Source organism: Vipera berus, assembly GCF_964194415.1.
Source record: "Vipera berus genome assembly, chromosome: 2".
NCBI classification, from domain to species: domain Eukaryota; kingdom Metazoa; phylum Chordata; class Lepidosauria; order Squamata; family Viperidae; genus Vipera; species Vipera berus.
This window is the reverse complement of record NC_138203.1, coordinates 137,562,365-137,850,722: the sequence shown is the minus strand read 5'-3', so window position 1 is coordinate 137,850,722 and position 288,358 is coordinate 137,562,365. Positions and strand designations below refer to the sequence as shown.

The 288,358-nt window shown below is 41.7% G+C and overlaps 5 protein-coding genes across 8 annotated transcripts; 2 read left to right on the top strand and 3 right to left on the bottom strand.

The window, feature by feature from the left end:
* Positions 1–75,847: 75,847 nt before the first annotated feature.
* On the top strand, positions 75,848–77,357 carry SP7 (Sp7 transcription factor; the record flags this gene model as incomplete). Its single annotated transcript, XM_081319921.1, has 1 exon — positions 75,848–77,357. Exon 1 carries the CDS (start codon positions 76,110–76,112, stop codon positions 77,355–77,357), a length of 1,248 nt encoding a protein of 415 aa, XP_081176047.1. The 5' UTR covers positions 75,848–76,109.
* A 43,478-nt stretch (positions 77,358–120,835) lies between these two features.
* Positions 120,836–147,014, top strand: AAAS (aladin WD repeat nucleoporin). The gene is made up of 18 exons (XM_081317232.1): positions 120,836–120,946; positions 122,646–122,730; positions 123,984–124,110; positions 125,912–126,039; positions 128,084–128,196; positions 128,904–128,995; positions 129,242–129,288; positions 129,816–129,914; positions 132,398–132,541; positions 133,791–133,911; positions 135,456–135,580; positions 135,744–135,804; positions 137,013–137,103; positions 137,901–137,994; positions 138,885–138,952; positions 142,432–142,507; positions 144,346–144,430; positions 146,549–147,014. The coding sequence occupies exons 2-18, from the start codon at positions 122,657–122,659 to the stop codon at positions 146,690–146,692; spliced, it is 1,689 nt and encodes a 562-aa protein (XP_081173358.1). The 5' UTR covers positions 120,836–120,946; positions 122,646–122,656; the 3' UTR covers positions 146,693–147,014.
* A 6,172-nt stretch (positions 147,015–153,186) lies between these two features.
* On the bottom strand, positions 153,187–157,246 carry LOC308661844 (leucine-rich repeat-containing protein 3-like; the record flags this gene model as incomplete). The annotated part of the gene is made up of 2 exons (XM_081317051.1): positions 157,069–157,246; positions 153,187–154,003 (listed from the first exon to the last, which is right to left on the bottom strand). Exon 2 carries the CDS (start codon positions 153,946–153,948, stop codon positions 153,187–153,189), a length of 762 nt encoding a protein of 253 aa, XP_081173177.1. The 5' UTR covers positions 153,949–154,003; positions 157,069–157,246.
* Positions 157,247–159,589: 2,343 nt separating this feature from the next.
* On the bottom strand, positions 159,590–166,032 carry MYG1 (MYG1 exonuclease). Its single transcript, XM_081317237.1, has 7 exons — positions 165,767–166,032; positions 164,265–164,377; positions 163,144–163,303; positions 162,529–162,678; positions 161,810–161,932; positions 161,130–161,311; positions 159,590–160,240 (listed from the first exon to the last, which is right to left on the bottom strand). The coding sequence occupies exons 1-7, from the start codon at positions 165,926–165,928 to the stop codon at positions 160,066–160,068; spliced, it is 1,065 nt and encodes a 354-aa protein (XP_081173363.1). The 5' UTR covers positions 165,929–166,032; the 3' UTR covers positions 159,590–160,065.
* A 2,460-nt stretch (positions 166,033–168,492) lies between these two features.
* Positions 168,493–281,434, bottom strand: VDR (vitamin D receptor). Of its 4 annotated transcripts, none has more exons than XM_081317234.1 (12): positions 281,255–281,434; positions 272,020–272,100; positions 271,792–271,882; positions 240,841–240,912; positions 230,810–230,960; positions 215,936–216,066; positions 187,594–187,778; positions 185,583–185,694; positions 183,509–183,662; positions 178,924–179,075; positions 176,863–176,979; positions 168,493–172,007 (listed from the first exon to the last, which is right to left on the bottom strand). In XM_081317234.1, the coding sequence occupies exons 3-12, from the start codon at positions 271,799–271,801 to the stop codon at positions 171,748–171,750; spliced, it is 1,344 nt and encodes a 447-aa protein (XP_081173360.1). In that variant the 5' UTR covers positions 271,802–271,882; positions 272,020–272,100; positions 281,255–281,434; the 3' UTR covers positions 168,493–171,747. The 4 variants fall into 4 exon arrangements, with proteins under 4 accessions (XP_081173360.1, XP_081173359.1, XP_081173362.1 ...); XM_081317233.1 differs by having other exon boundaries at positions 281,375–281,434; XM_081317236.1 differs by lacking the exon at positions 271,792–271,882.
* Between the last annotated feature and the right edge of the window lie 6,924 nt (positions 281,435–288,358).

Below are 288,358 nucleotides of genomic sequence, written 5' to 3'. Positions count from 1 at the left end.
AAGCACTGGAAATAATAAAGCAGCAAATAACAGCTATCGCCAGGAAAATCAGTTGATACAAAGCTCGAATTGCAAATTATAGGCAGAACCTCCAATTTCAATCCAGCCAGAAACGTTTCTACCAATTCATCAATGGAGAAACTGCAATGAATCAGTCAGTACCTGACAAGGAAGAAACAGTGCAGTTCTGGAAGCAGATATGGGATAACCCAAAGAAACACAACAAGGATGCGGCTTGGTTAAAAGAGGTGGATGTAAATAAAACAGAGGTTGAAATGAAAGAACTAGTAATAACAACAAAAATGGTAGAAAAAAGAGCAAGGAAGATCAAAAATTGGTCACCACCAGGTGAAGATGAACTGCATGGGTTTTGGTTGAAACTATTATATACCCACTCATTGCCAAGCAGTTCAACAATATACTACAAGGAGGAGAAATTGAAAAGTGGCTAACAACTGGGAAAACCTACCTAATAATGAAAAATCCAGCAAAAGAGGCAACACCAGGCAACTACAGGCCAATTACCTGCTTACCAACAACTTTCAAATTGCTAACTGGTGTGGTAGCTGATGCAGTACAACAGCATCTAGTTGAAAACAATCTCTTTCCACCCGAACAGAAAGGAAACCACCCCAATAGCAAAGGAACAAAAGATCAACTCCTAATAGACAAAATGATCTTGAAAAACTGCAAGAAAAGGAAGACCAACCTGAATGTGGGGTGGATTGACTACAAAAAGGCATTTGACTCTCTGCCACATGACTGGATAATCAAGTGCCTAGTAATAACAGGAGTCAGTAGAAACATCAGAAAATTTGTGCAAAGATTGATGGCACAGTGGAAGACAGAGTTGCAGGTCAATGGTGAAAGACTGGGAGAGGTTAATATCAAGAGATGAATATTTCAAGGAGATTCATTATCACCACTACTATTTGTTATTGCACTGTTTCCTCTGTCAACAATACTGAATAATTCAGGACATGGCTATCAAATATCAAAAACATCTGCCAGACTATCCCACCTCCTTTACATGGATCATCTGAAGCTGTATGGAGAAACATCATCTGAAATAGAATCGCTGCTGAACACTGTCCGTATATATAGCCAAGATATTGCAATGGAGTTTGGCTTGGACAAATGTGCCACACTTATTCTCAAACAAGGAAAAATAGTGAAAACTGATGGAATAAAGATGCCCCACGAAAATAACATTAAGAGTCTGGATGAGGAAGATTACTACAAATAATTGGGTATCCTTCAAGCTGACAACATCAAGCACACTGAAGTCAAGAAAAAGATTAGAGGTGAATACATCAAGAGAATAAAGAAGATCTTAAAGTCCAAACTCAATGGAGGAAATACCGTGAAGGCAATCAACACCTGGGCAATTCCAGTCATTAGATACACAGCTGGAATAGTGGACTGGACTCAAGCAGAACTAAAAGCAATGGATAGGAAGACCAGAAAAATAATGACATTGAATCATGCCCTTCATCCACGCAGTGACATTGACAGACTCTATCTACTAAGGCAAATAGGTGGACATGGAATGCTGCAAGTACATCTGATGGTTGAAGAAGAAAAAATGGCTTTGGAAGAATATCTGAAGGACAATGAGGAAGATGCACTGAAATTAGTATATCAGGAAGGTTTACTGACTACTGGAGAGACCAAACTGGCCTACAAGAAAGACCAAATGAAGAACAGAATAGAGGCATGGGAAGACAAAGCACTACATGGCCAGTACATAAACAAAATAGCTGGGAAAGCACATAATAACAAGACCTGGCAATGGCTAAGAGCAGGAAAGTTGAAGAAAGAGACAGAGGGACTAATTCTAGCTGCACAAGACTAAGCCTTAAGGACAAATGCATACAAAGTCAAAATTGAGAAGACAGCAACAGACAGTAAGTGCTACCTATGCAAAGAAGCTGAAGAAACAGTGGGCCACCTGGTAAGCTGCTGCAAGAAGATCGCATGGACTGACTACAAGCAGCGGCATGACAAAGTAGCAACAATTGTGCATTGGAAGATCTGCAAGAAATATCATTTGCCTATAAGCAAGAACTGGTGGGATCATAAAATAGAGAAAGTCATAGAAAATGATAAAGTTGAACTGCTCTGGGACTTCAGAATTCAAACAGACAAGCACCTGCAACATAACACCCCGGACTTAACAATTGTCGATAAGAAAGACAAAAAAGTCTGGATAGTGGACGTGGCAGTGCCTGGAGACAGCAGAATAGACGAGAAAGAACTGGAGAAGATAACAAAATACAAAGACCTACAAATAGAAATAGAAAGACTGTGGCAAAGGCAAGCAAGGGTAGTACCAATAGCAGGGCTTTTTTTCTCATAGAATGCTCAGAACGGAGTTCCGGCACCTTTTTTGGATGGAACCTTGTAGGATAGGCAAGGCGGGTTGCATGACATGTGTGAGTTCCGGCACCTTTTTCTTTTACAAAAAAAGCACTGACCAATAGTAATAGGCGCCTTGGGTGCAATCCCAAAACAACTGGAGTACCACTTGAACACCATTGGCATTGACAAATTCGCTATTAGTCAATTGCAAAAGGCGGCCTTACTAGGAACTGCTTCCATCCTGCGACGATATCTGTAATACCATCAAACATCCATACCTGCCTATCCCAAGTTCTTGGTAAGGACTTGATAGGTAGACAAAAATGCCAAATCCAGTCTGAACATCTGGCTGACTATATGATGATCAATAATAATAATAATAATAAAAAGTTGGAAGAGACCTTGGAGGTCATCTTGTCCAATCCCCTGCTCAGGCAGGAAACCCTATACCATTTCAGACAAATGGCTGCTCAGTCTCTTCTTAAAGACTTCCGGTGTTGGAGCATTCACAGCTTCTGGAGGCAGGTTGTTCCACTGGTTAATTGTTCTAACAGTCAGGAAGTTTCTCCTTAGTTCTAGGTTGCTTCTCTCTTTGGCTAGTTTCCATCTGTTGCCTCTTGTCCTGCCCTCAGGTGCTTTGGAGAATAGCTTGACTCCCTCTTCTTTGTGGCAGCCCCTGAGATATTGGAACATTGCTGTCATATCACTTAATTTTGTTTTATCTGAAACTCTAATAATTATCCCCTCAATTCTTTCACCCAATGATGTTGATTGATCAATGTTATTATTAAAAATGTTGAACAGCACAGGGACCATATGAACTCTAGCACTCCATTCAATACTTACTTCCAAATTGACATGGATCTATTAGTTAAAACAACTGTTACATGATTTGTGACTGGATAAATAACTGTAAGAGAGTATTCAAAGAGTATCTAGCCCAGAGGTCCCCAATCTTTTGGGCACCAGGGGCCAGTTATGTGGAGAGAGGTTTTTCCGTGGATCGGAGAGGGCGTGATTTTGTGTGCTGCCTGCATCCCGCTGATGGGCCTTTGCTTGTTTGTGCGGCCCAGTTGCTGGCATGCTGCGGCCCCGTACTGGTCCATAGACCGGGGGTTGGGGACCCCTAATCTAGCCCATATTTTACCTTTTGTTTTAAAAAATGAGGCTATCCCAGGTGTAGGCAACCTTGGCTCTTTTATGACTCGTGGACTTCAAGTCCCAGAATTCCTATCTCCTACCAAGATGTTAGGGCCACCTAGATCTAGGGATATTTCATCTTTAACCCTGGATGGCTAGCATTTTCCCATTCGTTAGGATGCTCTGCAGTCTGGAGTCTTTCGAGATTCATAGCGCCTACTTGATGAGTAAGTGCTAAGTGCTGTGGTGGCGCAGTGGCTAGAATGCAGTATTGCAGTCTCACTGCTCACTGTCAGGAGTTGATTCGAGGTTGGTAAAATGAGGACCCAGATTGTTGGGAACAATATGCTGATTCTGTAAACCGCTTAGAGAGGACTGTAAAGCACTGTGAAGCGGTATATAAGTCTAAGTGCTATTGCTAAGTGGCAGCTGTGGCTGTGGGAGGCCTTTACAAAATGTCATCTGCTGTGCCAGTTGCACCATTTCTTAGATCAAAAGGCCCTTCTGATGGCTACGACCTACAAAGGTTTACATGGTATAAAGCCTGGTCACTCGAGGTATCTTCCATGGTACCAGTCTGGCCAATTCAATCTAGCTGGTATGTTCCAGGTTCCTTTGATCAAGAAGTGCCATCTATCGGAAGCATGCCTTGTCTATAGTGGTCCCTGCCCTGCCCTCTGGAATGAGGCTCCCCCTGAGATCCAGAAGGCTTCCACTCTGATGGTATTCCAGAGGGCCTTAAAGATCTGCCATTTCTCCAGGCATTGGGCTAGGGTAGCTGGAGCTCCTCGTGTGTGTGTATGACACGTTTGTCTTGTTGAATATTTTTGGCGTAGGATTTTTGCTACTGTCACATGCTTTTTGTACATTTGTTTGTTGTTGTTGTGAACCACCCTGATGGGGTCCAAGGTGAATTCATTAACTAAATAATTAACAGGAGAGGTGGGTCATTAACATTCATTAATGTAGTCCAGGATTTATTTAGATTGGCAACTTCTGCCCATGCCACCTAGCAAAATTTTTTTCCCCATGACCTGTTACCTGGTCTCTTTAATTCCAGCTGAGGAGAATCACAATTGCCATCTATGCATGCTAGCTTTTTCTCCAGGCTTGTAAACAGGATATCCTGTGAACATTACCATATTCGTGTGGAGCCTGAGCAGGTGGAAACGATTTTTGGTGGAAGTGATTATCGGCAGTAGCTATGTGGTTGAGATAACATTTGGATTTCCCCTCAGCTGCTTTTAATTTCATGCACACATATAAAAAGGTTCATAGTGATCTACTACTGTGTGTGTCTTTACTCATTATAGCACAGCCCCCAGAGAGGGTATGCAAACCTCTAACACCTTATTTTGCTCTGCTTGTGTATAACAGCATATAAAAAACAGTACCTTAAATAATCACTTCTGTCTCCTGCAATGAGGCATGTGACTTTCAGATGCACAGAATACCGCTCCCGCTGACTATGGAGAAGTTACCTTGGCAGTGTAAAAATACATAAGAGAGGATTCAAGGACTCACGTTTTAAAGTTGCTTCTATTTGAACTTGATTTATGGTGACTTCATGGACACATTCATGTATATATATTTGTTTAGCAACAATCCAGCAGCGATTTACCACTGCCTTCTCCCAGGATTGTTTTTCAACTTCCCAGTCAACTCTCCAGCTTTGGGATTTCCTGGTGATCTCTCAGTCAAGTACAAGAAGTCCTCTACTTAGGATTGTAATGGAACCCGCCCATTAGGGTCATAAATCATGGCGGTCATAAAGTGGGCTACCCACATTACCAATCTGATTTTACAGTCTTTTTTGCAGTGGTTGCTAAGTGAGTGCCGTGGTTGCTAAATGAACCAATTGTTTACTATGGGCTGGGTTTTGCGGAAAACCCAGAGTAAATGCTGGTTTTTGGCAAAAATGGAAAAGCACGTTCATGTGAGCGTGAGATACTGCAAACAGGTTAAGAGAGTTGAATGGGGGTATTAGGAAAAGGAAATAATTTGTTTTTTCAATTTATTGCAAGTAGTCCTTGTTTAGGGACTGTCTCATACAATGATTTTTTACATGCATTTACATTGGTAATGAAAAAAAGAACATCGCGACCAGTCCTAACGTATATGACTTTTGCAGGGCTGTAAAGCAAAGGAAAGCTGAAATATGATCTTAAGCTCAGTTGTGGTTTCATTTAGTGGCCATTTTGCTTAATGACTGAATTACCAGTCCCAATTTTGTGGTTGCTAAACAAGGACTGCCTGTATTTGATGTTTTACATCTAAAGAATCAGATTTTCTTCCTTAGGTGTCAAAGTTGTTTGAATGTTGAGAGAAAAACAATGCATCTTGACAGGCTGCATCAGAGGGATAATAGCATATGAGAAAAGGGCACTGTACAAGTGCCCCGGTCAAGAGTCTGGAAACTTTATTCCATCCTCCCCTTCAAAGTTTAACAGTAATTCTCAGCTGTGAAACATACTTGTTCCACTGCCTGCTGCTAATCTTTCCTAATATATGTGAATAACAGTGCTGCTTCAGCTATTCAAAGACTAGGACGCAGGCTCTTAAGTTAAATATAAAATGGGCTGAAATGAAGTGAACTAAATATGGATCTGGGCATTAAAGGAAAAAACACCATTATGGAGATTTGAAACAGGAGAGAAGGAGGCTATGGAGGATGATACGAAGAGGAATTACAGTTCATCATTCTAGGTGAGATTGAAAGCAGGCGCAAGATAGGGAAAAGGGATATCAAGAATTCTACCTATGTCTGGGTTTAATAATGCTTTACATAGCTGGTAAACTGTGTTTGGCTTGGAGGGTCAAAAGTTATATAGAAATGTTTTAGGCATACAGAATATTTTGTTAGTGGTAGATCAAGTTGCTAAAAATCCACTGGGATTATCCTGGAGACGCCAAGGATTAACAATTTATTTCCAAGCCCAATTCAACAAGAAGCACAGAATTAAAACCAGAGGGAATTATCAAAATGAGTGCTGAATGGAGAACTGGAATGATTTTTGTTATCAGCTCTTCTCACTGATTTTTTTATACAATTCTGGAGGTGTAACCAGACTAGTGATTATTCTATATAATCTGATACATGAACTGGTCCACCCTTTTCCACTGTGGGCAAAAATCTGATTGCTCCACAGCAAATTAGTTTCAGAATAGCTCAGCCCTTAAAGACATTTCTTCATGATATGAAACCTCCAGGAACGCATCCAGTAATAACATTACCAAGAACCCAGTGGCAAGGCTGAGGATAAAACACAGAAATCTTCCAAATTCCTCTCTCCTATTCTAAGTATCTAAACCTCACTTCCTTTTCAGGGCTTTACACCATTCTACTCTAATGCATTAGCTCAGAGCTGGAAATATAACCCAGAAATCTCCAACCACCAACTTCCACTGCAATGATATTCCAGTTTTGAAAATATTAGATGGAAGTTTCATTGGTTTCATGCAGCTTTCTTCCAAGTAAATGGTAAACCTATTTCTAGTAATAAGGGTTTTTTTTTAGTTCTAATATTTACACTTGGGATTTTGCATAAATTGTTTTCATTTGACATATCCCCTAGTCGGTCCTGCTACATTAATTTTCAATATTCCACCCTAAACAATTTGCTCATGAAAATTGGAATGTTTACAAAATTCTGTGACAACTCCATCAGCAGTTGTGGAGAATGGTAACTAAATTTTTAGAACATCCACAAGCTTCTGCATTTGGTAGGATCTCTATAATTTAGGGAGAGAGGACATTTTTATATACCAAAGGTACAGTTAAAAGGGATTAAAAAAACCCTAAAGACCACACTTTTCTTGAGGCCTTTGTGGAGTGTGGAGGTCAAAGTAAACAGAGTAGAGTACATAGAGCTTCCTACTCATTCCTTGTGTAACACCTTTGAGCAAAAATAAGAAAAAATATTTTAAATCTTTGTAATTTGGTTCAATATTGTTGCAGGTGAAATTATGATTTTTCAGATGGGAGTGATGTGAAATTATTACTACATTTGAGATGTAAATCAATTAAATGAATCAGCTGACCATTTCGAGTGGATAAACTGGTCTGAAAAATGATGAGGACTTTCCTAGTCTGAGATTGGAAAAAAGAATCCTGGGGAATTTTAGTTTAAAGGATGAAATTGAGATGAGTAATTAAATCACAGAAATTTCCAAATGAGAATGTGTTGCTATCAGTGTCAAGTGTAAATTTATCTATCTCTTCTTACTGACTGATCTCATTAAGTCAAAGAGGTAAAATGTTAAGAAATTTTCAGTTACTGTATTCTTGTACAGTATATATTGTCAATAGAATTGACCAAAGATCAGGGAAATCTGAATTTATGGCTCCCAAGCTCCCAATGTGACTGTTTTTGAATTGTCTGGAAACTGGATTTACCATGTCATCAAATTTAATTTATCCATAAGTGGAAAATTGCCAAAGAGAGGGGGGGAAAAGTCCACTATAATAACATATAGCTTTACAAGGACAAATTGCAAAAATGACAACCAAAAAAGAAGATCAAAAAAGATCAAATCTCTCAAAAAAGCCTGGGATTAAACTACAATAAGAGAAGCTCAGCTAGAATGGAGCTTCACAATAAGTGGACTTCAGCAGATTGGGAAAGATACTACCATAACCAGGAGGTTACTTGCATGATTAATCAGCAATATTAAGGGATGCATTAAAGAAAAAAAAATCTTCCTTCAGAAAAAGAAGCTTTGCATAAGCAAGGAGAATGAAAAGCTACAAAATTAAAACAAATGATTAGGGATGCCATGGGGAGGGGTCAGAGGCTTTGAGAAGCACATTGCTAATTATATTAAAATCAACTTTTTTAAAAAAAAATAGTAGGAACAGAAAAACAGGTACGGAGATAGTGATACTTGCGGATAATAAAGGCATAAAGGAACTCCTTGAGTGAAATAAAAAGATCATTGAAAAGCTGGCTGAAATTTTGCAGAAGTGATGAAGCAGATATCAATGGCTGAAGTATTATTTCATCCCAAATGATATTCTTACGAAGGGAGTTGGTAAAAACAGTAGCAGGAAGAAATGCAATTCTCTAGAGTTTAGGGATAAATTGAAAACAAAACATTTGAGCTAGAGGGCATCTCTTTATTGCATCACAACTTATGAATCAAAATAAAACAGATGAAACTCTGTCGGAACCATGACACCCACTGTTTCATCAATGAATGAATGAATAAAACATTAAAATATCAGCTTTTCACTATTCTACTAGTGAAATTGTAAAAAAAAATGGGGGGAGGGAGCAGGAACCATTGACTACAGTGGAAAGGTTCATTTTTGTGACATCATATAGTAACCCATTGGAATGGAGATGTCTGCATTCAAAGCAGTGACTTGAAGCAGATGAACTGGACACAAAATGCAATTTGTTGATGTGGAACAGAAAAAGCTGCATAGAGGTTGCCTTCCCTGAAGCCTAGAGATAGATAAAGAATGACATCATACATTCCTGCTCTTTAGAAATAGTGACCTGTAACTAGCTCTGGGCAGGCTACACATGTGGGTGAACTCTAAATATATAGCTATGAGGGATCCAGGAGCCACAATTTCTGGACCTCAAGAAGTATGAAAACTCTCACCAAAGATTTTACAGCTAATTCAACTGTAGCTGGATAAGTAAAGAACTCCTTAGAAATTGACAACTGTCCAGAGTTTAAAGATACTTGCCTAAACCCTTACCAGTGCCTAATAACGAAGCTGCAGCACGAATTGCTTCATAGCTTCCCGAGCTGTGCAATCCAGTCTCCTCGCCTTGAGCAATGGAAGATTACATTTACAGCAGAGGGAACTGAAATGGCTTCACATCTAAACAGGGCTCAGTCCCTTCCCCAGATCAACAGATGACCTACCAAGGCCATTGCTAAATCAAACCCATCCTCCCTGCAAACCGAGCTGGCTGGCAGTTCCCACAGAATGAACATTAGAAGGTGAAGATAATCAAGTTAGTAGCTGTCAACCCGGGCGCTGTCTGCTCCAAATTGGATTCCAGTAGAAATCTAATTTACAAAGTCTACCCCAAACAGCACACTCCCTTCAATTATATTCTCTTTCCCCCACCCTCACCACCAGGCCTTCTGCCACCCAAAGATGTACCCTCCACAGCTCCTACCTCCCCTGGAGAGACCGGAAGTGGCCAAAGGAGGAGGGGGCAATGTCCATTCATGCTTGAAACTGGAAAGTAGCATTTTAAAAATGAACACACAGAAGAGATATCAGATAGGCATAAATCCTTTACTGGAGAGATCAAATGTTGGAAAATCTGGAATTTACGCAAAGGATGCAGACATCTGAAATAAGAGAGACATTTTATGCAATAATGCCTATATGATACAATCAACCAACCAGGGATTTCTCTTACAATAGCTGACTAACTGCAGAAGCTTTGGGAATTTTCTCTGAAACTTAAGTGGAAGAGAAATAGCATTTTTAGATCACTTTGATATGGTCTTAGTAAAACAAGTCCTGATTTGGCCTGTCATAATGTATCCCTCGTTCCTTTTCTGTACAAATGTAAGGTTTTCATTAAAGCACTGAGACAGTAATTCACTGCTGTATATGTATACTTTTTTCTGGCTATTATGGGCTCTGATCAAGCTGGTTTCCTAGATTTTTGGCATGCTTCAGTCTGAACCTGGAAATACCACTTTTCTATTCATGAAAGGAGACGGTCATACTGCAGATGTATATACAAGCTATCATTTTCTTTTGATCACATTGGAACAAAATCCCACTTGCCATAGCAGTTGTGACATTTCTTTAAGCATTTAAAGTTTTGTTCTGATCTTGAGAACAAACGGGTCACTTATTAATCACCAAGAGAGAGAGAGAGAGAGAGAGAGAGAGAGAGAGAGAGAGAAGATGGGCAATATGTGCAGGAGCTGAAATAGAATTGTGATACCTTTTCCCTATTCATCATCATTTATTCAATTTAAATGCCGCCTGATTCCCAGTTATTCCAAGTGGTTTACAAATTGTTAAAAAAGCATTAGAACAATGGGGGGGGGAAAACAGAAAACAAAAAAGAATGACGATGGCAGAGATAACAAATTCAGATGGGAGCAAAGAAAAAGAAGAAAAAGGAGCTTCAATCACCTTTGCCAAAGGCCAGGACTTTAGGACCCTTTGAAGTATCAGTAGGGTGGGGGCCGTTTGAATTTGAGAGGGGGCAACCTCGCTCCAGAGGGCTGGCAGAGAAGGCACACTTCCGAGGTCCCTAGAGACGGCATTGTTTAACTGAAGGAAGCCAGAGCACACATACTTCTGCCAGTTCAGATCAGCTGGAGAGATACTAGGGGAGATAGGCAGTCCCTCAAATAACCAGGCCCTATGCCATCATGTGGTAGACTGTCACTATATAACCTTTGAATAATCATTTTAAGGCTGCCCCTACTGTGTTTGACCTAAGGCACTTCCAATCAGCCATTGGACTTACCCCTCTTATTCCCTGCAGCAGCTTTGTGCCGTTTGGCCAGTGGCCTTAATCCTGTTCCCTCCTGTTGTGGAGGATGAAATGGGAGAACAGAGACAAACTCTCCTGGGCCAACGGGGAATAAAAAAAAAAAATGGAGCTCCGGCCACTGCCCTGTACCTGGCTGTGTTTCCTCAATATATTTACAGTGTGGGAAGTTAAAAATAGTGATTGTACAGCAAAGGGCAAGGCTCTTCTTAAAGCTCCTAAGCAGTGGGAGGATGATGGCCAACTTGTTTTTGAAGAAGCCGAGAGGTGGTACAAGATGGGAATTCCGGAGAATGAACTGCCTGCCCTGCAGCACAAAAGGAATTGTAACTTGTTCCTTAGTGGGGTTTCCTCTAGAACCAGTAGCATTTGTAGTATGTCATGAAGATGCTAAAATAGGGACATGCATATGATGGGATAATCATGTCACTGTCACATTTACTTAACTAACGCAAGTGTGTGAGTAGCAGCATTTGTGCGATTATATCATCCCGTGTATTGTCCCCCTCCTCTTTTTGTTTGGGCAGCATCTGATCTGGAAATTAATAATCTCATCATGCATATTACAGAGTTCCACTTTGGAACCCCCATAAAGTTATAAAATCCTAGGGGTGCAGATTGGTACTGCCTTATATAGGAAAGAAGACTTTCTCCCCCCAGAATATTTTGTAATTCTTTGGGTGCACTGCTCATATTGTTGGGGGCAATAAGCTGACTTTGTAATAATGCCGCTTGGGGGTGTGTGTGGAAAGCCCTAACAAGCAGGCATATACATAGAATGAAGGCTACTGCTAAGCTTGTAAGCCGCCCTGAGTCTTCGGAGAAGGGCGGGATATAAATGTAATAAAAAAAATAAAAATAAATAAATAAATAAAACAGATCTCCCTTCCACCCCGATTGAACTTCTTTATCCAAATGGAAATTAGAAGGAAGAGGAATAGGGATAGGATAGGATAGGATAGGATAGGATAGGATAGGATAGGATAGGATAGGATAGGATAGGATAGGATAGGATAGGATAGGATAGGATAGGACAGGATATTCTTTATTGGCCTATAGTGGCATCCTGAGCGGAGAATTTGAAACAGCTTACGTCCAGGATGTGAGGGGGGTCTGTAGATATTTTCTCAGTCCTCTTTCTGGCTTGTGCAGTATATAGCAATGCTTTCATGTTTGATTTCTAGCATTGAGTCACCACCTGTAAATTAATAAATTATACTGGAGAAATGAATGAGAAATGTGCCCGGACATATCATAGACTGGGCAGAAGGGATAGGAAAAAGCTGCCAGGCCATTATGGTGGTGTTGGTGGCGAATTATATCAAACTTTGTACTTCTACAAGTTTCAAGTCTCCCCTTCCCCCCATAAGCATATAGGTCCCACTCGCTGACAAGAAATAAGAAAAACTTGATAACAGAGATTGGCTTCACTTGTGGCCCTGAGAGTCAGGTCACCCAAAACACAAGCTGCTAAAATAAGAGAGCAAGTTTCCTGCACAGCCAGACTGCGGCTCTGCCCTGTAATCAGCAAAAGGACCTAAATGTTGTGTTTATTTATAACCCTTTCATTTCTTCCAAGCTCACTCCCTTTGGTTGGGCGACCACAAAACTTTGAATGGACCAAAGGATCCCATGGGCCAGCATAGCTCTTGCAATCGCTGCTTCCATCTTGGTTAAAGATGGAGGTGTAAGAAGTAATAAGATACTGATGGATTTTTATGTTGATTGTTCCAGGAGTTTGTTAGTCCTTTGGACTATGCGGACTAAAACTGGAATTAAATGTTTGGCAAAAATATGGAATACTAAACTCCATGCTTGAAACTGACTTGCAGAGCAGTATGGAGCATTTGGGAAAAAGGGAGAGAGCAGTAGAAGGGATTCTTAACTTTTCCTCTGTCTGCGGCTAACTTTTGCTGAGATGATATCCCTACAGCCACTAATTTCCTCTAACAAAAACTCTCTCCTCCAGCCATTTGGAGTTAAGAGTATTGGGAGTCCATTTTTGCTGTTGAACAAGTGCCTTCGTGCCTTTTTTTTATCATCACAGCAATATGAAGTACAATAAGTTGCAAAGAGTGATTGAGGAGCCCTAGAATTGAAATGGGCAGCTGCCTGCCTATGGATCCATGTGAGCCACAATGTAAGCCATAATCCTTGTACTTCTCAACTACATCCTCCCATACAATTCAACAGGCAAAAGAGGTTCTAACCCTCTCTCTTTTAATATGAACTATTACACACAATATACTTATGGATATCTGCCACTCATTGTCATGTGTAAGCAGAATCTCCAGCTGAGGTGAAATTGGGAAGAGTTGTGCCAAGTTTCTGTTGTATTCTCATTGGAAAGAAGAGAAGGAAATAATTTTACTTGTGCCTTGGCACATTGAAAATTGAGTAAGAGAAGCCATAGCCAATGTCACAAGTATAATGGTTATAGTAACAGTAATGTTTTCAACTAGAGCACTAGATTTTTGTCCCCTGATATGGGCAGGGCACAACTCTTGAAACCAGCAGGCAAATTTGCTCTTCTTTCAGAATTAGAGATAAAGTCTAGGGCAATGTATGGTTTCAATCATGCTACCAATACTTAATGTGAACTTTCAAAAGAGATTTTGGTAGCTGCTGTGGAATCCTGAGAATTCAGGCTTTGAGATTTAATATTTTTTGACAGAGTAAAATTTCAGGCCCTGATTGCTGCAGGGTGGTAGAGAAAAAGCTTGAAACCATGTGTGCAGGGTTTTTGTTTATTTGTTTTCTTTTGGCTAAATATCAATAATGGAGGATTGGTTTGGGGCTTCTTGTGAATCTGTAGGAATGTCAGTCATCACATGTAAGTTTCACTTTCTCCCCAAATTCCCTATCCAATATGAAGTTGTCTCATGATATTTTGGATTCCCAGTGGATCTTTCTCAGCCTGCTACATTTGTATGCAAGTGAACATTGTTTATTTATTTAATCAATTTGTTGGCTCCCTCAGTGGCTGAAGCAACCTTGACAGTCCTATCAGCAGATAAACTAAAATAACTTCAGTAATATCGATAAGAACAAAAACAGCAATGTCCTTGTTATTCCCTTCCCCCCTCATACCTGCAGTTAATTCATAAGAACCCACTTGGGCCAGCATAAAGAAGGACCTAGTTACACCCAGATCCCCTTGTTAGACTAATTCTAGCATGCACAGTTTTGAGTTTTCTGGAAATCTTCATCAATTAATGAAATAAAACAAAGAAAAAGAAAAAAAGAAGAGGAAGTAGTATTTACTGATTTTTAAATCCTGGAATTTATATTTAGTCTTAAAGCTGAATGTATGGCGGCTGAAGTTTTAAATTAGTTACTATATGGTATTGAGAGCCTTCAAGCTACATCTAGAAATATCAGGAAATACTATGGTGACAAAATAGATTTCACCCATTTTTGAAAAAAAAATATCCAATTGCTACTCATAATCACCCCCTCCCCCCCCCTTGCTAGATAGGACACACGTTCTTTGGTTGCATCTCACCTGTTGAAGATTTTCTGTATACCGTATGTTCGTATAACTAGGAGATGAACAATCAACCACCTCTAGTACATCCACTGAAGCCAGAAGAATGTTTGTGTTGGGGACTTTGTCCCCTCTTTCTCCCTCCTTGTAGGAGTATGTGACATATGCAGTAAAGTTTTACAAAAGATCTGGCAGACGTGATCTCAGAACCACTGAACTATATTTTTCAAAGATCCTGGAGCACTGGGGAACTACCAGAGGACTGGAAGAGAGCTGATGTAGTTCCCATGTTCAAAAAAGGGAAAAAATAGATCCAGGAAATTACAGACCTATCAGCCTGACCTCAATACCTGGGAAGATTCTGGAAAAGATAATCAAACAACGAATCAGCGAACACCTTGATGCAAACAAAGTTATCACTAAAAGCCAACATGGGTTTGTCAAAAACAGATCACGCCAGACAAACCTTATTGCATTCTTTGACCAAGTGACAAAACTAGTGGACCAGAGGAATGCTGTAGATATAATTTACTTGGACTTCAGTAAGGCATTTGATAAAGTAGATCACAACCTACTACTTGATAAGATAGAAAAATGTGGGTTAGATAGCATCACCACCAGATGGATTCGTAGCTGGCTGACAGGCCGTACTCAGTGTGTGGTCCTCAATGGAACTGCATCTACATGGAAGGAAGTGTGTAGTGGGGTGCCCCAGGGCTCTGTTCTGGGCCCACTGTTCTTCAACATCTTCATCAACGATTTGGATGAGGGGATAGATGGGGAACTCATCAAATTTGCAGACTACACCAAGCTGGCAGGAATAGCCAATACTCCAGAAGATAGGCTTAAGATACAGGAGGATCTGGACAGACTCGAACACTGGGCACTATCTAACAAAATGAAATTCAATTGTGAAAAAAGTAAGCTTCTACATTTAGGCAGGAAAAATCAAATGCACAGGTATAGTATAGGTGGTATGGCTGCATTAACAGAGGGATAGAATCAAGATCACGTGAAGTACTAATACCACTTTACAATGCCTTGGTAAGGCCACATCTGGAATACTGCATCCAGTTTTGGTCACCATGATGTAAAAAAGATGTCGAGACTCTAGAAAGAGTACAGAGAAGAGCAACAAAGATGATTGGGGGACAGGAGGCTAAAACATATAGGGAACGGTTGCTGGAATTGGGTATGTGTAGTGTAATGAAGAGAAGGGTGAGGGATGACATGATAGCAGTGTTCCAATAACTCAGGGGCTGCCACAAAGAAGAGGGAGGCAAGCTATTCTCCAAAGCACCTGAAAGCAGGACAAGAAGCAACGGATGGAAACTAGTCAAGGAGAGAAGCAACCTAGAACTAAGGAGAAACTTCCTGACAGTTAGAACAACTAACCAGTGGAACAACCTGCCTCCAGAAGTGGTGAATGCTCCAACACTGAAAGTTTTTAAGAAGAGACTGGCCAGCCATTTGTCTGAAATGGTATAGGGCACAGGTCTGCAACCCGCGGCTCCGGAGCTGCATGCGGCTCTTTCAGCCGTCTCCTGCGGCTCCCAGTCCTCTGACATGTGCAGTCCAAAAAAAAAAGTGAGACTAAAAAAGTTCAACCAATCAATTCAAATATGCAGGGTAGGTGCATATCTCGCCTTGGCTCCACTCTTCAGTCAAACCCTGTTCTGCGCATGTGCGCATGTACGCGCATGTGCACACATTTTTTGCGGCTCCCAGTTTTTCCTTTTGTGAGGGAACCGGTTCCGAGTGGCTCTTTCACTGTTTCAGGTTGCTGACCCCTGGTATAGGGTTTCCTGCCTGAGCAGGGGGTTGGACTAGATGACCTCCAAGGTCCCTTCCAACTTATTATTATTACATCAATATTCAAAAAAGAAATTAAGAGAACTACCTGGGGTGTGTGTGTGGACTGTTCAGGTGGTTTAGTGCAGAGGTAGGCAACCTTGGCTCTTTTATGACTCCTGGACTTCAACTCCCAGAATTCCTGAGCCAGCATAAAAGAGCCAAGGTTGCCTACCCCTGGTTTAGTGCATTAATTTTGACACTCAACCTCCCAAAATTGCAAGAGAGAAAAAGAGAGAATGAGAGAGTAAGTGTAAGACAAGATAGCTACTGATGATGTACGCTGCCCAGAGTCACTTGTTGAGATGGGGGGGGGGGCTATAGAAATAAATAAATAAAAAAAGCAAACAAAAGAGTTAAATAAAGAGCACCTAACCGAAGTTAAATTGTTCTGAGCCTTAAAACCAGAATACTAACTGAAATGTATTTCCCTGAGAGAGGCAATCATATTTTGGGAACAGATAAGATATAGGGAAGTCAAAATGTAGATCATTGGCATCCTCTGCAAATGTGCCCAAGTACCCTTGGGCCATTCAGGGAATACCCTTTATTTGTGCTTATGTCCCATAGCCTCTGAGCCTTCCTTTTATTAAGCAGGAATGTGGGGTTTGTTTGTTTTTTTCATGCATCTTTCCCCATGGCCTCTTTCACCTCTGGAGTCTTTGTCTCCTGCCTCCAAAAATAGCAATCTGCCCCAAGATTTTCTCATTCAGGACCTTGTTGCCATGGTGTTGGCATAATGAAACAGGACCTGAGGAGAGAAAGCATTCAAGCAGAATCGTTCCATAACAAGCAATCCTACAAGGTGCCTCTCTAATGCAAATGAGGATTATAGCAAGGGATACCTGGCTTCTGTCTCTGGTAGGACACCTGAAGGGTTACAATCCCAAGCTATGTGTATGACATGTACAACTATGACTTCATTTGCCTAGATTCATCATGGTGAAAAGCTGGTTTTTCTGAAAGGTTCACATGCAGCAACAAAAATTAAAGTTACCATGAAGATTTTAATGACCAAGTAGATTTAAAAGTCATCTTCTTTTAACCACAACCATTTAGCATAACTTCCTATCGTTTTGGGTGAGACTTTTAAAATAATGTTAGTCTAACATTGTGGTTTAACTAAATTATTACATTTATTAAGTTTAAATCAGAGACAAGATAGTCTTTCACTTCCTTCAAACTACACATAAAATATGAAAATGATAAAAGGACACCTGTGGAAAACCTAAGCCCACCTCAGAGAATATTTACGACGCCTTCAAAAATATAGATCCTACCTTTGCCCGCCAAACAATACTGATTCTTTCACTCTTATGGATATTCTCTAGTAAATGTCATTTGGAAGAAGCAGAAGAAGAAGATGAAAGCTGCAAATAGACAATATGGTCTATTTGTGGTCCTCCATAAATTTCTGTGGCTGAAGCTGGGACTGCTGTAAAAATCAATCCATAAGTGCCCTTAGAAACTGGATGAAAATGAATCTGCTCAGTCACTAATGAGAAGCAGTTTATGTCCCAAATGATAAGTACCACTTTGTAACGTTAATACTAGTGCTATACACCTGGCTATATCTACTTGCTTTCACTGTATTTGCTCCATACAGTAGTTGCCTCTAACTAGCATTTCATGTAGCCCATTCCGACAAATGGTCTCTAATTCATAGCAGAATCTTATATTCATTATCTGTCTTTAGGCTCTCAGCAAGAAAAGAAATAATATCCTTTCAAGCTAAATCGGTTTATACTTTTTATATTAAAGTGCAAAGAGCTAATTGCACACTTCAAGCAAATGGGTCGATCAAAGTGAACAAAGAACTGTCAGATTTATAAAATAATGCTTCTTCTTTGACTTTATTAAGCCTACAAGATACTATGGGACTGGGGACAGAGACTTATGAAAGCCTACCACTCACAGTTTTCCTGGCCCTCTTTATTAAAAAACAGGGCTAATCTTTGGGTTTGCCATTTTGACTTCCCACAATGCCCCATGATATGTGAGGGCATTGTGGAAATGAAAATGATGGTTTTTGGCTCTACTGTTGTACCCACTATGCTTCTAGGGCCCATTGTCTGCATTTTCATTCTTAACAGATTTTTATCCCTATCTCTTATTTCTGCAAACCATTGCTTGGATGATTACACGACATGGATGCTTGCTGAGATGGGGAAGGATTGAGGGGGAATTAAATAGTTTGAATTTATCCCAGTACCACAGTAGTTGTTCTAGGGTCAGATTGGTAGACGAAAACTAGATCCTCAGCCTGTTTTTTTCTTACATATAAGAAAAATGTATATTAAATAACATTCACTCAACGCAATTATGTAGGAAAAATAATAAAAGTAAAGTATATTATTTTACCTAACTGATACAAAATAGCTGCATATATTGCATTGTGGAATTTTTTATTATTTATAGTCTCCAAATTCCAGTCTTTATAGAATATAATAATATAAGATCATGATTTTATTAAGCACAGAGCACATTTTCTGCCTGTTTAAAAAAATATGCAAGCATCCTGTGAGTTTTGCTATTTCAGCAACTTCTAAAACCTTTTATGTTGTTTAATACCAGGAGTTTTGGGGGGCACAAATTGTTTGAGATGCTATTAATAACTCTTAGTTTTTACTATTTCATTGCAAAGTCCTGGAGCAAAGATCCACAAATTGTAGCTTCAGGACTACATTCTAGAATGGGATCTATTTTTCCCTTCTCTAACATGCCTTCGGCTTTTTAGCTTTTCCTGCATTTTATATATAGGATGTCTTAAAGCTCTGCCAGAATCTCTTTCAAAGAATAATATAAATAATTATGAAAGAAAGATGGGGAAGAACAGCAGACTGACCAGGTACACAGGCTGCCTTGTCACTATTCTTCATCATAAGGTATATCAGTTATTGCATATCAATCAGTCAATAGATCTCTATTTAATGTAGTTCAAGACCAGTACAGTTTTTGCATATTATATGAAAATCAGTGCCTTCTATTTGATGATACATTTTCCTTGTTTGGTGATGCCTCAAGTGTTAGTTAAAATACATTCCCATACCCCACCATTCCTGACATAGCATGAAAAAAAAGACAATTAAAAGGAAAAAGGAGGGGAAAGAGCATTATAACTTTTAGATTATTATTTGTTTTGGGGAGAAAGGTTCTGTTAGATAAATCTACGTATATGATTGCGTTAATGAGATAAGTAATTTTTATAATCCCATTTTTTAAATCCCATTTATATCCCGCCCTTCTCCGAAGACTCAGGGCGGCTTACAATTGAAAGCACAAATCAATGTGCTTAGCAATAGCCTTCATTCTATGTATATGCCTGCTTATTAGGGCTTTCGGCACACCTAGTTTTTGGCACACTTAATACAGAAATTAGTACTGCACAATTTCAAGGCTAATTGTTAATTGAGCTTTATCATAGCAGGTCATTTTTTTAATTATCATTCATTTCAGACTTTTTTAAAAAATAATATATTAGCACATCAATTAAACATACTAAAGCCACTGAGTGGAAGCAATTGTATCATATCCTGAGCTGCTGCAACACATATAGTCAGAACTATATGAATACTACATGTTTATTGACTGATGGAAGATTATCAGAGAAAGATTTAAGCTCGTCTTCTTCAATATTAAGGAATATTGTTAAGGAATGCCGGCGGGTTATTCCCAGGGGAAGAGCGTTCTCTGTGAGCGCGTCAGCCCTATGGAACCAACTTCCCACGGAACTTAGGACTGCCCCCGACCTTCGCTCATTTCGCCGGGACCTGAAAACTTGGCTCTTTGAGCTGTCTGGCCCAGACTGAGGGGTTTTAATTTTTATTGGGTTTTAGTTTTAAATTTCGGGGACGTGAATTAATTAATTGTTTTAACTGATCTTAATTTTTGTATGTTATGCTTTTAATTTTCCCTGTAAACCACCCTGAGTCCTACGGGAATAGGGCGGTATATAAATTTAATTAAAAAAATGAAGTTCTCAAGAATGGGAACAGCCAATCCCAATGACAAGGAACCGATATATTAGCCTTGCAAGGTAGACCAAATAAGAAAGACAGCTAGATGGCTAATTCTACTTTATTGCCATGTCACATAAACAAATCAAAAAGCATGTTCTGCCCCATGCCCTCTACAGCTCAAGAAACTAGGAAGAAGATCCCCTTCTAAACTTTTTGCCCTGTTCACATTCTTGCTGCAGGCTAGGTTGCCTTTTATCTTCCTGTTCAGCCTTGGATGCATCCCTTTGCTTTGTCTTCCAGGGTCTTCCCCCCCCCCCACATACGATTATACAATGTGTGATGGTTCAACTGGATAGAATCTCTGGCAGAATTCCCCAAATTAGAATTGCAGAGGTCTTTTCCAGCCCTAGACTTAGAAGTGGAGCACACCGGCATGAAAATGTGTTCCTCCATTGGCTTGTGACTGCGAGTCTTCCACACTAGGTGGAGAGCATAACAATCTTCAGAAAACTAATGGGTATATGTAACTGCAGAGAAGAGCCTAATGCTGGGAAAGGTTGAGGGCAAGAGACGAAGGGGACGAGAGAGAATGAGGTGGCTGGATGGAGTCCCTGAAGCAGTAGGCGTGAGCTTAAATGGACTCCAGAAGATGGTAGAGGACAGGAAGGCCTGGAGGAACGTTGTCCGTGGGGTCACGATGGCTCGGACACGACTTTGCAACTAACAACAACAACAACAAATGGCAGAGACCATTTATTTTGAGGAACCGTGCACTACCTATAAATTCCTTAAATAAAAATTAACCACACACTCATTTCTGGAACACCAGTACCCTGCTGCTGTGTGTTCTTAAACTGTCGATAAAGAGTGCAAAAATGTGTGGGCCCACGACACACATGCCCTGTGGCCTTTTTTTCTGACACTCAGGAGGACTCTTCTAGTGGCAGGAGTTCATATTTGACCTATTTTCCCCTTTTTACTGAAGGTTTGGCAGGATTCTAAGGGACAATAAGTATGCCTTAAGTCTTGCAAACAGGAACTGTGCACCCCGAAGCATCAATTGCTCAAAATTACCTTGCAGCCCATAAGTAGATCTGCATCGGAGAACAAAGTAATTAGAATCTAGAACTGAAATCATGGTTCTTTAATGTAAACAATGTTATCAGCCCAGTTTTAAAAAGGAGCAATTTAAACTAGGAGTAGCCTCTGTTTGTTACTCTTCATGCTGCTTTCAGGATTATTACTCCTCATGCTGCTTTCATGTATTATTAGATCGATGAGCAGATAGATCTGAAGAGGAACCAGTTTACCGGTTTTTCTTTCGGTGGAAGGAGGAGAGAGGGAAGGGAAAGGCATTCTTTCAGGTTGGGCTGCCTAGCGACTTTTCTGTGCTCATCTGAATCTCTCCTTCCCAGCCGTTGACTTTAGTGCTTATGCTAGATTCCAGAATTTCCCTTGTTGCCACTCCAAGTGGAAGCTTGGAGTTCAGTTCTATCATATGTCCTGCCCACTGGATTTATGCTGAAACAAATATCAGCAATGGTGAGATGCCCAGGAGCATCGTTAGATTTATTTATTTATTTTTTAAAAAAGTTCTATTTGCCCTCTTTCAAGAGGTATAGTAATAATCTTGATGCTAATCTTGGAACAAGCCGCATGTTTATAAAAGCACTTCTATTATTATAGACTTTATGCTTTAGGAGCGTAATGATTTTTAAAACTGAACAGGGGCTGGTTTGTTCCATTGAGGAATAGACACGCTAATTCTCTTCTTTTCCAAGATCAGAGAGGCATCAAATCGAAACATTATTTCTCCAATTTTTCCAACTTCAATTTTGAATCCTCATTCCATTCTGGAAAATACATAAGTTCTTTGAACAGAGAAAATTCTTTTATATTTAGTACAATACAGAAATGAAGAAATTGGAATTCTTCAATGTCAGTCTGAATTTGAATCTCTGCTGAGCCATGAAACTCAACAGAGACTTGAGACCAGCTAGCATTGCTCAGCTGGACCTACCAAAGAGAATTGTTGTGAGGATAAAACCAGAAGAGATTGTGGAGGAATAACAGGATTAACTTACAATACCTAAAAAAACCAAATATACAGTATGTGTTGCTGTCAATGTCCAAACTCTTCCCCACCCGATCCTTTTCTATCCATATTATATAGACTATCCTTTTATCAAAGCTTTCTGGAAAGTATTGAGTGGGCCCTACCTTCAGTTCCTGATCTCTAGTAGCAAAGGTGATATTAGTACTGACAGTAAAGATTAGAACTTAAAGAGAATATATCCCTTGTACATTAGCTCATTTTGCAAATTATATTCCCTGTGCTGGGAGTCCCCTTTTTTTCTTTTTTTTCTTTTTGCCTTTCTGGCTTGTGTGAGTATGTATGTGTGTATGTGTGTGTGTTTTAAGGTCTTTAATGTCATGCTGGAAAATCAATTTGAGGTCAGGAGCACATGCCACTATGATCTTTGATATTTTTTTCCTTCCACCAATCACTGTTCTCTCTCCCTCCCTCCCCCTTCAACTTCAGATGCACAAAAAACTAAACACTTCCAAATGTTAGTAAAGTGCAGACTCCAAATGACCACAAGAACTGCCGTATCTTTAATTAGTGGCTTTTTCTTTTCCTAACTAAGGAGAAAATCCAAGCAAAGGGAAGGCTCATTGGCTCCACAGCAAGGTCTCCTATGTCAGGCATAGAGGATGAGGGTGATCATAAAAATGAGAGGGAAGAAACTTTATATCGGGTGGTGATGCTGATATGCAGCAACTCTCATAGGCAGATTAATATGGCTGTTAGTTCACACTGAAATGGCAGAACTCACTCTGACTACATATTCTATGTTTTTTCCCCATAAAAATAATCAGCCCTAGACACATCTGGAAGATACTGATTATTTGGACCTATTTTAATTAGGTTTACAACCAAGATACTATATTGAGGTTGTTTTACTTTGCCTTGGCAGATGATCTACACTGGAAACTGGTTAAGTAAAGTGCAGTCCTGCTAGTTCTAGACCTCTCCATGATACCACCTGAGACCTAAACAAGTTAGAAATACTGAAAGATCTGCCCTGGTTGCTAACTGGTTATCAGGAATAATTCTTAAGGTTGGTATTGACCCTTGAAAATTATAGGTACAGAACCAGTTTGATGTAGATGAAGGTGCTGGCTTAGAAACCAGGAGATGGTGAATTCTAGTCCCACCTTAGGTAACTTTGGGCCCGTCACTTTCTCTCAGCCCAACTCACCTCACAAGGTTGATGTTGTGAGGAAAATAGGACAAGAGGGATTATTAGGTTCACTCTCTTCGCTGCCTTGAGTTATTAATAAAAATAATAAAGGTGGGATATAACTAATTTATAGGGACGCGGTGGCTCAGTGGGTTAGGACGCTGAGCTTGTCGATCAGAAGGTCAGCAGTTTGGCGGGTCAAATCCCGAGTGCCGCATAACAGAGTGAGCGCCTGTTACTTGTCCCAGCTTCTGCCATCCTAGCAGTTGGAAAGCACGTAAAAAATGCTAGTAGAAAAATAGGGACCACTACGGTGGGAAGGTAACAGCGTTCCGTGCGCCTTTGGCATCTAGTCATGCCGGCCACATGACCACGGAGACGTCCTCGGACAAGCGCTGGCTCTTCGGCTTTGAAACGGAGATGAGCACCGGCCCCTATTGTTGGAAACGACTAGCACGCATGTGTGGGGGAACCTTTACCTTTACCTTTACCTATAACTAATTTATTAAGTATGTGAGTTTATTACTCCCCAATATGAACCTGTGCAAAAGAAAGATCTGACAGAGTAGCCCTTCTGAAAGATATTCCTTGTCTCACTCATACTATAGGAGACAATCCCTTGGATTCTTCCCAAATTATGGAATTCATAGTTGCCTTGGCCTTCTTTCAACATTTAGAAATATGTGAAGACCCATAAATTTGTTTAGGCTTTTATCTGGCAATGGATGGTAAAATAATATAATTTAGATTATAAGATTTTAATTTTGTTAACTGATTTGAATGCTCATCTGAGGATAAAGAAGAGAGCATAATTTAAATAAATAAAATAAGTAAATCTGTCCCCCAAAGTAATTACATTACAGTTTATAGTGATTATACCAAAACTTTGAGAACATGTGCAATGATGGATACCTTACTGTTGGACAAGATTCCAGTTTTAATCCTTGTTTATCGTATATCTTTGTTGGGTTATGTGGATTCAGTCACTTTTCTTTAGCCTAGTCTACCTCAAGGGCTGTGGCAAAGGTTAAAGGGGATAATTGCATATGCTAGGATAAAGTTAATCCCCCAATTCCTACCCATTAGACACTAAACTGAATTCCAGCATATCAAATGAAGGTGGATTTCAGGCTTGCTTTGTGATACTTGTGTTTGATGTAACCAGTTTGGTGCAATGGTTACGGTATTAGACCAGAAACTGGGAAATTGTGAGTTGTAGTCTTGCTATAGGCATGAAGTCGGCTAGGTAACCTTGGGCCAATCCTACTCTCTCAGCCGGAGGAAGGAGGCAATGGCAAACTGCTTCTGAAATCTCCCAAGGCTGAGGGATTTCTCCAGACTGTCACCAGGACTTGAAGGCACACACAGAGACACACAAACAAATCTCTAACATCCACTTAGCAGAGTCAGATGAAACATGGTAACTGAGGGACTGAGCCTAACTTTCTGCTGCATTCACATGTACAAGTGAACATCATGAGTTATTTTCTAATAGAAGAGAAATACATGTTTCATTGTTAGTCATTTGCAGTAGGAAAGAAGCTGATCTAACTATAAATCATCCACTATAAATGACTGACACATCCAGCAGAAGATCTACTATTCTACAACCTACATAGAGGAAAGTGGTTTCTGGACTAAAATCTACTTTTTTTTCTAATTTGAATTTATTCCTCTAAAATATATTTTCCCCAAGATAGATATATTCAATACTACATTACCAATACCGCACACTGGCTTCTAGATAAAGACAATAGGTCTGTAAGCTGCTTTCTGAATCTTTCCTCATAACTTCTCGTGCTGAAGCAGTAGAAATGCCAAAGCTCTAGAGCACTACTATTGGCAACTTTTGAACTGAGTTGGCTTTCCACCATTTTAAACAGTTGTCTAACTAAAAAAAAAATTGCGCCATATGAATCTCTTTTATACTTTGGGTCAGCTTAGTTGAAAAGTAACATAGCAGAAGTCCTCTGAAATCTCTGGGGAATTGTGCTACAAGATTTTTAATGAGAGATACCTGGAGTCTTTCGAATGAACTCAGATGTTGCGCTATGACTCATAAGAAATTGTGACATTCTGTAGAGCCTTTGGTCCTCTCTGAACTTGACTGTTTTCTTGCAGATGCTTCATTACCTAACTAGGTAAGCTCTTCAGTGCTAGAAGGGAGTGGGGCTTGCACCAGCTATGAACAGATAAGCTAAGAATAACAACAGATCAAGAATAAAGCAATAATAATACCCCAGTGAAAGAACTACCAACTCAGACAAACAATCAAACCAACAGGGAACAACAGCCTAATCAAAGAACAGTGGCGTAGCGTGGGTTGTCAGCACCCGGGGCAAGGCAAGTAATTTGCGCCCCCTAACCCGCTGGGTGGCTGCTGCACTGTCCCTCCCCCAGATAGTCCATCGCTCTCTCTCCGCACCGCACCGCACGCCTGGCACACACCCCCTCCCTCCACAGTGGGTGGCGACCCGGTGGCTCGGATCGGATTCGCACAGCCAGCACTGCAGTGAGAGAGAGTGAGTGAGCCAGGCAGGGGCAGAGAGCTGCGAGTGCGAGTGCACCCCCCCCAGATGTTGCGCCCGGTGCGGCCGGCCCCCCCTGCACCCCCCATGCTACGCCACTGTCAAAGAACAACTAAGAAGAAAACAACATGCCCAGAAACACTGACAGGGAAGCCACTGTACAGTATATAAACAGAGAGCAAACATCACTCTCTTCTAGCTCTGAAGATGTTACTTAGTGGGGTAATAAAATGTCTGCAAGAAAACATCCAAGCTCAAAGAGCGCCAAGGATCCACAGTTGAACCCTGAGCTACAAATATCCTCTTCTATTGGTTTTGTGAGATTCCTCAGAAATGATGGAAGAAACTTCACTAGCAAAATTTCTCTGTGTCTTTTTACTAGCAAAATAACCACAAGATGTGAGCACGATGGCAGTCCCATAGATGAAAGTCTTGAAATGCATGGGAGGACAATGCTGTTCCTTCTCAGATTTCCCAGACTGGCTTTCCCAATTTGCTCTTTTTCTAGACGTGTTCCTTCCTTCCTCTAAACTATATTGGGGAATGCAGTGTTCTCATTGAAAATAGTTGGCAGAATTTTATCCAAGATCTCTGAGGTCAGCATGCTGTGTCTTACTGCAATTTAAAGACGTTGAATAACAACTTTTCTTCATACTGCCTGGAGATAATGGGAATTGTGTAATCCAAAGCATCTGGAGGGCTGCCAGTTCAGGTTTGCTATTGACTATGGTATCTGCATAGTTTTGTGTGATGCCATTAACACTTATCAAATATCCTTTACAGGTAGTCCTCAGTTTATGACCACAATTGAGCCCAAAATTTATGTTGCTAAGTGAGACATTTGTTAAGTGAGCTTTGGCCCATTTTACGACCTTTCTTGTCCCAGTTTTTAAGTGAATAACTGCAGTTGTTAAGTTAGTAACATGGCTGTTCAGTGAATCTGGCTTCCCCATTGACTTTGCTTGTCAGAAGGTTGCAAAAAGTGATCACATGAACCTGGGACACTGCAAAGCTCATAAATATGGGCTATTTGGCAAGCGTCTGAATTTTAATCACATGACCACAGGGATGCAACAGTTGTCAGTGTGAAAAAGAGTCATAATTTTTCCAGTGCCATTGTGACTTTGAACAGTCGCTAAATGAACTGCTGTAAGTCAAGGACTAACTGTAGTATGTAGTGCAATCCATTATTCTCTACCATATGTTTTGTCGTTGAATTTTATTTTGTTTGTATGTAGTCTAGTGAACAGCAATGATTAAACTGGATAATTACTGGGATAGAGCCCGCTATTTCAATTATCTGAAGTGTATAAGCATTTTTCAGCTTTGCAAAGTCCTAGTTCTGTAAATATCTCATTTGAAAGATTTGGTTTTAGTTTAGAATAAAGGACTTAGAAAATTCAGCCTTCAGACAAACTTTGAAGAACTGCTGTCATCCATCATCTGTAAACAGGTTTTATGGTAGACCATCATTTTCTTTTGCTCAAAGATTAATCAGGTGGTCAAGAGACAGAGAAGATGTACTCAGGAGAAATGGAAGGATTTCTCTGACTAAGCAGTATTTCTCAGATGTTTGAAATCTCAACGTTTCTTTCTTTTCTTAACTAAATTGGAAAACAGAGACCGAGAATGCTGGAGAGCCAAACCAATTACATTTGTGTACGTATGTAGCTGTGTATGTTTCTTAACCTCTTTTTCAAATAATAAGTAAGTATCCTCACTGCAATTAAGGGGTAGCCCAATTAATAGTGATATCCCCATCCAAGTTTCCTAGGCAATGGATGTTGCTAGAGTGTCCCTTGGACTATCAGCTATAAGCTGGTTCTGTCTGGGATTGTCCATCCTTAATTCTTCCCTTGGAGAGTTGCCATTGGCCACGAACAAAGGGATCAATGCTACGGGATGCTCAGAAATTCTACAAGAGAGAGGAAGTTAGGGATTTAAGATCCTTAAGATGGATGAGGGAACAGAAGCAGCACTGTGAAAACGTGGAAGAGATGCTGATGGATTCTATATTTTATGAAACTTTGGTAAAATCTAAGCGAAAGAGCTAAAACAGTTTCCCAACATTGTCACTGACAGATAACACCCATGTAGTCTATTGCTACAAGAGGTTTATATCAATAGAAATAAAAAGCGTCCATTCAATATTTTGTTTAATCTTATGCAGACGTACGTGGCAGTAAGCCTACTGAACACAGGGGGGGGGGTTAATTTTCTACACATCTGCACAGGATTATGTAATTGGTTTCATGGAAGATGCACCGAACAGTAGCATCTCTGAACTGTCATTTTCTTTTAAAGCAATTCCCAGAACCTACATAGATAGAGACACCGTGGAAGGTGTAGCTTATCCTGGAGTAAATCTCAGAAGACCACTTTAAAATTTCTTACAGGGTGAGCAACACGTAACCTTTCAGATGTGGCTGGACTACAACTCCCATCATCCCTCGCCATGCTGGCTACTGCTGATGGGGCTTGGAGCTCAAGAATATCTTTCTAAGACACATGTCATCCTTTCCTGCCATATCTTTTTAGTTTCTTTCCAGTAAGCCAGCCGAGGAGTTTCAAGCAAGCCTGCTTTGGTGCTGGACAAGAAAACCAAGCGATGTTCTCTCCACGCATCCATCTTGCTCACTTTGGGCCAGCCCAGTCTACTTCAGCCCAGGTTTTTTGTTTTGTTTTGCTGGGGATAAAATTACGGCTTCCCTCACATATAATCCACCTTGAGCTTTCCGAGAATGACGGGACATATGTTGCTGTGCGTCTCTGACGCTTTCTGATCATTTGTCATACTTGGATGGGGAGTTCTAGTCCAAACCCATGGAAGGCTCTGGATCAGAACCCAGACTTGTTCCAGGAAGGGCATTTTGCTGGGTGCCCTGTGGATTGAAAGCTGCCTCACCCGACTTCCTACCACACTTACTTAGATCTTGAAACTTCCAGTGTACCAGCTGGCCACGGGACCAGCCTGTGAAGGTTTAAGGCATGTCTCTCTGTGTGTCCCAGAAATGTTGTTTCCTTTCCTTCCCTTTCCTTCCAGGGAGTGAGTTCCTTTTTAAATTTCTATTCCTCACCCCCCCCAGCCCCCCCACCCCACCCCGCCACACACACACACACACACACCCCACGTCCCCTTGGCTTCCTTTTCATTCCTTCCTGTGCTTTGTTTTTTTTTCCCTTTCTTCTTTTTAATCTCTTTCTATCCCTCTTCCCCTCCTCTTTTTCACCCTCCAAAGTCTGAGAAGGGGTGGTGGTGGTGGGGATAGGAGAAGCCGCTCATTCTTGAAGATGTTGGCTGTTTTTCTCCCCCCACCCCTGCCATACCACCACCACCAGTACCACAGTCCCTCCTCCTTTATTGGATACTAGCGGGTCCTCAAAGGCTCTCAGGCTGTAATTAGAGGGTGGATCCTGTAAAGCAGAAGAGCTCTCTCTCTCTCCCCCCCCCCCCACAGTCTCTTCTAACTACAGACCAACCCGTTCTCTCTCTCTCTCTCTCTCTCTCCCTCTCTCTCTCTCTCTCTCTCTCTCTTTTTGCTTGTCTCTCTCCTTCCTCCTACAAAAAAAAACACAAAAAAACCCCAAACCTGCAGCAAACCCCTCAGGCTGGGACAGAGATGGCAACGCCACTGCTCGAGGTAACCTTCCTGCTGTGTGCGATCAGGGGCCCTAGAGAGTCTTGACTTGAAGCAATCTGGAGCTTTGCTCAGACCAGGTGGGAAGTAAGAGTCCAAGCCTCAAGGAAAAGTAAGCAGCTATTTTACTTTATTTAACCTTCTTCTCTTTTCCTCCTATTCTGCTGTGTGTGTGTTTTTTTTAATTATTTTTTTTAAATAAATAAATAAAAAAATAAATAAATATAAATAAATAAATAAAAGAACCACGGCAGGCAGGCAGGCTTTGCAATTTCAGAAGTAGGAAAGCTGCAATTTAAGGCTGGGGACGGGTGGGGGGGGGAGAGAGGAGGAAATGTGGACAACTTGAAGAGGCTGTATGTATCCAAAGTTAGCAGAGACTGATCCAGGTGATTTCGTCCCCAACTTTTGGAAAAGTCCGTTTGATGTTGGAAGGTCTGTCTCCTTTCCCGGTTGCCCGAGGGTCATCTGTATTTTAGTTTGTCACGAAGGCAGACTTTATTTTTTTTCCTTTCTTTTTAAAAACGATTATTCAATTTCCTAAGGTAATGGATGTGGACCATAAGTCTCTTCCTTCCCCCTCCCACCCTAACCCCCCCCCACACCTTCCCATTGATTAGAGAAACTGCAAATGTTTCTCCAATCTGAATTTGAAAGAGAAATGTTGTATCCAGAAAAATGTATTTCATTCTGAAATATCACCACACCCTTGCTTCTGGAGAGAGTAGTAAAAAAAAAACCTACTGGAGAAAACCGACTTCTCAACCACTGTATTCACAAATATTTAGGTTTCATCTGAGGACAAAAATCCTAGTTCAGGGCTATTTTCAGATTTTACTGGCTACAGATATTTTCTTCCTCTCGTTTAGCTGTTCTGTTTACAGCCTTGTTTTTAACTGTAAAAAAATACTAAAGGCTAAGAGTTGATGTAATGTAAAAGTGTAAAGTTTGAGATTTGAAAGAGTTAAGTTGATAGTAATCTTTTTAAATTAAAAAATGGGACTAAGAATGGACTGGGAAATAAAACCAGCATCAAGCACAGAGGGTTTTTTTAATGGCAATTTCTTTGAAGTTTGGTTCTTTAAAAAAGAATTGAGTAATATAGACTGGAAATAGGTGCAATAGTAAGGTTATGTTTCACATTAAAAAAAAATCTAGATACAGACTTCCCTTCCTTCAAGGCTTAAATGTGTAATCTTGGAAAAATGAAAACTAGAGGCAAAATAGTGACATTTCTTAGGTATTCCAAGGGAGGAAAAAAAACTATTTGCTTTGTTGAACAAAAAGATTATTAGAACTATTGGGACTTTGTCAATTGCTGAAAAAAATTGAAAATCAGCTAAATACATACGCACAGGGAAACACACACACACACACACACACACTTTAAAATAATGTGATTCTTGCTAGCTGCCACATAAAGTGTTCAGGAAGTTTTTTCAGTTATTAAATAGGATTATGTTAATTACAAGGGGACTGCATTCATTTGGCTAAAACACCTTCTTTCATAGCAGAAACTATTTTTGTCCATCTAAGGTAGCATTAAGTAATACCAGTTATATTAAGTTTATAATCTCTCTACTACAGTAGCTATATAGGTCCATTTTATTTTATCTCACATGGCAGAAATGGAGGTGAATCTGAAAGTCAATGACTAGTGTAAACCAAAAGATTTCAGCCTACTGTTCTGGTTCACCTAGCTCTCAAACAGATTAATTCTTGATTTTTCGGTTGACATTGGGCTTAATATTTGGCTGACCGAATGGTCTAAAATACATATAAACTGGTAATATTCTTACAACGTAATTGGCTGATGGTGATCCAGGGATCCTGGTACATAGTAGTTCTTTATTACAATCTGCCAAACCAGATTATTGGTGGGGGGATTGCAGTTGCTCCACTGATCTCAACTAACCATTGAGTCATCTTTAATCTATGAGGTTGTCATGGAGTTGCCTTGTAAAATCAGGCCATTGATCTCTCTAGTCATGTGCTCTCTAATCACAGGATGGCTCTCAAATGCAACTGTCTTTGGGCACCTGGAAATGGAGTTGCTGGAGGACTGCACCTGAGAACTTCTATAAAGCAAATGCTCTTTAGCTTAGCCTTAACAGCTACCGTTGCCAAAACATTTCATTGAGTAGGAGATGAAAGACTGTGTTGTAGCTAAATACTTAAGATAGTATTAATGATTGTTATGGACAATGCTCAGTTTGATCCAAACAAGCTTTGCTGTGCTGGAATTTATAGCAGCAAATTTGTCACTGACTAATATAATGTTTGTTAGATTTGGCAATTATGAAATAAAAGCTTTAGTTAAAGTCTGTGTGAAATAGTTGTTCTCTCCTTTGCAGTGCACTAGGTCACATTTTCAGTAGTTCTGAAACAAAACAAAAATGTTCTGGGTTCTGGCAGAACCCTCAGAAATGTTGGCCAAGAATTCTGAGATTTGAAGTCCAACATGTAAAGAAACACTAGTTGGGGATACTGGCCTATGTGTTGTAATTCACATTACATTAGTCTTTCATTTTGGATTGTGGTTTTAAAAACAAGAAAAGTAGCAAAACAAGGATAGAAATGGAGCAAATCAAAGTATCTCACTAAAGGTTACTTTAATTTTTTTTTACTCCAAAGATAGTCTTCACCCAAATATCTAAAAGGGGAACACACTTCCCTTTTGCAATATGAAGAAAATATTGATTGGTACGGCCATTATCAACTTTTCTGTGCATAGGATCAAGTATCCATGGGAGGAAAGAGGATTGCAATATGTCTTAGAAGGAAAGAAAGAGGCAGGGCCATTTAAGCTCCTCAGAAATGCTTCTGTGAATTGTGCCTTTCAGTAACTAAGAGCAACTGATTTCAGAAACTATGGCGTATCCACATAAAAACAGAGAAGCTTTTCAGGTATTTAAAGAGATATTGCCAGCAGCTGGCATTGCTTTGATCACTGGGATCATCTGCCTGGGAGTTCCTGTACTGGCATTTCCTTTGAGATACTAACTTTCCTTTGCTTAGCAATGTCTTGACATTTTTGAACAGATCTCTGTCTTGCTTTGGACACTTTGCACCTTTTTAGAAGGAAGAAGAAACAATCCGGAGAGGCACATTGCATTAGAAATGTACCCCATCCATTTTATGGGCCATTTCTTTCCTCCTAAGAAGGAAGAATCAGCTCAAGAGGATAAATAAGAAAAAACTAATCAGTGTTTGTTCTTGGACAACAAATAAATATAGCAGATGAACTAAAAATGCATATAACTGATGACATGATTAAATTCACAAAAGCTCATGCTATATTTATTAGTTTTTAATTTTCAGAAAGATAGCTGTATTAGTGATTTGCAGCAGCCTTGCGACTGAAAAAGTGTATGCATGATGCACCAAAGTGTATGAACTGCCTATCTGATAATAAATTTATTAGTCTTTAAGGAACTGCAGGATTTTTTTTTATTATTAAACTTTTAAGTTTGAGGGATGGAACTATTCTGTGTCAACTAAAATAAAATAAGCAGAACAATTGACAAATCCCTCCAGCACCACAGCTATCACCACGGGCTTTTCAGAATGTTTCAATCTCGGATAAAGGTTGTTTTTATATATTTCATTTTGGATTTTTGTTACCTGTCCAGGAAAATGTTTAAAGGGAAGAAAATGATTTAAATTAATATTGGCAAATATGCACAAAAGAAAGACCGGATTACTGCCAGTGTTCAATTTCTTTTTAAGAGAAAGAAAAAGTTATTATTATATATATTTGTTGGCCTTTGTATGCAGGAATAGTTAATAGTTAATAGTTAAGATTTTGGATACAATATCAATCAGAATGAATATGGATGTACTAGACTCTGATTGTTCAACAGTGACATGGACTTAGAGATTACTGTAATATATAACCTGTTGTCACTTGCAGAACAGAAAAGAAAGATTCTTAGGTTCTTTGCCCTAAGTTTGGAAAAGGAATTGGATTTAGAGGCAGAAAAACCAAGAGTCATTCATTTTCCATCCAGTTTTGGACTGAATGTATTAGGTTAGCCCAATCATTCCCAAACTATACACAGATCAATGATGTAAGAGAACAGCCAATAGTATGTGGGCCAGCATTAATCATTAAAAGTTCCCATGAAGTCTAAAGCATCCCCCTACAGAGAAGCTGGGTGTGTGGTTTTTTTTTTGTAGTATCTGAACAATCCATTATCTTAATGCTTTCCAATCAGTCTATAATTGGGGGGGGGGCTGAGGGACATCTCTATTATAGGCTGCCTATAGCATCCCTGAATGAATCACTGCCCTGGGATTCTTCCTTCTAATTAGATACCTTTTGGAGTGTAATCCACTTCTATTACCAAATGTCCAAGAAATGTGCTATTTTTCTTCCTGATGCTTTGCCAATGAGTGAGTCATTTGCTTCATCAGCACACTACAATGTTGATCATATAGATCCCATTTTACTAAGTTGCTGTTTGTCAAAATGAGGAGAGAAACAGAAGTGGAGTCATTTCTATTTCTGCACTCCAATGAGTGAACTTAACCAAGTCTTCATTAAACACAGTGGAACTTACTTACAAACAAATATTATCCATTATTTATTGATTTGTTATTCTAACACAGTGTTTAATATAGTGCAAATTGTAAGCTTGACTGGAACCTGTCCAACAAAATCTTTATGTGTGTTCTTGTAACCAAGCTTGAGGTTTTCGAGCACTTATTGAATTTCCCAGAAGATGTCGCCCCTGCTTATGATGCTAAAGTGTGACTGTTTATCGACACTGAATCTATTAATCAATGTGGTTTGCTATACTGTGATTCTTGCACTCCTCCACAAAGCTATATACATTAGTTTAGTACCGGTGATCACATCATAAATTTCTCTCCCCATTTCATATGCTATTTTAAATCCACTACAAATCTCATATATTTTTTCCTCCTTCTCTTCTTGACAACTTGCGTTTGACTCCTTGTACTGCTCAGCAGTTAAGAACATATCCTCTAGAAACAATACTTTTTAAAAGCCTGCAGCCAGGCTAATTCTCTCCTTTTTAAAATAAAGAAACTTCTGATTAGAACCAGTATTAACCACTAACGTTCTCAGCAGTACCTAATAAAAAAAGGGTTTTTGTTTTGAAAGTGTAAGATTAACGGGAAGCAGGTATACAGAAACTATGGGTTGGTAGCTATCAGCACATTGACTGAAAGACCCAAGAGTGTATGTAGTAGGGCATTTTAAGCTTGGAGAGAGGAATATAAATGGTATGGGATAGGTGGAAAGGGAGAAATCTCTCCTTCTCTGAACTCTGTTTCACCCAATCACAGTGATTGACAGTAGCAGTAGCACAGTTAGATCATATTTAACTTTTTGTGTTCATAGGCTAATCAGGGGTGTTCTTTATCTTGCTTAACATGTGGGAATTCCATCTAGCTTCGTTTGTTAACTTTGCTTACAGATCAATTATGGACACACTTTTTGTACTGGTCCAAGACTTCAATAAACTGCCTGGCTGATTGTTCTTATTCAGCCGGCTGAATGGGACCCTACTCTGCTTTGCTACCCCTTAAGGGTGCCCTGATAAAGTAAATTCAAAGTTTTTTAAGAAATTAAAAATATTGCAAGATCGGGATCAGGTGTAGGGACAGCAAATGTTTTGCTGTTAAAGAGGGTTTTTTTTCCATCTTAAGGGCCTATGAGTAGCATTTTAACTCAGTCAAGAGGAACAATCCAAAGTGTAGCCTGTGTGGGACAATGAACTTCTTGGTCCTCACTGAACCCTCTCCAAACTAAATTGGGTGCATCATCTAATGAAAAAAGAGAGGCACATAGTAGAGTCTCATACTAATAGATTAATAAGGGTAGGGGGAGCTGGTATTTAGGAGTATACATTAATTTTGCAGTGCTTTATGTTATTTGCATGATGATGTCATCATACAAATGAAGCATATCATCTCATTTGTGTTTTGGGTTTTTTTGGCATTATTTGTGTGATGATGTGTGTGCAAAGATGTAAATTGAAACAAATGATGTAATTTGTGTCTGGGCACAAATGATGTAAATCCCAATGGAGATTGGGCCCTTTGCATGAAAAGTTTATTGTACTGAAGTCTAACCATGAGCTTTTTTCTGTTAGGTGCCTTTCCTTGTTACGTAAGATTAATTCCAAATATTGGAGCCCGGTTTGAACATATATATATGTTAGGATTGGTCATTCAGCAAAACAATTGTTGGTAAAATCCTGACATGGTGGTATTATTACTTCAGATAGTAGGCAAAGTATCGTTTAAAAATATCCTTCTGCATTTAAAAATAAGCACAGTTCTTTCTGGTTGAAAGAAAGTGCTTCAGAAAAATTAGGTCAAGTCCAGCCTACTCTTCTGCATTTTCTACTTCTGAGTATTTAATAGTGTGCTGCAAAATTTGGTGACCTTTCTGAAGTGATACAGTCTGTCCCATCACTTCTGGAGAATCCTCCCACCTCTTTTTGCTGCAAGACTAGACTGGGCCTGTATTATTATTGTTCTTGATATTTCAACTCAAGGTGGGAAACATACCGAACACTTCTGCCTCCTTCACTTTGAAACTTTTCAAGAAAGGTTGGTAGCTATGTCTCTTTGGATGTTTTGTCTAGATAAAGGAGGTATAGTTAGGCTCTACATTATGTGACTACCCAGCTAGAAATTGAATATTATAGCTCAAAGTAGCCAGAAGTACCCAACATTTCAGGGAGTTAAACAGTAAATAAATTACAGGTCAACGGAACTCACCCATCTTCATTATCATGTGCCTTGAATGTTTAGCTCAGATGTGTCCAACCCACAGCCCACAGGCAGCATGTGTCCCTGGACAGCTAGTGATGTGGCCCAACAGTATAAAAAACATTTAACATTATTATGTGATTTATATATGTTAACTATATTATGTATTTTATACGTGGCCCAAGAGCATTCCTCTTCACTCAGTGTGACCCAGGCAAGCTAAAATGTTGGACACCCATGGTTTACGACTACTTCTGCAAAACCAAAGCTGACACAAATTTTCCAGAATTAGCAGGAGTTACGACATAGACCTCACATATTATATTAAGGCAAGGGCAGGCAACGTGATACCTGTGGAAATTCGTGTGCATCCACATACCTCCATTGCTCCACCTTTAAAATTAAGTTTCAAGGTTTTTTTTTCAAAAAAACAAACCCTTGAAACTTATTAAATAGCTAAAGATAGCATGCTGCAAAACAAATGACTAGCCTTTAGGATTATTTTTATTTGAGGTCATGCTTTTCAGTCCCACTGAGGTGACAAGGAGAATCTTGTGCGTTTAGTTTGCTTGTGCCTGGCTGTTCCAGTTGTAGCAGCCATTTTGGGGAAAGGCCATTCTCTTGTGCTAGAGCTTTGGCAAGCGTGTCTCAGAATCACATGTATGCCCCCAGCCCCAAAATACAATCATTTTCCTTATTAAGGTCCCCCCTCTTCAATTCTTCCAATAAGTTGAACATTGAATACCGTATATACTTGAGTATAAGCCGACTCGAGTATAAGCCGAGACCCCCAATTTCACCCCCAAAAACTGGAAAAAGTTGTTGACTCGAGTATAAGCCGATCCGCCGTTCTGCAAGCCTCTGCCGCCAGCAGAGGCTCGATCCGCCATTTTGCAAGCCTGAATACACAGGAATACCCTGTGTGGCCTTGGCTCTCCGGGAAGCCCTGGCTGTCCGCTTCCTCGCTCCACGCTGCTATTCGGGGCCCGCGCGTTCCCCCGGGCAAATCGCGGCGCCCAGCAAGCGAGGAAACACGCCCGCTCCAGTCGCCCCCCCTTTCCCTCAGGAGACGCGAAGCAAGTGACCGCCCGGAGCTTACCGAGGACTTGCTTCGGTGCTTCCAGGATCGCGCGCACCTCTCCCAAGCCGCCGCCGTCCGGAGACCTGCCGAAGTTTGGGGAGGTTTGGGGAGGTGCGCGCGCACCTCCCCAAACCTCCCCAAACGTCGCCGGGTCTCCGTTCCTCCGAGCCCTGCCTGCCTGCTTCTTTCCGCTGTGGAAAGAAGCAGGCAGGCAGGGCGCAGAGGAACGGAGACCCGGCGACGTTTGGGGAGGTTTGGGGAGGCGCCCAAACCTCCCCAAACGTCGCCGGGTCTCCGTTCCTCCGAGCCCTGCCTGCCTGCTTCTTTCCGCTGTGGAAAGAAGCAGGCAGGCAGGGCGCAGAGGAACGGAGACCCGGCGACGTTTGGGGAGGTTTGGGGAGGCGCCCAAACCTCCCCAAACGTCGCCGGGTCTCCGTTCCTCCGAGCCCTGCCTGCCTGCTTCTTTCCGCTGTGGAAAGAAGCAGGCAGGCAGGGCGCAGAGGAACGGAGACCCGGCGACGTTTGGGGAGGTTTGGGGAGGCGCCCAAACCTCCCCAAACGTCGCCGGGTCTCCGTTCCTCCGAGCCCTGCCTGCCTGCTTCTTTCCGCTGTGGAAAGAAGCAGGCAGGCAGGGCGCAGAGGAACGGAGACCCGGCGACGTTTGGGGAGGTTTGGGGAGGCGCCCAAACCTCCCCAAACGTCGCCGGGTCTCCGTTCCTCCGAGCCCTGCCTGCCTGCTTCTTTCCGCTGTGGAAAGAAGCAGGCAGGCAGGGCGCAGAGGAACGGAGACCCGGCGACGTTTGGGGATATTTGGGGAGGCGCCCAAACCTCCCCAAACGTCGCCGGGTCTCCGTTCCTCCGCCCCCTGCCTGCCTGCTTCTTTCCGCTGTGGAAAGAAGCAGGCAGGCAGGGCGCAGAGGAACGGAGACCCGGCGACGTTTGGGGATATTTGGGGAGGCGCCCAAACCTCCCCAAACGTCGCCGGGTCTCTGTTCCTCCGCCCCCTGCCTGCCTGCTTCTTTCCGCTGTGGAAAGAAGCAGGCAGGCAGGGCGCAGAGGAACGGAGACCCGGCGACGTTTGGGGAGGTTTGGGGAGGTGCGCGCGCACCTCCCCAAACCTCCCCAAACTTCGGCAGGTCTCTGGACGGCGGTGGCTTGGGAGAGGTGCGCGCGATCCCGGAAGCACCAAAGCCTCGGCCGCGCACAAGTCCTCGGTAAGTTTTTTTTGTTGACTGGAGTATAAGCCGAAGTGGAATTTTTCAGCCCAAAAAGTGGGCTGAAAAATTCAGCTTATACTCAAGTATATACGGTATATAAGCTGAGAGGAATAATACATTATGTTCTCATATAGAAAGGTATTTCTCTGAACTAAAGAGTTTTATCAAGAAAAGATTTTGTCAGGCCCAAGTCCAAAGATGAGTCAAATTCTTTATTTCTGTTAACTCATGGACAAATCTGGCCAATCTAAAGCTATAACCCTTTAACCCAAACCTCTTCCCCCCCCTCCCTCCCCCAGGTCTGGACTGTGCAGTCTCTTAATCCAAGTGTCTGGGAAAGCTCTGAGATGCCAAAACTCCTATCCACTAATGCTCCAGGTGCACAATCCATCACAGATAAGTTGCATTTTAATTTAGGTGCTTCAATTACATTACCCAACATGGGCATCATTTTATCTCCCCCCCCCTGTTTTTCCTCTTCTCCTTCTGAACTGATATAAGTGGAAGGAAAACATGAAGTCTAAACAAATGTGACATTCCAAACTCTCCAAATATTCCCTTTTAAAGTAATCGTAGCTTTGCAGTGTGGTGAACAAAATGGTTGCATCCCATCACACAAACATGTCTAAAACACAATCATTAAAAATTATACCTTAAGAGCTGAAGTCCACAGGAGGTAAAGCAGGAAGATGGTCCAAATCAACAGTTCTTGAAACATTTTGATCTCAGGACCCTTTTACATTCTTAGAAATGATAGAGGATCCCAAAGAGCTTTGGTTCAAGTGGGTTATTATATCTATTGATATGTACTGTATTAGAAATTAAATCTGAGAAATGTTGAAATATTTATTTGGCGTCATGGACCCTCTCAAGAAATGTCTCAAACTTTTCCATGAAGTAATTGATGTAATATTTGTTTCATTTTTTAATCCTGCCTTTATTCTTCCACAAATAACTCAAGGTGGTGAACATATCCAACATACCTTCCTCCTGCTATTTTCCCCAGAACAACAACCCTGTGAGGTGAGTAGGGCTGAGAGAGAGAGGGATTGGCCCAAAGTCACCCATTTGGCTTTCATGTCTAAGGAGGGCTTGAACTTACATTAAATAGAACAAAAATGTGGCATTTCTCTTTCATAATATAATCAACTTTCCCAACATGGCACCCTTCAAATATTTCAGACTGCCAATCTTAGTCTTTGACCATTCTGAATAGGTTTGATAGGAATTGTAATCAAACCTTTTGAAAGCAATACTCCTAGTTGTGGGAAATGGATATACATCTGCTTTATAAAATATACCCTCTTTCAGCCACTATTTAACTCTGTTTAGCATTCTGAGATCAGGTAGAATTATCTACTTGTCGCCACTTAGTTGGGTGTGTTTTTTTTTATTTAAAAAGTTTTACAATACATTTTGACTTTAATCCCCCCCTCCCCCACCCCTATCCAACCCTCCCTATCCCTCTCCCCCATTAGTTGGGTGTGTTATGAAAGGACCTGGCAGCATACATTTACTATGCAGCTGCATTGAGTATCTGGGACTTTTCCTACTAAGGGCCCGTATTACATGGAAATAACAATAGAAGCCATAGCAGAGGACAGTGGAGCTACAACAAAAAGTAAGCAGAGATTCCCAGGTCAAATGTATGAGATTGCAATTGGTGTCTGGTTTACTTCTGTACTTGCATAACGGAAACTGTTTTTTTTGGGGGGGGTATATAAAATAGGCTGTCAATTTATAATTAATATAACTGCTGGAGAAGCATTTCTGACTTGATAGTTTCTGTTCTTCTGTAGTCCTCTTGTTTTGAGTCTCTTGCAAAGAGTCTATGATTTCTTGCCAGTAATAAATTTACTCTCAGTTTCTATATACTGTGGTCTAGATTCATAGATTACAGTAACAGAATTTCAGAGAGAGAGAGAGAGAGAGAGAGAGAGAGAGAGAGAGAGAGAGAGAGAGAGAGAGAGAGAGAGAGAGAGAGAGAGAGAGAGAGAGAGAGAGAATGTTCCTCTAATTTGTTGAGAAGGCTTACTTAGCCATTATTTTTAATCTCTCATCCCTCATGGGATGTTGATCAGTGAAAGTTGAAATTCTTAACATGTTTACTAAGAAAGCAAAGACCACTGAATTTCCTAAGATTACTTCCCAAGGGAATACATTTGGCATGGAAAAGGAAACAAATTGGGTATTGGCAGAAAAAATGGCATTGGGATCCTGAGCTGCTGCTGCTGCGTTGTTGCAAAGTGAGAGTGGGATAGAGGGAAAAATTTGGAGGAGAAAGTACATCTAGATGAGTAATAATTATTCATCTAGTATGAGTATTTATTTGTAATCATCAGCAGGTCTTCTAAGCAAAAGGGAAAGCCAACAGATAAAAAAGGGGAAAGTGAGAGATGCAGTGCTCTTTTTGTAAAAGAAAAAGGGTGCCGGAACTCACAAATGTCATACAACCTGCCTTGCCTACCCTACGAGGTTCCATCCAAAAAAGGTGCCGGAACTCCGTTCTGAGCGTTCTATGAGAAAAAAAGCCCTGGAGAGATGTGAAAGAATTATGCTTTGGGGGAAAAAATGAAAGAGCAGTACCATGAAAGAAACCCTTTTATGTTTAGAGGTTATCTCCTCTTTGTGTTAATTTTGCCTTATACAATCTAATGAATTCTGGATACGTCATAGAACATATCAGGAGTATACAAATTTGAGGAAAGTAGGTTAATTTATTTTGGGTTTTCTCCCCTCTATGCCCAAACTCCTTAAAACTCACAGCACAAGTGAAAGGTTCCTAGATCATCTCTTTTGTGCTCTTCCAAATGGCCAAATTAAAGTGCTTCCACCAATTCTTGGAACAGTAGGAAAGCATGTCACCGTAAAGTGTGCTGATCCATTACCAATCCTTTTTCTGTCAAAGCTAACTAATGGTTTTATCTTTACTTATTATTTGCAACTGAGGAAGCATGCTATTAGCTCTGTCTAATCTATCGATAAGATTTCTGCCCTACCTGGTTGGTGAAAGTGGCTAGGGAAGTGACAAGAAACTAAGTGTGGGTAGTGGAAAATGCATCCTTCAGTAATAAAGCAGTGTCTCTCATTTTAAAAGAAGTGTTAGTATTTCACCTGTTCAAGAATCCTTCAGTCAATCCAGCTACTTTAGATAATTGTTGACTAGAATAAATCTTCCCTTTTAGGGAAGATGGTTGTAAAGAGACCTGAATGAAATGGATTAACTAGACGCAAAATAATTTAAAATAAGTCAAGATTCAGGCCTGAGTTTATATCCAAAACCACATTAGTCACCGTTGTTGTGACTAATGGGATGTATAGAGGGCTGTCTTGCTGGTCTTCCTGGTGGCTTTAACCCTGATAGCCACTGGCTACAAGGCCTGGGAGTGGAGGGTATTGTTTTCACTGACCAGTTCCAGTGTGGGTATGAGCAATCACTTGGATTGGGGTTGGTCCACAGCTAACAACCAATGGAATTCATTTGGCGGTGGGGAGTGCTTGAATTGCCATCACAAAGCAATGCCATCACATGACATTATGCGTTGTGACCACATAACGCAGCAACAGAGATTCCAGTCCCAGTTGTGGTCAAAAGTCAAGACTATGTGTACTTTAATTAATATCTCTACAAGTAACAATAACAACAATTATAGAGACAATTCAAGGCCACGCTTGCTGGTGGCTGACCATCCAACATTTGGTAACATTGCCCAGATTTGGATTGTTCATCTTGCCACTATCACTTCACCTTCAGGATAGGGAGCTCTAGAGAAATCCCAAAAGATTAACTGACCCCCAACTGACCTTTCGTCATTTAGGGACCACCTATTGACCCACAGATATTTACTTGACATCGGTTTTTTACCCCTTAGTCATTTATCATCTCCTTGGATAATCCCATTGACCCTGAGGGGTTGATATTGACTGCTTTGGTGAACTCTGCCCTAGTTTCTGAAATAAAAAGATATTTCATGGAGAAGCATTTGTCATGAGATTATATATGTCTCCACAAATAGAAAATTGAAGTGTTCTACAGGACTTTTGCAGTGGGTAATTTGTTCTACCTAACTCAATTAAACTTTATTGGCTGTTCATGAGTTCTCTGCATGGGCACAGAGCCTATGACCCATCATCCTAACTATTGCCAATGCCAGCTAGGATTGATAGGAGGAGCAATTCAATAAAATCTGAAGGGCCACACATTAAATAGTCACGTGCTACCTAAACTGTACCTCTTTCTCCCCTCTGTTTAAGGATCATCTTTTTAGGCATACTCTTTATGCTTTGGCTTTTCTGCACAAACCATAATCGTTTCCTTCCATCTTTCATTATACAATGGCATTCTGATTTTTAAAAAATCTTTATATATCTATCTAAATGGCATTTATGGACTTGTGTTTTCGTTCAAGAGAATTCAGTAGATGGTCCTGACTTTGTCAGCTGGAGCAGGGTGTCTAGAAGATGGAACAAAGGGTTGAAAAGATGACCTCCAAGGTCCCTTCCAACTTATTATTATTATTATTATTATTATTATTATTATTATTATTATTATTATTATTATTATTATTAGTCAAGATAGTGTTGTGGCCATGTAATCAAAACCTCACCCCTTTTTATGTGTGCCACCCACTCAATGTACATAAAAAGGGGACAGGGCTTTGATGGCATCGATGTCATCTTGACTTTTTTGATACTTTCCCCCACTCCCATCCTGGATATTCCTATTATTGATTCATTGTTCCAAAGTGATACATAACAGAATTCTAATGTTAAATTGGTCTATTCCCCCTAGGTGGCTTTTTTTTTTAAAAAAATCGTCTTAAAAGTATAAAAAAAATGATAAAGAACTTCCTATTTTTTGCTTTCTTAGAATTAAAGAACATAAAGGGCTGAAGTTTCCCCCCCCCAAAAAAAACCCCAATATGTCTCTGAAGCTCACTTTTTGAGTTCAAAATTACTTATGAAAGCTATTCAAAGCAAGGGACTGTTGGGTATAATGAATGACTTCGGATGATGACTTCAGATCACTTAGATCTAACCTAGTAGTTTTGTTTCTAAGAAGCAGCATGTCTTCCAAATTTCAGGCAAGGATTTTTCCAGGTCTTGGGAGAGACAGCAACAATTAAATCAAAGATCTTTTGGACTGCTTTTTATCAGGTCTGCTTTCTAGAAATTGTAATAAACAAAGAGTCAGATAGAGCTCATAACTGTCTTTCTAACGTGATGGACTTGCTCATCCTACAAAATTAGAACAAGATAATACAGCATAATTGACTCAACATGGATCTTAAAAACATATTTCTTTTTTTCAAAAAAAGAAAACCTGTCCCCCTCACTGCTCCCACAACACATACTCAGCAAATTTTTGAAAGAGGAGAAGTTTCATAATCATTTATGATATTCAAAGGTACTAATAATATAAAACTTCCAGTAAGGAAGGTAGAGCGCAAGATCCTCATATTGTGAAGTAGAAAGGGTGTGTGTAAATCACCTGGTTTTGGATTTACACCTGGTCTGTAAATCACCTGGTTTTACATTGTGTTTTACATTGTGATTTCAGTAATATTTCATGTTTTTCCTAAGGTGTTATGTGGATTTTGATCCATTCATATGTTATTTAAAGAGTCGATATTCTAGTCAAATAATGATTGGAAACTAGCCTAATTCTGGGCCTGATCAGGGTAATAGTATTCCCAAGTTCTAATGAGCAGCAGTCACTAACAGTTCCCCACCCTTTTCTCTGGTGCATTTTCATATTTGCCTTTCTTTTGATTTCTTGAGGTAGAAAGCTCAAGGCTATTTAGAAGGTCAAAAGTCAAAATGCAGGTGTGATTCTATTGTGTTCATCCCCGCACCCTCTTCTCTCTGTGCCTTCCTTTGATCTTTCTAGTGAATATCCCAGCTCAAAGATTCCAAGGAATTTCCCAAAGAGCAAAGATACTAACTGTTCCAAAGCTGAATATGTGGCTTTCTTAGCTCAGGGTTACAGACCAAACATGAATCAACAGGATGTGAAACCAGATGACAACTATTGTATTTTGTTTTCAGCTCTTTGGACTGTGAGAATTCAACACAATTTTCCATATCGTTCTTAATTTTTTTTAAAAAAAAAATCAACAATAATTGATGTAGATTGTAGAGCAAGTTAATGGCTGTAGAATTAGAGTTGATGCAATAATACAAGTTTGAGTTACTGTCAATATATGCAGATTAAACAGAAAAGCCACTAATGTTTTTGAAGGCTATTATTCTTTTAGCAAGACAGAAATGAGAAATTTGTGGTCTGGCTTTTCTGCCATTTTTTTCTGTCTCCCATACTCCCATACTATTTCTCGCCAGAAATGTTTGAGAATCATGTGAGAAGTGATGTCTAGTAGTCACTGGGAAGCAATTAAGGCCAGATGGAAAAGAATGAAAGAAAGTTTTAGGTGAAAAGCAACAGAATCCTAGTTTGAGTAGACCAGCAGAAATCAATGAAACTTCAATTAATTCTAACAAATGTACGATCTTTTTTTCAGTAAGCCTGGATTTTATCCACACTTTCCATTTTTTCTTTTTGTACCAGCATGGGTTTCAGTATAATCAGAAACAGGGAACACCTGGCAATCTGAATTAAGTATAGGCAGAGAATGGTTTTGTGGTAAATGTCTATCTATGGTTAATTTGCAGTTTATTCAACCCAGTTTTTGAATTCACATAACACATTAGATGATGGGACTCTCAAATTATGAGTCATGAAATTCCGGGGAAAGGGGCTTCACACAACTTCTGGTGCTTACAATTTTTTAAGTTGTATAGGCAAAGCAGGGCACTAGCAAAATGTGCTTCCATTGTTTGTGCAAAGTGAGCTCATAGGTAAAGTAGGGGAAAAAGTCTAAACTGAAGTTTGAGAAATGGCTAAACCCCTGGTTCTAGCCCTTTATCAAAAATCTCCACCGCATCCCAGTTTCAATCATTACTATTATTCAGAATTTTAGTAATTATTTAATTGTGTTTATGAAGGGAGTGTCACACAGATTTATTTATCACTTTAGAAAGTTGAAGGATCACAAACTTTGAGAAGCCCAGCACTAGATTGAAATGGGGTTGGCTAATGTGTGATTCGGAGTGTTGAGTTAACACAGTGAGTATTGCCAAAAAGGGGCTGGCAATTTGGTTTTTGGAAGTAGACTTGAAAATAGGGCAAAACATTTCAGCAGCTTTTCCAAATAATGTGAATAAACTGAGTGGCTGCATCAAATGTAAAGTTTTTATAGAGTGTGATTAATTTGTGGGAAACTGTGGGTAGGCAGTGCTTCTAGGTTTAACAAAAATGTTCCGACAAATTTAAAGGATATCCTTGAGTTGCAAAATTTAGCCTGACTGATAGGTTAAAATTCTGGAGATAAAATACAAATGATGAAATGTTCCAGCCTTGGTTTGAGACATTTTTCCTGATGCCTTACTCAACAGCAACCCTTTCTTAGGAAAATGGAGAACCACCACCAATATTCTCCCATCTCTGGGTGGTTTTTCATTAGCTATGGAAGATTTTCAGTTTGCCCATGTATGGTTGGTTGGGAGATATCCATATGGAAGTTTCTTTCTTGCCAGGTGGCTGAGGCAGAACTAGATGCAGGCTCTCACATTTTCAGATAATGTTGAATTACAGCTCCTAGCAATATCCCGGGCAATGTGATGATTTATCAGTTATAGCAGGGATGCCCAACTTGCGGGACTTGGCCCGGTAGTGGGCGGTGGCCTATGGGCCATTGGGCCGTGGAACAGGCTGGCCAGTGCGTGTGTGTGCACGCACCCCCCCTCACTCGCACTAGTGCATGGCCGCAGAGTGCAAAAACAGGATGCTGCGCCATGGGGCGCAAAAACGGGCATCCACTGTGTCTCCTGGTGCAAAAATGGGCTGCCGCCATGCCACAGGGTAGGAAAATGCCACCACCACACAAAGGTGCAAAAATGGACACCACACCATGGGGCGTGGAAATGGGCGACTGCCATGCCACGGGGCGCAAAAAACATGCTGCCACACTACAGGGCACAGAAATGGGGCAGGCCTAGTGAGTATCACGTGAGTGCTAGCCCCACCCCATTTGTGGTGCACATGTGCTCGTGCCCCCAGGTGCACACATGTACGTGCACATGCACGCATGTAAAATGCTTCTCCCTCCCTTTTCCTCCAGTCCACCAACAGACAAAGGTTGGTGACCTCTGAGTTATAGTTATCAATTGGAGAAGAAAGTGACGGTAATGAACAGAGAAGCACCTGGTTACCTATTTTGAAACAAATAGCCAGTCCTTCTCTGTTTCACACATAGCGTTTTTCTAGTACAAGAAAAAAAATTACATAGCTGGCTCCAAGCAGTTATCAATGCTTCTTTGAGTGAGTGGTGCTTCCCTGCCGCCTTGAAGGAGGCGGTGGTGAGGCCCCTCCTCAAGAGGCCTGTCCTGGACCCAGCTAATTTGAACAACTTTCGTCCTGTCTCCAACCTTCCCTTTATTGCGAAGGTTGTTGAGAGCGTGGTGGCGCGGAAGCTCCTGCTGGTTCTGGAGGAAACTGAGTATCTGGACCCATGCCAATCGGGTTTCAGGCCCGGGTACAGCACAGAGACGGCATTGGTCGCGCTGGTGAATGATCTCTGGCGGGCCCGGGATAGGGGTTATTCCTCAGTCCTGGACCTATTAGATCTCTCAGCGGCTTTTGATACCATCGACCATGGTATCCTGCTGCAACGTCTCGAGGGGTTGGAAGTGGGAGGCACCGTTTTACAGTGGTTCTCCTCCTACCTCTCGGGCCGTTCGCAGTTGGTGTTGGCAGGGGGGGCAGAGGTCGACCCCAAGGCCCCTCACTTGTGGGGTGCCTCAGGTTGGTCTTCTCTCCCCTCCTGTTCAACATCTATATGAAGCTGCTGGGTGAGATCATCCGTGGTTTCGGAGTAAGGTACCATCAATATGCTGATGATACCCAGCTTTTCATCTCTACCCCGAACCAACCCAGTGATGCCCTTGAGGTGATGTCCCGTTGCCTGGAAGCGGTACGAGTCTGGATGGGGAAGAACAGGCTTCAACTCAACCCAGCCAAGACTGAGTGGCTATACGTACCGGCATCTTGGGTAATCCAGGATATTCCATCTTTGGTTATGGGGAGAGAGGTGTTACCCCCCGTTGAAAGGGCATGCAACTTAGGCGTCCTCCTGGATGTACGACTCAGTTTAGAAGATCCTATAGGAGCCGTGGCCAGGGGGGCATGTGCCCAGGTTCGCCTGGTGCTCCAGTTGCGCCCCTATCTGGACCGAGATGCCCTACCTATGGTCACTCATGCGCTCGTTACCTCCCGTATAGAGTACTGCAATGCTCTCTACATGGGACTGCCCTTGAAGACCACCCGAAGGCTTCAACTGGTGCAGAATGTGGCCGCGCGGGTTGTGATGGGAGCGTCCCGATACTCCCATATTACACCCCTCCTGCATGAGCTGCATTGGTTACCGGTTGTCCTCCGGGTGAGATTTAAGGTGCTGGTTCTTACCTATAAAGCCCTACATGGCTTAGGTCCGGGATATTTGCAGGACCGTCTGCTGCCAGGAACGACTGCCCATCGCCCGGTGCGCTCATACAGGGAGGGCCTCCTCAGGGTGCCGTCAGCCAGACAATGTCAACTGGCGACCCCCAGGGGGAGGGCCTTCTCTGTGGGGGCACCTGCCCTTTGGAATCAACTCCCCTTGGAGCTCCAGATGGCCCCGGATCTCCGTTCCTTTCGTCGCGACCTTAAAACATGGCTTCTTTCAACAGGCCGACCTGGACTGATGGAAGGGAGGTTTTCTTAATTTTGTTTTATTGTGTTTTTAATCGGACTATTTATGGGATAATTTGATTTAATACCTTTTAATGTTTGTATTTTGTGTTTTTATTGTTGTTAGCCACCCTGAGTCCTTTGGGAGATAGGGCGGCATACAAATCCCATAAATAAATAAATAAATAAATAAATAAATAAATAAATAAATAAATAAATAAATAAATAAATAGATAGATAGATAGATAGATAGATAGATAGATAGATAGATAGATAGATAGATAGATAGGTTGGAATAGATAGTTTTCTCTGTATTGAAAACATTTACTGAATGGTTCCTTTAATACTCTGCCCATTTCTTATAGCAACTGTGTTTCTTGTTGTGATTCATATTATAGACAACAGCCAAAAGGCGTACCTCCAGATGATGGAGCCTAATGGTGCCTATTGAACAAAACTGAGTCCTATTTCATCTTTTCCTCCATAATAGTTTTTTTTAATGTGAAGAAAAAGAAGTGCTAAGAACACATGGGAGGGAGAAAATGGAAGACAGCAGCATGAATCTCTGTAACATTCCTTGAATGAAATGGGGTGATTGCTGAATAAAAACCCCATCTGGAAGTACTCTAGATGCTTCCCATTCCAACATATATTTATTTATTTATCTATTTATTTATTTAATTTATTGGCCGCCCATCTTACCACAGGATGACTCTGGGTGGCTTGCAAAACCATCTAAACAATAATGAGAGGGAAATGCATCTCCTGGTGTCAGAATTGCTCCTTCTAATCCCAGAGATCCATATGACTCAATGGCTGTCCCCTTCATCTAGATTTGAGAAAATTTTAACTCTGAAGAGAATTTGGCCCATTTTCCTTTTCTGAGTTTTTCATCCAGGATATGTCACCACTTTGGTTACAGAATCAAAACAAATTCGTCTGAAATTGTTGGAAAAGCTTTTGCATTATTTCCCTGAAGTGTAATACTTCATTACACAATCACAGATCTGAATGTCATTATGACATTTGTGTGGAATAGAAATTAAGATGTGTAAGTCAGTAAACATGCACTCAGACCAGAAACTATACCTTTGGTTTTATTAATAGAATTCAATAGCAATATCAGGTTAATGTACTTAGAGTGGCAAAATTGCCGCAATGAAAATTTATGTTCTACTGGTTGTAAGGCATTATTATCAGTGCATGGCTATATCATTAAGCAGTATGACATGTCCTGTCTTGGATTTCAGTTTTCAGGGACTATAATTAGCAGATCTGGATTTATTTTATAAACATTAACTTGTACATGGATTCTCATCACTAACTTCCATTATATTTAGCAAAATTCTTAATTTTGCTCAAGATTGCTTGATTATTACAATTATTGGGAAGTCACCATATGGTTTCTGCCTTGAGCACTAAGCTTTCTTGGGCTGCCTCCCTCAAGTACAGATAGTCCTTGATTTACAACAGTTCATTTAGTGGCTATTCAAAATTAGAACAGCACTGGAAAAAGCAACTTATAGCCGTTTTTCACACTTAAAATTGTTGCAAGCATTCCCAGAATCTCGTGATCAAAATTCATATCCTTGGCAATTGGCTCATATTTATAATGGTTGCAAAGTCCCGGGGTCATGTGATCACCTTTTGCGACCTTCTGACAAGCAAAGTCAATGGAGAAGCCAGATTCATTTAACAGCCGTGTTACTAACTTAACATCTGCAGTTATTCACTTAACAGCTGTGGCAAGAAAGGTTGTAAAGTGGGGCAAAACTCACATAACAACTTGCTTAGCAACAGAAATTTTTGGGCTCAATTGCGGTCATAAGTTGAGAACTCCCTGTATATTCCGCAGCCAGTCTGCCAGGTAAAATCAAGCTAAATAATTTAATTAAAAATTAGTGAAACAGTTGATACACATTCCAGAGCAAAATATATCCTAATCTTAGTGGCTTTGGGAAATCTGGCATTGTACAAACTGTCTACTGTACACAGTAGCCAAGAAGAATATGAAGAGCAACAAAAACATACATTAATTTTTAATCACATGCAGATAACAAATTACTGAATATCCGGTTTAGTGACTAGGACCTGGAGAATCTTTGACTGAGAATCATAATATATCTGGTGAAGAGGGACACATGGTGGGCTGCGTGTAACAACAAGAACCTAGTAATAACAGGATCTGTTGCATTAAATAAATGATCACTTGGGGATGGGAGCCTTATGGAATGCCTACAGATCACTGCCAATTGCACTGCTGAGGCAGCCAAAAATTGGGTTTAGGTTTTCTATTGAAAAAGTGGCGTTTTCACTCCTATCTGGCCACAAAATACCCTATGTGAATTATCTGGGAAAGGAGCCTTGGGGTGACATGGATTGTACTCATGCCTTCAACTGGTCTAGCAGATAGAATCAAGATCACGTGAAGTATTAATACCACTTTACAATGCCTTGGTAAGGCCACACTTGGAATACTGCATCCAGTTTTGGTCACCACGATGTAAAAAAGATGTTGAGACTCTGGAAAGAGTACAGAGAAGAGCAACAAAGATGATTGGGGGACTGGAGGCTAAAACATATAAGGAACGGCTGCTGGAATTGGGTATGTCTAGTTTAATGAAGAGAAGGACTAGGGGTAACATGATAGCAGTGTTGCAATATCTCAGGGGCTGCCACAAAGAAGAGGGAGGCAATCTATTCTCCAAAGCACCTGAAAGCAGGACAAGAAGCAACGGATGGAAACTAGTCAAGGAGAGAAGCAACCTAGAACTAAGGAGAAACTTCCTGACAGTTAGAACAGTTAACTAGTGGAACAACCTGCCTCCAGAAGCTGTGAATGCTCCAACACTGGAAGTTTTTAAGAAGAGACTGGACAGCCATTTGTTTGAAATGGTATAGAGTTTCCTGCCTGAACAGGGGGTTGGACTAGATGACCTCCAAGGTCCCTTCCAACTTTGCTATTATGGTTATGATTATGATCTTCTATGGGACCATTCCCTCGTGTTCATTTGCTGAATGATGTACCCTTTATGTAGTGTTGTTTTGCCTGCAAGAGCGATCAGAACACTGGCTCTGGAGCCACAGCTGTATTTTGAATGGAAGGGGCAACTACTGATATACAGGTGCACAACTACCCATTTCTCAAACATTGGCTCATCAGTATTTTTATCTTTTTAATTCCATTTTTACTTTATTCAAAAAAAAGTTAAGATACAAAGGACAAATACAAAACCACAATTTTTTTTCGTTCAAAAAAAGGCAAAAATACAAAACAAACATACATTTAAAAAGTGCATTTTAAAAAAACACGCTAACACATGCACACATATTATTTCCCCTAGCTGAATAATGATTAATATATTACAAAAAATTTAAAGCAGGAGCTGTGAGAGACAATTGTTAAGTGAGTTTCCCCCATTTTACGACCTTTCTTGCCAGAGTTGTTAAGTGAATCACTGCAGTTGTTAAGTTAGTAACACGGCTGTTAAGTTAATCCAGCTTCCCCATTGACTTTGTTTGTCAGACAGTCGCAAAAGGGGATCACATGATCCTGGGACGCTGCAAATATAAATATGAGCCAGTTGCCAAGCGTTTGAATTTCGATCCTGTGACTATGGGGATGCGGCAACGGTTGTGTGAAAAACAGTCATAAGTCACCTTTTTCAGTGCAATTGTAACTTCGGTCACTAAACAAACTATTGTAAGTTGAGGACTACCTGTACTGACTTTATTGATAAATAGGTCCTGTTTTAGTTTGTCTGATCAAGACCTGGAGTTAATTGTCTGTCTGTCTGTGGGTCCCATGCAGTGGGAAGATGGTAAGACTGAGTAGGGTATGAACACAGTGAACAGAGCAGCATTATACACATGCTGTGTATATGTTTTCTTTGCATTTCACAGTGTGTAAGGTCTAAAATAATGGGAAATTGCCATTTTGGCTTTCTGGCAATTACAACAATGAGATTTGGTGACATAGTCAAAGGGGGCTCCGAGGATTGCAAAAAAGGGAGTTTAGAGAAGACCCCTGTTTTCTTTGTTGGATCATGTGGTTAGGAGAGAATATTCCTACTTACCATTTTCCATTCTGTATGACTAGCTGGTGATCATTGGCATCTCCCATTAGATAATATTATAGGTTTTGTTTTAAAATACTGAGATCCTTTCCAGATAATATTTTCATAGCACTGTAAGAACAAATCTTCCAACTCTAGTATGATCTTGATACCTATCGCTGTGAACAAAAGTCTGGAGTTTCTCTCTGTAATTTTTGCGTGATATCTTGGCCAAAACAGACATCCTACTTTACACATACTGGTTTGATCCAGAGACACTGGGAAACTCCTTTGGTCTAAAAGAGGCAGAGAGTTTATATTTTTTTTAAACTAACCATAGTTCCTAGTGACATCTAAATTTCAAATGTTATGGCCTGTTTAAAACACAGTTTCAAAAGAAATCCGAATTTGAAACCACATCTGGCGTTTAGTTACTTTTCACTATCTTGTTTAAATTTCATATCTCATGGAAAAAAATCTGGGGACCTAAAACCAAAAGCCAGAGCTTCCAATCCCTTCTTCATTGTTACAGAACAGCAAGAGAGATGGTTTAGGATAGTATGAACCTGATGTACAGTTCGACTTACAACAGGAAATCATGATGCATTTTAGTTACTTATCATGCTTCCCTGTCTGTGGTACTGTCCTAGAATATCAGTTAATATCATTATAGGTAATGTGTAAGTTGGGAAACCCAATTTAGACTGACAAAAATTGCAAAATCATCTTCTATGTCAGTACATTTCCTCTCTGAAGGACTGTTGCTGAACCAAGAAGTGGGGTGTATCTTTGATGCCCTTCAACTTCTTGGTTGGCAAGCAGGCTGTGAATTACTTGTGCCCACTCCAACTCTCATCTCCATAACGTTCCTTTCCTAAAGGAGATAGTCGAGGTTCAACCATTTTATCTGTACAGATGCAGGCAAATATATTCTTGATTCTTTGAACTCCAGGTAGCAACATTTGATTTGATTTTTGATTTTATTAAATTCATGCCCTTTGGGCATAGCTGAGCCTCCCCCCCCCCAAATACGCAAGGTTCTTGCAATGCTTTCTTAATTTGTGCTTCTCCTTTTAGAAAGAAAAAGAACAGCTCCCTTACTTAATACTTTGCCAGGAAGTCATGATAAACTACGGTAATCAACTTCTCCAAAGCCAGTTTCACTCCTTCTCCAGTTCCACAGTCTTGCCTATGATCTGAGTGCCTTGTGCTTACGTTGCAAAACCAATAAGAATCGCCAGTCTGCTTCAACAGGTCACATTTAACCAGAAAAACCTCTGAGATTTTGGGACCATAGGAGAAAAATGTTTCTGTAGAATCCTGAGCTGACAAGAGTAACTAACTCGACAAATTAAGCTGCTGTGCCAAAATTGTGGCACAGAGCTTGTATGAGTAAGCCTAACACTAAACTGACAAAAAGTAATGTTCCAGGAGAGTCTGTAGTCAGGCCAGCTTTATTGATCTTGTCTGTGGTAAAAGCAAATGGACATTGTTCCATTCCCCTCTCCTACGGAGTCCTGTCTCCTCTTGCTGGTGGTCTTGAGTCTGGGATGGGTTTGCTGTCTCCTCTTTTGGTTGTCTCAGAGTCCAGGAATGTCTTTAGGACACGGCAGAACCCACAAGCTAAAAACCAAATAATAAAAGTGAAAGTGACCTTGTTAGAAACTGAGCTAGCTTTAACAGTGTAGGCTTTCAAAAAGCAGCATAAGATGGCTTTCCCAACTGGTGCCTTCCAATGTAATATACCATATTTGCCACCATCTTCTGTTAGCCTACTGGCTTCCTGAATGGAGAAGATGGGAGTTGCAGTCCAAGATGCCAGGAGGGCACCTTGATGATAAAAAGTGGAATGGAGCTCCCTAAAAAAAGGAGCAAATGTTGCTAAGTAGATTGTCATGCATAAGAAAGTTTACATAAGGTTAAGAAATATGAAGAATAAACAAACAAATAAGCATGCTTTCTCTATATCTGACCTCTAAATGGTCAGTAATAAGGGGCACTTCTGCACAAGGATTCTGTGCATCAGTTCAAAAAAAGTTTTACACTTCTGTATTCCTATGGCATCAATATTATTGAATAGCTCTGGGTAAGTAAAGGTAAAGGTAAAGGTTCCCCCGCACATGCGTGCTAGTCGTTTCCGACTCTAGGGGCCGGTGCTCATCTCCGTTTCAAAGCCGAAGAGCCAGCGCTTGTCCGAGGACGTCTCCGTGGTCATGTGGCCGGCATGACTGGACGCCAAAGGCACACGGAACGCTGTTACCTTCCCACTGTAGTGGTCCCTATTTTTCTACTTGCATTTTTTATGTGCTTTCGAACTGCTAGGTTGACAGAAGCTGGGACGAGTAACAGGCGCTCACTCTGTTACGCGGCACTCGGGATTCGACCCGCCAAACTGCTGACCTTCTGATCGACAAGCTCAGCGTCCTAACCCACTGAGTCACCGCATCCCTTAGCTCTGGGTACCTAATGAAAACTGCAGCAAAGCTATGTTTGTTTGTTTGTTTGAATGTGCAAAAAGGGACCAGAGGATAAGACAATGATTTTTGTTCTTGGTTCTCAATATTACAAGTTAGCAGAAGTGAAAGAAATCATGGCTATTCTTCAGACTGCTTCTGCAGATTAAGGGAAGGAAGAGAAACAATGCTGGTGTAGAAATGCCCAAACTAACATCTATGGAGATTCTCAGTCATCCAGGTCATGATTGTCCCAAAGGTGCTTTTTCAAAAGGCAACTGGAGTTCTTTGGGGGTTTTTTTCCTCTCTCAAAGAAATTTCCCTTGTCATCCGAGAAGCATCCTCACCTTTGACTGAATGATGGGGAATGGACGATTTATATTCCTTGCAGTCGTCGGGTTGTTAGCACTTTGATTGGTTGGCCATTAGCTGTCTGAGAGTCCTTGAGGCCCCTTGTGGGTTTATGTGTGCCCTCGGGGTCATCTGAATCAGAATGCAAATGGGTGCGGAACCTTGGTGGAACTGCTGGAAGAAGTTGTAAACAGGAGATAGGGGGTGTTGTGCCTCCATTAAAAGAGGGCTGTTCAGTTTTATCATAGATGGCTTCCTTTGCCCTTCTTTCAAACCAGCAGTCCTCCCTGTCCAGAATGTGGGCTTTGAAGACGGAGGGGGGGAGGGGCTCGACGGCTTTCAGAGAGCTAATGACTGACCTTCCATACCCCACCATTCAGTCAGAACTGAAGATGCTTCTTGGATGAGAAGTGAAACGTCTTCAAGAGAAAAAAACACACAAAACACAGAAAGTCACAGTTGCCTTTTGGGAAAAGAAAAAAAAAGCATCTTTGGGATGCCCAAACTAATGCATCATAGAACTTGGAAGGGACCCTGGAAGTCATTTGGAACTGGAGATGAGGAAGCTTTGACTCTCCAAATCTTGTTGAGTTGTGTAGCTGTGTAGTAGAACTTTCACTGTGGGTCGGGGAAGCAGGGGCTTCTGGGAGTTGATTTTCAGCAACATTTGGAGGACTAGCGATTCCTCATCTCTGATCTTCGATCAGTGTGTTCTTCCCAGTAACTCCAACATAAGTAATGTTTGCAATATCTAAAGGGACACAAAGTCTCCTGCCTTAAAAGAGATACCGTACTTGCAGCCGTTCCACTGTCAAACAGTTGTTGCTGTTGGGAAGTTTCTTCTAATGTTTAGCCAGAATTTGCCTTCCAGCTATTTTTCACCCGCTACCTTTAGCTGTGTTATCTGAAACAACAGGGAACAATTCTTCTATATGACGATCGCCTTGCTCTTTGAAAACCTTAATCTCCTCTTCCCAAGGTAACCGTTCTTTTTAATTTGCATGTAGTGATTTTGGAACTGATTCTCATTTTAAAATTTCCATTATATCAGCATTGTAGACCTAAAAAAAAAGATCAGTGTACTAAGCCGTATGCCACATTTACACGGTTGAATTTATAGTTGATTTTGTTTGTGTTTTGCATTGCTTCTCAAAATAGAAGCCACAGTGTAGTGTTTTGCATTGGTTCTCAGCTGTCAACAGTGATGTTATTGTTCAGGGTGGACTAAGAAAAGTCTTTGGGGTAAAGGTTAGATCTAAAATTAATTTGTCCTCAAAGTTTCATCAACACTGTTTAATCATTGAGACTTCCTATGCAAATACAGGCATTGAAGGAATTGGCACGGGCCAACCTGTTTGCCATCTTTGGACTTAACTTCAGTACAAAAGTGTCTCTTTAGGCATAGGCAGATTTTTATTAAGCAGCCCAAAAGATATAATAAGCCAGGAAGCAATAATTCACTAGTTAATAAAAGGCAGTAGCATAATTTATTTCTATATGCATTTAGCTTGCAGTGCAATATCTGAATGGGACTACTTGGCACAGCCAGCTGGGGGTGGCCCCCTGCCACCACCAATTCGCCTCTGCCAACTCACTGCCCCAAGTCATTGCAGGATAACTCATCGTGGGCAATTCACTGCGGGGACAACTCTCTGTGGGTGCCGAGATGGAGAGCTGGGGCGGGGGGGGCGGGGGGGTGTGAGCGAGTGAGCGAGGGGAGCTGGGCAGGTGGGCGAGTGAGTGGATGGGCAGAGTGCACAGCAGTGGCGGCAGCAGCCGGGGCAGATTCTGCCCGAATTAAAGCAAGATCAGAGTTTTTAGCAACTTGGGAAGCCTGCAGCTGCTCGTAAGTATGCAGTGTTTGCAAAACTGAGCAGGAAGGAAGAGAAAATGGGAAAAACTCTCCTCTCCAGGAGTGAGCAATTAAAGATATGCCAAAACATCTGCAGCTGCTGCAAAATGGAACGCATTGTGTGTGTGTAATCTTATATATTTACCTGTCCCCAAACTTTTCCAATGGAGTTGTCTCCTCCTGCAAATGCTGATCTGTCCATCTCTTCCATTCTCCTTTAGTGACACAGATTTGTGATATCATTGTATGTATCTTAAACCTACAGTATGTTTGATGTCTAATAAATAATATTGCTTACTGAACTAAACCAAGGGATACGTATAATCACATACAGCCACTAAAATCGGAATGACTTTAAACAGTGTAATAATTTTGATTTGAATATTTCTAAAATGTACAGTTGATTTAACTTCGTTTGAAATCAATTTTGCTCAAAAACTTTACCCATTATTTTTAATTTGATGCACCCTGGTCGAGGGAGGAGAATGAGTCTCCTTAGTGTTAGGGGTTGTCCATCCACAAACCGCTAACTTCAAATAAAAATGCTAGGAAAATTTTTCAGCAGCACACACAGTCGATGTATTTCTTTGGTTCACTGTGAGTCCCACTGACTTGTTATATTTGGAAAGTACATCACATACTGTTGGAATGACTGGAATTCTCATAAAAACACTTCCAGTACACAGAAATAAAAACAGAGAAAGAAAGAGATGGTAACAACCACAAATAATGCGATATGAAACGTATAAAAATGGAGCTTCTAAGAAAAAAAATCTCTCTTCGGTAGCAAACATATTTAGAGCCATTTACACAACAAACAGGAACAGAACAGTTACACACTGCTGCTCCAGCTGGGTAGGGATCTATTCTTGACCTCAAGGCCAGTTGGATTTTGAAGTCCAATTTAAACCTTAGGGCTCCTGCTAATGCTGCCAAGTTGTGGGTCGTTTTTTCACTTTGGAATACTGAAGCAGTAAAAGAAGTCGCCACTACACTGTCCCTACTCTCTGTTTCCTTTCCAGACTCGGATAGTCATCATTCCTTCTCACCTGCCTTTGGTTGACCTCAGAATGGGACAACTTGCTGCGGCAAACTCACCGTGGCCAATTCACCACAGCCAATTCGCCGCAGGACAACTCGCCGTGGAACAATTCAATAATTCAACTTAATTATTTAAAATAATTTTTAAAATAATTTTGTCACTCGCATTTCATTTTGTCCCTCCTTTGGCACCCTTTCTTTAATGACTATATTCCACCATTTCCTCGATATTAGTGTAACTCTTGTTCCACGACAAATTGTCCCGTGGCAAGTTGGCCATGGCGAGTTGGCCACAGCGAGTTGACCTAGCTCAGCACCAAATCCCATCTGTTTCCCTAGCTTTGCAGAGGGACATTAACATTGTCAGATGGAAAAGGGGCAAAGGCATAGAATAAGAATATCCAAAGATCATTAAAATAATTGAAAAAATATGTTTAAAAAAATTATTACAAAAAATAAACTGTAACATTCCTGACTTGGAAATTTTGGGATGTCTTGATCTCATAGCTAAGGTTAGGACTTCTAGTCTATATCATTATGCACCCTACATATAACCGGCTTTGTGTGTGTGTTATAAGCTCAAGGGCACAGAAAGAGCTTCCGGACAGAAGACCTATAGTGCTATGAGTCAAAAGCTGTAGTATATTGATTAAAATATAGAAGAAGTAGTATGTGAACACATAAAGGTTCTAAATGAAAGTACATGCCTTGTAAATGTTTATGTCACAATGCAAAACCCTACAAATGAGTCAGGATGATGCCACAATGAAAGCTATACTTGGAAGAACCCTCAATCACAGGGAAGAACAATATGAATTCGACAGTAGATGTTTTCTTGAAAGGGACCGCGTAAAAAAAGCACTTGTTGGATTAGTTCCATAATGGTAACTCTATAGACTAAAAATACCGTCAACATACCACACCAAAGTATATCTTCCCTTATTCTTGTGGTAACCATTTGGAAGTCTGCCTTCAGCCACAGAAATATCCCAATGGAATGGAATGTGTGGATGACCTTGGGGAATGAGGCGAAGAAATGCTGCTAAAGAAACAATCAGACAAAAGAGTCAGGAGCCCCCAGCAGCTTTATGGTCAGAAAAAAGAAACTTAGGGAGGACCCTTCCTAGTGGATCAAGCGGTTAAAATGGGTCTATGGCAGTGATGGTGAACCATTTAGAGACCGAGTGCCCAAAGTGCAACCCAAAACCCACTTATGTATCGTCGGGTGCCGGGTGGGCGTGGCCCATTGGGTGGGCGTGGCCCATTGGGTGGGTAGGGCTAAAAAGTTCAATCAATCAATTCCAACTTTGCAAGATCTTTCCCCCCCCCCGTAAGAAGTTGAAATTGATTGATTGATTGAACCTTTTTTTTTTTGCACACGGAGGCGGAGGCCTAAAGTGAAAAGGTTTTATAAAACCCAGCTGAAGGCCTAGGATTGGGGTGACGGCACGTGTGCTCACAGAGAGGGCTCTGCGTGCCACCTGCGGCAAGCCTGCCCTAGGTTCGCCACCACAGGTCTAGGGGGGAGGGGTGTGTGCATGTGAATTCATGCAACACGCTAAAGGAGAGGTCCTTATTCCCAAGCCTGGATGCAGTTGGCAACTTGCCAGTTCTGGACAAAACTCCCAAGCTTGGAATGGTGTGTGTGTGTGTGTGTGTGTGTGTGTGTGTGTGTGTGTGTAACAATGACTCCTGCTTAGTTCACCTTTCATATGTGGGGTGGGGGGTGCTGGAAAGCAAGGCTAGGAAGCCTTCAGAGAAAGAGTGCGGGCTGGCGGGAACATTCACCTCCCTTCAACCAGGCTGGCTTTGGAAACCAGAGTGGAAGGCCCAGTCTTACAGTGAGTTGCCTGGGATGAGTTATCCCCTCAATGAATTGCCCAGGGCGAGGTGAGGTGTCTCACACCCAGGTGTGTGTGTGTGTGTGTGTGTGTGTGTGTGTGTGTGTGTGTGTGTGTGTGTGGCCAAGTGGCCGTGGTGAGTTGTCCCTTTCCGATTAAAAGTGCTGGTGGGATGTTTGTACTTGCAAACTTGCAAGATTCTGTTAATACCCTTACAGTAAAGAATTAATGCATCCAGATATGTTTCCTATCTGTTTACCAGCTGACACTCAAATTCTAGGCCTTGAATTTTGGGGTGATGCCCACGTGCCTCCGTCTATCTTCCTTGTGACCAGGCTCCCTGTTTTACCTGATTTTCTTTAAAATAAATATTTTCATAATAAAAACAATCATTTGGATTCTGACACACTGTAGCTCTAGCATTATTGTTTTTTCTAAGAATATTTTTGGATCCCATATGTCTTCTTAGAAAATAAAAATGAAGATTAGCTGCAGTCCAGAGCTTTGTTTGGAAGTCTTCCTACTTGCAAATGCAAACTGGGAGGAGACATGTGTTTGCTTTTGGGTATATTTAACCAGTGCTTTTTTTGTAAGAAAAAAGATGCCGGAACTCACATCTTGTTAATCTTTTATTTACCTTTCACACGTAGTCAATCACTGTACACCCACCCACACACATCAGTTGTGTAACAAACATAATGGTCGCTGCCCACAGTAAGCACTCAGTGTGCGACCACATGACCAATCACAAGCTGAGCAGTGCCACAGGACGAAGTATGCATGCATTGGACTTGACACACAAGCAGCCCACATGCACCGTTTTAATGATTTTGCTGCCGACCTGCTACACTCGACAGGGAGATTCAGGTTTACGTGGACCAAACATCAAATTTACAGAAGTTACTTTTAAAACTTGGAAAATCCATCAAAAAAAAGGTGCCGGGATTCTGTTCCGGTGAGTTCTAGGACAAAAAAGCACTGTATTTAATGGTGGGATTCAGCTGGTTCCCATTGGTTCGGCAGAACCAATATCTGACTTTTTCTTGAGTTTGGGGAACTGGCTCCGAAATGGCCAGACTAGCGTGCATTCACATGCCTCCAATCCTTGCTTGCTGCAATCTGGCTTTGCAGCAAGCAAGGGGGTCGGAGGCACGTGGATGCACGCTAATCTGGCATCTCAAAAAAACAGGGTTTTCCCCCCACTTCTGCATTTTTGCTGCCAGACTGTTTAACTTTCTTTAAAGTTTACTTGATGCAAAATGGAAAGGATCCGCATTCTGCATCAAGTGAACTTTAAAGAAGGTTAAACAGTCTGGCAGCAAAAATCCTTCCCCATACGTGAGACCGGGGTTTTTTCAGAATGCAGGGTCTTCCAGACCAGAGTCTATTTGCAGAACGCGGGTCCTTCTCATTCTACATCAAGTAAACTTTAAAGAAAGTTAAACCATCTGGCAGCAAAAACCCAGAAGCGGGGGGGGGGGGGGAAATACCCTCTTTTTTTTGAGACGCCAGACTAGCATGCATTCACATGCCTCCGACCCTCTTGCTTGCTGCAAAGCCAGTTTGCAGCAAGCAAGGGATTGGAGGCACGTGAATACATGCTAGTCTGGCCATTTCAGAGTTGATCCAAAATTGAAGGGATCACTGTGGGGCTTCATTTCCAGAGATCCTCTGCACAGGCTCCGGACAAACCAAGATCCGGGACTGAAAAAGCAGCAATGGGAGGAAAGGGCTGTTCAAAGGAGTAGGAAGAAGGAGAAAGTGGGAGAAGCGCAAGGGAGACATCCTCTGTCACCCTGCAAGCACCGACTGAAGCTGACATCCTGCTCCATGCCCAAGGGAGATTTCCTCCATCACCCTGCAAACGGAGGCAGGGAGGGGGAAGACAGGCGATCTGGATGTGCTGAATGTCGGGAGCAAGCTAAGGCAGGCAGGAGAAGGCTTCCCCTCTGCCTCTGCTTGCTGCCGCCACGTAGGATGCCCATTCTGCATCAAGTAAACTTTAAAGAAAGTTAAGCAGTATGGCAGTGAAAATCCAGCACGGTGAAAGAAAGCCCAGTTTTTTAAGATGCTAAACTAGCATGCATTCACGTGCCTCCAATCCCCTTGCTTGCTGCAAAGCCAGATTGGAGTCTTCGGCCTGCTCCTTCCAGCCCATTTCAGAGCCGGTCCAAAAGCGAAGGGAATTGTTCCCACCCCACCTGATCACTGTGGGGCTTCATTTCCAAAGACCCTCTGCACAGGCTCTGGACAAAACGAGATGTCAGGGTGGGTGTCAGGGCATGGTAGGCCTAGCTTCGGGAGCCCTTTGGCATGGTAAGCAGTTGCAGGGTGCATGGGGCAGCTCCCCCCTCCCTCACGAGGCTTATTGCAGCAGACCCCTCGCTTCCCCCCCCCCGCCTCCCCCCCTGCAGAGAACCAGTTGTTAAATTATTTGAATCCGACCACTGGGTATATTGTTGTGTTATGACTTGTGGTATTCCCTTTAGCAGCCATTTTGTGAGAGCATTTATAACATGCTTTGAATTCTAGATGTGCTCACTGTTAAAAATGGTTGGAAATTTCTGTCCTGGGAAAATAAATCCTTTCCAAAATATTGAATGATAGACAGGGTAAGCTGAAATCAAAGTAGACGTAACAGTAACAATACAATGGGATATTTTAATTGGGGCTTTTATTTTTTAGGGATTTGATTTAATCTTTTTAATTGTTTTTAACTTTTGTATTGATTTTTGTTTTAAATACCCTGTAAAGCGCCCTGAGTCCTTCGGGAAAGGGCAGTATATAAATCCAATAAATTAAAATAAATAAAATAAATATTGTATACTGTAACTCTCACTCTGAAGAAATATTATACCCTCTTTACTACATACAGAGGACAGTGAATAGAAAGACTAGGAGAATAGCAGGTGGGGATGCAGCATTAACAGTGTGTTACAAAAACTCTCATTGTATTTGTCTGTTTGTACCCTCAGGTTAATCCAAAAAGTTTATTGTACCACAATAGTTTTTGAATCAGGGTACCAAAATTTTGCTAAAGTAAAGAATGTCTTTAAAAAATCCAGGACCCTTTATTCCTATGGAATTGAAGTTTTCACAATGTTCAGACCAGTTTTATTCACAAAGTTATGGCCATTGTAGCATCCACACGGTCATGTGATCATGATTTCTGACACTCCCTGCCAACATCCCACAAGCAAAGTCAATGGGGAAGCCAGCAGGAAGTCAAAGGTTGCTCCCACTCCCACTGTTTTCTTGTTCACCCGTCCTCATTCTGTTTATCTGTTTAGATGAGTAAATACGGACTTATTACTGAAGTTCAGTTGCCACTAAAAATATTTTTCTATTTATGAAACATTCTCTTCTTAGATGATCATGGGACCATCCAGCATTGGGGTAAAAAAAAAGGTCAGCCTAAAATGTAACATCCTATCAGACTACACTACCTTTACGCAACAAAGGATAACCCAATAGGTCTCAGACTTATCTAGTTAACCTTAGAGTTAAATCAATTTCTTTAGGCTGTGACCTGTCAGCCACACAAATAAAATCAACCAGTTTTCATTTGCAATAAATATGCTTCCTTTTCCCCCTTGCCATTTATCATTAGCTTCCAGGTAATAAAAATACAAGGTGTGTGTGTGTGTCTGTGTGTGTGTGTGTGTGTGTGTGTGTGTGTGTGTGTGTAAATATCACAAGATAGTCTTGAGAAGAATTTAGGTTGAATTAAAAGGCTGTTTAAGGATTATTCCATCATTTAAATGTTCTGATTTTTAGGAGACATCTCCTGTATTCAGTACAGATTGGTTTTTATTACAGGTTTTGGAAGATATAAATCGGAGTTATGAGTCTGAGTGATTAGCTGGAACAAGATTCATTTGATGGTGAATACTGAATATATCTGTGTGCTTATGTCTGTGTGTATTTGTCTATGTGTGTGTGTTTTTGTGCGTGCGTGCATTTAAGATAGCACTTCATGTCAGGATTGGCAAACCCAGTGCTGTTAAAGTACCAGATTAAAAACATAAAAGGAGCAAATGAAAAGGAAGTCATTTAGGGAAGGGAAAAGAGAAGCCCCAATGTAATTCAATTAAAAGATCAATTAAAAAAAATAAGATTGAAAACAGGAGTTGCTCAGAAGCTACAATTAGTTTCTGCTTATGGTTTGCCAGCCTTTATTAGATATGCAGTTAAGATAAATTGAAAAGCAAGCTTTGAATTAAGCTGCAAAGATACATCCTAACACCCCCCCTTACCCCCATCCAATTGTGTGATAGCACAGAAATATGTCCATTAATAGAGAGAAACTTTCTCTGGGACTTTTAATATTTTAAATTGATAAATTTCAATGAATCTGTTAAACTGATCCATTTATTGCTTATATTTTATGTACGTATACTATATTATTTTGTATTATACCATGAGGTAGTTTTCTTTTGTTTTTGTGCCCCCAAGTCATTATTGTCTGCTCATGACTGCCTGGACCTTACCCCAGGGTTTTTTTGACAAGTTTTTCCCCCTGAAGTGATTTATTCTTGCCTCCTTCCTAGGGCTGAGAACGAGTGACTGGCCCAAGGTCACACAGCTGGCTTTATGCCTAAAATGGGACTAGAACTCACAGTCTCCCAGTTTTAGCCAGATACCTTTAACCACTATACCAAACTGGCTCTCATACTGTACATTTGGGATCCTGGAAAGGTCTATTTTGAAGAATTTATTACTTTTCTATACAGCCTTTCTTTTGCAAACTCAAGCCAGTGTTCTTATGTCCAGTTTTCCCCCATGATTGCCTGTGAGAGTATGCTTGACCAAAAATCACGCAGTGAGCTTTTATGGCTAAGGGTGAATTTGGACTTGAACCTGGCCCAACAGGTTAAACTCTACAGTACCCCAAATTTAGGGACGCTGTGGCTCAGTGGGTTAGGACGCTGAGCTTGTCGATCAGAAGGTCGGCAGTTTGGCGGGTCAAATCCTGAGTGCCGCGTAACAGAGTTGAGCGCCTGTTACTTGTCCCAGCTTCTGCCAACCTAGCAGTTTGAAAGCACGTAAAAAAAAAATGCAAGTAGAAAAATAGGGACCACTATGGTGGGAAGGTAACAGCGTTCCGTGCGCCTCTGGTGTCTAGTCATGCCAGCCACATGACCGCGGAGACGTCCTCGGACAAGCGCTGGCTCTTCGGCTTTGAAACGGAGATGAGCACCGGCCCCTAGAGTTGGAAACGACTAGCACGCATGTGCGGGGGAACCTTTACCTTTACCTTACCCCAAATTTGCTTTTGCTATAAGAGGAAATAGCTGGCCCAGCAACCCTCATGATCTTCCATGTTTGCGGGTGGATTAGAAGATGAGTTCCTGGCTCCCAGCCTAGCGTTTTAACTATTACACCACACAGGATGGCATTTAAATAAAAATAAAACTGGCATTAAGTGAAAAGGTTAATTTATTTTATATTGAGAGCATCACACTGCTGATTTAAGCTGTTACTCATCAGCACACTTCCAATTTTTGAAGAAAGAACAAAGCAATTTAAAGCCTTAGCTTGGGATGAATAAAAGGGGATGGGCAGGTTTCCCAGTGTAATCCTTTTAATATAAAAAGGTAACTCCCAACTACGTTTTGTACGCTGATAAATAAACGTGGCATTAGGAGCTGGTAAGCGTTGTCAGTTGTAACCTGGCTACTTCTTTTGTGGCAGTATATTTTGTGAACTTTTTGGATTTTATGTGTTATGTCAACTCATAAAATGGCTAAGTTAATTAACCAAATTAAGTACATTATTCTGAGTTGTCATGTGAATATCATAACAGATGTGGATTATAGCCAAATCCAACATTGGCCCCAATCTCTTGGTCCAAATCCAACACTCAATTATTACAACATAATCCAGCATATGGTTCATTTGAAAGTAAATCCGTTTACTTTCTCCCAGATTAACGTATTTAGATTTGCACCTAATTTCCCTTTTAAATAACAGTTCAATTGCTAGGCTAATTTGCTAAAGCTTAGAAAGGAGCATTTTTAATTGGCAGTGATAAAGTTTAATTGGAACTACAATTTAGGGGTACATTAATTTATACCTTGAGTCTGTTTTGATTGCAATGAAGAAAATGCACCCTAAAATAAATAAAAATGGTGACAATTTCAGCAACAAAGCAGCAGTGCTTTATTTGAATGTTAACTTAGCATAATATTTTATTCTTTTAAAAAGACACTGACATGAATGTTTGGGGTATATGTACATTCATTTCACTTTTATAAAATCCATAATTTATAAAGCAGAGAGTTAAAAGATAGGGGGTAAAAAAAAGTTAACCTTAGGCATGCTACCTCAGAAATAAGCCTTTATACATAATTTAAAATAAAGTAAGTTTACGTCAAAATATGTATAAGAAGAATTTTGCGACCTTCAGCTCCTTTCATCATATGAGCCTTACAAACTAGATGACAGTTGGGGCAGCCAGTTCTTTTATCCCCTAACTACAAACACTGGAAAAAGAGTTTCTCCGTTTACGTATTACGTGCAAGAGGAATGTGCAACTTCAGTAAGCATATGGAGAAGAGATAGTGTCAGCAGCTGCAAGCAGCACCGAACCCATTCTCCTTTGCCTGCTCCTCCCTGAGGACTCGTCAACATTTTTTAATGGTCCTCCAGGCTCATGGGCTATGTTTTTCAATATGGCCCTCGAACTAACTCACTTTTGGTCATTTTAATCCTCACTAATAAGTTAAAACTCCAATTTACTCTCTTAATGTCTTAATCATGTTTTATGTAATCCTTAGAATATTTTTGATGGCTTTAATTCCTGCATTCATTTGTCCTGTGGTATAAACAGGGCTTTTTTTGTCATAGAACGCTCAGAACGGAGTTTCGGCGCCTTTTTTTGGATGGAACCTTGTAGGGTAGGCAAGGCGGGTTGTATGACATGTGTGAGTTCCGACACCCTTTTTCTTTTACAAAAAAAGCACTGGCTATAAACCTTACAGTTGGCCTTGTAGGTGCCGTTGTGCTGCTTAATGATGTTCCAGAATATAGCTGAGGCTGATGTGAAATATTTTACTTTAAAACACTGAGATTTCAAAAGGACATAAAATGTTGAAACCGCAACTTAGTACAGATAGTCCTCAATTTATAACAGCCTGTTTAGTGACTGTTCAAAGTTACAACAGCTCTGAAAAAAGCGACATGATCATTTTTCACACTTATGATTGTTATGGCATCTCCATGGTCACGTGATCAAAATTCAGACATTTGGCAATTGACTCATATTAATGACCGTCGTTGTATCCTGGGGGAGGGGTCACGTGATTATCTTTTGTAACTTTCTGACAAAGTCAATGGGGAAATCAGATTCATTTTACAACCGTGTTACTAACTCAAGTGATTCACTTAACAAATGAGGCAAGAAAGGTCGTAAAATGGGGCAAAATGCACTTAACAAAGCTGTTCTGAGAGGCTTTTGATGACCGAATGATCACTATTGTGCTAACTCTATTATTGTACTTTTAGCCAATTATTTTATTATTTTATTTTATTTTATTTATTTTATTTTATTTTTTGCTGTTCATGCTTTTATGATGTAAATCACCGGAAGTGTTATAAAATTATAATGAATGAATTGCCCTCTTGCGGTGTGGCTCCTTCTACTATGTGGTTGAGATTGAAAATATATGATGACATTAAAAAGTGAGTAGAACATCTGTAAAGCTCCCTATTAATTATTTTGCGTAACATCTGTCAAGGAATTCCTAGATCACAAACATATTTCTGTTTCCTGTTGAAATGTAAAATTAAGTTCTTGAGGTGCTGAATTCAGTATTATTTGCCAAACTCTGAACTTGAAATGATAGGTATGATCCTGCTAGATAATTCCCCCTTGTTGTTTAATATGTGTCTGCTATATTGCTACATGAAAATAGCTTCCTTTTAGAATAACAGGTGTAAATGTTTTCAATCTGATAAACAGGGTCTGAGGTATATCTAGTAGTTTTAATTTGATACCAATGAAATTGGAGTTAGGAATACAGATCAACTCCCACATAAATCAACCAAAAGAAACTATCATAGTAGTAAACATGGTTGTTCGGTGTCGGGATGTACAGGTAGTCCTCAATTTATGACCATAATTAAACATAATTGTTGCTGAGACATTTGTTAAGTGCATTTTGCTCCATTTTACGACCTTTCTTGCCTCATTTGTTAAGTGAATCACTTGAGTTAGTAACACGGTTGTAAAATGAACCTGATTTCCCCATTGACTTTGCTTGTCAGAAAGTTACAAAAGATAATCACGTGACCCCTCCCCCAGGATACAACAACGGTCATTAATATGAGTCAATTGCCAAATGTCTGAATTTTGATCACGTGACCATGGAGATGCCATAACAATCATAAGTGTGAAAAATGATCATAAGTCACTTTTTTTAGAGCTGTTGTAACTTTGAACAGTCACTAAACAGGCTGTTATAAATTGAGGACTATCTGTACTAAGTTGCGGTTTCAACATTTTATGTCCTTTTGCAATCTCAGTGTTTTGAAGTAGAATATTTCACATTAGCCTCAGCTATATTCTGGAACATCCTTAAGCCAGCACAACAGCAGCTACAAGGCCAACTGTAAGGTTTATAGCACAGGACAAATGAATGCAGGAATTAAAGCCATCAAAATATTCTAAGGATTACATAAAACATGATTAAGACATTAAGAGAATAAATACATTTTAACTAGGTACCAAAAAAGAGTAAAAGGCTTACTTACAGTATGTGATTTGCCATGAGAGAATATTTCATAAACAATCAGTATCATAAGAGGGGGTCCCCTCTCTAGTAGTTAGTCTGTTCTTCAGAGCTAGTAGAACCTCCAGGTTGAATTTAAAATGTGAAGAAGGGAGCAATTCTTCAGATATGATTCCAAAAGATGGACACAGCTGCTTTAAAGAGTTCCAGGCAAGTGCTACATTCAGGGTCTTATGCATACTGAAGCCTCTTTGGGACTCAGATCTGAAATGTTTGAAATGTATACTAAACTTTGAAATGTATACTAGAAAATTAGTGCGCTCAGTTAACCTGTAATAGGCGTATAAATGTTCTTCTTTTTTAATGTTTTATTGATTTTCTAATTTTACATTTAAGTATTTAAAAAGCAACGTGGCGGCTGAGTTAACCAATAATTCAATGACATACAAGTATCTTTAGTACAAGTCTCAAGCTATCACATTAAATATTTCCTCTCTTTTCCCCTTAGTATTTACTGCCTCATGTTTAAACTAATACAATTCTTATTATATCAATTAAATAAAAATAACATTCTTACATTTATCAATAATTTTTAGCTTATACATATCCTGGTTATTTTAACATTCAGTCTTTATAAACAATCAATGTCCTAATTAGTTTTTCCCAATTTTTAGTTTCCCATTAATATTAAAATTTAACATTTAATATTTATACTTTCCATGTTTTAAGTAACCAAAGTTCCCTTTATCACAATTCATCACAAAGTCTAATATTCAGGATACATGTCTTATCTATTTGAATATATTCTATTTCTCACCATCTTACACCATCTAATTAATAATACAGTATAACATTCTTATTTTCTATTAATTTTGAAATGTCTTAAATTTAGTAACCGAAGTTTCTCTTGTTTCAACATCAAATACTTCCTCTCTTTTTCTCTTAATGTCTACTATTTCATTTTTAAGCTAGTACAGTTCTTATTATATCAGCTAAGTAAAAACATGTTTATTACATTTATCGATAGATTTTTAGCTTATATATATCTTAATTACTTTTACATTCAACCTTTATAAACAAATCAATATTCAAATTTAACTTTTAATATTTATACTTCCAAGTTTTAAATGACCAAAGTTTACTTTATCTCAGTTCATAACAAAATCTAGTATTCAAAGTACACATCATGTCTATTTGAGTATATTCTATTTTAATCCTAACTAATAAGACAAAACCCCAATTTTCTTCAGCCTTATTCCAGCTTTCTTTCTTTGCCAACTCGCCTTCCATATCTATGCTTTTAAGTCATCAAATAGATTTCCCTGTTATTATATATATTGTTTGAGATAAAAGAGGCCATCCAGTCGCCATTTTTTGGAAGGGCTAATAAATTGTCTCTCTATTTTTCCATCTCGACATAGTTGTCCTGAAACGTTTATCTTCCCTTCGGTCTGTTCTTCTTCTTAATCCTCAGGTTTCTTCTGGTTTATATAGAAAATCTTTTCCATTTTCAATGTTGTCAGTCCCTTTTCTGGGTTTTCCCTTAACTGTGTTTGTTGATCAGTTGAATCTTCTATCATAGTATTTGATTGTTCCACTTCTATTATATCCTATGTAATTGATTGTTTAGTTTTAATCAAAGCTTGGATTCGTATATCTAGGCTGACATCTTGTTCTTTTCTGTAGCTTCTTATTTTATCAGAAGCTGTAAGAATAGTTTCATAAATTGCTTTCAATGTAGAGAATCTGTTCCTGATCTTCATCCATGTTCTCTTAGTGGTGTGTTAAATTAAAAGCTTTACAATCAGAGAATGAAAATAATTTGGTCACTGAATATAGAACACAGCTGGGCTTCTCACAGCTGATATCTGCCAAGGTTGCAAAAGTCTTATCTATAGTCTGGGCTTCAAGCCAAGTCTCTTTTAGACAATAACAAGTTGTAATATGAGGATTAGCCACAAGATGTCACCCATACTATGTAAGATTTTTTTTAAGTCCAAAATTTTTATAATACTTTTTTTCAATTTTACTTCTTTTTTGTAAGTAAAAATCCAAATCTTCAATAAGAATAAGAAATCTTTCAGTCCTCGAATTTTAGAAAGATAGAAATCCAGTTAAAATCAGGTTATTCCTTCAGTCTTTTAAACTCCCCTGGATAGTCAGTCGCCACTGTTTTAAAGGGTGGGGACAGAATTTCCCTTCCCACTCTCCACAGGGGGAAAAATACTTTGGGCAGCTTATACAGGTGGGAAAAATAGTCAGGATTGAAGAGAGGTTCAGATCTCATCCAGTCTCATCTGCGCTGCTTTATAGGTGCCTGGTGGTAAGTTTGACTTCAGCTGTCTGCAGCCTAGTGACGGGCCATATTTCTATGGCCAGTCGTTTGTCCGCTGGTTTGGAGGGCTGCTCCAGATCGAGCAGAAGGGCTACTGCCCTCCTGCAATTAAGCAGGGGTCCCCCCCTTACTTGTCGCCCCTATAGGATGACCTTCGACCCTTTCCAGGGTCCCCCAGCGGTGCGAAATCAGAAGTGGAAGATGGAGCTCACCTTCCAGCATTCACGGTGGCCACATTGGCAAACCGGAAGTCAAATGTTCTTATTTTTTTATCACAGCTATTAATGCTGAAGATAAACATATGATGCGGTGATAGTGAAAATAATGTATAGCTTGAAGAAACACTGTCCTTCCTCCATCAAAAAGGCCTTTGATATCTCCTTGATTTCCAAAGGGACTGAATTTGCTTCTCTATTTTCTCTATTCTCTGTTCCATTTGCAACCACCTCAGCTCCATCTCCATTCCTCTTCCCATGCCATGCCATGTAACAGGAACATTGCTGTGCACTTGTTACAGGTAGTCCTCAACTTACAACCATTTGTTTAGTGACTGTTGAAGTTACAGTGGCACCAAAAAAAGTGACCTACAAACGGTCTTTGTATTTATGACCGTTGTAGCATTCCCATGGTCACGTGGTCAAAAAGCAAAGTCAATGAGGAAGCCAAATTTGCTTCACTGTGTGATTCGCTGAACAACTTAAAAAACCCTGACAAAAAGATTGAAAAATTGGATGTGACTCACTTAACAAAATTGTCTTGCTTAATAACAAAAATTCTGGTCCCAATTGTGATCAGAAATCAAGGACCAGTGTAATTTGTATGATAGATTGTCTTACTGGAGTTGTATGAATGAAATGATCATTGTCGGGTAAATTGCAAATCTGCAATTAAACATTTCTGAAAAACTAGACTTACCCTTCTTTTCAGAATTTGTTCTTATGTTGTTCCTATATTTCCATAAGTCACTATGATTGTAATTTTCCTTGCTTGTAGAAGAAATTTTTGAATTTCACCTCTGGCTGTGATACCACAAGGTGAGATTTGTGAAACGGCTAGAGTGAAATGCAAAGCTACTTGAATTTCAAGTTTTCTCACATTTTTGTTCCTGGCTTTTGAAATGGGGACCTTTTCCATGGTTTAAGACATGATTTTTTCCAGTAGAAGACCCAGCTTTTTGTATCTCAGTTATGTAGCATGATGCAGTTTACCAAAGAATACAGATTCTAAATTAACTATTTAACAGAATAACAGAGTTGGAAGGACCTTGGAGGTCTTCTAGTCCAATCCCCTGCACAAACAGGGGACCTTGTACCATTCTGGATAAATGACTGTCCAATCTCTTCTTCAAAACCTCCAGTGATGGAGCCCTCACAAGGTCTGAAGGCAAGCTGTTCCACTGGTCTCACTTATCTGAAACTGATAAGGATAAATGTTAAATTGAGAGCAGATTCAATGTGGTATGCAATCATTAATTATATGAATGGGAATTATCTAATAAGAATATATAACATTTAAGATTCACTTTGTGAATGTAGTTACACTACTTTGTGATCCTTATGCCATAGGAAGAAAAAGATCCCCAGGCAAATAAGGCTGAGGGGAGGTACAGGTGATAAAGGACAACTATCAGGCAGTGCCCAAACTCCATAGCTAATTTAACCCAAGAAAACATTTTAAAAATGTTTGGACAGGCAGAAGCATAGAGACATTTATTCTTTGAAATCCAATCCCAGGGTCTTTTTTTACTCTAATGCAGAGGTCTCCAACCTTTCTCGGTTGGCGGACCGGAGGGAAAGGGAGGGGGAAGCATTTTACACGTGCACACAGAAACGGGGCCGTGAGCACACGCGACGCAAATGGGGCATTGCTAGCACCCGCGTGACACTCACTAGTACTACCCCGTTTTGGCTGTGAGGGCGCTAGCACCACACCGCTTTTGCCCCGCAGCGTTCCATTTGCGTAGTGGCAGTGACACTAGCGTGAGTGGGGGTGAGTGCGTGCAAAAATGGCCAGCCTGTTCCGCGGCCCAATGGTCAGCAGGACACGGCCCAGTAGTGGGCGATAGCCCACAGGTTGGGGACCCCTGCTCTAATGGGTATCTATCCCCTGGAATGTTCCTGCTTAAGATATTTGCAGCTTCTCCCCTTAAGATGTTGAAAATGTGTTTTCTCCTTTTACAAGGGCAGGACTTTAGGTGCTTTACATGGAACCTTGATGATTCCAAGATGCATCCACACATCCTACCTGTGGATTTCTTAGTAGTGGGAACCAGAATAGATGAAGATCCGGTCCAATCTGTCAAGGTTTTCCCTACAGGTTTAACCATATGGGTAGTCCTTAACTTATGACCACACTTGGAACCTGAATTTCCATTGCTAAGCAAGGCAATTGTGAAGTGAATCACACCCAATTTTATGACCATTTTGCCATGGTTGTTAAGTAAATCACTGCAGCGCACTGTTAAGTAAATCACTGTTGTTTAGTGAATCATGTTGTTAAGCCAATCCACCTTCCCCCATTGAATTTGCTTGTTGGGAGCTGGCTGGGAAGGTGGGAACTAGTGGATCACATTACCTGGGATCAGTGGTGGGATTCAAATATGTGAACAACCGGTTCTCTGGGTGGATGCCGCTTCCGGAAGTCCATTCTGGGCCTGGGCAACAAAAAATTAACTACTGGTTCTGCTGAACTGGTACGAACCGGCTGAATCCCACCACTGCCTGGGATACTGCAACCATAAATACATGTTGGTTGTCAAGTGCCCAAATTTTGATGACATGGCCATGGGGATGTTGTGATGGTGGTGTCCCTTTTTCAGTGTTGTTGTAACTTTGAACTACACAAATGATTGTAAGTTGAGAACTGCCTATCCATGTGCCATAACAATGAGAATGAGAATGTAACGATAACAAATGGTAAAGGCTGTAGATATAGCCAACCTTTTACAAGTTGTCTGCCCCTTAGTTGAAAAAGGTGTTGATCTGCAAGCTATGGTCTTCAGTGTTTAGCTTCAATTCATGGTCCCTAGTTTATGGTTAATTCAGTGCAGAAACGAAGGCAAGTGATACTTCTTGTAACAACATAGGCACTTCCGTGTTTCTTTTTGTTTTTCATTAATTGAACTGTCCGTAATTATTTTTTTTCCCATAGAATGAATTTCATTGGATGTATCCTATATTTTTGACAAACCATCTTTGTCCCCCTATTGGTTGAAATGTATACTTAGGGATATAAGGTAATAGATAGGTGAAGCAACAAAGAGATGAAATAAAATGTAGGGCCTATCATATTTGAACGCAATTGGGAACGTCTAGAGAAATAGGTGTAAGTTGTACATTTTATTCTTGTGCAGCTCCCATGCCTTGCATTTCCCCCAGAACCTTATTCCCAAAGACTCTTGCAATGCCCCATTAGAACTAGATTATGGCAATGTCTCCAAATTCAAAATGGACTCTCTGGTTGCTGTCATTTGGTGACTGTAATAAGAAGGTAAAGTGTCTCTGCAACTCATCTTTTCAGACTGGTTTCTTTGGACAACTTTTGGTTCGGCTATTTGAAAAAGTCACCACCTGAAGAAGCAGAAAACATATACATAACGTGATGATGAAAATAGGAAGGTCTAATTCTTTTCTAAAATGGACGTTTCCTTGAGCAGTGAGCTAGTGTATTTCATTAAAGCAGATTTGTCATTTGAAGCTATATCAGAATAACAGCACAACAGAGTTGGAAAGGACCTTGGAGGTCTTCTAGTCCAACCCCCTGCTCAGACCCTATACCAGGGGTAGGCAACCTCGGCTCTTTTATGACTCACGGACTTCAACTCCCAGAATTCCTGAGCCAGCCAAGCTGGCTCAGGAATTCTGGGAGTTGAAGTCCGTGAGTCATAAAAGAGCTGAGGTTGCCTACCCCTGCCCTATACCATTCCACACAAGTGGCTGTCCAGTCTCTTCTTAAAAGCCACCAGTGATGGAGCACTCTCACCTTCTATGTTGTACATCAGTGTTGTATTGTACATCAGTTTTGTACATGTTTGTACATACAGCGTTTTAATTTCTGTGTTGTACATCAGTGTTGTGACTTTTTCATACATGCAGTTTATCATTCATAAAAAGGTAAAGGTTCCCCCGCACATGCATGCTAGTCGTTTCCGACTCTAGGGGCCAGTGCTTATCTCCGTTTCAAAGCCGAAGAGCCAGCGCTTGTCCGAGGACGTCTCCGTGGTCATGTGGCCGGCATGACTAGACGCCAAAGGCGCACGGAACGCTGTTACCTTCCCACCGTAGTGGTCCCTATTTTTCTACTTGCATTTTTACGTGCTTTCGAACTGCTAGGTTGGCAGAAGCTGGGACGAGTAACAGGCACTCACTCTGTTACGCGGCACTCGGGATTCGACCCGCCAAACTGCCGACCTTCTGATCGACAAGCTCAGCGTCCTAACCCACTGAGCCACCGCGTCATATCATTCATATTATAATATAATTTACCATGAAACTCATCCACGCCAATAACTAAGGAATTGTCTCAGTGGCAAATTTCAGAACTGTGTTGCCTTCACATTTTTGTTGCATTAAAACCAGTCTCCATTGAAAAATGTTTAAATTCTGGTTTTCTTGTTCTGAGGGCAAAAAGAAAATATTCAGAGTTGTCCAATGATTAGGAGGCTCCATGGTCTCTTATAACAGTATCTCATTGTGGTAATAAGGAAGGGGGTTTTTTGGGGTTTTTTTTTACTTTTAATGGGGAAATACTTGTTCTTGGGAAAATAGTCCACTGCTCCCATAAATACGATACTGTTTATAATCCTGCCTGTATTTCCTCTGCCCCAATTTACAGCATTCCTAAATTTCCTTTTGCCTTTTTTTTTGCTTTTTCTCTCCTTTCCCACCCCTAGGAAGAAGTGCAATATGGCCGCAGTTCCCTGGCTATGTTGATGGACACTTGTGATAAACTTGGAAATTCTAATCCAGTTCAAGAATCAACCTCTCCGAGAAGAACTGAGAACAATTTGGAAAGAAAACCTTACCTTTTGGGAGTAGAGTCTTTTGCTCCAAAACTCTGGAGCACCGAAGGCATGGGAGATTCCTATACAGCCACTTTCCCCAATGGGAATGGATTGATGTCTCCTTCAGCAAGCCCACAAGCCTCCACCACTTACAGCAATGATTACAGCCCGTTTCCCCATTCCTTCCCAGCCTCGCCCACAACTCAAGATCCTTCTTCGTTGCTGATGCCTAAGGGGCATCCGTCTCCTGATTGTCTTCCCAGTGTCTATACCTCCTTGGACATGGCACACCCTTATGGCTCCTGGTACAAGGCTGGCATCCACCCAGGTATCTCTACCAGCTCTAGTAACCCTACGGCTTCTTGGTGGGATATGCATTCCAACAGCAACTGGCTGAGTTCTCAGCCACAATCCGATGGACTTCAGGGTTCCTTACAGTCCATGCCGAGTCAGGCGCCCATCAGTCCCCAGCTACCCAGTTACACTTCCGAGTTCACAACTTTGAATCCTGCTCCTTACCCTGCAGTAGGCATTTCTTCTTCATCACACCTTCTCCCTTCAGGACAACATGTGCTGCCCCAAGAAATGTATAAACCCAAGCCAGTGGCCAATAACTCCCTGATGGAAAGTGGGATTGCCTTGAAGTCTGGAAGAGGGGGCTCCTTTGGCAGCACAACCGGCAGGTCCACTTGTGACTGCCCTAATTGCCAAGAACTAGAGCGGCTTGGGGCCTCGGCAGCCAGCCTGCGGAAGAAGCCTATCCACAGCTGCCATATCCCAGGCTGCGGGAAGGTCTATGGGAAAGCCTCACATCTCAAAGCCCACCTGCGATGGCATACCGGGGAGCGTCCTTTTGTCTGCAACTGGCTTTTCTGCGGCAAGCGTTTTACGCGCTCAGATGAGCTGGAGCGCCACGTTCGCACCCATACTCGAGAGAAGAAATTTACTTGTTTACTCTGTAACAAGCGCTTCACTCGTAGCGACCACCTCAGCAAGCATCAGAAGACCCATAATGAAATGGGAGTAGGCAAACCCCCAGAAGGTGAAGCCGAACGAGAAGAAGTTGCTACGGTGGCTAGTTCTCCCAATGCTGCAGCCCTTCAAGATGGCCTGGCTGGAGAGGAGAAAGATGCCACCAGCCCTGAGCAAAGCAGTCTCCTGGAAATCTAATGGGTACTGTGTGTGATCCGGCTTGCTTACTTCATACCATCTCCACCATTCTTCTTTGAATGCTTCCTGCTAAATAATTTATTTGTGGATGAAACACAACCGCTGTTGCTGTTAGCCGTTCCTCTAGCTACGATTGTACCTTATGTAAAGCTTCCCTAGCCCCAATCCAGAAGCAAATTCAGCTGGGACCTCAGAAGGTCTATGACTTTGTGGCTAAAGACTCAGAGGCAAATTCTGAAGCTACATTCTCTATTCTTTCTTAAGCTGTTAAAACCAAAAGAGCTACCTGCTGAGGTCTCTATATGATCACTTGGATAATGGCCAAATTGTCGAACTCATAATATCATGTGTAGCAGGCTGGGCAGGACTGAAGTAAATTTTTCTCAGGGTATGTATAGGAATCATTTTCCATCTCATGTAAACCCACTGAGCATATGATTCTGAGCATCTCTCCTCACTTTCTGGCACCTGTAGGTCATGGGGAAAAAACAAGGCAAGTGGCTTGGGTCTTCTTTGAGATTAGAACACTCTATCTCAGGGAGAGGCAACCTTGGCTCTTTTATGACTCGTGGACTTCAACTCCCAGAATTCCTGAGCCAGCACACCTGACTCAGGAATTCTGGGAGTTGAAGTCCACGAGTCATAAAAGAGCCAAGGTTGCCTCCCTCTGCTCTATCTGAACATGCCCTTGTTCCCAGACTCTAAGGAAGCAGTGCAATCTCTTACTCAGAAGATAATAGCCAAATAGTCATCTCGCAGTGAGATGGGCGGCAAACAAATTTAAGTAGTATATAAATTAATAAGTTTGTTAGCTTCAGATGCTGAAAGAGTGCTTACTATTATTATACCTTTAAGAGCTACAAGAAAAGGCAAGTTTTACAAGGAATGGCTCTTCAGGTGACTGACAGCATTGACCAGAAAAGCCATAGCTAGTAAAACTCTGCCTGTTTGTGAAGCTCTTCAAGATGTGTAAGCCTTGGCAGGATCCAGATATGGAATTTTACTACTAAGCCTCCACCCTTTCTTTAAATAAACTTGAAAGCTACTGGTTAGAAATTGTTGCTTCAATACATATAAAAAAAGGAACTTTGCTATTAAAATCCCATCCTATTTTAAATGAAACATTTTGGTTCAGAAGGACAAATTAGCAGCCAATTAGAGAGCCATTACTATACCATCAGTATAAATAGGGATTCTATTCTCCCTTGATCTCTGTCCATATGTTTTTTGATGCAAGGTCGGCAAGGATTGTGCAGTTGATTGGGTCACTGCAGTGATCACTACGAAGAAGATTTTGGCATTTTGCGGGTAGAATTTCTGCCTGTTGCCCTGGTTTTGTATGAATGTCACATACTACGCCAAGAACTCGTTTGGCCCATACTTGGAATATTAGGGCTGTGACCTGATACAGTATAAATGGACCGTTCCACTGAAGTGCAGAAATAGAGAAGTTCTAGTGTTCTTTACTTTATTGAGGTAAAGGAACTTGAGGAAAACCAATAACTTTGTAGGAAAAAAATGAGAAGAATAGCTCGAAAGATATCCCACATTGGTGCTACAAGGCTGTTTTGGAACTTTCTCTTCCCCTATATTTAATCTAGAAATATATTTATCCTTAAATTATGATGAAAAATAAATAGAGGTGAGGAGGTGGCTGGGTTCTCCAAAACGCCTCTAACGAAAGGCATCTATTTTCTGATCAGAATTGTCTCTCTGTTCATTGGGGGAGGGCTTTCCTTGTGCAAAACAGTGCCATCTGCAACCTGCTCTGTTCTTTTTAGTTGTAGCTTCATATTTCGGGGTGGGGTGGGGGAAATGGAATATTTATAATCTAAAATGCTTTTTAAGTTGTGTTCATTTTTGATAAATGATCCAGTGGGTTTGGAAACGCTCATTAATATCAGAAATTTTGAGAAGCAAATTCTCAAATTTGGAGTGTTCTCATTTTCGGTTTAAGCAAGCCACCTAATCGGGTGCTTAACCCTCTATTGTTTTGGGGCGTTACTCCTATTCAAAAGTCTAATTTCTATGGACCTATGTGGTTAAATGCTTCCCACCTTGCTCTGATCTGCTTGCTTTTGAGCTCAGGTCAAGGCCATCGGATAGGAGGATGATTAATACCCAACAAGAAGTCATTGCTAATATATATATATATATATGTTCTATAGAGTTCTCACTTTCCACCTTGCAGTATTTAGGCACACTATTTCTACTGAGTTTCTGTGTGCTGCCCCTGCTTCCAACATCATTAATTGGCTGTCAAAGGGAACCTCAAATGAGATGAATTCACAACATGGAGAAACTCTAAAGGTTTTGAGAGAGGGGAGCTACTATTAGCTAGTTAATACAAAATGTAGTCCAGCACATTGCTTCAGAAGTGCAAATCATCACTTTCTCTGTTGTTTGCCTGCTCAGGCAACTCACATGGAAACTCATTTTTGCTTTGGATTTTTGCTTACTTTTAATTTAAAAAAATAACATAAAAATATAAGCTATGTTGGGGGGGGGGGGCGGGAAAGAATGCCATAAGAAACTGGATCCTTATGTATGGAAGTACAATCCAATCTGGTGCTACTGTACCACATTTCTAATAAAGCGGCACTTTTACGGCCTGCAAAGTTACTGCTTTTCTGGAGCCTTTGTAGCTGATCACAAAGCATGCAAGCTGGGGGGACCTGGGGTCTCTCTCTCTCTCTCTCTCTCTCTCTCTCTCTCTCTCTCTCTCTCTCTCTCTCTCACACACACACACACACACACACACACACACAAAATTTTCAAATACAGCCACAGATTTCCTTTCTGCAATTTGCAAGAGTTGCAGGAGTCAAGAAGTGTCTTAAGAGTAAACAGTGAAATACATCCTTCTTCTTCTGCAAGTCCATCCCCTCTAGAGCAGGGCTTCTCGAACTTCACAACTTTTAAGCCTTCAACTCCCAGAATTCTCCAGCCAGGACTTAAAAGTTCTCAAGGTTGAGAAATGCTAATTTAGAGTGTACCTTCCTAGCTGAGGAAGGCAAATCTGGACGACCCTTTTTAAAGAACTGAACCGGCTGAACTGTGGGGTGGGGCACTGGCCTCCCTCCCTCTCTTAATAAAGGGCTTGAGTTTTGTTTTGTCTTTGCAGCAGTAGCATCTTTGCCCTTGGAGTCAGTTATCTTAGAATCGGCGAGGGAGGCAGGCATTGCCTCTAGGGGTCACCGAGAGGTTGAGTGGGTGTCCCCTGCTTTTAGTTCCCAGGGCTAGGGAGGAATTGCACGCCCCAGGACAATTGCCACACGCTTTCCTTCGGGAAATGGTGACTACTAGAGCTCCCAGCCTCCCTCCCAGATCACCCCTTTGGAACAAAGACCTTCTGTCAGCAGGGCTTTCACAAGAGCACAATAGACTTTTGTGAGGAGACAAACTCTCATCAAAAGGAAGGGCAATTACAGCCAACACCAGCCAGGCTGGACTTTAATTCCTTGAGGTTCACTATATTGCCACAGTTCATATCTGAGAATGAGATGCCCCTTGGAGGCTTTCTTCCCATCTAGGCTTACTCATAACCTTAATACCAGTCTAAGGCAGGTCACGAAAATGGCCCTTCCACCCACTTTAAAGAAACCCCACTCACTGTGTAGATACACCTGTTCCACTGTCTGAGGTAGGCTGCTTCACCTTACTGCAAGGCTGGGGCAGCCCCTTCTTATTTGCTGTAGTATTAAGCCTCTCTGGCTAACAGGCATCCAAAATGCTGGCAGAAGGTTGTTTTTCTAGCAGTACAAGAAAGAGCATTGGAATTTTGGAAGTGGGGAGGGGAATCTCCCATAAGAGGGTAGGTAAGTGCAAACAGGACATTTTTTTTGAAATATAAAATTCTGGGAACAAACAGTAAGGTAGACTTCACTTCCTGCCTGTCAGTTTTTCAAAACCTGGCACTTCACACTTAGCAAGTGAATACTTAGCTAGACTGATGGTTGGCCTTGACCAGCAGGACGCTGACTAAGTGACCCACATTGTTTAAAGCTGTTTTAGCTATTTGGTATGTCGTCTTGACTTACAAAATAAGAAAATACCATTTATATGAGATTAGGAATGTTTCACATAGATTGCCACCCGGATGCTGCAATCAAGTAGAGCACATCTGCAGTACAGACGTGTATAAGAGAAAGGCAGGATAAAAATCAATTTACTAAAAGTATAACACTAGTGTGAGTATCCTTGTGGGTTTTATGAATTACACCTGGGAAATTGGATTTAGCTGATGCAAAGAATTCCGTAGTAATTCCTACTTCCTTTTTGCCCAGTGACATTGTCCCAAGATTCCCTAGGAATAAATCTGTGAATCTCCATACTACTATCCCAGCTAATGGCCACTCATGACCACCTACTTATAGAGCGCTGCATTCTTAAACTTGCCTAGTCAGTCACTAACCAGGCATAACTCTTTACTTGTTGGATCTCACAGCACATAATAGAGCTGCTCAGCGCCAGACTCAAAGAGGAAAAGCACTGAGAGAGCTAATTTAACAACTGTCAGCTACTCCTTAAAGCAGCTGCATCTTTTCTCAGAATTGTATGGTTGATCACATCTGAAGCATAGTCTTGGACAAAAAGCTATGTTTGATTTTGGGAATCACCAACTGGCAATATACTGTAAAAGATCCCGATGTACTCTAAAACGCCTTCTTCTGTTTGAGTCTAAAGCTGTCAGGCACAAAAATCAAATCCACACATATAGACTATAAACCAGCTATTTTATTGCTCAAGTCTATTTCACATCAGTCAGACTTGTCTAACCTGGGAAAGGTTAGATAAGGTTCAATGGCATTCAAGGGAGGGGTGTGTGTGTGTGTGTGTGTGTGTCAGACCTTTCCTCTTATATCTACGTAAGGATTCTAGATTGATCCCCTGCTTGACTGTTCCTCCCAAATGGGACACTCTCTCTTTAACAGAAGCACTGCACCCCCCCCCAACACACAGCGAAATGGTCATGGGCCACCATTTTAGAATACACCGAGTCCTTGTTTAGTTCTTTCAATCCTGCATAATGTCCCATGATCTTCTGTGGCTACAGAATGTTGGCAAGACTTCATTACATCAATATTCTTCTATGTGACCAAGCTGGCAACAGTGGATTGAATGACCAGCTGAAATTATAAAAGGGATACTTTTTGTTTTTAGCCATGTTTTTATGGGTTATTGTGAGCCTCCTAGAATCATTTATATGAGATTGGTGGCCAGATAAGTCCGCTAAACAAACAATCGCTTGCAAAAGTAGCTTCTAAATTTTCCATTTCTAAAAGCCACATAGCACATGTTCTTTCAAAGAAACCACCACAACTAAAATTAACTTTCCATAGTTTGAGGGTAAAAGGCCATGTGCACGGACATGATCCTAATACATTGCATCCACTTTACCAAGCAAGATACAGCCATATAGATGGCAATGATCTAATACAGGAGGGCAGTCTACATTGCCAGCTTTTTTACTTTTAAAACAACACTTTTTATCCTTTGCTTATGCGAAATTGACTATTATTGTACTAAGAAATGTTTATACAACAGACTGAAGAATTTGAAAGCTCTTTCAAATAAAAAATATCAAGTTTTTAAAAGGATTTTAATATTAGCACTTAAACGTGAATTTGTTAGTATTGTGTAATAACTCCAAAATAGTTTTAATACTTGGAACCAGTTACGCTCGTTCCAGAAGCGTATGTGCTGAAAAATACAGAGAGGAAAAACAAGTTTAGTGCTCTGTCCCAGATTGTTTGTAAAGATTAAATACGGCAGATGAAAAGGCATCTACCAAAACAGCAGTAAGTTCCTCCGGATGCATGACTGCCCAACTCAAAAGTTAACATCTTTTTATATTGCAAAGGCAATTATGTTTGCGGATTAGGTTGAAAAAAGCTGAGGTGTTGTTTGTTTTCATTTGCTTCTGTTGTGTTGGCAGTGCCTAGTGCTTCCAGGCAAGGCTTTAATTGTACAAGTGCCCAACCTCGCTCACTAAATGTTCTGCAGACAGATGTTCAGCTTAAGGAGATCTTGAGTTATCCCATGTTTGCCAGAGTTTATGCCAGTTTTTTCTTTCTTTCTGCAGAAACTCTGGTAAAGAGGAAAAGACATTGCACTAAATCTTAATATGGCTTGTTTGGGTTGGGCTCACTATGTTGTAGAAATCCAGCCAACGGTGGTTTATTCATACGTAATAGCTTAGCGCTGGTAACTGTGCACAGTATCTTGTGATTCAGCGCACCAGGAGTGCTACAGTATATTTCTCTGAAAAATGGTAGAAAAGGGAAAGCAATGGTTGGACAATGAGATCTTGAAAACACCTCTAAAAAAGGAGATGAGCAAAGCACAACTATTCAGTTCCTATACCGATTTGTTTTATTCCTAGCTGAACAAGCCATAATGGCTGTGTTGATACATACTCAGGTCTGTTAACTAAGCCAAACCCAAAGCCACATTATGGCTTAATATGATATGTGAGCTGGGCTTTTGTCACTACAATGACACATGTGGAGGTACCCAATCTTAAATATTATATTGCATCAGCTGTAGACCAAACATGTCTTTTTTCACTGAGAGCACGCTGACCTCACTTTTTTTTTTATTACATTTATATCCCGCCCTTCTCCGAAGACTCAGGGCGGCTTACAAGCTTAGCAGTAGCCTTCATTCTATGTATATGCCTGCCTATTAGGGCTTTCAGGGGGCCCCCAAGTGGCATTATTACAAAGTGAGCTTATTGCCCCCAACAATCTGGCTCCTCATTTTACCTACCTCGGAAGGATGGAAGGCTGAGTCAACCTTGAGCCTGGTGGGATGCGAACCTGCACTAATTGCAGGCAGCTGGTGTTACTTAAGGAGGCATCAGCCCACTGCTCCACCAAGGCTCTTGAATACAGGAAGAGCAGGGATTGATTAAAAAGCTGGCAATACTAGACATAGCTACATTAGCAATCTTGGGTGGGTGACCAAGGGCTATTTTAATAATCAGGGAGGCAATGACCACAAAGTGGCAAGGCCACACCGTACACATGGATGAGACAAGGTTTCAGGGGGAGAAACTTAGGTTTTCCGCTTTTTAACTTTGTAATGCCTAAGTTAGAAATTATACTAAAGTTTACATGATCTTAGAATGGCAGAAGATGTGCCTTGTTTAATACAATCAGGGCCAAAGGACTTCAAAGGCCCCAAAAATAAAAAGGCAGAGGTACATTTTGTGTCCAATGATTAACCCACCCCAGCTGAGTATAACCAAGACATAGGAAAAGGATACCCTCCTTCCAGACATCATATTTTTCTGCTTTTCCTTCTTCTTTTTGCTTTTTAATTGGACATCAGATAAAAAAATAATAGAATACAGAGTTGGTTGGGGTAAAAAAACAAAACCAAAGAAAAATGCAAAAAGAAAAAAAAATCCCTTGGGAGCTTACATATAGTATATAGCAGGGGTCTTCAAACTTGGCCCTTTTATGACTTGTGGACTTCAACTCCCAGAATTCCTCAGCCAGGCACTCTGGCTGAGGAATTCTGGGAGTTGAAGTCCACAAGTCATAAAAGGGCCAAGTTTGAAGACCCCTGGTATATAGTATGGATACATGCTGCAGGTAAGGAAATTTTCTATTCAGAAGAATATTATAGAACCATTGTTAATGTAATATAATGATATTCATATCTAAATCATTGCATCCCTAATTTGTATGGTTTCCCATTTTTTGTTATTGTGTTTTTAGCCAGAGCAACTTTAAAATACCACTCATTTCAATGAAAGAAGTATAATTCAACGCTTTATTTTCCATTGTTTTGCAAATAAAATACATAACAGGTAGCAACCAGAACATAGTATCTTTACCGTATTATTTTTTTATCAATAACTCTCGGTAGGGAACATACATAATAGTACTTTCTTCTCCTATTTTCTTACAACAGTCTCCTATGCTGTATCACTTTATGTTTTTAGTAAATATGGATAGTTGGCCAGTAGCAAGTTTTATTATTTTGAGAGGATCTTTCAAATTTCTTCAAAGACCTTTGACTCAAGGGAATAACAAAATGCAATGTTACTCTGTGAATTAGCAAAAGATGTTAATGTGTGCTAATTAGCTTAACACATGTTGCACCCCTACTTTCAAACCATTATTCAGTGATACTCAGCCCCGTCTGATCTGCTGCCAAAGAATCAAGAGCAGGGCTGACGAACCTTTCGGGCCTAACATGTTGAATTTGGAAACTGCCTAGCTTGACTCTGCTGCTGGTATGTCATGTGCACCTCTACAAAACAAAAGAGAAACACAGCTGTATCTCCCCTTCTAGGCCATCCTTAACCCTGGCCCTTGGCACCAGCACTGAGGCTGTGCCTGAAATAGAGAACCAGGCCTTGACTTTACCCTGGCCCCATCACTGCCATCCAAAAGGCCGCCTCACGCCATTTCCCAAGGTGTGCAAGCCTGGGGAACAGCATGTTTCTCCCCCCCAGCCCAGCACTCTCCAGGATCTGCCATGCACTGCTTACCTTTAGGCAGTGTTACCTTTCTTAGCTTTCCAGGCTACTCCAGGTTGCATGAGGCCTTCTGACAGGTATGGGAAGCCAAAAATGACCCAAATAAGAGCAAAAAGCAGTTTCTTTATTGCACGTTCATCCATAGACAAAATCGTGCCAGACCAGCAGTGACATGATTGCAGTGTTCCAGTATCTAAAGGGCTGCCACAAAGAAGAGGGGGGAGGGTCAACCTATTCTCCAAAGCACCTGAAGGCAGGACAACAAGCAACGGATGGAAACTAGTCAAGGAGAGAAGCAACCTAGAACTAAGGAGAAACTTCCTGACAGTTAGAACAACTAACCAGTGGAACAACCCGCCTCCAGAAGTGGTGAATGCTCCAACACTGGAAGTTTTTAAGAAGAGACTGGACAGCCATTTGTCTGAAATGGTATAGGGTTTCCTGCCTGAGCAGGAGGTTGGACTAGAAGACCTCCAAGGTCTCTTCCAACTCTGTTATTGTGTTAAAACATAGTCTGCGTAAGTATCTGAAAATGCAAGAAGAAATTAGAGAAATTCCCTTCCGCTCCTTGCATAGCATCGATTCAAGGCTGATGTTTCTCTTTACTCCTCCCTCTTGTAACGCAGTGCCAGACTCAACTACACCTTTGTTCTTGAAGCAGCTTCAGAGAATGCTCTTTGGCGGCCTCCACAGCCTTCGAATATTGTGCAAGAACAGGTCGTACTTTCAAAAATGGTTGTTGTCAGATGTTGGTGAATGCTGGTGTGTCGCCCAAAACACGTGCCTTAGATTTCTCATCACTGATTTAGAGCTTTGTCATGCATCACCTACTGAAAAACCACTTGCCCCTTGTCTACTTGAGTTTAACAAAGTTTAGTTTAGAAGAGGGCAACTTTTAGTTGACAAAGGGTCAGAGTTGCAGGCTTTAACATTAACAGAGCACACATATCACACACATTGTTGGAGCTGTTTAAGTCTCTTTGCATTTTTCTACTATGATCAGGGTTAGCATCTTTCCAGGTCTGTCCAAGAGATTCTGGTTTGTAGCCTGCTGATCCAAGCTGAACCACAGATCCTCATCCTCTACAGTATGATGAAGCACAAGTCTTCCCATCATAGCATGCAACCTTCCCCCGCTCCACACATATACCTATCAGCTGAGAATCACAGGGGTGTTGTGTGGGGAGGGAAACTTCTGTGTATGGCTCAACTCCTTATGCCACTTAGATTGTACGATGCAGTGGGGAAGAGACTTCCAGTGTGCCATATGCTTTCCCTCATACCCACACCAGTGCAACTCGCAACAGCACACACCCTCCTTTCCTCATGAGGTTGTGTTGCAAGCAGAAGGGAGACTCCCTCTGCACTGCATTGAAATTGGTTTGAACACTAAACCAGTGTTTAAAAATAGTCTTCCTAGAAACTGGTGGGACGGAGGGATTGTGTGGTCTCCCATCTGTACCATATAGACCCCCTTTGCACAGATCAGTTTTTTAAAAGCCTATCTTTAAATAGAACTTTAAATGTTCTCAGGTCTCCAATCAAATGCAGGAGAGATCTTAACTGGGATATGCCCACAGAAAGTTTACCCTACAGTTTTCCATCTCAAAATAGTAAAGCACCATGCTGTCCATTTTCAGCAATCATGGACAGAAGCGGCTCCAGGAACTGTTAAAATAGATTCTGTCAAGATTTCAAAATTAAAAATAGAAACATAACTCCAATAGTACGATGCTTTTCTCTTTTTTTTGCTCCTACCACTCACCCCAGGAAATATTCTGTCTTTCGGGTCCAGAACACCCTAGCTGTAGATTCAACAAAAGACAATAAAAATAACTCTGCTGAAGTGCTTTCCTGCACCCCATGTTCTGGCAGAGAGTTACACCACCATAAACTGCACTGTACTTACTGCCGATCCCTATTAGCGGCAGGCTGATTTTCATGCAGGACCAGCTAATGGTTGGTTGGTTGATTTTCACCTGGCAAACACCAACTGCTTCCTGAAAATATGATGGGCTGGGCTGGCGATGGGCAAACGCAATTGAGTGCTTAGAATGTCTGAGTTAGACGTTTCTCAAGGCAAAGGTGTGGAGTGCTTTTTCTGACTAGAGAGCTTCTGAAAGGCCATTAAACCTTTGTCCAAAAACAGCCTGGCTAACAGAAAATAGTTATGGAGGAGTGCTACATCTGCAACTAGACTGCGAAAGGAATGCCATGTTGGCAAATCAGTGCCACCTTCCTACCCTGCCCTTAAAGCAATAAAAACAGTGAAACCCCATCAGCAGAAACCACGAAGCATCTGTAATATGGGTGACACAACTAGCTAAAATACAGCTGACAGAGCCCTGCTCAAATTGGCTTTCTATGCATCACCTCTGCACTGATGTTTTTTAAACCCAGATCTGGAACGCTTTTAAAAGACAGGGGAGGGGGTGCTGGTAACAGCCTAAACATGAGCAATAGAAGCTGAACACTTCAGCAACCACATCACAAGGGAGGTTTGCTACATCATTCATCCCGTGTCAGGATCAGAAGGAAAATACTACCTTAAAGCTGGATCAGCTAAAGATAGCTTTAGGTAACATCAAGAGAACTTACTTAAAAGATAATTATCAGGATATGTTCAGCTGTGGTTCATACCTAGAGGAGCCCATTATATTTAGTTGATGATGAGGATTCCAGAAGAAGAGGACCCTCATCTATCAGATTTTTCCAAAATCATCTCTATAACTTGCTTAGTACAAAACCACTAACAAATACTATAATCTATGCTATCGAACACTTGGGCAAAAGGTTGTGTCAGAATCCATTTATATCACATTTCATAAATGTATAGGTAGAACAATGTGCTTATTCTGGGGATTCTGCCATCTTTCCAAGGGGGGGGGGGGAGAGGATAGTTACTTAAGGCGATCTTCAAACAACAGGGAAATGGTTGAACTGGGGGAGGGAGGGGGAGACACAGATTTGGATCGCATCTTCATTTACAACTGAAAAAGGAAGAAGCAATAACAATAAAAACAAGGAGAGTTTCCCTTTCCCACGGAAGGGCCTGACACCTAAGCAAATGATGAGAGCCTGACCAAATGGATGAGGGGAGGGGGTTGAAATGGGAATGCTTTATATGGGATTGAAATGTAACTTTGTTAGATTCCGTCTTGTATTGCCACAATCGATTCCATCCTAGTCAACATTTTCCTTTTGGACTAAACTTGCATCCAAGGGTTCTTATTTCCTAAGATGTGGATTGAGGTGGGTCCTGACAGGTTGCTTATAGAACACGTCTGTTCAAATGCACGCAAGAGAGTTCAATGGCGCTTTCCTCCGAAGAAATATGTAGAAGGATAGCAGCCTTAAATGAAATAACTGAAGCAGACAGCACACATTCTGCTTGGAAAATTGGCATCGGTTTAGGGGGAAAAAACAAATTCTTTCACCACCTCACCCACCTTCTAACCATTGGCATCTAATAATGTCTTTAGATATTATCAGGAAAATATATTCGTAATTTCTTCCTTGGGATTACATAAAGAACTAGAAGAGCAAAGTTAGCTACGTTTGGTCCAGTGAATCACACTGATGCCGAAGATCTTACACACATGTAGTGACATCACCACACAAATGCCACTATTATATTCTTGCTTCCTGACATCTGATGCAAACAGATAAGCTTTTATTGTAAGAAAAAAGGTGCCGGAACTCACATCTTGTTTTTTATTTACCTTTCGCACGTAGTCAATCACTGTACACAGATGCACAGACATCAGTTGTGTAACGAAACATAACGGTCGTCGCACGCAGGAAGCACTCAGCACGTGACCACGTGACCAATCACAAGCCAAGCAGTGCCAGAAGCTGAGCAGTTGGACGAAGTACGCATGCATCGGATTCGACACACAAACAGCCCACATGCAGCATTTTAATGATTTTGCCACCAATCTGCTACGCTCGACAGGGAGATTCAAGTCCATGTGGACCAAACATCAAATTTTCAAAAGTTACTTTTAAAACTTGGAAAATCTGTCAAAAAAAGGTGCCGGAACTCTGTTCCAGTAAATTCTATGACAAAAAAAAAGCACTGAGCTGCGGCATTTGTAGGATGGTGTTGTCACACATGTTTTGTTATTTGCCTCTCAAGGGATGCCCATTGCTTTCCTTCTAAGTATTGCTCAAGAAATAATAAACCCCTCAATTTCTGGATATACAAGAAAAACATAACCTAAACTGAACAAAGAAGAGAATTGAACTTTCCTATTTTTATTATTAACGGGATCATTTACTCTTTGCTCATAAATGATTGCAAAAAGTGAATGCTTCCAGAATTCGAGCAAACTAAATTTTCCGTTGATAAAATAGACATAAAGTGAACATGTCCAGAAGAAGCTCCCTACAGGAGAAGAAAATAAAACCAGAGCCTGGAGAAAGAGTTGTTTAAATTCATTAATTTCAGAGGATCCTGGATTTTTCTCTAGGGTGGAGTCTGCTGTGAGAGACACTGTGAAAAATTGCGAGTTCTGAGAAATTCACAGCAATTGATAGGTTTGGGATTTTAAAGCTATATTCAGTTCTTCTGCTACCACTTGCCACTTATGCTTTAAGGCCATCCTGTGCTTTCAAAGGGGGAAAGGTTTAAAAAAAAAGGAGCTGAAAGTGTAGCCAGAGTAGATTGGGTGCTCTTCATGGTATTTGTGAATGTTTCAGTGGTTCCTTGGACAAGGCAGATTAAGGAAACTCCAAAAGTATGCAGAAGAAAATATTTTTAAAAATGATCTTCTGTCTCATTATAAATGTGGCTTTGGTCAAGATTTTCCTAGGCCCAGAGCCTGGAGCTGCCTCCAGCCGACAAGAGCAACGCACAAGCCAGATCTCAGTCTGGAATCTTAAAGGAGAAGTAATTAGTCTCACAGGTTGAAAGCCCTGAGAGATACCTCCGTGGGTGCCAATTTCTTGCTTTTGGTAGGTTCACCTCAACCATCACGAAGAATGACTCCTTGCCATTAATAACTGAAGAGAAAGTAAACTCTGGTGCTCACAGTTTAAGAGCCTTTAAACAGTAATGGAACAAACCACATTTAAAAGCTGATGGATTTCATACGGCAGGGGTCTTCAAACTTGGCCCTTTTATGACTTGTGGACTTCAACTCCCAGAATTCCTCAGCCAGGCATGCCTGGCTGAGGAATTCTGGGAGTTGAAGTCCACAAGTCACAAAAGGGCCAAGTTTGAAGACCCCTGTCATACAGTATCAAAAAGCAAGAGAAGCTGCAGCTAAAAAGTTTTGGATGAGGGCAAATCAAGGATAGAGTCCTGGCCAGTCATGACACTACTATGATTTGACTCAAAATATAACACCTACCTCGGATGCAAAGCTTGGAGCACTGCTAAAAGATATACTCAAAGGCTCAAATACTCAGACAGCATGCTACTCTGCAAAAAACAACAACAACAATAACAACCGGATGGTAAAGACGTTTACTTAGCCATCAATACATATCTTTCAGTAGCTTTCGACTGTGGGATATTCTGCACATTCTGTTTCAAATGTCTCTCCTTTTGTTTATGTTTTTAAAAATAAGATTGGGATGTGAAACAGGATCTGGACACAGCATGTGGAGAGTTGTTGTTGTTTTTTTAAAAAAAAAAACTCACCTCCATGTGCCATGTTCCCAACAAAAATATCACATACTATGCTCAAAGCTGTTTTTGGCGTCAACCATGGCTTTTGGGAACAAATGCCAGCTTCCGAGATGGGGGCAATGACCGTTTTCATTTAGATGAGGGAATGGGGGAATAGTTAAAAACGCTTTCCACAAATCCAACCATGATTTAAAGAAAGAGACACATGTCAAACAAAATTCCAAATTTAATAAAAGTGGGAGGCTGGGTCCATTACAGTGTTAGGATCATCTACCCTGTTAGGATGTTTACTGATGTGACTTGAGAGAACGGTTCTAAAAGTCTTGGTTGCTGACATTTGGGGGTGGGGGGCGCGTTTCTATTGCCTTTCTTTTAAAAATATGTAGTGCAGATTTGGCATGTGGTATTTTTTCTGCCATGGAGAACTCAAGTTAAATTCTTTGTTCATCAGCTTTTAAAAGCACAAGAGCCTTGTGTGTGAACAAAAGGTGACATGAAGGACCATAATAAAATGCAAACTTAGAACAGTCAAATGTTTATAATATTGCAGGAGGCTTCCCCACAGGAACTCATTCAGCTAATTCTGCTTTGTGTAAAGTCTTTTGTCTTTCCTGCATTTATTAGCACCCATCTTAAAAGGATGATATTGCATTCATGTTGTCGATGTTCAGAGCTATTTGCTCTTTGGAGATATTATATGGACATTCTATTACCTTCTTCTCTACACTTAACACAGGGAAAGAAACCTTATAAACGGCTTTTTACAAAGAAGCAAGATTAAGGATTGACAAATTTAACAGTGTCATCCCTGCATTAGGAACAGATAGCTACTTTTTTAACCATGATACTTAACAATTTAACAGCATTTCCATGGTCTAAGACTGCATGCGCCCCCATGTGTTAAATTCAAGAATAATAACATCCCTTTCGGTCATTTTAGAGATACTAGAAAAATCCCTAGGCATTAAACTAAGTAAAATTTACCCTAGCTAGGTAATTAGAGGATGCAACTTAATTATTTCTTTTACATAATGTTTGTTTTAATACGCTGGGCTTCAACTAAACAGGTATTAACTTAATTTGAATTGTGCATGCACTCTTTCATTAGGGCAACCCTGTCTGGTTGAACCACCTAATTCAGACACCAATAGATGATAAAAAAGCGATACAGGAAAAAAAATGTGATGTTACCTTAAGGTGTTTGGAAGGTTGGTAGTCCAAATGTGGAAACCTGAACTGCACATCTTTTGAAGAAGGTAGCAGGAAGAGAGAGAGGGGGGGGGAAGAGAGAAAATGGACTGGCAAACAGACAATGGGTTGCAACAGTTGAACCCATAGAGCTCATTGACTATTAGCCTTGATGGCAAGTGTGACTGCTGCTAAGACCATCTGCTGGGACAGTGGTGGGCTTCATTGTGCAGTTGATTGACTACTGTGAGAATAAACAGCTGGACTAGATGGGTCCAGTCCTGCTTCTGGTCTTATGTTCTTCATGCAGGATAGAGAGAAAAAGAAGTATTAGTCAACTTTCACCAATCCAATATTCTTCCTGTATAAAAAGGTAAAGGTTCCCCCGCACATGTGTGCTAGTCATTTCCAACTCTAGGGACCGGTGCTCATCTCCGTTTCAAAGCCGAAGAGCCAGCGCTTGTCCGAGGACGTCTCCGTGGTCATGTGGCCGGCATGACTAGATGCCAAAGGCGCACGGAACGCTGTTACCTTCCCACCGTAGTGGTCCCTATTTTTCTACTTGCATTTTTACGTGCTTTCGAACTGCTAGGTTGGCAGAAACTGGGATGAGTAACAGGCGCTCACTCTGTTACGCGGCACTCGGGATTCGACCCGCCAAACTGCCGACCTTCTGATCGACAAGCTCAGTGTCCTAACCCACTGAGCCACCGCGTCCCTCCTGTATAGGAGCACTTATAACGCTCCCAGTGTAGTGCAGTGGTTGGACAATTGCCACACTCCCCATTTGCTATTGGTGGGGATGGGGCATAGGCGAGCTGTTGCAATCCAGCACAACTGAAAGGTAAGCCAATCCAGAGAGAAACAGTAGGGATACAAATAAAATGTAGGTCCTGTATATGGAAATTATGAATCTCATTCCTTCAGACTCCACACAGTGTTATGTTTTTTCACTGTCCTGATTGTCCTTCTCTTTCTAGCCTGCCCTGTATATTTGACATATTCACTTGAGCAGGAAATACCATTTTTGTTCAAATTAGTTCTTAAGATAAAATGAAAAATGTAGCTCACCTAGTCAACAGCTTAGCCCACATTGCATACTATCCTTTCTTCCCGTGCTTTTGAGACAGCTTAAGTAGAGTTTGACATTTGTACACTGATCTGTGGAAACCTAATTCTTTAAAATCATTATCTCCATGCCAGAAATATTCAGTTTCTGTAGAAGAAGCTGCACTGCACTTAGTTCAAGGCATATAAAAGTAAACTATCACTGACACACATTAAAAGATGGAGGTAGGTAAAGTAGCTAACTTAAATGAAGCTAGTGGAGAAACAAAAACTATTTATGCAGGAATAGCAAAGGGTTGCCCAAAGAGAAAAGAATTAATAACAATAATAGTAATAAACAAAACACTTTTGTTCTGAAAATTATGAGTTGTAAAACTTTGACATCCTTAAAAATAGGCTTTTAGTTTAAGGCAGGAACAGGCAAATTTGCCAATATGTTCCTAGCTAATTGCAGACAAATGATAAGCATGTTGATTTCCAGAAGTTTATCATTAGCTGTGACAAATACAAATGTCAATGCACATAAAACTATACTTCAGAAATAAAGAAAAATTTGGGTAAACAAAAAAGGCTTGTGGTATGAAAAAAATGTGAGCAATTTTTTCTTCTGGAACTCAGGGAGGATAATGTTTTTCATTCTAAGGATATAACGTTTATAACCAGGTCAGGCTTATCTCAGGTTTCTGGAGAAAAACAAATCCCCCTAACTCAAAGTAGCTGTCGCAAGTTTGAAATCTGTCCATTTCTGGTTTAATGCATTGCTACTTGCAAACTCCAGGGGGCCCCCACATCCCCCTCTTGAGGATGTCTCCCACAGCGGTTCCAGCAGCAGCCTTCAAAGCGCTCACCAGAACGACCTCTGTGGACCACACACCGTCAGCATACAGTAGCCAGGCACAGCTGGGAGCACATCTGTTCTCCCTTTGCCTTATGCAAACACACATGGCCGTGTGCAGTCTGTGCCTCTAAGCCCCCCGGAGTCTTAAGCTGGGAGGAAATCAGTGCACCGTGGCACAATCCAACCCACGGCCTTAAGACAGGATATCCTCTATCGTGCTATGCATTCCAGACTTTTGCTTATCCAATTCTTCTCTCGCACACACACACAAGCACAAAAGGAAAGAAAGGCCCGGGTAACTCTTCTAAGCATCGTCTGAAATCTGAAATGTGTTAGTTTCGGATAGGTTGTTCCAATGTCTCTCTGCCGTATCATTTTTAGGCAGAATTAAAAGGAAGCCCTAATTCCTGCCTTACTTCTTCTTTTCGTTTAATGGTTCAGAAAACCTTGAGCTTCCCTTCCATGCAGAGATATGAGGGACTCTTATTTCGGAAGCCTGGGGAGGTACTGGCAACCTCAAGCTAGAAGGAGAAATCATCTGATTTGGCATTAAGCAGCTGCCTAATTTCAGTGAAAGATTTTATCTTTTGTGGTGAACCTCTTTTTTTTTTTGGCTAGGGCCATGACTCGAGGATTTAATTAAATTTTAATTTTTAATTTTATTAGATTTATATACCGCCCATTCCCGAAGGACTCAGGGAGGTTTACAGGGCATTTTAAAATCACATCAGTACAAAATACAAAAGTTAAAAGACAATTAAAAAGATTAAATTATCCCTGAAAATAAAACCCCAGTTAAAATTCTCAGCCTGGGCCAGAGAGCTCAAAGAGCCAAGTCTTCAGGTCCCGGCGGAATGAACGCAGGTCAGGGGCAGTCCTGAGCTCCACGGGCAGCTGGTTCCAGAGGGCAGGCGCCCTCTGTGTGTGTGAAGGATCTTCACAGGTTCTCCCCTTGACCCTTAGTGATTCACCAGGAATAGATAGTCCTCGATAGATAGTCCTTAGCTTTCTGGTCACAACTGGGACCAGAATTTCTGCTGCTAACTAAGGTGGTGGTTAAATGAGTCACGCCCAATTTTACAACCTGTTTTGCCAAGGTTAAACAAACCATTGGGTTGTTAAGTGAATCATGGAGTCGCTAAGTAGATCTCACTTTCCCGCATTGACTTTGCTTGTCGGAAGCTGTCTGGGGAGGTGGTTACATGAAACACTTCCCCCCTCCCCAAACAGCAAATGTTATAAATACATGCCGGTTGTCAAGGAGCCAAATTTTGATCCCGTAACTGTGGGATGCCACAAGGATCGTAAGTTTGAGGACTGGTTGTAAGTCACTTCTTTCAGTGCCATTGTAACTTCAAACTGTTGTTAAATGAATGGAGGTAAGCAGAGGACTAACTGTAACATGGAGGGGAGGCAAGATCTGGTGGGTGTTTACACCATCTTGTAGGATACTCTACCAAAAGAGGACCCAGATTGTTGGGGGCAATAAGCTGACTTTGTAATAATGCCGCTGGGGTGTGGGTGAAAGCCCTAATAAGCAGGCATATACATAGAATGAAGGCTACTGCTAAGCTTGTAAGCCGCCCTGAGTCTTCGGAGAAGGGCGGCATATAAATGGAATTAAAATTTTAAAAAAAGACACTCATTGGGCACTCGTTGGAACATTCTCCTGGCACCTTCAAATTTCATTATAAAAATAGTGTTGTCTGATGCTTTCAATTTTTTAGACTAGATTAATAGGGATATCACTCTTATTTATTCTTTATTTTTCAGACAGATTGGCGAGATGTAGCATGGTTTCTTCTTTTTCCAGTCCTTTATATGCTACCTCAGTCCCACTGATTTCAGCGAGATGTACATAGCAGGGTGATACGCATTTTGGAAATAATTTAGATGTCCTTCTAACCTTCTAGAAGCACAGCGTCTCTCTGTTATTCATTAAAGCAGCCTGACCCTTTTTTTCCCCCCCACAATCACACAATGGCTGATTGTGTTATTTTGCGTGTTTCAGACCTGATTATGTTACATGTAGTTACGATCTAACCAGATTCATTATATGAAAAGGAGTGAGTTTCAGAATAAATAATAAACAAATAAACATTTTGGAAAAACAACCACTACTCCACCCGGGTTTTGGGATTCTGCATGAAATAGAAAGCCAATTTTGTATTGAATCTTAAAAAATGATTGCATGCTGGAAGTTTTGCCAGACTGTTTCTGATCATCTGAGGTTCAGCAGAAACAAAATCCATCCCACCAATACGGTTGGATTGTTCTGGGGCTGATTTAACAGACTGAATAGGCCTGGACAAGGAAGCAGTGCCCCCCTCCTCTGCATGGCCTTTATGCCAGCTTGCTCACTCTCCAATCTTCCCGGAGCCTTCCCTTCATCCTCTTCCCATAGCTTTTGGTGTCAATGCATGCTCCTACTGGGTGTTGTGATTCCGTGTCAGCCTGTGCTCCCAGCAGCTGAGTCCGAGGGATCTGAGGAGGAGGAGGAGGAGGGGTTTGGAGAGGCTTCGGTGTCGGAGGGAGGCTCTGATGCATTACAGTACTCTCAGAGGAAGAGTCGGGCCCCTCCAATCGTGTTCTTTATGAGGCTCAGTTGTGTGAGGAGGAGGATTTGAACTCTGAGGCTTCACAGATGAATCTATTCAGAGACGCTCAAAGTAGAAGGCAGTTTAGCAGAGCAGACCAGAGAAAGTCTATGAGGCAACTCAGCGAAAAGAGGAGAAGGCATTGAGAAGCCACGCCTTGGGGCTGCTAATAAAAGGGGAAGGTGTGGGTGGTGCTGGTTGCTGAAGGCAACTGTTCGAAGAACTCCAAAGGAAATCCTAGTGTGTTTATGTTCTTGCTGAACTTCTTGTTTAACTCTTGTTTTGCTGTTTGAACTAATTATTTTGCTAAGGAAAATATTCTGCTGCTTTTTGTTTTGAGGTCTTCATTATTTTGAACTGTTTATAAATAAAAGGGTTGGATTTTTTCCAGCCTATTGATTTAAAAAGAAAAGGGGTTGTCCTTGACACGCAAACTGGGACGGTTGTAGGCTGGAACAGAACACCGGGTGCTGCTACTGTTTTTTATTTTTATTTTTATTTTTATTACCTGCCCTTATTGCTGTCACAGATAACTCAAGGTGGTGAACATATCCAACAGACCTTCCTCCTCCTGTTGTCCCCACGGCCATGAGCCCGTGAGATGAGTTGCTCTGAAAGAGAGAGAGTGACTGGCCCAAGGTCACCCAGCTGGCTTTCATTGCTAAGGTGGGACTTGAACTCACAGTTTCCCGCTTTCTTGGATGGTGCCTTAACTACTAGACCAAACTGACTCTCTACTGTTGCTGCAGCTGCCACCTCACCCCAGTGCCACCAGTTCTTCCCAGAAACAAAGATGTTTGGTCCCTGTTAGTATTTACACAGGAAATGGTTTGTATGAACCGTACAGAATATTTTGCACATCTTATTCAGCCTCTCCTGATAAAAATTGATGGCCTGGTCACTGATATCTGTGCAAATCCTGACACATCAGGAAGAGACCTTCAGAATGAGGTTCCACAAAGAGTTCAGAATTAGCATGGGGGGGAGCAGTGAGGGAATGGGGTGAGAGAAAGAGAAGGGGAGAGTTGAAAAAAGGAGTTAAAGACACAACTGTAACTAGTTCTAGTTCTGCACAGATGTCTCACTTTTCCTTGTCTTGTGAATATATAATTGAACTATAGTCCCAAAGATGCTTTTTCACAAGGCAGCTGGACTTTCTTGTTTTTCCTTGAAGATGTTTCGCTTCTCATCCAAGAAGTTTCTTCAGCTCTGACTGGATGGTGGGGAATGGAAGGATTTATACTCCTTGAAGATAGATGATGTCGTATCCCTCCCCCTCTGTTGAACAGCCGTCTCTCAACAGAGAATGAGGGACACAACATCATCTATCTCCAGTCTACTGTACAACACAGTCCTTTCAACAGTTCCAAGAAGGCTCCACACCCATTTGCACTACTCAGTTGCCCCTGATGACACAGATAAACCTCCAGGTGGCCTGAATGACTCTCTAAAACAGGGGACCCCAACAGGGGTCCCCATGGACCCGCACCGGTCTGCAGCATGTCAGAAGCAGGGTGGCGCAAACAAGCGAAGCCCCATCCACGGGATGCAGGCAGTACACAAAATCACCGCCCCTCTGGTCCATGGAAAAACCTCTCTTTGTGGAACTGGTCCCTGTTGCCCAAAAGTTTGGGGGCTGCTGCTCTAAAAGAATGCAAATGACCAGCCATCTGCAAGGAGTATAAATCCTTCCATTTCCCCACCATCAAGTCAGAGCTGAAGAAGCTTCTTGGATGAGAAGCGAAATGTCTTCAAAGAAAAACAAGAAGTCCAGTTGCCTCTTGAAAAAGCATCTTTGGAATAACCATGACCTGGATGACTTGAGAATCTCCATAGATAATTAAACTATAGAATTCATTCACTAAGGATTACAAGAGTTCTGCCCTGTAGCTGATAACTTTAATGAAATGTGTGATAAATCATACAAAATAATCCCACCATCTATTACACGTTTTTAGTGGTGATAAAATCATCAGTACCAGCCCTTGGGGAACCCCCCCCCCCACTATTCTTAGTGGCTCTAATCTTCATGCCCATCCTCTGAATTTCTTAGTATTTCCACACCTCTCCCAAAAATACTAGGAAAAATCAACTGTTGGATAATCTTGCAAGATAATTCTCATGTTCTCTCTTATCATAAATTCAGGGAATGTGATACTGTATTTTAACATTTGCACCAGGTACCACAGAGATCAAACCTAGATCATCATGTACTAGTTCTCTGCCTGCTTCTTCAATTGTCCCATTAGGCAAAAAATAGAAACAGGAACATTAATAAACAAATAAATGTGCATGATGCCTCGAGTTGTGCTGCTTATTTAATTAACTAACTAGTTTCTTCTCCATCCTCTGAAATACAAGGTTTCGTTTCAAGCCGATGAAAGGTCACCCCCATATTTATTGATGCCAATGTTGATAGATACCCAAACATTAAACAGCCAAAATCAGACTAACTGTGTTAAAACCAGGCTGGCAGAGACACAAATAATTTCATGGAGTGGACTATACTGGGCCATCTTGTTCCAAAAGGCTTGATAAAGTTCTTGGAGTGAATGTTTAATACTTTTATTTGAGCAACTGCCAAAAGAAGTTCCCATTTTGTTTCCACCTGTGTTGCTGAATGGGCTGTGTGAGGTAGCTTTCAGCAGATCATTACATTTGAGTCTCATTGTCCCATCTCTCACACAACGATATTTTACATCTGTTTTGCAGGATTATTGTCACTTCATCATCTTTCTTCTATGACAGGCCGTATTGTACAGATGTAATCTGTGGTGGCTATTCCATATTTATGGTAAGGTAAAGGTAAAGGTTCCCCCGCACATGCGTGCTAGTCGTTTCCGACTCTAGGGGCCGGTGCTCATCTCCGTTTCAAAGCCGAAGAGCCAGCGCTTGTCTGAGGACGTCTCCGTGGTCATGTGGCCGGCATGACTAGATGCCAAAGGCGCACGGAACGCTGTTACCTTCCCACTGTAGTGGTCCCTATTTTTCTACTTGCATTTTTACGTGCTTTCGAACTGCTAGGTCGGCAGAAGCTGGGACGAGTAACAGGCGCTCACTTTGTTATGCGGCACTCGGGATTCGACCCGCCAAACTGCCGACCTTCTGATCGACAAGCTCAGTGTCCTAACCCACTGAGCCACCGCATCCCTATTTATGGTAGGCCAGGCTAAAGCCAAACACAGATATGGTATCCATTCTATTCCAAAGAAACACACCTCTCCTTTTTTCTTTTCTTTTCTTCTCTTTTTTTGATGGAAACAAATGGCAGATTAGTTTAGTCAAAATTGCTTGCTTATAAGCTGTAATGTATTGGGCTTTGTCTTGCTAAAGGAATATCACATGGGTTAATTGCTGGACGGTTGCTCAAGCAGGGAAGCTGGCTAACGGCTCCCAGCTCTCCCAGGCGTTCCATGAGGGTTCGCAAGCCTACTGCCTATCTACAAGATTTTGTTCTGAAATAACTGAGCTATAATGTTGTTGTATTAATAATGTGCTACTAGCCAGGAGACTCTCTGTATTAGTCATTATGGAAAAATGTGGACATTGTATGTTACTGTTGTACCTCTGTAAAACTTGTATTGCTGTGATCATCTTCCTTTTGTTGTTATAATGTATGTACATTCTAGGGGGGAGGGATGTAATGCATTGGGCTTTGTCTTGCTAAAGGAATATCACGTGGGTTAATTGCTGGAAGGTTGCTCAAGCAGGGAAGCTGGCTAACGGCTCCCAGCTCCTCAGACAAACCGTCTCCAGCACCGACATTGGCTGCCTCTAGGGCGGCAATAGGTTGCTTTAAACCTATTGGCCGCTGCTTAGAGGCCAGGGTATAAACTCCTGCATTCGCAGCCCTGTTTCTCAGTTCAGTTCCTGCAAGCAATAAACAATGTTCTTTGCTGAGCTCACTCGCCTTGTCTCGTCGATTACGCAACAAACCCAGTATCTAACACTGGCGACGAAGGTGGGATCCTGCTCCTCCAACTGAGCTGAAGAGTCACTAGGGGAGAGGCCGAACACGCCTGGTGGGAAAAGCAATTCCCCCCCCTACGGTTGGCCTAGCACAGCCACACTAGAGACCACACGCCCAGAGGACCAGTCCCTGGGCAATGGAGGAGCAGGACAAGAAGACACCGAGCCCCAGCCGCGAAGACCAGCAGAAATGGCCAAGGTCGGAAAGCTGGAAGAATTTGACATAGCTCACCCGGAAAGATGGTCTTTGTATCTATCTAGGGTTGAGAAATATCTTCGCGCGAATCAAGTTGCCGAGGACGGCCTGAAGGCCACTATGCTCCTCTATGTGTGTGGTCCAGCCACGTTCAACATCACGGAGAACTTGTCCGCACCAACGCCATTAGAGTCCGTAACGTTCACGGACTTGAAGAAGAGGCTCGGAGATCACTTCCAGCCCAAGCTGTCAGTAATTGCTTGGCGCCATGCATTCGAACAGAGAGTTCAGCAACCAGGTGAAACAGCGTCTGAGTTCATCGCAGCCTTGAGGCAGTCCGCACACCTGTGCCAGTTCTCCGACGTCGAGGAGAGGCTACGAGACCAGCTTGTCTGCGGTCTCCAGAATCGAGAGTTACAGCAAAAACTCTTTGCCAAAGAGACTCTGTCATTTCCAGATGCGCTGAAAGAAATCATGGCGAAGCCACCAGTGGGGCCGTACGAGCCATGCGGCCTGCCAAAACAGCACAGCACGAGGAAGCCGTCCACCACGAGGAAGCCAAACACACAGAAGACCCCAAAGATGACACAGAGGTTGACAAGCTACAAAGGCACAGCAACCAACAGCGTCACAGCGACAGACAACAAGGGGCAACTTACAAGGCAGATCCCTTCCTTAGGTGCCCAGGATGTGGCGGCTGCCACCAACGTTTGGACTGTAGGTTCCGGACAGCCACGTGCTGGGCCTGCGGAAAGACTGGCCACATCGTGTCTGTCTGCAGAGGTTGCCAGAGGGACCGGCCATTGAATCGCCAGTCAGACATTCTGACCAGGAGAGGTACCTGGGCCCCGGGACAGTATAGCATGGGGTTTTGCTCCAGCCGCAGAAGCATTTGCTGTACAGGAGCTCGCCGCCCCATTAAGCTGAAGTTTAAACTTCAGGTGGAGTTGCAAGGGGTCCCCTGCAAGATGGAGCTGGACATGGGCTCTGCCATATCTATCATTTCACTTAAAACATTTAATTTTGTCTGCAATCGCAGTAAGAGATGGGCCAAGCTGAGGCCTTCTGACATACTAACTGATTTCCAGAATACCAGAGTCGCAGTCAAGGGTGAGGCCACACTAGCCGTTAACTTTAAGGGGTTTTCCGGGCACCTGGACATTGTCGTAGTAGGGGGTCAGCGAACAAGCCTGATCAGGCTCGATTGGTTTGATGCACTAGGCATCCAAGTAACCGGAATTAACCGGACACAAGTTGCGAGTCTAGCAACAGTATGCGAGGAATTTGCAGATGTGTTTGATTCAGCTCTGGGGACTTACACGGGCCCGCCAATAACATTTAAACTAGACCCTACTGTAGTGCCGGTCAGGATTAAACCTTGTAGGGTGCCATTTGCTCTCAAGCACAAGATAGACGCTGAGTTAGATAAGCTTGTTGAACAGGGTGTACTGCAGCCAGTAGATGGGGGTGAATGGGAGACCCCAATCGTAATGCCACTAAAAGCCAACGGGGAGGTCAGAATCTGTGCCAATTACAAATGCACAATTAACCGTGCACTCAAACAGCATGCATACCTGGTGCCAGTAGTAAGCCACATCGTGGCATCTTTGCAAGGTGGTACAATTTTTGCAAAATTGGACTTGGCTCAGAACTACCAACAGCTTCCTGTTGATGAGGCCACAGCTGCGGCACAGACAATTGTAACCCACAGGGGGGCGTTTAAAGTAAAACGCCTGCAATTCAGGGTCAGTGTAGCCCCCGGCATTTTTCAGGGCATTATGGAACGGATGCTCAAGGGCATTCTGGGGGTTTGTCCTTATTTTGATGATGTGCTCATTGCTGGTGAGTCCACGGAGGTGCTTGCAAGGAGGCTCAGAGCCATCCTTCAAAGGCTACCCGAAGCAGGCCTCAAGCTTAAAAAGAATAAGTGTAGTATTGGAGTCTCTTCAACTGAATTCTTGGATTTCCACATAGATGCTGATGGCATCCACCCTGTTGAGTCTAAAGTAAAAGCCATTCAGATGGCACCCAGCCCCAAAACGAAGGGAGAGCTGCAAGCATTCTTAGGCCTCCTAAATTTTTACCATGCATTCCTTCTTAACAAGGCCACAGTGGCAGAGCCGTTACACTGGCTCTTGGACAAAAATGCTGCATGGAAGTGGACTAGTGTTCACGAAAAAAGTTTTCAGGAATTGAAGGCTCTTCTGTCGGTCAGTTCCACAATCACTCATTTCAAGGAATCAATGCCAGTATGCCTAGCGTGTGATGCATCTCCATATGGGGTGGGGGCATTCCTAAGTCACTTAGAGAGCAATGGAACTCAAGTTCCAATTGCTTTTTAGTCGAGGACATTGTCCTCCCCTGAGCGTAACTATGCTCAGATTGACAAGGAGGCACCGGCTATAGTAGCTGGAGTAAAAAAATTCCACGACTACTTATATGGAAGGGACTTCACGGTCTTTACAGACCGTAAACCGCTATTGGGGTTATTCATTACAGACAGACACCCCACATCTTATCCCCTAGGATGCTAAGATGGTCCATTTTTTATCGGCTTACAGCTTTAAGCTAATTCACAAACCCGGCAACAATATGTTCTGAGCAGGCTTCCACTGCCTCAAATTGAACCAGATCTGTTTTGCCCATTCAGGACTTGCTGGAGTTTCCCCTCCACGTGGGGGACATAGCTGCAGAAACGGCAGCAGATAAGACTCTAAGCAGAGTGCTCTCTTGAGTACACATGGGGTGGCTAGATAAAAGCCCAGGTCCTGAATTTCAGAGCTATTTCACAAGGAGACATGAGGTCTCAGCTCACAAGGGTTGTATTCTTTGGGGGAACAGGGTCATTGTTCCCACCTCATTAAGGGACAGGGTATTGCAGTCGCTTCATGAAGGCCATCCGGGTATTGTTCGCATGAAAGCTTTGGCAAGAAGCTATTTATGGTGGCCAGGATTAGATAAAGTCATTGAGGCTCAGGTGCTTGGGTTTTATACATGTCAGCAATCTAGGCCTGAAATGCCGCACGCTCCCATCCACAGGTGGGAGGAGACACACACACACACCCTGGTTGAGGATTCATATAGACTTTGCTGGGCCCTTTCAGGGACAGCTCTTTCTTATAGTGGTCAACAGCCACTCTAAATGGCTAGAAGTTATACCAATTGCAAATATGACTACTGCTAGGACCATCCAGGTGCTTAGGAAACACTTTGCAACACACGGGCTGCTGGACATCGTAGTGTCCGATAACGGGGCCCAATTTACTGTGGCAGAATTTCAGGCATTTCTGAGGGCAAACCTCATTAGGCATGCAACATCGGCTCCATTTCATCCATCCACTAATGGTCTAGCTGAACAAATGGTGCGCACCATGAAAGAATCATTGAAGCGTATAGTGACTGGGGACTGGCACCACAGACTGGCTGACTTTTTGCTCTGCCAACATTCCACGCCATGCACGGCAATGGGTAAAAACCCAGCAGAGCTGCGCTGGGGGAGGCGACTAATCACGAAAGTGGACAGGTTGCACCCAGACCAGATGGCAGCTGAGGCCTCTCACCCGAGGGGGCTGCAAGTGGGTGATGGGGTGTGGGCCAGGAACTATGGGCATGGAAACTTGTGGGTGCCAGGGAAAATTACCAAAACATCAGGCCTTCTCTCCTATGAAGTGGGCCTAGAGGGCGGGCAAGTCGTCCATTGCCATATTGATCAGCTTAGGAAGCGTTTTCCAGAATGGCCACAAAACGAGGACTTCATCCCAGGTCCCATTCACGGACTGCAAACCGGCAGCCAGGCCGGTCAATCCATAGGCTCTGAGGTCCCAGGCAGTCAGAGGATCAGGGAGGTGTCCGTAGGGGAGCAGAGCCCAGGAGTGCAACATGGGGCCCCTGGCAGCGAAAGCCAAACAGAACACTACAGCCACTGTGCTAACTTTGTGGAGTGATTGGACTCTGGGGTGGGCCAACCAGGGAGGGCCAGCCAGAGAATTCCGAGTAAGCCAGACTCGCTTGAACTTATGGACCCTGGTCTACCCAGCCCCGCGGGCAAGCTGGTAGGCCACGGAGTGCCTGGCTCTCCCAGGCGTTCCATGAGGGTTCGCAAGCCTACTGCCTATCTACAAGATTTTGTTCTGAAATAACTGAGCTATAATGTTGTTGTATTAATAATGTGCTACTAGCCAGGAGACTCTCTGTATTAGTCATTATGGAAAAATGTGGACATTGTATGTTACTGTTGTACCTCTGTAAAACTTGTATTGCTGTGATCATCTTCCTTTTGTTGTTATAATGTATGTACATTCTAGGGGGGAGGGGTGTAATGCATTGGGCTTTGTCTTGCTAAAGGAATATCACGTGGGTTAATTGCTAGAAGGTTGCTCAAGCAGGGAAGCTGGCTAACGGCTCCCAGCTCCTCAGACAAACCGTCTCCAGCACTGCCATTGGCTGCCTCTAGGGCGGCAATAGGTTGCTTTAAACCTATTGGCCGCTGCTTAGAGGCCAGGGTATAAACTCCTGCATTCGCAGCCCTGTTTCTCAGTTCAGTTCCTGCAAGCAATAAACAATGTTCTTTGCTGAGCTCACTCGCCTCGTCTCGTCGATTACGAAACAAACCCAGTATCTAACATAAGCAATTTTAGAAATTAGACAGATGGGTTGTAAGGAAGATCACAAGCAGAATGAATCTACAGCACTTGTAGCACCTTCAGGTGCTATATTGGAGGCTAAAACATATAAGGAACGGTTGCTGGAATTTGGTATGTCTAGTTGAATGAAGAGAAGGACTAGGAGTGACATGATAGCAGTGTTCCAATACCTCAGGGGCTGCCACAAAGAAGGAGGGAGTCAAGCTCTTTCTCCAAAGCCCCTGAGGGCAGGACAAGAAGCAACGGATGGAAACTAGTCAAGGAGAGAAGCAACCTAGAACTAAGGAGAAACTTTCTTAGAACAATTAATCAGTGGAACAACCTGCCTCCAGAAGCAGTGAATGCTCCAACAGTGGAAGTTTTTAAGAGACAGGACAGCCATTTGGCTGAAATGGTATAGGGTTTCCTGCCTGAGCAGCGGTTGGACTATATGACTTCTGAGGTCCCTTCCAACTTATTATTATTATTATTATTATTATTATTATTATTATTATTGTTGTTGTTGTTGTTGTTGTTGTTGTTGTTGTTAGTAGTAGTAGTAGTAGTAGTAGTAGTAGTAGTAGTAGTAGTCCTTAGATGATGAAGAGATGGAAATCTGTTCTAAGCTCAGGGCACACATGGAATTCTGTATCCAGTTCTGGAAAACATGCAGTGAGAAGCGTGAACACAATGGGGAGGGGCTTCATAAATTTTATAAGCAACATTTAAAGAAAGTAGGTATGTTAGCCTAAACAAGGCAAGGCTAAACGGAAAAGGATATGCTATCCTTTCTAATTCTCTGCAGGATTTCATAGGGAAGAGATTACAGATCTATTCTCCACTGAGCCCCAAAACAGGGTAAGAACTAATAGGTGGAAGCTTTACAGCGCATGATCCAAACGTGACATCAGGATTAATTTCCTAATTACGATGTGCAAGTTGTGCACTGAATTGGAATAGAGCTGGAAGGGGCCTTGGAGGTCTTCTAGTCCAACCCCCCTGCTCAAGCAGGAGACCTCATACCATTTCGGACAGGTGGCTGTTAATGGAGCCTGTCTCCTTGGAGTCATCGGTTCTTCATCACTGATGTTTTCAAGCAAGGTTTGGACAGCCGTTGGCATGAGATGGCATGGAAATTCCTGTCTTGGGCTTGGGGAGGGGGGGGGGGTTTAAACTAGATACTAGAAGATCTCTCAGCTTCCTTGCAACCCTATAATTCTGTAATCTATGGTAGGATGCTAGACTCTAGACTCACACCTGGCAGCTGGGTGCAGCATCTCCTAGTGACTGGCCTTCCCCTTCCTCTTCCTTGGCTGAGGTTTTAGAGGCCTCCTCCAAAGTCAAGCCTGTGGTGGTGGGTGGCTCCACGGAGGGCTGAACTGTGCCAAGTGTAACTTGCTACAGGCCGACTCTTCACAACGCCTTGGGCTCCAGCCAGCCCTTTGATCTCCTGCAGTTTCAGCGTGGGGCTTTTTCGGTTTCTGGAAGTTGTTTTTTTTCTTTTTTCTTTTCTTTTAACAAGAGGCCCTCAATTCAGTTGTATCTTTCTGCCAGTACAAACACAGAAGAGGAGGAGGAGGAGGAGGGGTGGAAGAGGAGCAATCGTAACCCTGGCTAGGCTGCAAGAGGACACGTGCAAACGCTGTTTATGAAAAGATTCCTAGCCATAGGATTCTCTGAGGAAATGCCTTCTTACTCATGACGGCATCCATTCCCTTTTTTAGCAGGCCACGGCATCGCAAAGCGACATGCTGAGCCAGCTCTGTCAATGGCGGCTAATAATGTGAGGAAGGGGCCACTGCAGGGATATTACAGTGACCCAGCCTTTGTCCAGCTTTCAGACGTCTTTGGGAGGAGAGGGGAAGCTTGATTTCTGCTTTGTGTTGCTTGCAGAAATGTAATGGCCGGCCACAGAGCCGTTCTCAGATGACGAGTGTTACTGATCTTGTCAAACCTACTCCCCCCAACCCAAACAGCAACAGTAATTAGGCTTAATGAAACAACCCCAACTTTGGAAATGTTCCATTCTTGCGCTTAAGCAAATTGTCACTGTACAGAGGAAGGGAAAAAAAAGTAGATTAAAGATAATACAGATGGTGCAGCCAAAGGATAATAATGTCAACTGGATTTCCTGTGAAATTACTATAATCAACTGTGCACATTCTGTATTAAAAGTCTCTCTGGAAACATCTTAAGATATATACGTATATATACACAGAGAGAGAGAGATAAAATTGTGTGTGTGTATGTGTGCGTGTGTATGTATATGTATGTGTGTGTGTATATACACACACACACACGATTTCATTGTGTGTCTGTGTATGAGAAATTTATCATTTAAATATGAATGTTTAAATATATTTCCCTAAACAAGTTTCAATAGGCTGGGACCGTGCAATATTTAGATTTTTGTAATCTAGTGGATAAAAAGGTAAATATAAAGGTTCCCCTGCACATGTGTGCTAGTTGTTTCCAACTCTAGGGGCCAGTGCTCATCTCCATTTCAAAGCTGAAGAGCCAGCGCTTGTCCGAGGACGTCTCCGTGGTCATGTGGCTGGCATGACTAGACGCCAAATGTGCACGGAACGCTGTTACCTTCCCACCGTAGTGGTCCCTATTTTTCTACTTGCATTTTTACGTGCTTTCAAACTGCTAGGTTGGCAGAAGCTGGGACGAGTAACAGGCGCTCACTCTGTTACCCGGCACTTGGGATTCAACCCGCCAAACTGCCGACCCTCCAATCAACAAGCTCAGTGTCCTAACCCACTGAGCCACCGCGTCCCTAATCTAGTCGATAGCCATCAGCAATTTTATGCAGATCTTCATGCCATTTAAAATCCTCTGCTAATGTTCCCAACACATCATCAGTATTTGGGGGCTGATTTTTGTTTGTTTGTTTGTTTCTCTGTTTCACTTTGGTTTATTTGAAACCAAAGCAAAACTGCTATTTCTTCACAATCCCAATTCTTTGCCGAGCTTGGGTGCAATTTGTGTTCTTGTTGGCAAGATATTTTGCTTCACTTTCCCTCCTGACTTTTGAACTTCTGTGTTCAATTCTTGATGTAGGCGTGGTTCAGAAAGTATCTCCCTTTTCTCCCCATTCCAGTATTACACAATCTCAGCTAAAAGTAGCAGGAAAGCTCCAGTTGTCCTTTTCTCGTTTCATTGTCAGAGCTTATCAGATGCTTTTCAGAGCTGGTGGCAAAACAGCTTTGCAGCCAGAAAGCTTTTCCTCATGGAAGGCACTCAGAATGGTTTGCAAATCACAAAAGAGACAACAAGTGTGTGTGTGTGTGTGTGTGTGTGTGTGTGTGTGTGTGTGAAAGGATCCTTCATCCTCTGTAATCTGGAATAGTTCAAGGGGCTAGATGCTGGTTGCATGCCAATTTTTGCATTCTCCTGCTGGTAATATTATATGACTGGCGGAGTTTTCCTCCAAACTGCTTTTAAGGGACTGGTGAATAGAAGTGTTGAGGTGTGGAAATATCCTACCTAAGCACTAGTCCTAGGTGGATTAAATGAAATTGATTGCATCAAGTTATACAGCAATTAAATTTCCCCCAAACTGGAGGAAGTTTGAGTAAAAAAACAAGTGGGTGCAGGATTGGAATTTGGGGGGAATCTATGTGTGTGTGGATATGTGGCCTCTTTCTATCTTCCAGAAGAGTGATATTTCTTTTCTTTCTTTTCTTTTTCTCTTTTCTTTCTTTGCAAAAACAGATCCCATCTTACTCACATCACACTTGTGTTGGAAGCCCCGAAACGCTTCTGGGTTGAAAGGATTAGCCAGTGACCATTGCCTGGGGGGATGCCCAGTTGGGGACTCCTTTCATGTCCCCATTAATGTGCTTATCAAATTGGTACCTATCTACCTACTTGACAATGCATGGTTTTGAAGTTAGGTCGACAGGAGCTGGAGCGAATGACAGCAGCTTACCCTGTCCCAAAGCAGAGTCAGGTCTCGAATGCAGGTTTGCTGCTCATCAACTCAGTGTCCTCACCATGTAAACTACCATGCTCCTTACCCTATCTTACTGATCAGTGGCCATATTTCCTACTAGCTTCACTATTTATTGGTGGGGAACCCAACATTATGGTTACCTGCATCTTCTCCACTTCCTTTCCCATGTTAGATGTAGAATGGAAGATGCAAAAGTAATTGTGAAGGAGGTGAAGTTTGGGACTAAATTTTAGAATGATTGCTCTGAAAGAAAGCCACCAATTTACTCATGAGTAAGTTTAACATAGTATGGAGACCTCTGAATAAACACACATGGGATCAAGGCAATCATGAAGTGAGAACTATATGCCACTGGAAGTCCTCAACTTACAACCAAGTTGGGACCAGAATTTCCATTGCTAAGCAAGGTGATGGTTAAGTGAGTTACACGCACTTTACAATCTTTTTTCCATGGTTATTAAGTTGTTAAGTGAATCATCTGTTCATTAAGAGCTGTGGTGGTGCAGTCTGACTCTGCTCACTGCCAGCAGTTCAATCCTGACCGGCTCAAGGTTGACTCAGCCTTCCATCCTTCCAAGGTGGGTAAAATGAGGACTCAGATTGTTGGGAAGCAATAGGATGACTCTGTAAACCACTTAGAGAGGGCTGTAAAAGCACTGTGAAGTGGTATGTAAGTCTAAGTGTGATTGCTATTGCTATTAAGCAAATCCAGTTTCTCCCATTGACTTTGCTTGTTCGTAGCTGGTTAGGAAGGTCACAAATGGCAATCACATGTACCTGGTGTCAAAATCCCATCCGCAAACGGCAGGAACAACTCACAGCAGGAACGGAAGACAACCCACAAAGGAGATGCATTTATTCATGTGCAAAAGCAAACCAAAGCGGGAACAAAGTCAGCGTTGGATGCTCTCCACATCCAATGCTGTTTAAAGCCATCCGGCACAAAACGCCACGCCTCCCCCAACAAACCGACATCTGCCCAGCCCCCCATATAAACGCTACCCCTCCCCTCCAGGTCCTTTTGGCTTCCGCCTTTCTCCTGTGCTCCACATGCTCTTCCCCGGCAAGTATGTATCCCCAGAAACCCCCACACCAAACCCCCAAGCCCCCCCACCACTGGCCCCTTCCCACCCTTCACGGCCCCTAGGCTCTGGGACCCCTCTGCCCGTTGGAGCCACCCCAGTCCCCCAGCCAGACAATCCCAACATCAAACCCCCCACAGTCAGGAGGTGAGGTAGCAGAGCCAGCGATCCCGAAGCCCCGGCCGAACAAGTCCTCTCGGCCGGCACGGGTCTCATCTGCCGCACAGCGAGGGAAGCCCGAAACATCAGCTGCATGTCGGGCCCCTCAAGGCACCCCCGCGCTGGCATGGCCGCCAGAAACGGCCGGGAGCCTGCCTCGTCGTCCGTGAGTCTTCCCTGCGCAGGCACGGCGTCCAGAGCTGGTTGGGGTCCTGCCTCGTTGCCTGCACATCCCTCGTGTGCAGGCACAGTGGCTGGAGGCAACCAGAGGCTCCCAGAGCAGTCCAACGCAGACACAGCTGTCGGAGACAGCCGGTAGTCTGTAGGCATCCCGGGCGGGTTGGACAGAGCGGCCACAACCGGGCTGAGGAGTCCTGAGGAGCCAGCTGGGACGGGGATGGCTCCCGACGAGGAACACCACCTAGTGCCACACCCCCTGATGAATGTCAGGCCTGCGGGGCTCGACACCTGGGATATTGCAACCATGGTAAATACATGCTGGTTGCCGAGCAGCTGAATTTTGATCATGTGAGGATGCAGCAACTGTTGTAAGTGTGAGGACCAGTTGTAAGTCACATTTTTCGGTGCCATTGTAACATCAAGTGGTTGCAAAACAAGTTTTTGTAAGTCAAGGACTACCTGTAAGTGTGCCGTGAAAATAATAAAGATTACATAGCTAAATGGTTTTTAAAGCTTTGGTAGACTCCTCCAAATTTTAAATTTCTCACATAAAGAATGAAGTAGGAGTAGGGTTAGAGTTAAGCAGCTATAAGCAGTGAGGGTCCTAGTTTTGTTTTTTAATACTGGATTATCAACCTCCTAGAGAATCAATTTCTATTCTATTCTATTCTATTCTATTCTATTCTATTCTATTCTATTCTATTCTATTCTATTCTATTCTATTCTATTCTATTCTATTCTATTCTATTCTATTCTATTCTATCCCATCCCACCCCCTCCACCCCACCCTACCCTACCCTACCCTACCCTACCCTACCCTACCCTACCCTACCCTACCCTACCCTATCCTATCCTATCCTATCCTATCCTATCCTATCCTATCCTATCCTATCGTATCCTATCCTATCCTATCCTATCCTATCCTCCTGAATCCAAACAAATCAACAAAATATGCTGGTTGACTGGCTGGGGTAGCATAACAGGCTGGGGGTGAAGCATGGGGGAGTGCCCACAATCCCCAATGACAATCTGTCACACATTCCGGAAAAATATTTCTCAACCTTGGCAACTTTAAGATATGTGGACTTCAACTCCCAGAATTCCCTGTTGAGAAACCCTGTTCTGGTGGGTGATTGGGGGTAGTTCTTGCAGGTAGCAGATGATGCAAGCTGAGAGAGGCAAACCTGAAACAGTCGCCATTAAATCTGAAAAGGCAGCACCCACTCCTTAACCTTGTTTGCCAGAGACCAGAAAATCTCAGATGTAAAAGCAACTCTAATTGTGTGGGTATGTTTTTCTGCTGACTTACACACAGGAGGAACTCAGATCAGTCTGGGAGTTTGCAGAGGAGTTCAAAAAGTTAACAGAGTAGAGAGACAACCGTGTGATCAAAGTCCCACTCCTTTTATTGTGTGGAACAACACATGTAAAGAAAGGAGAGGAAAGCTTCAATCATATGGTTATGGCCGGTATCTTGACCTCCTTTCTGCAGAAATCTCTGGGATTAATACAAATATGAAAAGAAGCAACCCTTTCATTCATCTATGCAGCCCTCCTCTGTCTTCTCATTTTTTTAAAAAAAAGCAGGGGGGAGGGAAGTTGTAATTCCAACTATTTAAAGAAATGGGTTTGAAGACTAGAAAACCGCTTTGAAAGTTTTCATTCAAAAGCAGGATGGTAAGTTAATTAATGGTCTCAGCAAATGCAACTGAGCCATGAAGCCGTTTAAACACACAAAACCGGGATGTCTTCTGCCTAAAAAGGACATTCTCAATTTTCTGACTCGCATGTTGGGCAATTGGGAGGATACATTTTTCACGAAATAAATATCCTTAAAGTCCTTAACGTTCTTGTGTTGTGCCATGTTGCTTTGCAATGCTCATAGCAAAATTAATTGGCACGTTTGAGGCGTCCGCAAGGTGTGGTTAAAAAAAAAAGAAGAAGTCAATATGGCAGTCATGACACTGTGATCAAAGCTCGGCCCGTTTGTTATGCGTCACGAATGCGCATACATCACACACCTGCTGGCACTGGACCATTGCACCATTGTGGCCACCATCTTGTAACGGTACTTGGGAGACGTTGCCCAGGGGATGGTCAGGTAAGAGGAGGCAACGCCTGCAGCTGCATGATGGGCAAAGAATGAGTCTCAGAAGGGACACACACACCCCTTAAGTTCTCAGGCTGCAAAGGAGACAGCGGGAGATTAGTTCTTTCAGACTTGCAAACTTCTGTTAATGTAGCCTTTAAAATAAACTATATTTAGCTCATCTACTCATGTTTCCTCTCTGGTCTACCTGGGAAGGCTGACACATCTTGACTCTGCCCCCCCCCACCCTCCACTCCCAAGGACACAGCCACAGTATACACACAGAAATACTCAGTCCTTAACTCGGCTTCGAACAGTTCGAAGTTATGTTGAATGTGATGCCAAAAGTAATTTCGAGAGCAAATATTAGTAACCATTCTTAGCTGGAAAGGAAAGAGAAAGAAAAATGAAGTTTAATTCAGAAGGAGGGAGAGGCAGAACATTAACCCTTTTCTGGAAGTCTACAAGGGGCAATTCATTTTAAGGGAGGTTGGTGACAGGGTAGGACAGCATCAGGCACATTTGATGGGATTCTGTTCTTTTTTTTTTAAGAGAGTTGTTCTTTCTAACTGTGCTAATTCTGTTTTAGAGCACACATTACATTTTGTTTTATGTGTGTGCATTTTACATAGGAATAGCTCTGGTGAAGAGGCCAAATTCAATTCATGACTCTTAACTTTTAGAAAAATCATCCCTATCCATGAACTGCTGATGAAAATGGAATCCTGCATCATCTACTTCCTTCTATTTCCGTAATATGCTTTCTGCTTTGAATACTTAGGCGCTGCTGGTAGCCAATCTGGAGAACGGAGGGACGTTACGATCTCAAATACGTAGGCAGCCCATTTGGAGTACAGGGAGAGGCAGTTTTTGCTGTGAGAGGAACCATGTGAAATCCAATGGGCCTTTCCATTTGTTCATACAGGCAGTTCTCAACTTACAACATTTGTTTGGCGACAGTTTGAAATGACAGTGGCACTGAAAAAAATGACTTGCAACTGATCTTCCCATTTACAACCATCACAGCATCCCTACACTCATATGTTCTACAGTGGGAAGTCAGCTCCCCAGAGAAGAAAATATTAAAAGGGCAGAAAAAATGTATTTCCTCAAAGGATCTTGAAGAGGCAGGAAAGCATGCCCAGTTTTCTTAATAGCCCCAGGTCTCCCTTCCCCAAGCAGAAACCAGTTCTGTACAAATGCAGATGTAAATCCAGGAAGGTTGCAGGGCCCCAGCTGGGAGATTAAGAAGACAAAGACACCTAAAATCTGCATACCTCACCCAAACTCTAAGAGTCATCAGCCCAGCCCCAGGGAAGCAGGACATGACCTTTGGACATAATAGGATTAACCCATCACCATCAGAAAACCAGAAAGGCACACTCAGACTCAGGTCAAAGGTTCATGACACAGGAAATAGTCTCAAACAGGAACAGGAAATCACTCTAAACAAAAGGCTCAAGAGGGTATAAAAACCCACTCCGTACATGTGCTCATTCCCCTTTTTTCTGCCAGACCATCTTCCTGTCTGGCTCACCTATTCAACAAACTACAACCTTCTTCCTAAAGCAGTCACCATGTTTATTCCCAGCTTGCATGGAACCATGATGAAGATTTTTCTTCCAACACTACTTCTAAGAATTTCATTTTATGTGGGAGAGTGCCTGTCTGCACCACTTCCTTTGTCCTTGCCCTAGTCTTGGATGCAGTTCTGCCCCTCCTTCCCATTGAACATGCTTGGCCTCTCTCCCATTCTTTTCTGAAATAGCTTTCAACCCCCTGGAGATGGAGGACATCGCAGCCATGGTGTGTTCAGTATCCAGTACGGAGCCAACGCTGAACAGTGAGAACGGCATAATGCTGCTGTTCTCCTGGCTATATTATCTGACTAGAAAAGAATGAGAAACCTATATGTCCTCCCCACCAGCACCTCCATCCAAGTCATCACTCAGCAGGGCATAAGCAGCGTGTGCTCTTTAACTCGCTCAAACCCCACCCCCCAAAGGGCCTACCCAGCTTCTGCCTGTGTTTGTGTCCAGGCACCAGAGAACGTACGCCAGGCCTGTGGTGTTTCTAATGTCTTTGAGGCAACGGCGCCATCGAAATCATGTTGGTTCCTTCTCTTTTCTCCCTCTCTGTCTCGCTCTCTGATGGATCAGGAATGCAGGTTTGCAGACCCCTCCCCCTGGCCACAGCATTTATATAATATCCTGAAAAAAAATTAAAATAACTTCTGTGGCCTCTAGAAAAAACAAGATAAATATAATAAAAATGAGACAAAAATATAATTCCAAAGGAGGACTGGAAGCTTTCCTAACCAGCAGTTAGCATCAAGGAGGGGCATGAAGGGGAACACATGAGAACACACGGGTGGGAAACACAAATAAGAACTTGCCTAGTTAGATGCAAAATGTGGTCTGTGACACGGATACCCACGAGTATGAATGCACAAGCATTATCTTTCATAGATCCACACACTCTACCATTTTCAAATTAAGAGATGTGTGTATGCACACCCGGTGACATATATGGAAGAAATATGCACACCTCTGAGTTGTAACTTCTGGAATCACATAGCTAGGATACTCCTAAGCAAACAGAATGATGTCCCTTCCACACCAATCACCATTCTTACACATTGCAAGCCATTTCCAAACACAGAGGATATCACAAGAGCCAGCCACAAGAGCCAACCAACCAATTATAGGATGTAAACTCTGCATACAGTCATTGTAATGCTCCATGCATGTTCTCAGTTCATCATATATTGGGCGATTCGTGTTGCCAAATTTCATTCCCTCAGGAGTTATGGGTCCCGGTATTTTGTACTTAAGCCCATTTGAGGTATTGTTGCTCCCAAAGTTTTGAACTGTGATGAATCATCTTCATCATCATCAATAATAATAATAATAATAATAATAATAATAATAATAATAATAATAATAATAATAATAATAGTTGTTGTTGTTGTGTATGGGGATTGGGTGACAACATAGCAACAGCGCTACCTATACCACCAGGTGGCGCTGTACCGGGACTGATGCCGATTGGGTGATGTCTCGGCGGGAATACCAGGTTCAAATGGATTGGCTAGGTGGATACCTGGCCAGGGATATATAAGGACTCAGGTAACCCCAAAAGTTCAGTATAGTTTCACCCACAATAAAGAGCTGTTTGTTGTACTCCTCTGCCTGGCGTCTTCCATGCGGTCTAGAACCCACTACACAATAATAATAATAATAATAATAATAATAATAATAATAATAATAATAATAATAATAATAATAATAACAACAACAACAACAACAACAACAAAACAACAACAACAACAACAACAACAACAATAATAATAATAATAATAATAATAATAATAATAATAATAATAATAATGATAGCACAGACAGCCAAATGTTCAGACTGGATTTGGCATTTTTGTCTACCTATCGAGTCCTTACCAAGGACGTGGTTGTGGGGCTTCTCTACTCTGAGGAAGATAAGAGCTATGCCAGTGGTTCAACCATACTGGACAGGTCTCATCAGAGGAGTCAGACAAAGAGTGTCTCTCCCATAAAAAATATGGTGAGACATAAATTTCAGAAAGCTATATCTGGTGAAAAATGGGCTAAAGGACTGTTGGCTGAGCAACCAGGGCCAGCAGCTGCAGAACTACTTGTTGTTGTTGTTAGTATTAGTATTTCATATGGTGTAGCAAAATGCAGCATATAAATGATGCACCATTTTGCCCAGCTAAAGGTTACAGACATGCACATTTTAGCAGTAAATCAATGGATGCATGTGTTTTGTACCTGTTATTGAAAGAAAAACCCCTAACCCAGCTGAAGCAAATAAACCCAGATTCATTTTGGTCAACCTTGAAACCCAGAGAGTTTGCACAGAACACCATAACCAGCCACTTTGCCTTCTAATTAATTAACAGAAGACAACAACAGTCGCAGTCGGTTCACTGCCTTTGAGATGCCACAGCTACTGATACAAACATTCTTGTACCTTCTTTCCACACAAAAAGGAAATCAAATAATTTGATAATATTCTTCTCTTCCATTTTTTTTGGTACATGTGCTATGCATGTTTGATGTCATTCCAATAAGGTAGATCAGACTAAAAAACCAATGCCCAATAGATCAGAACTATTTTTATTGTAATAACAGAATCTTACAAGTCTGAATGTGCTTCCCCCTCACTTATATGAGCAAGAATGATGTTTACTCAGACCAATTCCTTGGCCAAATCCCAGGACCCTCCTATCTGACCATTGCTTTGGTGGCAGCTGTTCCTCCTGTGCTTTAAGGCCATTCCCTCCAACCTCTACTACACATTTGTTTGAAAAGAAATATCTAAGCAATTGCAGCAAGAGGAATCTTCCCAGAAGCAAGGCACCGTTGTTTCCACTTCTGTTTAAAAGCCACCAGAGACTGTAAAACTGAGATGATACCATTAGGGTTTTTTTGTAGCTAGGGGCTTTATTTAAAAACCTTATGGTTGCGGCGGTAATAGAAAAGGGAAAATGCTGCTGAGATTTATGCAGGCTGTTTTGACTTCTTGTCACTCTGCGCTTTGCGTAATATAACAGAATAGCAGAGTTGAAAGGGACCTTGGAGGTCTTCCAGTCCAACCCTTTGCTCAAGCAGGAGACCCTACAACGTGGTGGCAAACCTATGGCATGCGTGCCACAGATGGCACCCAGAGCCCTCTCTGTGGGCACGCGCACCGCCGCCCCAGTCCTAGGCCTTCAGCTGGGTTTTTTAAAACCTTTTCGCTTTAGGCCTCCACCGCCGTGTACAAAAAAAGAGGTTCAATCAATCAATTTCAACTTCTCATGGAGAAAAAAAAAGATCTCACAAAGTTGGAACTGATTGATTGAACTTTTTAGTCCCACCCAGTCTGCTGTTACCACTGCAGCCACGCCCACCCAATGGGCCATGCCCACCCAGCACCCAACGATACATAAGTGGGTTTTGGGTTGCAGTTTGGGCACTCAGTCTCTAAGAGGTTTGCCATCACTGACCATTTCAGACAAATGGTTGTTTAGTCTCTCCTTAAAAACCTCCATCCACAACTTCTGAAGGCAAGCTGTTCCACTGGTTAATTGTCCTCACTGTGAGGAAGTTTCTCCTTAATTCCAGGTTGCTTCTCTCTTTGATCAGTTTCCATCCATTGCTTCTTGTCCTGCCTTCAGATGTTTTTGAGAATAGGCTGACCCCCTCCCCCTCTTCTTTGTGGCAGCCCCTCAATTTGTCTCAAATTACCTTGTCTTAGAGCAAGGTAGCAATGCTGAAGGAAGGCAGCAAAGAATCAGGAATATTTTTTGAGTTTTGCTTCTCTGTAACAGGGGACCCACCATCTTGAAAAGGGCCCAAACGACTTTTGTTTTGTTCTTTATCTGCCACAACTGCCCTGAAATAAACATACCGGTAGGTAGTCTTTGACTTACAACTATTTGTTTAGTAACAATTCAAAGTTACAACAGCACTGGAAAAAAAGGAGCTGAGGATCAGTCTGAGCACTTGGAACTGTCACAGCATCCTCACAGTCACATGATCAAAACTCGGGTGCTTGGCAACTAGCATGCATTTATGATGGTTGCAGTGTCCCCAGGTTACATGACTGCCATTTGCAACCTTCCCAACAGGCTTCCGAGAAGCAAAGTCAATGGGGGAGGCAGGATTTGCTTAACGGCTGCATAATTCACTTAATTGAAACAAGTTGCTTAAGAACATGGCCACAAAGTTCGTAAAATGAGGTGTGACTCCCTGCTTGTCAACAGAAATTCTGCTTCGAATTGTAAGTCGAGGACTATCTGTACTCCAGAATTGATTCAAAGCTGAATCTCTGTGGGAGCGAGACAAGAATGACTGTTTTAAGTTTGAGAGCTAGAAGTCAAAGCAAGAGTTTGGTCCATGATGAAACTGAACTGACACAAAATCAGCATTTCTGAGTGTTGCAAAAGAAGGCAGGACTTCATTCTGCTGGAAAGAAACTGATAGGAGGGGAACACAGGGGCCTGGAGCTGTTTTTTGAAGTAGTGCCGAGTTCACCCATTGCAGCTGATCCAAATTTACCCAATAAATCCTCATAGTTGAGGGCAGACTAGGGAACTCATCAGATTTGCAGATGACACCAAACTGACAGGAGCAGCCAACACCCCAGAAGACAAACTCAGGATCCAAAAAGGTCTTGACAAACTTGAACAATGGGCCCTATCCAACAAAATGAATTTTAATGTGGAGAAAAGCAAAGCTTTACATTTAGGCAGGAAAAAGTCAAAAGATATAAGTATAGATTAGGCAAGACCTGAGAGGGACCTTGGAGTCCTAGTGTATGATCACTTAACCATGAGCCAGCAGTATGCAGCAGCTGCCAAAAAAAGGTGGATGGGGACAGCTGCATCATCATTGATCAGAATTTTACTTGAGGCAGAAAAATGATTCCCTCTCCCTTCATTAATTTTCATTTTTCTGGTTGGATAATCCTTTTAACATAAAAGATAATCAGAAAATCATTCATGTTTCTGTAGAAACTGATTTGTATTATTTGTATTTATTTGTGATCATTTTTAAACGAAGGACTTCCTTTGCTGTCCTATCACAAGTCTGTGGAATCCTCTACATCTTTCTGCAATGGCAGAGGACTCCTTCCATCCCTATAGAAACAAAACTACAGAAGTCGATATCGAACACTTTACACAAACTGCTCTTAAGCCGAGGACTACGCGTAGGGTCAATCATCCTTGGTTAAACTGCAAAGCTGCAACAGGAAACGTAATGTCACAAATAAAAGATATTTTTGCAGGGCACTTTAAAGACTAACATTTATTATTGTTGCGACTATTTGTGGGCCATAATGTATTCCCCAACTAGGGGGATAAAGTTTGGAAGAAAATCTTCCGTCTTTTATAGCTTGGTGTGCAGTCTGCATTCTGAGCATAATGGTTTGAGAATACACACTAAGCCTTTAAAACACAACACGGAGTAATAGGCACGTAGAACCGTATGCTAGTTAAACAGGGTTGGAACGACCGATTGGAATAAAACAGGAGTCTCAAACTTGGCCCTTTTATGACTTGTGGACTTCAACTCCCAGAATTCCTCAGCCAGCGTGCCTGTATGAGGAATTCTGGGAGTTGAAGTCCACAAGTCATAAAAGGGCCAAGTTTGAAGACCCCCCCCCCCCCTGGAATAAACTCTCGGGCCCTTTAAGACATAAAACGTCGGTCCGGTCCGGTCCGGTTGGGAACTCCTGTTACGCGTCCGATCCGCTAGGAGGCGAATCCATCCCTAAACCGAGCCAACTCGAGGTCCGCAGCCAACGCAAGGCGTTCGCTCTGACTCTTTTGGCCCCGTGCGGCGCCCGTCGTCGTCGTCGCTGCCCGAACGGTACCCGCGAAAAGCCGAAGTTGGGCTAGAGCGCCTTCGCTGTCTCTCTCGGCCTTCCTTCGTTTCCAAACAAAAGCCGGTTTGCCCGAGAGATTTCCGCCAGAGATTCGCGGCCGCGTAAGTGAGACGGGCTCGGCCGGGCTTGGTCCCGCTACTGGCGGAGGTGGGAGACGGGCTCGGCCGGCCTTTCCTTTTTCCCTGTCTGGGCGGAGAGCGCTTTAGATCGAGACACGCGCGGGGAAAGCGGGGCTTGGCAGCCCGCCTCGGCTGGCTTCGGGGAAATGTGGAGGCACCGGGCTGATTTCCCCCGTGTTCCCTCTGCCTCCCGGGGCAACAGCACGTGTTCCAGTCTCGAGAGGAAGCTCTCGAAGGGAGACCCCAGGATTTATAATCCTCCCGATTAAGGCTTGTTTTATTCTAAGGAGGAACTCTGGAAGTGAGCCCGCTGGATTGATGATAATCCCTATACCAGGGGTAGGCAATCTCGGCTCTTTTATGACTCATGGACTTCAACTCCCAGAATTCCTGAGCCAGCTTGGCTGGCTCAGGAATTCTGGGAGTTTTTTATTTTATTTTAATTCCATTTATATCCCGCCCTTCTCCGAAGACTCAGGGCGGCTTACAAGCTTAGCAGTAGCCTTCATTCTATGTATATGCCTGCTTATTAGGGCTTTCACACACACACCCCCAAGCGGCATTATTACAAAGTCAGCTTAATTGCCCCCAACAATCTGGGTCCTCATTTTACCTACCTCGGAAGGATGGAAGGCTGAGTCAACCTTGAGCCTGGTGGGATGCGACCCTGCACTAATTGCAGGCAGCTGGTGGTCCATGAGTCATAAAAGAGCTGAGGTTGCCTACCCCTGCCCTATACGGTATCATAATATTTATTGTTTTATCTCAAGGGGATAAAGTTGAGCCCGCTGGATTGATAACAATTCCCGTTACAGATAGTCCTCGACTTAAGACCATAATTGAGCCCAACATTTCACTTGTTCCGTGAGACGTTTGCTAAGTGAGTTTTTGCCCCGTGTGACGACCTTTCTCGCCACCGCTGTTAAGGGAATCACTGCAGCCGTTAAGTAAGTAACATGGCCGTTAAGCGAATCTTGACTTCTGCCTTGACTTTGCTGGTCAGAAGGTTGCAAAAGGGGAATCACATGATCCCAGGATGCTGTGACCGTCATAAAGATGAGTCAGTTGCTACGCAGCTGATTTTGATCACAGGGCCATGCCAGTGGTCGGCTTTAAGTGTGAAAACGGTCATAAGTCGCTTTTTTTCAATGCCATTGTAACTTCACTAAATGAAGTGCTGTAAGTCGAGGATTACCTATGCAGTGATGTTATATTATTACGGCTGTCAAGAGTGCATTAAATTTTATTTTTGGCAGGAACAAAAGGAAGGTCTCTTAGAATTTATAGATTGGTTGATTGCTTTAAGTATTGTATTATATATAATTGATATGTATCTTAAGTGTATTTTATGTGTATATATACATATTCGAATATTGTAGACAAGAAGGTATGTCAGTCCGTTTGTACCGTGTCCAATGTTTTAAATAATAAATTTAATAAATTTTTTTTTAAAAAGAGTGCATTAGTGTTTTATCAGGAAGGACAATGGGATTGCTGGATTTATAATCATTGCTGTTGTTGTTATTGCTACTATTAACTCCTTCAGATTATCTGAGATGCTGGTAATGGCCTGAACGCACAACAGTGGTAAACACAGGAATCTGTATGCTCAAGGCCACATTTTAGAAAATCCCTGCACTGCAACAAAAGTCCATCTAATCCAGCGCTCTGTATCTTGCAGCTTTCAGCCAGATGCCTTCTGGAGGCTCAGCAGCAGGACATGAGAGCAGTCCATCTGTCCCTCTGTCGCCAACCCCCAGCAACAGGTATTGAATATTGTTTTGGGCAATGAGCAATGAATATTGCTTTGGGCAATGAGCAGTTAGCTTCCTCCTCCACTAACCTGTTAGATATTTCTTTAGAAGTATCTTGTGCCTAATTCTGTGCATATTTACATTGAAATAAACTGACTTTAGGGGACCATCTTGAGAGTCACCATTGTGTTATTGATGGTCTAAACCAGGGGTAGGCAACCTTGGCTCTTTTATGACTCGTGGACTTCAACTCCCAGAATTCCTGAGCCAGCTGTGCTGAGGGGAAAGGGAGAGGTTTCCATACTGAGCCATGCTGGCTCAGGAATTCTGGGAGTTGAAGTCCACGAGTCATAAAAGAGCCGAGGTTGCCTACCCCTGGTCTAAACCAATGACCTATTTAAAAAGGCATGTCCTACTCTGCTGCTGTTTTCTTGACAGCTCAACACACGATGATTGAGTTAAAAAAAAAACACCTGAATGAATTGTTCACTACTTTGAATTTTTGCATCGGGTTTTTAATGAAAACGACTTGCAATTGCAAATGCCACGTTCGGCGATGCCTTATGTCATACATTTGATGCAGGCGGTCCTTGAGTTAATGATTGTAATGGAGCCCGTCCATCGTGGACGTAGCTTGTGATGGTCATAAAGCCGGTCGGTCACACGACCAACTTGATTTTAAGAGCTTTTTTGTGGTGGTCATTAAGCTAACCAATGGTGCGCTGTGGGTGTGGTTTGCTGAAAATCAGAAGGAAATGTTGGGGGGAGGGGAGGCAACGGTCAAAACTTCAAATCTGGGTCATAAGTACCCCCAGATTCTTAAGATGATATTAATCCTATTAAATTTCTGTAGAATTTTAAATACCTGGTTTCTGTGTGTTGGATCAGAACAGTAGATGAGCCTGTTTTTCCATGCAAGTGTGCAGTATGTTGTTATTGCCAGCCTTGATTATGCACAAGTGCTGTTTTTGTCAGCTTATTATCCTTCACTATATTATTTATTTTCCTTTTAATGTTCTTTTCTGATTTTTAACGCTATTCACCAGTCAAAGTCATAAATTATGAGAGGAGCAATTTTGCAAAGCTTTTAGTCAGTCTGCCTAAATTATTTGTAATGAAGTAGAGGCTAAAACTCGCTGCTGGCCTCTCTGGAGAAGTCAGTAGCATTGTGTCTAGCAGTGTACAAATACTTTGCATGAAACCTCCAGCGTGGTGTGCTTTAAGGAGTCTCTTTTCCTCCTTTTTGCTTTTTCCTCAACAACCAGAAAGATGTGTTCCCTAGCACTCTTTCCACCTCCACCTCCTCCAGGAGACATCACCCTTTATGAATTCAACAATGCCCTGGTTTTTGGCCGTAGCTATGAGAAGCTTCCACTTACTTTCCAAAGTCAGGTAAGTCATAGTTTCCGACCCTAGAAAGAAATCAGCTACCGTCCTGTCTTAATAATAGGAAGTCTTCCAAAAATGTAATGGTCAGATGGATACTTAACTTGATTCTTGAGGATGAGTGCAATAAAATAAGGGAGGGAGACAAACTGAACTTTCCTTTCATCTGCCTGAAAGGATTAGTTTATCACTAATTCTTTCAGAGGGACGCGGTGGCTCAGTGGGTTAGGACGCTGAGCTTGTCGATCAGTAGGTCGGCAGTTTGGTGGGTCGAATCCCGAGTGCCGCATAACAGAGTGAGCGCCTGTTACTTGTCCCAGCTTCTGCCAACCTAGCAGTTCGAAAGCACGTAAAAATGCAAGTAGAAAAATAGGGACCACTCCGGTGGGAAGGTAACAGTGTTCCGTGCGCCTTTGGCGTCTAGTCATGCCGGCCACATGACCACGGAGATGAGCACCGGCCCCTAGAGTCGGAAACGACTAGCACAAACGTGCGGGGGAACCTTTACCTAATTCTTTCAGGCAGATGAAATCCACTGGAGTCTGCCATTAGTGGATCAATACTTCAGCTCCTTGTTGACTTAGGGCTATCGGATCAATTGCAAAAATCCAGACATCCACTAAGTGGCAGTAGTGTAATGGAGAAAGGTTGGAGTCTTTGCTGCCTTCTAAGGGGTTGCCTGGATTCTTGCTGCTCACCTCTGCTAGCCTTTATCTAGAAAAACAATGTGGTAGGAATTAGCCTCAGAATATAAATGCAAATTAGGAAAGGCAGAAGAATTGCTTAAAAGCAGTACAGGTAGTCCTCGACTTTACGACCATTCATTTAGTTCAAAGTTACAACAGGACTGAAAAAAGCAACATGACTGTTTTTTTACATTTACAGCTTTGGCAGCTTCCCCCATGGTCACGTGATCAAAATTCAGGAACTTGGCAACTGGCATGTATTTATGACAGCTGCACTGTCCTGGGATCATACGATTGCCATTTGTTATCTTCCCAACAGGCTTCTGACAAGTAAAATCAATGGGAGGTGGGGGGTCGGAGCCAGATTCATTTAATGACCACATGATTGACTTAACAATTGTAGTGATTCACTTAACATCTGTGGCAAAAAGAGCATAAAATGAGACACAACTTGCTTGACAACTGCCTTACTTAGCAAAGCAAATTTGGGGCTTGGTTGTGGTTGTAAGTCACGAACTGTCTGTAGGTGATTTTTTTTTGAAGGGGATTGGCTAATCTTCCATCAGGAGGTCTTCAGAAATACTGATTGAGCAAGTCTAGTGTGAAATTGAAAAGGAGTGTTCAAGTACAGGAAAGGAGACAAAACAACAGGAGGTAACAGGCTAGGTTTGCTTACATTTGACCAACAAAAACAAATCCTTTTCCAAGAAAATCTTTCATTCTGTGACTTAGTTTACATAATGTTTAAGTAATGTTTCTGCTAGTTTCAGGAAAAGACCACACATAAAGCTCCATGCCTTTAACCAGAAGCTTTATTTCTAGGGGTTTTTTTGTTTTGTTTTTTGAATCTCTGTATGTACTGCCTGGACTATTTGAGGTGTGGAGGGAAGGAAGAAAGACTTTCTGTATCCTGAATTCTGATCAGTACCTATTAGCTAATAAAAAAAAATAAATCAGAAAAATCAGAATACTCTCATGCTGCCTATTAAACTGAAGTGAAACGAACCTTGGTTGTCCTGCTATCCAACTGTGTGTGTGTGCGTGCGTGTGTGCACGCACGCACAAATAAATTCTGGTCGAGGAATTTTACTTCCTTTTTAATTATCTGGATAACTGTGCAGATGGAAAGTCTTCCCACCCCCACCATTCCCAAAGAAAATCTGAAAGCTTTCAGTCGCCTGGAACACGGCACCAAGCCAGCCTTCATTCATCACCGGGAGTCACTCTGGAAGAGGTGCATCAGAGCCTGGTAAGTTGGGATTGGGTTAGGATGATCACGCCCGAGCTACGTCTTTCCACACAGATTATCCTCAATTTTAAGAAAAGGGCTGTCTCCCAGTTCTCAGTTGAAGAACTTATAAGAGGAACGCCAGGCCTTTTCCCTCCGGGGATTTCTCTCTCTGCTGTTTTCTTTCTTTTTCTTTTTTTCTCACGAATTTCTCACTTTCGGTATCTAAATCAGAGGAGAAAAGCATTGTCAGAGAAAAGAGGGACAGACTAAATAGATTAAAAGTGGCAGCAAATTCTTAGGATGACCAGTCTGATCTAGTGGCTAGATCAGGTTTGTTATTTAAACCTACAAGTCCTTCTGCCTTCATGTTTTTATGTCCTCGTCCAACTTAGCATGGCTGTTCTTCTCAGTTTTAAAGAGAGTCGTTTAATGTTCGTAACACCTTAAAAGCAGTTAAGAGAACTGCAGCTGTGTCCCAGTAGAGTTGAGGCTGAAAAGGATGTTGTCAACACTGTGACGAACCGAGCTGAAGCCGTTTTCATTTTGTCTTCGTTGCCACATATTTAGTTAGAAGAAGGAGGGGGTGGTGTAGTTCTCAGTTAGCCAAAACATTTCCCATGTATGGGAACCAAGGTCATTGCTGATAACGTTTTGGTGGGCCAAATATTTTTTAACAGTCGGTGATTGTGATTTATGGACAGCAATTTGGGGTGGGAAGTGACACTTGCAACTTTGTAAACAACTGGAGGGGAATTTAGTCTTGGTTTCACCTTTGTATGTGCTGTTATGTTGTAGCCAAATAAAAATGTTCTTTTAAGGAAGAAATTCTTGCCTTGAAGTTCTTTTAAATGGTCTCATCTATCGGAACGATGGCAGATATTTCTTATTTTAGACAGTAAATGGTCTAGCAACACAGATGAATATTCTCTGCATCACCCATCCTTTTGATTGGCATCAACCTGCTATCTTCAGTCAAACTTAGGCCTAAGAAGCAGTTAGAGAATGGCCTGCTAAGCTATAGCTCTGCTTGATGGTTGTTTATGGTAGTGACAAGAAAATCTTGAATTAGTCTGTGGGAATTAGTCACGTCCTTCCCTCTCTCTGAGCATTAAGGACACATATACATTAGACAGAGAGAATGCCTGCATTCTTCAGCATTTTGTAGGTGGAGAACCAGGATAACATTATGGCAGCCGTGCTTGGTCTTCTTGCAGTCCTTGGTATGTTTTCCCAGGCCCAGGCTGGTGATGACAAACTAGCACAGTTTTCCTCAGCTATTCTTACGGAAGAGTGAGTGGGGAAATTACCTGGCTGAGTTGAGCAACCTAAAGAAGACTTGGCTTCCAAATGTAGATTTTTTTTTTTACAAGAGACCTGACTTTGGTGACTGAGGAGAATACTACTTGGGTAGTACGTAGTATCAGTGAATCTGGAGTATAGGGAATAAAAACCATGAGGCCTGGGTCACAGAAGAACACTGAAGCTTCTCGTTAGAGAAGCTGAAATGGAAAAGCTACAATCGCGAAAATCTGAAGTTTATTTATTTATTTATTAATGGGATTTATATCCTGCCCTATCTCCCGAGGGACTCAGGGCAGCTAACAACAACAAAACTTAAAGGTCTCTGTACAGTAAATTAAAAAATAAAATTTGAAATAAATTAAAATAAATTGAAGAATAAAGTTAGAATTGTAAATATAATTAAAATCCCTGTCAGTCTAGGTCAGCCAGGTGGAAAAGGAGTGTTTTGAGGCCGCGGCGAAAGGACTGGAGATCTTGGGCCATCCGAAGCTCAGGGGGGAGCTGGTTCCACAGGGCTGGCGCTCCCACAGAGAAGGCTCTTCTCCTGGGGGTCGCCAGCCGACATTGTCTAGCCGACGGTACCCTGAGGAGGCCTTCTCTGTGTGAGCGTACTGAGCGATGGGAATTCGTTCCCGGCAGCAGATGGTCCTGCAAGTATCCTGGTATCTTGCTTCGATGCACATCAAATTACTTTTCCAGTTGCACGTGGAACGTAACCCTGCTCCCTTATAGCAGCTTTCACACGTTCCATTTTACTTAGGCGCGATGTTGGAGTGGCTGGAGTGCTTGAAGAACTTGCAAACGCAGAAGAGGAGGAGGACTCGGACCAGGCAACGAATCGGCAGTCTTGGGTGGACTCCTCAAAGGAGCTAGGTAGTGTATCAAGAATTGTACAGTACAGCTGGACCAGTTGAGCGAATAGGAAAAATATTTTCTTAGCTCTCTCTCAAAATCACGTTTTTCTCGAAATTCAGGAGATGGTGACTGGTGCAATAATAAGACCAAACAAGGATGTAGGGGTGACGTAGCTGTGATATCCACTGGCCCCATTCATCCTCGGGATTGATTTGATTAAATTGGCTCGCTAGAAGGATATTATTTCCTGATAAATTTCTCACGGGCGCCCCTCCCAAAGCTTACTGGAAGAATGATATGCCGTCTGCCAGATAAGAGGAGACATTTTTTCTTCTGGCATGGGTATAACATTCTCAAATGTTACCCTTGCTGAAAAGAAAGATAGGGGGTTTTTTTTTGAAGATAAGATACCGGCATGAGAAAAGAAAATTGATCCAGCCTATTAAGGTCATTTTTTTAAAAAAAAACACGTACATTTTTAGAGTTGGCACACTTTGTATCTTCTGTACAAGTAGTTCTTGATTTACGACATCAGTTGAGACCCGAATTAAAGTCATAAATCACTGTGGTCATAAGTCAAGAAGCCACATCACCAGGCCCAATTTTTTCAAACCATCTTTTTGTAGCAGTTGTTAGACAAGTCTTGCAGTCATAAATCTAAATCCACTCTCTCAAACGGGCATTTTTCCCATGAAAAGTTGAGGACAGTCTGTATTATCTTTCAGCTCTGCAGTGGATGAAATCCGGATCTCGATGTGCATTAGCGCTCTGCTGTTGGCTATCCTCCCTCCACGGCCCCTTCTTTCCCCATTTGTCGGTGAGGTTTGTATAACGCAACTCGAGCGGAACAGAAGGGCCGGGGGCAATTAGGGACTGGGAACCATGCCAGTCCGTACTGGGATCACACGGCGTTCCAATTGGTTGAGATGCCAGTTGCTACGATAGCTATGTCTTCTTTCAATTTCATGGAGGGAACCAGTTTCTCCTGTATATTCAAATATGGCCACTCTTACGTGGCTTCCGGGGAAGTAATAATAACATTGCTGTTTCTTCTTTCTCAAAGCTGCCAAGCGAAGATATAATAGCAAAATTCTCCCAGGCTGTGGATTGGTGAGTCCTGGGTGATTTGCATGCGTCCGGCAACCAAATAGCAGTTGTTGTCTGAAGCATCTCCCCTATTGGAGGAGGATCCAGTTGATCTGCTTTAAACCTGAAATCGACGTGTTTTATCAACACGATACATATTTTTTACTGTGCATAGAAGTCTGATTTACTGGATAATCTGCAGAGTCCTTAATCGTGTTTCCGAATGCGTATTAGTTTGGGTAAAACTCATATTTGTACAGTGTCAGTTAACCCTAGAATAGCAGGCATTAGTTCTGTGGCTAATCATAAAGGCAAAGTAAAATGTTTCCTTCATATACAAATGTTTTCTGAAGTCATTGCCTTGTCGGTTAGCCTTTCTGACATGTCTCTTCAGAATCACCTCGTTTTCATTTACACTTTGACATTTTCTGTGGTATGCAGCCAACCAGCCCCAGCTGTGTAGCTTCTAACGTTTAAATCCCATTTGACTTTTAGTTGTAAACAAGCCCAGTGATATATATTTTTTGATGCCCCTTGTCTTGCTTACACAGGGCAGGCTGCTCGATCCGCGCTTTTGCATGGCATCCTCATACCAACAAATTTGCAGTGGCCCTTCTGGATGACTCCATCCGTGTTTACAGTACCAACAGGTAAGGGACCTAACTAGCCTAGGGTAGAGCATTACTCTGAACAGACTGAAGCCAATGGCAATGAGCATGGCATACGACAGACAGACATTTAGAAAGCTTGAAGTCTCCAGGGCGGCATAGAAAGTTCTATTCAAGAGTTCACTTAAGAGTTGATTAGCACAGGTCAAGGAAAAGAAATACGGTGGTACCTTGGTACTCAGCTGCTTTGAAACTTATCACATTTGGTACTCAACAGATTTTGATGTGAAATTTTTGTGCCAGTACTCTTTGGTACTCGGCGCACAAGCTAGAACTTGTCGAACTTGGCTGTTGGGTCAACATTATTGTTGGGTCTCACAACATTATTCCTTTTTATGGGGAAAATTTGTTTGGGACTCTTATTTTTGATACTCGTTGCTCCTCCTGGAACCAACTCAGGATGCGTACTGAGGTACCACTATAGTTGGATTATTGGATCTTGAGATGAGAATAGTAATGGGAGCTGTGTATAAGAACAAACTAGGTTTGCTTGAAAACAAGCTGGTCCCCCCCCCACCAAAATTTATGGGCTGAGGAGGAGAAGGAGATCATTTAGATGAAAGGTCAGCTATCCTGTACATGTATTCTTTGCCCACCTTTGTGCCTGTTTTAAGTGGTTTTGCGTATTCTTGTCAAGAAGTGAAGACGTTCTCATATGGACCTGCCCAGTTAATAAAATATACAGGGAGGATCAGCTGGAGAGCACAGGTAATCCCCGAGTTACGAGCATTCACTTAACGCTCGTTCAGAGTTACGTGATGAGCGCCCCCTAGTACTTATGAGCAAATCCCAAAGTTACAAATATTGTAGCACCACGGCAGTCGTTTGTCCTTACGAGCGACCGCAGGTGGCTCTGCAACATTCACCCTGGTTTTTCCCTCCCTCCCCACCCTTGCCCTGGGTCTCCCTAGGCACCAGGCCTTCAATACTCACCCTGCGAAGATCAAGATCCTTCGCTTTCTTGGCTGCTCCAGCCTTCAGTGTGTTCTCAGAGAGTGGAGGCCTAAAGTAACGCAAGATCAGTGGGGTGAGATCTCATGCTACTGATCTCGCGTGATCTCGTGGTACTTTAGGCCTCTGTTCTCTGCAACAGAGAACGGAACCAAAGCTGGAGGAAGCTTCCATGTGCCTCCAGAAGCTGGATCGTGGCTCCGGAGGCCTTTTCCAGGCCACTGCGGCCCAGATCTGAGGCTTCTGCCCGCCCCCACTGTGCCCCAATCCGGGTTTCAGAAGCCTTTTCCAGGCTTCCAAGGCCAGGGAATACTATCACAGCCCCCTCCCTCCCAGCAAAGTGATCGGGCCTGGAAAACCCCTCCGGAGCCCGGATCGGGCCACAGGGAGGGTGCGGAAGCATCCCCCAGGCTCAGATCCGGATGGCAGCGAGGACACAGATCTTTTCCAGGTCAGTCCGGCGCAGGAGGAAGGCAGGAGGGATCAGGGAGGCCTTGGGGGCCTGTTCCATCACTAGGCCCTCCATGGCCTTCCCCACCCTGAGATACCTCACATTCGCTTAATGAGCCACGTGTGTTTTAACAAGCAAGGGAGTGATCTCATTCGAGGTACGAGATTCACTCTACGAGTTTTTCGAGTTACGAGTGGAATGGGCAGACTCCATTCCATTCGTAACTCGAGGACTACCTGTATTCTTCTCTCTGGAATTTTGCAAGAGAAGAAGATTTTTTTTCCCCCTGGGCCCTCAAACTGTAGCATGCAACCCTTCCTTCCAAGGGTGTAACTGGTCCCCTGCCGTCCCAAGTTGCTCATTAATTTTTGAAGTTATTGAGACTTTTCTTTCTTGCTTGGCTTTTAAAGACATGTTTAGTATTTGATCCGTATTATTATACTTGCACTGTAGTGTTTTTCTTTAGGAAAGCTATTGGCTTTATGCTCAACCAGCAGGTAGCCAATATCAAAATATTAATGTTCTGTAATAAATAAGGCCCAACCAAAGTCTATCTTGTGAGGGATCTCAGCAATCTCCTGGCGATCATCTAATAGAAATGGCTCAAAACCTGCAGAAAACCAATAGTCAAACCGCTTGCCTAGTCGTCCTGTATGGAAATCTACATAAATAGAAGTCATTGTTTTATTCTTGGGCTTGTATGTGGACATGTAACTTCTGGCCTACTGATCGGAATCTTAGGAGCTGAAAGGGCCATTAGTCCAGCCCTCTGCTTGGTAAAAGAATATTCCCGTAGCGTCGTCTTGAGCACATTCAGGAAGGGGAGCCTGCCTTGCTTTCTGCTAGGATGGTTCTTCTAACGTGCAACTGAAATGTACCTTTCTGTAACTGAAAGCTTTCTTTGCCTTTCACTTTGGAGCAACAACAAAGGACAAATCCTGATTTGTTCGCTGTGTCGTGTTATTTTAAGGGCGTTTGAGCACACAGGGTAGCCTGCGTCAATTCCTTAGGCTCGTTTCGCTGATGCCTGCTTTATGTCTCCGTTTGGGTTTTTCTTCTCCAGCACTATAGTCCCGATCCTGAAGCATCGTTTGCAAAGAAATGTGGCTTCGATGGCCTGGAAGCCACTGTGTGCATCCATTCTTGCAGTGGGGTGCCGTAGCTGTGTGTTGATCTGGCACCTGGATCCCACTTCCCTTTCTACCAGGTAACCAGTCAGATCTTCTGAATAAATCAGTGAGGGCAGCCCACCTTAGCCAGGAATAGTCACAGTGGCTATTTCATTGCTGCGGTTTGAAGGAAATGAGCATTAGATTTCAGACGCTTGAGACCGAGAAGACCTTCACGCAGCCCGGCTCTTTTTCTTTTAGTGTATTCTAAATCTCTTCCCTGTTACAGCTTTCCCCCCATTCCTCCATGTACCTTTTTCCCATTTCCAAACTGCATATCGTATATCACGTGTCCCTTCTCCCAAGAATATGATCTAAATAAAGAGCGCAAGAACAGTGGAGGTCCCTGTATCCATTCGGCTTCTACTAATTGGAGACAAAGAAAGGAAAGCTAACATTCCTCCCTACCCACCCCCACCCCCACCTCTGGTCCCCTCCAAGAAGTCTTAGCAAGTGCTGGGTCTCCCCTCAAGGACATAGGCAGCTTTCCAGCAGGCAGTGGCCGTGCATGAATATCTTTGTGGCTTTCAGATGCCTTATTTTGATATCCTTATTTTCTCCGGTTTGTCATCTGTTTTCCGTTGTCTCTTGGAATTGCAAGCTTCTGAACAGAGAACGATACCTTTCTATTGATCTGGGAGTTTTATTTTTGTTGAAGGCTGGGATCCAAATAGTTCAGGCCACTAAGTGCCTGCCTTCATCCCAGACATTAACAGCGCTGCTCAACCTCTCTGACGTTTGGTCATGTGGCTACTTTAACCGCACACAGTTGCTCATTTCTGATAATGGGGATGTGGTGAATTCTGCAGCGCTGGATGATATAGGTGTACTGATGTGCCCTGGGTGGCCCAGGGAACATTTGCAGAAGGACTATTCAGGGCTTCGGACTCTTAAGGGAAAAGGTGCTTCGGAGCCTACAAGGTTGCAGTCACGGCACCTCTCTGCAGTCCCTGAAAGCGGTCGTGTTTTTTCCCAGCACTGCACACTTGTCATCCACAGTGGCAATGCAGCCATAGAAAAAGACACATTAAGGGGAGCTGAGTCACCACTATGTGGCTCTTAAGCCTCTTCTGACCTTCACGTTCAAACTGCTGTTCAGCCTTATTACCCAGTGTTATTTTGTTAGAGTATGTGCTCATATCTGGAGAAGCAACTGGGTGAGCTCACACAACACACTGACCTCTAGCTTAATTGTAGCTTGCTGCGTGGGTTTTTATAAGACGACAGTGGAAATCGAAAGAAATGACATTACGGGCTTCCTGTGATGTGTGTCTCCGATTCCTGTAGGCCTTCATCTGGCTGTGCTCAAGTGCTCAGCCATCCTGGCCACAGTCCCATCACCAGCCTGGCCTGGGCGCCCAGCGGAGGATTGCTCCTGTCAGCCTCGCCTGCTGATACAGCCATGCTTGTAAGTATGTTGTGCTGCTACTGCTATTATGGTACAGAAGAGAGGTGGGGACTGACGACCCCTTTATGGCTTGTGGACTTTTAACACCCAGAATTCCTGAGCATGGCTGGCTCAGGAATCCTGGGAGTTGAAGTCCAGGAGTCATAAAAGGGCCATCGTTCCCCACGCCTGGTTTTAGAACAACAAGAGGCAGCATAAAAGCTGTGGCAGGTAGAGCCACCAACATTGCTCTGTAGTGAATGCCTTTTTGCAAGTATGGTTCTCTCGGGCAATGGAGGTCCTGGAATGGTCAAAGTGTTTGGGGGCCACTGTTTTTGGCAGTCTTCTTTTTAGATAGATAGATAGATAGATAGATAGATTTATTTTATTAGCTTTTATAGGGTTAGGAATAAGGTGGGGTCGGGATTAGGGTTGGGATTTGAGTTGCGGTTTGGTTTTTTTCAAATAACATTTTCAATATTTAGCAAACAGCATAATGTCTGGGTTCATGTTAATAATAGATATAGTTAATTATCATAAACAATATGTTAATCATTCAGTAGCCTTCTTGCTAATATATGTTCAAAATTACCTATCACGTTCCTTTCTCTGATTCATTTTTCTAGCCATTGACAGAAATTATCCCATGTTCTAAAGTGCACTGAGTCTTCTTTCTCTTTACTCTTTAAAGTCAATCTATCTACTTCTGCACACTCTAGAATTTTCTTAATTAGTACTTCTTCAGTTGGTACGTTTTCATTTTCCCAATGTTGGGCAAATACAGTTCTTGCTGCCATTAATATGTGTAGCGTTAGATATCTGCAATCTGTCTCATAATTAGCTCCTATTATTCCTAACAAAAATAATTCCGGTTTAAGGTCTCATTTGTTTTTTAGTCATTTTCTCTGACCATAAATGTCTTTTAACCCAAAATCTTTTTGCTTTGGGGCATGTCCACCAGATATGATAGTGAGTGCCTGGCCTTTCTTTGCACTTCCAACAGTTATTTGAAGTATTTTTAAACACTTTTGCTAATCTCACTGGTGTCGTACGGTTGGGGCAGTCTTCTCAGAAGGCCTCCAGGGTAAAGGTAAAGGTTCCCCTGCACATGCGTGCTAGTCGTTTCCGACTCTAGGGGCCGGTGCTCATCTCCGTTTCAAGCGCTTGTCCGAGGACGTCTCCGTGGTCATGTGGCCGGCATGACTAGATGCCAAAGGCGCACGGAACGCTGTTACCTTCCCACCGTAGTGGTCCCTGTTTTTCTACTTGCATTTTTACGTGCTTTCGAACTGCTAGGTTGGCAGAAGCTGGGACGAGTAACAGGCGCTCACTCTGTTACGTGGCACTCGGGATTTGACCCGCCAAACTGCCGACCTTCTGATCGACAAGCTCAGCGTCCTAACCCACTGAGCCACCGCAGATGTTAATTTTTCTCCCATCAGACTCTTTTATCAGTGGCGTTGTTTTAGTTTGAAGGGAGGGCTACTAGGGAGATTCTGGCTGGAAGAAACGCAGCGCTTTCCTCCCACGGTCGATTCTCTTCTTTTTGACCTTGTGCCCGCTAGGTCTGGGATGTTTCCACAGAAAACTGTATCCAGTTGCAATGGTTTGGAGGAGGCGGGGTCACGTACCTGGCTTGGTCACCCGACGGCAGCAAGGTGCTAGCAGCGACACCTTCAGCAGTCTTCAGGTGAGCAGAGTCTTGGAACCAGCCCTCTAAGAGCAGTCCTCTTCCTTTAGTGGAGTAGTGGACGGTGGGTAAGAACAGTGAAGACCCATTGCTCTCTTCGATCGGAAAGGTGCTCCCAAAGCAGCTTCATTTCTTCTTTACCGACTTGCCCGTCTCGTTGCAGAGTGTGGGAGGTTCAGATGTGGACTTACGAGAAATGGCCAACTATCAAAGGTCCTTGTCGGGTACGTTGGGGAAAACGAGATGTGAAGGGTTCTTACCTATTTACCAAAAAAAAAACAAAAAACACGCGGTACTGCCCAGTTCGTACTATTCAGAGTGGTTTACAAAGGGAAAGACAAAAACAATCACTCGGAAATAATAATGGAACGCAACTCAGCAATGATACGCAGTCAAAAGGCCTAGCTGCCTGGTCACTGTAAAATTTGGGGGAGGGGGGGAACCCCGACAAAATCAGTTATCGAAACCCAATTTTATTGCGTAGTCTTTCCATTCGGGAACCGAATTTCTATTTGGAATTTGCTTGTGATTGTAATGAACCAATCGTTCGTTCATTTATTCATACTCGTTTCCTGCCTTGCAAAACACTAATAAATAGGTTGCTAGATGTACCTCCAGGAACGGGATTCTTAGCATCCCCTTCCATAGGCCTTGCAGATTCCACTAAGATGGTCCTGGAGCCAAGCTCTCTAAAGCAGGGGTCTCCAATCTTGGCAACTTTTAAGACTTTTAGACTTCAACTCCCAGAATTCCTCAGCCAGCAAAGCTGGCTGAGGAATTCTGGGAGTTGAAGTCCACAAGACTTAAAGTTGCCACAGTTGAGAACCCCTGCTCTAAAGGACTTTATTGGTCAAATCAGAGCGACCAGAGGGTTAGTGTTTTATGATAGGGGCAGTTTTTGTAAAAACTGGTCTCTGAACAGCATTCAAACACACCTGGTAGAATGGAGTTACAATAGCTTAAACGCTCCAAAACCAAAGAATATATGTGTCTTAATGCTGGACTGCTGGATTCTTGGTGTTCACCAAACTTGTTTGTTTTTTATAAGATGTTTTTATTTACCAAAGCCAAGTAACCAGATCAACATAAGGGAAACTAGAGTTTGCTGTGACCTAGACTGCCAACCTTGGTTGGGATGTGTATTTTTCCTTGACGGTTCCTTGATTAGGGCATTGTTTCTTCTTTGACTTTATCAGGGGGTTGACTGCCATCAGGACAAGCTACAGTATATATAAACAGCTACAGTATATATAAACTCCACCCACCCATGGACTGATCATGTTACCTAGCCTGGTGAAATTCTGTCGCAGGAATGCGAGGGAACACAGCAAAATCTCAGCAATCAAACCTCTGCTTAGCAAAGAATTCTGGTCCCTTTGTTTTACCTGCATCAAAAGTGGACTTGTTTTCCATTTTCTCTGTCTGATTGCAGACTGCTTGCTGGAGTCCAGATGGCAGTCGTTTGCTGTTTACTGTCCAGGGGGAATCTGTGATCTATTCCTTATCTTTCTTGGAATATAGTGGTGAGTGTGCAGTTGTGACGCTAACAAATGGCTTCTCAGTTTTTGCAGCATGAAAAAAATAGTTTTAGGCAACATGCTTGAATTTTGGTGTCTTTAATGAAGTGGAGGTTGATATTGTTGGACGATGTTCTTTGGCGATGCTTTCTTGCATATCCAGTGCATTGGAGCAGAGAAGAAATGCTATTGAATAAATTTTTGACTGGTCCATGGAGCTGGCTTTAGTGTCTTTGTCAGAGCACGTACAGTCTTATTGCGCTGAGATAACCCAGGAGTAAACACAGTAAATAGTGGTCTATATTTAATGGTGGTTTATCTTACACTATCTACAATATCATACATCAGAAACAATATACACACACGTGTTAATACAGCAGTCTCCAACACACAGCAGTTACAGCAGGAAAACGAAAGGGAGAGAACACATCTCTTTTATACAGAGCTCTTAAAGAGACACAGACCCAGCCGGCTCTTAAAGGGACATAGACCCTGCTGAGTCATACCAATCATCATTACATCATGCATCTCACAGTATGCAAGCTGGCTACCTGTTAAATTATTAGCTTGACAGTCTTTCATAACACTACTTCATATTTGTTTAATGCACAGATTTGATTATTCTGCACGATACTTTGTTATTAAATGAATACAGATAACAAGCAATGTAGAATCCGAAGAACTGCTGCAAGAAAGTAATCAGTGACGGGAGAAACAAACAGGGAATCTGATTTGGGTGTAAAGCTACTTTCTACCTACATCCTCCTACTGACTGGTTTCTCTCGCAACTTCCAATATTTCAGGAGAGCAGCAAAGGCAGGTCGGTGGATCTAAAACAGCTTCCGTTGTGGCAGATCTTTCAGAGACCACGTTCGAGACTCTCTACGGGGAGGAGAGGTGAGAGAAAGGGAACACCACGTCTCTAGGGAATTTGGTTGAATATTTATAGCCTTCCAGCACTGTTGCGATTGCTCTGGAGCAGACATGTCAAACACAAGGCCCGGGGGCCAGATCCGGCCCGCGAAGTGGTTCCATGTGGCCCGCGAAGCCATCCTGGAAACAGTGAGGGAACGGCCCCCACTGCCTTGGCCCTGGCCCAGAGACCCTCCTTCTGCCAGAGACCCTCAGATCTGTCCCACTCCTGCCCAGGCCCCCATAGGCACCCTTGATGCGAAGGATGTAGAGCTGGCCACGCCCACCCAGTAAGCCACATGCACTCTGGCCACGCCCACCCAGTAGGCCATACCCACCCGGCCCTCCTGAGGGCAACCGCAATGCTGATGCGGCCCTCAATGAAATTGAGTTTGACACCCCTGCTCCGGAGCACTGATAGTGTTGGTTGCTGGAAGCGTAGAGAAGTGGGCTTGGGTGGGAGTCAAAGATTTTTCTGCATAGGGTTTCCAGCAATTAGAAACCCTGGAGCCAGATTGTATAGCTCAGAAGTTCCTTAAACCTCGAGATGGGCTGCAGATAAATTTAATACAGTAGTAATAATTTGACGATAATATATGTTTGTAGAATGAACTAAGGTTTTCTTTTTTAAAGGTAGTTTCCCCCCTGTTAAGGTGCCATTAATAAAAACCCCTAATAAGCAGGGTTTTAAAGCAATTGGGCTTCCTGCTGTTGACATTTTAACTGTCAAGAAAGTCATTCTCTCCACCCTATTCTGGACCCCCCCCCAACTCTTTCTCTTCCTGTTGCAGCAAAGTTCGAATGTTCGTCGTTGACCGTTAGTTAACCTTGTAAACGTTTTGTTCTGCTTCACGTCCTCTGTCCCTGTGTTCCAGGATTGGAGGGGAAGTGCAGTCCATGGTTTGGGATCCAAGCGGGGAGAGGCTTGCGGTGGTCATTCAAGGTGAAGCTTGCTTCTTTGAAACCATGGGGGAGGCTGGGGAAAATGGAGGGCAAGGGTGGATGCGCTTATCAGACGTGCCCAGTCCCAATTCTGAGACCTTCTCTAGAAGATGCAGCATTTTGTAAAAACCCTTTGGGGCATTGTTTCCAGAAAGGTTTGTCTTTTCGTCTCGGAAAGTGAACGCAGGTGATTTGTACAACCATCCATAACTGCCCCCTCTGCCCCTCCTGGATACAGTCAAGCAGAAAGCGCATTGCTTCAAAAACCCACGAGTTATAACATAATGGCGTGCTTTGTGTGCATTTGACAGGACATTTATATGTTACATCTCAAGGCAAAAAGAAGGATGTTACCAAACCCAAAAAGGAAAGGGGAAAAAAATGCCTTCAAATTATTCCAAATAAGGATGAATTTAACGATCTTCTTAGGGTGATGGCATTCTTGTACTCCTCAGATAAAACCCTCCGAATATGTCAAGCATGCTGCTATGTGGATAATTCAGAATGTCTGACATTTTTTTGTACATTATGCGGGCTTTTGCCCCTTTATTCCTTCTGCATTTTACATTCTGCCTTTCCTCCAGAGAGCTTCAAATGGAACATGCGATCCTTTTCCCTTCCCGCAGTTTACCCACAGTTCTATAAAGGCTGAGGCGTTTGCCCAACCTGACCCCGTCAGTTTCAAGATTATATATTTGGGGGAAAAGGACACGGATGAAAGAATTCCCACTTCCTGCTTCATAAAAGTACATGCATATGTTAAGTCTGTTGTATTTGGGAATGGCCCATCCTGCCTGAAGACTGAAATGACCCTCAGCTCTCTATTTCACCCCCTTTTTGTGGAAATGAGGGGAAGGGTATCGTACGCATGAAGTGGCTACCTTGCTGTGCCTCAGGGGGAAAAATATGTTTTAAAAAGATGCTAGCATTCTCTCTAAAGCTGAGAGCTGCCTCTTCCTTCGTGATTTTTTTTAAACACTCTGCCAAATAAGACAACTCTTCTCTAAGCTCTGAGGAATCCAGGAGAGCATGAGCAGTAGCTATTTTATATATTAGACATGCCTTAACGTTATGGTTCTTTTGGTTTATTGTTTGTATTTTTGTTCAACGCCACCCAGAGCCACGGTGAGTTGGGTGGCCCTGTAAATCTAGTAACAGTTGGGAAATGTTATAGGACAGTGATGGCGAACCTTTTACAGACCGAGTGCCCAAACTGCAACCCCAAACCCGCTTACAAATCGTCAGGTGCCGGGTGGGTGTGGCCCATTGGGTGGGCATGGCTGCGGTGGTAACGGCAGACTGGGTGGGACTAAAAAGTTCAATCAATTCCAACTTTATGGGATCTTTTTTTTTCCCCGCGAGAAGTTGAAATTGATCAATTGAACCTTTCTTTTCTTTCTTTTTTTTTTTTGCACACAGCAGCGGAGGCCTAAAGCGAAAAGGTTTTATAAAACCCAGCTGAAGGCCTAGGACTGGGGCGATGGTGCCCATGCCCACAGAAAGGGCTTTGCGTGCCACCTGTGGCACACGTGCCATAGGTTCGCCACCATGGGTATAGGACAGGGGTAGGCAACCTCGGCTCTTTTATGACTCATGGACTTCTGGGAGTTGAAGTCCATGAGTCATAAAAGAGCCGAGGTTGCCTATCCCTGGTATAGGAGAAAGGTCTTGGCTGAGAAAGAACTAGAAACAGTTGCTTCTGCATCTGAGTAAACTCCTCTAGGTTCCGCTTTCACACGTGCACGTTGAAATTGCTTTCCGTTTTTTCAGATACGAAAAGATTTGGCAGGGCAATCCCAAGGATATTTATTTCAAGGAGTCCCAGTTGGTTTATTGAGAGTTATTCCCCTGACAGTGTGCACAGGATTGTGCTGTCAAAGACCAGCAACCACACTGATTGCACATGGCTGTCAACCAGTTAGATAATTCCTCCCAGCTCAGGCCATTTTGTGTAGTAACCAAGAGCAAAGGCTAGCTTGTACTGTTCTAAAAGCTTGGTGTAAATTGTCCTTTAAAACTGCATTTTCCTTCAAATATATTTCCATAAGATGAGAGGAGCAGTATTTAAACACGCCATCAAGTTAATGTCAACTTACAGCAACCACATAAGATTTTTCACCCTGATGATTTGTCCCTAGTCTGGTCCTTCAGATGTCGATGGAGATTCTCAGTCATCCAGATCATGGGTTGTCCCAAAGGTGCTTTTTCGAGAGGCAACTGGGCTTTCTTGTTTTCCTTTGAAGACGTTTCACTTCTCATCCAAGAAGAGCTAAGAGTTGAGGAAGCCTCTTGGATGAGAAGCGAAACATCTTCAAAGAAAAACAAAGTCCAGTTGCCTCTTGAAAAAGCATCTTTGGGACGGTCCTTCAGATGCTCCACTATAACTGAGTCCATCCCCCTTGCTGCTGGTCTTCCTTGCTTCTTACTTTCCATCTTTTCCTGCATTAGAGACTTCTACAGAGAGCTAATGCTTCTGATATAATACGTCCAGAGTAGGATAACGTAAGCCTGGTCACTTGAGCCTCAAGGGAGAATTCTGGATTGACTGGTTTGATGATTGATTGATTTGTTTTCCTGGCTGTCGACTGTATTCCCAGGAGCTTTCTCCAACCCAAATGTTAAAAGTGCCAGTATAGGTAGTCTCAATCTGCAGCCATTTGTCAGCAACGATGGTGCTGAACAAAGAGTGTGTCATGGTTCCGACAGATGAAACTCTTCAGAGAACTCCGAGGCATTGTTTACCTTAAAGAATCTTTATCTGCATAGCATAGCATCGGCACATACATAGTCGAAGCCAAAAACTGAGTTCCCCTCCCCTGAGCACATAGTATCAAAGCACAATTCCCTCCTCCAGTTAATAGTCATAATTAGTTTGAAATGCAGGCTTCCCCTCCAATTCCCCAGCCCGCCAATTCTTATCATCTCTTATTTCAGTAACCTTGGTTCTCACACTAGGTACAGTATTGTTATGTCTAGCTAAACTCTCATGCACATTCCTCCCCCCAGCATCATTTAACTCTAACTCTTTAAGAGTAAAACGTAAGAAGAAAACGGTTGCATCTCCGTCTGTTGTCAAAGCAAAAACATCCGACGTTAGCAGCATTGATAGAGTGGTTATGACTGGCCCTCAAAGTTCCAGCCATCCCAGCCCCTTGCAGTCACGTGACCAAAAACTGCCACCTGTTTGCCCATAGGGCTGTCCAGTGCACTCCACTCGTGTGAAAGTCAATGGGGAAGCCAAGGGAAGTGTGTAGGTTGCTGAGCTAAGTCTCCCTATTTTATAGATGACACCCAAAATCTCACGTACGTGGTTGGAGAGCCATTGCAGGAAGATCTAGGAATATAAGCACAAGGTCCGTCCCACCTTCAGCTGCCGTCGGTTTGGAAAACACATCTTGCTGTCACATTTTACCTACAGTTTACATACATTTAAGTGCTTTGCAAAGTTCCCTACTTCTTATGTGTTTTTTTCCCCTGCAGGGAATTTGGATGCCTCCAAGACTATCATTGCAGTGTTTCGGACTCGCAATAACCCTGTGTTTGAACTTCTTCCCTGGTTTGTATTGTCCCATCCCTCTTTATCTGGAAATGGATTCCATAAGCCATTTCTTATCTATAAACAGAATCTAGATTGGTTTTTTTTCCTTTATATAGTTTTAAAGGGGAGGGTCCTCCTCAAACTATCGTGGTTATGGAAGGGAGGCGGATGAGGGAGGTTCTTTTTGTTCTGTCAATCTTTGGAAGTTTTGGCTTAAATTCCAGGTCATGTTCCTCTTAATAAGTAGAGGTGGTCCTCAACTCACGATCACAATGCTAGCACCTGCGTGACACTGGCTAGCCCCGCCCTGTTTTTTTTGCCATGCGGGCACTTGCACAACCCTGTTTTTGCCCCGCAGCATCCCGTTTGCATGGGGGTGAGTGTGCACAAACACGGCCGGCCTGTTCCGTGGCCCAATGGCCAGTAGGCCACGGCCCAGTAGTGGGCCATGGCCCACAGGTTGGGGACCCCTGCACTAGGGAACAAGTTGCTCACTCTATATCTAAGCCAAAGAAGCAGGAGAGGTAGCACCCTTGGGATATTAGATAGGGCGTATTAGACATCGCTAGGCCAGGGAATAAGAATGGAATTGGAATTGGAATTGGAATGGAATAGAATTAGAATTAGAATAGAATAGAATAGAATAGAATAGAATAGAATAGAATAGAATAGAATAGAATAGAATAGAATAGAATAGAATAGAATAGAATGCTGGAAGGGACCTTGACAAGTGACTGTCTAGCCCAGGGGTCAGCAACCTGAAACAGTGAAAGAGCCACTCGGAACCGGTTCCCTCACAAAAGGAAAAACTGGGAGCCACAAAAATTGTGTGCGCATGCGCGTACATGCGCAGAACAGGGTTTGACTGAAGAGTGGAGCCAAGGCGAGATATGCACCTACCCTGCATATTTGAATTGATTGGTTGAACTTTTTTAGTCCCACTTTTTTTTTTTTTTTGGACTACACATAGCAGAAGACTGGGAGCCGCATGCGGCTCCTGAGCCGCGGGTTGCAGACCTGTGGTCTAGCCTGTGGTCTAGCCTGTGCTTAAAAATCTCCAGTGATGGAGCGCCCACTGTTTCTGGAGGCAAGCCGTTCCACTGGTTAATTGTCCTCAATGTCAGGAAGTTTCTCCTTAATTCTAGGTTGCTTCTCTCTTTGATCAGTTTCCAACCATTGTTTCTCGTCCTGCCCTCTGGTGCTTTAGTGAATAACGTGACCCCCTCTTCTTTGTGGCAGCCCCTCAAATACTGGAATACCGCTATCATGTCTCCCCTATTTATTCTTTTCTTTAGACTAGCCAAAGCCATGTCTTGCAGCCGTCCTTCGTATGTTTTAGTCTCCAGGCCTTGGATGATTTTAATTGCTCTTCTCTGAATTTTTTTCCAAACTCTCAACATCTTTTTGTGATATGGTGACCAAAATTGGCTGCAGTATTCCAGGTGTGGTCTTACTAGGGTTTTTATAAAGCGGTACTAATACCTCGCATGATCTTGATTCGATCCCTCTGTTTATACAACCGAGGATTGTATTGGCTTTTTTTTGACGGCTGCAGGACACTGCTGGCTCATGGTCAAGCGATCGTCCACTAGGACTCCAGGGTCCCTCTCACAGTTGCTGTTTCTGAGCCAGGTCTCGCCTAATCTGTACTTGCGCCTTTGATTTTTTCCTGCCTAAATGTAAAACTTTGCTTTTCTCCACACTGAAACTCATTTTTTTGTTGGATAGGGTTTGTCAAGATTGATGTGTGCTGTGGGTCCCGGACTGCAAGCCTCCGAGTCCTATCCAAGTACTATCTAAACAGCCTTTGGGTATCCCTGTTATAATATGCAATCTCTTTCTTCTACCACTTCTAGTGGTTTCTTACAGGGTGAAGATGGGGTTCAGCCACAGCTGGTCACTTTTCATCCTTGCTTTAAGAAGGGAGCCCTTCTGACAGTGGTAAGTCCAGCCTCCACGTACGGAGGTTTTTGAAGAGTGGCTGAGCCAGCTGGCAGGATCCGTAGCTGCCTTTGCAGTTGCTGGGGCTACTTCAGTCTGCGTGTCCTAAGTGCCTTAAGAGGGCTAAGCTGACCGAGGAGAGGGATGGTTTTGCCGTCCCCAGATATCCCAAAACGCATAAAATACAATGTTGGCTTATTTGCTGACTTGCCCACATTTCACGTAGCATGAACAAACAGTCTCTCTGGATGGCTATTACAATTACTCTGGAGTAATTGTAAGCTTCCCCATGTCTATTCTAGATTATCCTAGGTGAAAATTGAAAGGGATATATTTTACTCAACAGCAGGGCTCTTCCCAGTCAGCATAGTAAGGATTAGTGTAAAATTATCTCCGGATCCAAATGGGGTGGATTGCTTTGTAGCCTCATGTAATTTGACTTAGATATTACTCTGATGCTCAGTGATTTGTTTTGGTTTTTCTGAATTGCATAGATTGATATATTTGGAATCTGGCTTAGGGATTTGTTTGGATTTTTGCACGCGTTGCATGATTCTGTCCTGGGCTACATATACAATTAGAAACTTAAAAGAGTCTCAAGATTATTAATTTTTAAAATCAAGTTTTGAAGCCCTTAAGGTATTGTTTCCAGGCTTCTGAAAGTGGAAATGAAATATGAGGCGCACTTGACTCCTGTGCCAAAGTTTTATATTTATTTTATGTAAGAAAGTATATTACTCTGACTAAAAGGAGATCAGTCCCTATTTCAACATAAATCATTTATTTAGACATATTGCCACTTTGGAAAGAGGTTATTTATTTATTTAGTGTGCTTTTAAACTCAGTTCTCTCCTGCTTGGCCTGAAACTGCAGAGTAACGCCAAGTTCAGCTATAGGCCCTAGATATCTTCAAAAGTTAGCTACAAAATTGAAAATTTTAAGGAGAAGAAGGAGAAAATTGCAACAACTAATGCAGACTTGCAGAACTACCCATGCTGGAATGATCGGGCTGTGGAACCCAATCAACATGTATGATCATTGAGTATTAGACCTCTCAATCAAATTATAGCGGCATCAGCAATTCCTCCCAGTTTATATTTTGGAGAGAGATGAGAACTGCACAGGTGGGGATTTGGACAGATGAAGGACACTTAAAAAGTCCTAGCCTTGGGGAAAACTTTTATCTGTCGCAGTCACAGGAGTATGAATGTATATTTAGTGCTGGGAAAGAAAACGACTGAAAACAGATTCTCTTCATATTACATTGTGAGTATAGCCCAGGGTTAGGCAACCTCGGCTCTTTTATGACTCGTGGACTTCAACTCCCAGAATTCCTGAGCCAGCATGGCTCAGCTTGGAAACCTCTCCCTTTCCCCTCAGCATGGCTGGCTCAGGAATTCTGGGAGTTGAAGTCCAGGAGTCATAAAAGAGCCGAGGTTGCCTAACCCTGGGCTATACTCACAATGTAATATGAAGAGAATCTGTTTTCAACCCATTTTAAGTTACGTGAGTGTGTCTTTTTTGTGTCTTTTCCACATTCCACCTGAATTTTTTATTTATTAAATTTACGTGCCGCCCATCTCACCGTCGAGATATGGGTAAGGAAATGGAGGCGAAAATCATATGTCAGGAAAAGGAAAAGGCTTCATAATGGTTACAAAACCAATAGAAAGAAAGGATACGTGCAGTCAGGCCAGAGAATCAACTTCCAGGTTCTTTAGCCACATTCCACAAGCAAGTTTATTCACTGATTTAAAATACATAAGCGCACTAAAAACATAGCTGCCCATCTTCAACCAAACTGGACAGCTTACAGCCAAGAATAAAAAAAAAATACATATGTAACAAAACCAAAAGCAACTATGCCAATAAGCAAAAGCCAGTTGAGCCTACCAGAAGAGTCCAACATCATGCACAGCACAGCCGCTCATTCACCTTTCCAATGTTGGCTTGCTGAAGGCATTTCTGCTTTAGACAAGGAGTGGATGCTCCGTGACCTGGGATCTTTCCCAGCAAGAAGAGAGAAACCATCTGTGATTGCCCGGGACCCTCTTGAGCAAACAGGAATGCTTTTGCTTCTTGCCTTTGGTTTGATGCTTTGTGTCTTTTCTTCCCCAGTGCTGGTCAGACGGAAGTATCAGCCACGTTCCTTTCTTCTTTGTGACTGCCCAGTTTCCTTCCTTCAGTTCTGGGCAAAGTCCTCTCGTGCCCTTGGGCAGCTGGATCAGCAGCCGGGAGCAGCCCCTGTTTTCAGAACTCTGAACGGTCAACTCCGCTAGGACTTTGCTCTGCAGGGCTCCCAACATCTGTCTCCATCAGCCCTGGGGACTGAGATTTGATTCAGTATGTGTTTCCTCCGTGAGCTGGGCGTGGATTGTATGGTCTGCGGTGGAAACTGGACCTGAGGAAATGCTTGCCTGCTTTCCTGAAATGGATGATGTTGTAGTTGTATTTAGGGCAAAAAAATTAAACACATCAGTTCGAGATCCTGTTTTGGCTTATTGTTCTTTTCCCTGAAAGTCAAATAATCCTCCCTACAAGCTTATTTTGTCTAATTGAGAGATTAACTGCAATTTTGCCGAGCATGTTTTTCACTTGCTGCCTGACGAGGGCTTTCCCCCATATTGTGTGTTGCTCTGGGGATTAGTGAACTTCATTTCCTGGAGGTAAGAAGAAAAAAGACAAATTTGTTGTTCCTTGAAATATTTTGAACCGTGACTCTTGACAGATTTTGCCATTCGTCGTGGATTGAAGTGGTCGTTAGAATTGGGTAGATGCCAAGTTGTCCACCACCATTTGGCTAAAGAACTCGTTGCAGTAAGTTGTGTGTTTATTCAGTTTTGGCTGGGCCATATGGACGAACCCATGCACTGTGGTGTGTAAACCATAGTTTATGACTTGGTATCGTGTGTCTTCCTGGGGATTAGCACAAGATGTAAACCAGATGAGTAAAATTAGCTATTGGCTTAGGGCAATGTGCAAATAGGCATTTTAATGAATCAAAACAGAGTAAGATACTCATCAACCAAACTTAAACCTGGTCAGTCCCATCGAAATGTTACAGGAGAGTGTATTGTGGGGCGAGGGTGCTTGAGTAACTTCATGAACATTTTAGCATGTATTTGCACATGAAATTGCAATGCGTACCTCTCATACACCCAAATGAGTGTGTGTAAGATATTTGTGTCTGCATGAGCGATTTTAATTTTCCTGACAAAGCAAGTGTTTGTGAAAACAAGGGGAGATTTAATCCTGTTATACTTGGGCTCTTGGTTCCATCTTTCATTTTAAAAAAAAAGTTTCCAAAAAGGATGGATGAGGTTGGAAGTTTGCTGGCGACTTACTCTGAGCTGTTAAAATGAGCAAATTCCTGCACAACGACATGTTTCTTGATAGTGAAGATTACCTGGGAGCGAGTGTTAGTGAGGAAAGTTAATGTTAAGTACCAAAAAACACATCTCCGAACCATTGTTTTATGTGGGCATTAGGATGGAAATGGGATAAATTCTTAAGGTCGCTTCTTTCCCTTTTATTTATTTTTTTTAAAAAAATCATTGTCAAAAAGGATGAATGAATACTGGTGAATACTGGTAAGGTATTTTTGTCTTGAGCTTTGGGCGGGTTGCTGCAAAGAGTTTGCACTAGGGATAGTTGTAAACTGGTCTTCAGAAAGAGAAGTGTGTTCTAAATAAGCAACAGCAACAACATTTGGCGGTCTTCTTTGGCTCTCTGCCACCACACTGCCACCCCTTGTTACTTCGATCCTTTTGTATTTGGACTCTGGGGTACAACGTCCCATATCTGGACTGAGCAGCTGGTGGTTTCCCAAAGGGAAGCTGCATGCTACTGTGGAGGGAGAATCACAGATTGTGTTTCCCTGTTGCACAGTGTAGGACGAGTCTCCAGCCCGCTATATTGTACACACACCTTGGTGTGCCTGTGAGCTGAACAGCTTTTACTCTGAACTGCTGACAGATCATTGGAAGAAGAAGAGGAAAGATTTGTATTTCTGTGATATTGTATGAGGGCCAGCGGAAATACACCAAATACTTAAACCAAGAATTCATAAGGAACTCTTCCTTTCAACAGGAAATAATTTTTGCAGCTCCTATCCAGTAGGTTGGTACTCTCACATGAACATTACCTTTTGTATCAGGAGACAATTTTACTATAAAAATTGCCTGACAAGAGATTTGCAAGGCAGAGCAAAACCATCCAGGCCATATTTTTTAATGATACAGAAGAGCCTGTTAGACCAGGGGTCCCCAACCCCCCTGGTCCGTGGATCGGTACCGGTCCGCGGCATGCCAGCAACCGGTCTGCACAAACAAACAAAGCCCCATCCGTGGGATGGATGCAGGCAGCACACAAAACCACACACTCTCCAGTCCACGGAAAAACCTTGCTCCACGAAACCAGTCCCTAGTGCTCAAAAGGTTGGGGACCTTTGTGTTAGATGACTTGGTCAAGCAGCTGGAATGAGAATGCCTGTGTCTACACAAAAAAACCGATGCAATTGACGCCTGCTTGCCTGCTCTCCAAAGATTTTTAAAGAGCACATTCTTATAAAAGCTTTTGTAAGAGAGAAGAACGCTGAGCAAAATAGCCAATAATAAAAACAAACTCACCCCCGTCTTTTATTGATTCTTGAACTGCTGTTAGGCTTTGCTCTCCTTTGGGCCTGGCTGCCTGTGTTGCAGCCCGTGATGTAGCTAAGAGAACCATAGATGTGGAAGAAGAGGCCCATGAAGGGGACGGGGCCAAGACAAACTGCTTGGCTACATGTATTAAGATTGCTAATTACAGGTAGTCCTCGGCTTATGACCACAATTGAGCCCAAACTATTGGCTGCTAAGTGAGACGTTTGTTAAGTGAATTTTGCCCCGTTTTTATGATTTTTCTTGCCACAGCTGTTAAGTGAATCACTGCAGTGGTTAAGTTAGTGACACGGTTGTTAAGTCAATCTGGCTTTCCCCCCCCCATTGACTTTGCTTGTCAGAAGGTCACAAAAAATGGATCACGTGGCCCTGGGACACGGCAGCCGTCATAAATGTGAGTCAATTGCCAAGCATCCCGAATTTTGAACACATCGTTGGGATGCTGCGACGGTCGTGTGAAAAATGGTCATAAGTCACTTTTTTCAGTGCCGTTGCAACTTCTGTCACTAAATGAATTGCTGTAAATTGAGGCCTACCTAGAATGGGTTGATTAATAAGATTGTGCTTTCCGCAGCAGTAATAATTGATGGAAAATAAGCAGACTGTCAGAACCCACTCCAATCCACATCTTAGGAAAGAAAAACTCTTGGAGACAAGATTGTCCAAGCAGGAACTTTTACTAAGACATAGATGACACAGAGTATAATAGACAGGATCTAAAAAACTGTCTCACAGATTGATATTTTTAAAGTGTCCCCGAGCAAAACCCCACCCCTCGGTCCATTTGGTCAATCCTGGATCAGTCAAGTCTCGGGTGTCAAACCCCTCGTGGGAAAGGGAGAACCATCAGTCCATTCGCAACACAATTACTTCCTCCTCTTCACATTCCATCCAGAGATACAAACCAGAATTCCCCCACCCCCTTTCTTGTTTGCTCGTAGATCAGAGGGAGAGGGTTCATTTTCATTTCATCGGTCTTTGCGATGGCCAACAGGTAGGCTGAATAAACAAAAACTTACATCGAAGGGAAAGATCTGAGGGCAATAAACTCCCCTGTCTATTCTCTTTCCTCCTTGGGAATGGCAGAATCTAGAAAGGGGGGGTGAGATTTGGATTTGCACAGAGAGGGAGTTAGAAATGAGATATAGATGGATTCTGACACAGACCAAAGAAATATTTGTACAAGAGTAGGGGGCGTGCCGTTTAAGAGGTATCCCAGGTACCCATCTAGTCACCAGGAATCAAACTTCATTTATGGTGGATTGTACTTTGAAAAGGGGTAATGATTGGCCTTACCTTTCATGAATTAGACTTGTCTGTTTCATCAAGCATGAGTAGCTGATGAAATAATTGAATATAGACTGTCCTCTTAAAAACAGATGTGTCTAAGGCTACAAGGCAAAAGTGTTCCCATCTTAATTTCATTATCGTCTAATCCTAAGGATTAAAATAGACCAACCTACTCATCTATGATAAAACATATTTAAGTGGGTTGATATGTGGATTTGGAAAAATCAGAAGGGCATCTCCTACTTGTAATGCAAATTTAAACCTTTTTCTTGGCCCTTGAATTGTAATCTAATAGCAACAAAGAAAAAATTAGCTACCTTACCGCTCTTGTTAGTCTAAAACATAAAATAAGGACCAGAGAAATGTGAGCGTGAAAGTAGATGTACTTTTATTTATGCAGGCACAGCCACCAAAGAAGCAGAGTCAGACACACAGTACTTTTGATTACAAATACGCATTTCATGTCAATGATGGGAAGCAACCTGGAATTAAGGAGAAACTTCCTGGCAGGACAATCAACCAGTGGAACAGCTTGCCTCCAGAAATCGGCACTCCATCCCTGGAGATTTTCAAGAGGAGACTAGACATTCACCTGTCTGAGACGGTATAGGTTCTCCTGCTTAAGCAGGGGGCTGGACTAGAAGACCTCCAAGGTCCCTTCCACCTCTGTTCTATTCTATTGTGTTCTGTTCTGTTTTTCTCCCCAAAATAGCATTTCCTTGGAGCAGTGGGTGAAGTGAAGGTCAGTTGTAGCTAGAGCCAAAAAAATCATCCTATTTCTTTCACCATCACCCTTGTTTCTGTTTTCCATCAATCTCATTCTTTTTTAAAAAAAATTGCTTTACTTGTGGAGATGCTACCAAGAAAAGGAGAACTAGCTGTTACCAAGTCTCTGATTGAATTGAATTATTGCTTCTTTGGAAATTAGATTGAAAATAATCAGCTGACCACCTCTGATGTAATAGGCTGAGAGTCTTTTAAGAGGATAGTCAAAGCAGTTGGGGGGGGGCAGGGAATGGCCGATTAGAGGGAAACATCGCTGTAAAACACCAGGGATTAAGAAGCAGGGATCTGTTATTGATTTCATGCTTTGCTCCGTACTATTAAACTATGATATATCTATAAAGAGGGATCCAACTTGACTGACAGGTGCTTTATCTAGTGTAATTATAAGAAACATTGTACACAATAGAAAGGGGATCTAGCTTTTAAACAACTGTTTTGGATTATATAGCACGGTGGCCTGTGGGGGAGAGAAAAGGCAGAAATAATGCTGCAAGTGCAGTTTTCAGGGGCATAATTCCAACAAGGATTACAAGGATAATTACATCTGAGATTTGGTTTTATTTTTGCCTTTTGTTCTACTGTTAAAGGCACAGCGGATGTTTGCCAGGAAAGATGGAGATGCCAACCATTACCCATATTACTCATGCTTCAAAACATTTAAGGAAAGTGGCCACTGGGAGAAAAGTAAACCTGCAAACATTACGGGTGGGAGGGAAAGCAGATACGAAGAACCCGCCGGTACAAACAGTCCACTGGAAGTGGATTTCAGCAGCCCCAAGGGAGAAGGTGAGGCTTGCAGTTTAAGCAGACATGTTCCTGCTTTTCTAAGAGGACTGTGAACTATCTGCCTAGTTGGTGAAAGTTGGAAATGTAATTTTTTGCAGGATGATTTTAAAGCCAGCCTTTGATCCAGCAACCTTAAGAGCATCCACATTTGGGGAAGGGAATTCTTGCCCCTCAGCCTGCTGCTAATTTAACCAATCAGCAGATTTAACCACTCAGATATTTGTTGGAGAAGCCAGGAGAAAAAGAATCTTGTCAGTGAGATTGGTGCGCATTGAAGAGTGGAAGCTAGTGGGTTAAGACGTGAGTTTACTACCTTTAGAGCAAAGATTCCTAGCTTATTCCAAAAAAATATATATAGCAAGTAACACATGAGCAAACTACCAAATAAACACCCAAAATATCTGGTGGGTTGCAACCTTAGCCAAACCCAGTTTAGCCCAATGTTTAACCCAGGTAACATTCCAGCCTATCAGGAGAGAAGGACCTAAATCAAATAAAATCATCCTGGAGTAATTCTTGTAGCTAAAAATTGTCATATGGGAGAAACGGATTGGCTAGATTATTTCAATGTAGCCTTACAATGAAACCAGCTTGCTGTAGTGGTTAAGGCATCATTCTAGAAACCCGGAGACTGTGAGTTACAAAGCCATCTGGGTGACCTTGGGCCAGCCACTCTGTCTTAAGTCCGAGAAAGTGGACAATGGTAACCTTGTTCTGAAAAACCTTGCCAGGAAAACTGCTGGAACTTGTCCAGGCAGCCTGTGAGAATCAGACAGAATTGAACGGAAGGGGGGAAAAAAGACTTGCAAATAAAGTAGAATTAGTTCATCTGGTCGAGTTTCCTGTCCAGTCCCGCTGGTAAGGCTGACATCAATCTTGTGAATCTGAAAATACAATTCTCCACTGTCTCCTTTACGTCCTGAGAAATTAGGGGTGATCCCTTCAGAGCCTCTTGCACCGCCCACTTATCCATCTGCGGGCTATGCTGACTCTTAACGTGACTGGTCCCTAGGCAGCCTCTCAGGGCCGAGTCCCAAAGTCTTTCCTGTACACCATTACAGTTGGATGGCAACGTCGGTTCTTTGTCTTAGGCAGCAATTCTTTTTTGTTCTTGTTTCTTCCTTAGATTTAAAGCTAGGTTTCTTTAGAGGGACAAACTCTTTATCAGATTAAATCTGCTTGCAAAGCAGTTCTGTTGTGTCGCCCCCACCCCAGCACGTGCGCGAGGCCACTCCATCAGAGGATCGTACTGAGTGTATTGTCTTCATCCACCTCCTTCTCCTCCTGTTGGAATGAGCTGCTGGGAACCGGCAGGGATTTGAGGTATTCCAAGTGACGCCGGGATTCGGCTTGGTTGCGCCGGATGTAATAGATGACGTAAGAGATAACAACAGCAAACCAGACAAACATAGTGAGCAACATTGCAAAATCAGTGTTCTTCTGCTGAGTGACACAGAAATTGACGCCAGTACTGACCAGATGGGCCAAAGTCTTCCCAACATACTCCTTCCAGGTTGCGGTGGTGCATATGATGTTCTCCACCGTCCCCGGTCCTAAGGAAAGAGCCTTTGTCAGCTCCTGCAGCGAGCAATCACAATGCCAGGGATTGTTGTAGAGTTCCAGCTTTACCCAGGTCAGCGTGATGAAGGGAGCAGCGTCTATTTTTCGTAGCTTGTTTCCTGAGAGGTCCAGGAGCCTCAGCGCATTCCCTAAGCCGTGGAAGGCTCCTGGAGAAATGCTCTCAATTAGATTGTCCGCAAGGTGAAGTTCATGGAGGAGTTTCAGGCCATGGAAGGCCCCAGTGGATATGTGGACAATCCAGTTAGAGTCTAGGTACAATACTCGAGTGTCATGAGGAATGTCAAAAGGGATAACCATCAGTTTTCTCCAGCTGCACCATACCACACCATTTCCTGGTGGGCAGTCACACCTTCGAGGACATGACTGATGGCCATGCAAGCCATGGATCAGGAACAAGAAGACAGACAACACCGACATCTCTGCTGAGTTCTTCACAAACGACGACAAGATCCTGGTTTGCAGGCCCAGAACTCTGATTGAGAAGCAAAGGGATGGGATAGAAAGTAAATGAGGATGATAAAGGTCCTTTCAGTATATTTAATGGGTTTATTTTGATAGTGGCTGGGATCACATGACCTTAAGCCATAAAGCTTCATTAATAAATGGGCACATACTGTTTTTGTCTGTTATGAGTTATATATAACCAATGCTAGTTATCTTAGCATTTCCTCTTCATCAGGAGTAGCTTCTGTTTTGGCCGGGTGCAAATTGTTACAGCTTACAAATTTATTTTTCTTAAACCAAAAATAATGTTTTGGAGATGGAGGATAAGAAACTCCCAAATTTGATGTGAGGGCTATAAAATGGTGACGTAGATATATATATATATACTAATTAATTAATCTTTTGGTTTATCCTGTATGAATACAAGCAGGCTGGAAATTTTTCATACATTTTTCAGCAAAGAGGTAGATAAAATGTAGGTCTGATTTTAGTGGAATCTTGGTGATTCCTATTAATATCTACCCAAAAGTAAGCCTCATTTTTTCCAATGTGTTCATTTCCAGGTAAGTGAATGAGCTTATCAATCAAAAGAAATATTTTTCAAAATTCTCTTTCCTGTTTTTTATAACTTGGGTATATTGGTTGAGCTACTTCCTTTAGAGATCTCCAGCTATTTCCCCCCCCCCTCAAATTCAGCAGTGTAAAATGAAAGATGCATATTTGGCACTGGCTATATTGGTTTAGTATCTAATCATAATTTAAACCTGAATTGCCAGTGAAATTTATAACTCAGTGATTAGAGGAGAGGAAGTCAGATGAGAGCACAAAAGACAGGACTTATAAAAAATTAATAATGATCGCAGCTGAAATATCAGATTAGTAATAATAAATGCAGGTAAGAAGGATTAAAAATGGAAGTCTTAGACTCTAATTAAGAAACTGGTTATTTGTCCTGGTCAATTTGCTTCTGATGTTGATTATTTTCTTTCAGATTACAAAAAAGAAGCCCTTACAGTGCAACATTTACTGATAGCTTTTGATGTTTCTTTCCTAGCCATGCTTATATGCTTGCCAGATTCCAGTACCTGCTCCTGTGCCTTTAACAGCAGTATGGACTACATATGACTTTCTCCTTGCCAGGAAATGCTTCCCTTCTGAGCTGTTACACTCAAAACACTTTTGCACACCCAAATTTGTTAAGTCCCTTGTCTCTTGGTCTTCGCTTTGCTTATTTAGAAAATGACAACACATATTAAGTGAATAGCAATGCTTTGCTTTGCCTTTGCTTGGAACAGATATCACTCATGCATTTCTATCTGCGAGCGATTGTATGATTAATCTACACTCAGCAGAGAAATGCGATAGCGTGATTTGGTTAGCTAAAATTGATCAGACCGACGCCACAGCTATTGCTCAGCAATTTTTGTCTTTCAGCTATTTTACTGAAATAAATGAAGGGTTGAAGCAGCACAGTAGTTGGAAAACCTTGGAGGACAGTAAATTGAAGAGATTTTTTAGATTTCCATAACATTCCTGGAATGAGGCAGAACCAAACAAAACTTTTCTTAAGAGACATCATCTAGGTGTCAGGTATATCATCTCTGGCTAACTCCTATGTCCAATGAGTTGGTGAGAAACCTTGAAGAGGGAGGTTCCCCCCCCCACCCATTTTCCAAACCTACAGTATGCGTTGTGCTTTTAAGCTATGCTTGCGTCCTGTCAAGTTCACCCAATTTTGACACTGTTAGAAGTTTAGGAATATAGTATGTGCAACAGGAAGATGCTGGTTAAACTCACCAATACCTAATAATCCAGGACTAAACAGTATTACAGTTGTCTGAAATTCATCTGGCCTCCCATGTTTCTAACTAGGGTGTGTAAACGTTAGGGTGGGGCTTTTGTTGCTTTATTCTGTCCACTGTAACATTCCTCCCAACTTTCCACCTCCTGTAAATGTTAATTCTGATGAATTGTGAAGAAAAAGCCGCATTGGCTAATCCAGTTCTGGAGATGATGCAAAAGACTGCATCTGCTGCTTGTCTGCATCAAGCCTAGATTAAAGGCTCTTGGGTGAAGTAGCCGAAATGATTAGTCTAAACCTAAACCACCATGCTGCACTAACTTGCATGAACAAGGTGCTCTGCTCAGTCTTTCTGTCCCCCAACTAACGGAGCTTGAAGGCAAAGGAGTCTCCCAAGACTTACCTTCAGCTTCTGCTTGGCTTCCTTTGATGCAGGAACCACAAAGCCCACAGATCAACTTCTCCCAGAATGTCCTCTCTCTTATCTACTGTAGTTCCCTGCCTGCTGTCCATCAGCTAAAGAGCTTGAGACACATGACTTTGTGAGAGGCGGGGGGGGGGAGAGAGAGAGAGAGAGTGCCCCTACTAGACTGCAGGAGGTGTGGCAGGGAGAACTGTCCGTTTGTGTTTGTTATACATGAACACAAAAGCTGGCAAGCAGTGGCCTCCTCCCATCTCTTCCCCAGAATTGGACCTCCTAACTTTTAGGGCTTTTTTTTAAAAAAATGATTATTGGCAGTCAACATCACGTTTTGTAGGAGGAGCCAGCTTTTTCTGCTGTTTTTTTTTAGGTAGATTTCTTTTGGTAGGCTTCCTTTGCTGAATAAATTAGGTTCAACCTGTTTTTACCGAGAGCTAGTTTGATATAGTGGTTAAGGCGCAAGGCTGAAAACCAGGAGCCTCTGAGTTCTGGTCCTGTGCTAGCTATCAAAAACCAGCTTTGGTGCAGCTTAACCATCTCATCAAACTGGCTCTCTGTAAAAGATCGTTTTTCTCTTCCAAAATATTTGAAAGCAAATCCCATTTAAAATGCCGCCTGCTTGTGAAAATTCCCAATAGCCCAGAAATAAGGTAGGATGAAATCTAAAAGGAAACTTGGCGCCAATGAATCTAAAATAAATGATTGAAGCCAAAGGTCCAGAGTGGCTGTCTTCTCCAGTCTGGTACTTGGCAGATGTATGGAAAACTACACCCCCCATAATTCCTAGCTACATTGCTCTAGAGCAGTGTTTTTCAACCTTTTTTGGGCAAAGGCACACTTGTTTCATGAAAAAAATCACGAGGCACTCCACCGTTTTCCGCACCGTTGGGCCTCCCCACGGTCGCTACACGAACGGTCGTAAGTCGAGGATGGCCTGTGTTCTCAAGGGGTTGGACTAGATGACCTCCAAGGTCCCTTCCAACTTCTTCTTCTTCTTTTTCTTCTTGTTGTTGTTCTTCTTCTTATTATTATTATTATTAGCCTCTTTATTTTATTTTATTTTATTTTGGGGCTTTTGTTTGTTTTTGCTGTGAAGGAAAAGGAAAGCTTGCATTTCTTTTTAATTTATCTTTCTGTATTTTCTTTTTTCTCTTCTTTTCTTTCTTCCTTCCTTCCTTCCCTCTCTTCCCTCCCTCTCTTTTCTTTCTTTATCTTCCTTCCTTCCTTTCTCTCTCTCACTTTCTTTCCCTCCCTCTCTCAATTTCTTGCTTTCTACTTGTTGTGGAAATTGGAAGCTACTTGCATTTCTTTTTAATTTTTCTTTCTGCATTTTTCTCCTTCATTTTTCTTTCTTTCTTTCTTTCTTTCTTTTTCTTTCTTTCTTTCTTTCTTTCTTTCTTTCTTTCTTTCTTTCTTTCTTTCTTTCTTTCTTTCTTTCTCTTTCTTTCTTTTCTCTTTCTTTCTTTCTCTCTCTTTTCTCTTTCTTTCTATCTTCCTTCCTTTCTTTCTTGCCTTTCTCTCTCCCACTTTCTTTCCCTCCCTCTCTCAATTTCTTGCTTTCTACTTGTTGTGGAAACTGGAAGCTACTTGCATTTCTTTTTAATTTTTCTTCCTGCTTTTTTTCCTTCCTTCCTTCCTCCCTTCCTCTCTCTCTCTCTTTCTTTTCTATTCTCCTTTTTTTTCTTTCTCCCTCCCTTTTCCCCTTCCCCCTTTCTCCTTTTTTCCCTTCCTTTTTTCTTTCTTTCTCACCTTTACCATCAAAAGCACTTCACTCCAGAGGGGGGGGGGGAACCCCAAAGGTTTTTAATTGCTTTGGTCCAAAGGACATTTTATTATGCAACGTATCAAAAGGACAGGTTAAAAAAAAATCAGCCATGTAATTTTTCAGACGCAAGCAAATCCTCCAAGAGCGAAGCGGTCAGATCCCTCTATTTCGGGCTGGGGCGAGGGGTCGCGGCGAGCAAAGAAAGCGGAGCCAGGCAGCCGACCAGGCGGGAGTCTCGCATCCTCAGCCGCGCGGGGAGTAAGGAGTAAGCGGCGCGTGCTGGGGAAGAAGAGCTTTTTCGAACGTTGCAGGCAACCAACCACGCGACAGCTCAGGCGAGCCGGGCTAGCCGCCCGTCCGTCCTCTTCCAATAAGCGAGCCGGTCGCCTCTCCCCAGCTTCTCTCTCTTCAGCAAGAGACCCTCCGAAGCCAGAGAAGGGGGCGGAGCTACGCTGCCGTGGAGCCCTGGTGCCTAGAGAGGTCGAGCCCACTTCTTTTCCCGGGCTTTTGCTTCCAGCGAAGTAGGGCCGTCAGCTTAGCCAAGGCTCCGGTGCCCAGCGCTCCCCGCCAGAGAGTCTTGCAGCGCCGCTCCGCCCGCGGCTGTTCCTCCTCCTCCTCCTCCCACCGCTGTCTCCTAGGTCAGTGTTTTTTCAATTTTTCCCACGGCACACCAGGCAACATCTCGCGGCACACTAGTGTGCCGCGGAACAGTGGTTGAAAAACACTGCTCTAGAGCAGAGGGTGTCAAACTCAATTTCATTGAGGGCCACATCAGCATTGCGGTTGCCCTCAGGGGGCCGGGTGGGTATGGCCAGGGTGGGCACGGCCTACTGGGTGGGCGTGGCCAGCTCTACATCGTTCGCATGAAGGGTGCCTATGGGGGCCTGGGCAGGAGTGGGACAATCTCAGGGTCTCTGGCAGAAGGAGGGTCTCTGGGCCAGGGCCAAGGCAGCGGGGGCCGTTCCCTCACTGTTTCCAGGATGGCTTCACGGGCCACATGAAACCACTTCACGGAACGCATCCGGCCCCCGGGCCTTGTGTTTGACATGTCTGCTCTAGAGCAGAGGGTACCAAAATCATGGTCCACTTACCACTCCTTCTGTAGCCTCCTGAAATGCCTAAGTGGGCATGGTCTAATTTTTTGCTTTTGTTTTGAGGGAAGGATTTCAAATGACAAAAGGTAGGCCTTAAACTTAAAAGGCCTAAAAGGCATCCATTTCAGCTCTTAAAAGCTCCATGTCTCTCCCAAATTATGACTTTGCATTCCACCTTGCTCACTCTGGGGACATGGCGCTACGTATGCTTGTAAAGTCAGTGCAGCCCTCCAGTTGATAAATGGTGAACACCCTCTTCCAAACAAACGCAAAATGTGCTTGTCATAGAAAAAGCTGGCCCATATAAATGCGATTAAGCTAATTTGCCTCCACTTCTAGAAAGGGAAGATGGAAAATCCTGATGGAAACGTTAAGGAATTTTGTGATTGGTATCGTTCTCGTAATTTCAGCATTGTTTCTTGTTGGTGGCAATAATCTTGCAAGCCTAGAAAAAGTTGCTGATTCTTGATACAAATCACCCCGACTAAAATCTACAGAAAGAAATGACTGTGGAAAGCACCCAATGAAAAAATGCAACATAACTGATGCAATTGTTCCAATGTATTTCAGAACCTTATTTTATTCATAAAACATACACATGAAGCCACACAGTCCACATTCTTCATATAGCTTTTTCAATTTAGTCTGAATAAGCCACCCGCCCAACCTCTCTTCACACACACACACACCGTTGTGTCTTTGGGTGAATTTTCCTTCAAACTCAAGGCCTCCACACACCCAGATCCAAAGTCTCCCCCCCCCCCCCCCCAGGAAATCCTAGGACAGCAGACCAATTCTTATCTTGACCACTCCTGAAGAATATTTCAACGGAGCTCCTTGAAGATTTCCCGCTAAAGCAACATTTTCTCTCCAACAATTGCTAAATCAAATCTCCAAAAATGAGTGGTTTTGGATTGGCTGATTTGATTTCGCTTCAAAAGCAAAAGCTTACGGCAACCCTACAAAACAAGCAGCTTCCCAGGAATACAAATTGGTGGCCTCTGATCCCTCAGTTGGCTTCAACTTGTTGAGCCAACGTCTTTCGAGCCATTTCCAGGGCACCTTCCTTAGTCCTGTTTCCTCCAATGAAGCCACTGGAATGTGCAAAGATACAGTCTGGGATCCCGCTGACCTTGCAGAGTTCTTCTTCACGTAAACCCCTCCATTCCTCTGGCAACGGCAATCTGTGGGGGCGGGGGGGGGGGAAAGCAAAATCGGAAGGTAAGCAGGGAGATACAACCCTGGCGTGGAATGCACGGATAGCCTTGAGGAAAGTGAAGAGGAGATGCTGCCTACAAAACCATCAGGCACGAGCCCGCGATTGTTTTGGCAGTCAAAGAAAGATACTTAGGAAGGACTTGGCGAGTGGGAAATCTGTGCTCTTTAGACCCGCAAGGTTCTGTTAATGTTGCCGTACAATAAAGCAGGTGTAACTCATCTACTCATGTTTCCTAGCTGGTTTACCTGGGAAGCTGACAAAACCCTGAGGGATGGTCCACAATGGGTTCTTTCAAATTTTCTGGAGTTCACTTTCCAGAGAACCAGCCTGCCTAACTGAAAGCAAGGGACTGTTGGGCACCTAAAGATCTCGAGGAAAAGGCTACAGAGAATACGGGATGAGGCCTCTGGGAAGACACAAAGGGGTGTCAAGAAATCTTTATCTTGGAAACACTTTAACATAGTTATTTTACTCAATATCCAGAACAAGTCATTATTATTCCTATTTTTTCCCCTTGCGTGTATACCTTCCACTCGGTTTTAACAGATTTTACTCTTAATTCTGAATAGTTGAGATTTAATTTAGTTTAAGCAGAGGGGGGCAATAATCTAAGATCTGAAGCTCCCCAAGAGTGTGGAATTACACTTGCTGCTACTGTACTATATTTCTCTAAAAGGAAGATGCTGAACTTAAGATGATACCCGTGGTCTGTTCGTGGGAAGAACAGATAAAAATGGACGTGTACCGTCTGCTACATACTCAATGAATCCGAGGCAACTTTTCTATGGTATTGGGAAAAAAATATTAATCTTTCTTTCCAGGTAAGTCAAAAGGTGTTGAGGAGCCATGCTCACCGGTTCTGAAAGGTTCGCAACCCTACAGGAACACATTGCACCCGCCACTGGCCACTCAGATCTGTATATAAGACGAATTTCAGTGGCTTCTTCACATCCATCGTTTGCTCCAGCTGTAAAAGATGCTCTTTCCACGGACAGCCTCCTTGTGCCAGGACCAGAATTTCACCACTAGGATCCACCTGCCATAGAAAGAGAGGCACACCATTCAGGGGTACTAGTTTTACCAGCCCAATGACTGAGAGTACAAAGTGCTATTAATACACCAGAGGCATTAATTGCTACACTACTGCAAGTCATAAGGTGTCTTTTATTGTAGATTCTAGTCCAAAAGTGAATTTAGCATAATCAGACTAGCTAGTTCATTATTTCCCCCAAGATTTTAGTCCTCATAATGACATACAGGGAATTATGGAGATGCATACTGAGTTCTAACGGTTCTAGAACTGGAATGGGAAGAAGCAGAAAGTGGTGGTCATGCAACTCTGAATGTATCACCTCTATCTTTCCAACTGTGAAGATACTGCAACACTTGTGCATCACCAGAAAGCTCCTTTTCCAGCTTTGGAAAAATGAATGCTTAGCCCCCATCCCACCCCCCCACCCAAACAAAAAGGGTATCTGACAGGTGTGTTTGTAAGGTTGTCTCCCTCTTAGGAATTTGTGAACATCAGCGGTACCTCAAAGCGCTGTTGAATGGCATCCTCCACAAGGCTGCGTGCAGGGAGCCAACTGCGGTAGTAGTGGTCAAGCCGGTCTAAGAATTCGTGGCCCACCAGCCCCATGGCCTTCTGGAATCCAGCCTGGAAAAGAAGGGCGGATTTGGCAATTACATTCTCAATCCAAGGGCATTTTTAATTTGGAGCCATGCAATCCGTGCTGTATGGTTATAGGAGGGGACGCTGCTAAGCCACGCTTTCATTACATTCCTCAGACAAGGCTGCCTTTTCCCTCTTGGCAGCTGAGACATCTGTGAGCTGTTTACACAAAGAGGTACCAAGTCAGGATTTCCCAAATAACTGGGCTCTCTAGAGAAAAAAGACCATTGCCCAGAGTTGGTTATAAGTTGGGAAAAGCTGCCATGCAAGTCCCAGTCCTGGAAGCTCCGGAACTGGCATAGGGATCTTCTTCGCTGAGCCTGGTAGCACTTTTTTCAGCCTAACAAGTTTATTAAAAGGCACATGCTTTGTGAAATCAACTATCGTTCATGAGAGTTTGTTTTTCAATATCAATTTGTTAGCCTGAAAAAGTGCTATCAGGCTCCTCCTGATGTTTGCTTGGTGCTGCTTTGATTCCCCCCCCCCCCCCGATCCACAACAACTTTCCTTGCTGTCTGATTTTATTGTTATCCAAGCTGGCTCTAGGTTTGCCAAGTAAATCTCTGCCATCTGAATCCTACCTCAGTGTCTTGGTCCTTGTCGTTCCAGCGAGGATTCAGGTACCCCACCCTGGAGCTCACATTGGTGGTCATGGCGTAGCGGGGCTCTTCATCCCACTGGGAGATTCCATTGTCAATGGCATCTATCTCCTCTACAAAGTTCTCATACAACTAAAAGGGAGAAGGATGGGAATGAAAATAGGGTTAAGTTCAGTGAAAAGACCCCGCGGAATAATTTTTGGAGCATGCAGGTAAAAAAGACCATCATCAGCACTCTTTACATTCTCCCTGTAAATTACATATCGAATCCACTAACAAAAGTTGCTTTAAGTGTGCCTGGCTGAGGAATTCTGGGAGCTAAAGTCCACAAGTCATAAAAGGGCCATGTTTGAAGACCCCTGCTTTAAGTCAAACTTGATGGCTTTACAGGGCCTTCAGATACTGCTGAACTACAATTCCCACAATACTTCCCCACTGGACAAGCTGCCTTGGGCATTACAGGAACTGTAGCCTGTCACCTCTAGAAGTTACTAAGTGGGAGAAAGCTGCTTCGGCTGCTGAAAAGGTCTCAAATTATTTCTCTCACTCGTGACATTTTCTTTCACGTATCCCCATCCCAAATATGGATCTAGATACCTTGTCATAAAGCAGACACACAACAGGATCTTCCTCTTTTAGGCCCAACTTGTTGGCTAAAATCTGGGAGCCAAAGTGGACGTACACCAGCCCCGCACTGCTCAGCTTGGTCTGCCACGGTTTATCAGGTTTCAGGCTGTGCATTGACTCGTTAAATGACCTGTGGGAACAAGGCAGGGTCAGAAAAGGCTGGGAAGGCAGCGACACAGACAAAGTCACACCCCCTTGAAAAAGAGCTCGGCTCTCCAAATTTCTCTTCTTCATAGACTGGCAGAACTGACATTTAAAAATATATTTCAAAGATCTACCTACAACAAGGAAACCTTTGCTCAGAATGTGCTTTCCACTTCCTTAATTCTTTCCCTCCTTTTGTTTTTTTTCCGATTGTAAGGCCAAAAGCAAGGACTACACAAACAGGATTGTACCTGAGTCAAAAGATGCTTTGAAAAGCACTTTAAATTGTTGTTTAAAATACTAAAAATAAAGATGAATAATGGAAGGGCATCTGGAACAAGTTCTTTACCTCAGTAAGTAGGATAAAGGATGAAAGAAAAAACAGGTTACACGTCATTTTTCAGTTGTTCAAAAAAAAAAAAAGAAAGAAAAAAAAGTAAGTTCTCCGAAGGATATTCCTTTATTTATTTATTTATTTAATTAATTTATTTTAATTCCATTTATATCCCGCCCTTCTCCGAAGACTCAGGGCGGCTTACAAGCTTAGCAGTAGCCTTCATTCTATGTATATGCCTGCTTATTAGGGCTTTCACACACCCCAAGCGGCATTATTACAAAGTCAGCTTATTGCCCCCAACAATCTGGGTCCTCATTTTACCTACCTGGGAAGGATGGAAGGCTGAGTCAACCTTGAGCCTGGTGGGATGCGAACCTGCACTAATTGCAGGCAGCTGGTGTTACTTAAGGAGGCATTAGCCCACTGCTCCACCAAGGCCACAGCTGGCTAGCCATGGTGGAAACTAATCCAAGATACCTGGAAGCTGTTAAAATCTGGGATGATTATCTTTCAAACTCTTCTTGACTTCCGCACCTACTGGATAGTGAGACGTAATGACCAGGTTAAGATGGCAGCATAGAGAGGAAAAATTTAAGGAATTCCTTGGTACCTCTGGTGATGATCATAGCGATGCTTCTGAGGATCATATTCACCCCCAACATCCACCACAACATCACATGAGGACAGCAGCTGGGGATCCCTAGTCCGGATAATCTCTGCATCCTAAAGTCACAGCAGTGTGACAACAACACAAACGATTAAATAAATGCATTACTACCAATCTGTAGTTTCTGACCATATTCCATTCTAGCTTCTGCAACAAGTGAGAGGACAGTTTTTGTTTAACTTCAGGTTCCTTTTAGTTAGAAAGTTTTTCCTTCACCAGGTAGTAGGTATCTACATGACAAAGAATTCTCCGCAATTCTGAGAGGTTGCAGGTTCGAGTGCTGACAAAATTTTTTTATTATAAATTAAGATCTATTTTTCCTGTTTTATGCTTCAGATATTCCAGAAGGAGCAGGCTGGGATTAAGGTGTTTTGTTAGATTATGATCCTTGTTAAACTGAGGAGACATAAAAGTTACTGGAATATGCAGAACCCATTATTAGATGAGATCGCCCAAAAGTCCCAGTAATACTTTTCCTCAGATTATCTTTTATTGTGGGTATGAAAGATACTGAAATATTAGGTACATGTTGCGGCACGTGTTACACCCTCTCATATTCTAACATAAAAATTGATATTAGAGAAAGAAATCAGCAACAGTAAAAACTTGCCTTTTTAAAAAAACATACCAGCTTCTGTTTCTTATAACTATAAAAGCAGTGTTGAAAACATGTGGCTATTTAATGAAATCTAGGGCAACTGGGTCATAGTTGTAACTACAGATGCAAGACTAAGTGTAGAGTAAAAATGCCAATGGTATGTAATGTAGCAAGTCTGCAAACATTTGCAGCTGAATTTGCAGCTTCTGAAAAGTAATTGTTTTCTGTTTGTAACTCCCAAGAGGCAGGGATTCCACTCATACCAGGATCCAGGAGGAGGGAGAGTAACTTTAACCCACGGCTGTCCAAATCTTGGCAACCTGTGGACTTTTATCTCCCAGAAATCCCCAGCCAGCCATGCTGAAGTGGAAGTCCACAAGACCTAACTATTTTCACACCTACAGCCATGCAATAACTGAAAATAACCGGAAAGATGCTATGTGTGTAGGCGAAGCCTCTCCAAAAAAGACAAAAAAAGCCAGCAAGTTGTGCTCGCCCGGCGGGATCTGAAAAAAAGCACAATCTCTGCACACCCCAAAGGAAAAGGGGAAAAAAATAAAATAAAAATCTTAATTTAATCTCACATCCTGTCAGAAGAAGACGGCGCATGCTCTGGGTTATGTTTGGACTACAATTCCCACAATGCCTATTGGGCCACGCCGGTTGATTTCCCCCATCGGGAGTCCAAAAATGCATGCAAAGTATCGGCTCCCCTCAAGCCCTAAATGCCGACGGGGCACCCAAGGCATCGGGAAGGACCCAGAAAAGAGAGGCTGTTTTGGAGCGGTCATCCGATTGCACCGGCTTGCTGGGGTTGGCTTTGCACCTACGCAGCCGGCCTGCCTACCTGGTAAGAGGGAAGCAGCCTCAAGAGGAAGCACGCGAGCGCCTCGTCGCAGTGAAAGGTGCCCCCGTGAGTGCCGATGCGGGGCAGGCGCGGGCGCTTGGGGCCCGGCATGAGGCTCCGAGTCACACCAGGAGCCCGAGCGAGGAGACGGAGCATGCGCATAACAATGGTGGTCCGGCCCCGGAGCCCGATTTCCGCCGCCCGAGTGACTGCGGCTCTTCTACCGTATTCCTGCGTGTTGGGGCGCGTGGTTTTTCTTTCCCACCAAACACTTTCCTGGTGAGACCGTATCCTTTCACCGGGAAGAAGAAATCCTGCTGGCCTTCCGTATAAAAAAGCTGTGCAATCCCTACGCGCCGCCGGCAATCTCTTCTAATATCTTGTAAAACGAACATTGAGACGATTTGGGACCAGGATATGCGATTTCGCGCGTAAGCCGGACTGGGTACGCACCTAAACGGTAAGAGGGAGCCGGGCGGCAAAAGTCGTTTCTTGGGTGAAAAACTGCGGAATAAAAGTACGCAATAATGTTTTTAAAAACAAACAAACAAACAAAGTACTTTTCAAGAGAAAAGTCTGCATAACGTATTATTGGAGATAATTTATTTAGCCCAATTTATTTCATAGGGATGTTTTGAGGGAGTACTCTCCTGGTTGCCCTGAGCAAGTGAATAAAAAAAATTAAAAAAATGTTTTTAAAACGTCTTCGAAGCCAGTGAAAATATTTAAAAAGTGAATGCGTCTTTAACGCCCCCACACCCCTCATTTGATGCCCCTTTTGGGAGGGCCCCTCCAGGGGTAGGCAACCTTGGCTCTTTTATGACTCATGGACTTCAACTCCCAGAATTCCTGAGCCAGCATAGCTCAGCATAGCATAGCATAGCTGGCTCAGGAATTCTGGGAGTTGAAGTCCATGAGTTATAAAAGAGCTAAGGTTCCCTACCGCTGTGCCCAGATCATTAGCTTTCAAGAAGCAGAACCATTGCAAGTCAAGATGTGATCGATAAGGTTAAGCCTATCAATAGGATTAACAATGCATATTAATATAATTAATAGGTAAAGGTAAAAGGTTCCCCCACACGTGCGTGCTAGTCATTTCCGACTCTAGGGGCCGGTGCTCATCTCCGTTTCAAAGCCGAAGAGCCAGCGCTTGTCCGAGGACGTCTCCGTGGTCATGTGGCCAGCATGACTAGATGCCAAAGGCGCACAGAATGCTGTTACCTTCCCACCGTAGTGGTCCCTATTTTTCTACTTGCATTTTTACGTGCTTTCGAACTGCTAGGTTGGCAGAAGCTGGGACGAGTAACAGGCGCTCACTTTGTTACACGGCACTCGGGATTCAACCCGCCAAACTGCCGATCTTCTGATCGACAAGTTCAGCATCCTAACCCACTGAGCCACCACGTCCCTTATAATACAGTATAATTAATAATGGCATTTAAATTAGATCATACTTCCTCTGCATATTTTCCTTGCGAGTGATGTACCCCAACACAGTAATAATCTAAAAAAAGGGGGGGGGGCTTGGAATTGTATAACCAAATTGCTTTTTTTTTTTACAAAACCATCATCCAAAGAACCTTGGTTCTCAGTGCTTAATGCTAATAATGCTTCTCAACTGCTTATTGTGAACTGGCTAGCTGGCATTTCTGGGCTAAATGCTTTCACTTGTTACCACTTTTAGTCAAGGTTATAAATGAGGATGAAGGTTCGTTCTCCGAGCTTGTGGGTTGGTTTCCCAATGTTTTGTTAACCAGGCTAGGTAACATCTTCAGCAGTGTTTAGGGGATCTCTCAACTCCTCTGAAGATGTTACCTAGCCTGGTAACGAAACGTTCGGAAACCAACCCACGAGCTCGGAGAACGATCCTTCACCCAACCTACAGATATTTGCCACCTATTGTAAGGTCATGGATTCTACTTGCTGGACTGCTTTGGGCTGAATTTCTAATATTGCATATTGGGATTTATAGCTAACCTGCACAAGTTTACCCACACCAAGCTAAAAGGGTCACAGTGAGCATTGGCCAGCATTCGAGGAGGAGATGTCTGTAGGAGTTGGGCATATTCAAGCCTTTGACTGTCATCAATTCACTCCCCGTGAGGCATTGTAAATTCTGTAGGCAGCAAGACTACAAGGAATTCTTGAAAAACTGGAACAGATGAAACAGACGAATTTAAGCTGCCTCTGGCAAAAGATGAAGTAAATGCAGTATCTTGTGGAGATATTCCTTAAAAAGTGATTAGTGGAGCATCTTCATGCTGTGGGCAGCAGGATGTGAGGATAAAGACATCGATGCTTCACACAGATCTCCAAATTACTTCCTACAGTGTTTCATGAAGGGAGCCAAGTGGCAGCGAGGGGCATGGAGTCTCGACGTCTAGTTCTGGAGAGCTGGGCCCGTTAACTTCAAGGTGCCATCTTATTCCTCATGCCAGTTAACATTTAGAATCAATTTATGCTGCATCATTAAATCTTTAAAGCAACTGCCTCAGTAGTTACGCACAGATGTATTTTAGGAAGTTTTTATGGTCCCAACTGATGTAATTTTCAGTCCTCCAATCCTTAGATTTTCCTCTTTGAGAGACAGGCTGGTATCAGTGCTAAACGGGAATAAATCCCAGGGCACACTAAATGATATGTTTCTGAGGAAACATCAATCACTCAAAGGTTTTTCTCCGTTTTTTATTAATAAGATAACCAAGCATCACATTTAAAACTGCAAAACAGTATTCAATCATTCTTTATTATTAAAGGTCTGGAATAGTATATTTAAATATTAGATCTTTGTTAGAAAAAAAAAGCCAAAAGATGTACAGAGGAATAAAAAGATAGCATTCATCTCTTAAGTTTGCATCATTCATCATCACCACCACCACCTTCATCACTGTAATTAAAATATATATTTATCTCATTAAATCATTATATTGATTTTTATAAAGTGCATGACAATTTATAAGATAAGGCAACAAAATGGAGATGATCTGTGTTTCTCATCTAGTAAGCTACCCTTCTCTACTCTAACTGTACAGGTTTGGCTTTTACATGCAGAGGTGGAAAAAGAGCCCTAAGGTCTTTCAGAACAGAGCAGCTTTGATTCAAATGTCATTGTTATTAAAGCCTCCAAAACAAATTCACATGAAATATTTTCAGCCTACACTAAATAGCCTGCCTCATCATAGTAACTTGACTGGCTTGTAACGGGCATGATGTTCAAACATGGCTGTATTCAGTTGAGCGCACAGAATTTGAGAGGCTGATTAGTTCCCCTCCTCTCCTAGGCAGAAAAGTTGTAACTATTCTACTCTTCCCCCTCCTCTCCTCAGCACAGAGATTATTTCCTGATATGGGATGGATCCCAAATCTTACATCCATGACTGCAATACCTGTAGGATCTTGTTATTGATCTAATCATGAAAAAAAAGACAGAAATGTCTAAGATACAGAAACAAACACCCCCTATAGTGAATTAGCATGCTTATGTTCTAGCAGCATTTAAAATGGCAAACAAATTAGCAATGTGTATATTGTGCATTCCATATTGAGTACCTGAATTTTCTTCTAAAAGTCTCATTCGATACTTGATACCACCAACAAGCTTAAATTTGCCCTAGCTTCCTTTTGTGACTCTATGTATTTGCTGAGGTGAGTTTGACTTTTAAAAGTGTTCTTGACCCAAGCATATGGTGGAAACACGAACTCATCCTGTCTTTAAAATTGTTTATCGGCTTAGATGCTGAGATGGAGTACAAATATTCATTAAAAAGCTCATTCAAATGATCAAAGCTAAGGAAGGTTCCTTGAAGTGATAATGCATTTCTGCAGTTGAAGGAGCAAGGAGATGCTACATCTAAAATGGTTAGTTTGGAAAATGAGGAATCCAATGTATTTTTGGGTTGCAAAGTTTCAAGCTTTCTGTGTTGCAAAGGTTCTAGCTTTAATGTGTGTCCCAGCAAAAGGAGCTAGCTGAAGGAGGGGCACCTACAGGCATATGCTCACACACATCCAACCACAGGGACTTGTTGCATGTGGGTGGGCTGCCTTTGTGCCAACTCTCAGAGAAGTACAGAAGGAAGTTAAGGCTTTGATGGAATCTTCCAATCCCAGTAATTTAGGCTAATTTCAGAGTAAAACAATCTAATCATTCTAGAAAAAGATAAATTGCTTTGCAGCAAACTCAAGGCACTTTCACAAGAATTACAGCCTAGTCTATTACCCTACTGACACCTAGTGAGCAAAGGGCAGATTTCAATCCAAATGGGAAATGTCTAGCTCTAGCTCTATCTTCTTATATATCGTCTGTAAAATCTAACCTGCACAATCTTTTTTTAAAAAAATATGCTTATCTAATCTGTTCCTATCTGTGTAGAATAGTTGTTTTACCTGATATATTAAAATACGTAGCAATGTATAGAATGCAAACTGCTGTTATCACCAAGAATTAAAACCAAACAGAACTACACAATGATGAATGTTCAATGTCTTTGAAGTAAGCAATATATTCTACTACCTAAGTTTCAGCAGGAGAACATTCATCTATAATCATGTTTTCTCTTTCAAACTGACAATTAAGTCATCTTTTAATGGTATAGTCTTAATAAATCTCTCGCCCAAATGTTTGTAGACTCCTTCATCAAAGAGAAATTGGTCCACATTTTATTTCATATTATTTGGGACCAATGCAACAAAAAGCTACCTAAACCACACGTGTGATGACAATATCTTTTCCTTGTCAACAAATGGCTCATATGCACTTAATTTTTCTAGAAATCAAGTAGCCCAGAGGTTGTCAAACTTAGAGTAAACATTTTACCAGTTATAAAAAATAAATTAGCTTCAGTCTCCTGAGGATGACTAAGAATTGACTCAAACATTATAGCCCCAAAATGGAAACAACTGAAAATTGCTTATTCTCTATCAGATAATTAAGCTGCTTTGTACGCAATGTAATCTGATCATAGGAATCCTTTCTACAATCCATTAAAAAGTGACGCTATACCATTTTTCTGAACAAACCAAGCATTCTTGGATAGACTAAAAGTCAGTATTATACTTCTGGATTATTCCTCATCAACTCTTAGTAATTAGTAGTGTCAGACACTGTTTAAGGCCGAAAGCGGCAAATGTGGCTATGGTTTTAATAGTGCAGAGATTCTGGCAGGAACCTGGTTTTTAAGAACATGTCTGTATTCCCCACCGAGGAGTACATGATTAGAACCAAAGTCTTTCAGTTCCTATTGTAGATTATTAAGGGCTAAAAAAGTGCTAGCATATTTCTACGCATTTGACAAATTGCATTAAAAAAAACCCCCAAACCCAAGATGGTTATTTATTCTAACAAATCTTTCTTCATTTGGCTAATAAATAAGATTTTTTTGCTGCTGTTGAAGCGTCTTATTTATTAACTAAATTTATTTATTAAATTTATATGCTGCCCATCTCACTGTTGAAGCGACCTGTTGATGTTTGGCAGGAGATTATAAGAAGTGCATATATTCAGTAAATGCGAGCACTTTGATTTCTCTGTGTATTACAATTACGCAGGACTGAAAGCTTTTACTATCCTATAGAAAAGAGAAAATATACCCAGGTTCCATTTTTCATTCTCTGTGGCTGCTCTTGCACAATTGGCATCTTTCTAAGGCCACACTACAGAGGTTTCAACTGCTGGCTTGGAAAGCAATATTTCCTTTCATTACTGCAAAGCAGCAACAGAGAAACCATTCAGTTTTGAAGGGCAGGTGGAATAAGACGGATCAGTTGCTCCTCAGCAAGAGACTGGAGATGTTTATCACGAGTGTGGCTCTTCAGGTAGCGTGGGGGGGGGGGGAAGGGAGAGAAGAAATCAATTTCTCACTGACAGAATATACACAACCTCAGGTGGGGTAAAAACTTTCAGTCTGTAGCCAGTGGAAAGCTGGGCTGACACTCCCCCCCCAATTCTTGATTTCCATGTGCTTTTTTCCCCCCTCAGTGGCGACTCAGGAGATTTCATTGCCAAAGACTTCAAGAACCAGCGGAGTGAGCTGCATGCTATGTTCGGGCAGGAAGGAGAGGCAACGATATTGCTTGGAATGCTCCTCATTCAGGCTCCTCAAGTCTGTGAGCTTTTGGATCATCTTGGGGTAGAGCAAGCGGTTGCCTGGAGGAGGGTGCCGGCACAGAATATAGGTCTGCAGGATTTGTGAAAGACGGTCCTGGATGGACTCCACCAGAGCTGTGTCCTGAACACCAGGGCGGTCTAGGAAACAAAACACATCACACATTTTTTTTTATGTGATCGAGGTAGGCAATAGCACCTGTGACATTTCACCCCTCTCCTCATGGCGTTTTTTTGTACATTCCCTTAATTCCTCCCCTCCGACCCTAGGGTCACAAGTTGAACTCCTTCAGAATCAATTTAAAAATAATTCCAGGTTGGCCCTTGTCTCCGCACATCCACTCTGTGTCACGTGTCAAAATCAGAAAAGGAAGCATAAAAAAAAGATTCAGAGTTATTGGAAAATCTTAAGACAAGGTATCAATGCGGCAGAGGTTAAAACACACGGATTTTTAAAAAAAGAAAAAGAAAATAAAGGCAATGAAAAACAGCAATTTGTTAGAAGAGAGGCAGAATTTTTCTTTCAATATTTCAACTATGAGACAGCTTGAGCCTTTTAAAGATGTTTTTGCATTAAAAATAAAACTGAAGTTTGCATAAATCACAGACCAGATCTATAAAGTTCACGTGGCTTACGTAATCACAAACTGTTGTCATCTTGTTATCTCTAACTCTCTGCTACTTGTTGTTATGCTCAGAAAGAAAGACACAACTTTTTTTGGATAGAAGAATGTACTACTGTTGTGATTTTGCTCAATCACTGGAATTTTCTACCAAAAGATCTCAAAGGGGATGCTGTTGAGAGTACCTGACGTTAATGACTGTTTTCTTGTGCCTGCTTGAAAGAAAACATCCACTTACTGGTTGAGGCATTGCTTTAATTTCCTTAGCATTTTGAGTCAAGCAGAAATAGGCTTCCATCAGAAATAGTTAACTCTTGTAACAGGTATGCATGCTGATCAGACATTAGTCATAAAAACAAGCAAACTCAGAATGCAGTGCAGGTAAGGATGTATTCAAACAAAGGAATTCTTTTGCAATTGCTCTGCATGGTATTCTACAGGTAGTTAATTTGTAACTTTCCCCCATTATTCTGGCCTTTTTTCTTACCGCCTTCAATCCATTAAAGAGGACTGAGGCCCTTGGAGGAGAGTGGCACATGCTGTCATTCTAAAAGCATTGCCATGGCATTCATACAGGGGGAACTGTCTCTCTGTTGGTGACCTCTAATTTCGAGACAGGCCTGTGCCTACTATTCTCCTAATGCATGGTAAATCCTCCAGGCCAGTTTTTCCCACCTCTTCAATTGTAACCAGCAAATGCAAACAGATGCAAGAGGGACTATAGCACAACAAACAGGACAAAACTTTCTTAAATAGCCTATTTCCTCACTAATAAATTACAGCATCTTGTAAGCACACCCACCCACACGCACCACTACCCCTCTGCTATCCCGGGCAGGGCAGGGGCAGTCAAAGGGACAGATGTGACCCGCTTGCCTTAAAACAGGGGTGTCAAAGTGCCGGCCCGCGGGCCAGACGTGTCATCGGGAAACCACACTGGCCCCATTACCGGCAATGGTGAAAAAGCTCTGATACGTTACACGATGTCACATAACGTCGCGAGTTTGACATGTCTGCCGTAAAATGTCTGTTGTAACATCATCCAGCAAATATAGTTTCTGACAAATAAGTAGCTTCCTTCAGCATCATAATGATGAGTTTAATGTTTAATTCCCACATTGACACACAGCAAATATATTTAACAAAATTTCTCAAGCCACCTTTCTCTATGTAGCAAGCCAATTAGTCTCCTCTGCTCAAAATTCTCCACTAGTAATGCGATTTGTAACAAATAAGCTCATAAATCAAGTTTTCAGCAAATATTTTGTCCTTTTTTTTTTTGGACAAATCGGCATTCTATATCCCTGAACTGTAATTTCAGAACCATTTGGCCATTTAAATAGTCAACTGACACACTTCTGGAAAGAGGCACCTTGGATCTCCTCACTCTAGATTTCATTGGTCGGAAAGATGCTTGACACAAATTGAATGGCAAACAATCCTAACAATCCACATTGTGTAGGGAGTGAATTGAATTGCCACAGTTTCGAAAAGTGCCGGATCTTTGTTAATGAATTCCTGCTCAATGTATTAAGCAATATTGCAGACTCCCGGGCTTGGTCTCCAGAAGAGGCTGTGCATCTAACTTCTTTTTATAAGATGCTTGGGGAGTGGTATTTTAACAGGTCTTCAGGGATATTTGTTAATACGGGAAAATTTCCTATTATCTTTGTCATTTGTCATCCTTAAGCCTGCTTCATCCTTTCACTCTTATTCCGCCCTGCTTATCACAAGTAGGTCACAGCAGCCTTTTCTTAAGTCACTCCAATTTAATATCTTTTTACTCATCCTGTGGCAGGTTGCTAGAAGAGTTAAATCAAATTCTATTTAGAGACATCACCTGAATCCCCAGACTGTATACTCAATTTAGTTGAAGTCTGTGTGGGCAAGGATGTAATCTGTCGGGGGAAATGGACTCTTCCCTTTCTTATTTGGCAGCCATATCGTTCTGTTTAGATTCAATAAATTCCATCTCAACACTATAGGTTAGGGCAGGGGTAGGCAACCTCGGCTCTTTTATGACTCATGGACTTCAACTCCCAGAATTCCTGAGTCAGCTATGCTAACTCAGGAATTCTGGGAGTTGAAGTCCGTGAGTCATAAAAGAGCCGAGGTTGCCTACCCCTGGGTTAGGGCCTCACGATCTATTCACACGATGAAAAACAATGTTCAGTTATAACCTGATTCCTTTCATAAACATGCAGATTCAAGTTATTTGGAACCTTAGAGTTACCTGGGCCCTTTTCATCTGATCTCTGAAATCACCCAACTATTGTCATAAAAAGTGACCTGGGTACTTTTTGCGTGACTGTGCACTTGAGGGCTGCATTGACTCACTTTAGAGAAGCATTAACCACACTTTTCACTTTACGTCATGTATGCTTTAAGCAGTTGCTCAAATATGTCTACCGTAGCCCGTACTGTCAGAAATCACTGCCTAGGCAAGAGATTTCCTGATACAGTCCTTGTCAGCTCACTCTAATCTCTCTGCCTTAGGGAGAGAGAGACAGAGGGAGAGAATTCCGTGCTTGGCTGGTATTTAGCGAGTATTCTGATGTCAGAGCTCCTTATGGATTTAATCTGGGGAAAGTCTCCCACTGACACAATGCCAGAAGGTCATAGGTTTTTAATTCCACAGCTGCTTTAATGCCATGCAAAAGAGCTACATTTATCTTGGATCTCGCTCTCTCTCTCTCTGTCTCTCTCTCTCCCCCCCCCCATCCTCCGGCTATTTGGAATCTGCCTCAGACAAAAGTAATTCTTCCAAGGAAGATTTACTCAGGTTTTTTTTTTAAAAAAAACCAACAAGATGGATTGACAAGAAGGGATAGTGATATGATAATTTCATCAAATAAACTATTCCCAGTTTAGAACCATTTCCTGCAAACTGATGAAGAGGTAGTGCTTTTCACTGTTGTGAAATAGGTTGAAGGTGGCTCACTCCAAACAGAGCCTGCCTCACAGGGAGAAAAGGGGCACCAGGTGAGGTGGGAAGCAGCTATCAATAACCATGAATTCCGTCAGTAATTCCATCAGTGTCACAGAGGGATGGGTGCGAATGGCTGTGGCTAGCGACACTCTGGAATAGGCACAAAAGGGCATAGGTACAAATAATACAATAAAAAGTATAGTCGCCTAAAACCTCCAAGTCAACAAAAGCAGCAGAAACCTGTACTGCATGACAGAACTTAGCAATGTGCGGATTGTACAGCCTGCTCGCTTTTCTCATTAAAATTAAATTTCTGTTCACCACTGATCTAGTGCTCTGGAGAGAGGGTTAGTCCTTTTTTTAAACACAAGCCTAGCATTCCTCCAAAATACTGGTAAATGTGTTTAAAAATAGGCCGAGTATTGTTTCAGAAGAACTCTAAGCCTGACAATATAGAAGGCTACGTTAGACCTAAGAAGCATTTAGGAAAATGGCCATAAGCATTATCTAGGCAGACGTTATCAGTGAAAGCCAAATTTCTAGTTTTTCCTAAAAGTGGCGCCAGATGCCAACGCTTAGCAGAATAGAGGGGGCACATCTGGAACAGCTGGACCAAAAGGAGCTAGGCAAATCCTACACCCTAATCATGTCAAGTACATCGCCAACGAAGTGTGCTAGACAGTGTCCACAGAAAAACATGGGAAGAAAAGAGAAAACACTAGTTTAAGACCAGAATAGCTAAAGGTAACTAAATTGTTTCAATTGTGGGCTGGAAATGTCACGAAGATATGGAACATAAAAATGGTATTGGTCCATGTTCATGCAGTCGTTAGGGGGAGATGGAATACTTTTGCTCGGAAACAGCAAGTATTGATATCGCTACAAGCTCAGAACATCCCGATGTTTGAATGTATCTGAAAACAATCCGGACAGTCTAATCTAGCCAAGGCCTATTATAAAGCAGATTCAAAAGGACTGGGATGGATTGGTCATCTAGAATTACTCCAAGACAGATCAAATTCCTTGAAAATAATCTCTTCGCTTTACACTGTGGAAGGGATTGCAAAGATTAATGTTCTATAGATGGATGGTCATTGGTTCAGTAGCTTATTTCGTACAACTGAGGGACAATCCAGCACATTCATTTGGTCAAAAAAGATGCTTAATAGTTTTGTGTGTGTGTGTGTGTGTGTGTGTGTGTGTACACACATACATATGATGGTGTACACACTGTGTAAAGATGCTTAATAGCTTTGTGTGTGTGTGTATATATGTGTATATATGTGTATACACACATACACACACATATATGGTGGCGTACACACTGTGTGTGTTATTTCGTACTGAGACTTTAATACAGGGACATGTAAATAGGATAACATAGTTTACTGATAATAATTTAATGCAGCTGAAATGCAGCCTGTGACACTGAAGTTTTCCTCACCAGGAGAAAGGATGCAGATGGCCATGAGGAGCACGTGTTCTTCTTCGTGCAGGTTCAATTTCTTCAGACCAATTTGAAATTTAACGAGGGGCTCCAGCAAGTCTAGGCTGTGGCCAGCTGAAAGAGAAACAAAGCAACTTTTCAGAGGCAGGCACTAGATTACTAATTACCAGCTAGCTTAAAACAGGGGAAGAAACAAATGTAAGCATAAATCCTGGCCCTGGATTTTCCTTCCAATGCACCCAATCCCAAGGGCGTCATCCATCTGAGTCGTCATCCCTAAACTGAGCGGAACGCTCAAAGGAACCAAGCCAGCAGAATAACGACGTCTTACGTTTCATTAAAACTGGGCCTTTGGCAAACTTAACCCGTACTGGATTCGCCCTTGAGGTGGTGCAGTCGTGCTTTTTCAACTTCCTGCTCCTTCCCCATCTTAGTCAGACGGTTGCCATCGAAACTGAACTCTTAACTTTGCACACTTCGTGGAACATCCGCCAGCTCAGCAATCTGGGCCCGTCGGACAATCCACCTCCTCATCCCAATTTATTTTTCATCGTGATAAAACAACATTCGCACTGGAAGAACTCGGAAGAAACATTTCCATGTGTAGCAGAGTGAACTTTATTTTATCTGGCCCGTGGGCCTTCCTTCCTCGTTAGTTTGCTAGCCTTCCTTTTTTTCCCCCCCTTACTGGGTACCACCAGAGTCTCCCCGTGGTGCAGCAAAAAAAAAAAAGAGTCTGGAAGCATCTCTTTTAACTGACACATGTTATTAAAAGGCATCCACTTTTGCGAGCTACAGCTTGTGCCATCCAGTGTCTTTCTTCCCGATTTTTGGGTCTGGGAAAATAAGAAATCCCTTTTCCTCTCTGAACTTCAAACCCAACACACAAGGTTTCAGCCACCTCACAAGGGCCTCTTTTTCAGGTAGATCCAGACAGGGACTTTCCTGCTTGGCTGCAGCCGGGGAGAGTCCCCAGCAGTGGCAAAGCTGGGAACTCTTGCCTTGCCCCGGGGGGGGGGGCTCCTCGGCTTTCCCCTCCCCTCTTCCTTTTGTTGAGGAAAACACTCCAAGCTTCCTTTGCAGCAGCTGTGTGGAGACCAGGACAAAATTCCCTGGGGATACTGCATTTTGCACACACCAGGTTGGCAAGCTGCAGGTTGCTCTTGTGATCAATGTTTTGGGGCTTCTTGAAACACTTCCAAGGAGTTATTTCTCAGGGCGAGCAATGTAAGAAGAAGAGCGATGGTGTAAGAAGGGCTTTGTCAGTCATACCTGCTGCAGCCACGTGGTACTGCTGTTGTGATTCAGGGTCAGCCTGTGGGTTCGGCAGTTGGGTCGAACGACTCAGAGGAGGAGGGGCATGTTGAAGAGCTTGCTGAGGGGGTTGGAGAGCTTGCTGAGGGGGTTGGAGAGCTTGCTGATGGGTGCCCTCAGCCAGGCCCCTCCCACCTGGTCACGACGGAGACCCAGCTGTGTGAGCCTGACAGCGTGGATGAAAATGACCCACAGCTGGCCCTATTCAAGGACGCCCGACGCAGGAGGCAGTCAATCAGGAGTAAACAGAGGAAGGCAATGGGGCACCTCGGAAGGAGGCAGAGAGAAGCCACGCCCTGAACTGTATAAAAGGGGAATGCGTGGGAGGGCTGGTTTGCTGAAGGCAACTGCTTGAATAGTTCCTGTTTCATAGCTCCTGTTTCATGGTTGGTGTCTTGTTTTGCTCTGTTTTATGTTAATAAATTTGGCAGGCTTAATTCCAGCCTCTTGCCGTTTGTAAAGGGGTTGTCCCTGCCTTTTCTGCAGGGCCGGTAGCAGGCTGGTACAAAACAACTGCACAAAACCCTACGCCACACAGGGCAGATGGCAAATCAGGATTAACTGCCAAGGAGTAAGTCAGTATATCTTTCATTATTCATTACGCTATAAATAGGCTGTAAATTATTAAACAAATGGCAGACACAATTCTCATTCTCAGATACACCACTGTCATTAATTCATTCTAACATTACCAGCTGTAAAGCAATTCATAAAATACCTTCTGCTTTGCCACACAAGCCTTACCTTGAGTGACATCATTGATTTGGTATTTGAAATCACTGCTGCCGCAAGTCCAGGACATATCCTCCAGGGAAAAGGACTGGTTGGAACGGAGCATGATCACTTCAATGGCACTGGATTTCAGGAGAGCAATCTGGTCCTCCGCTGTTAGATTTCTGTATTTAAAAAGGGGAGAATATGAAACTCAGGTTTCAAGCAATCTGTCACTGTAACATTCTCTTAAGATCAGAATTAGAAATGATTGTCCTTTATTGCCCACCGTGTTACTATTTCTCTTAGTGTAAACTGATTTTACAGAACAGCTCTGGAGGCCATCCGCAAGCGTAAGCTCAGTTAACCAATGGTTGATTGCAGACATTTTTGCTTAGGGCTCACTGTAGCCTCTAGTGACAGCGTATCTGTATGAATGAAGTTTCTGACGTAACTTTTAATGCGTCACTTAATTTGAATATTTTAGCAACACAGCTCACACGCTGAATTAAAAGCCTGCCACAACTGGGCTGTGCGAAAGGTGTGGATTTTGATTAAAGGAGGTTCCTTTGGCGCACGCAAGTGATGAGTGTTTCCTGGAGTCCTGATACAAACCTTGTGTGGCCGCAAAATGAAATGAATCACAAAAACCTCTAAAATAAAACTCACAAGGTTCTAGGCAGGATTTTTGTAGCAGGTAAAGAGCTCTGCAAAGCAGATTCAACTTTCTTGCCAACTGTGTTACTCATTCTGCTCCAACTGGTGCAGAATGCGGCCAGGACTTCCGGTGGCTGCGCGGCGCCGAAGACAGCCTTCCCGGGCTGCCCGCGGCTCAGCTGAGTGATTTTCGCCCGAAACAGCGCCGATCAGCTGTTCGGGCGAATTTGAAGCCCCCTCCTCGGGAGAAGAGGAGGGGGTGAGGCCCCAGGTAGGGGTCGAGTTCTCCGGGGCCGCCTGAGCTTGCAGCTTGGGCGGCTGTAGGATTGAACTCCCCCGTAGCCTGGGTCGCTCCCAGCTGGCCAGCGCCTCTGCTCCTGATTTCATGGAGCAGAGCCAGGCGTCTGCGACCACCCCTGCCTGAAGGAAGGACTATGGATTAAAAGGAGCAGGCAGAGTGGTACAAGAGGAAAAGGTGAAGAGGATTATTTTATTTTACTCTCGAGCTTGATGGACTTTTTTAAACTTTAAGTGAAAGTGCGTCACAATTGAAAGTTAAAGATGGCGGCTAAACCTCCCCCTAAAACTCTTCGGAGTGGTGGATCTTCTCCGGTGCAACAATCATCATTACAGGCGTTGCACCCTCCTGATGTATTGACACCGAAGGATTTACGAGATGCTTTGGATAAACATGCCCAGGTACTTTTGGAATCAATTAATCAATCAATTGGTGATAAATTTGCACAGATGGAGGAGAAATTGAAGAAGTTGGAGGAGAGAATGGAGGAGAGGATGGAACAGAAGTTCAGGGTGATGAAGGTAGACATTTTGTCTTCAGTGTATAAAGTGGCTGAATGTGGAAGATTTGGATGAAAAAGTGGAAGATTTGACTCAAAAGAATGCCATATTAGAAGCAAAAGTACTGGAGAATGAAGATTTAAGAGATAAAATGGATAGAGAATTGAGTCTTGCTCAATATTTCCAGATGCAGTTTGCCATTAGAATCAGAGGTTTAAAGGAGAATATTAAGGAAGATCTAAAGCAGCTGGTTTCTGAGGCTCTTGAAGTGGTATTGAATCAGCCAGCATCCGAAATAAAAGGAGGTATGGATAAAGTGTTTCGTGTGAATTCATGGATTGCTAGACAGAGAAAGTTGCCTAGAGATGTGGTGGTTTATTTTGCAAAAAGGGAAATTAGAGATGAAGTTATACAAGCTCCCTATGATACTAAAGTCGTGATTGCTGATCAAGAAGTTCTGGTTCTAAAAGAAATTCCTCCAAAGATTTTAAGGAGAAGGAAGGATTTTACATTTCTTGTGCAAGAGCTCAAGCAACGAGATATAAGGTTCAGATGGGAGATCCCAGCTGGGTTGATGGTGATGCATGAAGGTAAAAGGTACCGTCTGGTTACTGTGATGCAAGCGCGTGATTTTTACAATAATGTTTTAAAAGCAACCCCATTAACACTTCTGGAAGCTGCAAAGGGATCTGGAGAAGGAGAACATCAAGAGGCTGAAGATGGACAGACAGAGGAGAATGGTGCTGGAGGAGATCAAGTTATAACACCTTTGGATGATCCCAGAGAACAGAGGGTGACGCGTGCTGCTTTAAAACGATCAAAAAAGATAAAAGAACAAGAACAGCAGAAGTCTATGGAACTTTCACAATGTACTTACAGCCAAGTAGTGGGAGGTGGGAAAAGATTTGGGTGAGGAATGTAAAATTTAAACAAGTTTGAAATCTAAGAGAGAATTTTTACAAAATGTTTTATAGATGGTATTTAGATTTTAAAAAGCTAAGTATGTATCTGAATCATTAGCCTAAATGTTGGAGGTGCGGTGATGAAGACGTAATATATTTTCATATATGGTGGACTTGTAAAAAGGTTAAGGCTTTTTGGATAAAAGCCTGGTGGAACATACTAAGTTGATGTTGAATTTAATTACGGCAGCAAGACTTTTGATAGGTTAGTACTGGAAAGAGGAACTGCCGACCATAGAAGAGTGGGTTTTAGAGGTTTCCGACTTGGTTGAAATGGCGAAGATTTTGGCCTATTTGCAAGATTACTTGCAGGAACGCTATATTATGGAAGGGAGAGAATGGTTTGAGTTTATCCAGAATAAGTATAGGGTTAAGAAGTTTTATATTTGAATAAGGCTTCTTTCTTTGTTTCTTTTTTATATTAGTTTTTTATATATATATTTAATATTACTAAGGATTGTTTTATCCTATATAAGCTAGAGAGTGATAGATTTTAGAGTTTATGGTTGTTAGTATATGGTTGTTTATGATTGTTTTTTTTTTATACATACCTTGTATTTAGCTCTGGGAAGTTGGGGGGGAGGGGGGGAGGGGGGGAGGAAGGGGGGGAGGGAGAAGGGTGGGGGAGGGGGAATTTTCTAAGGGAAAAATTGTATGTTAAAACTTTTCAATAAAACAGAATGCGGCCGCGTGAGTTGTGATGGGGGTTTCCCGATACTCCCATGTAACACCTCTGCTCCGCGAGCTGCATTGGCTTCCAGTTGTCTTCCGGGTGAGATTCAAGGTGCTGGTGATGACCTATAAAGCCCTAAATGGCATGGGTCCGGATTATTTACGGGAGCACCTTCTGCCGGTGCCAACTTCCCATCGTCCTGTGCGCTCCCACAGAGAGGGCCTCCTCAGGGTGCCGTCGGTCAGGGAATGCCGACTGGCGGCCCCCAGGGGGAGAGCATTCTCTGTGGGCGCGCCTGCCCTCTGGAACCAACTCCCTGTTGAGCTCCGGATGGCTCCCGACCTTCGCTCCTTTCGCCGCGACCTGAAAACTTGGTTATTTGAGCTTGCTGGCCTGGACTGAGGGATTGGGATTTTAAATTTTTAATTTTAAACTTTTAGAATGTGTTTTATTTATTAGGGCTAATTTAATTTAATTTAATTTAACTTTGTATATTGTATACTGTATATTGTTTTAACTGCCCTATACACCCCCCCGAGTCCTTCGGGAGAGGGGCGGTATATAAATCCAATAAATAAATAAATAAATAAATAAAACTTCTGGCCACAGAGTTGTTCTCTGCAGGCATGTATGCACACACACACACAGAGACACAGACAAACACACACCACCCTTCCCCGTCTCTTTGCTCTTATTGAAGATGCCTTAAATAAGAGATGCCTTGTTCGAGGTCTCTACCAGTGCTAAGGTGGCCTCTACAGCAACAGGTTGAGAGAGAAGTCTTCTGTCACCTCCCAAGGAAACAGCTGCTAATGGATGGCAAGGCTTAAAAAAGACAGAGCTGTTCTGAAGGTAGTAGGGCAGTGGTGGCGAACCTTTTAGAGACCGAGTGCCCAACTGCAACCCAAAACCCACTTTTTGGGTGGGCGAGGCCCATTGGGTGGGCGTGGCTGCAGTGGTAATGGCAGACTGGCTGGGACTAAAAAGTTCAATCAATCAATTCCAACTTTGCGAGATCTTTTTCCCCCCACAAGAAGTTGAAATTGATTGATTGAACCTTTTTTTTTTTGTACACGGCGGTGGAGGCCTAAAGCGAAAAGGTTTTATGAAACCCAGCTGAAGGCCTAGGACTGGGGTGACGGTGCATGTGCCACCTGTGGCATGCGTGCCATAGGTTCGCCACCATGGTAGTAGGGCTTCAGTTCAACTGAGGAATGATACTATTTATTTACACGGTTTGTGTCAAGATCTTACTTGGTTTTTAAAGTGACCCGTTTTATCTTGCTGTTCCTTTTGATGGGCCTTTGCAGATTTCTGAAGTCTTGAGAGATCTGTGGTGTTGTGCATTTATAGATTTTCACGGGTATAGGTATGTAGGTCTTGGCGTATTCGGGTCTTTTCCCGTGTAGGATTGCAATCCTACACGGGAAAAGACCCGAATATGCCAAGACCACAAATCAGGCACAGATACACACCTCTAAGGAAAAAGCAGACAAGGGTTTTGAAGGTACTTTTAAATTTTCCCTACCTGAACCCTGGAATCATTTTAGCAAATCCAATCACTTTCTGGATGCTGTAGCTGACAAGATCAGCAAGGTGAGGCAACATGGTGAGGTGGGAGAAGTCAATGGACATGGAGGTGCTGTCGTCGTTGAGCTCCAGGTTGGAAAGCATCACCGGCTCTGGTGGACAGAGAGAGGAAGACACAGCTTAGACCCTTACATGTCAGACCAGCAGGCAAGGCACCACTCGTTATTACAGCATGACAGTTTAAATGCTTTAGAATTTACACAGCATTAGTTGGGCTATTTACAATGACTATTGTTTTACGTTGTATATTGATTTGCACTGAGAGTCGTGTTGTGAAGGTGATATCGAGGAGCCTTTGCAGTGGCCAGGACTCTGCTGTCCCTAGGCTGACTGAAGGCCACTGCTGGTAGTACTCCAACAGGCACTAGCAAAACCATAGAATCCAAAAGGAGTAATTTCGTTGATTGAGATCAGAATGTTAAGGCTGTAGATTTCCTCAGAGTCCAAATCTCGGATTCTATTGACCTGATTAAAAACATGCTCCAGTTTTTCACTTTAGTCTACTGCTCTGTTCTTTCCTAACCACACGTAACAAGGGTTATTTTAGACAATACTCATTGCGGTGTAGCATAGCAAATTACACAAATGCATTACTGAAAGTGCAATCCTTGGCGCAAAAAGAAGCTCAAAGCCTGAACGCAGAATCAAGGCACGTCCACATTGAGTTCTGGTGCTGTTCCTGCAGTAGTGCTCATGCTATTGTCCCCAACGTTCAAGCCAAGCTAACTTTTTTTCTGCATCATCTTCCTAACTATTCAAAATGATCTATCTCCAGGGTTTACATCACGTGCCAATCCTGATGGTCTTTGGGTGGGTCACACTGAGATAAAACATTCTGTGCCAAACTCCACAATACAATAAGGACACACAAGGTGCCTAAAGGTGAAGGTAAAGGTTCCCCTGCACATGCATGCTAGTCGTTTCCGACTCTAGGGGCCGGTGCTCATCTCCGTTTCAAAGCCGAAGAGCCAGCGCTTGTCCGAGGATGTCTCCGTGGTCATGTGGCCGGCATGACTAGACGCCAAAGGTGCACGGAACGCTGTTACCTTCCCACCGTAGTGGTCCCTATTTTTCTACTTGCATTTTTACGTGCTTTCGAACTGCTAGGTTGGCAGAAGCTGGGACGAGTAACAGGCGCTCACTCTGTTACGCGGCACTCGGGATTCAACCCGCCAAACTGCCGACCTTCTGATCGACAAGTTCAGCGTCCTAACCCACTGAGTCCTTTCGAAGAAAATGTTCATTCTAAAGATTTTAGCAGTGTCAACTTCATAAGGTTGCGATCGACGACTCTTGTTTTTTTCCCTACTGGGAGAAATCCCCGCCAGTCTTTGCCTCCCAGCTCCCAATGCCTCTTTCTCGGGTGCTGCTTTCTTTTTCCCTCCTGCCCTGTAAGCAAAAGCAGCACAAGAAGGAAAATGCTCCTGACTCTCACTTGCCACCCTTGTTTATTGTTCAGGTAGGAGGAAGACAGGCTAGATCTCCGTTCACGCAAACGCTGTGACTGGTCCAATTACAGGCTTTGCGCGAACAGCTCTGAAAGGTTATGCAGACGGAAGGCTGGCCATGCTGAAGTGTCCTCACAAGGCATTTCGGTATGAAGCCAGAGGCCGCATTTATCATGGGCCCCTTTGTTACAGGAGACTTTCTCAGTTTCCCTCCACTTTCTTTCATTTTCCCCACACCACCAGTAAAAAATCACAGTGGTTACACAAGGCCGTTTGGCCCGGAGAACTCTCTGAATAGGAATACTCTTAAATTTCATAGGACCACGTTAGGTCTTCTGAGGGGGAGAGATTAATAACAGATTAATAAATTGCCCTTAAGTGCTTGCCAAACAAGACGCAGGCTGCTTATCTGCAAGTTAAGATTTGTTGTAAATGTTTCACAAAAACACTTCATCGGTACAAAAAAAAAGGCAACTGTAGAATTTGCCATTTAAAACAAACCCAGTTGTTAGAATTCTTGCAGTTTACCATGAATCTAAATATGATTAGCGCTCTGCATGTTACCTGAAGAGAAGCTGGAATTATCTGAAGAGTCATCTGAGAAGGAAAAACCTGGTGTCATGTTAGAAGAAGATCGACTTGTATGTTCTTTGTCTGAATGTTGTCTTACAGGAGGCTGAAAATAATAGAAAGGGTAGCATTTGATAGGAGGAGGAGCCTACTGCTTTTTTCATACCTTCATCCTGATTCTAGTTACCAGAAAGTTAGTTCAATTAACGGAGATAATCTGCTATAAGGAAAAGGGTGCCCTGAGGCTTTTACCCACTCTTCCTCCGTTTATCCGGTCTACTGAATGTTTTCCAACGCCAGGGATCCATTTCTTAGAACAACCACCGAAGAGAAGACTCGTCTGCTCTGATATCCTATGATTTTAGATTTTTTTAATCTCTCCCTTATTTTTTATAGATAACTCAAGGCAGACAACGTACCTAATACTCCTTCCTTCTCCTATGTTGCCCTAACATTTTTGATTACTTAATTGTTTAAGAAAGCTGGATATTTTGAACCAAATAGTCCCTGCAACTGCTATGTCATTGAGGAAAAAAAAACGTACGTTCAAGCCTCTTGGTCGAAGGTAAAATGAATTTGGTTGTTATCTATTCAATCTTCAGGTTGAGAAAGCAGAAGGTATTAGAGGCTAACCATCCTATATTGGAAATACTGGTTTTTGCTCAGAAAATATAAACCAATAGGGAAGTAAGAGGGAGTCTGTTGGGAAATAATCACAAAAAGAAGAGTAACTAACCCCAGGTTTCCAAAACTATGAGTCATAAGCTGACTTTGTAATAATGCCGCTTGGGGGTGTGTGTGAAAGCCCTAACAAGCAGGCATATACATAGAATGAAGGCTACTGCTAAGCTTGTAAGCCGCCCTGAGTCTTCGGAGAAGGGTGGGGATATAAATGTAATAAAAATAAAATAAAAATAAATAAATCTGCAGCCAGTTCTCTTTCTTCTACTTCTCCCATCTATCTGCTGTTCTCCTGATGCCTCGTATGCATCACTCAACCTCAAAGCTGTTTTGCTCTTGTGACGGGGCAGGAAACACTTGTGGTTGCTACAGCCACAAGCACCTTATTCTTCCTCTTCCCCCCCCCTCCCCCAGAACTGATAAACCTCATTGTACAAAGATTTGTGTGTGGCTGAGGAAGGCTGGTTGGTCAGGTAGAATAATGGGGTCCCCATCAAGAGAGGCCGGCCACTTGGTTAAGGGGACACTCCCTTCTTTTGTTCTGTCAAGTACATTTTTAAGGACAGACTGTGATGAAGCCATATGGGGGCAGCGCACATAACGCAGCTATCGCCAACTGAAGTCTAGTCGCAAATACACTTAGCAATTTCTCCAAGCAGTGCAGTTGTAAATCCAACTGCGATCTATTTACGGATGTATTTCATGCTAACTTAGTGTGAAAATAATTTTCAATTATTAGGACCCAGATTGTTGGGGGCAATAAGCTGACTCTGTAATAATGCCGCTGGGGGGGGGGCGAAAGCCCTAATAAGCAGGCATATACATAGAATGAAGGCTACTGCTAAGCTTGTAAGCCGCCCTGAGTCTTCGGAGAAGGGCAGGATATAAATGGGATTAAAAAATAAAAAATTGGGAATAGTTCTAAATCTGGTGACTTGGCCAGAGAGATTCAATCTGAGACACAGATCCAAATTAAAAAAAAACCACACACACCGAATGGTTCTTTCATAATAAAAACATAGAAAACCGATGGCAGAAAAAGACCTAGCCGTCCATCAAGGCTGCCCTTGTGAGTTTTTTGTTTGTTGGTTGGTTGGTTTGTTTTTATTTATTTATAATCAGCTGTCGATTTGTTTAATGATTTGAATCTGCAAGCAATGTTACTTTTGTTAAGTGGGAAGTGGGGCAAGAGTTTGAATCACTAATTCAGAAGTTACCAAGTTGAAAAATATCCGTTTGTTCACCAGCAGATGTCCTACTACTCACAACAATAGTAAAGTACTGCAAAAAAAAAGGGGGGGGGGGAAAAGCGAGCAGAACTTACCCGGAATTGAGTGAAATCTGAGTAAGTAGGATCATAAGTTTTGCGATGGGCTTCAAGAAGAGTTTCAATGACTCGTTGTTGTTCCTCCAGCAATTTGGGCTTTAGGCTTTCCTTAAGAGCTTCCTCCTCCTTCCTCTTCATTATCATCTCTCTTTTCCTCTGCACCTCTTCATCGGTCAGTATAACTGCAAAGGCAGAACAGTAAGCACATTGGAGTATAGGGAAGAGTAAACTGCTAAGGCTTAACGGAAGAATGAGAGAAGGTGACAGCACGTGTTTCCTAAGGGTTATTGTTTATTGGGACGAGAGTGATTTAATCATAATCATAACAGTAAAGTTGGAAGGGACCTTGGAGGTCATCTAGTCCAACCCCCTGCTCAGGCAGGAAACCCTATGCCATTTCAGGGCAAATGGCTGCCCAGTCTCTTCTTAAAGACTTCCAGTGTTGGAGCATTCACCGACTCTGGAGGCAGGTTGTTCCACTGGTTAGTTGTTCTCACTGTCAGGAAATTTCTCCTTAGTTCTAGGTTGCTTCTCTCCTTGACTAGTTTCCACCCATTGCTTCTTGTCCTGCCTTCGGGTGCTTTGGAGAATAGCTTGACTCCTTCTTCTTTGTGGCAGCCCCTGAGATATTGGAACACTGCTATCGTGTCCCTCCTCATCCTTCTCTTCGTTAAACTACACATACCCAATTCCAGCAGCCGTTCCCTATATGTTTTAGCCTCCAGTCCCCCATCATCTTTGTTGCTCTTCTCTGTATTCTTTCCAGAGTCTCAACATCTACAGCTAACAAATGTTTGAAGAAAGAGGAACACTTGACATGGTGAAGGCAGTCCAGCTGGATTGCAGTCCAGCTGTTGATCTTCAAAAACTTTAATTTTAAAGTTGCCTTTAAAGAACCCTCTGGCTTCACAGTGACTTTCTTCAATGAAGAAGAACATGAAACCAGATGTACTGTTGAGAAGACCTCATACATACTAATAATTCTTGGTGGAGCAGTGGGCTAATGCCTCCTTAAGTAACACCAGCTGCCTGCAATTAGTGCAGGTTCGAGTCCCACCAGGCTCAAGGTTGACTCAGCCTTCCATCCTTCCGAGGTTGTTAAAATTAGGACCCAGATTGTTGGGGGCAATAAGCTGACTTTGTAATAATGCCGTTTGCCCCCCCCCCGAAAGCCCTAATAAGCAGGCATATGCATAGAATGAAGGCTTTTGCTAAGCACATTGATTTGTGCTTTAGATTGTAAACCGCCCTGAGTCTTCAGAGAAGGGCGGGATATAAATGGGATTTTTTAAAAAAAATTCTTACTTCTATTACAAAAAATACACAGCCAACACTTATTATCATGGTTGTGCACCTCAGTCATTTTGGGGACTGGAGGAACAGTACAACTCAATCATCATCAAAAACAACTTGCAGGCTATTTGGAATGCTGCCCATGTGCCTCTTATGACATCAATCCTCCCCACGCTATCTGTGCAACATGTCAATACAGGAAAGGGTTGCTTTCCCTACTCACAATTAACCATGGCACAAACAACCTCTAGTAATATGCTCACATGACATTCCCTACATTTAGTCCCCAGAGACAAGCTTATATTGCCCAACGTTAAAGATGTTTCTCTCTTTCTTACTTTGGGACCATCTAAGGGAAGCCTCAAGGTATGTAGAGTCTCTTAGACCTTGGAGGGAACTTAGGTGAGGGGCTGTTATTGGGAATACAGGCAATAGAGACTGGCAGTGAGGGCAATCAATATCATCCTGGTATGCAGTTTTCTGTCAAATGAAAGAACTGCGACCAGCAGAGCAATTTAGCAGTGGGTAAAAAGCCTTCACTGCCTGAATATCTTGCTGAAAATCCAGAAACTACAGTCTGCAGGCAACTGAATATTTTGACAGGTTTTCAGCTCATTCTGCCAATGCCGTAGACGCACTGCTGGCAGAAAGATTATCACTTTTATATAAGGTCACTGATGCATTGCACTGACAAGCTTCCAGGCCTGTATGTTCAGCAAACAGAGACAAAAGCCAACTTCAGGAAATGAAAGACAGAAACCAGATTCCTCTAAATACAATTAACCTAGGTACAGCAACACGTTATCAGGTGTGAAGAATCAGAACCGCACATTAAATTCCAGTTAAGCTGATTCAGTGCTCATGCCTATGCACAAGAATCTGGTCAACTAATGGGTCAGCCCTAAATTGGTGCTAGATAAGAATTAATGGAATTCATTTGGAGCATTTGTGGACACCTAATGATTCTAGGCTGAGTCCTCTCTTAAGTATATCTCCAGGCTCTGTCTGCCCTTCTCTTCCCCATGTATTCCAATAGCATCCAACACTTTTACATTACTTTTTTACAAAATTTCACAATTAAATCCTCAACATTGATTTATTCATTTATCAGTATTCATAACCCTCCCCAGTTCCAAAGATTCTGGGCAGCATACATCAAACAAAGCAAAATCATCATCATTACCATCCCAAATAGTCATTAAAAACAAAAGATAACAGGAAAAAAAGCAAGAATAAAATCCAAAATACATCCAAGATAGGCACCAACAGTCAGTTGGGACCGCAGTAAAATAGCTTTTAGAGAAAACTAGTGAGGTTAGACTTTAATGCATGAGGCTTCAGGATAATCTATTTTTCCATCCATCCATCCATCCATCCATCCATCCATCCATCCATCCATCATCAGAATAGCACATGGACATTACTATATCTTGTATACTAAATGATAGAAATGAGTTAAGATTTCAAAGATGGTTGGGGGAAAATACAACATGGTAGCTTCATATGGGAAAGCTTAGTTTTGGAACGTTGGAAATTGGGGAGGGTGCGTCCTATTTCAACTTACCTATTGATAGCTTTGAGCAATTTCAGTACCTGGACATTTTTATTTTTTTAAAAAAGACCCATGACACATAATGAGAAAGAGTACAAAGCATCCTGAATGCTAAAAGCAGTAGAAAGGTCACCCTGCAATTTAGGATGTATAGGCAGAGCTGAGGAAGCACAAGGCTGCAATACAAATCAGTCCCTTTTTATGCAGTAGCTGCAAGCCTTATTTTGGCATTTAGGATGAGGTGTTGAGAAAGATCTCTACTATTGTGAGGAACAGGAGTCTGTCTGCAACTTCCTATGACGATCCTAATCCTGGAAGAATTCTTGCAACCAAGTCTCTAGTTTGCTTCTTTGAAGTATAAGGCATGCTATAAGGAATAGTTCTCATATATTTTGGTCTCAGGATCCTTTAGATTCTTGAAAAGGATTGATAACCACAAAGAGCTTTGGTTTACGTGGGTTATATCTATCAATATGTACTATATTAGAAATAAAAACCAAGAGGTTTTAAAATATTTACTTATTTAATTTTGTAGACCCTCTGAAAAAATTCTAGGGGGAAACTTTGAGCCACTGCTATAAAGAATGGCGCAGTGTCACAAATGACTAGGTATTATTTGTTTACTTGCCTAATTAACCTTTTATGGAGCCTCAACCCCCAATTTCTCAATGGCATAAAAGCCCTAGCAAACAATAAATAAAATTCCAACATCTTGAGCTTTCATGGTTGTACTGTCCAGTACCGGGGTGCAGTTGTTGGGATGTGAATTAGAGAGGGCAGTTAATTACTCTTGTGTTCTTTTTGGGGTTGGCCCCTGTGGGAAAAGAACCTTTGGCTTGATCTAACTGAGCCCACGTGACACGCTTATTTCAAGAACCTACCGCTATTGCTTCAGATTCATTTCAAAACGACAGCGGTACAGTTTAAACTAGCCTGAGCTTTTTCTTAGAACCCGGGTGTTTGAAATGTGGAAACGGAGGTGGTTAGTTGAAGGAGGCCCTTAGGTTCAGTCTGCAGAGGCCACCAGGCTGCTCTTCATCCTGTCTGATCTTCTCTCCTTCCCTGCTGTCCTGGAGAGTCAGCGCAGGCCCATAAAACACAGGACAGGAGAAACTGTGCTGCGTTGGCACTCTTGTGTAAAAACCTATTTCTAATGCCATCCTTATCACATCTTATCTCCTCTTTTCCAGTTTATGGCACCGTCAAAAGAAGTCCAGTAAGTTCTGGATCAGAGATCCATACTTCTTGTACTCTTAAGGGTGGTAAATGTGTATATAAGAGAAAGAGCACTGGGTGAAAGGGCATTAGTCTGGCTCCTTGATTTAGAATTTATTTCGGATCACAGGCAGCTAAAAGACCAACCCTCTCTCTAGTCACCAGGCTGTTTACCAAGAAGCTCCTTAGAGACGTTTTCTCTGAAACAAGACCATATTATTTACAGGAAACTTGCACAATACTGTCGTGTGCATCCAACATTTCTAAAGGAAGTGAACGTGAAGCGTTAGGGTGCCTGAGAAATCAATGCCACATCCGGATGGCTATTCCCTACTGTCACAATTTCTTCCCATTAAACTCAAAGTGTTTTTCTGTACACCTCCTAAGATCTGTCAGATACTCAAATCATTTTGATCTTTTTGTAAAAAAAATGGAATTGAAAACTTAAAAAAAAGAAAATCTATCCACTATGTATAAAAGCCCTTCTTAGCATTCCCTTGCCTTCCATGAAATACCTATTTTCTCTATAAGGTAAACTGTAGAACAAGTGCAGCTTGAAGTCTGAGTTTAAACAAATACAATCAGATCATGTGGGAGTGCCATATAAGGGGGGGGGGGAGACAGCAAATGTTTTATTTTTTCTGATTCACGCCGATCTATTTGCTTATCTTTTATATTGCATTTCTATGTGCCATTTGCAGAGGGTATTGTCAAAAAAAAAACACCATTGATTTGCCTTCTAGTCAATGAGAAGAAAATATTATTCTGGAAACCTGCACCCTCCCCATTCTTTACCCGCATTTTGTTGGGGTTGCTTGCAAGGGGAGGCTGGCTTAGGATACTATGAATAAATGCATCACCTTTCTCTTCCTCTTACCAGCAGTTCTGTGCTAAGCAGCAAATCCTGGGAAAGCAATGTTCTAGCAAGCCTTATGAACTACAGCATCCCAGCAAAATCTGGAGGAGTAGCAAGAGCACAACATTTCTTCTGCAGATGTTTTGGTGTCATGGAGCAGGGAAATGGCGCACACAGTCCCCGCCAGATAGATGCTCGCCAACACAGGTCAGCTCCCTAGTTGTGGCTTAATTGTAATTTTAAGAAGTGTTTCACTTTGATCAGTGCTTGCTTACACCCAGTATTTCTGGACTGATAGGAGGGATGATTAAGAAATCACTACCTGAAAGTGCTCCTTATGATTGAAACCCACAAAGAGTTGAGTAAGTTTATTTATTTATTTAGATTTACAGGGAGTGCAGAATTATTAGGCAAGTTGTATTTTTGAGGATTAATTTTATTATTGAACAACAACCATGTTCTCAATGAACCCACAAAACTCATTAATATCAAAGCTGAATATTTTTGGAAGTAGTTTTTAGTTTGTTTTTAGTTATAGCTATTTTAGGGGGATATCTGTGTGTGCAGGTGACTATTACTGTGCATAATTATTAGGCAACTTAACAAAAAACAAATATATACCCATTTCAATTATTTATTTTTACCAGTGAAACCAATATAACATCTCAACATTCACAAATATACATTTCTGACATTCAAAAACATAACAAAAACAAATCAGTGACCAATATAGCCACCTTTCTTTGCAAGGACACTCAAAAGCCTGCCATCCATGGATTCTGTCAGTGTTTTGATCTGTTCACCATCAACATTGCGTGCAGCAGCAACCACAGCCTCCCAGACACTGTTCAGAGAGGTGTACTGTTTTCCCTCCTTGTAAATCTCACATTTGATGATGGACCACAGGTTCTCAATGGGGTTCAGATCAGGTGAACAAGGAGGCCATGTCATTAGATTTCCTTCTTTTATACCCTTTCTTGCCAGCCACGCTGTGGAGTACTTGGACGCGTGTGATGGAGCATTGTCCTGCATGAAAATCATGTTTTTCTTGAAGGATGCAGACTTCTTCCTGTACCACTGCTTGAAGAAGGTGTCTTCCAGAAACTGGCAGTAGGACTGGGAGTTGAGCTTGACTCCATCCTCAACCCGAAAAGGCCCCACAAGCTCATCTTTGATGATACCAGCCCAAACCAGTACTCCACCTCCACCTTGCTGGCGTCTGAGTCGGACTGGAGCTCTCTGCCCTTTACCAATCCAGCCACGGGCCCATCCATCTGGCCCATCAAGACTCACTCTCATTTCATCAGTCCATAAAACCTTAGAAAAATCAGTCTTGAGATATTTCTTGGCCCAGTCTTGACGTTTCAGCTTGTGTGTCTTGTTCAGTGGTGGTCGTCTTTCAGCCTTTCTTACCTTGGCCATGTCTCTGAGTATTGCACACCTTGTGCTTTTGGGCACTCCAGTGATGTTGCAGCTCTGAAATATGGCCAAACTGGTGGCAAGTGGCATCTTGGCAGCTGCACGCTTGACTTTTCTCAGTTCATGGGCAGTTATTTTGCGCCTTGGTTTCTCCACACGCTTCTTGCGACCCTGTTGACTATTTTGAATGAAACACTTGATTGTTCGATGATCACGCTTCAGAAGCTTTGCAATTTTAAGAGTGCTGCATCCCTCTGCAAGATATCTCACTATTTTTGACTTTTCTGAGCCTGTCAAGTCCTTCTTTTGACCCATTTTGCCAAAGGAAAGGAAGTTGCCTAATAATTATGCACACCTGATACAGGGTGTTGATGTCATTAGACCACACCCCTTCTCATTACAGAGATGCACATCACCTAATATGCTTAATTGGTAGTAGGCTTTCGAGCCTATACAGCTTGGAGTAAGACAACATGCATAAAGAGGATGATGTGGTCAAAATACTCATTTGCCTAATAATTCTGCACTCCCTGTATATACCGCCCTTTCCCGAAGGACTCAGGGCGGTTTACAGGGTGTTTAAAAGAAAATCAATACAAACGTTAAAACAAATTTAAAAAGATTAAATAAAACCCTGAGAAAAATAAAAAAAACCCAGTTAAAAGTTACGCAGCAAGGAAGAAAACTATTTTTAGCCCCCATCATGAAAGGAGTACGGTAATAAATGGGGAGAGTATGCAGAATTCAGGCTTATTTTACACAATCTTTGACACTGGAAGAGAATGCAAGTTTATTATAATGACTGAAATAGTAGTTTATCTTGGAACCAACTGATGCTGTCATTTTAAATATGAGCTAAAGCCAGTTGTCTCATGAATATTTATATATCCTGAAATCTGGCCTGCCATTTCCCAAACCAAACCAAACCAGGCTTAGACAGATGATGAGTGATTACATTTACAAGGCTATTCACCATGCCAAAAATCACTTGCCTTCACTGGTCTCATCCTATTTTTTTTAATGATCATATGCATTGTCTGTTAATATTTTTTCTGATTTAGATTCACTTCTAATTTAAGGAGTGTGTGTGTGTGGGGGGACCCTCTAATAAAAGTTCAATAACAGATTGATGTGTTACGATTGAACGAACCATGGTGGCGCAGTGCTTAGAATGCAGTACTGCAGCTAACACACTGCTCACTCCAGGAGTTCGATCCTGATCAGCTCAAGGTTGACTCAGCCTTTCCATCCTTCTGAGGTTGGTAAAATGAGGACCCAGATTGTTGGGGGGCAACATGCTACCATTATAAACTGCTTAGAGAGGGCTGTAAAGCACTAGGAAGCGATATATACTGCTCAAAAAAATAAAGGGAACACTTAAACAACACAATGTACTGTATTTAATAGTAGGATGTCTTATCTTGTGTTCCCTTTATTTTTTTGAGCAGTATATAAGTCTAAGTGCTATTGGTATTGCTACATGGTCTACCAAAACCACACTGTCAGAGGATGACCAAGAGTTATACAGTATATACTGCATGCTACTTACTGGTAAATATTATTTCCAATCCATTTGTCTGCCCATTTTGCTTATGGAAACATCATTTCTTTGAAAGCCTGTATCTGGAATCTTAGGGTCTTTTCCCATTGTTGAGCAGAAGCGTGGAGTAGATACTTGAGTTGGCTGAGAACTACAGTGGCACAGAATTTGGCATCTCGGTTATCCAGCTCTATCCTGTCGGTATTTCTTCTGTCCCCCAAAAATGCAACTGACTTGACTTCCCTCCAAGGTAATGGGCAAAAAAAGCCTAATAGATTTTTAGTTACCTTGAGGCTTCCAATGGATGGTGTCAGAATAAAGAGGAAAAAACCAACAATAGTTATGGACAATGTCGTGGCAATGTGGCAGAAAAATGACAGGGCCGGAGTAAATTTGTGCCATGGTTAAATGTAAAATGGAAAGGTTTTAGGTTAGAGCTCAGCACGGCCTATGGAAAAATAAGAGACTTACTGATGACATCCCTGGATAGGGCACCTAAGAATTTAATGTCTGTAGTCACACCTGAAAATTGTAATTTTAAAAATCTGGCGTGGAAAGAAGCCCTGCACTCTTCAAATATTCCATTCTCAGAAAACTTTGATTGTTAGACCTTCCTCATACTGGCATTTCCTTGCCACATGCCAATTCATTAAGGGAAGAAAAAGAAAAATCCATGGCCCAATTCCCCCCCCCCAATATTTAACACAGGAAATTTCAGTTGTACTGAAGATTAATGGCGTTTGCTGAATATTCAACAGGTACGTAGCGGGAATCCTATGTATATTTACTCCAAAATATTATGTTCGGTGACTTTTGCTCTCTACTGAGTCTGTTTAGGGTTACTACTGTAATGTTTATATTGTTGCTTGCACGACTGTTCGATACTGCAAACAATAAAGTACAAGCAGAACAGAAAGGCCTTTGCACAGGTAGTCCTTGACTTAACATTTCATTTAGTGATTGTTCAAAGTTACAAGTGCACTGAAACATAAATTTGGGGCTCAGTTGTGGTCGTAGGTTGAGAACTACCTCTATATCAAATACGCACTACAGCAGACATGTCAAACGCAAGGCCCGGGGGCCGGATCTGGCCCGCGAAGTGGTTTCATGCGGCCCGCGAAGCCATCCTGGAAACAGTGAGGGAACGACCCCCACTGCCTTGGCCCTGGCCCAGAGACCCTCCTTCTGCCAGAGACCCTCAGATCTGTCCCACTCCTGCCCGGGCCCCCATAGGCACCCTTGAGGCGAACGATGGTAGAACTGGCCACACCCACCCAGTAGGCCATACGCACTCTAGCCACGCCCACCCAGTAGGCCACGCCCACCCAGGCCATACCCACCCGGCCCCCTGAGGGCAACCGCAATGCTGATGCGGCCCTCAATGAAATTGAGTTTGACACCCCTGCACTACAGGATTTTTTCCCCCCCATAGTTTTTGCATTACCGGCCCTTGTAAAAAAGTTATTTTGGAAACCTTTTATTTTTATTTTATTTTTATTTTTTAAAAAAAACCCCAGTTACAAATTACTTAACACGCTGGAAAAAGAAATCCTAGCTGATAAAGCTTCATTTGTGAAAACATTGGTAACCTTTAAAAAAAAAAAACATTAGCAAATCACAAGGGAAACATTCGTCTTATGACCAAGGGCTGTTGGTTGTTTTTTTTTTTTCTTTTCAGACACTGGACAGAAAGAACATTTTATGGTTAAGGTGGAGTTTGGAATGAGAGGTCTGGTATGAAAAAATAGAAGCCAGGTCATTTGTCGCTGTGGCATAACTGGGTGATGCAAGGATTCTGCAGCCTGCAGCTACATCAGCCGAGTGTTAGTTAGCTGCTAGTGTTTTTCCAATACAAAAGTTGCACAACTCTGTGCATTCTTGAAAGTGATCTACAGATTAGGGTAGTGTCTAACTCGTGTCTTTCCAGACTATGAGGTGGCCTGAATGCCAACATTTTTTTCGGGGATGGAATGATATTGCTATATAAGCTTTTTTTTTTAAAGACTTACCTTCAAAATCAACCAACTAAGGCATTGGGATAATAAGTACCAGAATTGCTTTTAATGTTTATGAAAGCGGGAAAAAGGACTCTCTTAACTACTGAGAAGTAACAGCAGTTCCAGTAGACATATTTATATTTAGAATGTTACTCAACAACTGAACTACCTAAGAACTGGAAACTAGGAAATCCAGATGTGTAAAAATGTCATTGTTTATGGCTAACTCAATTGTGAAGCTAGAATCAGAATGCGAAGAATGCAAAGTGGAAAAAAAAGAACATTGGGATTAATACTTTGGGGACATGAATTTGGGAAGAATATCTGTACTGCGGATTCTCCTGCTTTAATTGGAGTTCTAGATTGGACAAAATAGTTTGTTTTGTTTCTCTGCTAAAACTATGCTGCTTTGGGAGGGATTCAATCGTCACACTAAGCATATTTTTTTTGTTCAGTTTGCTGTATAAACTGTAATCACAAATCATAGTCAAATTACAGATTTAATCTGTTGTGTGAACCCAGCCAATCTACTATACTTCATCAAAGATAAACAAATAACACCAAGACTTAATGAAATGTAAAACCCTGGGGCAGCTGAAACAGTCTTCTTGACCTTGAGAGTTTCCATAGATCTGTAATCTTTCTTTTTAAAAAGGCGTAAAATATAAAATGGAAAATTCCATTTTATTCTTAAATATGTAGATGCACTAAATATAAGCTACACATGTGCATGGCTGCACAAACCCAGTTACTAAGCTACCGTAGTCATAAAAGAAGCATGGGAACTTGTGTCAGGAGAAATAAAAGAACATTGAAGAGACAGGCAGAAAAAATATTAAATCAAACGATGGAGTATGTGGCATACGTACCCTATACCCATTTTAAATATTTTAAACCTGAGACTGAATCTGCTATGCACAAGACTGATAAATATTGGAACTTTTTTAAGGTTGGGGAGTAGGTCTGCTCAAATATATATTATGATTGATTGATTGATTAAAGCTAAGAGATAAAACAAATTAGCAAACATTTGTCCTTGTTTCAATATTCCTACTTGCATCAAACTAAAGCAAAAAAAGAGTTTCGATATTTTGATTCAGCTGGAGGAGTGACATGGACCAATTTGTAGTTCCATCTTTATTCTTTATTCTTCAGTCTACCCTGCCCTTACCAAAGTATGAAGCAACATGTACCTTATGAGGCATCATTACAGAAGAACTTATATTAAGCATTCTGCAAAATCAAATGAATTGATCCATGAAAGATCAAAATTAAATTGTTCATCAGCTAGCATTTATTGATGTGTCTGTAAGGCCTGTCTTACGCCTTTGGTCAATATATCTGAAGCTTAAATAAAGCTAACTCCTTCTAAGCTGGTCTTAAGGCTCCAATAACTATAATCAACACTTCAGCTCTTTCTCAACATCTATAGGAATAAACTAACACTTTTATTGAAATAATCCCAAAGCATTCCTTCCCAGACATAGTTGGCCAATGGAGCACATTTTAGCAGAGTGACAGGACCTTCTTTTTTTTTACTTTTTTATACCATTGACAAAAATTCCAATTTTTTTCTGTACATCACACACACACACACCTCTTTACTTATAGAGAGGGTGATGTTATTTCCTCAGAAAAAGTCACAGCGCATTTTAAAACTTGTGCAAATAGATAAATATTGTGGACAATGCTGGAAAATTGCAACAGCTTGTGTGCTAACACCAAGCGTAGGAAATGAATCACTGCAACTTCCCATGCAGCGCTGTGTTGAGAAAGAATGAAATGGAAATACTTTCAGATTAATGCAGATACTAATCCTATTACAGTTAGGCACCTGGATTTGAAGACTCCCATCTTCTAAGTCTTGAGGTTGGCTTTTGTGATACCTGTAGCTTGTTAAGCAGTTGCTGCTCTCTTCAGACATGACTACTATTCGTGGCTGTCTGCCAGAAAACACTGGGCAAGTAGCTAGAGCAATCTGGTGATGCTTCATCAGATCCACAAGTGCTTTGCATTTCCTCACTCTCTATTCCAATAGAACATGGCACATGGCATGCTGGGCATGCACTTTTTCTCAGTGTATTCTCATGCAATCATTGCATGGTTTTCCAGAAAGGAAGCTACATCATACAATTCTTCTATAATTATTTTGGAATAATTAATGTATCAGATAAAAGAGCTTTCTAGCGAATATATTTGCACAATGACAGGCAAAGGCAGCAGAGATATTTTCCCATGAACTGTACAGTATTTGTCCCCTATTAACATACCACATTCTCTTTACGGTAGTTTTATGAATACTTATTATGTGCGCTATTCCTCCATACTCTCCTTGTCTAGAATTTTATGACAGTAAAGGAGTTGCTAAAATTTAATAAAATATTCAGAGGATATAAACCACTGATGACTACCTTAATATACTATACAGTTAATATACGGTACTATACTACACCTAACGAAAGCAACAAAGTAGGAAAGCATGTTCACACTAATTTATACAGGAAAGTTTCAGCAAGTGTTGGAATTTGTCTAGATTTGGAAGCTAAGCAGGATCAGGCCATGACAGAATTTCAGGGATGAAACCTAAACTAAGAAGTCAAAAATTATTTCAAACGAAGATAACCAAAAACCATTTTCCTTTTATTGCCAAGAATAAATACTGGTTGCCTCCATTTAGTCATCAGGACCAGAGCTTGATTTGAGGACATGTTTAATTTATCGCAGGTAACGTTAGATATAACTATCCTTCACTGAACACACATAAATTAAACTGCCATATGCTTAGAATATTCATGCTTAGATTATCAGTTAGAATATACCTGGATTTGCATTTCTGGAGAACTCTATCCATCTAAAGCCATTATTTTCATAGGAACAAAAAACATCTGCTTTCAAATGTCTAGAGCCGTGATGGCGAACCCATGGCACGCAGAGCCCTTTCTGTGGGCACATGCACCGTCACCCCAGTCCTAGGCTTACAGCTGGGTTTTATAAAACCTTTTCGCTTTAGGCGTCCACCGCCATGTGCAAAAAAAAGGTTCAATCAATCAATCAATCAATTTCAACTTCTCATGGGGAAAAAAAGATCTCACAAAGTTGGAATTCATTGATTGAACTTTTTAGTCCCAGTCTGCCATTACCACCACAGCCACGCCCACCCAATGGGCCATGCCCACCCTATGAGCCACACCCACCCAATGGGCCACGCTCACCCGGCACCTGACGATACATAAGTGGGTTTTGGGTTGCAGTTTGGGCACTCAGTCTCTAAAAGGTTCGCCATCACTGGTCTAGAGCATAGGTGTCAAACTCGCCGTGTCACACATTGCTGGAGCTGAGGTGGGTGCGGCCTCCGCATGATGCAACCGTTCCGTGGGCTGGCAGTTTGACACCCCTGGTTAGAGGATGGAAAAGGCGTAATCATCAGAAGTCAAAAAATGAAAGAAGTCTCTCCTTGCTTATAGTATATATCTCATCTCCCACTCTGTCACAAAAAGTGTGCAGGTGGAACACAATGAGAAATATATATCAGAGCAAGGCCAATCCATGCAATCTGGATTGTTAATGGGCATTTCTACTTTTAGTTTACCAAAAAAACAGTTGGCAGCATTAGGAAACATCTTTGAATTACACTAATGGAACAGATTCAAAGAGCAGGATTGTGACCCTATATAGGCCCTAAATACTGTGGTATTTTTAAATTTAATTAGTAGTTATAGTGTTATAACACAGTGGTAGCTTTTTAATACTTGTGGGGGGTTTTTTCATTCAAGGAAGGAAGCTCAAAGACCATTCTATGTATATTTAAATATATTGTCCTCTCAAAGAATTGTATGTATCCTGGTGTCTGTCTGTCTATAGACCAATAATAGGAAGAAACACTCTGAGCATTGTATATAGAACTGAACTAATGAATGAAGTGAAACAAAAAGGTGGAGATACTAGTAAATTTCTGCATGAAAAAGGAAAAGTTGTAAGACAGATGTGGCATTCATTTTCCCAAGCTGACATCTTGGCAATGAGGCCTGTGTGCTGAATTTAGTAAATAATGAAGTCAGTCAGAATTATTCTCTAACTTATTGGAAAGAACGAACCTCCAGTAGTAGCTGCATAGAAACATACTCAGCTAGGCAAAGTTATGCAAGAAATGATTCATCTCTCTATTGGAACGATGAGGCCCTTATGGCCGTAGGAGTGAATGTCCTCTGGATTCCCTGTTCTTCTCCTACATTCACCATGGAAATGGGAATGAAAACGCTTCCTTAGATCCAATACTAACCTGATCTAAGGATCCAACTCCATAAATTTAAACCCGATGCATTAACATCATTTGGAGAGCAATGTTATGGTCCAAACTATATGTGGTTGTAACATTGATATTTGATAATATGAAGGAACTGATTGGGGTTTTGTTTACAGCAGAGATGGAAGAGAAATTTAGCCCTATGCTCAGTGAGGACTTCTTGATAGGAATACTGTATTACCTTCTGGTGACAGATTTTCTTGAATAGAAAAAAAAAATGGAAGGATTCAATTCTCCATCTGTATGTGGGATTCTGATAAGTGGTTAATGCTCTCCCCTTCCCAGATACTATTAATATAAACAGATCCTCTTCATGTTTTAAAATGTGTATGTTCCAAGTCTGTTTTGGCCAGGCAGCCTTCACAAACGCAAATTAATGTGTACCAAGAAAGTGCTTCTTGATGTTGCAATTTTTGCCGGAAGGTTCTTACAAGAATTCATTCAAGATCGATTTCAGCATCTTTTAAGCAGAATCTGATGGGTTCCCAGTTCGTAACATTGCCCTGCAGCTTGATGTAAACCTTATGTAGACTGCAAAGTTACAAGGCAGAAAAAACAGTGGGCTCCTTCAAAGAAAAAAAATAGTACAGAGTGATATATTTTTCCTACTTCCTGCCAAAACAAGAGTCCCACTAAACCAGTGGCCCCCAGTTTGTTGGGCACCAGGGACCATTTCCGTGGAGAGAGGTTTTTCCGTGGACTGGAGGGGGCATAGTTTTGTGTGCTGCCTGCACCCCGCTGATGAGACTTCGCTTGTTTGCATGGACAGGTTTCTGGCCCGGTGTTGGTCCATGGACCGGGGATTGGGGACCCCAACACTAAAGTGTTTTACTGGAACCATCAGCATTTTTAGGGAATTTGCAGCAAGAGATAAGGAACCTAAGGGGAAAAAAAAGAAGAGCAGCCAGAATTCAGAAACTGTGTGTCTTTTCCAATGCAGTGAGGGCACTGGCTTCTCTTGCCTTGTAAGGCAACCTGTATTTGGACTCATGGACAATTTCCAACAATTCCCCATGTCTAAAAATGTATCTGTGACTGGGCCATTATCAAAACCATGCAAGAATTTTTTTGTTCCCATTCATCAGCCACAAAGAAATTCTTTTCTCAAGAGCAGAAGTCCGTGGTACCAATATGGCTTGCTAAAAATAAGCAAATGATCAAACCAAGGTGTTTATGTCAAACTGCACCTATTCCTCAGTGGCTTGCTGCTGATTTTGAACAGCATGATTTCTAAGATTATAGAGAGGGGCTCAGTGTTACAGGAAGCAAGCAGGTGGCCCATTCTTTCTCTATCCTCTCTAATCTTGCATCCTGTGGCTAAAATGATTCTCCTGGTGCTGACTGTACGATGTTCTTTCTTAAATCTCTACAATAATTTCCTGCCCCTTCTGGATTTATCACAATCGAAATGCATAAGGATTTTGGTGTGTGACATGGGGCCTTCATTAGATCACATTGCAATAAGTAGAAGTTGCAGAGGTAATAAATCTTGCTGAGAGTAGTAGCTGGAAACCTTACCAATATTTTGGATGACGCTGCAAAAAACAACAACCACAAAATGCTTCTTTTAAAATGGCCTGATTTTCCTGCCTACCACCATAATTTGCTGTCTGCCTGCAGTTTCTATCCACTTATTGTGTGTTTAAGAGAGCATAAAAGATAAGAAACTGAACAGCTTGGAGTAGATTGGGAGATATCAGAACTTTGCAACATAAACATCTCTGCATTTGTACAACAAAAATAGGCGCACAATAGTTTGAAAAAAAATCATTCTGATGATATTGTTCATTTATGCTATGTTTATCTATTTTCATATAAGGGATGCTTTCATAAACCTAAGTGCCTTCAATTTTGAGAAAATACTTTGTTTCTATCCCTAAACACTGAACATATGTATTAAGTAGTCCTCAACTTACTACCATTTGTTTAGCGACCTATTTGAGGTTATAACTTTGAAAAAGTGACTTACGACCGTTTTTCACGCCTATGACCATTGCAGCATCCCCACAGTCTCACGGTCAAAATTGGGACACTTGGAAACTGGCATGTACTTATGACAGTTGCACTAGCCCAGGGTCACGTGATCCCCTTTGGCGACCTTCTAAAAAAGCAAAGCCAACGGGGAAACCAGATCCACTTGACAACTATACTACTTAATAAAGTGCAGTGGTTCATTTAACAACGGTGGCAAGAAAGGGAGAAGCTTGCTTAACAACAGTCTTGTTTAGCAACATAAATTTTGGGCTTCATTGTGGTTGTAAGTCAAGGACTACTTTATATATTCTTATAGTGAAGTATATCAATTCAACAAAGTTGTAACTTTATGGTTTGTCCCGATCGAGGAGTTGAAATCAAAGGGGACATTACTGTAGAGTGCTTATTTTAATCCACTCTAAAGTCCCATGAAACTATTGGGTTTTTAAGATGCTTCCTCTCTTATTGCAATATCCTGTCTAAGGGCCTTTTCCCACTGCTGAGTGAAAGGCTCCCCACCCACTCTTGAGTCAGCAGAAACACCAAGTGGTGTGAATGTACTTACCAATCCCACAGTCTCTGTCCCAACTCACTGAATGATACTATCCTGGTTAGGCATCTCCAGAGCATGTTAAACAAAACAATAGGTTTAACACACTTGCTGTGCTGCCACCCAACTCTGGACATCACCAACTGGGGGAAAACACCCGCCAACCCCTAGAGTGATGGATAATATTTTTGAGCTTCGCATCCCTTTCTCCAGATCTGAGTGCTAAGTGCTGGGAAGCGATTCAGGTCAAGATGGCAGTTGAATTTGTGCGCAAGAGTCCCGCAAATGGTGTTCCCAGGGATACAGCATACAGTTGTTGAGGTTGTAGCCTCCATAAGGTGCCAGCAAAGTACAGGAATCGGGAATGTTTCCCTTTCTAGACAAAGCAAGACGGAGTGATCCACCAGCTGGAAGGAACGGCACTTGGGCAGCTTGGCTAACAAGATGGCCAGCTTGCCCCCCCCCACCCGGTACGAATGGCTTGCTCAATGTGCAGGGCAGGGACGACGCAGGGCAGGGGTTTCCTACATCCTCTGATCCTCTGGCTCTTTTTGTAATGTGCTGAACAAAGCAGCAGCAGCTCTGGCCAACTGTCCCCCGCATTCAAGGAATCACTTGAATGTGATTCCATTCTTAGACTACGTAAGACTCTGCTTGGTGAATGAAGTAGCTGTTTGTTGCTCGCTTCTTTAGCTTAAGAGTCGACAGGATGGCAGAGGCCACGCTTTTTGAACTTCGCCACAGGGTTAAGTCCCCTGCTTGTTAAACCCACTGCTTTCAGTGGGACCTTCTGGTATATGGAAAAGTGGAATCGCTCTTCCAGTCATGAAACATGCAAAGAGTAAAACCAGGCACTTAGACCTTAATTCTTAACTACCATGTACAGAAGCATTAATGGAAACCGCCTTTAGTCACATCTGAAGAAATATGTTGCAAGGACAGTTGTTGCTGTTGTGTTTTGTTTTTTTTCCAGCCTTCAAGTCAGTCTTTGATTCTTGGTTGACTGCCTGAACTAGTCCCTGTAGTTTGTTTTTGTTTTTTGCAAGATTTTCAGAAGTGGTTTGCCCTTGACTTCTTCCCTAGGGCTAAGAGCGAGAGACTGGCTCCAGGTCACCCATCTGGTTTTATCATAGAATTCACAGTCTCCTTGTTTGCATCCTGGTGCCTTAACCACGACACTAAACCAGCTCCAAGACAGAGATCGGAATTCCTAAAAACATAACTGTTTCTCTTCTTGGTGTATAGTTTGAGAAAGGTTAAACAAAAGAAGCTTGAAAGCCAGTAGAAGTATGGAATTAAGCAAGAACTGGAGGGTTGTAGTAGTTCAAGTGTTGGACTACTAATGGGGAGACCCAATTTCTAATCCACCTTCTGCTACAGAAAACTGCGTGGGTGACTTTGGGCCAGTCACTCTCTTGCAGCCCAACTCTCTCCATAGGATAATTGTTGCAGGGAAGAGAGCGCTACATATGCCGTGCTGAGCTCTACATGAAAACACAAATCTAAACAAATTACCTATTTTATATTCAAGTTGCTAGCTGTTCAGATACTTATTACACTTTCTCAAAAACCATCAAGAGCTACATCTTTTTTGTGAAGATCCAGTAGTCTTGATTTAAATCAGAGAAGTCCAGTCATCAGTAACAGCCATGGGAATATCGTTATCACCATACTGAATATTCTACAGTAATTTACACAGGCTACCTTCAGAAAAACTGAGTTTCCAGTCACGCAAAGCCCTGCAGGTACTATATGTACGATAAAGAAGATAAAGAGTTATCGCAAGAATTATTGCAACAAAAATAAAAACGAGGTCTCGGGCACCCTGCGTAATGTCCGCTTGTTACTATTTTCTCACCTTTCCATTTCGCCTGCATTATGCCATATGATACGATCAGTTCTTCTTCAGAAAAGCCTCCAGTTTTCAGGAATAACTTCTGAGGGTAGTTCATGGGAAGGAGGTCTAATGTCTGCCCCAGTCAGGCACTTGGCAACTGGCTTGCATTTACAACTGGTTGCGGCATCCTGTGGTCACTTGCTTTTCGAAGATCTCTGGAGCTTGAGTTAGGGAAGCTTAGGCAAGCCACTTCGTTGCTGGGCCACACAGCGCAATCCCAGAAACAGCTGCCATTTTCCAAGCGACCCCAATTCCTCGGGGCCGTGCTGAAATGGCGCCTGGTTCTGCAGTGCGGGTCCCACAGCCCAGGAACAGTGAGGGATGATGCGGCTTGCCCTCCTTCACCAATGCGAGATCCAGAACTCTACAAAGCTTCAAAAGATCACTGTGTAATAAAGGGGATGTGGAGGAAGCTCAAGGCCTGCGGGGACCTGATTTTATTTTTATTTTTTTTGGGGGGGGAGAAGGCCCAAGGATTGTTAGGGACTCTGAGATCTGAAAAATGGAGCGTGGTGTGTCTCTGGGGATGGGTGAGGCTTTAGGAGGCCTGGGACAGGCAGGCCTGGGCCTTCTCTACGCCTCCCATGTTCTTTCCCATCTGAGGCACCCCTGCTCTGCTTAATGACCACATCGGGGAGAGCAGTGGATGGAGATTGTTAAGCAAGGCTTAACTGCCATTAGGACTTGCTACTGTAATGGTCAGGCTTCATTATTGTCACAGGTAGAGGACTACCTATACTACAAACCCCGCAGCTGGCAACAGCATCTCAAAAGCTACCGGATCATCCAACTCGTGGAAAGGTGGCAATGCCGTTCTATCTTTTTTTTTCTTTAATGAATCACAACACTTGTTTCCAGGAAAGAAAAAAAACACAACAACAGCTAGTGCTGTAAAAGTCCTGTTCAGAGATCATAACCTTTTTAGCAATTTGGCCTACAGGTCTTCAAAGCACATACTGTTCTCATTCATTGAACCAGAGGTCAGCGTGGAAGGGCTATTTTTAGCTACAATCTGTTAAGGTTTCCTTTATCAAGTAACTATTTCACTAAAAGGATCATTTACAAGTTGACTGCTACACTATACATGACCACCTTACTGTAGGAGAACATCCGCCTCCCATGCTGGTACTGGGCCTCCCTAATTCATAGTGGATGAGCTTTTCCTGAAAGTGCCCTTTGCTCATATTAAGGGTTGCAGAAAAATCAAAGTCCTCAAAACTCCTGGGGCTTTAATTTGTTATGCAAAAAGTATCTCTATAACAGGAAAACATCAACTCCATTTAAACGCTGCCTGTCTAAATGATCACCACAGGGTAATTAAGGGGGGGGACACTGTAAAAGGCAAATAACCATCTGATTTGTAGATTTGGAAGTCATCTGAACAAACTCTGTTTCTCAAACCGGCAATTGTTTCTCTGTGAAGACAAGATTTAATGCTAGCCCAGTGAAAAGACTGGATTCAGGGAGCAGTTGAACAGAATTTAATCTTCAGGCCTGCTTCCCAGTGCAGCTACATTGATTTCCTATAGCCGTGGTGGCGAACCTATGGCACGCCTGCCTCAGGTGGCACGCAGAGCCCTCTCTGTGGGCACGCGCATCGTCGCCCCAGTCCTAGGCCTTCAGCTCGGTTTTATAAAACCTTTTTGCTTTAGGCCTCCACCATGTGCAAAAACAAACAAAGGAACAAAAAGTTCAATTAATCAATTTCAACTTCTCGCGGGGAAAAAAAAAGATCTCGCAAAGTTGGAATTGACTGAACTTTTTAGTCCCACCCAGTCTGCCATTACCACCGCAGCCACGGCCCCCAATGGGCCACGCCCCCCCATTGGCCACACCCACCTGGCACCCGATAATACATAAGTGGGTTTTGGGTTGCAGTTTGGGCACTCGGTCTCTAAAAGGTTCGCCATCGTTGCTTTACCTCATGGTCTACAATTTTCAGACTCTGCTGGTCGTGCAGACCAAGCAGCACAGGAGGAGCAAAAGAAGAGAGGTGCAGGCAGCCCTCGATTTATGACCATAATTGAGCCCAACATTTTTGTTGTTAAATGAGATAGTGGTTAAGTGAGTTTTGCCCCATTTTACAACCTTTTTTTGCCACAGTTCTTAAGTGAATCGCTGCAGCTGTTGTTAAGTTAGTAGTACGGTTGTTAAGGGAATCTGGCTTCCCTGTTGACTTTGCTTGTCATAAGGTCACAAAAGGTGATCACATGACCCCGGGACACTGCAGCCGTCATAAATATGAGCTAGTTGACAAGCATCCGAATTCTGATCACATGACCACGTGGATGCTGCAATGGTCGTAAGTATGAAAAATGATCATGTCACTTTTTTTCAAAGTTGTAACTTCAAAAGGTCACTACATGAACAACTGTAAGGCTGTAAATCCTACAGCAGGGATTATTTTAAACGGATAAATTACAATTGTTGCTACTGATCTGTTTTACAAATTACCACAGGAAGCACTTAACAAATTTAATTTTTTTGTATCTTTTTAAAGCACGACACAGGTTTAATTTTGGGATCAAAAGTAGTACTTTACTCCCTCCAGGAATCGGTTATTATTGCCAGATTATTTTTTTTCTGTGACATTGTAATCAAGCCACCAATAAATGCATTTTTGGGGTTGTTGCTACATCTTTCAAATCAAAACCACAAGGTCTCTTTTCATGCACATCTCACCCACAAAGTCAGCACATAACTTCATGCTATGAATTTATTTCTTGGAAACATGTCCTTTTGCATTACTCAGAGGAGGAAAAACCCATGAATATTTAGTCAATCTGAACCCAAGAAGGTGTTTGGTTAACGAAGACCATGCACAAATTTGTTTTTTGAACCATGTTATAACATATACAATCAAGTATTAAAAGTGCTTCTTAGTCATTTCTTCAAAGGGAAGAAAGATTCAAGCAAAGCAAGGAAGGACATCATGGATGAGAAATAAATGATGAGAATGTACACATTCATACATACCCATCATGTTAATTTAGACCAATTCCATTCACTATATCATTCCATACATTTATATCCTTGCAAACCATTCTTGCCTCTAATGTATCGATATCCCACTTCGTGCAATTCTTAAGAGAAAGAAGTTGAAAACAGAATTACAACTGGAATTCAAGAGGTAAGTAGAATAAGGCCATTTTATGCTTTTCCTCCTTCTTAAAAACAAAAACCTAAAATACCTTCCAATTAACTGGGTGCATTGCTAGGACTCTCATCCTCTTCCCCTCCTGGCAATATTTATCATCTAACTTGCAACATGGCAGGAAAAGGAAGAGGACAGACCCTGTATATACAGTTTCCAAAGGGGCATGCTTTTGAAAAGGAAATCTAAATTCCAACTAGGGTTTCCCTTCTTTCTACAAATGAGGCTTAAAAAACCCTGCCTCGTTTGCAGAGTAGTCAGTCCTGTGACAACCAACGTCCTGCTTTGGTTCACCTTTAACACATCTGGATAACAATCAGCTTATTCAAGAAACTGTCCTATGAACTTTTCCTATCCCTCTATGAAAGGCAGGGAATTTGATCAGTGCTGTGATGTGAAGCAGACAATGGTTATGTAACTATACATTTTAAAAGATATTTCAGAGACAAAAAATTTAAATAATCCAAAACACATTAATAGCCCAGATATTTAAAAAAAATAGACACCAAAAAGGAAAAAGGTTAGTAATAAAATCCAAGACCAGCTACGGCTAAAATAATTTTCATTCAGTTGTCCAATCCACCAATATAGGATAAAGCAACCGAGAAAATGGGCAGTTTTCAATACATACAGGGAAGACGCCTTAATGGGCCAGTAAGGCGTCCGGTATTGGAAGAATCACTGTAGGAAAGGTTCTGCTGCCATGCTCCCTACTATTCCCAATAAGCCAGTTTAGTGTAGCACAGGGTAAGCAACCTCGGCTCTTTTATGACTTGTGGACTTCAACTCCCAGAATTCCTGAGCCAGCATGTCTCAGCTTGGAAACCTCTCCCTTTCCCCTCAGCACGGCTGGCTCAGGAATACTGGGAGTTGAAGTCCACGAGTCATAAAAGAGCCAAGGTTGCCTACCCCTGGTGCTGGCCTAGAAGCCGGAAGACTGTGAGTTTAGTCCGGCCTTAGGCACAAAAGCTGGCTGTGACTTTGGGTCAGTCACTCTCTATCAGCCTAACTCACCTCACATTGTTGTTGTTGTTGAGGAAAATAGGAGGAAGAAGTGTTGTGTAGTTCTCTGCCTTGAGTTACTTACAAAGTAACAAAAGGCAGCATAAAAATCTAATAAATAAAATAAGCAAATGCATAATGTCTGTGAAAAGCAGAGTCAACTAACATCCACATCTTGGCAAATTACTTCAGATCAATTCTTCAGATAATTCTGCCTCCAATGTTTCATAAAGTTGTTAAAAAGCAAGTAAGAGAAGAAGGAACTTTGTGGCAAACCGTAAACCAAAAAAAAAAATATCTGGGGAAGGAAGCACCACCTTCTGTTACAAATTCCAGAAACTTAGCAACTCTTAAAAACCAGAAGATACTTTTGTCTGGACATATCTTGGTCAAAAGTTCAGTGGGATGTGGGACTTCAATTGCTTTAGCATTCTTGGTAAATGACCAAAAGTTGGAAATGGATGGATAGAGCAAATCCATATTAATTCTCTTGGATATTTTAGCAACTTCTATTGATTGTGGCATTCTTCAGAACTGTCTGGTTGGGCAGGTTACTTGCCGTAATATATTGCAATAATTTTATTCCTCCTTCATCCAATAAGATGAAGTACTTATTGTTGCATTATACAAGAATGTCCCAGTGTACTATTTCCCTTTCGTTGTTTCAAATGCACATAAAATGGTGGCAGATACTATCTAGAGCAGGTTTCCCAAGGAATACATCCCTCAGGATGGTGCAGAGTCCAGGGGAGGTGTGAAGAACCTTTTACTTATACATAGGCAGAATAAATTCACCTTTCTCAAAATTTCATTGTATTGTTTTCATTGTTCATTGGTATTAATTTTGGTGTTTGTATTTTTTAGGAGAAGGGTATACACTGAAATTACACTAAAGGGAAGCATGGTGGCAAACCATTTAGGAAGCCCTGATCTAGAGTTTTGGAGTAAAGTGCCATAAGTAAGCTACTGGTGCTCAATTTGTCGTCTTCTTTTGTATCACCTAATAACAAAGAACCAATAGATACCTCTGAATGAAGGTCTCCTGTTGTGATTCAGCGTCAGCCTGTGATACCGGCAGCTGAGTCTGATGATTCTGAAGAGGAGGAGGAGGAGGGGTTTGGAGAGCCTTTGGTGTCAGAGGGAGGCTCTGATGCACTGCAGGACTCTCAGCCTAGCCCCTCTCATCATGTTCCTCATCAGACTCAGCTATGTGAGCACGAGGTATTGGATGTAGATGATTCACAGCTGGATCTATTCAGGGACGCTAGGAGCAGGAGGCAATCCAGCAGAGTAGAACAGAGAAAGGCAATGAGGTAACTCCGTGAGAGGAAGAGAAGACAATGAGAAGCCACACCTTGGGGCTGCTGATAAAAGGGGAAGGTGTGGGAGGTGCTGGTTGCTGAAGGCAGCCGTTTGAAGATCTTCTGCTAGAGTCCTGGTCTGTTATTCCTGTTTAACTCTTGTTTGAACTTTTGGTTTAACTCTTGTTTGAACTTTTGATTTCTTTGTAAATACATTTGGTTGGGTTTTTCAGCCTGTTAACTATAAAAAGGGGTTGTCCCTGACATTCAAACAGGGCCTGTTGTAGGCTGGAACAGAACAGCTCCATCAAATAATATGGACAAGATGAAGATTATTTTCTTCAATTTTTCTACTTCTGGTTTGTGTGCATGTAAGTTACAATCTATTCTGAAAGGCACTGTATTCTCCAATATGCTCTCTTTAGAAGAGCATATTGGAGCTGTGACTAGGGGGGCCTTTGCCCAGGTTCACCTGGTGTGCCAGTTGCGACCCTATCTAGACCGGGATGCCTTGCGTACAGTCACTCATGCGCTCGTGACTTCTCGTCTAGACTACTGTAATGCTCTCTACGTGGGGCTGCCCTTGAAGTCCACTCGGAGACTCCAACTGGTGCAGAATGCAGCCGCGCGAGTTGTGCTGGGGGTTTCCCGATACTCCCATGTTACACCTTTGCTCCGCGAGCTGCATTGGCTGCCGGTTGCCCTCCGGGTGAAGTTCAAGGTGTTAGTGATGACTTACAAAGCACTACATGGCATGGGTCCAGATTACCTACGGCAACACCTGCGGCCGGCGTCAACTTCCCTCCGTCCAGTGCGCTCCCACAGAGAGGGCCTCCTCAGGGTGCCTCCGATCAAAGAATGTCGATTGGTGGCCCCCAGGGGGAGAGCGTTCTCTGTGGGCGCGCCAGACCTATGGAACTGCTTGCCGGTTGAGCTCCGGACAGTCCCCGACCTTCGCTCCTTCCGGCGCGATCTCAAAACCTTCCTTTTTGAACAATCCGGCCTGGCCTGATGGGATGGGGTTGGGTTTTATAAATCGGTCTTAACTTTTAATGTGTATTAATTTATTTACGGGCATTGCTGTTTAATTACTTTTTAATTTTTGTATCCTGTTTTTATTATGTATTGCCCTGTTCACCGCCCTGAGTCCTTCGGGAGAAGGGCGGTATACAAATTAAATTATAATAATAATAATAAAACCCTGTAATAGGTTTACAGCCTACACTTGCTCCATAGCCCAGTGTTGTCCTTTGATTTCCACGTTGCTGGTAAAGAACAAAAAAATGGAAATACACTTGTTCAAACCTGGCAAGAGTCTACCTGCCTTTAAGTTTACCTGTGACAGAGCAATGTGCTCTATGTCAGGCTGCTTCTCAAGAATGCCTGCGAGCTTTAGCCAACACACAAAGCAAAAGTTGTGCTAACTAGTACACAGTATCCTTTCTATCTTGGCAAATCATTTTTGCTTCCACGCCAGCCTTACACCATACGCTGACTTTAAACATCATGGAACCGTAGCAAACTGTACATAATATCTCACATCTCCTTCAAATGTTTTAAGAGCTAAAATATTACCTGGCAGTTTTGAGCTCATTTTCTTTTTCTTTCTAGCATTGTCCTGCAAGTGAAGAGTCCTTCTATTTCCAGATCTATTGGTTGTGACAAGAATTGACTGACCTGATGTCATGGACTAGGAGAACATGACTGGCCAAAAGTAACCCAGCCAGCTTTCACGCCTAAGGCAGGAATAGAACTCACAACCTCCTGGTTTCTAGCCTGGTGCCTTAACTGCTAGATGAAGACTATACTCAGAAATGAATTTCCTACAGAGTGGAACACTTCTAATACACCAGCAACAGTTTGTTTATCTCTTTCAGGATGTATTCTCATGACATTCCCCATGCCCAGTAAAAGTTCTAGGTCTAATGTAAGTTTGGCCTCAAAAAAATGGAGTCTACATGGATCTAATTTACAGCATAGGGCCTGTATTTACCCCCACAAAAACTTCCGTGCAGTCTCCAGAGCCATATGAACCAAATCCTGTGAAATGAAAGCGCTTCCTCTTGCTTAATATTCTACCTTAAACCTATTAAAATTAATAATTTGTTGCCAACTTTTTGTAACACATCCTTCATTGGTCAACAAAGATGATTAGGGGCTGGAGGCTAAAACATATAAGGAACAGCTGCTGGAATTGGGAATGTCTAGTTTAATGAAGAGAAGGACCAGTGCGGACATGATAGCAGTGTTCCAATATCTCAGGGGCTGCCACAAAGAAGAGGGAGTCAAACTATTCTCCAAAGGACCTGAAAGCAGGACAAGAAGCAACGGATGGAAACTAGTCAAGGAGAGAAGCAACCTAGAACTAAGGAGAAACTTCCTGACAGTGAGGACAATTAATCAGTGGAACAACCTGCCTCCAGAAGCTGTGGATGCTCCAACACTGGAAGTCTTTAAGAAGAGACTGGACAGCCATTTGTCTGAAATAGTATATAGGGTTTCCTGCCTGAGCAGGGGGTTGGACTAGATGATGACCTCCAAGGTCCCTTCCATCATCATCATCATCATCATCATCATCATCATCATCATCATCATCATCATCATCATCTTTATTTATTTATTTATTTAATTTATTTAATTTATTCAATTCAATTCAATTTAAATTAAATTAAATTAAATTAAATTAAATTTTATTTATTTATTTATTTATTTATTTATTTATTTATTTATTTATTTATTTATTTATTTATTTATTTATTTATTTATTTATTTATTTATTTATTTTCCAAGACCACCGATTTTCCTTCAGATTCTACTTATTTCCAAGTTTAGGAAAGCTAGTTACTGCTCCCTTAGAGCTATCAGACTTGGGCTATGGGAATACAGGGAACTAGTGTATCGTAGCAGTATTTGCCCTTTTTTCTGTGTTGCCACAGAAATATGATGCCGTCCAGGTATTTGCTGACCTGGCTTTTGGAAAAGACAATGCTCAAACTTCAGGAAGCCAGGCTCTGGTTTTTGAGCCCAAGAACCACCTGTCCTCCAGAAATATTATAGTTGAGACAGAACAAGGTAGAGGAACTGATTTCAAGTGAATTTGTGGTAAAAGAATATATGATGGGAAAAGCAATGAAAATGTATATTCTCAAGATTGTCCAGAATAATATTGGTAATAATCACAGTAAGTCAATGGTGCAGATTTTAGGAAATAAAATCTGAATGTAATTTAGAAATAATTTATAGAATGTTACTTACATTGAGTGGAACAATATATGTGTTTTAGAAGTCATAATTAAAGCATTATTTTTTTTTAAAAAAATCCATTACTAACTATATTTACCATAGTCATAACCAGGAAGTCTACATAGCTTTCAGGAATAAGAAGTCTGCTTTGGACTCAGCCTTTCTTTCTCCAGACTGCATTTCTCTGCTGCTGTCTATTAGGATCAACAATACATTGCCTTGTCTCCATGTCATCGCACTCAAAGTAACTGAAGGTACTACAAATGATGAGAAGGGTTTCAGAACTCTAAACTGCCTATTGATTCATTACGGCCCTTCCATCTGAATAAAACTGATTTTTTCCCCCCTCCTCAGCTAAAACCTTCTTAATCCCGAAGCTACATAGAACTGATTTTTTTTCCCCTCCTCAACTAAAACTTTCTTAATCGTGAAGCTGAAAAGTTAAGAATGCACACGTAGGTCTGAAATCAGTACTGCTACAAAAGCATATTTTCCTGTAGGACTACAATATGCCACCTGTGTCTCAGTGGCTGCTGGCAGTCTCAGCAAATACTGCAAGATGTTCCTGATGTGGATGCCAATGTTAGCAAAAAAAATAAATAAATAATGAATTTGCCCCAAGTTTGCAAGATGGTGATGTTCTCACCTAAAATCTTAGGGTGTTGGGTTTTTATTACTCCAAATCGTATAAGATTTCAGGTGGTAGCCGTAATTTTGGTACGCCAATGGTGCCAAGCATGTGACGGTTCCCACAGGTGCCATATTGTTGACTCTTGGTTTATGTGGTATTCCTCAAAAACTTTGATAAACTACGTAATAGGCTCTACAAAGAAAATACGCGGGGACATTTTACCTACATTAGAAGGAGAGTGTGAGGCATCCTATTAAATGAGAGAAAGAGACATAGCCAGAGAGATTGAGTGAACAAGTGCCTGGAAACCTGAATCTGGAATTTTCATAATATTCTTTAAATAAAGAAGCCCAAGCTACTAACTCTCCCCAAATCTCTTGGGCAAAGAAGTGAAGGGACTATGTTTACTCACATTCTTTCATCATGCCTATGTCAACGCAGCGCTTCAGCCGGCAGGCTTGGCAGTGCCTCCGGTTATCTTTGGTAATTTTACAGTCACCATTGAATGGACATGTGAACATTGCTTTTCTTTTCATGCTCCTCCTGGAAAAAAAATAAAACGGAAAATGCATCAAATTGGTTTACTCCTTGATAAGCTAAGATGTAATTTGTAGTTTCTGCACAGATATTGTCCTGAAAATAAATAGTGTGGAAGACTGGCATATAAAATGAGCTGTCCCTTAAAAGGCAATATGCATAGCTTACCACCAAACACAGGAGGGATATCTCAAACATAACTATAGTTCTGTTTCTAAGAAATATGGGTATTTTTAAAATCTGCTCTGTTATTATACTTGGAAGACACTAACAATGTGCATGTCTTCATGTCCCCCCCCAACAAGAATTTAATATTTTGTAGACAATATACAGAAAAGCAGTTTCCTGACAAAGAGAAACAGCCTGTACAATAATCAGGAAAACATTAACCATAGTTCACATGGCTAAAACAGCCATTTTTAAATATAGAAAACTAACTAGATTAAAAACTCAATGGAGGAAGGCTTCCACCTCAAATCAGCCACCTCAGGCCACAGTCATGACTTGTGATACTATATATTTTTTTCTTATAAGCTTTCAGTCATTTCATTTGCTTTCTCAGACCCATGAAATGGATTCAGAATGCAACTTTAAGTACATTGGAGGATTTATCAGTTCACAAAACCAAAACAGAAATTAAATAGTTTGGAAAATATCAATCACAACACTTTGATTTCAAACTTGTCATCAATTAATGCAGAATGAAGTGGGTTAATGTAACATGAATCACACCTGATTTGTATTTTTGAAAGCTTGTCATGGCAAATATACTCATTCGGAGTTTAACAGTAAGCTGCCTGCTCCATCAGACATATATACTCACTAAGCTCAGTGCTTAAAAGGCTATTATCCATGTTCCATCTGCAAATGTTTGATGCAATGGCAGTATAGAATATGATGCTTTAATCTAAATGTTTAGATAATTAAATAAGTACTATCTTCTGTTGAAAATGACTGTTGTCTATGCATCATGTAGGAAATTTGAACAAACTGAATGGGAATGTCAAAAGATTAAAAAAAAACCTATCAACATCTGTCAGGCAAATATAGAGCGTATGAATACACAGTGTATGAAGAGAGGGCAATATTATAAGCCTAAATGTTGGTGACAGTATAAATAGCATTTAGTGTGGAAGGGAATGATACATACACGTCTTCTTCCCTAAAATAAATTGATAAGTACATAGAAAATGTGTTCTATAAAGAGCTGGAAAACTAAGTAAATGTTTGCAGTTGGAATGAATTAAACACTGCCTAGTGTTTAATCTTATTTAAATGATTAGGACAGGTAGACTCTGTTGAACCGAATCATTTGGAAATGAACTGACAGATCTGCTGGCTAAAGAAATCCAGAAAACCAACCAGAATAGCACCTGACAGGAATCAGAAGCTTTTCCTAAGTCCCAGTGGTGAATCACCACGTAACCTTGGAAGCCTGATTTTAAGAAATCATCATACCTCAACTGTTATTGAATTTCCTTTTCCCTCTTTGGCTCCAGAGCATAGTCGAATGGGCTAGCACTCAAACCATTCCCTGCTTTTGGAACGAGTTTCTTTTCATCTTTGCAAGGGTATGTTCAGTGATGGACAAATGACAACGTAAAATGTGCTAGGATGGAACTGTGTGCCAGCCCGTTCAACTTGTGAATAGCAACAGGCATATGAAGCCGATTCAGGTTTAATGGTTTTCAGTACAAAGCAGAAATGAAACCTAAATGTATCCTATGAGACTATCTTTTAAAAAAATTTTTATAGCCTATGGTACAAAATGACAACAAAATTACATGTTTCGTACAGGCAAAGAAGACATTCTCACCACTGTTACGCAAGAAGAGTACATAAAATTGTCTGGCATTATTCACCACAAATATATTTTTATCTCTCTCTCAAAACCCCACATCTTGTATTTTAAAGAAACTAATGAGAGAGAGAGAGAGAGGGGGGGGGGAGAGGGAGGGAGAGAGAGGAGGGAGGGAGGGAGGGGGAGGGAGAGAGAGAGAGAGAGAGAGAGAGAGAGAGAGAGAGAGATATTTCTGCAAATTCTTTGTCTGTGACACACTTTTAGCTGTCAAAGTAGTGTCATCAGCATAGTACAGATTACGGGTATTCCTTGTTTAGGAACCATGATCAGGGCCAGCAACTCGGTTATTCAGCAAAGCAGTTGCTAAGTGAAATTGCAACTGGGCTTACAAACTTATTTCAGCTTTCCTTTGCTTTACAGTTTGCAAAGGTCGTAAATGCAGGGGCTGGTTGCAAGGCTACTTTTTCATCAACATCATCATCACTGTAACTGCAAATGGTCACTGTTTGGGGACTACCTGTGTTAATATTTCTTTCTCCAATTTTAAAACCGTACCACTGTCTTCCACTCCGGCCTCTCTCAGTCCACATTCAAGGATGAGCAAATTGGGAGAGAGGATACAGCCTTGTTTCTCACTTTTGTTCACCAGGAGCCAGTTTCTTGCTTCTCTGTCTTTTCTAAAACCGAGTGGAGCATCTGGCATCTCCTTTTGCTTTAAATCTGCATTTGGTAATCCTAACCATTACCGTATATACTTGAGTATAAGCCGAATTTTTCAGCCCACTTTTTGGGCTGAAAAATCCACTTCGGCTTATACTCCAGTGAACAAAAAAAAAGAACTTACCGAGGACTTGCGCGCGGTCGAGCTACTTTGCCTGACGCTGCTGGGGTCGCCCGGGCGCCTCTGCTCGCCCTCAGCAGCACCTGGCCCGGAATCACATGCGAAACAAGCCCGGCAGAGGAGCCGGAGCGGCGAGCAGAGGCGCCCGGCCCAGATCCTGCAACTCTGCTGGCTCTCTCGGTGGGAGCCTCCCATCCTCTATATACCCCCATTTCGGCTGCTTCGCAAACTGCTTCCTCCACCCCACCCCACCCCACCTCACCCCTCCCCGCAAAAGATGCCGGGGTCGACAGCGTTTTTTCTACCCGGAACAAGCAAACACGCAGGCAACCCTGCACTATTCAGCTCAGTGAAGTCACGCTTGGTTAAAAAACAGATTTAATAATAATAATAAGAAGAAGAAGTTGGGCTGATCAAATGTTTCAATAATGACTGAAGGAGAGCTGCTTGTACCTTGGTCTTTGTGCTGGTGTCTTGACATGCCAGTGTTTTTATTTATTCCATTTATTCCATTTGATCAGCCCAAAGTAAAAAAAAAAACACCAAAAACAAGGTCTAGTTTCACGGCGATGAGCGACCGGAGTGCCAATCAATTAGTTAACAGACTTCATCAGTTCCAAAATCAAGATCACACCAGCAAGCTTTGTCAGTTGTCACTTGCGGCAGTACAAATACACTAGTACGGAAAGCTGCCGTTCACTTTCGGGGGGAGGAAAAAAAAACACAACACCGCACGCTTTAAAAGATTGGAGTTTTACAGCCTTTTTTCTCGGGCCCGTCCGCCACCTTTAACTTAAGGCGGCGCTCTCGATTTCCTGGTGTGTGTGTGTGTGTGTGTGTGTTTCTTTCTTATTCCTCCCTTCTCTGGTGGTTGGAAAGGCGTGTGACGCGCTTCGACAACAACTCTGCTGGCTCTCTCGGTGGGAACCTCCCATCCTCTATATATCCCCATTTCGGCTGCTTCGCAAACTGCTTCCTCCACCCCACCCCACCCCACCTCACCCCCCTTTTTCCAAACATTTTGTTTGCACCTCTGGGCCAAGCACGCAACTCCGAAAACGATCCCACCACTGGCAACTCCCTAGCACCGTAGGCAAAAACTAAAGTCGAAGCCACACCTGACAATCGGGGAGGGGAGGGGAGGGGAGGGGGGGAGGAAGGAGGAAGAAACCAGCGCACCCTTTGCCCTTTTATTCTTGCAATCGAAGAGGCAGGAGAATGCGGGGTGGGGAGGGGAGAGAGAGAGAGAGAGAGAGTAGAAATCCCTATTTTCGGAGCCGAGAAGAGAAGCGCGGCTACAGCAGTCGCTAGAGTTCCCCCCAAGGGGGCGGAGAAAGAAGAACTCTCGGAGCGTTTCTTTCGTAAATACGCGCACAGGCACACACTCGCCCAGCCGCGCACTTCGCCCAGCTTCTCGCGGGGAGTTTGCAAGCCCTTCGTTTCTCTTCAGGGCCGTCAGAAGGGCGAGCAAGTCTCTGCCCTGCCCTGCCGTGGGGGTGGGGAGCCAAGCGCGCTTGACGTTCCTGGAAACGAGAAGGGCCTGCGGAGACTGACACCAACCCGAGTGCCCAAGCGGGTCTTCTCAGCGTCAGGCAAAGTAGCTCACATGCAAAACAAGCCCGGCAGAGGAGCCGGAGCGGCTCCGTTGCTGGGGGTGCGTCTCGGCCGAGGCCTTGCAGGATCCGGGCGGGCGTCTTTGCTCGCCGCTCCGGCTCCTCTGCCGGGCTTGTTTCGCATGTGATTCCGGGCCAGGTGCTGCTGAGGGCGAGCAGAGGCGCCCGGGCCGGATCCTGCAAGGCCCCGGCCGAGACGCGACCCCAGCAGCGTCAGGCAAAGTAGCTCACATGCAAAACAAGCCCGGCAGAGGAGCCGGAGCAGCTCCGCTGCTGGGGGCGCGTCTCGGCCGGGCCTTGCAGGATCTGGGCCGGGCGCCTCTGCTCGCCGCTCCGGCTCCTCTGCCAGGCTTGTTTCGCGTGCGAGCTACTTTGCCGGCCGCTGCTGAGGGAAGATCTCTGGAGAGGAGCATAAGGTGAGCTGCTGCATTTCCCAGCCTCGGCTTATACTCGAGTCACTAACTTTTTCCATTTTGGGGGGGTAAAATTAGGGGTCTCGGCTTATATTCGAGTCGGCTTATACTCAAGTATATACGGTATTTTTGCCAGCACATGGCATTAAAAATATTCCTATTATTTTTCATATTTAAAGTCTCCGTTCTTTGGTAATACTATGCGGACTGACCTATCTGCTAAGTCGTTCTCTACATTTGTTAGCATAATTTAATTAGAACCTTTGCTGATTCTTCCCCTCCGGTTCCCCATATTTCTATAAGTATTACATCAATTTCTGTAGCTTTACGACTTGGTGATGACCAGAGTGCTTGAATTAAAAGCTTACTTCTCTTGTTGTCTACAACTATAATTCTGTTGCTTCTGGCTGCTTTGTGAACCAAGAGACACTATTTCACAAGGTTGTTCTATCAATAACTTTTTCGAAATTTCTCTCCACTTATACTTGTGTCACTAGTGATGGCATTCTGCAATCTTGTTTCGTGTAGGCTTCTTTTTCCATCTGACTTCAATTTTCCAAACATCAGGATCTTCTCCAATGATACTGCCTTCTTATTGCAGTATATATATCTAAGGTATTTAAGGTTTATATCAATAACTTCATCTAGCATCCAATGTTTTGTTAAGAGTTACAGAATCATAAATAGAATTTTCTTTTATCACCTATCGAATCACCTCCTTTTCCCGATAGCTGGGTCACCATATAGTCATTAGAATCTACTCTTTAAAAATTAGATGATGATGGCTTTGATAGGCCTAAAGAAATTAGCCCTATCAAAGCTGTGCTCCAAGAGCTTTGGGAGGATATGCATGGCAACTAAATTTCTAACCTGGAATGTTAATGGACTAAATTCACCGCAGAAGAGGAAGAAAGTTTTTCAATATTTAAAACAATTTAAGATAGATGTTATATGTTTGCAAGAAACGCATATTAGAGTTTTGGATCAAAAGCATTTATTGAACTCGAGACTGGGTACGCAATTTGTTGCCTCTGCAGAGAATAAGAAAAATGGAGTGGTTGTTTATGTTAAAAGTGCCTTAACAGCAGACTTAATTGAAGCAGATAAGCATGGAAGATATGTTATGATTGAGCTGTTGTTAGAAGGCAAAAAGACGCTTCTAGTTGGATTATATGCACCTAACCAACAACAAGCTGATTTTTTTAGCTTACTCCACACAAAGCTTACCCAGTTGGATTATAAATCTTTTATTCTTATGGGAGACTGGAATGGTGTTTTGGATGTACAGTTGGACAAGGCTGGAGCTTTTAAGCGCATTCCAAGTCATGCTAGATTGCCTAAATCTTTTTTTGAAATGAAGGATGACCTGGAATTGAGAGATATTTGGCGTGAGAGGCATTTGCAGGAGAAGGATTATACTTTTTATTCTGATAGACACCAATCTTTTTCGAGGATTGATTTTATTTTGTTGACTAATGATTTTTTTTTGAGAACTAAAAAGGTGAAGATTTGTGCAAGAACTATTTCTGACCACAGTCCAGTTTGGTTGGAGATTGATAAGGAGAAAAGAGACAGGCGCTCATGGCGTGTAAATGAGAATTTGTTTAGAAATCAGAGAAATGTGGAAGAATGCAAACAGCGGATGAAGGATTTTTTTGAGATTAATATGAATAAGGGTACCTCTATGGATATGGTTTGGGATGCTAGCAAGGCATATATGAGAGGGGTGTTGATATATATGAATAATAGACATAGACGTGCAGTGGAAACTAGAAGGAAAGAACTGGAGAATGAAATAAAGGAAAAAGAAAAGGCTTTGATTCTGAATCCAGAGGATGTGAAGGTCAAGGAGGCTATTAGACTGCTAAGAGGACAATTTGATAAATTAATGGCAGATCAAGTGGCAACCAATCTGCGGTTTGCTAAGCATAATACTTTTTGCAACGCTAATAAGCCAGGCAGATGGTTAGCTTATAGACTGAGGAAAAAACAAAGGGCCTCTAATATAGATAAGATTGAGTACAAAGGAAGGGTTGTGTTTCAACAGAATCTTATTAAGGATGCTTTTGTGGATTTTTATTCGAAATTATATACTAAAGAGGAAATTAATGTAAAAGATATTGACATATATTTGGAGAATGCTAGCATCCCAGTTCTTACGCAAGTACAAAAAGAGGGGATTAATCAACTGATTACAGAAGAAGAAATTCTTACAGCAATTAAGGAATTGAAGTTGGATAAAGCGCCAGGTACGGATGGCTTGACTGCAGCCTATTATAAAAATTTACAATTTGAGATGATAAAGCCGTTAAAGGAACTGTTTCAGACAATTCAGAGGGAGGGAAAGGTGCCACCGTCTTGGAGAACAGCTTTTATCTCTTTGATTCCGAAGGAAGACCAGGATGCTACTCAAGTTAAAAATTACAGACCGATATCGCTTTTGAACACAGATTATAAGATATTTGCTAAGGTTTTGGCTAATAGACTGATGAGGGTTCTGCAACAGGTGATTCATGGGGATCAAACGGGGTTTATTAGTGGTAGGCAAATGAAAAATAATGTGAGACATATAGTTGATGTTTTAGAGTTTTTGGAAAGGCACAACCAGATCCCTGCAGCGCTAATTTTTTTAGATGCTGAAAAGGCCTTTGATCAATTGAATTGGCAATTTTTGTTGAAAGTTTTAGATAAAATGGATTTTGGGGAAAATTTCTTACAGCCGATTAGGGCATTATATCAAAAACAAACTGCCCGAATCATAGTTAACAATAGCCTGACAGCAGCATGTAACATTGAGAAGGGCACAAGGCAGGGGTGTCCGTTATCGCCCTTGTTATTTGTGTTAACATTAGAGATATTATTGGTTAAGATTCGGAGTTCGGGAAAAATTAAGGGGATACAAGTTGGAGATCAGGACTATAGATTGAGAGCATTTGCAGATGATCTGGTTGTTACAGTGACCCAGCCAGAGAACTCTGTTGTGGACCTGATGGAGATAATAACACAATATGGGAAGGTTTCTGGATTTAAGGTAAATACACAGAAAACTAAAATTTTGGCTAAAAATATGACAGTTTCACAGAAGGCTCTCTTAGAAGGATTAACTGGATTTGAGATTGTTAAGAGGGTTAAATATTTGGGGGTGATTTTGTCGCCCTCTAATACAAAGCTATATAAAAATAATTATGAAAAACTATGGGGGAAAATTCAAAAAGAATTGGAGAGTTGGCAAAAATTGCAATTGTCTTTGTTGGGACGGATTGCAGCAGTGAAAATGAATGTCCTGCCCAAATTTTTATTTTTGTTTCAAATGATACCGATCCTTAAGAAAGATTCTAATTTGGAGGAATGGCAGCGTGGTATCAATAAATTTGTGTGGGCAGGGAAAAAACCACGAGTTAAACTTAAGATTATGCAGGATACTCGTGAGAGAGGTGGTCTTAAATTGCCTAATTTTAAATTATACTATGAAGCTGCTGCATTAGCAGGAATAAGTGATTGGATTAATTTGACGCAAGGGAGGTTATTAAATCTTGAGGGCCATGATTTGTGGTTTGGCTGGCATGCATATTTGTTGTATGATAAGAAGGTAGACAATGTGTTTAGGGTGCATATTTTAAGACAGGCATTGCTGAGAGTTTGGAAGAAGTATAGACATAAGTTGAGTTGCAAGATACCATTGTGGGCAATTCCAAAACACGCAATAGAAAATATTCATGCTGGCTTCAAACATGATGTGACTACGTACAAGGAGATTCTAACTTTGGAAAGAAATGTTTGGTGTTTGAAATCATATAGCCTCTTGCGAGAAGAGAAGGTTGTTCAAAATTGGTTTCAATATATTCAGCTACGGGCCAGGTGGAAAGAAGACCAGAAAAATGGTTTTACAATGACTGATGAAAATTTGATAAAGCAAGTTAGAAATCAGGGATCAGCACATATCAAACGGATATATCTTGCATTGATAGAGATTGATTCAGAGACAGAGCTTGTTAAGGATTGTATGATAAAATGGGCCCAAAACATCCAAGAAGTTATCACAATGGACATGTGGGAAAAGATTTGGGTGAGGAACGTAAAATTTACTCAAGCTCAAAATCTAAGAGAGAACTTTTACAAAATGTTTTATAGATGGCATTTAGATCCTAAAAAGCTTGCAAGTATGTATCCGAATTACCAGCCTAAATGTTGGAGGTGTGGTGATGAAGATGCAACATATTTTCACATATGGTGGACATGTAAGAAGGTCAAGGCTTTTTGGATAAAAGTCTGGTGGAATATGCAGAAGATTTTTAAACAGAGGATAAAGTTTTGTCCGCAACTTTTTTTGTTGGGAATAATTGCAGACGCTACAGTTGTGGACACTAAGTTGATGTTGAACCTAATTACGGCAGCAAGACTTTTGATAGGCCAATATTGGAAGAAAGAGGAATTGCCGACCATAGAAGAGTGGACTTTAAAGGTTTCCGACCTGGCAGAGATGGCGAAGATTTCGGCCTATTTGAAAGATCATTCGCAAGAACGCTATATTATGGAATGGAGAAAATGGATTGAGTTTATCCAGAACAAGTATAGGGTTAAGAAGTTTTATGTAGCATTCGAATAAGTCTTCTTTCGTTTTTTTTTTCTTTTTTATTCTAGTTTTTTATATATAGTTAATATTGTTAAGGTGTGTCTTATCCTATATAAGCTAGAGAGTAATGGATTTTAGATTTTATAGTGGGTAGTATATGGTTGCTTATGATTGCCTTTTTATAGATATATACCTTGTATTTAGCTCTGGGAAGTCGGGGGGGGGAGAGGGGGATGGAGGGAGGGGAGGAGGGAGGGAGGTTGGGGGGAGGTAGGGGGGGGAGCAGGGAGGGGGAAGGTGGGTTTTTTAAAGGAAAATTGTATTTTAAAACTTTTCAATAAAAAAAAAAAAAATTAGATGATGTATATGTTTCCTCTGCCAAACCAGAAAGGGGCCCATCCAGCCGTGGGATTCAAATAGGCAAACAACCGGTTCTCTGTGTGGATGCCGCTTCTGGAAGTCCATTCTGGGCCTGGGCAACCAAAAAATTAGCTACCGGTTCTGCCGAACTGGTGTGAACTGGCTGAATCCCACCACTGGGCCCATCCTCGCTAAAAGAGAGAATGAAGAACATTGGATTAGGGAAGAAGCTAAAGAGACAATTCTAGATGATCATGTTTACTGATGAGTGATGGAGGAGAAAGAGGAACTGCAGCATTTTAGGCCTCTTCCTGAGGATGACAAGCTGTCCAGACACTTAGAACACAGCAAAACATTTCAGTAGCATAGCAAAATTAGTGCGACGAGCGGCAGATTTTCCACTTAATTCTAAACTCAGAAACATTACACCCACAGTGCCAATGTTTTAAAAAAATGTGACCGGTTTTATATGAGACCAACCTGATGTAAAAAAAAAAACAAGTTAGCCCAGTACTCTGACCCTATCGCCAATCACAAGAGATGTCAAGGGTTATCAGAATGAAGGAGGGAATCTAATATAACCTGTCCAAAGGTTAAAAGGATTTTAACTATTTTCCCCATAGAACAGAAAACAACAAATTGCCTAAACATCAGTTTTACAGGATAGCTAAAGGATTTATTACGAAGGGCCTGATGTTTGTGGAGCAAAGTTCTAGTTCAGAATTCACATGCCTGAGCAGCAATCAGTCTTCTTTGCTAAGATGTGCGTTTCTTAGAGTCCTTCACAAATAGGATGAAAAAAGGGCAAGGTAATTGGCTATCATTTTTAAACCTGGGCTGAGGAGAGGAAAATGTCCAGAGGGTAGGCAGGCCCTTGGCAGGCATCTTGTTTTTAACATCCTCTTTGAGGATCAGGCTATTATTACTGTTGCTTTGAAACAGCCTATTGAAAGTTTCCATCAAAATATGCCTTGCAAGTTTCCATCAAGATAATAGTCTTTTACTTCAAGGTCACTTCTTGTTTCCGATACATTCAGGCTTCCATCACTCATACCACTGATGTTCCTGCAGCCATTACTATCTCCGACACAGCAATTTGTACATTTCTTTAGCGCATAAATTTAGGAAATTTGGCTGTCACTGCTCTGCCATCTTTATGAGCCAGAACTAAAAGTTTCAAGACAGTGTAGCAGTTATAGGACTACTTCTCCTCTCTTCCTGATTAACCCCCCCCCCCCGCTATCCAGGGAATCCTCAGCTTGCGACCACAACTGAGCCCAACATTTCTGTCGCTAAGCAAGACAGTGAGTTTTGCCTCGTTTTATGACCTTTCCAGCCACAGCTGAAGTGAATCACTGCAGTTGTTAAGTTAGTAACACAGAGGTTAAGTGAATCTGGCTTCCCCATTGTCAGATAGTCACAAAAGGATGTCACATGACCCTAAGATATGGCGATCATCATAAATACATGCCAGTTGCCAAGTGTCTGAATTCTGATCACATGACCAGGGAGATGCTGCAACGGTTGTTAAGTGTGAAAAATGGTGATAAGTCACTTTTTTCAGTGCCATTCCAACTTTGAATGGTCACTAAAGAAATGGCTGTAAATTGTAATATTGCATTATTTGGAAGTCTCCCTTCCCCAAATCACCAGCTAACAGAATTGTTAGTCCCGATAATATCACATTGTAGCTTCAATTATGCTATTTATTAAATGGGAAGAAAGAAAATTCTTTAAAAGAACACTTATGTTCACAATAATTTTGTTTCAATGGAGCTGTATACTTTATCTAGCCCTCAGGTAAAAAAGAAGGTAGACTACATAAGGTCTAACAGCACCATCCCTTATTCCTCACAGGGGAATTAAGATTATTTATCTAATTCAAAACATGCCTAATATCTGATTAAACATTTTAAAATATAGCAAAATCTGCAAGCACAGCTATTTCAGACATTTAAGGTTTTCTCTCACTTCATTTTATAAATTCCATTCATTCATTATTTTGATTGCTGTTTTTAACCTGCTCTGCTCATTGTCTTCAGTTTTTTATAATCTATTTTCAAAATCTTTCATCCTCTTTCATACCATGCCATGCTTACCTTAGGCGCCTAACAGTCTGAGGACAAGAATCATCCCACTATAGGTGGTGAGCATCAGATACATTTATTTCCTGTCGTCCATTTCAGGAATATCTGCCTAAACCAACAGTTCACGTGGCCAGCTCCCAGGTTGGGGAAATGGAGAAAGACCAGCTACTTGGCTTGCCAGGGGCATCTGTGCCTGGATCGCAATTCAGAAAATCCGCAAAAAGCATTACAGGAGTTCCTTATATGTGCGGGATTACCAACAAGAAACAGTAGTTGATGCAGAATAGTAGTAACAGTGGAAATCAGAGACAATTAATCCAAAGGAATTCTTTACTTGTTTGTTTGTTTGCATTCCACCTTTATTATTTTTACAAATAATATTTTTGGCAAACCTATCCAACATTCCTTGTCCTAAGGAGGGACTTGAACTCGCGGTCTCCCACTTTCTAGCCTGGTGCCTTGCCTGTTAGATCTAAGGAGAGTAATGGTAAGGTAAAGAAAACAAGTAAGCTTGCCAGGACAAGCTTTTAAAACTTTGAAGTTATGAGAGATGACGATTACACGTATGGTGACAAAGCTGGGCAAAGGTACTCCTGAGCAGTGGAGAGAAAACTGTCATTGTTCAGAGCGCTAAGGATTCAGCATACAACAGCTTGGACCTTGGGGTACAGACACTGCTAGCGATACATCTTCAGTTTTTATTTCAGAAAGGCACTGTTTCTTAGCTGCCATACTTTAGGGAAACAATGAGCTACAAACTTAAAGGTATTCCTTAATCAAATAATTAGTTTAGAATACCTCTTAAAGCATGGCTTTTCAACCAGTGGTACAGGTACCACCTGTGGTACATTGGCACCTGGCAGGTGGTACGCGACCATCCTCGAAAAGTGGTAGCGGGGGAGGGGAATGAGCTGAACCAGTGGCAGCACCGCACAAGCCTGAACGAAAGATGGCTGGAGCTGCAGGGCTGTCAGGGTTCAGGGGAAGCGCCAGGATCAACGCTTCTTTGGGGCTGTCAGGGCTCTGCGGAAGCACCAGGATCAGCACCAGGCTCCAGCTGGAGCTTGGCGCTGATCCTGGCGCTTCTGAGCCCAGAAGAAGCGCCAATCAGCTGGAATGTTGCAGCATCTCCAGGGTCTTGTGGTTTACATTCAGATGCTTGGCAACTGATTCATATTTATGATGATGGTCACAGTGTCCCAGGGTCATGTGAAGTGACCAAAACCCGCTGCAACCACTCAGCAGACGGGGGGGGGGGAATAAAAACCAAACACACACACACACCACCCCTGCTGCCAATTCCTTTTTTTTTTGGTCATCAAGTTTTTGATACCTTGCTAGGCAACTGGTGGTACTCGGATGTTGCCATATCCTAAAAGTGGTACAATGAGTGAAAAGGTTGAAAAGCCCTGTCTTAAAGAATTGTTTCAATTACATTCTGACAACATGTTAGAGGGAATGAAGTACTCATTGCCTTCCCAAGTATCTACCAGTTCTCTCAGCTAATGTGCCATTAACAGGAGGAAAAACTTAACCTAATATATTTTATGACTAGGACAGACAGTGCATGATTGATTAGCCAAGGGCACTGTGTGGAAATGCACCTCTGACAGATAAGTTACTCTCTTAAGCAACTGCAATTGAAGAATATGTTGCAGTTCTGGTTAGCCAAGTATACTGTAGCCTGACTGGAAATCTGGCTATGATGTCTAGGGTACGCAGAACATTTTATCTAATACTCTATTTTGCAAAGTTAATATGTTTCCTACAAAAATGTTGGGGGGAGAAACACACACACATTAAAAAAAGAGGTTTAGAATTCCAGCCTAATGTTGATGTAAATCCCTTATCGATAGTATTCCTACCTTCTGGTTGTGGTCAAAATACATGTGAGATTTCCCTTCATTAGTCATGTTTTGGCTTTTGATGTATAGCTATTACTCATCCACCTTAAACCAATGCTTCCCAGAACCACCTCAAATGTCATCATTATAGAAAAAACACTCCATGAGAGATAAGCTTTTCATGCATGAAATATGCTAAGCTGATGAATGTTTTGGAACACTCTTGGCTAGTGCCTATGCAGTGCTACTTTCCTCTTAACCAGATTTAAATTAGGTGATGAAAGTTAGCTGCTTTCTTATTTCCTCTTCCCAGTACTGCACATATATTTATTGACAAAGTGCATTTGCAAGCAAGTAAGAAAACTATTGTATAGAGATGGAAACAATCCTAAGAACAAGAAAAATATTAGTTCCTATACGAACTAAATGAAAGCATCCCCAATAACAGTCACGTTGAGGCCAGTTATCTATTTCAATAAAAAAAACACTGTACTTCCACACTCTCCAAAAGGAAGAAACAGTGCTTTAAATCAGGGGTTCCCAAACCCCCCAGTCTGTGTACCCCCCCCAGTACCGGGCCGCGTCATGCCAGCAACTGGTCTGCACAAACAAGCAAAGCCCCATCCGTGGGATGCAGGCAGCACACAAAACCACACACCCACCCCCTGGTCTGTGGAAAAACCTCTCTCCACGAAACCGGTCCCCAGTGCCCAAGTTTGCGGACCTCTGGTTTAAATTATTTAACTCTGAACGATTTCACCATTTGCAACTATCCTGATTCTGTTTATCCTATACCAAACAGATTCCAATTCCTACTTCTTGTTTTGCTCCACCATATTTCTACACGTTTAATGTAATTTATATTCTCCATTCTGTTCAATTCAAAACATGATTCAAACATTCCCACTGTGCCAACTTAGTCCAGTGATAGCAAATTTTATATCCATGAAACATTATAGAGTAAACTCAGTTTGAGGTTCCAATCAAATAGTTTACTACCTAAAATCCAGCCACCCTATTGGAGACAAAGCAATAAATATGCTCTTTTCGTTCCTTACATATAAATATGTAAGTTGGGTTCCTCTAAAGATGCTTTTTTTTAAAGAATAAGATAAATAATTTTTTTTACCAGTTTTTGATGGCAAGAAGAAACTGCTGGTCCAATAAAACATAAACCACGGACCAAAGTGTAGTAGTTTAAGTGAAGAACCACATACCTAAAAAATCCTTTGCAGCCTTCACAGGTCATAGCGTTAAAATGGAAGCCGGTAGCTTTGTCTCCACAAACACCACAGATCCGGGGAATGTTCCTGTCAAAGTCAGTGGCTGTATCAGAAAAGGTTGGACACGGCGCCATCGGCTCCGTTTCTATGATAGAGAAAATGTAAAGGTTACTAACTTCATTATAGTAAATTTCTGAGGTAATATACTTAAAGTAAATACACTCTGAGCAATATAGCAAGAGTACATATAGAATATATAAAAGCCAGCAACAAGTTCCCTCATCCCATTATCACTCTGGTTACGAATAGTTCCCAAGCATAGTAACATGTTTCATTCAAAATGTACAGGTCTTGACAAACACATTCTCGACTTTCAGAGTGCTAAAAAAAACAGATCCTTCAACAAGTTCTATTTTGTCTGCTCATCTTCATATAAATGGCTGAATTACAGGAAGTAAAATACTGCAGAACTAAGAAGGCATTTCCACATTTTTTTTAAATTTTAATTCCATTTATATCCCGCCCTTCTCCGAAGACTCAGGGCGGCTTACAAGCTTAGCAGTAGCCTTCATTCTATGTATATGCCTGCTTATTAGGGCTTTCACACACACCCCAAGCGGCATTACCTTTTCAAGAGAAGATCTCACGCTTTAGTTCCACTATTCGTATCAAATTTGGGGGGAAAAGGTGTTTCAAACAAAGGAAAGAGTGAAAACAATTTCCTTTTCATATTGTGAGCATTCACATAAAAAGGAAACAGAATTGCAAGGAAAGGGAATTGCCTTCTAATTCTCACTTTGCAGGAAGGAGAGCTACATGTATGCTTCTGTTATTAATCTTAATGCCATACAATGTTTGACAAAAACGAGTACTGTAACCCAACAGTTTATTCCTTCAAATGATTCTATAGGGTCTCCTGCTTGAGCAGGAGGTTGGACTAGAAGACCTCCAAGGTCCCTTCCAACTCTGTTATTCTACATTCTATGTTCTATTATGCTCTCACTAGAAGTAGAATATTCTCAATGAATGCTAAAAATTGAGAGCCAAAAATTCAGAGGTTAATGTCCGAAAATCTCTTATGGTCTGCTTCTACGTAAGAATTTTTTTTTTGAAGCTGTTCTGCAACATGTACATAACATGTGTATGGACGAACCCAGCTTTAAAAAAAAGGTCTGTAAATGAAAGGATTGGCTTCAAATAACAGATACCTTATGGACAAACTCACATATGAATACATTGCAATTTTCTATGTTAAAAGCAGATAAAATTCCCTGTGCCCATACTTATTTATTTTTGCAGCTTATGGCTTCATATGTTAATTTCTCTTAATTCTGGTACTGAGGGTCATGGGTGGAAAAGATGTTTTTCAAAGAGACTCTGAGAAACCAATTTTATATATTTGGATCTGGATTGGCTTCCGGTTGCCCTCCGGGTGAGATTCAAGGTGCTGGTAATGACCTATAAAGCCCTAAATGGCTTGGGTCCGGGATATCTGAGGGAGCACCTGCTGCCAGCATCAAGTTCCCTTCGTCCAGTGCACTCCCACAGGGAGAGTCTTCTCAGGGTGCCGCCGGTAAAAGATTGCCGGTGGGTAACGCCCAGGGATAGGGCCTTCTCAGTGGGAGCGCCTGCCCTCTGGAACCAGCTGCCCGTGGAGCTGAGGACTGCCCCCGACCTCCGTTCATTCCGCCGGGACCTGAAGACCTGGCTCTTCGAGCTCTCTGGCCCGGGCTGAGAATTTTAATTTTAATTTTAATTGGGGGGTTTTACTCTTTCAGGGACTGTTATAATCTTTTTAATTGTTTTTAATTTTTGTATTTCTTGTTTTAATTCCCTGTAAACCGCCCTGAGTCCTTCGGGAAAGGGCGGTATACAAATCCAATTAAATAAATAAAATAAATAAATGGCCTGCATTCCTTGATTTAGAACATGGTGGGAACATATATATCTGTATCTATCTATATCTATATCTATCTATACACACACACACACATTTTAAGAAAGGATTTGCCCTTTTACCTGTACTTTTGGCCAAAGGGAAGAAGAATTTAGTTTTACTTTCCATTTACCTCAAAGTTATATAAAATGGGTTGGGGAAATGGCACTCTCTATTCTCTTTTTTTTTTCTTGCTAGCCCTCTCTTACTTTCTCATTGCCACTTCAGGAAAGCTAATATTTATTTGAAATAGATGCTTTTTTAGTTTTGTTTAAAAATAAAAAGAGGTTGCTACACAAATTTCTCTTTTCCATTTATTGGAAACGCTGACCTTTAAGTGTGGCAAACGCTGACCATCTGTCCAAATAGGAAGTGTTTTCATTAGTGATTATTATTGACTGCATGTTTAAATTTATACTAACCAGTTATGAGTTAATCTTTGTCACTGTGCGTTAACATTTCATGTATATCAGAAATGACAATCAGACAAGCAATTAATGTACGTCATGTTGCTTTTTCATGATTGAAAATCTCACAATGCTCTGCTCATAGCAAGATCAAGGAGGAGATCCTCTGGAAATTTGCTTTCACTACTGCCTACATTATAATATTCACCACAAAAGTGGAACTGTCATTTGGAACGTTAGTTTATTATCTGGATAAAAATGATTTAAGAGAGTAATGTCACTATTTCAAATCTCCTATTTTACTAAATGAAAGATAAGCATTTAAGCTTAAATGTCTTTTGGTTTGGCTATAAAACACTTAGAAAGTTGAAGAATCTGAAATACTTTCTCATGTGCCAGAACAGCTCCCAAACAATGTTACCTCTCTGGAAGCCACTATTATAAATTGAAATCTTAGTTTATAACTCTGGACGGAGAAGTCTGCTTATTTATTTAGTTACCAAATTTATATGGCCATCTGTCACACAAGAAGTGACTCTGGGCGGCATACAACAAAAAAAGTATAAAACAATAAACATGTTAAACACAGTCATATTAAGAAAGTTAAATACGAATACACAGACACAGACACAGACACAGACACACACACACACACACACACACAGACACCGAAACACACACACACACGATTTGATCAGGAACAGAGCCCCCCTGAAGATCTCGCAGGTCCCCTGAGACCTCCAACCCTGATGACAAAGCCGGGTCCTGAGGAATTTCCTGAAAATAAGGAGGGATGGAGCTGGCCTCACTTTGGAGTCAGAGGAATGTTCCATAAGGTGGGCACTATGGCAGGGAAGGCCGCTTCCTTGAGCTCCAATGCGTAGCTTCCTGTGAGACGAGACCTTTGCTAGGGTTCAGCTGAAGCCTGCGGTTTCCCATCCAGACCCTCACAGCTTTCAGACACCAAGATAAGATGTCCACTGCATCACATAATTCGCCTGGGGCAGAGATGTATAATTGGGTATCAGCAGCCTATTGATAATACCTCACCCCGTGGCAGTGGATGAGCCCACCCAATCGCCTCATGTAGATGTTGAATAGGAGCAGAGAGAGCATTGAAAATTGTGGCACCCCACACAGTAGAGGCCAGGGGCAGAATCTCTCCCCCCCCAATCACCACTGACTGGAATGAACCTTGGAGAAAGGAGGTGAGCTAGCACAAAACAGTGGTGCCCATCCCTAATCTCTGAACTCATATGGAAAGATGCCATAATTGATGGTATTGAAAGCTGCAGAGAAGTCAAGTCAGGCAAGGATGGGTACACAACCCGCATCCCACTCTCACCACAGATCATCTGAAAGCAGGACCAATGCTGTTTCTGACCAAACCCAGCTTCATTCAAGGTCCTCTGAAGCTGCTGTGCAATTACCCTCTCAACTACCTTTACCAGAAGTGTCGTAAGGTGCTATTAATATTTAATATGTTTAGTAACTCAGTCTTGATTGGATTTTTCTTAAAACACTGAAACTATGTCTATAGAGCAGTGAAATGAAAAGAATACACACAAAGAATGAGGGGTATTTCCTTGGTTCAACATGTTTGTAAAGAACTTTAATACAGCCATGGATGACTACTAGGCAAATTAAGAATAACTGATTCTCTACAACTTTGGAAAAAAATATTAATTTAATACAATTAATCATTTCAGCTGATATCAGCCAGCCCAATGTTTATGTGTTTCAATACACTATGCATTAGGGCTGTACTAGAATCACTACTCAGCGCTGCTCTGTACAGCAAGGTTTATGGCATGCAGCCCTGGACAGCTAGTAATTTGGCCCCGCAATATCGTAAACTTTTAACATGATTATATGATTTACATCAACTATTATATATATATATATATATATATATATATATATATATATATATATATATATATATATATATATATATATATATATATATATATATATATATATATATATATAATTTAAAAAGTTTTACAATACATTTTGACTTTAATCCCCCCCTCCCCCACCCCCACCCAACCCTCCCTATCCCTTCCACCCATTCCCTCCTCCCCCCCCCCCCGACTTCCCAGAGCTAAATACAGGGTATAAAATCAAAAAACAAACATACCGTATATACTTGAGTATAAGCCGACTCGAGTATAAGCCGAGACCCCCAATTTCACCCCCAAAAACTGGGAAAAGTTGTTGACTCGAGTATAAGCCGATCCGCCGTTCTGCATGCCTCGGAGGCTGGATCCGCGCTCTGCAAGCCTCTGCCGCCAGGCAGGTCTCCGTTTTGTTCTGAGACTAGTTCCCTAGCCTTTTGGAGCTTTTGGTGTTCGCCCATCAGCTGTCTACGGGGAGGCAACAAAGCTGCCTCTCTAGGCTTTGAGAAAAGGCCCCTTGCACAAAAGGCAGCTTCAGGACGAGCTTCCAAAAACCCTTTCCTTCCTTAACGCCCTCCCCACCTTCCCCCAGAAAGCCATATTTCTTTTTTTTTATTGAAAATTTTTATTGAAGTTACAATATTATCCCCTCCCCAACCCACCCCAGAACCCCTCCCCCTCCCCCATATTTCTTCAATAACAAAAACATAAAAAGCTGGTTGGGATGTACTCGCTGATTTCCCCCCCCCTTTTTTTAGATGCTAAAACTAAACTCTCCCTCTGCCTTCCAACCAATATCCCTTTTTAAAATCTTACCTTGGCTCCAGATGGAAGAGTAGAGGAACTAAGCTAGTAAGGAGAGAATTTTTTTCTGCAACTTTTTACTCCTGAAGTAGTAGTAGTAGTAATAGTAGTAGTAGGAATAATAATAATAAATCCCTAAAAGTTGTGCCAGAAAATGGAGGACGCTGGGTCTTTGCAAGTTTTAGCTGTCTGTCAGACTGCCTGAAAAGGGCGGCCTTCAGGCAGCCAGGCGGACAGCTAAAGCTTGCAAAGACCTAAAAGTTGTGCCAGAAAATGGAGGACGCTGGGTCTTTGCAAGTTTTAGCTGTCTGTCAGACTGCCTGAAAAGGGCAGCCTTCAGGCAGCCAGGCGGACAGCTAAAGCTTGCAAAGACCCAGCGTCCTCCATTTTCTGGCATAACCTTCGGAGATTACTTTTAAAAAAAAAAAACTTCAGAGGAAAAACAGCTGCAGAAACATTTTGTCTCCTTGCTGGCTTGGTTCATCTACTCTTCAGCCAGGAGGGAGTCCAAGGCCTAGAGAAGGAGAGCTTTGCAGCATCCCTATGGACAGCTGATGGGCAGACAGCTGATTAGCGGAGAAGGCTCTGAAAGTAGCACCAAAGCCTCGGCCGCGCACAAGTCCTCGGTAAGTTTTTTGTTGACTGGAGTATAAGCCGAAGTGGAATTTTTCAGCCCAAAAAGTGGGCTGAAAAATTCGGCTTATACTCAAGTATATACGGTAATCACCCCTATGTTATCAGCAATAAACTATTAATTCTATCTCCCTCTAGCTCATGTAAAATGAATACAAACAATATTAATATTACAAATAAAGTAAAAAAGAAAAAGAGAAAAACAGAAAAAGAGCTTTACTCAGAATAGATTTTCTTAATCCCAGTCCTTATTCATATTAATTTCAAAAAAAAGAAAGAAAAAAAAACTTCCACCTACTATTTACATTCTCCAACCTTTCTCTAATTTCTAAACAAATTCTCAATTACGTGCCAAAAGCGCCTATCTATTAACCTTAATAATCTCCAACCAAACTAAACCATAATCAAAAATAATTCTTGCATGTATCACGCCAAATGTCTCGCAGTTCCAAGTCATCCTTGAGTTCAAATAAAAAGAGTAAAAAAAAGGTTTAAGCAGTCTGTAAGACAACTTGTTGTTAATTAGGAGCTTGCATACCCATTCTTAGTTCAACACATACTTTTAGTCCATAACCCTAATATACTTTTCTAACAAGCAAATAACATCCATCTTAAATTGTGTTAAATATTAAAAAAACTTTCTTTCTCCTCTATGATAAATTTAATCCATTAACATTCTAATTTAAAAATTTAATCAGCAATCTTAACGCCCCAAAGCTTTTGGAGCACGTCTGTCATGACCCCCAAAACTTCTTTGGACCGCGCCCCTCCCACAGCTTCACTGTAAGTACACTTTGGAGATTCCATAACTATCTGCTGGTCTTGCTCTTGCTCTCGTCTCGCTCTTCTTAGGGCGGCACGCGTCATCCTCTGGCCTCCTGCAACATCCGATGAAACTGTATCTTGATCCCCTCCAACACCATTGTCCTCTATCTGTCTGTCTGCAACATCTTGAAGCTTTCCCTCGCCGTATTCCTTTACAGCTTCCAAAAATGATAGGGGGGTTGCTTTTAACACATTGCTATAAAAATCACGTGCCTGGGCCACAGTAACCAGACGATGTCTTTTACCTTCATGCGTCACCACCAGTCCAACTGGAATCTCCCATCTAAACTTAATATCACATTTCTTAAGTTCCTGTACTAGAAATGCAAAATCTTTCCTTCTCCTTAAAATCTTCGGAGGAATCTCTTTTAAAACCAAGACTTCTTGCTCAGCCACTACCAGTTTAGTATCATAAGCAGCTTGAATGACTTCATCTCTAATTACTCTCTTTGTAAAATAGACCACCACATCTCTGGGTAACTTCCTTTGTCTTGCAATCCATGAATTTACACGAAAAATTTTGTCCATATTTCCCTCAATTTCAGATGCTGGCTGGCCCAATACCCCTTCCAGAGCCTCAGAAATCAGCTGCTTTAAATCTTCTTTACAGTTCTCCTTTAAACCCCTGATTCTAATAGCATACTGCATCTGATGATACTGAGCAAGGCTCAATTCTCCGTCCATTTTATCCCTTATATTTTCATTTTCTAATACCTTTGCTTCTAATATAGAGTTCTTTTGACTGAGATCCTTCACTTTTACATCCAGCTGTTGCACACATTCAGCTACAGATTCAATCATAGACAACATGTCCACCCTCATTGCTCTAAACTTCTCTTCCATCTTCTTCTCCAATTTCTCCAATTTCTCCTCCATTTTCTCCTCCAACTTTTTCAACTTTTCATCCATCATGTCAGACATCAATTGTGAATGCTTTCCAAGAGCATCTTGTAAATCCTTAAGCGTCAATGCCGGAGGAGGTGCAGGAGGAAGCAAAGCTTGCAATGAGGTCTGTTGCACCAGGGAAGACCCCGCACTCTGAAGAGCTTTAGAAGTTTTAGCCGCCATCTTCCCCCACTTTCACTTATTGCGCACTTTCACTTTAAAGCTATAAAATCCATTGAGCTAGAGAGTAAAGATAAGAGTCCACAGCACCTTGACCTCCTGTACCGCTCTGCCTGCATCTTGATAATCAAAAGTATTTCCTTTTGGCAGGGGTGGTTGCTAACGCCTGGCTCTGCTCCATAAATCCCGGAGCAGGGGCGCTGCGCAGCTCGGAGCAACCCAGGCTTCGGGGGGGCTCAATCCTTCAGCCGCCCAAACTCTCAGCTCAGGCGGCCCCGGAGAGCTCAACCCCTACCTGGGGCCTCACCCCCTCCTCTTCTCCCGAGGAGGGGGCTTCAAATCCATCTAAACAGCTGATCGACGCTGTTTACGATGGAAAAACACAGCTGCGGAGCGGACAGCCCGAAGGCGGCTGTGTTCGGCGCCGCGTCGCCACCGGAAGTCAACTATTTTATATATTTTATATGCAGCCCAAGGCAATTCCTCTTCACTCAATCCAGCCCACAGCAAGCCAAACGGCTGGACACCCATGTTTTACAGCTTATTCTAGCCCAAGGGCTCAGATTATCTTTGTTAACCTGGCATACTACAAATCTGTTGGGACTAAAGAATTCCAAATGAAGGAGAGCTGAAAGCAACCACTTTACTATATTTGCTGTAGCCATTGCATTATGGTTGAAACCTTCAGAAACATACATGTTCCTATTCAAAAGGAGAAGATGTTAGCTCCGCCCCCTCTACCACTGCTCTCCATATGCAGAGTGACTCTGCAGAGGACAGCCTTCCCTTTTTCATGGAAAGTCTTTGGTGCAAGTTAGGACTCTTGAAAATTCATGATCCTACATAGTGAGTAGACTAAGGAATCCTCTGCTGAAAACAATCCTTTCTGTGGAGGAAAAACAATCATAATTGTGGTTCATTATCTCTCCTTGGGTGAAAGACTGTCTTCTTTACCACGTCAGAGGAGGGCATTCACTGAGACAAAGACAAATGATCACTAAGCATTTTCTGTTGATGAAGCTAGGCTTCACAATCCTTGTCTCTCATCAACCTTTCATTTTTCCCCCATTTCCATGGTTGCATTCCATCAGCACACAACACACTCTAACATAAAAACTTAGTGTTCCACCATAAATGTTATGAAGTACAAGAGGAATAATATAGCTCAGGGCTTTTCAACCTTTTCACCCATTGTACCAATTTTAGGATATGGCAACATCCGAGTACCACATCGCCCAGCAAGGTGTCAAAAATTTGATGACCAAAAAAAAAAAAGGAAAAAAGTGATGAAGTACAGGTAGTCCTCGACTTACAACAGTTCACTTAGTGACTGTTCAAAGTTACAATGGCACTGAAAAAAGTGCCCCCCAAGCCACAGCCAGGCAAGACACCTGCTTGCCCGCCCGGCGGTGTTCTTCCTCCTGTCCGAGGTTTTCATTGTTGTGAGCATTTCATTGTTGTGAGCATTGTTGTGAGCATTTTGAGGATTGGCAGCAGGGGTGGGGTGGGGGGTGTTTGGTTTTTATTCCCCCCATCTGCTGGGTGGTTGCAGCAGGTTTGGGTCACTTCACATGACCCTGTGACACTGTGACCATCATAAATATGAATCAGCTGCCAAACATCTGAATGTAAACCACAAGACCCTGGAGATGCTGCAACATTCCAGCTGATCGGCGCTTCTTCTCGGCTCAGCAGAAGCACCAGGGTCAGTGCCGAGCTCCAGCTGGAGCTGGCACTGATCCTGGCACTTCTACTGAGCCCTGACAGCCCTGCAGTCCAGCGATCTCTCGCTCAGGCTTGTGTGGTGTTGCCATTCCCCTCCCCCGCTACCACTTTTCTAGGATGGTCGCATACCACCTGCCAGGTGCCAATGTACCACAGGTGGTACCCGTACCACTGGTTGAAAAGCCCTGATATAGCTAACTATGTCCACTATGTGGACATAATGCTTCCTTAGTATTTTATAATAGAAAGAAGTGAGTATAAAAGCATTTTTGCTATTATAAGAAGACAACAAAGAAGCAGAGAACTATCTATTGTCTTCATTTTGCAAGTGAAAGACTGACATCATAAAATAAGAGATGTCCATCTTAAGATTGCTTGGTGAGCTTATAGCAGAGATGATCAGAATTTGCTAACCTAATTGAGAACTGTATTTTTTTCTCACACAAGCACTTAAGTAATTTAAAAGTTGCCATCTTTGTACCTTAAAAAAAGTTGGCCACGGCTGCAAGAGAATCACATTTCATTCAAAATCAGCCCTACATCAGCTGCAGATTCCAATACCAAGAAAATATATGCAAGAAACTAGGCTGTTCAAAAAGGATAAAAGATTAGGCTTTTCAGCATGGCTGAAACAACATAATTTCAAATACATAATATCTTTCCTCTCTGGCAAAAACTATCTTATTTTACTTCACAGGAACGTTTTTGCAAAAAAGTGAGGTACTTTACCAATATCCAGATCATCTGGGATACTCTGTTGATATAATTCCCACGAGCTCTGAAACTCTGACATGGATCCACCTGCAATCCAAAATTAGCATTAAAAAGTTAACCTCCAAAAATTATCAAGAGAGTATTCAAATCTCACCTCCTGCTTTGAGTTTGGGAATTTATTCTACCTTTTAACTCGAACCTTACTGACGTAAGCAACGTACTTTAAAGAGTGAGGTGTGGCACTCGGCACATAATTCACCACACCTAAACACCAGTCACAAAAAATAAGATGTCACTTCAGTACAGCTTCTTGTAACATCATCTCAGCAATGTGAGAGATAATGCTTGTTCCAGTCACTGTAAGGAGAACTGCGTGAGTCTATGGCAGTCAAAGATAAGGAGGAATCAAACAGCACCTTTTCTAGCTGAAAATTTGTATTAAAAAGACACGTTTGTCATCTCATGAAGTGAACTGCGATTGACAAAAAGCGTGTGCCTTTTAATAAAACTTGTTAGATGGAAAAAGTGCTACCAGATATTTTTGAGCAACGCAAAGGAACATTTGAAAAGTGTCAAAGATATTAAAAACTAGCTACATGAGGGGCCTTCAGCACAGGAGGTGTATTCTTTCCTAGAAAAAACACACAATTAAACAGAAGGGAAATGACAATATAAAAAGGGGAAAAAATTCTTCACAGTTTATCTGACACATATTTCTAAACAAGACTGTAAAATGTAGTTGTTTTCTAGAGTGAAACAGAGGTAGATTTCATTTATCATAGCCAACTCATCGTCAGCAGGCTTACTTATCCAAAATACTTAAACTAGCACTTAGGAATTTGAAGAATTGTTCAGGTTCATGAATTTGCACTGCTAATAGTTAAACTTTGTTAGTCCACCACAGATAGAATAGTACAATAGTACAATCTGCACAACACAGACCTCTAAATGCCACTTAAAAATTGAACAAATACCCCTTTTCTAAATTATATTTATTGAAGTTATGGGTATTTGTTTGAAAAGTGCATCAACTAACTCTTCTTAATTTTCAATGTAGCTTTTAGAATTCAATTCTATCATTCAGTATAATACAATAACTGACTATTGAACAGAAGAGTAGTTAAGCGCACTACAACCCATCCTGAGCTGGCTATCATTTATTATACAGACAAGATCCATACAGTCCATGGAAGGCAGATTTGATAAGCAAAGATGATGACTACAGCTACTTTATGTTATTATACCATACATATATTTCAGTATGACTCATCATTCTTTTCAAGAATTAGACTGATCCTTTGTAAGCATACCATACACAGAAAAATAAAAATCCCATCTTTGTGCATATTTTGTGAAAGGTTATATTACTGCTTCTTTAAAAAAAATACTTTGCAGCATCAGGTCCCACTCACAGCACTTCTCCAAATTCACAAAACTACACTCTCCTACTTTTGGAATTAATCCTTTTGGTTACTGGGTAATTTCAAATTACTGGTTAATTATAAAATATGAATGTAGTCCTCAGATTTCACAAGAACAGTGACTTCTTAAATACCACCAGATATATCTAAATTTAGTGCTGAGGTTGGCCCTTGAGTAGATTATCATTTTGAAAGGTTGAATTACACCAACTCACTGGGTATAAAATAACCAAATTTAAGATTAGGTTTTGCAAATTCCAAATCTTTATGCTAGCAGGAAATTAAATTAGTAAAGATGATCACAAGTCACTTCCATCCATAAATGAGATTCAGAGAGGAATAAAATAGAAATCTTCTGGCCCATTCCAGCAATTTCAGAATTATGGCAGCATTATTATTTGATATTAGTTGTTTCATCATTAAAGAAATACCGAATGATCTCTTGGTGTATGTTTCTGAATACCGACACGAGCCACAAATCAACACCAATAACAAATCTGGCACTCCCAAGATATTTTCACTTCTCTTAGGCTGGAGACGATCTTTCTGATGATTTTACTGATTCCCCCACACACACTTTTTTTTTTGCCTATCACATAGACAGAGAGACAAAAACAGATTGCTTAAAACATACTGGGAGGATCTGTTCTCCGAAATTTGCAAAATATTTCACTACTTTTCTTCTGATGTTTGGAATTTTTTCTTCAGATAACTGGAGTAAAATAATATCTCCTAAATGTTACAATCTTTCACTTAAAATTGAGTGACAAGCTTAAGAAAAACCTCACCAGAGGACGCAGCAAAATCTGTGCACTGGAAAAGTAGCCTGGTTCATACAAGCTACACCATAATTGGGTTTATTCAACTTTAGCATGACATACTGTGGTGGACCCAGCAAACTGTAGTTTATTCAATAAGCCAAGATAAAACAAACCATGGGTTTGTGTGACATGAAGCTTATTTTCAGATGAGATACTCTCCATGGAATCTTAACTACCAGTGGCCATAATAGGGTAAAGTAACTGTTTTTTAAGATTTTATTGTACATTTCTTTCCCAGTATGCTATAGTACTATAGTCCCTTGGCCTCGTTTTCTCAGTTCCAAGAATTAGTTCTTAATTAGCTCCATATGATACGTACCCACATGTGAAATATTAAAGAGGCAGAAAAATTTTCTCTAAACACACTCAAGAATATATCATTAAACAACGACTAACACATATTTCTGATGAAATTCTCAAATCTTAAGCAGCTACTTCATAATTGTCCCTGTGGGAAAGGGCCTGCCAGCTTCATTACAGCATTCACAGTTTATTGCTCTTTGGCTAAAATTCAGGGGTAGGCAACTTTGGCTCTTTTTCCCTTTCCCCTCAGCATGGCTGGCTCAGGAATTCTGGGAGTTGAAGTCCACGAGTCATAAAAGAGCCAAGGTTGCCTACCCCTGGGCTAACTGAAGAAATAACATGTAACAAGTCTGTGGAATTCCCCTCTCTGGCATTTGGTTTTTAACAACGAAACTGGGTTTAAATAGTTACAAATAAATAAATAAGCTAACCAGCATAGTGTAAGACAGTGGTTAAGAGTATGGGCTAGGATCAGGAAGAGAGCAGAGTTCTAGTCCACACTAAGCCATGAAAGCTCATTGTGGGACTTTGAGCCAGCCACTCATGGTTACCCCAGCCTATCGCACAGGAAATAACAGACTTCAAAATGTTTGTTGGGTAATTTTCTGGTGAAAGACTACAACAGCTATTTATTGCATGTATAGATTGATGTATTTATTAAATGTATAAATAAAAAGCTAAAGGTAAAGGTTCCCCCGCACATGCATGCTAGTCGTTTCCGACTCTAGGGGCCGGTGCTCATCTCCGTTTCAAAGCCGAAGAGCCAGCGCTTGTCCGAGGACGTCTCCGTGGTCATGTGGCCGGCATGACTAGACGCCAAAGGCGCACAGAACGCTGTTACCTTCCCACCGCAGTGGTCCCTATTTTTCTACTTGCATTTTTACGTGCTTTCGAACTGCTAGGTTGGCAGAAGCTGGGACGAGTAACAGGCGCTCACTCTGCTACGCGGCACTCGGGATTCGACCCGCCAAACTGCCGACCTTCCGATCAACAAGCTCAGCGTCCTAACCCACTGAGCCACTGCGTCCCTTGTAAATGTATAAATAGGGGTATATAAATCTTCCTAAACAGGAAAATACCACAATATTTTTCACCCTCCCTATAGTTTTTCATAAGATTTAAATGTGGCACTTAATTTTTATTAATAAAAATACAAATAGATTTTTTTAAAAAAATAATAGAAGTTCTCTATTTAAATACTGACACCAATACACATTGTAGAGTATGCATTATTTCCTGATATTATGAAGCACCTAGTACTGATCCTGTAGGTTTTAAAACTTATTTTTCAATTATAATAAATGATCCATTTTATGGTTTAGATGTAATCATTAATTTTGAATTGATCCCTGAACTGAAGATAGCATATTGGGGTAGTAGAATAAAAAAACATTCGCAAGTAAATGGAATAAGTCTGCCAAAATGCATCCGATATTTATCTCTTCGCAGCTAACAACAACAAATATTTATCTCACGGATATATTTAAGAGACTATTCAATGTAAAGTGAAATAACAGACTCATGTAATAACTGTAATGAAATAAAGGAGTTATGCCACCATAAATTTTAAAAAGAATACGACCAGACAAAACATGCAGTATTTTACTGTCAAGGTTATCTTGTGAAATTCATCAAGATGTTCCAAACACCATCGGCAACTTAGATTTTCTGGAAAAATGCTCAAGCAACCAAAATTCTTTGTTTTCTGCCTTGTCAGAAAATTTATGCATGTCCCAAGTTTGGAACAAAGACGTCATACATAAATGGTTTACAAATTGTACAGAATTCAAAGAAAGTTCAACACTTCATTTGCAGATAGATGCAATTAAAAACAGAACCATTTCATGCCATGTAAATTTAGAGCACAAAATAAATGCTTGGGGGAACTAAAACAACTATAATTTAACCAAGCATTTCATAGAATCAAAGTGTCCTTCTGAACACCTAAATGGCCAGAGAATTTGACAGGGATAAACAACAGTATAGTCTTTCTATTACAGCTGATCTGTGACTCCAAGCATTTTAGGAAGTACTGCCAATGGGAAATAATGCTGGGAGTTGTAGTTCAGCTGCAACGCTTAGAATAGCAGAAGTTGCTGATGCCTAAAAGTGAGTTGGAGAACGAGCAAGATGATCTGATAAGGGTACATATAGTTCTTTGACATGTAGAGACAAGGCCTTTACAGCTAAGGTTAATTTTCAATCACCTGGTAATTATTAAAACTAGAAGTCTTTGGGGTTTTTAAGTTCATTAACATCAAATTAGCTGGATAATTTTACACTTCTCTTATGTTCGATATTCTTAATCAGTTTCCAGACATAATCTCATTTTGCTATCTATACACTTTGTCTGGCTCTTCAAAAATTTGATTAAGAAATTGTATAAATTTTTGTTAAGCTTAAAGATGGAAGATGAACAGGTAAAAGAAACAATGATAACATGGGGCTAAAAACTTTGGGTGCAATATAGTTAGAAAATTGGAAAAATATTTGGAAAAGAAATTATAAAATAACAATGGCAACTACATATAAAGAAAATCTGTACAAAATGTTTTATAGATGGCACCTATCACCGGCCAGACTAGCAAAAATGTTTAAAAATATATCTAGCAATTGTTGGAAAGGTAGGCAAAAACCAAGCATGTACTATCATCTTCGGTGGACGTGCCCTAAAGCAAAAAGAATTTGGACAAAAATTCATACTTGGTTAGAAAAAATGTTAAGAAAGCATACAGATTTTAAACTAGAATTATTTTTATTAGGTATAATTACAGGAAAATATGAGAAAAAAATATTTAATGGTACATGTACTAACAGCAGCAAGAATTGTTTACACACAGAATTGGAAAAAATGAAGAAACACCTTCTGAAGATGATATAATCAAGAAAATACTGTAATGTGCAGAAATGGACAGGCTCACATTGAAGATTAAAGAAAAAGAAGATAGAGTATTTTCAAATATGGGATGTATCTTACCAATGGCTGGAAAGACAGGGAAGAGATTAGGATTTTACTACATGTTATTAAGAGAAGACCCAGACAGCACATTCTTTATCAGGCACTTATAGAATGTAGATTTATTTTTTTAAAAAATGAATAATATATATATTTTTAAAAAAATTGAATTTGAGATAGATCCATGATTATGCAAGGCTTTATAAACTCCAACAACTTTTATCAAAATAGTCCTGAGAAAACAAAGGGGCTTTTCAGGTTTCCAAGCTGAAGATGCGGATATTTAGCAATGCTTCACAATTGATTGGAATGTTTATGAAGCACTTTTTTAAAAAAAAAAAGTCATTAAAGCAGCTGCATGGTTTGCAAAGCGTCCACAACTGTTTCAGAAATAGGGTTGTTTTTTTTACTTCCCAGCCAATTCTACAGACCCAGGACTTCCTGGTGATCTTCTACTCAAGTGGTAAACAGGTCTGACTCTTGAGTTTTGGGATCAGCAAAGTTTGAGTACCTGTTGCCACCACCTAGATAGGCAAGCAGCCCTGGGGCTGAAGTTCAACTCTGATGGGGCTCAAGGTTGACTCAGCCTTCCATCTTTCCGAGGTCAGTAAAATGAGGACTCAGATTGTTGGGGGCAATATTAAAAATAAAGCTTACACTGTTAACCACCCAGAGAGTGCTGTAAAGTGCTATGGGGCAAGATATGAGTCTAAAGGCTATTGCTATCTGTGGAAGAGAACAGCTGACAGCAAATCAGAACTCCTGCACTACTATTTGCTGGATCTTGGTATCCATCACAAACTTACAATTGCTATAATCTACCAACTATGAGTACAGTCCATGGGATGATTTTGGGGGCTTTAACAGATCATGGCGTAAATGCCATGAACAGTGGCAAGAAAGAACAGTGTATCATGATGTACACCGAATTACAGCTGAATTGTTTTCACTGAACAATATAGTGTGGGGGGGAAGAGACGAGAGAATGTTAGTTGACAGACATATGTGGATTTGCTAAAACCTTAGCTCAGTGAAACATATCAGACTCAATAGTCTCAAGAGTACAGAGAAGAGAACAAAAATAATCAGGGGGCTGGAGGCTAAAACATATAAGGAACGGCTGCTGGAATTCGGTATGTCTAGTTTAACGAAGAGAAGGACGAGGGGTGACATGATAGCAGTGTTCCAATATCTCAGGGGCGGCCACAAAGAAGAGGGAGGCAATCTATTCTCCAAAACACCTGAAGGGAGGACAAGAAGCAACAGATGGAAACTAGTCAAGGAGAGAAGCAACCTAGAACTAAGGAGAAATTCCCTGAAAGTTAGAACAACTAATCAGTGGAACAACCTGCCTCCAGAAGCAGTGAATGCTCCAACACTGGAAGTTTTTAAGAAGAGATTGGACAACTATTTGTTTAAAATGGTATAGGGTTTCCTGCCTGAGCAGGGGATTGGACTAGATGACCTCCAAGGTCTCTTCCAACTATATTATTACTATTATTATTATTATTATTATTATTATTATTATTATTATTATTATTATTATTATTATTATTATTATTTATTATTATTATTATTATTATTATTATTATTATTATTATTATTATTATTATTATTATTAGCTGTGAAGAACTGATTTCAGACATAGTTTTTCAGATATTGTCATTATTACTGCTTTCACATAATGGGTGACATCCTTTGCTTCACCATAGCTTCCCGCTGATGGTAGTGCAAAATTGGCAATCTGAAGCCAGGATTCAGAATATTCAAATCCTGGAAGAGTGAAAAAAACGTAATCTACTACGTAAATTGAGAGATACATTTATGCTAGATCAGGGTAGGCAGACAGGCAGGCATCATTTTTATAAGCCAAGAAACAATTGGAAAGGATTTAGATCAGGGGTCCCCAACCCCCGGTCCGTGGACTAGTACCGGTCTGCGCCATGCCAGCAACCGGTCTGCACAAACAAGCAAAGCCCCATCCGTGGGATGTAGGCAGCACACAAAACCATACTCTCTGGTCCATGGAAAAACCTTTCTCCACGGAACCAGTCCCTGGTACCCAAAAAGTTGAGAACCTCTGATTTAGATAATCCATTTCATTCTTTAAAGCTGCAAGTCTTCTCAACAACCTTCACCAGGAAAAGAAGGTAGGAGACCAGGCAAAAGTTGTCCAGAACTATACAACTTTGCTCCAAACCTTTCATGTGATACCATCAAGGTTCTTTTATTGAGTGATCAGGAGGGGCAGACTTCATCTCAACCCTAATAAAATCAAGGAGCTGTACATTTAGTCCCCAACACTAATCCAAAGATTTTCCATCATTAACTCTGAATCAGGTAGCACTTCCCTTGATAAATTTAGTGTGCAAGATCTTTTTGGACTCATAGCTCCTGCTCAAGGAAGCCACAGTCAAAAGGCCTTTTGCACCAGGTATCTCTATTTTTTAAAAAAATTCCATTTATATCCCGCCCTTCTCCGAAGACTCAGGGTGGCTTACAAGCTTAGCAGTTTTGAAAAGCTCTGCTTTTGCTTCCAATCACTCATGAGTCCTTACTCAGTTGGACTACTACAATGTACTTTAGATAAGGCTGCCCTTGACAAGCATTCAGGACCTGCAGCCAGTCCAGAATGCAGCAGTGTGTATAGTTCACTTATTCTTAAACTGGTTTGTTTTATGGGTTTTTTTAAAAAATATGTTTTATATCTAGAATTACTGTATTAGCTTAGATTTCTTAAAAGGGGTGCCTACAAAAATTGCTAAATAAAATGAAACTTGTTAAAAGTTATTTCACTATTCTGGCTGACTGATATCACAAGATTTCTTTAAAAGGTTTAGAAGACCTCCACTATATTCACTACGGCTTTTGGAAAGGCTCGACATCCTCACAATATACAACAGCTGAATCCTGGAGGAACGACAGGTCAAGTGATCTCACTCTCCTGTTATTCACTGAGTAGGATAAAACATTGGGTAAATAGGTCCTTAATATTGTTTCTTAGCATTCACAATGTATCACATAATTTTCTTGATAACTCCTACAGCAAAGCTATAAGGCTAGAATTAATCTACCTGTATTACAGGCTGCACAGTATGTCTGCAAGAGATGCTAATTTGATGAAGGCTGCACCAGCAAATTCACAACTGAAGGAAGGTTTAAGAACTGGGAATTTCCCAAATTACAGTCTATCCCAAGCTATGATGCAATCCTGCTGTTATTACCTGTAAGCTGCATAATTCTTAGATAAGAGACAAAGCTACATTTACTAAATTCTTCCATGATGCTGGAGTCTTCTCAGCTAAACCCAGATATTGTGGTCTTTGGTTTACTGCTGAGGATGAGCTACAGAGCACAGTAGAATTTTGAGTTTCATCCGCATAATCATCAAACTGAAAGTGGATCCTTTGATGAAGGAATGATTATACATGATACAACTTGCGTTATGTCAAAATTCAGAAATATAATTAGTGCCTTTTGATAGATCTCCAAGAAATTTATCTCTACCTGCTGAAGGAATTATACCCAGTGGTGAAATTCAAATAGGTGAACAACCGGTTCTCTGTGTGGATGCTGCTTCCGGAAGTCCATTCTGGGCCTGGGCAACAAAAAATTAGCTACCCGGTTCTGCCGAAGTGGTGAGAACTGGCTGAATCCCACCACTGAATATACCCCAGAAATCAGGTTTTCCACTACGCATTTTCTCTGATCAAAGTGTGATTTTTGCTTTGCTAATCATTTTAAATTCAGTTGAAACATTAGTTTTTAAGGCAAGATGAAACATGAAGCCATACTTCCCTTTTCTAATAATCGGGAGATAATTTGGGAAATTCTTATTTAATTATGTTGCACAATTCCCAATATTTATTATTTTGCAATTTGAAATAATACTGGAATACAAAAAGAGAAACATGGCATTAAGAGGAAATTGTTGCTTCTAAATGGAAAACAGTTGTTAAAAAGATATAGTTTGATCGATCCCCACAAGCCAGACCACTGTAGGGGCCTTCATAGTTCTCAAATTTAGATTTGTTTTGCATATGTTGCCCATGAAGGTAGATGATGTCATGACAAAAGAGCAAACAGGCTGCCCCCAATATGTACAGAAAACATTGAATGGACTTGTCCTATTTTAAGTCCCTACTAAATCCCACTGCCTTACTCCTAGCAAATTAGTTACAGTGGTATCTCGGTTGATATAAGAAGTGACTACTTACCTAGATAAAAATTGTGCTGTATTTTGCTGTTATCTCTGAGACTTTGAAACAAGATACATGTACTTATGTAAAGAATGCTATTGTAAAGGCTAGCCTAAGAGAAGGTAATGTTGATCTCTATATCTAATTTATATCTAATTATATCTCTATCTATCTATCTATCTATCTATCTATCTATCTATCTATCTATCTATCTATCTATCTATCTATCTATCTATCTACAAACTATAGCGGGATTTGTGCCAGAAATATTTACTCCCTTTTATGATAAACCTGCAACAACTATTGGAGGTTCATATGAATGCATCAAAAAGACCTCTCTGTAAAGAGTCCAGTGCTACTTAAGCAAGCCAAGTTTTTACAATATGAAATGAAGTTGAAAAGGACACGCTGGCAAACATGAAGAAAGCAAATTCAATCTTTCCCACACCTTTCAGATTTATTTTGTAAAGATAATATCCCAAGATGGATTGTGGTTCAGCTCTCTAGCCACATTGAACCTCAGCAAAAATAAGTTTTAACAAGCTTGCAACCCTTAGTTAACAGGCTCACAGAGGTCCAGCTCCTGACTTCCCATCCAAAGATGTATACGGATAACACTAGCTCTGCACAGTGGAAGGGGGTAAATTCTGTGTCTGTATAAAATAATCATTACCAAGCCCTATAATAAGCAACTTGTTCTATGTAGTTTATGTGTAATCTAACGTGTGTGAGAGAAACAAATTTACACAAGACAGGACAGAAATCTGAAGTCATAATGAAGAAACGTCTTTGCTAAGATTGGCTTGAACATATCTGTGGATCTGGACACATACAGAAGGCTTCATAAAGGCATATCATATCTCTGACACAATCCTTCATTTGACTATATAAATGCGTAACTTTCACGGAATTGCATGTTCCACCTTGCAGCTTTACTATGATTTGAACAATAAAATTCAGCAACATTTGGATGGAGACTTTTTGAAACCTCTCACCGTAAGAGCAAAAAACAGAGCTCTGAGGTGCAGGGTCAGATAAGGAGAATCAGCACAGATCGGGCACAGATCACTAGCTATAGATGTTTAGCAATGTATGTTTAGTAAATAGCAATGTGGAATAGGTATCTGACCAAAAGGTAAAAAAGCATAGCCTGTGATATCCATTTTTTTTCCTTTCACCTTTAAGATACCCGAGTGACAGTGGAATTGTTAAAGAATATTTAAAGAAAAACCAACATACATATATTTCTAGTACTGAAGCCTCCCTGTGGTGGACATTACCTACATGCGTGGACTTTGTCTACATAAGTGACTCCATTGGCCCAGACATCCTGGGAATCAGGCTACAGTTAACGGTGATGTACAGGAACAGTGAACGGTACTATTCGTGACTGCTTCACTATTCACAAGGAAGGAATTCCTTTTGCAGCATCACTGTTATCATGATGTGCCTGAAATAAAAATATTTTCTGATAGAAGGGGAAAATCAAGAACCAGAATGCTGATTATACATAAAGGTTTGAAAACATAGCCAAGTCTCTTTCATTCTCGATTCTGAGCCAATACTGATAAGGAAGATATGAGATGGAAAGCATTTTGGAGAAAAAGATGCTAAATTGGGCAAAATGCTTGATACCCAAATCCACTTGGCAATTTCTGGTTTATCAGGAGTCACAAAGAGATTAATCATTTCCTGGAACCAAGCCAATATCCAACAAATGGAGGATGGGGATAGCACTGATCAGGTAGATGACAGCAACATGAATCAACAACAACATCAACAACAATAAAAAGCAGGGTCTTCAGTACCATTAATATTGAGGCTAAAAGAGCTCAAAACATAGCATGATTAGTACGGTACTATCGCAAGGAATGACACCGAAACAGAGATGGGAACAGGCGCTTCATGTTACAGATCTCTGCATGAATGATTAACTGCCCTCTCATTTGTTGGCCTGCAAATCCATGCTAAAAAAACAGCTACAAATGGAGTGCAATGAAGACAGATGCCCAACAAAAGGAGCATGCAGCAGTAACTGTATCTTTTATAAAGAACGTGGTTGGTTAGGGTGTCGAGTGAACAAGACAGAACAGATCTTGGGAATAGTATGTTCTGTTAAACAGACAGATCCAGCCATAGAGGCATGCAGTGCCTTCCGTTCTAGCCTTAGTTACAAAATATGTACAGTGCAAAGTAATTTCCTATTTTTAACCTGCTAACCTAGATGATGCTGTAAACATATACCCACTGACAGACAGAAGTTGCCAAGTCAAGAACTGTGATTGGGAAATGTACAGTGTTAATTATATACATTTTCGCACATTGAAAATATAGGGAAACAAACAGCTATAAAATGAAAGATTTCCACCCTATTTACCACAAAGCAGATGTAATAAATATCCATGCAAATTGGAAGTTAATATTAATTAGATATTAATCACTGCATGCATAGATAATTAATATCTTACAAATCTCAAGCTGGACCCTGTCATACACAGTGCAGCAAGGTTTCTATACGAGATTTATCGCAGATCCCACGTGACTCTCTTCTTCGATAAAGGACATTTCCAGGGCAGAGAAAGAATGTTCGACAACAGAGATGATCTAATCTTCATGCCTTTCCCTTGGCTGTTTATTTCCCAACTCAGGCGCTAACTTGAATTTCCATGTTGTTTTTATTCCCATTTATTCCCATTTTCCTCACAGTTGCTTTTCCACCCTTGTTGCACATGTTCCTTCCTCTTTCTTTCTCTTGTCAATGTTGCATCCACTTCACCTTGCACTAAATACGCCTTAGGTTGCGTCCACCCAACACATATTGATCTGCATCCACAAATGAAAGAACGTGGCTTGGAACTGTTGCACAAAACTACAGTTATAATTAACAAGGACCCTAAATACTGTACCTCCTATGATTTTATTACATATGGATTTTATTTGAAAGCTAAACAAAAGCTCTGCCCCCCCGCCGCCACACACACACACACACACACACACACACACACACACACACACACACACACACACACGGATTTATGCAGCCAATGTGACAGCATATTATGGGCCACAGTTGCTCTCAATTGGAAAACTCTCTTCAAAACAGCTACCAGCAGCCAAAGTTTAAAGAATCAAAGCTGACAGCAAGCAAATCAACAAACTCGGAGGTACAATCTGGCAAATCCCTCTATTTACCGTACCTTCTATATAGGGCAGAGGTATGAATAGTTTCCTTGAGACTACAGAAAGCACTAATACTATGTTCTCCCTTGGAATCCAAAAGAACAATTGCTGCACAAAGATAGGGATTTTCAGGAGAATGTTAAAATATGCAAATTTGTTTTCAGACTGAAATGTAACATATAGATCAGGGGTGTCAAACTCAATTTCATTGAGGGCCACATCAGTATTGTGGTTGCCCTCAAGGGGCCGGGTGGGTATGGCCTGGGTGGGCGTGGCCTACTGGGTGGGCGTGGCTAGAGTGCGTATGGCCTACTGGGTAGGCGTGGCCAGCTCTACATCATTCGCATCAAGGGTGCCTATGGGGGCCTGGGCAGGAGTGGGACAGATCTGAGGGTCTCTGGCAGGAGGAGGGTCTCTGGGCCAGGGCCAAGGCAGTGGGGGCCGTTCCCTCACTGTTTCCAGGATGGCTTTGTGGGCCGCATGAAACCACTTCGCGGGCCGGATCTGGCCCCTGGGCCTTGTGTTTGACATGTCTGATATAGATCATCAGGCCTTCTTTGACCTTTCAATAGTCCCAGGCATTAAAATACATGTACACGTTTTAGAATTCTAGGACAAATAAGCCAAGAAAAAGAAGTAATTTCAATGGCAACAACAACAACAACAAAAAGATTTCTAATCAGTGAATGCATTATTTCTGCAAGCTGCTTTTTGGCCCTCTCTGGAAAAGCAGTGCTTTTTCCCTTGGCCAACATAATTTCCATACTGAGTCACTACCATCTTATTAGTCTGATGAGTAGCTACGCAATATTAGCCTTCAGTTAATAAAGCTGAAAATAAACACAGGACAGTTAATTTAACTGTGAAAGGTTTTGTACCTCTTCAAAGTTCCAGCTGAATGGGCATACACGCCTCAAGTTTCAGTCTATGTACTATATTACAAAGCGCCTCTCCTGACTCATTAGAATCCACTACTGTCGATCAATATAACTTGAGGTCTGAATAAGTATTGATGTGATATTTATATTGCTTGTAGTTATTTTATAAGAGTTAAAGTGCGATAGATTTAATACTTTATTGTTGTTTGCATATGGTAGATTATGATTGTTTCTACTTTTATACCTTGTATTTAGCTCTGGGAGGTCGGGGAGGGGGAGGGGGAGGGAGGGAGGTGTTGGGGAGGGTTGGGAAGAGGGGAGGGGGTTGGGAGGGGTTTTGTTTTGTTTTGTTAAAAATAAAATGTACTGTAAAACTTTTCAATAAAATATATATATAACTTGAGGTCTATACATTTGACCAAAGAATCCTTTGGAGATTTCTCAGATTCATGAGAAGCAGGAGAACTATGATTCATTATTTCACATATAATTTTACAAATTAATGTAAAAACCAGGAAAAGGGGGGAGGAGTAATAAAGTGGCATGCAGCTGATGAGATGTGATAAGGCACAATTACACGAAGGACTTTTAATCTAATGCTGATACTGTGGGTTTTTTTCCCCCTCCAGTTATACCAAATACTTAACAAGCGCTATAGAAATAGTAAAATAGAAAAGAGATACAGCGAGATGATCTAGGGAAGGAATATCTAGCAAAGAAACTATTAGAAAAGTTATCGAGGCTTTAAATTAGCAAAATGTTCCTCTCCCTTTTGATTGCTTCTCCTACTGGAGTGAGCAATCTGTGTGATTCCCTCCAACTCTGTTTCTGGGAATTTTCCGAAGACACTAAGATTGTACCATTGAATCTGGTGCAAATCAACCTTCTCGGTGGTACTCTTACTCTTTGTCTTAAATAAGCCCTTCAAGCAAGTAAATTTAATGCATTCATCACACACACACACACACACACACACACACACACACACACACACACACAAAGAAATAAGATAAAGGTGAGCTTCCCACTGATATCACAGAACACTTGTAACCTTCAGGGGCAAAAGCTAAAGTTTTTGATCCCTGGAAAATACACTCCATATATTTTTTTCTTCACAGCATTCAGCATAGTGATAAGATATGGCTGCCCACAATCAGTAGCCCAGGAAAGGCCAGTTCTTCAGAAGTTAGTTAAATTTGAGCTGCAAGACCTGTGCAGCAGCGGTTCTGTAACCACATAGCTATTGACAAGACTTCTTTGTAACTGTATCCCCATAATTTGACCAATTAATCATCTGTATGATCCATTACTGACACTTTCGTAGCTAGAAGTGATATATGATGCCTGTGTACTGCGTGCACTATCAGTAAGCTGCATTAACATCCCAACTGATCAAAATACTTTTCCTTATATTGAAAATAACTTCAAGAACTGATACCATGTCTGAACTGAGAATCCAGTGTATGTTAGGAGCATGACACTTACCCTCAACAGCCCCGATGCTCCTACAGCAACTGTAGCCCAGCCTCCTTGTTCCTACACTTGATGATTTAAATGTCAAAGTATGAACCGGGGAATGGGGCGTTTTATTGCCCAGTAGAATTAACAAAGGAGAATATTTGAAGCTCGGGGTTGAAATGAGGGGTCCTTGGTGCTCTCTGAGCTTGGTTTTCTTGCAGACGTTTCATTACCCAAACTAGGTACCATCGTCAGAGTTGGAGATAATGAATTAGCATCGATGATGTTACCTAGTTTGGGTAATGAAACGTCTGCAAGAAAACCAAGCTCAGAGAGCACCAAGGACTTCCCAGTGGAATTCTCTTGCTTTTAAGAATATCCAAATGCATAACTAATTCTGCTCCTGTTCATGCCAATCTGGATAGAAGTCATACAAATGGAGAAGATTTGGGGATTAAAAAAGGCGAAACTGACTTAAATTTCTTGTAGGGGTTAAGGCACCAGGTTAGAGACCATGAGACTGTGAGTTCTAATCCTGCCTTAGGCATGAAAGCCGGCTGGCCCAGTCACACTCTCTCTCAGCCCAACCCATATGAAGGGAAAGTAGGAGGAGAAAGAATTAAATATGTTCACTGCCTTCAGTTACTGAATAAAAAATATGGGAGAGATGTGTCTGGGTTTTTTTTTACTTGCATATGCTTCTGAACAAAGTAGAAGGTATATAATACTACAATATGTTTAACGCACTCTTTTGTACAGCAACAGTGCTCCCAAATTTCCAATTTATCTAAATCGTTTCCAAGTTATCTCCCAGTCTTTCAACATTGTTTTTACCAGATCCAGTTGCTCTGAAAATTAATGAAACCAGCTCAGTTACGGTTAAAGAGCACTGCAGTGCTCCTCAAATATTTAAATCCAACAGAGGTAAGACTTTTAGGATGAGGTCATGTACGGAAAACCATTGTATGCAGGAGTTTCTTTCTAGTGATACAACAACGTCAATGACTACATTCTGGACATTATTTCAATGAAGCTGTAGTTCAGACATGTCAAACACAAGGCCCGGGGGCTGGATCCGGCCTGTGAAGTGGTTTCATGTGGCCCGCGAAGCCATCCTGGAAACAGTGAGGGAACGGCCCCCACTGCCTTGGCCCTGGCCCAGAGACCCTCCTCCTGCCAGAGACCCCCAGATCTTTTCCACTCCTGCCCAGGCCCCCATAGGCACCCTTGATGCGAACGCTGTAGAGCTGGCCATGCCCACCCAATAGGCCATACGCACTCTAGCCACGCCCACCCAGTAGGCCACGCCCACCCAGGCCATACCCACCTGGCCCCCTGAGGGCAACCGCAATGCTGATGCGGCCCTCAATGAAATTGAGTTTGACACCCCTGCATATTACTGTTTATCAGGCATCATTCTTTCAGAAAATATTGTTCACCCAGATTTATGGAGACACTACCAATACCAACAAAGAAGAAAAATAATAGCTCTCAAAATAAACCAGCATGGCTGCATAAAGAACGCTCTGATAAATTGGCAGATAAAAAGGACAAGTATAAAAAGTGGAAAGACGGGCACATAACTAAGTCAGAATATCTGCAAATAGCCCAAGTCCACAAAGATGAAGTGAGGAAAGCTAAGGCTAAAAATGAACTAAGGCTTGCAACCAAAGTCAAAAATAACAAAAAAAGCTTCTTTCAACATGTAAAATACAAGAAAAAAAGTTAAGGAAATGATTGGTCCATTAGTGGGGGAAAGTGGAAAGAAGGTGACAAGCAAAGGGAGAATGCATAACTATTTAACTTGTTTTTTTGCATCCGTCTTTACACAAAGGGAAAAAACAGTCCAACCTATCAAAAACAGTGCCATTAAAAACAGAATGGAAACACAAGTTAAGATAGGCAAAAAAATGGTAAGTGAGCACCTGTCCAGCCTAGACGAGTTCAAATCACCAGGACCAGATGGATTACACCCCAAGGTTCTCAAGGAACTGGCAGATGAGATCTCAGAACCACTGAACTATATTTTTCAAACATCCTGGAGCACTGGGGAACTACCAGAGGACTAGAAAAGAGCTGATGTAGTTCCCATCTTCAAAAAAGGAAAAAAAATGGATCCAGGAAATTACAGACTTATCAACCTGACCTCAATAACTGGGAAGATTCTGGAAAAGCTAATCAAACAACAAATCAGCGAACACCTTGATGCGAACAAAGTTATCACTAAAAGCCAACATGGGTTTGTCAAAAACAGATCATGCCAGACAAATCTTACTGCATTCTTTGACCAAGTGACAAAATTAGTGGACCAGTGGAATGCTGTGGATATAATTTATTTGGACTTCAGTAAGGCATTTGATAAAGTAGATCACAACCTACTACTTGATAAGATAGAAAAATGTGGGTTAGACATCATCACCACCAGATGGATTCGTAGCTGGCTGACTGGCCGTACTCAGCGTGTGGTCCTCAATGAAACTGCATCTACATGGAGGGAAGTGTGTAGTGGGGTGCCCCAAGGCTCTGTTCTGGGCCCAGTGCTCTTCAACATCTTCATCAACGATTTGGACGAGGGGATAGATGGGGAACTCATCAAATTTGCAGATGACATCAAACTGGCAGGAATAGCCAACACTCCAGAAGACAGGCTTAAGATACAGGAAGATCTAGACAGACTTGAACACTGGGCACTATCTAACAAAATGAAATTCAATGGTTAAAAAAATAATGTTCTACATTTAAGCAAAAAAACACCCAAATGTACTGGTATAGTATAGATGGTACCTTGCTCAATAGTGGTAACTGAGTGGGATCTTGGAGTCCTAGTGGACAATCACTTAAATATGAGCCAGCAGTGTGCTGCAGCTGTCAAAAAAGCCAACACAGTGCTAGGCTGCATTAACAGAGGGATAGAATCAAGATCACATGAAGTATTAATACCACTTTACAATGCCTTGGTAAGGCCACACTTGTAATATTGCATCCAGTTTTGGTCACCACAATATAAAAAAGATGTTGAGACTCTAGAAAGAGGACAGAGAAGAGCAACCATGATGATTAGGGGACTGGAGGCTAAAACATATAAGTAACGGTTGCTGGAATTGCGTATGTGTAGTTTAATAAAGATGGGGACGCGGTGGCTCAGTGGGTTAGGACACTGAGCTTGTCGATCAGAAGGTCGGCAGTTTGGCGGGTCGAATCCCGAGTGCCGCGTAACAGAGTGAGCGCCTGTTACTTGTCCCAGCTTCTGCCAACCTAGCAGTTCGAAAGCACGTAAAAATGCAAGTAGAAAAATAGTTTATTATGCGTATTATTTTGTGTGTAATTTATTATATTTATATAACGCTCTTCCTCCAGAAATCACAAAGTGATCTACAACAAAACTCAGTTAAAGGAATAAGAAAAAAGAACATTACAACAATAGAAAATAATAATCTGACGCAAAAACATCAAGCTGAGCACAAAGGTCGGAGACAAAAAGTATCTTTTCAAACATAAAACAGGACCAGCAGGCTTCCAGTGGAATATGACAAGGAAACGAAATGGGAAGAACAGAAGAACCTAAGGTTTTATAAGACTATTCCCCCCCCCCAAAAAAAAGTGTGCCTTAGATAGAATCAAAATGCTCTGCTGAATCAATCAATATCAGGTGCCCCTTTTCAGCTGGATCTCTATTTACATGGAATTCAGTGCTTCACTTTAGCAGTATGGAAAGGACTAAATCAAACTTGGGACTTCGGCTCCTACACCCCAGAACACTCTTCTATAGTTACACATGCCATCCACATTTAGATCTTGCTATATAAGTGAACTCTTTTTGTTACAAAATATTTCAATCCAGAAGCCCTTTCTTCAAACCAGTGTCACTGCAAATATTTCCAGCTGCTACATGTATCGCGTAGGCTTTTAGTCTTGTGATCATGAAATGTCCTACTATTTAACGGAAAGTCTTTTCAAGAAGCTTTGTTGCATTTAAACGGTAGACACCTTTACTAATCACAAGTATCCTCTGAAATTTTGCACTTACGCCATGTTTATTATATTAACCTTTCGACAACAATGTACAATAATGGTTCAAATTTTAGCTTTGGAACATGCATCAATTTAATCATGTTGCAGCATTCCTATTTAAAATTTATTTCACTGTTGTATTACAAATCCTAATAAGTTATTTTGCTTAAATTTTGAAGAAATGTTGAAATTAAGTTTTCATACATGTGTCAACTCCCAATGTAACCTATTTGGAGGAAAACATGCAAATTTGTGTATTTTGGACTAAGGACTTGCCACGTCAGTCCTCTCCGACAGATTCCTGACCTGCCTATAAAGACAAAGACCCTATCCATATCTGTTCAGGATTTCTTAAAAAGATCACCTCAGATCTAAGATTTTTCTTGCCACATCACTCAGGAACACAGGTAATGGACACGGCCTTCTTAATTTAAACATTTAAAGTACTGCCTTTTTCTCTTAGAAACAGAACCAAACAGCCAGTTAACAACAACGTTGAACTTTGTGCACTCAGTCATAGCTGTAGGCAATTCTGCACTTTTTGCCAAGAATGTTTATTTTCTTGATACTGGCTTGCCCTATTAGACAGTACGGTGTAGCGGTTAAGGCATCAGACTAGAAACACAAAAAACATGAGTTCTAATCCTGCCCTGGCATGAAGCCAGTTGGGTGACTTTGGGCCAGTCACTGTCTCACAGCCCTGGGAAAGAGGCAATGGCAAACCATGTTGGAAAAGCCTTCCTAAGAACACTGTGGGGACTTGTCCATGTAGTCTCCAGGAATTAAAAACTGACATGAAGGTAGACAGAAACAGTGTGCCCTACTAGACCAGAAGACGCAAACTTCTTAGGAGGAAAAAGTATGGTAAAAATTATGTTTATCCCTATTTTCAGATATTAACATTCAGTGAGAAAGTTAATTGCTACAACTATTATGCTACAATCATTTGAGGGGCTGCATATGGGTTGCATCCCTTTTTGCCAGTATTTAAATACCTGATCACACAATGACAAACTGAGCTTTGTGCATAAATTAAAATGCTAAAGATTATATTGGAGGCTGCTTTCATTTAAGGTAGAAACAAGATTAAAAACTTACCTGCACGGGACTTAGACGCACCTCCTTTGAACTGCACGTTCAGTGAGTGACTGCTTGCTTGATCCCACTGAACACGCAATTTACATTCTTTTAGAGTAACTATCAGGTGACTCGGAGGCATGGTGAAAAGCACCAGCTTCCAATAGCTAATTTCCATTCTAGGACTGCTTTTGAGACTATTAATCTTGTTTTTTATATTCAGGTTGCATTTGTAATAAGAATCCCCGGGTTTTTCTTCATCCACTCCATAAACATCATTAGTGTACAAAATACAGATGCTCGTGTTTTTTTTTTTTTGGGGGGGGGGAGTTTCACAAATACACATGTGCATTCTTTACTGTAATTTTTCTAGGTTTCTCCCGATTTAAATGGGCTTAATTCTGAAAAAGCGCATATACAGAATTTCCAAATGAATGTTATCAGCAGCAGTGATCATACTAAAAAAAATGTCTTTATCCACCATTAAAAGTTGCCATGCCTTTCAGCTAGCATTGTCTTTGAAGACGGCAAAGAAATTTCATTGCAATTGCTATTAGATTCTGTGAAACTTCCAAATAAATCAAATTACTTCTGAAGTTTTGTCTCTATTCAGTGCCAGGAATTTCTCATCAAATAAAGGGGGGGCATAGTTGTGCCCATAAACACTTCAATAGATCACATCTGTTAACATTTTGCAACATTTTACAAAGAATCCTAAATGCATTAGTCATTCATTAAAACTGCAAGCCGTGTTATAACCCGTTTCAACAAGTATATCTTGCAATGCAAGGCTCTTATCAATATACGTACACTTTTTCATATACCAGCTTCTTTAAGAGCAACAATTATATTCCATATCAAATCCTTGGCATGTGCTGCAAATCTAACAGATCCCAAAGTTTGAACTTGATATCATTTGTTTAAGAGAAAAAAAAAGATTAATGATAGATACTATAATAATAAAATCAGAATTCTCTGCACGTTCTTTCTGCCTCTCTAGCCATGGCTAAACATTGTATATAAATGCTAAATGCAGAAGACACACACACACACACACACACACACACACACACAGAGTGAAATTCTGCCTTCCATTTCAGCAGTGACAGTTCGCTTCAAAGCCATATTCTTCCTAGTCCCTTAATTAAGGACAGGGATTCTGTCCATCTCACAGAAATTCACAACGGTTTTTTTGGGTGTGTGTGTGTGTGTGTGTTTTAAAAAAAATCTATTTAGCTGCTCTAGGATTGATTACTACTCCAAGTTACACAAAGCAGGGATGGAACACTGTGAGCTACCCACCTCTGTAGAAAATGCTCCTTCCTGGGTTAGAAAGAACGGAAGCCCTGATTTTCTCCAATAATTTAAATGTTGTTAGCTTTTTCTTCTTTTTTTAGGGAGCTGAATTGATTAATTTCTGACCTTCAGTTCATTGGAAACAACAGCAACAGCTGTGTTTCGAGAAGATTTTTTCCCCTTAGAATGACAAAGTTTCCAAGAAGAGCAGGCTATTCTCTCATTGGAAAGATTTCTTGTCCTATCCCATCTCCTGGCTTTCGGCCTCAAGTTAGCCATTACAGCAGCCGCAATGGAATACGCCTCTCTCTCCCTTCTCCCTTGGTCAGCGTCTTTCTTATTCCTTGGGATGTCTCTGTTCCCGCACGGATTGCTCAGAGCTTATCCCTGGATCCAGCCTCTTTCTCGCAGTGTCTGAAAAAGCTCCCGACTGTAACGCTGCTGGCACGCTGCCAGCTACAGAAGCTTCTTAAAACAACAGTTCACTATGTTCTAGATGAGCACGAAGGATGTGGGAAGGGAAGGGGAGTCATTTAAAAAATGTCTTTTTTCTACACAACTTCCTCTAGGAATCTAAAGCCGGGACCTGAAGACCTGGCTCTTCGAGCTTTCTGGCCTGGACTGAGAGTATTAACTGGGGTTTTAATTGTATTTTAATTGTAATTGGGGTTTTTAGTTCAAGGTTAGTGTAATCATTTGAATTGTTTTTAATTTTTGTAATTTGTTGCATTGTTTTTAAAATACCTTGTGAACCGCCCTGAGTCCAACGGGAGAAGGGCAGTATATAAGTCTAATAAAATAAAATAAAATAAAATAAAATAAAATAAATAAATAAATAAAGCAACCTTTCAGATTCCTTTTTTAAAACAACAACAACAACAACAGGTAAATGCACACTGAGATAAATCCAGAAAAAAACAACATGGATAAGGTAGAAAGGGAGGCAGCGGTATAATAGTTTTTTCCTTTATTATTATTATTATTATTACTACTACTCCAGTAGTAGTTAAAAGGGAGCTGTCAGAAGATTCTTTGTACGCTCCTGTGGGTAAGCTGGAGGGATAGATGATAAAACACTTGACTGGCTTATGGTGTCTTCTGAGGATCCTCAACTTGCAAATGGAAACACGCAACAATACTCAGAGCCCGCGAGCTGGGAAAGCAAACACAAGACAGCTTCAAATTGCCTTATACAGGAACCTAAATACAGCGCAGCTGCCTTCAGTTTAATCCGTTTATTCTGCAGACACGACTGATCGTTGCATTTACCACGGTGACACGTTGCTTGCGTCAAGGTAGCTTTTATTACAAAAATGCCTTTTTTCCCCTTTTCTTTTAAAAGCATCTCTGCACCGTTGTGTTTATTCTTTTAAACTCCAAGACAGCATTAAAAACAATGATATTCCCAGCACTTGTGGGTGTGAAAGTTTACCCGAATATTATTTTCTCTTCACAAGGAGAGATTCAGGAACCTCCTCCGAAGGGAGCTTTAAAAAAAAAAAAGGCAGTCCAAAGGGGGGGGGGGAAGTATGTTAAGCACTCCCTCGTTCCTGCTATTTTGTCTAACTGGAACTCTAGTTCTTTTCGAATTCACCCAGAACTGTCCAAAACTTGTAATGCTTCTGACATTTTTTCCGGCAAATGTCAACTATTATTTTTGTTGTTAAAGAAAACATATTCAGTTGTAAAGGATTTCTGGATACTGTTCACGTTCAAATTGCAGCTCCAAAAAATAGCAATGACCTTTTGATTACGTGTGTTAAAGGAAAATTCAGGATTTGTTCCTGGATGCTAATATTCAAGATTGAGTTGAGAGGAACGTCGTATCATAGTGATGGTGGACCTATGGCACACGGGCCAGAGGCGGCACTCAGACCCCTCTCTGTGGGCACACTTGATGCCGCCGCTGCCAGCTCGCGGTCCTTTAGGCCGCCGCTGGCACCCAGAGCGGCAGCCCCACCCAGCACAACGGAAGTGAAGCAGCTGGCTAGAAAGCTCGAGTAGAGGTAGTAGAGCACGCCCCCATGTGCTCGCTGGCCTCTGTGTGTGGGGGCTGATCGCGTCAGGCAGCAGCTGCCCCTGCCTCGCCTTGCTCTGCAGCAATGGCACCCCCGCCCTACCCCCTGCCTCTCCCCACAGGACAAGCCTCCTGCCCACCGCCCCACCGACCAGAAACCCCCTGGATCTTCCCCAATCCTGCCCGGCCTCCACAGGCATCCCCCTCACGAGCAACATCAAGGTGGCCACACCCACCCCAGCCAAGCCCACTCAGTCTGACATGACCACTGCAGCCACGCCCATCCAATGGGCCACGTCCCCCCTCTCCCGACGGCATCACAATTGCTGATGCAGCCCTGGCACTTTGTGATAAATAAGTGGGTTTTGGGTTGCGGTCTGGCTACTCGGTCTCTAGGAGGTTCGCCATCACCTGCCCTATCACATAACTTCCTGTGGGACTTCTAAAGAAACCTCTGCCTTTTCTTGTGCTTTCGGAGTTATTGTCATAGGTCAATACAGGTAGTCTTTGACTTACAAGAGATCGTTTAGTAACTGTTTAAAATTACAACGGCACTGAAAAATGTGGCTTATGACTGTTTTTCAGTTACAACCTTTCAAGCATCTCCATGTTCGTGTGATCAAAATTCACATCCTTGGCAAATGACTCATATTTACGACCTTTGCTGTGTCCCAAGGTCATGTGGTTCCCTTTCGCAACCTCCTGACAAGCAAAGTCAACGTGGAAGCCAAATTCACTTAACGATCAGATTAGTAACTTATCAACCGCAGTGATTCCCTTAACAACGGTGGCAAGAAGAGTCGTAACGTGGGGCAAAACTCACTTAACGACAGAAATGTTAGGCTCAATTGTGGTGGCAAATCCAAGGGCTTCAGGGCCAGAGAAAATGCTGGGATGAAAGGACACCAAATCTGTACATCAACCCGGATCCCATCCAAGATGCACAACATCATCATGCCAATGGTAACTTGTAAAATTACGCCACCTGTTTTCAGTCCCAGCTCATTAATGACCATATTACATAAAGCAGTAGTAAAGCGTACGTGAACGTGTACCTCACTGTGCAGTATAAATTCAGCCCCACCGCATGTGGAAGTCTGGTTAGGTGGCAACATGACATTCTGTGTCGTGTTGATCAAAGAACTGATCAAGTGTATTTTAAACCTTTGCAAAAGATTGTGGCATGATTCTTTTCTCACCACAGTATTTCCCCTAATCCACCCATCCCACACCTATTTCCCATTCTTTTAACTCAACTTCGAAGTACCAAAACCCTCTTAAGAGAACTGTCAGACAACAGGGATCAGCTCTTTGGAACTGGATGTGAGGGAATGTGCAATGCTGACTCCTGAGCAGTTGAAATGCATATGACACGTAAGCCTATTCGTGATGCAACGGAAGCATCATTTTATTTTCATGATGCATAAAAATAAAAATTTGAAAATTATTTTGACTAATGAATACTTATCTGATCGACTGACTAGCATTCCAAACCTAGCATACATTCAGATTAATTTTTAAAAGGGGGAATTTAAAAACTGGGGAAGTAATTAGCATAACACCTCTCCTCCGTGAGCTGCACTGGCTTCCAGTTGCCTTCCGAGTGAAATTCAAGGTGCTAGTGATAACATACAAAGCCCTACATGGCATGGGTCCGGATTACCTACGGGAGCACCTACTGCCAGCGTCAACATCCCTCCGTCCTGTGCGCTCCCACAGAGAGGGCCTCCTCAGGGTGCCACCGGTCAGAGAATGCCGGCTGGTGGCCCCCAGGGGGAGAGCATTCTCGGTGGGTGCGCCAACCCTTTGGAACTGCTTGCCTGCCGAAATCCGGATGGCCCCCGACCTTCGCACCTTCCGCCGTGACTTAAAAACGTACCTATTCCAGCAAGCCGGCCTGGCCTGATAGATTTTGGGGTTTTCATTTGTTTTTACTATTGTTTTTACTGTATACTTACCTTGCTCTGTACACCGCCCCGAGTCCTTCGGGAGAAGGGCGGTATATAAAAACAAACAAATAAATAAATAAATAAATAAATAAATAACCCAAAGTTATCTTGAACCAATGAAAATAAAATCAGTCAGGTGGCCTAAGTAATACATTCTACATCTTTATGTAAATATGAAATTTATTCCCTCTTAGAAACAGCTTCTGGACTTCATGCTCAAAAGAGGGGGAAAAAATGAAACTTTGATCTTAGCTTTTGATTACTTGATTACAGAAATGGCTTGCATCTACTAAGAAATGTAAAGCAAAAGGCTGAGGCTGCAACTGTACTTTGTATTTCACTGAACTGAAAAAAAGTTGAAAGTCACTTTTTCCCCCCTTTCCTTTTCTTTTCTCTTTGCCTTGCACTCCTTTCCCCTCTGGTCTTTATTTCCATTTTTAAATACAAAATCCATTTACTGATCCTTTTTTTGTATGGTTGTAGTGGGATCACTAACTAATTAATTTTATTTTCATGTAATTTTTGGAAATCTTCCACCAACAGAATGGAAAGTCATGACTATCTCAAACCAGAGCCTAGCGTACTGAGGAGTTTGCCTGTATATGTTGCCACTTTAAATGTATATATATATATATACACACACACACACCGTAGTTTCCAGTTTCCGGCGTGTAAGACTACTTTTTAACCCATGAAAATCTTCTCAAAAGTCAGGGGTCGTCTTATACGCTGAAAATTTAGGGACAGGGCTGGCTGGAAAACCTGGAGCGGATCTCCCATTTAGTCTGCGCAGGGAAAGCGGGACCAATTGGAGAAGAAGCTGCAGTCTGTGATTTTTTACAGGCTGGGGTCTGGGCGTCTTTTCTTCTAAAGTTGAAGACCAGCTGTAGTATATCCCAACTTGAAAGGCAGGTGGGGAAGGCAGCAGCCAGAGCAGGGACACATTTGACTCAGGAACTGGGCGGGCTGGCTGGAAAACCTGGAGCGGATCTCCCATTTGGTCTTTTTTTAAAAAAAATCCCATTTATATCCTGCCCTTCTCCGAAGACTCAGGGTGGCTTACAATTTAAAGCACAAATCAATGTGCTTAGCAATAGCCTTCATTCTGTGTATATGCCTGTTTATTAGGGCTTTCACCCCCCCCAAGCAGCATTATTACAAAGTCAGCTTATTGCCCCCAACAATCTGGGTCCTCATTTTACCTACCTTGGAAGGATGGAAAGCTGAGTCAACCTTGAGCCTGGTGGGATGCGAACCTGCACTAATTGCAGGCAGCTTGTGTTACTTAAGGCTCTGCGCAGGGAAAGCTTTAGAGTGAATTAGGAAAAGTGAAAAAGTGAATTAGGAAAATAGGGAATGGTTGCTGGAATCAGGGGCTGCCACAAAGAGGGAGGCAAGCTATTCTCCAAAGCACCTGAAAGCAGGACAAGAAGTAATGGATGGAAACTAATCAAGGAGAGAAGCAACCTAGAACTAAGGAGAAACTTCCTGACAGTTAGAACAATTAACCAGTGGAACAACCTGCCTCCAGAAATGGTGAATGCTCCAACACTGGAAGTTTTTAAGAAGAGACTGGACAGCCATTTGTTTGAAATGGTATAGGGTTTCCTGCCTTAGCAGGGGGTTGGACTAGATGACCTCCAAGGTCCCCTCCAACTACTTCTTTTTCTTTTTCTTATTATTATTATTATTATTATTATTATTATTATTATTATTATTATTATTATTATTATTGTTTAATCCACTTGCACTGTTTTATGTTTACGTTTGATGACAAACAGCCTTATGTTTATAAGTGACAGTTTTCCTACTAAGCACCTGCATGTCATAAGCATTTGAATTAAAATTACCATATTAAAATAAAATCTGATGTTTTTTAATTTTTATTTGGTGTGCGTTGGAAGAGGGGTAGTCTTATACAGCGAGTATAGCCCAAACCCTATAATTTAACAGGAAATGTAGGGGGTCGTCTTATACGCCCAGTTGTCTTATACGCCGGAAAATACGGTGTGTGTGTATATATATATATATATATATATATATATATATATATATATATATATATATATATATATATATATATATATATATATATATATATATATATATATATATATATATATATATATATATATATATATATATATATATATATATATGTGTGTGTGTGTGTATATGTGTATATGTGTATATGTGTATATGTGTATATATGTATATATGTATATATGTGTATATATATATATATAATTGTTTGGGGGAAAAACAGAAATATTAAAAGCAATGAGTTGCCTTTTTGTGAGTTGACAGGGTTACTAGAAACAAACGGAAGATGATCTAATCCAGGCCCTTTACAAAATTTTCAAATATAGAACTATTATGCAATATTAATTTCATCTAGAAGCACCTGTCATCAGTTTATAATGTTAATTTTTTTCACCATAAGACGCAATTGAAGACTGGAATAATTACAGTCCAATCCACTGTTCTTATTTTTACCACTTAACAGTTATAAACAGATTCTTTGCCGTATAGTCCAAGGTTAAGGTAAAGGTAAAGGTTCCCCCGCACATGCGTGCTAGTCGTTTCCGACTCTAGGGGCCGGTGCTCATCTCCGTTTCAAAGCCGAAGAGCCAGCGCTTGTCCGAGGACGTCTCCGTGGTCATGTGGCCGGCATGACTAGACGCCAAAGGCGCACGGAACGCTGTTACCTTCCCACCATAGTGGTCCCTGTTTTTCTACTTGCATTTTTACGTGCTTTTGAACTGCTAGGTTGGCAGAAGCTGGGACGAGTAACAGGCGCTCACTCTGTTACGCGGCACTAGGGATTTGACCCGCCAAACTGCCGACCATCTGATCGACAAGCTCAGCGTCCTAACCCACTGAGCCACCGCGTCCCTAGTCCAAGGTTAGGAAAGCAGCAATTCTACTCTGTGTATAAAGAATCACAATGGAGAAATATGCAAACAAAATCTTTAGATTCTAAACATTCTATACCCACCATAACGCTACACTACAGTGTTTATCAACTTCCAATGAATACATCTTCAACTCAAATAACTCCCTATTTAGGATGGGAAAGCACTCCCAGAAAAGATCTGCTTCTCACCTTCAATCTAGGCGTTTTCCTTTATTACTAGAAGTTCCTATACTGCAACAGAGGCACAAACAGTAATTAAGATTGATGTCCCAGCCGTTCATCCTAGAAAGAGGTAACTGACGACAGTTATTCTAATGAAACACACTACACTTATGTGTGTGTTTGGACATAAATGTTAGTGCTTAATCAACACTGACTATTGGGAGTATGTCTCACAAATCTTTAAAGAACTTTTGGATGTTAAAAACTGCTGAATTCTGATAACTTCCCAAGCTAAGCTGACAGGTTTGCACAACACATTAAACCTGGCTAGTAGAACTGAACACACAAATGCCACCTTTTTAATCTAAACTTTTACAGCTCCTTAATCTTGATGGTTATCGCTTCTACAGTTAAGTGCATCAGGTGGATGAGAAGCAGCTGTTACTTTAAGTTAACCTGAAGTGGAATTCAATATTATGGATTACCTGTAGGCTTCAAATTCTGGATAATGCTAACTAGAACAGATGAGAATCCTGTTCATGGTTAAGGCACCACATAGAAAGGATTAAGGTTTAATTAAGCAGATAGGTTTAATATGACAGGTAGGCTCTCTATCAAAGCCCTCCTGGATAAAAGACAGGATATAAACATCTGGTGAAAAAAAATCTCAGTATCACAGAGATTATCTTAATTATCCTAATCAGTAAAGCAGAAGCTAAGGTTCTTTTCCAAGTGAGGTGAGGCAAAGATTGGGCAGAGAGGTGACAGCTTTAGTTATAGAGCTATATTATTAGACTTTCTCCACAGGAAAGAAGTCCTGTCAATAGGCAAATCACTTTCTTTATATTTTAAAATTATTAAGCTGTTTTGTCTTTACCAGCTACAATTTACATAGTTGATGCTGAAGTAGTTTCTTATTATTTTTGTCTTAATTCTACTTTGTGAACTACTGTAAGGCAACATAAATAAACAAAGTGAACCCTTTATTCAGTGGAAGGCTCCTTGGGATAAGTATGTCTGTTAGATAAATTGGACATTGTTCCCTCTAAGGAAGCACTGTTCCATCTTTAATTGTTTTCTATATTCTATTTTTATTATAGTTTACCAGCTAGAGCAGGGGTGTCAAACTGCCGGCCGTGGGTCGGATGCGTCACGTGGAAGCCACGCCCACCCCAGCTCCGGCAAGGAGCAAAAAGTCGTGATACATTGCAACATGTCACACGACGCAGAGAGTTTCACACTCCTGAGCTAGAGCCATTAGGAATAGGACAATCTTGCAAATGTGATTTATAAAAATATAAATGAATATAATGAGTTATTAGTCATAGTAAATAGTTCATTTTAAAGATATTGGCTCAATATATGGTAGTTGTGAAAAAGCCAAAAGTCCATTCTGGGCCTTATTAGGAAAAGGGTTGAAAATAAAACTGCCTATATGTTAATCCCATTATGCAAATCTATGATATATTTGTATAAAGGTAAAAGGTAAAGGTTCCCCCGCACATGCGTGCTAGTCGTTTCCGACTCTAGGGGCCGGTGCTCATCTCCGTTTCATAGCCGAAGAGCCAGCGCTTGTCCGAGGACGTCTCCGTGGTCATGTGGCCGGCATGACTAGACGCCAAAGGCGCACGGAACGCTGTTACCTTCCCACCGTAGTGGTCCCTATTTTTCTACTTGCATTTTTACGTGCTTTCGAACTGCTAGGTGGGCAGAAGCTGGGACGAGTAACAGGCGCTCACTCTGCTACGCGGCACTCGGGATTCGACCCGCCAAACTGCCGACCTTCCGATCGACAAGTTCAGCGTCCTAACCCACTGAGCCACCGCGTCCCTATATTTGTATATGAAATACCATATACTGTTCTGGTCAAATTTGAAAAAGAATAAAAGAACTGGAAAAACAGAAGACAACTGGGGATACAAATTATGAGAGGGCTCAGAAACCTTTTACGTGAGAAAACTGGAAAACTGGGAACTCTACTTTTGAAAAAAAAGGAAAATGAGGGGAAACATGATGAACCCCTGGCTATCATGTATAAAATTATTTACTTTTAATTAAACCTAAAAATAATGATTACAATTAGAAGAAATATGTAAGCACTTCCATAATTTTTTTAAGAATATGCTGATGGCATTTGAATTTTCACTGTTTAATTTTAGATGTAAGCTTCTCCAAAGCTCACTCTTGAAGGAGTATAAATATTTTAAAGAAATAAAAGTACAGAATAAAATAAAACAGCAAATCAGCTAGCTGTCCAACAAATACAATACACCTCTAAATAAAACATATATTTGCCAAAGAACACAGGTCCTTTATCTCACTCAGATCCATCTGTACCCAAAGGTCAGAGCCAAATTACACAAGCACGCCCTAGCGTTCCTTCCTGTATGCTGTTGGAGTTTGTTTAGAGAACTATATAGAAAATACCAAAGAAGAACACAAGTAAATAAGTTGCCCTATTTTTTTTACAGGTATGCAAAAAAACAAACAAAGATCATTTAAAAGTTAACCAGAATAACAATATAAATCATAATTAAATACATTCTTACCAATGTTATTTTGAAGCTTTGAAGAAGAGATGTAGCGAGCCCCGTGCCAAGCTAATCTAGTGTTATCCAAGGAGGCAAATTCTGAAACCACAAGATATAAATCAGACATGCATGTCACCAGAGTTTTTCACACAAGATTAAGCTGGAACAGAAAGTTCAGCTGAGTAAGTAGTACTTAATTAAAAAAAATAAAATAAAAACAGGGATAGGAGCTGTCCAATATAAAATGTATCCCTTAGATGTTTTACTTATATATTCTACAGGTAGCTCTCGATCACAATAGAACCCAGAATTTTGGTTGTAAATCACTGTGGTTGCAAGTCAAGCCATCATATGACTGGACTTATTTTCTATTTTTACAATGGTTGTAAAGCAAGTCACCATGGTCATTAAGCAAATCATGTGGTTGTTAATTGAACTATGTGGTTGTTAACTGATTCTAGCATATCCAGTCAGTGATTTTTGCCATTTTCTAGTGGCATTTTCAAAGTTACCTATTGTGATCGTGTGACCTTGGGATGCTGAAACCAGTTGTCATTGTGAGCCAGTTGACAAATGCCCAAAATACAATCACGCGGTCACAGAGGATGTGGTGGTAACAGGAATTGTAACTTTGGGGACAGATCATAAGTAGCTTTTTAAAAGCCCACTGTAACTTCAAATGGTCACTACATAATCGGTCATAAGTTGAAGACTACTTGTATGAAAATAAAAGTGCCAAATATATATGAACTCTGCAGTCGAAAAAAGTAGTGCATTAAACTCCCTAAATTTTAAATTGAGTCTCACACAGAAGACTTAGTGCCCTTGGATTTTTAAATGTAACAGTTGTCAATAGGCACACATATTAAAAACAGGTAGTCCTCGACCACAATTGAACCCAAAATGTATGTTGTTAAGTGGAACATTTGCAGTTGTTAAGTGAATCCCTGCAGTTGTTTAGTAATCCGGTTGTTAAATGAATCTGGTTTCCCCATTGACTTTGCTTGCCAGAAGGTTGCAAAAGATGGTCACATGACCCCCGGGATATTGCAACCGTCATAAATAAGAACCAGTTGCCAAGCATCAGAATTTTGGTCATGTGGCCATGGGGGTGCTGCAAATGTTGTACCTGAAAAATGGTCATAAGTACTTTTTTCAGTGCTGTTGTAACTTTGAATGGTCACTAAACACACGGCTGTAAGTAGAGGACTACCTGTACCTTATATTTAAATTTTCCATCCCAAATTAATTAATTATTTTGGAATACCTTCCTAACGTTTAAATTATTTTAAGGGAAAAGATGACAAACTCATCCAGTTTTTATAGCATCTAAACATTATTCTTCAGTCAAAACCATGCAGGCTAGAAGTGTATATTCTCAAGCACACTGTTATGTAGGCATATGTACATTTACAAGCAAGATAGATATGCCCATTGACCCAACAAAGTGGGCTATACATTTAATAAATAAAATAAATGTAACATTAAAAGTTTTACATTACAGAAGTCTCCTTCTTCCTGATTTTTTTTCAAATTCCTTTATTTCTACAATACTATTTTTAACTAAAATTAAAAGTTGATAAGACTGCTAGAAAGTGGCTGATAGTTAGTCTGATTTTGACAAAAATCTCAGTTTAGAGAGATGGGAATGTATGGCAGTGAAAGTTGGACCATATGAAAGGCTGAGTGCCAAAGAATTGAGGCCTTTGAACTACGGTGCTGGAGAAGACTCCTGCGAGTCCCTTGGACTGCAAGGCGATCAAACCGGTCAGTCCTAGAGGAGATCAATCCTGACTGCTCTTTAGAAGGCCAGATCCTGAAGCTAAAACTCAAATACTTTGGCCACCTAATGAGAAGGAAGGACTCACTGGAGAAGAGCCTAATGCTGGGAAAGGTTGAGGGCAAGAGAAGAAGGGGACGACAGAGAACGAGGTGGCTGGATGGAGTCACTGAAGCAGTAGGCGTGAGCTTAAATGGACTCCAGAAGATGGTAGAGGACAGGAAGGCCTGGAGGAACGTTGTCCATAGGGTTGCGATGGGTCGGACACGACTTCGCAGCTAACAACAACAATAATGGGAAAGGCTCGTTTTTAAAGAAACAATACAATTAGAACAGAAAATGTATTCCATTATTTACAGATAGATTTTTTCTAAACATCAACTCCCCAAGTCACCAGACTCAGTTAAGTAACTTAGGAAAAGACATAATTGTCATAATTATGGGGGGCTTTTTGTTTTGCTTACAGCTAATATGACACAACTTAAATCACTTCTTGCTATTTGCCTCCCCAACTATTAGGTTCCCAATGTCATTGTACTTGGCATTGCAGAATACTATGCATTGTAGAGTATTCATCCAAAACTGATCCGAGAATTTTCCAAGATGATTAATTTACAAGCCAAATTTATATTTCAAATCACAGTGCATGTCAAAAAGCCATTTCAGAAAGCAATGTATCAAAGTAAATTTAACACCTTTAGCAGACTTTGCCCTGTCTTATCAGGCTGGACTTTTGTTCCTGCTTATCTTGCCATTTATATTCCTTAGAATCCAAACAAACTATTCCTTTTTCCATTCCTAAAAGTGCATAAAGTTCCTGACCTAATGAACAGCCTTGTTCACTACAAGAAGTGCTCATAAAACGGAAAAATGCTAATAACTGTTTTTCTCAATAAAGCAAATAAGTGGGTGCCTAAATTATATACATGTATTTTACACCTGAACATAGGTAGTCCTAAAATTACAACCACAATTGAGTCTAGAATTGAGCAAGACAGTTGTTAAATTAGTCAAACTCAATTTTATGACCTTTTTTGGCGTGGTTGTTAAGCAAACCAGCTGCAGTTGTTAAGATAATAGCACGGTTGTTAAGTGAATCTGCTTGACCCCATTGACTTTGCTTTTTGGAAGTCGGCTAGCAAAATCACAAATGGCAATCATACAATCCAAGGAGGTTGCAGTCACCATAAATAAACCCAACTGCCAACCCAATAAATTTTGATCATGTGATCGTGGGGATGGTGTGACAGTTATAAGTGTGAGTATCAGTTGCAAGACACTTTTTTCAGTGCTCTTGCAACTGAATATGACTTATCCTGACCAAGCTGGCTTTTTTCTTTTTTATATAGCTTTCAGTACTTGAAAAGATTACTAGACATTGGCCTTGCTCATTTCACATTATATTTATATACAGAATGAGTGTAGCAAACACACAAAAAGGACAAAAGGAGGGTACATAGCACTGACACAATTGTGCGTACACTAACAGAACTAGAACTTCCTTACCCATTAAATCATGTTGTAAGTTGTCAAGCAATGAAGACCCAGACCCCCAAGAGTAAGGAGACCGACTACAAATATAATAAATTACAAAGACAACAAGATTTAATTGTCGACAAGACAATGTGGAAATTCTTTAAAACTCTCTTTTTGTCAACTGGACTGGTTCCAAGAAGTTCAAATAAGCACTATTGTTTCAAAGGAATTACAAAAATAAGGGCAAAGCCTCAAAACTTTGGCTGAATTTTTTAAAACCTTAAAAACTTTCAAAACTAAAATGCTCTCTAACTTGCTGGTGAAATATGATTCAGAACCAGAACAAATTATAGATTGTATTGAGTAAATGAAGAATTCAGACAGAATCAGAGATAGGCAAAACTAGCAAACAAAAAAAAATCTAGATTGACAAAGGTGAAAGTTAAATCTATACAGATTTAGAAAAAGTAGAAAATTACAAGGTGCCAATAAATTTTTTTAAAAAATCTAGCAGTGGGACTGTTGATTTTTATTTCCCTGAAGCTCAAATCTAGAGGCTAAGTACATACATGTTAACATTTAGTGATGATCCCATGTGCTCTGTGGGCAGTAACTTCCCAGAAGTTTGAAGAGTCTCCAAAATAAATTTGAACTTGGAGAAGTGTCTTTCAGAAATAAAACTAATTAACGCTACAACAACCTATCCTTTAAAGGAAGATGAGTCACTACCCAATTTTTCAGTGTGGGAGGACAGTAAGACACAGAACAGTCTTAAAACAACTCTAAAAGATAATTTCTACAAAGCTTAAATTATCAGATTTTTGACAGAATACAGAATTGAGCCCAACATTGTTGGTGAGGCAGTTAAATGAGTTTTGCCCTCTTTCATGACCTTTTTTGCTACAGTTGTTATAAGTGAATCATGAGGTCATTAAGCAAATCTGGCTTCCCCTATTGACTTTGCTTGTCGGAAGCCGGCTGGGAAGGTTACAAATGGTAATCACATGATCCTTGGGACAATGCAACTGCCATAAGTACATGCCAGTTGTCCGGTGCCCGAATTTTGATCATGTGGGGATGTTGCAGTGATTGTAAGTGTGAAAACGGGTCATGTTACTGAAAGGGTAAGAAACAAGGTAGCATTCCTTGGTCTACTCTTCCATCCCTAAGCAGCTTTCAATCTTCAATCCATTCATGAAATTTTCCATAGATTCCATTTTCTTCCATTTGTGGCCAAGCAGTTCTTCCTATTTGAATAAGCGTTAGCCTTTAGTGTCAAGCTTTGGATCCCTATTTATACACAGGTAGAGATACACAGACACCGCCACACACACAAATGGAACCAAAGCCAAAAATGAATAGACCTCAAGTCCCTTTAAAGAACTTATGTGGTATTACCTGACCTACAGAACAAAAGTAAAAATGAATTGTGCATATTTAAGAACTAATGTTATCTGGCCAAGGCTGCTTGCTACTTATTAACTGGTCTTTTCTCACCCTCATTCAACCAAACTGCAATAATATTAGCTCACCAAAGACATTTTGCTGAAAACTAAGACCGTTTTCAGTGCTATTCTTGAACAGAAATTAGGGCTGGGCTTTGGCCTTCGTGCTGAGCCTTTTAATAAGTAGAGCAAAATAGTTTTTAAAAAGAATCTAGGTCCAAAGCATTTGACTAAAATATGGGTGGATTTTCATCTTCTCCTATAATATATGGAGCATCTGCCAACATTTCCTTGGAAGTGCAGCGAAAGAGGGAAGAGTTACAAAAGTAAATGGTAATATGCAAGGGAGAGGCACATCTTGGAAAAACAGACATGTCATGTGTGGGCACATCTTGGCATGTGCATAAAAAGTCTATTAAACTTTCGCCAATAAATTAATACTGCCTGTTCCCATTTTTAAAGACCTAATAAATCATTTCTAAACACAGCGAATGACATACAAAAAGTAATATGTAAAATACTGAAGTTTGCTTATCCATACGAACACTCTGTGGGGAAGTTTTAAATGCAAGCAGAACTGGAAAGATCTAAGGCCAACCAAGAAATTAATAGGAAGACTGATAATTTGACTTTCACTAGAAGATTTAAGTAGCCTTCAGAACTTCTATTACACAGCCACAACAAAGTATAAACAAATGATGGGAACACGTTTTGCACGTGTGCGTCTGGACAAAAACAACGAAGTATTTTACAAGAAAAAAAGAAACCTAGAAAAGTAGTCCCAGGGTAGAACTCACCAGAAGGCAACTAACTCTGAATTTGTAACACACTGTTTGTTGTATAGCTCTAGTATCAGAATGGGCACTGCTGACCTTACCTAGATGAGAAACAAACAGTCTGCAAGCAAACAGCCAAGCTCAGAGAGCACTAAGACCTCTACAACTGAGGTATCTGAGAAATTAAGCAGTGAGGGGAAGGGAAATAGCTAAATCCTCCCCCATCCCATTAACCAGGTTCAGAGTACAATCCAGGTTTGCTTCAAGCAAAAATATCCAAAGAGAACAACCACTATGAGGAAAGACAGCATTTAGGAAAGCTCTATAGTGCCGCTCACTTACTAAAAGTTTGCAGCCTTTGCAGTACTGTTAGCTGGCAAACAGATGTCAGGGGAGAAAAAAACTGGACTGGAATGAGAAGGGCTGAAAGAAAAACTTCACATTCTTTTGCAAACATGCATCTAGAAACTCCACTTGTTGAAGTAAGAGAGATACTTTTAGTGTAGTTCTCCCATACCATGTACATCAAGGTGATATACAACCACAGAATCAAGCCTAATTCTCACGAGGAGTGATAATTCAGGAGAATAAGCCAGGAGAATAAACCAGAAGAGAACCGAATAAAATAAGGATTGACTAAGGGAAAAAGAAAAGCCAGTTAAGAAGTATTAATGAAATGCTGTTCACACTGTGTGCGATGTCAATTATACTAGCACCTCAAACCCATTGTTTAATCTGGAACAAGATTTAGTCGAAGCTCAACTTTGAAATACGTGATGCGATATAAGATAGCTAGCCCGTCTTATAATGAATCTCAGTTGGAAAAATCTAGACTTGAATTTTACCTTCAGCTATAAAGTTTACTGAGCTAAATGATCCCGAGTCAACAAGCCTAAGGATGTAATTCCACGGTATATATGGTATTCTGAACTTATTTGAAAGTGCAGGAAAAGGAAGGAAAAAGAACAATTATAAAAAGCTGCACAAGTCTAGGATTCAAGGAGAGGTACTTTTTAATCTCATTTTAAATCATTTACACTGCTTTTAAAAATTATGTATTGTTCAAATCTCGTATTTTTTCCCCCCATAAGGTTCTAGGACCACAGAGTTGGAATGTAGACATGCAGACTATCAAGTCTAACCTTCTGCTGGGGGTAGAAATCCAAATTACTGGCTTCCCTGCTTCTAGTTGAATATTTCCAGTACTAAGACCACCACATCCACATTCACAAGATCGCAACACAGGCTGCATCAGAGATGTAGTAATAGAACCAGTGTATGCACCATTTCATATCTTATATAGTCCAATAACACTTAAAATGTATCTTGCACTAAATAAATGATAATTCAAGTTATTTTTCTTTGCAATTCAGTTTTTTTTTTAAAAAAAATTAGCAAATGACATCTTAACAGCTTTTGCTGCTTTAGAAAGAGGCAGCCATCCAGCCATTTTCAAAAGGCTGAAGAGAACAACAAAGGGAGGATAATTAATAATTATCTCTACTTTAATTCAATTCTGCTTCTGAGGGGAGGGGGGGATTTCAGTCCAGATTTCTTGTTTACACTTTACATTCACTAGGGAGTGCAGCAGGATAGGATCAGTACACATAATAAAAGCCAGGTTCATGGCCTATCATATGTCAAAAGGGACCTTTCTTCTTTTTTGATTCATCAGGGTTATTTGCTGGAGGCAGTAATCAACTATGCCTGAGATTAGGAACCATTTAAATTCTGCACAATGCTCTGAATCGATGTGACATTGGGGATATTTAGAAATTATCCCAGGATATTTGGGGGAGGGACCAGGACAAGCACCAGCAATTAACTCTAGCAAGGTGGTGGCAATCATACAAAATGTCACATTATTCTCAGGCCCTTTCCTTGTGAGTCCTTTATACCATGTTCTGGAATCACTGGGCTATCTCTGAATTGCTATAAAGCCTGTCCTCATTCTTCTGCATTGTGCCTTAAGTTTTTCCCTTCTTCCACATAAGCACAGCGCAGACACTTTTTCTTCTTCCATGCCAGCACAGGGGTAGGGATACCTTTGAGTTGGTTTTTGACTTCTGGCGACTGCTTAGACAATTCCCTGCTGTTTTCTTGGCAACATTTTTCAAAACACCCTTGACTGGTCCAAGATCACCCACCTGGCTTCCAGGTCTAAAGCAGAATTAGAACTCACAATCTCCAAGTTTCTAGCCTGGTGCCTTGACCTCCGCACCATACTAGCTCTCTGATTGTAACATTACCTTCCTCTTATCTCTGTTCAGATTTAAGCTTACATTATTCTTAACTGCATAAGGGTCTATTCAGCACCATTCAAAGTCAGTCACAAGGTGTGTAAAATTTATTTAGGCTTTGTCACCCATTTCCTTAGAAGGAAACCAGGTGATTATAGTGGCTGGGAAGATAAAAAAAAACAGAGGTAGGACAGACATTGGTAATAAATATACCACTATAGCCATGAAAACCGGCTGAGTGACTATGGGCCAGTCACTTGCTCTCAGCCCAACTTCACAGGGTTGTTGTGGGGAAAACATGAGGAGGAAGGTGTGTTGGATATGCTTGCCATCTTGAGTTATTTGTAAAAATAATAAAGAAATAAAAATAGTATATTCTGCCAACTCTAGGATGGGCAGAGAATCCATCTCAGTAACAGGGAGAAGGCATATAAACAAATGACTAGTGAGAAACAGCATTATTTCTGCTCATTAATTTTTGAGAAAGAAAGGAAGATATTTAAACAAGTTGATACTATGACCCCACCAACTGTAACAGGCCAAAGCAACATTACTTTTCCATGAAACATCCAACTGTACACACGTAAGGCTGGTGACATCAGACAGTAAATGGCGAAAACTAAATCCTGGAATCTAAAAATTTCACATACTTTCATAAAAAAAATTGTTTAACAATGCTTATGGGTGTAAGCCCCAATGGCCTTCTATGTAAAGAGTAACTCCTCATATCCCATTTGCCCTTTTTGTGTAAGTCACATACAAACAATGATGAATCTTCAGAAAAATCTGTCACTACCATGTAGTTCCATTTAGGGAATATTAACTTCCTGATCTAAAATTATATTCCCTGAAATGTTATAAGGTTTCCTGCCTGAGCAGGGGGTTGGACTAGATGACCTCCAAGGTCCCTTCCAACATTATTATTATTATTATTATTATTATTATTATTATTATTATTATTATTATTATTATTATTAATTTATTCCCTCTTGTCCTCTGAAGAAGCTGCAACTTTTCTTTTTTCCGGCAGTGGTTAAGGTAGACAAGAATGGGAGGGGGGAGGCAAACCCTTCAGGGACCAGAAGAAACTAAGTCTTCTTAGATCGGAGAATAGAAAAATCCCCTCCTGTAAATCCTTTTCCCCCTCTGTTTACCATTTCCTTAGAAAACGAAAGCATCTTCAATTTAATGAAAAACTCATCCACGCCAGCTAACTGCCATACAGTAATTCGGTAAAATTGTTTAGTGAGCTGTGGGAAACATACGGTAATGGGAGACTAAGCAGGAACTAGAAAACATTTTTAAAAAGCCTGAAACACCCTCACATCGTTTATATATCTCAGTTCTTCCTTCTCCTTTCTCCAAGTCCATTTTGGACACCCTCCGTAAGGGACGGTGCAGTAGGAAGATTCACGTTTTCAGCACGCACGACCCTTTTTTAAAAAAAAAAAGTTCTACTTTTTATCGCTTCAGAATAGGAATAATGCCCAGTCCCATGAAAAGCCAGCCTAGCCCTATACGGGTAATCTCCCATACCGTCACGCGTTCACAAGACCACGAAGCTCGCGGGCTCTCCCCTCGCACACACCCGCCACTCCTCCTCACGCCGAGCGCTTTGCCCCGCGGGAGAATGGAGGAGCCCACTTAGCCCAGTACCTCAGTTTCCCGTCCCGGTTCTCGGAACCAGCCGTCGCCTCCCGCCACCCCATCCCATCCCGTAACCCGCCTATTAACTGGAAACCACCGTCTACTCGACTCCGCCCCGCCGCCTTCTCTCCAAATTTCCCTAAACACGCCCAATAAGGGGCCGGCGCTCCTCCCTGCCCCACCAATCGATTGTCGCGGTACTTGGTTCTAACCCCGCCTCTTCAAGACTCTCTCTCTCTCTCTCTCTCTCTCTCTCTCTCTCTCTCTCTCTCTCTCTCAGCGACCTGCTCCCCGCCCGCACGTCAGAGTGCAAGGTGACGCGTGAAGGGCGGGGAAAGGGAAATTGAACCGGATTTTCCAACTGCTTTCTGCTAAACTTCCCCTCATTCTCTCCTGCTGAAAGGAGCGATACTTAATAACAACAGCAACAGTAATAATAACAATAACAATAGTAATAAATAATCTCTTAATAATAACACTCTTAGCCGAAACGAAGTACTGTACCTCTGCTCCCGTAGCTGCCTGTAGCTGCGTCCTTCGAAATAAATCCCACTGGAAGATTTACACGGCTAATTTCAGGTTTTAGTTCAATTTGCATGGTTAATTAATGGCATTATGAGTACATGTCTGTGATATACATAATGCATTTAGTCCTGGTATGCTGATTTCTCTGCAGTAACCACTGTAACTGGCAGCTGGTGAAGGTCAGGCTATTTTTCTTGAGAATAATAGCAGATTAACCATGGATAAGCATTTCCAATCACATGCTTCCAGATGGGTTGGACTTCCAGTATCTCACAATTATTATAGATATCAGCGAGTCAGTTCCCAAACGTTGGAAGAAATGGATAAGACTACAGGACCAAAAGAAATGCCAAATGCTGGATAGGTAATCCTCGACTTACAATAGTTCATTTAGTGACCCTTTGAAGCTACAACGGTACTGAAAAAAGGATTTATGACCGTTTTTCACACTTACAACATTGCAGCGTCCCTGTAGTCATGTGATCAAAATTCAGATGCTTGGCAACTGATTCGTATTTATGACGGTTGTCCCAGGGTCATGTGATCACCTTTTGTGACATATTGACAAGCAAAGTCAATGGAGAAGCCAGATTCGCATAACAACTGTATTACTAAATTAACAACTGAAGTGATTCGCTTAACAATTGTGGCAGAAAGGTTGTCAAATGGAGCAAACCTATTTAACAAATGTTTCACTGAGCAACAGAAATTTTGGGCTTTATTGTGGTTGTAAGTTGAGGACTACCTGTATTACTTCTTTTTTTCCAGCAACAGTGGCATTTGCTTCATGGAAAAGGGGAAAGAAATCATTACCACAATCCAAATTATAAAACATTGTTTAGAGATGGCAAGATTAGTTAGTGCCCATCCCAACATACTTAACGTTTGCTACAGGAAGATTTGGGATTCTCTCTGCTGGAAAAGTCAAGTTTAGATAGTCAAAGCAGGTAACAGTTAACCTAACTGTTAAGATTCATCAGATTTGGCTGGTACTTGGCTGGGAAATGATCAAGAAAACACTGGTTGTAAATTAGACTAAGAATGAAAAAAAATGTGGGAAATCTGTAATGGGATGCCATTTTGGTATTACTGGATAGAAAAGCCGTTGATGTATCTAGGTGTCCCACCAAGAGTCAAACTCAACTTGAGAGAGGCTTTACATACCCTACAGCACTATGTGTTCTTTAACAACAGCTACTCAACCACCACATGTTTTGGAAAACAGAAACAGGTATACTTCTGTACTGCTCTGGGGTGGCTAAAAAGTACGGGACATGGTGAGTGGTGACAAGCCACATCCATGAACAGCATCAGAGAGACCTGAAAACGACCACTGTAAAATGTTGGTATTCTTTGTCAATACCAATGAAATGGACACTCCAAGCAAAACAGGATCATCCCATTCTAGTGTGACAGTGAAGCACTCCGGAGCAGTGAGGTTCTACAGTTAGGGTCTTCCAGATGGAAGACCTGTGGTGTTACCAATAAAAAAGCAACATGCAACTATTTCTTTCATTAAATACCATTGGGGGGGAAATGGGAAAATGATAATGGAAGAACGTTGATGGAAGAGTCCAAGTCATCCAGGTAGAGTGGTCTAGAGCAGACATGTCAAACACAAGGCCCGGGGGCCAGATCCGGCCCGCGAAGTGGTTTCATGAGGCCTGCGAAGCCATCCTGAAAACAGTGAGGGAACGGCCCCCACTGCCTTGGCCCTGGCCCAGAGACCCTCCTCCTGCCAGAGACCCTCAGATCTGTCCCACTCCTACCCAGGCCCCCATAGGCACCCTTGATGCGAACGATGTAGAGCTGGCCACGCCCACCTAGTAGGCCATACGCACTCTAGCCATGCCCACCCAGTAGGCCACGCCCACCCAGGCCACACCCACCCAGCCCCCTGAGGGCAACCGCAATGCTGATGCAGCCCTCAATGAAATTGAGTTTGACACCCCTGGTCTAGAGTGAAGCTGAGACATGGCAACTGGATTTATTATTTTTTTGTTGGTTTGAAATGTTTTGCTGCTTATCCAAGTAGCTTCTTCAGTCTGAGCAACAACTCTATGCCTATTCAGATTCCCTCTAACCAACTTGTTCAGACTGAGGAATCCACTTGGCTAAGCAGTGAAACGTTTCAAATCAACAAAAAAAATAACAAGTCCAGTTGCTATAACTCAACTTCCAGGTAATGGAAGAAGTTGGGAAAAGATGGAAGAATTCTAATGGAGGAGATAGTAATCTGGGCTGTTTATAAATTTCCTTGAACAAGGCAGATACAGGTAATCCTCGACTTACAACAGTTCATTTAGTAACGGTTCAAAGTTACAATTGCACTAAAAAAAGTGACTTACGACTGTTTATCACACTTACAATCGTTGCAGCATCCCCACGGTCATGTGAACAAAATTTAGATGCTTGGAAATGGGATTTATTTATGATGGTTGTAGTGTCCCAGGGTCACGTGATCTCCTTTTGCCAGCAACTGACAAGCAAAGTCAATCGGGAAACAAATTCTCTTAACAACCATGTCACTAACTTAACAACTGCAGTGAATCACTTAACAATTATGGAAAGAAAGATCATAAAATGGGGCAAAACTCATTTAACTGTCTCATGAGTAACAAAACCAGGTATCTCCTTAAAATGTAAGATGTTTCAAGTAGCACAGTTTTTTGTAGCTTTGCTGGAGTTATTGTAGGAAGCTTCAGTTTCTTGATGTATTTTGCAAAGTTTTTGGACATAGTTCCCTGTGCCCCGATGACAATGGGTATCACTGTTACACGTTCCATCCATAATTGCGCAGTTTCGATGGCCAGGTCACGGTATTTCATAATTTCTTCCAGTTCTTTTTCTTTGACTCTGGCATCTCCTGGTACAGCGAAATCAATCAACTGTACACTTCGGTTGTCTATGACTACAATATCTGGCGTGTTGTGTTCCAAATGGTGATCTGTCTGTATTCAGAAGTCCCACAAGATCTTCACCCTCTCATTCTCAACAACTTTTTCCACCCTATGTTCCCACGACTTTTCGGACACAGGCAAGTCATATTTTTTGCACAATGCCCAATGAGTATTATTATTATTATTATTATTATTATTATTATTGTTATTGTTGTTGTTGTTGTTGTTGTTAGATTTGAGGCAGCTTGATTCAAAAGTTGTTGCAATATGATGCAACATTTGGGCTAACTGAACGGTACAAACAGACAAACAATGAAAGTCTTAGTAGTATATAAATTGGGCTGATGATGCAACAGAGGATGAGTCTCACCCAGCTTCTATAATCCAGCTTTGACTGGTACAAACACTCACAGTAGATAATGGTTGGTAGGAAAGTTGCTGAGAGAGGGAGAGGATGAACCTTAGAAGTCACATTCTCCTCTCCCAAGACCCTCATGGGGATCTGGGAGAGGAGCTACCAACGGCTATATCAGCAGGTGACTCAAATGGCAGTGCTGGCTGCATCAGGTGCAGGGCTGATCCAGGGAAATTGCTCCTTCTGCCAGCATTGCCACTATGAGGGACTTGCTCACGTTGGCACTGGCATGCTATACTGCACAGACCCACCATTAGCCGATTGGCTGGTTACAGCAGGGTGGCAGGGCTGCTCAAAGTGGGACAATTCAGGGCATCACCTGTTTGCATCCTGCCAACTCAGCTGACAACATGCCAACTGAGAGATCCCAAAGATTCCCAGTGTGGCATGCCAGCCCCTGGGTGGGCAGGCTGTGCATGTAGCAGTGTTGGCTAAAAGGAACCTCCTGCTTTGCCCCATCCCACTCTGAGCTGCCTGGGGACCATAAAACCCTTTATTTATCTTTTTCTAATTAAATAGCTTAAGAACAAACAGAGCCAGGACTTTCAGCTTCACTCATAAACCCTGCATCTCCTGCCATTTAAGAAGGAAGCATTCATTTAGATGTGAACTTATCAATACTTGACTTCCCACACAACCCTCCCATTTGTTTCATCAGTTGTTTTTATACCAGTCCTGCCTTTTACATCATTGCTAGCAACCTGCTAGTCACAAATAAATTACACAATCATGCCAAGTTCCTTAGACTGTATTGTACTGTCAATAACAAACAGAATCTCTTGGCTCCTTTACGTGAGAGAGAAACCATAAAAAAAATCACCAGTCCAGGAACCTGAGATGCAATTATATAAGGCTGAGCCAGGTAGATAACATCTCTATACTTCTTGGCCACCATCTTGAATTTTCATACTTATAGACACACAGAGACACACACAGAAACTCACACATACGCACTCCCCTGATTTATAAGAATTGGGCAATCAGTCCATGACAGTTCCACAAAGAATAATTTAATAACTTGTCAGATTATTAATCCATTTCTGAAGTATGCATTATCCTAATGCATTTGGCAACTGGGATTTTTAAAATGTTTTATTGATGAATACCATCATCAGTGGAAATATATGAATAAGATTAGTTAATATATCCAAAATTTTGGAATAATTATCAAGATGGTTGTTAAAATATTACATTCCTAACACCTTTCAGTACCTTTTTGTGATAGATATTTAGGATTTTTGGCAAAAGGAAGCACACCCTAAAAATACTGTCAATTCCATTTCCTTCACAAATCTCAAATTGAAAGAAAAATCATCAGGGTCCAGTCCAAGCTGGGAATAAACAAAATGGAGGCTGCTTTAGAAATGAAGGTCCAGTTTATTGAGTTGCCAGAAACTTCAGTGACACAGCATGTGTTTCTGGGGTGGCTGATAAAATGGAGCTGGGAGTGGTGGGTTTTTATACCTTCTTGGGCGTTTGTGTTCAGAGTTGTTACTGTTCCTGTGGATGGACTTTGACTTGAGCTTTTGAGTGTGTCTTTTTGGTATTCTGATGGTGGTGGGTTAATCCTATTATGTTCTAAAGGTCATATCCTGCTTCCCTGGGGCTGGGGCTGATGGCTATGTCCTGTGTTGGATTTTTGGGTGAGGGGTTGCTGGTTCCAATCCTATCACTCTGCTGTTGTTACCTATCAAATCTTGCTCCAAGGGATTTCGAAAGACCCTGTCTTGAATGGATTTCTGCAGGCTGTATTTGCTCATGAATGGGGCCTGTCTTTCTGAATGGGATTATCAAATCTGCATTTCTACAGAGCTGGCCTCTGCCTGAGGCTATTAAGAAAAACTGGGCCTGCTTTTCTGCCTTTAAGATCCTTTGGGGAAATATAATATTCTGCCTTTTTAATATTCCCCAAAATATTTCCTTCTCAGGTGTGGGGGTGGTGGTGGCTGACTTTCCACAATACAGAAGCATGTTGTTTTTACTCATTAACGATGTAAAACAGAAATACAAAGTCCATCCGCACTCTAGTCTAATGAGTACATGGCTAATATTTTTTAGAACCTGTTGCTGGCACTCTGAAGAATCTGAAAGACAAGGAAGTTTATTTTTTCACTACATTGAAGGTACTCCAAGATGTCTTGAAACTTTTCATTGTAAGGTGAAAGTCTAATGAGAGTGATTTTTTTGTAAGTTATCAATTTATTTGTTTTTCAAAACTTTACAATACATGTTTAAATGCAGACAAAATACTTAGGGTTACCTATCACTTTCATATCTATTCTCAGATTCATAACATTGTGGTCATGGGCATACCTGGTTGTGGAAATCTTGAGCTTGCAAAGAAGTCACCAGTTTTCACCTGAACTGTATACATGTTGACCATTGTGTGTGTGTGTATGTATGTATGTATGTCCATTTTGCATACTTACATATCCTGATCCCCAGAGCATGGAGAATGAATTGGTAAAATCCCTTCACAAAAAGTAAATTTGCTACTTTCCCCCCCTACATCATGCATTTTCTCTATACATTTATCTCCAGCTTTTTTTGCATTTTGTCAAAAAATAAAATTGTTGAGAGCTGATGTGAGAAAACTGAAAAATATAAAGGAATGCCATTGCTAAGTGCATTCAACTTGGTAGCTGCAGCTCTATGGTAATAAAGCAGTTAGGTTTTCCAAGTGAGAAAAAAAAATCTGTGGATGTGGCAACATGAAACTGAAGCTCAACATATGCTGGAGCTGGGGGAATGAAGGAAGATGAGTTTTGGAACCAAAATAGTTAAATATTTTATGTATTAATTACACGATGAAAATTTTTGGCTTTCTTGATGGCTTAGGTTAGCTTTCCCAACCGAATTCCCCCCAGTTGTGTTAGGCTGCAGTTCCCATCATCCCACATCCAGCATGGGTATTATTCATTGTTTATACTTTCTGGAACCATTCACACTGAAATTGACCTCTGAGGATACCATATTAGAGAACATTATGAACATCGACCATGTTCATAACATTCTGGAAAATCTCTGATATTTAGATTGTGTAAATAAGTAGTGAACTCTAGGACTTCCGGTGGCGACGCGACGCCAAAGACAGCCGTTTTCGGGCTGCCCGCTCCGCAGCTGTGTTTTTCCATCGTAAACAGCGCCGATCAG

Bases quoted from the DNA above. Each gene is read 5' to 3' on its own strand.
- AAAS (XM_081317232.1), top strand. From the start codon at position 122,657: ATGCCTTCTGGAGGCTCAGCAGCAGGACATGAGAGCAGTCCATCTGTC. The intron at 129,289-129,815 runs GTGAGTCCTGGG...TTGCTTACACAG, and splicing joins TTCTCCCAGGCTGTGGATTG to GGCAGGCTGCTCGATCCGCG. The intron at 142,508-144,345 runs GTTTGTATTGTC...TACCACTTCTAG, and splicing joins GTGTTTGAACTTCTTCCCTG to TGGTTTCTTACAGGGTGAAG.
- MYG1 (XM_081317237.1), bottom strand. From the start codon at position 165,928: ATGCGCATGCTCCGTCTCCTCGCTCGGGCTCCTGGTGTGACTCGGAGC. The intron at 162,679-163,143 runs GTATCTAGATCC...TCTCCCTTTTAG, and splicing joins TGTGTCTGCTTTATGACAAG to TTGTATGAGAACTTTGTAGA. The intron at 160,241-161,129 runs GTGAGCATGGCT...CCGCCCCCACAG, and splicing joins TTGCGAACCTTTCAGAACCG to ATTGCCGTTGCCAGAGGAAT.
- VDR (XM_081317234.1), bottom strand. The intron at 216,067-230,809 runs GTATGTGGTTCT...TTTTTTTTCCAG, and splicing joins GGCTGCAAAGGATTTTTTAG to GAGGAGCATGAAAAGAAAAG. The intron at 187,779-215,935 runs GTGAGTAAACAT...CTGCCTTTGCAG, and splicing joins CATAGGCATGATGAAAGAAT to TTATACTGACCGATGAAGAG.